The sequence below is a fragment of the Haemaphysalis longicornis genome, unplaced genomic scaffold, assembly GCF_048455015.1.
Source record: "Haemaphysalis longicornis isolate Haplotype H1 unplaced genomic scaffold, Haemaphysalis longicornis Haplotype H1 scaffold_2, whole genome shotgun sequence".
Classification (NCBI taxonomy): Eukaryota; Metazoa; Arthropoda; class Arachnida; order Ixodida; family Ixodidae; genus Haemaphysalis; species Haemaphysalis longicornis.
In genome coordinates, this window is record NW_027526295.1 from 93492708 (window position 1) to 93740793 (window position 248086).

The 248086-nt window shown below is 48.0% G+C and overlaps 2 protein-coding genes and 1 long non-coding RNA gene across 5 annotated transcripts; 2 read left to right on the forward strand and 1 right to left on the reverse strand.

The window, feature by feature from the left end:
• Nucleotides 1–62871: 62871 nt before the first annotated feature.
• LOC144167255 (uncharacterized) lies at nt 62872–69086 on the forward strand. Its single transcript, XR_013321907.1, has 5 exons — nt 62872–62993; nt 64148–64316; nt 64513–64658; nt 64745–64867; nt 67355–69086. It is a non-coding gene; the product is annotated as an uncharacterized LOC144167255 (long non-coding RNA).
• Nucleotides 69087–101058: 31972 nt separating this feature from the next.
• LOC144169039 (uncharacterized) lies at nt 101059–240758 on the reverse strand. 3 transcript variants are annotated; one of them, XM_077698033.1, is made up of 14 exons: nt 240372–240758; nt 138636–138877; nt 135850–136043; nt 131744–131885; nt 127535–127628; nt 126837–126956; nt 123360–123416; nt 119690–119824; nt 117402–118863; nt 110562–110787; nt 107829–108212; nt 105988–106246; nt 102845–103048; nt 101059–101629 (listed from the first exon to the last, which is right to left on the reverse strand). In XM_077698033.1, the coding sequence occupies exons 2-14, from the start codon at nt 138764–138766 to the stop codon at nt 101366–101368; spliced, it is 3672 nt and encodes a 1223-aa protein (XP_077554159.1). In that variant the 5' UTR covers nt 138767–138877; nt 240372–240758; the 3' UTR covers nt 101059–101365. The 3 variants fall into 3 exon arrangements, with proteins under 3 accessions (XP_077554159.1, XP_077554160.1, XP_077554161.1); XM_077698034.1 differs by lacking the exon at nt 240372–240758 and adding an exon at nt 153080–153233; XM_077698035.1 differs by lacking the exons at nt 135850–136043; nt 138636–138877; nt 240372–240758 and having other exon boundaries at nt 127539–127628; nt 131744–131793.
• LOC144168166 (uncharacterized) lies at nt 218085–224809 on the forward strand. The gene is made up of 2 exons (XM_077697203.1): nt 218085–219145; nt 224604–224809. The coding sequence occupies exons 1-2, from the start codon at nt 218125–218127 to the stop codon at nt 224807–224809; spliced, it is 1227 nt and encodes a 408-aa protein (XP_077553329.1). The 5' UTR covers nt 218085–218124.
• Nucleotides 240759–248086: the final 7328 nt, after the last annotated feature.

Here is a 248086-nt window from a genome sequence, read left to right on the forward strand (position 1 = left end):
ACCCAGGTACCGTCATCGCACGAGGCCCAACGAATAATACAGTCCCTATGGGACTTCATTTTCGCGAAGGACCTCCCGCTCAGCTATGTGGAGCAATTAGATGCTCTCGAAAAAGATGTGCGTCAGCTTCGCGTGAAGCAGTCAAAGCTGACTGATTATGGCTTTTCTGCAAACGAGTAGTTGCACTACCTCACTTGCATGCTAATAAAATGTTTTGATCTCTCTTGTGGCTTTTTTTTTCTCAACCCGCTTATAACGATTATCGGTTATAACGATGGGATTTTCTTGGCACTTCGATATTGTTATAAGTGGACTAGACTGTATTGCAGCTATAAATCATTTGTATTAAAACAAACATTTCCACATTACTCATAGAGGAATTTACCTTCATTTTGAACCACAGATGGTCGGTGAAGCAAACTACATAGGCAGCCTCGGGCGATGCTCGTCGTCGTAATGTTCCGCACCTGCCGTCGGGAACGCTTTCTTAGACGTGTTTGCCAACACGTCTTTGAAATGTGTAAGGTCTGAAATATCATTACAGAAGCTTTTCGGTGGGGCGCGTTGTTAAATTGGGATCCAAATTCACAACCGATCACCGGTATGATACCTCGTCGTTTTGGCGCCGGATTTCCGCCAGGGTTCATAACGTGTTAGTTCGTTGTAGGGGCTCAAACAAGCAGGGGGGGGGGCGATGCGGCCTCCGCTCCTAGTAGGTGTCCTTGCCCTAAGGTTTGAAGTCATCTTTTTCTTTATGGGGAAGTCGTCTTATTTCTTTGGTGTCGAGCATTGTCGCGGGCGTTCTTCAATGGACAAAGTGGAATGAAGCCACTTGCGTAGTTTTCTTGAGAGCTGATGTCAACGAAGGAGTGGAAGGGTACGACCTTTTATGAGACCCTTTCATAACCATTTTAAGGTTAGCGGACGTGATGTGAGCATATCACGCAAACTCAAGTTTAGTATTCTGGTCTGTTTTGTTATTGCCATGAGCGTTTTCAACACTTCTTAAAACTGCCTGCGCCACTGATGGTGCTGACGGGACGACTGGGTTTAGCGCGGGTAGTAGTAAAGAAGACAATGGGTGAAAATCGCGGCAGTAGTGATGAAAAGGAGCTAAATAAAAACCGTGAAGAGCTGCCATATGTTCACAGGCTGTCACTTCTCCTTCCGTGGAACCTGGCTGCGCTACAAATTGAATGTGGGATCCCGAGAATGGGCCCCAAAAAGACTGTTCCCCAGTCATAAATCCTCCACATGGATCTAGACTATATGTATAGGGTTTATTCAGCAAATACATTCATATTCACCGATGGTTCATCAATCATGCACAGCTCTTTCGCTGGACTGTACATACAGCTACCTGGTGAAATGCTTTCATTTCGTCTGAAGCAACAAACATCTTCGATAGCGGCTGAGCTCTACGTTCTGAAAGAGGCAATCATTTACACCTTGCGCCATGTGCCGCACCAGTAAAGCATCTTCCCTGACTCCAAGCCAGCTCTGCAGATTCAATCTAGGAGAAAAAGATTTTGCCCCCACCCAAATCTCAGCCCAGGACATCTCATACCTTCGCCACCTTCCCTGCTCTGCTGGACACAACATTATATTGCAGTGGATACATGGACATACTCACATCAAAGGTAACCAAAAAGCTAACGAAGTGGTTCGTAAAGGTCTTTTGTATTGTAAATACCTCAAGGTGTATTTTATAAAAACAGAAGCTTTTGTCATGCCTCACTACTTTACCGTGACTGAAAAAAACCGTCTATGCAGTCACTTGCAAAATACCCGTTTCTTTTTGCACCCTGCTGACCCAGAATTAAATTACAGAATCCAGAGGCAGCTCCGCCGTAACCTGGAAACGTTGAATCATTGTCTACGGCTGGACTGTGAATACACAAGTAGTGTCCTTTTTAGCCTTGTAGTGACGCCAAATCCGCACTGTGACAATTGTCCTTGTGTCGAAACAGTTGAAGCCATTTTATTACATTGGGCCGCTATACATGAACCCGAAATCACACTTTCGTGAAAGTACTGAACGACTAGAACAGGGACTAATAACCCTCAAGAATATTTTAGGACCTTATATTTTTCCCTCGAAGCAGGACAGGATCGTATCAGAGTATCAGCATCGCAGCTGAGTTGACGTTGGAGCAGCCTTCGGGCCCTAGCTCACCAAACGCCAATTCGAGAATGCTGAAGCAACCCTTCCCAGACTGACCGCAAGATGTGCCTCGGCATTGTGTCTTTTCGGCGTCTTGGACACGCAGCGCTATGAGGTATGTCGTCTAGAATTGGCTCGTGAGCCACGAGCCAATTCCACGTGTTGCTACGTGTGGCATTCTTCATACCCTGTGGTAATTTGGTCGACCGGCAACAAAAACCATCCGGCGCTGCGGCCTATTTGCCTGAGCACCCGACATTTCGCCCCTCCATCCCGTACATGGGACAGCACGAGCACAGTAGGTAGCGGCTCATAGTACGCCTTTTGCGAACACTCCACCAAAGAAGATAGCACCCAATATTGGTACCCAAGTAAAGTTTACAAGCCAGTCGTCATTTTGCAGTTCTGTAGAAAACTTCATGACGGCAGCAAAATCAATTTTTTGCGCGCTTCCTGTTGCCAGACAAATTGTTCTGTGTCCCCCGCCTTCTCTTTGGGCGGGGGATGTCGACTTTTTTCGCCGCCTGAATTTAAAGAAAGAAAGAATGGCCTGGGGCGGTGTTGTCCGCTTGTTGCGGACCTCGTGGAGGGTCGTGGTGATCTGCAGGGCCTCCCCGGTGTCAGGTGGTGCCTCCTCCAGGAGGGATCGGTTCAGCATCTCGGTACCCTTCTCAAAGATAGTAAGCAGCGCTCCCGTGTGCCAGTTGGGCCGGCTGCGGAATCTCTGCAGGAGGGTAGCCCCGCCGCGTTCTCTCAGCAGACGGTCGATGTACTACAGCTCAGTCTGGAACACCCGCATCTGGATGGGCGAGTCGCCGGTCTCGGTGTAAGTTCCCGCAACCGAAGGCGTGCAGACTAGGCGAAACAAGAGGCGGATGGCACGGCTCTGGTCTATATCGAGCTGGTTCCAGGTCGAGGGCCCAGGTAGGCGAGGGGAAATGCCTACAGGACAGCTGAGAAAGCCATGCCGTGGAAACCCGCTGTAGCACCTGGTTTGAGCGCCACCTAGAGTGAGCTACCATTGCATCGAGCCAGAAGCTGCCCCACCCCTTGGAGCACCCATGAACTGCGTTCCCAGAGAGCCTTGAGGGCCCCCAGCCATGTGAGCCCGCCGTTAATGAGCAGCCCCAGGTACTTCAGGGTCAGCTGCCAGGAAAGAGGCCATCCGTGGAGTGTGATGGGTGATGTTGCCCGTCGACCCCTGTAGCCTCCCTTGTGAAGCATTAGGGCCTGCGTTTTGGCCCCTGAGAGCCGTAGGCAACGGCTCTTGAGGAATGCTGCAACGGCTTCTAGAGCCTCTTGGAGGCACGCCATAACTGTGCGGCTGTCTTTGGTGGGGCTGGATTCGAACATGGGTCCCTCTCGTTCTGAATCCGACTTCCATCCGATTACTCCATTTGGACGTTTCTTTTTACTGTGCCCCATATCCACATGGTCGAAATAAATACCAAGTAGCAAACACCAATTTGCGCAATTCGCCCCAAAACCTAAACGTCAGGCCTTCGAGATGCACACCCTAGAGTTCCTGTTGGTATTCTAGAAAAGTGGTGACTACCTCCAGAGAAGCATTGGGGATTGACCAACCAAACAGTTCATCAAGAGAAAGCTTCTCGCTCTACCGTCGTCGTCATTAAATGGGGGATGCATGTTGAGCTTGGCGAAACATTTCGGCACGTCGATTCCCTCTGAAAAGAACTAACGACGGAGGAATACGACCATTCCCAGTGCATTGCAATGCCGTAGTAGCGCCACCAACTCCTAGAGCAGCTACTGCTTCGAGCAGAACTGGATGTAGTCAGGGAGGCGGGGTTGCAAAATTATAGACTACTACACTTATGTGTTTGCTGCGACCTGAAAGCGCCCTGTTTGTTAACAAAGTTCATTATATATTCGAAGTAGAGACATCTATGATGGCAGATCCAGAGGTCACTAAACTGCAAAGCCTATGTTACAATAATTTCTGGGCCTTCTATCCTTCCGTTTGTCGTGAACAGTTTCTTCACTTGTGTTTAGAAATGCTCTATACAAAACAAGGTCAATAAAGAGCGCCCAGATTTTTGTGGCTGCAGCGGGTGTTTTCAGAACCTTCTCTCGATATGAGAACCCTGCTTGAAAGCAGTCGCTGGATTTCGGGTATCAGTCTACTGTTTAGACAATCAATCAAGGCGACTATTAAATCTGAAATGAGGCCGTAACTTAGGCAGCTGCGGACCGTGGGCCTATTACTAGAAGATCAGTGTCAGCGTTAGTTACGACACAAGTGTTGCCAACAAAATGACCACGTATCTGCTCCTTTCGTCGCAAATGTGGGCGAAAGACGATAGTCGACTGGCGCCTCTGCAAAGTAGATGCCTTTCTTTTCTTTCCCGTTCACCTCTCATGCTGTTCCTCTCCTGTCTCTTTCTTCTCAAGATATCACGCGAAATTTTGCTCAAGTCAGTTTAAATTTGTCGCGTTCCCCTGCTCCAAGTTGGGTGCCTCGGTGCCAGTGCTGCCGTACAGCGGAGACGCGCGTTAATCGCGGCACCCTACTAAAACGTTTATAGAACCACGTTGCCCCACTCCACGAGCGTTTCAAGCGAAACGGGGAACCTATCTAGTGAAACTTTTCATCGCTGTTGCCATTTGATTCCTTGAACTGCGCCAGCAGCTACAGTGGCGCACGCAACAGCAGTTGACAGTTTCCTGCAGTTGATGTAGTATCTCATTTGCTCTCTCAAAAACCAAGCATCCGTGAATTTATAATAAAGGAAAACTGCAAATATCTCTTATGTAATACTTTTCTGCCTTATATTGGCGTAATGTACTGCTCTTTTTCAACAATGTTGACAACTACGAATACTGACACCGGAATTACATGTTTAGATTTGGCTGTGGTTATATAAGACTCGTGCGGGGCTTCTGTTTCCCTTTGGGCGGGTGCCTCAACCGAGTCCAAGACAGACAGACAGACTGACAGACGAAATTTTCTGCGTCTAAGTAGCCTAAAAAAACCATCATCTTTATTATCTCTACCTTGAGGTATTATAGAGCTGCACTATATTATCACAGAAGAGTTTAGGGATGTCTCAAGAAAAAAGACGTTGCACCAGCGGTCACATACAATATTCCGAAATTTATAATAGCGAACGTTTAGCGGCACAGACTTTTTTATAGTAAGTCAGGCTTAGGAGAAACTAAACGCAACTGTAGTTTAAAAGCGATATTCGCATAAAATAAGAGCTATACTTCACGTCTCAAGAATGGTAAGTTTGCGGACGAACTTTCAATTTCATGTTACTGAAAAATTAGTGCCAGTAAGCAGAGTGAGCTGTAGTTCATCCCGGACTTGTCAATTGCCGTCTCTTTCATACTGAGCCGTTTCTTGCTTAAAGTACTCGTTTTGTCATTGCATTCTTCTTTCTCTCAAAAGGACGAGAAGTCTAAGCGGTTCCGGCCTTCGCTGCGAACTTATCCAGCAGCACACCCAGACTTCGGGTTCTGTTCGTCGCATATCCACCCTCTATTTCATTATCTTCATCTGCATGGGCACGAGTTGCGCTGTAAATTGATGGAGGTGAAATGCCTTTATTATCAGAGGGGGCATAAATGCCCTGTTGGGGAAGGAAAGGGACGACGAAAACATTTTTACACTCCAAAAGATACGTTGTTGGCTAAAATGTCTTAATGACATGCGTTTGGTTCTATTAAGAAAATATGGAACCCTGGTGCCTCCCTGCATGGCGTGGCTTTCCTTCTGGTGAGCCGAACTTCCTTCGTGACTTTCCTTCTGGTGAGCCGACACCTCTGCTCGAGCCGATGGTGTTAACACCCCACGTAGAGCATCTGCGGGGTCGGTCAACCGTTGTTGCGACTTGTGCCGGCTGGGGGTGCTTCTTACTCCTCGCATTCGAGTTCACGATTGTTGACGTAGCAACAGTGTAGTTCGTACCAGCCTCCCCAACGTCGCGGTCAATGTTTTCGCGAAACCCAACTGACACCTCCTCCTCGATTGACTGTGCCTTCTGGGAAGGGGCTGCGTTCTCGTTTTCACTGGTCTCTACCGACTGAAAGACCTGACTCACCGTTAAGATGGCCACGCAACCGCCGAGAAAAACGCCGGTAGCAATGGCCACTGATAAGCACGATGACCAAGATACCGGTGGTCGTGCCTGAGGAGGGGTGATGCTGTCAAAGGAACCACCCGCCACAGAATCCCTTGATGCAGTCGGGGCTGGTGGGCAATGTTGGTCGTTGTCCTGAACTGTTGACGCGTGTTGTTGCATTCGCTTGGCCACTGCCAGGGGCGCCAGCATGGCTTGCACTTCTGAGATGCCTCCGGATGACACCGAGGTGGCTGGAAGCAAGTAGTATGGCGAAAGGCCAGGGGCCGAGCTGCTGCCGTGTGGGTGACGAGTTACAGCACAGCGGTAAATGAGCATACCGACGACGTTTCTTGTTTGTGGAGGGATGGAGCTAGTCATGATCTTCATTCTTACACTTATTCTATGATGTGGGTTAATGATGATAACTCTAATGGTCCCTTGTAAATACAACGGCTCGTAATGTTTAAGCCATTTTCCCAGTGGTTACGTCATATTACCAGTCAGCTTCCACTGATGCGCAGCGAAAATGCCAATGTATAAACGATAAAGCCGAATCTGCGTGTTATGACGATAAGGGCTGTCTTCAGCTGCAAGTAGCAGAAAACGAAGAAAGTCTAGAATAAAGAGAGCGGCGGTGAATAATCGACCAATTGACCGACTGCTGCAATGTTCAACGTGGACTTCAACCATGGTTTTACCGCCTTTCAGATGGAGGTTAACATTGAACAAATAACCTTCCATGTGTGCTCAAGAGAATACAAGCCTACGCATTGAACTTAAAGCACCTGAAACTCCAAATCCTGTCCTTCTACACATCTGATTAATCATAAACCCGACCAACTTATAGCATGATATATGACTCGAATCAGGCGTTCGCGTGTTTGGTATATCAAAATGCTAAATCGTGTGGGGTGTGTTATAATCTCTTCAGAACATCAGGTGTGTCCCACAGGAACGCATCAAAATTGTTCTGCAACAGCGATGTTTCGCATGCCGAAATTGCTCACCCTAAATTCTAACATACCTTGATGGCCCTGTAAAAATATCTGGGGCTAATCCTCATTTTTTTCTTGCAAATGCGATTACGCTAACAGCTTCCTTCTCCCTTGAAGCTTGTGAAGCCGTCATTTGAATAGTACCGAAAGCTAAGCAGGCCCTTCTTTTTTATAGTAGCATTGCAAGCCAAAATTTCAGAACATAAACGTACGATGTACATATTAACATAAAGGTAGAACACTATCTAGAAATGCTTAAGACCACGTAGACAAAAACACAGGTTTCGTCCACTCGAAAGATTGCCTCGCTAGAATAATTATTTCACCACTTTTAACGCACACTTCGCTAAAAAAGCTTCATAATTAGAAAACAAGGCAATGGCCAAGCGAGCCACTAACTCATTTCCCGAACTGAACCTATGATGTCATATGTGCCCAGCTCTGTGATTGGCGTAGGCCAACGAAAGCAAACGCAAATTACCACGCCTTATAAGCTCGCAAAACGAGCTATCTGTGCTTAAATGTAATGCATATTCATTTTACAGCAGTAACAATGGTCCCATAAACAACGAAAACTACGAAAATACACGTAAGCAGAAAAGTATCGATGCGCCCTGCTGTGGTCTCGTTCTGCTTGTTTTAGCTACACAGCAGTCCGCCGCTTTGCAGTTAAGCAACGTTGTCTCACGTGACCTTGTTAAGTGCAATGCACTTCTTAAGCGACCCTGAACCTGCGTCCACCGGCGATGTCCGCGCACGTGGAGATGGGCGCGCGCAGCCTGGCCGCTGACATGGCACATACCCACGTGGGGGATTGGCCAGGAATCTCCTCGTCTTCCTTGGCAACGGGGGGAGATGGGCGCGCGCTGCCTGGCCGCTGACATGGCACATACCCACGTGGGGGATTGGCCAAGAATCGGGCGTGAGAAGGGCTAATGCACCTGCTTAAAGGAGTACAGACACGAAATTTCAAAGCTGAGATCCGTTCTAGCAATCAAGTACAACGACAACACAAATAGGTGTCTGTGAATAAATGCATCTTTCTTTCTTTGTAGTTGTGTGTGTGTGTGTGTGATCTCTCTTTCGCGAACATTACCGAACCGCGCAAATTCAACTCGTGCATTCGCACTTTCACATTCTTCCCCTCGGGGAAATGCGGGGAATTGTTTTGTCGAGGATACCTCATGTTTCACAAAACGATTACTTTCTACAGTAACAAAAACAGGCCAGGCCCAAATACGGTCAAAAACAAAGCAACGGCGGACAACGGTCCATGGCTGTGTATGGTAGCGCCATCTGGGAGGACTGACGGCAAGCACGTCTGCATAGCCTAATGACGTAGTTGAAGTTCGTTTGAATACGCGAATTTATGGCTTCATTGTTGACGTCACGAAGACACACAATTTGGCGTGAGAATCAAACTTTTTACCTAAATTGAATAATTTCTCACTGAATACGGCATTATTTGCTATCAGAGAAGCGCTGGCGGACTATAAAACACGAAATCTTTCAAATAAAACAAATTTGCAACATTTGTGCATGGCCCGGTAAACAAGCAGTCAATTTTCGAGATTTCCGCCTCCTTTTCCCAAAACCAGCAATGAAGTGTCCCCGTTGTCTTCTGGGCAATGTCATCACCTTAGAGGAAGCAGGTGGGAAGCGGATGCGGGTTCCTACATTTATTTAGGTCGCGTGGACCCGGCCAGAACCGGCAGCCGTCAAGCTGCTGAGTCGCGTTCCAACCGCGTCGCGTGGAACTGCCCACGTGCCAGTACACTCCGCTGATGGTGATCATGGTGCTGATGGGGACGATGGCGATGGTGTCGCTACAAGGCTCCCGCCCTAGCGCTTAGCGCGTGAAGATGAAAACTCGATGACATGGGTTGCGCGAAAAAAAAAAGTATGTGCAGGTATGTACAACACCGATGGTCAGTAAGATGTGTCCGTGGTCAAGGTCCTTATATCGTCCTAGTCGGTCCTGGGAGGACGTCCGGTGAGTTCCTTTTCCTCGGGAGGCGTGAAGCGGATGCAGCTTCCTACATACATTTAGGGCGCCTAGACCCGGCCAGAACGAGCGGCCGCCAAGCTGCTGAGTCGTGTTCAAACCCTGTCGCGTTGAACTGCCCACGTGCCAGTCCACTCCGCTGATGGTGACCATGGTTCTGATGGGGATGATGGTGATGGTGTCGTTACAACCAAATTGGACAACGTCATTTCGGTGGATTATCGTTCTTGGCCAACCTGCTGGGGATATGAAGACGGCTAGGTTATTTACAGTTATTGTTGTCTTCAATAGTGTGGGTGGGTGGGTGGCTAATGGCTATAACTTCTCGCGCTGTAATATTGTACCCCATCTATCGTAGCAAGGGTCTTTTAGTGAAGCTCAATTGCCTTGCAATAGCCTCCGGACTTCCGTGAATAGTGGTGATGCATGGACAATGATGGCTAAAATACCTCCGCATAAGGACTCTAGCGGCAACGTTCACTACGTCGGCCCTCCGGCAGGTCTATGTGGAAATTTGCACGTTTCTCCGAAGGGCATCGTTGTGCTAACCACAAAAGGCTTCTATGTGCCGGTGCGCCAAACCCTGTAGTCGGCGCGCTGACATCTGCGCGTCACGCGCATGCATTCATGTCGTTTGCTGTGGCGGCTAATCGATGGGTGGGCGACCATAAGTAACAGTTGTATGCGCGAACGTAGCGTGATCAGATATGCAGGAGGTAGCCTTCCGAGGAAGAGAGACGCCCAGGTTTTATAACACTGTGCTATTGCGTTGAAAACAACTCTCGCCTCACCGTGGGTGCTAGGCGGATGCCGAAGATTCTCAACCGACGTTAGTAGAAACATTTATGTATCGTTGCTTGTTGTATGCTTGGCATATGTCGGTTTACGTCGACCGTCCAAAGGGCACTGCACTCCAAGCAACTATACCGATCCTTAGGCAAAAAAAGAGCCCCGGCCAACGTCGATAAAAAGTTTTACGGGAAATCGGAGCTAAGAGAGCTAGACTTTGCAGCTCGAAGTTTATATTTACTTACTCACATACTAAAAAATATAAGTAAGTATCTGTAACATTCATTCAATTCTATTCATTGTGTCAACCACACTTGAACACGTCGATTCGACCCCATTCGACTTCGAATGAGGGCCCATGAATGAATGAATGAATGAATGAATGAATGAATGAATGAATGAATGAATGAATGAATGAAACAAATCTTTATTAACCACAACAGGCGCAGTTGCTAGGCCACCCGCCCGGTGGAAGGGGATCCCTAGTCCGCGATCCCATAGCTGCGGCTGGCTGCGCGGCCCCTTTGCACCAGGTGAAGCTGGAACGTAGGGTCCTTGCTGGTCAACCGCGCCGTCCACTGTTGTATCGAGGGGTTGGGGATTGGGTGCAGGTCCGGTGTTTTTTGGCACTCCCACACCTGATGGTATAGGGTACTCAGCTCTTGGCAGCACTGGCAGGCGACTGGATAGTCTCTCGGATAAAGAGCATGAAGAAGGGTACGGTGTGGATACGTGTTAGTTTTAAGTCGTCTGAACGTTGCTGCGCCATCCCTTGTGAGTTGGTGGTGTGGAATGGGGAAAATTTGACGTTTGGTCCGTAGTCCGCCAGATATCTGTGTAGCGCAAGAGATGTTGCGGATTAGGTGGAAGAGGTGGTGACTGCCCCGTGAGAGAAACGGCCCGGTGTATGTAATCGCGGGTAGCGGCGTGAGCTGCCTTATTCCCCTCAAGGTATTCGTGTTCTGGCACCCAAACTACATAAACTTTCTGAATGCCCTGTCTTGCTAAAGAATACGCAGTGCCGTTTTAGAAACTTGACCTTGTAAGTAATTTCTGCACGCTCCCTGAGAGTCGGTCAGTATGGTGATTGGGTATTGGTCAGTGATTAGAGTTTTGAGATACTGGCGCTAATCTCTTTCCTACGTTGATATTGGTGACCCAAACTTTCTACCGGGAGCGTTCCGGCGAAAAACATGCCACAGGCGCTCACTCTTAAGGCGTTTCGCATCTGAGGCCAAGGATGTGGGTTCGATTTCCGGCTGCGGCGCCAGTTCCTGAGGGAAGCAGAACACAAGAGCGCCCTGTTGCACGTTGAAGGGTCGAAATTACGCCAGAGACAGTGACTACGCAAGCTTCATATCGCAGGAATAGTTTCAGCCCAAAGTTGCCGAAATTTTAAACATTTTAACTTTTCCTCTTTCCCTTTTTAACTTCGTTTCCCTCCCTTAATTCACACTTTGGCGTGGTGGCGTCTGGTGCGGGCGCGGCTGGAGACTGTGTCTGCCGAACGTGCTACAATCGAAAGGGCGGAGAACGAACCTCACTGCGCAGGCGTGACTCCTGCTGAAAACGCGTGTCGTATCTTTAGTCTCCGCCGTAGTATCATTGCAACGCCGCCTGTATAAACATTGCCTAACGCGTTGCGCGCTTTTCAATGGGAAGGGTAGGGACGCTTAGTTCAGGCACTCATGCGCTATGTGGCGCGCGCCGGCGGACATCTCGCCTTACGTCACTGCTCGCGAGCCGCGAACGCTGCACCCACTTCTACGACGTGTGTCTGACAGCTTGCCTGTTGGGTTTGAAGAACCGTTTCGCTCATATCTTATCCGCGACGGGGCGATAGTTCTGGGGCGCACTGGGGATCTTGTTCAACGTGTCCTCGCTTCATACTTGCTGCATTTTTCCAAAGATAACTGACGGAGGCGGAACTGAAATAGTGCAAAAACTTATTATTGTTCAGTAGACAAATAGCGAACAGAAAAAACGATATTTTCGTATAATGGATCCATTTTTTAATGTTGTTTTTCCCTCTGGAGGATTTAGGGGGGAAAAATGCGGGCACATTTTTTTTTTGTTCAGGCGCTCACTTCTACCGTTACTTTCCAAAAATATCACGTGCTCGTAAATTTCAGAAGATTACAGAAAACAAAAGGATAAGCATAAAAGGGTCCTGCCACGCTTCCCGGGCGCTTCTGCAGTACAGTCCTCAATTTTAAAAGTGCGTACCGATGCGGAGTGCGAACAGCGGGGACAAAACAAGACCGAAATGCTGAGGGCACAGAGGAGGGATGCCCCACTCAGAAAACATCGGGGCCCGTGATCCAAGTAGATAAGCGCGCAAAGCTGGCATCAGCCTACGGCAGCAAGTGATTTTGCCATTTTTCTCCGAGGCAAAGGCGGTTTTATCAGCGACGGACCAAGACAGACAGGCATGGTGAAAAAGAAGAAGGCGTAGGAGCGCCGTCTCTGGAACGCTAAACAAACTTTCAACTATTTTGCATAGTTTCCGAGAAGGGGCGCTGGCCGGTGGACATGAAAGCACGCAGGAAGGCTACGGAGCGGGGAAGGGTAGGAGAGAGAAACAGGAGAGTGGCTGTTTGGCCATTTTTCGCTCACGCCTTCGGCAATGATTACACAGGCGGCGTTGATCATTGCCCACCTTTTCATACAATAATTGCCCCAGCGCCATATTCTGAATTCAGGTGAGCCCTCGCATCTGTCTACCTCAGTCCGAGCTTCCGGGAGTTACCGATGACGTATTTTCATGGACGCTTGATTTGCACGGCTGCTACCAGACGACGACAGCTGCGGACAAATCGAAAAATGAGCTTAATGACGTTATCACTTGAAAACGCTTCCGGTTGCAGGAATCATACCTGGATCGCTCGCGTTATGAATCTGATGTCTATCCGATTGCGCATTCCGACACGATCGAGGAAATTTGAACTGGGGAGAGGTGCATGGACGTGCAAAATTACGCAGACAACTCACTGACCCTCCATTAAAGGACGACGATAGTTTAACGCGAAGCATTGCATGCTCGAAATCATATGGCCAAGCATCAACGTCGAAGAGTCTGCGATCAAAAAGTCCAAACTGCTTGCGAGCGAAAGTCAAAGCTGAACGAGTGAAAGACCCGACCACCTGGCAGTTTAAGTCCAAACTCAGACCTCCTATCTGAACTCAAACCTCTCCACTTGCTCAGCTAGTCGGGTGATTGGTTGGTTGGTTGCCGCAGACCATGGCACATACCCACGCGGGAGATTGGCCAAGAATCTTTGTACCTAATCAGGATGTGACCTGTATTATTGGCCCTCTGCACGTGTGGATTGTGAACGGGTGGATTGACAGATTCGTCGTCGTCGTCTTGAGCGATACGGACCCATGGCGAGCTGGCCGCTACAAGACGACGACAATGAAGGGGAAGCTCCTCACGTGGTGCAAGCCGAGAAAGTTGGGGTTGGTATCTTCTCTCCGGCATTGAATTGGTCTTTTTCAATGCGTCTACCAGATTATATTCCCATATTTTATGCAGAATTTCTGGCTATTCTTCTTGCTGTTCTGAAATTCGATTCAGCGCAATCTTCAGTGATGATACTCACGGATTCCCTCCCCGTGTGCATGGTCCTTTCTTTGGAAACTGTCAGTCCCATGCTTAAAACTTTTTACTCCTTCGTTCCCACGTATGTGCGGGCATTAGGCTTGTCTGGCTGCCTGGCCACTGTGGATTAGCCCTTAATGAAGCCGCGGATACATTAGCGAAAATGACATTGTCGTTACCTATTGTGGAAGGGCTTCCCCCTTTTGCTTGCGTGTTGCTAGCCCGTTATCGACAATACCTGTTGGCCCAGGACGTGTCCGATCACGGGCTGCACACCTCTCCGGAACTCGAACGCCTCAGGTTTCGGTGGAAAAGAAGCCTCTGCCAAACTTGCTCGTGCGAAGTTTCGCTGACTTCGTTTCGCTGTGGTGTTCCCCCACTTAACAGGTATCTATACCGGGCATATCTAGCAACCTCACCCTTGTGCCACTTCTGCCATGAAATGGAATCGGATGAGCATTTCTTCCTTTTTTGCCGCCGATTCTCGCATCACCGGAGAAGGCTGCTGGAGGCTCCCCTGCGGCGTCTTGGAATACCACTAACCTTGCCAGTGCTTTTGTCTTTTGGAGGCACGCAGCTAGGCCACTGCCATGGGGATGTCTGTCAAGCCATTCATTCCTTCATTTCAGAGACCGCTCGTCTGCCTTGTTAAAATGATTCTGATCAGGCTCTCTCGCTCCTCTTTCTTGTTCTATTTCTGTCCTCAACCAATATACTAAATTCTTTCTTCGACTGCACCTTTTTGCCTATCTGGTTCTTTTTAATAATAATAAAAAAACTCTTCTTGGCCAATCCCATTGAGTGGGTATGCGCCACTTTATGGGACACCACCACCACCACTACGCACAAGCCTAGGGGACGCCAGGCGCTCCCCGTGTAGGACACGCTCACATGCACACTGTAGCTTTTTGCTAAAGCCCCTGCGTGAAGGTCGTGCTGGGTGCCTCGCACGTGTTTTTACCTGGTATTTTTCCTGGATGCAACAAAGCTCAAGCTTAAACAGCTCCAGCGTTTAAAAGGGTAAGATATCGCGCTGGTAGAGCATCGGGCTGTTACAGGAAGTACCCGGTTTCAAACACTATTGAAATTACATTTACATTTTCAATTGCATTTTATTTCAAACACTATTGAAATTGGATTTTCAATTGAATTTTTAGTTATTTATTCTTTACTGCGGCGGCCATTTCTCTTAACCTGACAACAACGAAAACAGCTAAGGCAGTGACGGTTTTTGGCTTTCCTCATCAGCTGGTTCAGTGGCCGCTTGCACGTGCGGATTCTGAAGGGATGGCTTGACAGATTCGTCGTCATAGTCTTTAGCGCGGCGGACCCTTGGCGCGCCATTCGCTAGACCACGATGACGACGATGGCGGGAGCTCCTTGGGCGCGTGGGCTTATGCCAATAAGCCCACGCGCAAACCTGGACGACGACGGGCGGTCGCCAGCAGGCACGCGCCTACATGCGCTGAGGTTTTTAGATGCAGAGCATCTGATTCACTCGCCTTGTCCCTCCGGCGTCGTCGTCGTCGTCGTCAGCGTTGTCCACCCCTCCCCCATTCTCCTCGCCGCGCCAGCTACACTCTCCGCCGCTCACCCCCTCTCCTCTGCGATAGCGAACACTCTCTCGTGAGGGGCATTGGATTGGATTGGCTTGGATTGGATTGAATTGAATTGGATTGGATTGGATTGGCCTGGATTGGATTGGATTAAAGTGGATTGTGTTGGATTGTGTTGCGTCATAGCCGCGGCACGTTGCGTCAAAGCCGCGGCAGACGCGCTGGGGCCTGGCGCATTTGCAGTACTCATTTTTTTCATTTTTTTGCTTGTTTTCCCTCTCATGCAGCTGATCATCTTCTCTAACACACACATTTCATGAACATTGTTCAGACAGTTGCCTATTTGAATATGTCATTTTTATTACGCACGTTTAGATGTGCCATGCAGATAAAATGCAAGTTTGGTTCGTCCGACAGATTTCCCGGAAACAGAAACACTGACATCACTTTTAACGCAAACTTCCTTTGAACAAGCGATATAGTTACGAAAAAGAGAATGTCCATCCAACACTGTAGCAAATTCCCTGCACTTGAACCTATGAAATCTTATGGGCAGCTTTGCGTTTGGCTGCGGCCGCTGAAATCCAATGCAGATAAACCTCGGTTATAGCTTTTAGCACGGGCTTTTTGCACTAAACGTAATGCATATTCTTTTTCTTTGTAGCAGACATTTTGTTTACCAGAGTATTTATCAAAAATTAGGCCTTCTACGAAATTCAGAGTTTATTTTGCTATATTCTAATTACTCCGATTCTCGGACGAAATGGTATCTGAAGATGAATACATTAAAATACACAAAGCGTGCCCTAATTTTGCGAACTTTAATATAGCTCAAGCGTTTATACATGCTACATCACACGTAGATTTCTGCTTCTTCAATCATAGAGCTTATTGGGACTGCCGAAAGCATAATTTAAGAGGTATTTATCACTGAATGCCCTTCCACTGTTGCACTAGAAACAGAAAGAGCGGGAAGCCTCAGGGCGCTGGGAGAAATCACTGGACGCTGGACGAATACATACAGGGCTTCTACAAGGTTAACGACGTCATGACTGTGATAGCCTAGAAAAGCACCCGGACTGAAATAAATAACAGCCAAAACAGACCTGCAATGGTTGAAAACTACGGTGTAGAAAAATATGCAACAGAAATAGCCGAAGCCAACCTAAAAGGGGAAAACCCACAAAAACCTACAACACGCAGTAGGTGAAACTGACGAAAAGGAAAAGGAAATACCTGAAATCGATGTTATAATGCATAAAGACGTCATAAATAGGTTATATGCGTGATAACAAGCGTTAACATTCAAATGTGACGAACCCTTGAAAATAACAGAAAACGCGGTAACGGGATGTGGCCCCGGGTTAGGATGTTCGCTTCACAGGAGCGGAACTACTACACTACGAGACCAAGCGGTTTTTTGCGGTCAAATTGAGGGTCATATGCACGCGGACATAGCTTCAAGTATGCCCCTAGATGGTGCCATACGTCACTTGGCTGTGCTCACTAGTAAACGCCTATACGCCACCATGACAGTTGCTTGTTTGGTTGGTTGGACCCTTGAATCTTTTCGCATACCCACGCGGGGGATTGGTCAAGAAGCTGCCTGTAATAATTAGGCTGTGACCCGGTTTATTTTGGAGAGAAAAAAGAATAAAGTTAGACAAAAGTATGGAGACAAGAAAAAGAAATCTTGCGATACAACAGAACAGTCAGGAAAAAATTACACCATCTTCCCGCGTGGGAACCCTGAGGGGATGCAAAGCCATGGAGTAGTAGCGTGTTAATTGGTTGTTAGAGTAAAGACACGTGTAGTAGCGTATTAACTGTCTTCTTTATTTATCGAGTAGTGGGGAACGTTTTGCGGCTTCTCGTTCTCGAAGCGAGGAATCCGCTGTTCGACGCTGGCGTTTCGAAGCGTTGTCACATTGCTCAACGTCAGCGTCCATTGTCAGCTCATCGGACGGCCCAGCATTGTCTCGACAGAAAGCAGCAACTGAAGGGAGCAGCGGCGCCTACCTGGTTATCTGAAGTGGAGAGGAGGAGGGGAGAGGAGGGGAAGCGCGCACAGGTGACGTGGAGAGGGGGAGGGGAGGAGCAGCGCGCGCGCTATCGCACAGGCGCTGTGGAGAGGCGGAGGGGAGGGAGAGCGGTGTTATCACAGCTGTTGTGGAGAGGAGGAGAGGTGTGGACGCCAGACCCCGGACGACGGAGCCTCGACTAAGAGATGCTTTGCTTCTAAAAATACGAGTGTAGAAATAGTTGTCTAGCTGTGCAGCCGGCCTGTCGCCGCAAAGGAGTGAACGTCAAGCGCAACATCTCTATGGCAAACTCCTATGGACCGAGCAGCCAGGGAAAGAACCTTGGGGGAAGATAACGGGAGATTAAGCCGATTAAAGTGCATTCATGAGCGTGCGTCTCATCAACGACAAGCTACGGCAATTGAAAAGGAAGTTTTCAATTGTTTTGGGAGCCTTGCAAAAAGTACATTGAGTAGATAAACCCTGAGAAGCTTTGTGTAGAGAAAAATTGAAAGGAGGAATTCCGCATCAAAATTCCCTTGAATTATGCCAGTGGTTCGGCAATTACTTAAAAGGCAGGTCCAATTGTGTTAGTTACGAAGGCGCTACTTCCCGGCCCTTCCCGATGACCTCAGGGGTACCTCAAGGCTCGACTCTGGGCCCTCTCCTTTTTAACATTTTTGTTAATGACATACACCCCGCTATTAAGCACTGTTCGCTCTCCCAGTATGCCGACGATATGAAGCTCTATCGCACTATTTCTTCACCTTACGATCGTGTACTGCTGCAAAATGATATCAACGCAGTTTCTGCATGGTGTGACTGCAACTATCTAAAACTTAACCTCTCGAAAACCATCGTAATTTCATACACTCGCAAGTCTTCCCCTCTCACTTTTACGTACTTGCTGCTTGGTGAACCTGTAAAACGCGCTACCGTAGTGCGCGATTTGGGCGTAATGATGGATGCGAAACTGCTCTTTAACGCGCATGTGAACTATCTGACCAACTCCTGTCTCCGTACGCTTGGCGTAATTTCCCGCGCGACCAGGGATTTCACCGACCGTTCATGCTTTGTTTCACTGTATCGCGCTCTCATTTTGGCCAAGCTCGACTTTGCTAGTGCAATTTGGAATTGTTTAAGCCCTTCGTCCTCCCTTCGACTAGAAAGGATTCAGAAGCGCTTTACTAGAACCGTGTTTTCTCGCCACTCACCTATGAGCCGATATGAGCACGGTGGGCTTCTGAAGATCTTGAATTTAGATGAGCTATCAGCGAGGCGCTCCGGGCGCGACCTGGCTTTTCTGTTTAATTGTATTCACTCGAAGTTCGACTGCCCTTGCCTCGTAAGCTCTGTCCATCTGCGAGTGCCAAGCAGACCACTACGGCCGCATGGATGCTTTGATATAGACAGATCAATGAGTTTGGCACCAGCCAGCCGGTGCCAGCTCACCTATAACAGTCTGTTTCCATCTCCTATAGACGTTTTTTGCAGCGATTTGGTACTGTTTAAGCGCTCTCTGAAATGTATGATATTTTGAATACGCATGCTGTGGAGAGGTCGCTCCTGCACTTCTCTCCCTGCTCTCGTGTTTCCTCACATACAGCACTACCTTGCCTATCTTCGTACGTGTTCGTACGTTTCTTGCCATGTTCGTACGTTCTCCTGTGCATACTCCAGACACATCCTCCGAGACTTTACCGTTCAAAAATGTGTGCGTCTCCTTTCGATAACACTACACTTTTGTATATATCTATCTGCACTTCCACATTTACCAATTTCTGATTTATACGCTGCCCATATTTGTACTGTTTGTATTCCTTGTATCCATGTATTCCTTTGTATTCCTTGTATCCATGTATGTTGCCTGTTCGTATTCTTTGTACCTATGTATGCGGTGCATCACCCGAGAAGGCCCTGTGCTGTTGGTGAGCACTTCAAATAAATAAATTTTGTGATTGCCACATCACATTTAGGAGATTCGCAGAATTTTGGCTTGCATAAGTAAGAAAGGTGAGTAATGTCCGAGCATGAACGAAGGTCACCCTGCCGATTAATTTGTACAATTTGAAGAGGGCTGAACCTCCCCATTAACAGAAAACTGCCCATTGGACAACTTACAACGACAGGACCACCAAGAGCCAAACTGGGTAATCGGTCTGCCAATCCATTTAAGGTTATCCCTGCGGGATACGGGACTCACACTAACCGGATTTCTCGAAGCTGGTAACGAACGAATGAACGGAATGACCGGGGAAAGGAAGAACCTTTGTCATTTGTTAAACGGGTGCAAAGGGAATAAGAATCTCAAAGAATAACCGCGCCCGCAAATCTAAGCTGTCATTTTTTAAGAGCCATAATTATCGCCAATAATTCCATCGGAAAAATCACGGTGTAGTCTTCCGGCCTGATTGAGCAGGAGCAATCTAGAGACTGAGAATATATTCCTACCCCAACCTTCTCATAACTTTCCGATGCATCTGTGGCGATGACGACATGAGTATGAAGAGTAGCCAAATCATCTTCAAGTAAATTGTTGAGTAATCAGGCCGGCAATAATTTCGCTTGCGGAGGAAAAATGTTGTCCAAGCTTACGTCGACAGGCGGCAAACTATCAGAATAGGGCTGGAGTACAAAAGTGGCCCTTCAAATACAATTCCCAGGTCTCAAGCCAATCTGGGTGAAGCTGAGACTATGTTACTGTTCAAAACCCCATAAGCTGACATTGCCGTAACCTTTCAACCAGCTTTACAAGATTGCTAGTCAACAAAATCGGCCTAATATTGTCTTAGACGAAACCCAAACTTTTGTTTTTGACAATGGTACTACCTTAACAAGTTTCCATTCCGAAGGTATCCAGCTATTTTTCACGGAATGTTGACTATGTTTTGTAAATTATCAGGACACTCATGAAACAGAAATTTTACCGCTGACACCGTAACTTTGTCTTACCCGAGAGCAGACTCAGACAGCTGCAAAACAATATCAGCTAATTCGGATTGTAAAGAAAGCGACGGGCGAAGAGAAGACAGAGACTGTAGGGCGCAGTTCAGACCTTCTTCTTCTACTTTCTCACTTCTACATACTCACCTTTAGCTACACGCTCCCCCAAGGAAGATGCAGGCAACATCCTCCCTGCGGGGGCACAGGTCGTTTTCTGTGTCGATACCTGCGAAGAGATGGACACGGCCGAGATTTTGTGGATACGGCATACCCAAAGTAAACCTTCACCGACGAAATCAATCAACTTTTGAGTACTCCGCAAGGGGCACCTTGAGTAATCTTGGTGACGGTGTTGGCGACACCTGTGGACCCCGAGTCCCCAACATAAGCTGTAACTCACCGTGGTAATGTGCTTAATCGTGGAGGGTAAGCAACCACAAACGGTGGCCGTCGGAGCCCAGGTCAAGCTCCGGCGGATGGGCTCCCTCTCTGTTTACCAAGCAGGGAGCTCCGGGAGCTCTTCAGCTATCAGGGTGCAGACACTTCATTTTCTAGAAATGGGGCCTGCATCTTCCGGGAGGGGAGAATGTAGAAAATGTAGAAGACAAAGGGGAATAAAGTAGAGAAAGAAGAAGCAGAAGTTAGGAACAGTGGCCTCCAGTCTTCGCCAGTCTTCGCCCGTCCCTTTCATTACACTGACTTTGTCACAGGAGTGAAGCCCCCATTTCAAATCTGGCACACAGAAGAAAAGGCCCAACGAGATTCCAGTTCCTACTCAATTCGCTCCAATGTTTCCATAGATTAACTTGTTGACGGAACAATTGAGTTGCCGTTATGCTGATCTTGTACGACCTTTCTTGAACAAAGAAATCTATGCAACATGCGTCTATTTTTCGGCTTTGACGGAGAGGCAAACTTTACGGTGTCATATTTCTCTTTTGCGTTAGATACAATCCGCTTTAATATGGCGGCCGCAAACTTGTAACTGGCCCCATTGGATGGACATTAGTTTCTAAGACATTTCTTTCAAGTCGCTTCTCTCTGACTATACGCACGAGCACATTCCTCACTCCATCATGGACTGGAGCCGCCATCTTTGTGAGAGCAAACAATAAATTGGGATTTTTTAACAGATTCAGAAAGGAATTATGACACTTGAGCTGCCTTGCGTTCTCGTTTCCCGATGAAATAGAGCTAATTGCTGCCTTTATTTCCTCTTGAATGCAATTAAAATTAATATGCCGAACTATATCTGGTCGCGGTGACTTGGAAGTGCATAAAAACGCATACATTTGACATGTAATGACTACTTGTAGCTTCGTCCCAGGTACACAACTAAGATATATTTCTCGGGATGGAGAAGGTAAAATCAAGAACAAAACTGGTCTGCCATCGAAAAAATATCGCGCATCCTTATTTAAAACTAGATATTGCTGTCCTGCATCAATCCGAAATGACGCCTGCCACAGGAATCTGCGCGGAAACCCCACGATACGTGGCGCGAATTAAAATCTCCATAAAGAGCAACTCGCTTTTCACACGCCGACAAGACAACATCGAGTAGAGCAGTGGAAGTTACTGTACCCAGAAAGTACGCGTTACGAAAGAAAATGCAGCGCAAACCTGGAACGTTGAACGTCACTACCAGAATTTTCGAATCCATGGGCACATTAATTGAAATGAAAGCTGTCCTTTATGACAAAATTGAGCGGATATTAAAGTTACTAATCCTCCTACTTTATTTGGACGGTCTAAACGGAACGTTCAGTAATTCTGGGATCTAAATGGCCGACCAGGAGCCAACCAAGTTTCCTCCAGCAAAATAACGTCTCAGTCTGGTTTCAGCGACAATAACTGAGTTCAATAAGACATAATACATATTAACTGAATAAGACAAATAACTCAGTCGGGTTTTAGAGACAAGATAGTGAAGGCCTTTAGAGCTGATTAGACTGAACGACAATTCCATTGCAGTACCCGAAGAGACATTACGGGAAAGTGATGGTCACCGCAGCCGCCTCCAAAATATCACCCGCTTGACCTTTCGCTCGGCCTTTCTTTGTCTTTTGTTTTGGGCACGAATCAAGTGAACCCAAAATCCGTGATCCTGTTATTCTGCACCCTACCGATTGACACTCCCTGTCGTCTAAGTGGTTCTCAAAATTGACCTTAGCCTTGTTCGCAGGACTACTGTTAGATGTCGTGCGAGAGACAGGCACGTCAGTTACGGCACTGGACGCATGACGAACATTATAGGACGCACGAGAGGCGGCCAGGCCAGATGCCATTTTGGAGGGCAGAGGAGGACCAATTCCGCATTGGAATTGAGACGACGGGTCCGCAGAAGTGAGTGGCCACGATTGGCTCAAAACCGGCTTGAAGATTGAGCGGGATCAATGTCATCCAAAGGTTGTTGTTGAGTCACTCAACAGCCTTAGTATTGAACGCACGTGCTAAATCTGTTCGCACAGTGACGCCACACAACGCGGACACAGACTAAGTAATGTTTGCTGTATAAGCTGTTACGAGCTGCGTCATGGCATGCAAGTAGCGATCTATCATCTTGGTCTCACTTTCTTCAATGCCCGACGCGACCACATCAACAAGAGATTACTTCACAGTACTGCAGCCACGGGCCACAACTGAGCCATAGCCTTATGATGTATCTTTAGCTACAGCCATCGCCTTACTCCGCGTGCACTACCGCTTTTCAGTTACCTTACCATCTTTACCTCTTGTGCTCAGACCAGACCGTTGGAGTAGTTCGCGCGGTGTGAGTTTCAACGTGGGCAGCACGTTTACTCATCTGTCTGGCATAAAGCAGGAGGGTGATCTCTTCCCTAAGAAAAAGAACGAGTGGACCACTTACAGCCTCTGACACTGTGGCCGAATCGCCAATATTTTCAGCACTGCAGTGGACGAGCGGGAAGCGGCTCAACCAGGAAGATCAGGGGCCACTTCTTCAAGTATGTCTTCAAGTGTGTCCTACACGGCCATATCTGTGTGAATTCCGCGAATGATCGCCCTTCGAGCAGGCAAGATGGGCTGGCACAAATGAGCTCACCCATGGGAACTGAAATGTTGTGCACTGCAGCAAGTCTTCCACACACACTTTGTCAGGCGATCGGATTACAACGCCGCCTTTCTCGAAGGTACGCACGATCGAGGTTTTCTAATAGCGCTCTGTAGCAGCACGAAGAGCGCTTGGCACTTTTCCAGGATTGTTCTGCGGTATTGCGCACCCATTCGTGGGCATGAAGCCACAGGGATTTCGATAACCTCGTTGTGGAGGAAAGCCTGCATAGGGTGCTCCGCGGTGAAAGACTGCCTGACCTTGGGGAAGACCCCCCGCTAGGAGAGTTAGTCGTCATTCGGCGCAATAGCGCCAACGCTCACTGCAATGTGAAGCAGGTCACAAAAGGAAAGAGGTGACAAAATTACCAAAAACCTGGTCGTAACCCCGCATAGGAAGCGAACGCCTTGATGAAACGTCAGAGAAAAAGGCAAAGCCCGTGACAGGGTATATGAGACAACTTCGTCTTTGTCCGTTGTCTTCAAAGATACCAAAATGCCCATTATCAAAACTGCTTCCTGATCGAACTGATCACTGATAAGTACAAAGCTCCAGCGGCATCCAGAACTTATGAAAATTCTGAAATGCAAACTTCAGCCTTCCTTTTTTTGCCACAGCGCCACCTAAAATCGGAGTTATTCAGATGAATTCGAATGGTCTGAAATTTTCCGGGCGAGGGTTTTTCAATTTTGTGCATACATCAGAATACCTGGAGCAATGCTTGCTTTTAGGGCGGATCGATGAAAAATATGCAGAATAGCCTCGGCTTTATTGCAGAATTTAAAGAGGTGAAACCGATTTCAGAATATTCAAACTCAGCAACATCACCAAGAGTGTATATATATTATTTATTACAAAAATATAGTTTGTAATGAAGACTGCTTGCAGTGCTCTCGCCGTTCAATCCCTCTTCACCGGCCAGTCAATCCCCGAATGAGCATGTAGCACGAATCAACGGCTGCAGAAGTATTCAGCACCGTGCCAACAATCGAGGGCGTCATCTATTCGAGGCAGGGGATAAACGTCTTTCCGTGTGATCTTGTTAAGGCGGAGATAGTCAACACAGAGTCGGAGCGAACCATCTTTTTTGTTATGAGCACCACAGGCGAGGACCAGGGGCTTTGAGGAGGTCGGATGACGCCACGTCGGAGCATGTCATCGACATGCTCACTAATAACGCCACATTCCGGTGCCGACACCCTGTAGGGTCGCTGTCGCATGGCTTCTGGGTGCCTGTGCAAATGTGATGGGCGACCGTGGATTTTCTTCCCAAAGAAGCTTGCTTGCAGTCAACGGAAGACAGAAGCTTCCTAAGAACAGCCAAAAGGTCTTTGCGTTGCGTGGGGTCTAAATCGGAAGCGATAGACGTCGGGAAGATGTCGTCAGAGCTGGGCGTAGCGGTGGGATCAATAGCGTTGAGCGAATTTAGCTGCTGTGAAAGTGCGTTGTCGGAAACATCGAGGCTGAAGAGAGAGTCAACAGTTTCAATATTGCCGACAGTTTCGCCAACGAAGCAAGCTGAAAGGGCGGGTCATCTGGTTGCAAACAAACATCGCTGTGCGGCCAGATAGGAGTGCCAGCTAAGCAAACGGAAGCGGCAAACCCTTGCCAACAACGAAAATCTGTGATGGCGTAAATAAAACAGCTTTATCCGCCAGAGCACCACCAGAAAGGGCGTCGAGAACTGAGCTTTTTGGCGGCATATCCACGTCTTCGTCTACGGCCAGCTTTTCTTTATTAGTAGAGAACTCCTCTCGGGACGCAACGTCATTTTGTAAAGAGAATTCGACTTCGGCGCGGGCGCAGTCAATTACGGCGTTCTGGTTCGACAAAAAGTCCCACCCAAGGATAACGTCGTGTCAGCACATGGGCTAGACGGCGAATTCAATGGTGTAGAGAATATTTTGAATGGCGACTCTAGCAGTACACGTGCAATATGTTCTGTACCTTGATTAGCGCTCCGATTATTGGCAGGTCCCGGTTGCTGAGTCTCATCGACCAAAAACGGCTTTTGTCACGCCAGACTGCCTATATGAGTTTAATGTAATGCCGTTTGGCCTATGCAACGTGCCCGCCACGTTCGAAAGAATGATGAATAACATCTTGCGTGGTCTCAAATGGCGGACATGTCTCTGTAACCTAGACGATGTTGTCGTGTTTTCTTTGTATGTCCAGACTCGTCTGGACGAAATCGGATCACCTGACTCGTCTGCACCAAATTTTGACACGCCTGACTGCTGCAGGGCTTCGACTGAACGAACCTTAAAGGGGCCCTGAAAGGCTTTTTGAGCACACTAAATGAACTAGCGCAATCGTTGGATTGGGTCGTCAACGTCACCTGTGCCAAGTATTACTCTTTTACGCGCAGCGGAAAGCTCACGCCTTTCTTGCAACGTTTGTCGCTTTTTCCTCACCCTTCCCTTCATGTTTTTGGACGCCGCCATCTTCACATGTCTACGTCATCGATTCCCAGATGTTCGTCATGAGCTAGACATCCTGCTATTGGGCGGCTTTCTCACGCACTTCCGGCAGGGAGCTGAGTCGTCTGCTCAGCGTCGGTTCGCCAGCTGATCTGCCAGCGTAGTGCCGGAGTGCTGGGACATTTTACGACAAAGGAAGCAAGTGTAAACAAACGCTTAACCGTTTGTATTGAATGCATCACAGCCATAACACTACATGGATATTCTCTTACCTGAGTACATTCCATATAAAAAGCGTTGAAGCCACGTGGCACTTCTTTCGTGAAATTGCAGCGAACTCCCTGAGCCGAATGCCCAGGTTTGACGCACACATTTTATTCAACTTCAAAACAATCCAGAGATGCGTTTCGAACGAACACGACGTCACAACATGCGTTGCAAGTCTGAACCGCGATTGAGAGACGATGGGTTGCCTCCTCCTGCCCGTCGTAAATTCGGCACTCACCTCGCGCGCGGTTTGCGGGGACGAACAGCAAGTCACTTAACTCTGGTGCACAAGCCGAGATGGCTTTTAGCCACGCACACTGCACATACCCCATGCGAGGTTGAGTCGTACGTCACTCGAGAAAGATAATCCAGAACATGGGAAGCACTATCCACCCGCAGAAGCACAACGCCGCATTTCATCGGGAAACAAAGGCGTCCACAACACACACACCATCGCCTCCTGTAATGCCAAACGCATCTCGCACTTCCCAATGGGAGTGAGTGGTACGCCTGCAGTGCCCACATGTCGCGGGGTGGAGCCCCGAGCTGAACCGGGATCACGGAACCGTAAGGGACTTCTAGAGGGGTTTGTGCCTTGTTGCCAAGGCAACCGATGTTTGAGATTGTCAAAGAAATGGCGCTCGCTCCAGCGCTAGAAAGCTCAGAGCCGCGGCGGAGCATGTTTTGCCAACGTTGCCGCTCTCCACCACGCGTCGCCCCAAGCAGAACTGGTCACATGATTGAAGCGTTTTGTGCACGGGTTCTGTTACTTCTGTATCGGTTTAAAATGTATTTTTCACATGCCGCCGGCAGGAATTACCACCGCCGCAAAATAAGACCCGGCACCAGCGGGGCCACATCTGATACGGCGCTTTTTGGAAAAACAGTGCGCGGTGCATCAAAGAGAACGAGCGCACGATCCTCCCCGTGCGGCTGCGAGTTCACCACCGATAAAAAGTCACGTGCCGCCGATAGCAGCTGCACCAACGTACACCGCGAAAGGGCAATGCCAGGCAGCCGCACGCATGCGGCCAGATTTTTCGTTCGCTTTTCCAGCCTTGAGTGGAGTGCGGGATTCATGGTGTCAACAAAGCTTGCCCGTACCAGACGGCACTGTGAGCAGCGCAATAGCGGAAGTACGTCACCGCTGAGGAGCGCAGCATCATGGGAGGCAAGGCTCGCGCGCCGTCAACAGCGGAGAGTAAGTCGAAAGGAGGAGAAAACGCGGAGCGACGATAATGCGCGGTTTTTGATTTACGATTTCTCAGCTAATGCTCATTGCTTTAACAAAATTCTTGCGGGAGGAGATTGCTAATACATTGCTTTATTTCGTTACATGTACAGCCATGCATCGGCGGAAAATATTAAATGCAGAGCATTTCTTTAACTCACGATGTCACCAGGCGTTGTCGGCGTTGGCGTGCCTCGGCGTCCGCAACAGCCGTTCCAGTGCGCCCTCTTCCCCATTTAAATGCAGAGCATTTCTTTAACTCACATGTAGCGTCCGCCGTGCGTCCGCAAAAGCTCAGCGCGCAGGCGCGCCCTCTCCCCCACTCCTGCTCTCCCGCATCACGCTACCCTCCTCGCTCTCAACAACAGGTCCGCACCCCTCCCCCTACACTATATAAAAAATAATACTTACCGGCGCCTGGTTTCGATCCCACGACCCTGCGGGCGGAACGCAAGGTACATGGTGCTCTACCCACTGCGCCACAAAGCCGACACAGAATGAAAGGCTAAGAACACGCCTCATATCCATGACTCATTCAAACTACGTCAATAAGCTGCTGATACAACGTATTCACTACCACCAACTCCCCAAACACTAAACGTTAACGCAATACACCCACCCCCTATGCGACGCATTTACTTGAGTCCCCCTCGCGGGGAGATGGGCCTTTTTTCAGGACCCCTTTAAAAAGTGTCGCTTTGGTGCTCGCACATTGACTATTCTCGGCCATGTCGTGTCAAAGAATAGCATTCTAGCCGGTCCTGAAAAGCTCCGGGCTGTCGCCAACTTTCACCAACCGACGTCAATGAAAGCCCTCCGCAGCTTCATTGGGCTGTGCTCGTACTTTCGGCGCTTCGTACGAAATTTTGCGTCTGTCGTTGCGCCACTGACCAAGCTCCTCAGTGGTGAAAATGGCCTGTCCTCGTGGTTCAAGGAGTGCGATCAAACGTTTACAACCTTGCGGCGTCTGTTGATTTCGCCACCCATACTATGGTACTACGATCCGAACGCCCACACTGAAGTCCATACTGATGCAAGCGGCGTTGGCCTCGGTGCGGTACTCGCTCAATGCAAGCCTAGCCGGACTCTTACTAAAGCTGAACAAAACTATTCTGTTACCGAGACAAAATGTCTTGCCATTATCTGGGCTCTTTCCAAATTTCGACCCTATCTCTACGGCCACCCTTTTGACGTAGGAACCGACCTGGCTGTCGTCCCTCAAAGTAACTGGCTGTCCTCCCTCGAAGGCCCTATGGGACATCTTGGTAGTTGGGCGCTCCGCCTACAGGAGTATGATATTCGAGTTGTTTATAGATCCGGCCGCAAGCACTCTGATGCGGATGCACTATCTCACTCTCCGCTGACTGGTAACCCAGAACGTCTTCCGAGAACCGATACACTCGTAGCGCCATTGACCTTCACCGACATAGCTTCCCGGCAGCGCAGTGATCCATGGATTGCGAAGATCGTTGAGTTTCTCTCACTATACCGACTCCTATGTGGCCCAAGACTCTTCGACGCCTAGCCGCCCACTTCGCCATACGGGATGACCACCTTCTCTATCGCCGAAATTACATACCCGATGGTCGGAAGTGGCTTCTTGTGATTCCGCGCAGTTTACGTGCGGATGTATGCGCTGCTTACCATGCTGATCCCCAAAACGCTCACGCTGGACTTCTTAAAACGAACACTCCCCTGGCCAACGATACTATTGGCGTGGACTGTACAGCTTCGTGAGCAAATACATCCGTGCCTGCACTGACTGTCAGCGCCGCAAGACGCCTGCACCGCAACCAGCCGGCCCTCTGCAGCCTTTGTCATGCCCTCTTTGTCCTTACAATCGTGTCGGTATTGATCTGTACGGCCCGTTGACATGCATTCTTTCCAGCAACCGATGAATTATTGTTGCGGGCGACTACCTAACATGCTACGCCGAAACCGCAGCGCTGCCAGCCGCTACCGCGCGTGATGTAGCTGGGTTCGTCTTGCGCTCCCTCGTCGTGCGGCATGGTGCACCTCGCAAATTACTCACCGACAGAGGGCCCGTATTCCTCTCTGAGGTTGTTGAATCTCTCCTCGATCAATGCAGAATTGTTCATCGCACTACGTCCGCATACCACCCACTGACGAACGGCCTGACAGAGATTCAATCGCAAACTCGGAGACATGCTCACCATGTACGTCGCTCGTGATCATTCAAACTGCGATGTGATGCTACCTTTTGTAACGTGTGCTTACAACACCGCCGCACAGACCACTACTAGCTTTTCGCCTTTTTTCCTCTTTTATGGACACGAGCCGTCTTGCACAATGGGCACAATACTGCCCTACAGCCCTGATTTTTCTGAGTGCCACCATATTACGGACACAACCCGACAAGCTGAAGAGTTGCGGCAGCACGCCCGCTCACTGAACACAAATGACCAGGGTCGCCAGAAGTATCTTCACAACAACGATCACGCGTCAACTTCCTTTCGCGCTGGCGACTTTGTGTGGCTGTGGGTCCCCGTTACAACACCGGGTATATCCTCCAAACTGCTTGCCAAATATCATAGCCCCTACCGCGTCCTAAAGTGTACTTCTCCCATGAACTACACAATTGAACCACTGACGCCCTCTGAAGACCTTCGCTGTCGTGGCAGCGAAACCATCCACGTCAGTCGCTTGAAGCCCCACTACGACCCCGCAGTCGTTTCGCCACCGTAAGTCGCCGGGATGGCTCCTGCTTCACCGGGGGTCATTGTAATGAAGATTGCTTAAAGTGCTCTCACCGTCCAATCGCTCTTGATCGACCAGTCAATCCCCGAATGAGCATGTAGCACGGATTAACAGCTGTCATCCCCGGTGTGTGATCGCGCGGCACGAGTCACTTGACTCCAATATTTCAAGCCGAATTCCTAGCGGTAGTACTGGCTTTAAAAGAAGTTCCTCCGCAGCACTTGAATGTAGTTATAATTACAGACTCTCTAGCGGTCTGTTCCGCTTTGTCATCGTCTGAAAATTCACCCCTGATCTGTGCATTCAATTTTATGGTGCCTTCCCATTTGCAGGACATCTGCCTCATTTGGGTTCCCGGGCAAAAAGGTTTACTCCTTAAGGAAGAGGCTGATTCTTTGGCGTGATCGTCTTTGGATGGCCCTTCGGTTGATCTTTGCCCTGTTCCGGCTAGTATAGCAGGAGCAAGGTTCCGTAGATATCAGCGCCTAATGAGTACGCAGGAAGGGGTCATCCCTAATTTTGAAGAATACGCCCATTTAAAACATAACTGGAATCCCCGTTTGTGTGGATCTCGTCAATGCGAGGTCACATTAACCAACTTAAGATGCAGGGTCCCCCAGCTGAACTTCTATATGCACAGGTATGGTTTCACCTCCTCCGCTTTTTGTGGCCATTTGCGGTGAACATGTGACACCAGATAACTTATTATTACATTGCTGTGGTTTCTCAATGTTCAGACGTCACCTTATCAGGCCATTACAACGAATTGGACTTCGTATCTCTATGCCCATACTACTGTCGCTAGGAGCCAGATCACTGGAAAATTGTCACAGAGGGGTGGCTGCAGCCATTCATACATATGTGTCCGAGACCAGGTGTCCTTTATTATCACGGGTAGGTTTTCTGAAAGTCAACTGCCACTTTCAATTTGTAGCCAATTCTTCCTTCCCATCTCGTTCTGCTACTGCATGCCAACGGATAGATATCTATTTTTAAGCTATGAGCGGGCGAATTATCCCCCTTCTTGCTTGATTCCTGGCCGATCCCCCGCGTGGGTATGCGCCATAAGACGTGGGACAACAACCACAACAACAATCCTCTGGCTGGTTCACCTTGGAACGTTCTGCCTCTTGATCCCTCTCCAGCGGACTCTGCCTTCCTTCCAGTAAACCCTTTTGCAAGTTAAAAAAAGCTTAGCATACAAAACAAATGCAGCCGCACTGCAACAGCGACGATTGCTGAACTTTGCAATATTGGTAGCGCAGCAAACGCAATTACTTCATCTAAGCCTGGTAGTTTCCTTCTCAGTAGTCTCTAACGAAGACGTTGCAGGAAATCGGGCATTCCTTGCAGTGATGACATTCGGTGCGAATATGCAAATCACGCGGAAATAAAAAGGTGGATCATATCAAATCGGTTGTACTTTCCTCCCACACCCTACATATCTTTTATTCCCACCGGTTCCCCGCCGAAAAAGCAACAAAACCCCCGCTCCATATTGCACCGACGGGACTAACACAGATATTGAAAACCGCCACAAAGAGTCACAATTCCTCGGCAGTCTCTTCGCCAGACGAACGTTTTTTTCTTGAACTCCATCTATCGTAAATAGCCCTTCCTGCATCAACCGCATCAGCTGACGCTGCTTATGCTGGATGCAACAGCCCGCAATTCTAAAGAGGCGATTGAAATGTTAAGAGCTTTTGATAGCTCAGTATCCTACTCAGGCGGAAGGTTGACACCTGGTATACCAGGCGTTTTTACGTGCGGAGCTCAATTCGTATCAGGTTTCGGGGCATATGTCGGAGGCATCACACGTCACCTTTGCACAGAAACTTCGTCCACGTCAGCTTTTCCAGAAGCTACTTATCAACGAGGTCTGCAGAGCCGACCTCCCGCCGCTTCCCCCGTGTGCCCAGCTCATTGAGTTCAGAATTCTCAGGAAACTCAGACTTCTGCGCACTCGAACGCATAACCGATCTCCACATCCTGTGTTTGCATGAGAACTTCAACACTGCCAGTGCCGGTCAGTGACAGGGAAAGGGAACGGAGAGTGTTAGCCGTTACCGTGGGGATAATTTCAACCGGAGGCAGGGAGCGAAACACGAATGCAGCTTCTGCCGCGTTGTTTCCAGGCAGCTTCTGAGGATATCCTTGTTCCTGACGAGGCGACAAGGCTTATAAGGCCTATAAGAACCACAATAAGGCGCGGCAGTTGCGCTAACCACATCTGGAGCCTTTTAGAAGTTCGTAACGTGGGCTACCTTATGTCGCATTCTGAAGCTTTCTGGCACAAGTGGCAGGGTTGGCTGTACTGAAATGAACATATCTGCTACGCTCGTAACAGCGCGCTTTTATTCATTGGCAACGCGCTTAACCAACGTTCTTACATCACAGACGCAGTTGGGGTCTCCCAAATACCACCACGAAAGACGGGATCCCCTACCTCAAAATAAGGTGATATATTAACGGATTTGTTCTCGCCAAGCGTACCAGTGCTCATGTAGAGTCGGGTACCAATGCACGTGTGCTCCATGATTTAGCATGGTCCCACTTCTTTGGGTTAATAGCACGGTACCGAAACGCCCAAGAGCCTCAAAAACAAGCTTGGTCTGAAGGAGCCGAGACATCCACAGCGGCGTCAGCTTCATGTCCCTTTACGCTGGCTCCATGTCGAGAACTTCGAAGCCCTTTACACGCACCTCTTCAGAAAGCAGCAGCGTGCCCTATGTAAGCTGATTAACGCGCTCTACCATCTACAAGTTACTCACAAAGGTCGGATTCTGCGAAACTCAGATCGTGATTTATGCGACCGCAGGGCAGGCTTACCAGAACAAACAGGATCTCACCCGCAGTGTAATCAGGAAGACCTCTTGAATATCGGTCTAAATCCTCTGCAGTGTCTACCACAACCAATTCTTAAATCTAGCGGAAACAAGGTGAACCTGGTGAAGGTGAACCTGGATTTGACACGTGTGAGATAAACAAGTTATAAGGGCAACAGCCGTAATTTAAGAGTGGTAATAAATAAGCTGCAAAACACATTCACACTTGGGGTGCAAATGTACGGCCAATTAGGGAGAAAAAACTATAGTGAAGAAGAAAACTACGCAAAAATGATTCTGGTAACAGTAATAGCAGGACACAATTTACCTTCTAACCACTGGAGGCCTTGAAAGTAACTTGGTCATGCAAGACAAAAGGCTGATAAGCATGTTTAGTTACATAGCGTGTAGTTATGTCTAACCCAACCGGTTGGCCAAGCCTTTTTGTCGTTATAGCAGGGAGAGGGAAACGACGCAATTAAACTGGTGGCAAAGATGGTAATGCCGCGACCCTGTCGGACTACTCGACAAGATTCTCTGCGCTGCTTGACTCTCAGACATCTACTCAGCAGTAGCTGTGTTGAGCGCTTGTCAATATAAGCACGGTTGAGAATATGCAGGAAAGCCCAAAAATGCAAGCGCAGGGCTAAGAGAAGAACTGTCAATGCTGCAGCTAAACCAACAACAAGCTGCTACTACCCGAATTCCTACAAGGCAATATTAGAGGCCACATATATATGCCACTATAATCAAGACACCGTCGCAACAGAGGACGACTACCTGTGACAGCTCTTCAAGTAAACAAATGGGATTGCATATCCTGTCATACCATGTGACAGTTTCCCAGCCCCACACGAAAGCAGTAAATGTTCTCTGCATTGTTTTTTTTTTCGAGTAAGCACCTACCAATAAATGGAAAACGGGCTTTTCACGAACAAACGCGTTTTTATATTCACACAGTTCTATGAACATTCCAAATTATACCCTCTGAAATTTTTATGCTAAACCGTCGGGGCTCTAACAGCTGATGTGCACCGTATTTTCTCAAGTCTGAAATCTCCTCTTTCAAGAATTAGTCTGTTCCTACTGCTGTTTTGATCCTCCCGAATTAGTCATTATAAATAACACCCAATGGTTCCGCGGCCGACAAATCATTCCAGATGGAAATTTTATTGTAATTTTTGCGGAGCATTTTGAAGCTGTTGGGAGTGCCTATAAAAAATGGCAGCATCTCGACTCCGTGGATGATGGCGAGATGCTGCCATTTTTTATACGACGAGGTTGTATGTATGGAGACTCGAAATTATATCCACGTTGCGCCCCGAGTGACAACCGATTTGCGCCCCGACCGTCATTCGATTTGAGCCGTGAGTTGCACCTTGATTATTCCCTAAATGAAACTGCAACTCACGGCTCAAATCAAATTTCGCTTGATTTTCACTTGATGGTGGTATGCGCACGGATGGACGCATACGGACATTGGGAGGTCCTAAGGTACTCCGCATCGTTACAGGCGAGGGCGAAAGCCGTTTGACTCTCGGGTTTTACCCGCCGCGGTGGCTGAGTGGCTAAGGCGTTGCGCTACGGAGCACGAGGTCGCGGGTTCGATTCCCGGCCGCGGGGGACGCTTCTCTGATGGACGCGAAAAGCAATAACACCCGTGTGTACGAGATTTCGGCGCACGTTAAAGATCCCCAGGTGGTCAAAAGCCCTCCACTACGGCGCGGCTCATCGACTGCGTTGCATCGGCGCGTGACACCCTACAATCAATCTACAATCAATTCGACTTTCGGGCACTAACTCACGGTCGTAGCCCAATGGGTAGGACGACTGGAACTACCTCTGTCTGGTTTACCAAACACGGGCTCGAATTCTGCCGGTGCCTGTGTGATTTTCTGGTATTTTAAATGCTATTCGCATGGACCCGGACGGTCTGCCGGGCGGTCTGCCGTTACTTGTCACCCCTCGATTTCATGCGCCCCCGTGTACAGGCTGGAATCAGGAAATGTACACCATCGCATGCTTCTCCTTGCTGTCTGAAAGAATTGAAAGCAGGAGTGAGGAAAGTACTGCGCGTGGCGGGGTTTTCCTTTTCTAATCAATCCAAGATGGTATCCTTCCAAGCGGGGGTGGTCCACGGAGGACAAAATGACAAAATGCCGTGATAACGGTTGGTCTTCAAAAAGGGTTCTCAGCGTTCTCGGCTTGGCCGTTCCCTGGCTACAAGCTGATGGCTGCCGAAAAATGAATTCAACTATGGTGCTCGACGGCGCGAATTGCTGCAAGCGCGGTGGTGGCTATTTTCTGCAGGTTGCTTGAGCAGATCCATCATGTACGAGTCGGCTCCTCCTAGGAGTTCCTTTCGCGGCACTACCACCTGAGGCCTCCTTCCCCGGCATGTCTTTGAGGGCGCGAAGGCTCGAAGATGGATATCGCTATCGTTCTAACTGTGACTCGGATACCGAGTTGAAGTAGGTGTGATTTTGGCAATGGTCAGAATAGGTTGCCTGCCGCGTACGTAAGCTTGTGAAATAGATAAGCTATTTGTCGCTCTCATCATTTCCATGGCGCCATCTCGCGTCCGCAGAATACCTAAAGTTATTCGACGGAGAGTCATTTCGTCTTCACCTTTTAGTGACTACACCACCGCCACACTATCGGCAACGACCGTAATGGGGCCATTCAGTGCATTTTTAGGCGCAGCACTGTCTTTCAGCTTGGATCACAGGGATGTGAATGAGCCAGTGTTTATGGCATTCGAAAAAATGACATGGCTGGCAAGGCTCAACTTGTCCATTGGAGATATAATTTGCAGTTCAAACAATCAGGAACACCAATACGTAAAACATACAAAATTGTTCTTGGACTTTCCATTCACTCCTACCACGCACCTACTCCAAATCTGCCTCCGCAATTTACTCTCCAAACTCTTAGAAGCACAAGTCAGCCAGCTCGATCACATATCCCTTACCTCCACCGGCAGCACCGCTTTGACTCACCTGGATCATTCTCTTCCCACATTGTTGCTCGTACCCCAACGCATGTTCCCCCAAGTCGACACAAACTTCAAAGCGTCGCCTATTCTGTGCCAGATGCACCCCACTTAAAAGGTTGGTCGAAGACAAGACAGAATTCCTCTTTTATCCTAACGATGCTCGAATAACCCCTACGCCCGATCCACGGACTTCGCAACCTACTCGCAAAGAAGAGCCCATGCAATCTTTGCCATCAATTCTCAAGGCTCCATTCTTGCACACGCCATTATCGCCGCTACCAACATCAATACCGCCGAAAAGACAGCCGTAGCCCTGCATCCACCCCAGCCCCCATCGGCTATGTAACCCTTCTTACCTACTCGCAGCAATCTTGCCGGGACCTTCTGATCGGATGCACTTGTCCTCCGGCCCTTAAGCTTCTCGAGACAATCAAGACCCGCCACACATCCAAATAGCGTGGACCCCAGGTCATGCTTCACTCAAGGGAATGAAGCGTTCCACACCTCTGCCCGCGATATCCTACTCCGGGCATTCCCATTGGATACAGGCGACTTGGCAGCATCCCCTCCACCCATCCCATTCGCAGAAGCTAAACCGATACACTCCAACACAACCGTCACAGCTGCCGCCATTACTCACCCTCAATCCATCTGGCCCCGCCCGAATACGACGCAGGCTCCTGACACCAACATATTTAGAGAAACCTATCCTTCTTAATATACCCTGACTGGATACCCTTACAACGGACAAACCTGTCCTGATAAAACACCATGTCGTACAGTCCCGTCTGAGCTTGCGCCGACCACCCCAATCCCTTTCTCCCCAACCCAGAGATGTGGGGATCCGGGCTGACCAGCTCTCAGGTCGAGATTCATCTCGAGGCTCGAGACTCAGAGATACGCAGAATCATTCACGGACACAAAGTTGAGTTTTAGTATCGCTGGGGTTTGGTTGACGTCAGCAGCATGACATTTCAATGACCTTACGTTGAGCAAAGTCTCAGTCAGCTCGTCTTTTCGGTCGCTGTTTTCGTACGCCACTCTGCAAGCACGACTTATCGTGTCTAGTGGATGATGTGTTCGCCGAGCCTCTGTAAGCCCGGCCTATCCCTGGACCGCGTGAACTATCCGCGACCGGCCCATGTTGGAGTCAGTGATCACACACAACAGCTTCAACATTGAAGACGCGGTTCTACTACGGTACAGAGCGCGTGCGCGCGACGACACGACAACGAATGAACGGCGAGCGTAGGCTATGGCGTGTCTTTCTAGTGTCGAGAAAGTGTTGCTACGATACGGCGAACGCTGCAGTTTTCTCTCGCCAATGCTGGGCAATCTTGCTACGCGGGTATGCTGGCTTGACGAAAGTGCGCTCGAGGCATGCGGCGACTGCCGCCACATCACTGGGATATTGTCACCGAGGGGTGGCTGCAGCCATTCATGCATACGTTTCCGAGTCCAGGCGCCTGCCCTGTTAGCGTTGATTCTGGCATGTATTTTTTCCGCTCCAAAAAGCTCAGGTCTAATAAAAAATCCACCTATAACTTTCAACCAATTCCATTTTTTCTCTTTCTGCGTATAAATAGAGAGGTGTATTAGTTTCCGGTGTTTTAAGCGGGCGCATTAGCCCTTCTAACGCCCGATTCCTGGCCAATCCCCCACGTGGGTACGAGCCATATCGCCAGGAACAACAACAACAACAACAACGACTGCCGGAATTTATATGTATACCTCTTACCTCCCCAACCGTTTCATCTCCGTGTGCAAAAACTATAAAGCGCCATGGCCTAAGACTATGAGCGCATGCGTCACCCTCATCAGGCATACAGTATAGCGCTGAGAATTTCTTTAAGGAAATCACAAGAAAAGCATGGAAACTGCATTATGGATGATAAGGCGCCTGTGAACAATGAGACCCCCCCCCCCATGTGTTTCCGATAAAGATTGTTTGCAGATTATTTTTGATGGTTATAGGCAGTTCTAGACTCGCCAAATAGAGCAGTTCTTGTCCAAGACACCGAGCGCATGCTTCAGGGTATGCAGGAATCAGCATTTTCTGATAGAAAAATTCCCCCGCATTTCCCCGAGGGGGAGAATGTGAAAGTGCGAATGCACGGTTGTCGGCCCGCTTGCGGCGCTTGCGCTCGGCCCCCGCAGCCCGCCGCCTCGCCGCCTTCTCTTCCATCTCTTCCATCGGGTTTGTAGTATCACGTGTACACCACGCAGTTATCAAGCCGCTATAACGCCGCTGAGTCGCCAACGCACGCCGCTGACGACGTAGTTTGAATGCGTTAAAGATATAAGGCGCGTCACTAACGCTGATATCACGTCGCGTCCGTGGCTTGGTCGGTAGAGCGTCGCGCTGCGGCCGCAAAGTCCGCGGATCGAAACCTGGCGCCGGATGCTGTTTCTTTATAGAGGAGCACTGCGGACGCCGACGCCGCCGCCGACGCCGGCGGTGGATGGTTTGGGGTCGCTTACTTAAAACCGAGTGTAATGTCAGTAAATGCGGTATTACAGTACCGCCACTGAGGGACGCAGGTCTGCAACGGGGACCATTTTGCGGTTTATCAGTGTTGCTCGATTGTGGCAACAAAGACCTCCCCGTTGAATGCGACCGGGTCGTTTGATATCAACACTACCGAAGATGCAGCCAAATGGCATCTTCTGCTGCGAACTGACTGATGCGAACTGACCGATGGTCGTTGTGGCGGCACAGAACCATATGAAAAAAGAGTGCCGATGCTCTGTACCCTCATCTAGTGACACTAGCCGAGCTCAAGCGACTAGCTCACCAAGACGACGAGGAACATTTCATATCCTCCTCTATCACCATTTCTAGTGGTTTGCAACAGCTGTGCTGGACATAAACTTTAGTAGGAAGGGATGGCGACGAATTTTTTTTGGTCAATATTAGCCAATGGCTCGAAATGGGTATGCTGAGCTTGGCGAACCTGCGCTCCACGCACGCGTGCACGAGCGCTCGGCATTTTCTTGGTATTTTTAACTGCGGAAACCATACACAAACGAGCAACGCATCACTTTCACTACTAAAAAGTTTATTTATATTGCCAGGTTGTTCCCTTCAATGTGCGTAGGTAGACTTCAGTTCCCCGAGGAATTCGTTAAAAACCCTCCTATTGGGACTTGAACTAGACGTGTTTGTTACACCAATATTAGATTCCTTGGTCACACGACCTGGATATATTTTACACATAACCGCACCATAGTGATTCTATTGCATGAGGGGTAGTTTTAAAGCTGCCGATCGCCTAATTGTTACTCCTCTCTGAAAAACCATGACGTCATCGTGCTTTGCTAACTCTTATAATTTATGCATTTCACATCGTTATATACATTGTGTGCACATAAACGTCTGGCAATAATTTAGCACCCTACATTTCTTGCCCACACAAAATAGAACACTTATTCATATCGTCATATTTTTATGTTACGCAAAGGCTGAAGAGACGGTAAAATCAACTATACACTATGTTATAAACGAATGCACTACATATAGAATTTTATGCACAGCACCTATGCTCACCCACACAATCTGGTGTAACAGCGTTGGGGCGCTACAGGGGGAAATGAGATCGTACATTCTACTGGGCCTATGGCACCGACGCTCATTTCAAATACTAATTTTTTTGTATTATTTGCCCCGAGATTATTTGCATTCCTCCTTTGCGTTGGAAGATCTTGTATTAGTATACATAACACATGCTTGAATTATCCTTAAATACATTGCCTCTACGACTTTATTTGTCATTTTCACGTCAAGCATTTCCTCAGGTATGCAGAAGGCGCAGAAATTCCTTTCTGGTAATTTCGAAATATACGTGTTGCTGGAAATAGAAATTTTTACTAAACAGTGGCAACTGCTTCACTTGCGTTTTCATCGTGCTAACCAGTCTCTTCCGCAGCTTCATGCCCATAGTACGACGGTGAGTTCATCTGGTCTTCGTAATTTCTCTCTTCATACGGCTGACGCAGAGCAGAGTCCTGTAGGATGAGGCCGTAATCGTCGGGTGGTGATATCGTCAGGCTGTTACCTTGATCGGCGTCACTATCTTTTCCAAAGCTAAGGCGGCGAGGTAAACTGGATTCTCCGGACGGAAAGAAAGCAGACATTAACAGAACGCACAAAGTGGCAGCAGAAAGCGCGAGAAGAAGCCGCTCCGTTCCTTTTGTGGGCATTCCCGCGTGACTGTTCATTGGCGACTCGCTTGGCAACTTGGTCTTGCAGCCAATATTCGCTGCCACCTGGCTTTGGTGGCTGCCCCCTAGTGGTCTGCATTGCGCAGGAACATCCGTTAGTTCGTGCTGTCCCACATTCAGGCTGGAACCCGGAAAGGTCTTGCCCTTGTCTGTTTCCGCCGCAGCACTGCATGATGCTTGGTGCTGGTCGAGCGAGTTCCCAAGAGGGGAAGAGAACGCACCCACATGGCAGTAATTTGGCTCACAGAGCGATTGCTGGTTCACTTTCTCCACGTTCTGTGCATTACGAGAGGCTGAAAAGACGAATGTTCGAGGAAGAACTCTCGGTTCGTCAGGGAAGGGGGGCTTCAGCGTTCTCGGCTTGGCTATTGGCTGGCTACCTCCCGAGGGTTGCTCCGACCAATATTCAGCCGAGGTGGTCGGCGCGGGAGACCGCTGAAAGCGCGCTGTGGGCTGTTCTGGGAAGATTGCCTGCTCGGGCCCCCCTTGTAGAAACTGGCTCCTTTCACGGGTCACAGCGGCCCTCTTCCGTGGTAGTGGCACCGGAGGTCTCCTTCCACGTCGTGTCTTGGGGCGAGGTGGTTGCTCTAAGATGGCTTCCGTGCTCACGGAGAACATGGACTCCGACGACCAAGTAAGAGTAGATAGCGTTTTGGCAGCTGTCGTGACAGGTCGCCTGGCGTGCACGCAAGGTAGCGAGATAAAGCAGCCATTTGGGGCCCTCCCCAGTTCCTCGGCGTCATTGCGAATCGGTAAATTGGGGCAGGTAGTACGACGGACAGCCATTTCTTCTTCCCTCCTTGGTAGATGCAGCGCCGCCACGTTACTGGCGATGAACGGGATGCTCAAGTTCGGGCTTTTTTTTTTTCGTAAGGCGGTTTCATCCTGCGGTCAGAGGAACGGTAAAATCCAGTACAGTTTTTGATATCGGAGAAAAATATCCCCCCCCCCTCGCTCAAATGATGAGAATTTTTTAGTTAAAAAATTATTGGCATTTTGCCTGCCAAAGAAGGGATTGGCCACGTTTTCAATTGCCGCTTTTCTGGTGCGCTGTTGATGTTGATAATACACGATTACTGGAGCAGAAACTTGTGTTGTGGGTTGCCTTCCTAGTCAGGGAAGGCGCCAGCCATGGAGCCGCTCTTTCTTTAGACATACACTTCACCTACGTCTCTGGGAGGCAGCTGGTCAGCTCGCCCTCCCACTGCTCCAAGAAGGTGTAAGTAAGCAAAAAGGTTTATTCGAGCCGATAGAAGAACCAATAGAAAAAAAGAAACATGCGTGACTTTACCTCCGTCCACAAAATCGCGAGCTGTCACCGCTGGTCGGCCCCTAGAGATTAAATGTTCTCAAACTTCAGGCCACGATCTTGGCCGTTCGCATCACCTTTCTTCCGGAAAGGGGGTATTAGATGGTAGGGCCATTATCACACAATGTACTGCGTGGGGGAATGAGTCTGGAGGGGAAATTGGTGGGAGAGATTGGGTAGAGAAAATGAGTAGTAAAGGGACACTGAAGTGATTTGTAAACAATGCGGGATTACGAGCGCAAATTGTTGTCCGGAGTCCCTAGGCCCTGTTTCGACCACTCTGAGCGCGTTTACGCGAACTTATTTCGTAGAAAAATCAATTCGAAAATGCTGTCCTCCTCTCTGCACTCTCGCCCATTTTCTTTGGCGTTTTCGTGTGACGTCACCAGGAGAGGAGCTGGCAATTGGCTGCGCTACTGCACGGCTCGCCCCCTCTTCCGCGACCGAGTCAGTCGGCCTAACGTTTAGTCCGTCGGCCGCCGACGGGTCATGGCAATTCGCTCGATCAATTGAAACTAAGCCACAACACGTATGTGAATGGAAGAATGTGCTTTTCTTTACATCGTTAGTTCGTACTCTGTATCTAGCTCCAAGTCAAGGTCGCTTCACACAAGCGCTGCACAAGCGCACATGCGACGCTTCCCTGACTGGTACGCCAGAAGGAAAATATAAGGCCTCTTGAAAGGGTAGAAGAGTCCGCGAAGTCAATATAGGTACTAAGGAAATAAAATCAACTGATATTTTTACAGTGCAGCGTAAACTAGGGTACGGGAAGCACTTTTTTGCGCTGGGTGAACAAGCACAGCGGTCAGCAGCACGACTACGCATCTGCGAACGCTTTTCCGTCTAAGAAATGCAATTGCTAAACGTGAGCTATTGTGGAAACTCGGGGGACGCTTACTGCACGAGCGCAATACAACAAATAGTCACCTAAGCTGCTTAAAAGACTAACACTAAATAAACGTGTAAACTGTTTATACATTATATATTTTATATTTCCATTGTCTGGAGCGCTCTCGCCCCTGGCCGTGTGGTCTGGAGCGCTAGGTATATCTTCGCAAGTATTTTGCCCGTCACAAATTCGAATCCCCGCGGCTACAAGCTTTTTTTTTTTTTTTATAAGGCAACTTTTTCGTTTTCGCCGATGTTTTCTATACTGAGTTTACCTTTTTTTGGGCCGCAACGTTCACTGCTCCACGAACTTGTCCGCAGAACTCGCGCAGCCTGGCACTGGTGCGCTAGCGAGTTCTCGTTGGCGCGCTGTTGCCATAAGCACCGACTGCTTGCGGGCAGTGGGCACAGGCCAGAATCAACAGACCCTTGGCCTGGTGCGAACACGCTTTTTACGATACAGGCATGAGGGAGGCAAGCTCCAAATATGGGGGAAAAGCGCATGCATTTGTGCGTCGGCGGGGACGCGGAGGGCGTTCATGCACTGCTTAGGCCTCGGCTAGTGAATGCTACGATTCCAAGCCGTCCTGGGAGGCTTATCTTATGCATTTTACAGCCGACAACATTGTCGTAAGTTGATTTTATTACTACACGTGGAATTTCATAATCATCAGAGTGTATTCTAATACACCGATAACTTGAAACATCCTTTTAAATGTCCGAGTGGGCACATGCAACTCATACCTCATTACCGTCTGAAAATAGCCGAACAAATGCTTAATCCACTCTTCTATACACCGAGCTTCTTTAAAATCGGTTTAAAGGAGCCATGAAATAGGTTTGCTGATACATGGGTGCTCGCATTTTAAGGTAAATCAATGCCCTAGAAATCACCTGCATCCATATTTTGTTAAAGCGATGAGTATTAGTGGAGTAATTGTTTTCGCCCACGCCGCGATTCTCCCTCGCTTCGCCGACTTTCTCGCACCTCGCAACCGTCACTGTTCATGATGCCTCACTTTTCGGTGACGTCTGCGAGAGCATCCGGCAGTCGGCGCCTTCTGCTACTGCAATATTCTGCGGCGCAGCGTCACTCTGGTGGAGAGGGGCCGTCTCACATTCTGCGTTCCATTTGGGCCGCATTTTTGTCATTTTGCTTTTAAATCCTGCACTTCGCTCACAGCTGGAAAAGCTGACGGAAGGAATGGGGCGGCACTGCTACGCTTCCACACCACGCCGAAAGATGGCGAAAAAAGACAACGACCCGGTCACAACGCGCTTGCGGTGACGACGTGTCTTCTACATATGCGAAGATAATGTGTGAGCGAATGAGTAAAGAATCGCCTCCTAATTTGTTAGAGTGATTATGTACATGCGTTCTGAACCGGTGTCACTTCATATATTGCTCAATTGGCCGCTGTGCCCCTACAACTACTCCCCGACAACATTCAGGCCGTAATGAATGCGGCTCTTCTCTTAGCTCCTACAGTGTAATAAACATAGTAAGATCCGTGAAATTCAAAGTGCTCTACACTAGCGATAACGCGATCCGTATTTCTCCTTGCGACGCTTCGGCCGTTCGCTTTGGTGACAATTCCTTTCTCTGAGTTACAAACTGCATATTCGTCTGCGACGAGCAACGCTTGTAAAAAATATAAGCTCAGGTAATAGCAGAAGAGGAGTTACATAATACGCAATTGATACTGACCAAACTTTTTAGTTTTACCTCGGCAAGCACTATTTCCACAAGGCGAACTTCCAGTCGATCTGAAACAGTGATGTTGCTTGGAGGTCAGCTATTGAGGGGGCTTCATGGAACTTTACTGCGCAACTGTTATTCAGCAAATGCTGCGTTAACCAGCCAGGAAGCCCTGAAATCAGATAGAAGAGTTTGATACGAAACAAAGTGGGGGTATCAATGCAGTATTGAGGATATTTCTGCTACCTCTCCAGTTACTTCGGGGTGCAGTCTTATCTTCTCCAGGTGTAATAGGCCCAGAACCCAGAGCGCATTCATCGCCGGTTAGCTTAGGAATCAAGTCGAGGAGGGAAAAAAATCCGTCCCTCCGAGCCAAGGAACCTGAACCCGCAAATGCCCGGCCGTAATAGTCATGGAAAGCACTGGCAATTTCAGCGGCTTCGGTGTAACTAACACATTTATGTTGAATTCCAAGCACTTCATTTGCAAGTGCTAACTCTAACTTATCGCTAAGCAAACGGCGAGTGGTGGTGTATCTATCAAAGACCCTTTCAGTTCTCGACCGAATTTCGAGCGCCATGGTATTTTTTTTTTGGTAACATATCGTGCTTTAACGATACCAATTTGCCCTCCAAATGATCCCGGACTGACTGCTTCGAGTTCATGAAGCCCAACCAATGTACGAGTACGTGCCCGTAGATAAAACGTTCTAAAAACGAAAGGCCAGTGGTCTCTTCTATTGCGCAATTCCTTACCTCTTGTTTGAATAGATCCCGTCTATGATATCAAGTGCCCGTAGATAAAACGTTCTAAAAACGAAAGGCCAGTGGTCTCTTCTATTGCGCAATTCCTTACCTCTTGTTTGAATAGATCCCGTCTATGATATCAAGAAAGACTGTGTGTTTCTGGAATACAAATCGAGCAATCTGATATATGTTTACAGAATATTTAATCGGCCAATGAATAGGTATTATGCTTCCAAAGTTCCCCTTGAGGTGGCGCAATACGCCGTCATGTCCCTCTTTTGTAAACAGATACCTTGCAATGGTCTGTGAAGATCGGGCGTACAAAATTGGCGGGGAGCGCGACCACGGGTGGCGCTGCGAAGCGTCCGTCAGTGGCGTCTCCTTGGAGATTCTTGCACTTGTCGTCTGCTTTACTCGGTCTCCCTCTCCCTGACGTTTCTTTGCGCTTGGCTGACTTTTGGTGCTCGTCCGCACAAGATTTCGCGTTTCCGCTACATTTTGCCACAATAAAATACTTAAAATCTCATACACCAGCTCAAGCCATGATTTAAAGTACAGTTTTTATACACTCCGAAAAAACTTCGCCAGTGTCACCCCATTTCTTGCGAAGCCGGTCCTGTGCAGAGTGCGAATGTCGGAGCTAGTTGCCAGCTTCTGTATCCAGCAATCTTTCGAATAGAGAGAATAGACAGATTCCAATAACCGACAACAGCGAAAATGCAAGACAAATACAAATTCCAAGCATAGCGCTTGTCCGTGTGCCACTCTGTTCGTCCGTCATCTAATTATTCGTGGTGTAAGCATTATTACAGTGGAGTATATCGAGCCTTCAACACCGTAATCATGTCATAACTGTTGGGGTTGAGAGCCAGTTCGTTATGATAACTTATTAGTATAAATTAGTGGCACAAAAGCCGCTTTCAAGTACTTTTGATAACGCTGTCTGCGCCGTTTCGGTGGCGTAGCTCAAACCGTCTGATTGCATTTGTATGTGAATAAATAACGCAAGCTGCGGATATTCACCTTCTTGCACGCAGCCATAGTAAAAGCCAAGTTGTAAATAAGATGCTCTATGGCTTATAGGCTGTCGAAAATATCCACACGAACATTGTGGGCCTGCCGAGCAGCCGCAAACCTCCTACGAAGACGTTTGTGTCGCCGCAGAAAAATTAACTTCTTGGTCACAGAAAAAACACTCAACTGATACAAGTCAACAACAACGAAAGAAATAGAAGTCGTTTTATTTCCTCATGTGTCATGTGCGTGTATGATGCGAAGGGTGCCCTTCACTTTATGCGTGGCATTAAACTGTTGAGCCTTCATTAGAGCATCTCAAGAATACTTTCGGAAAGCCTACGCATTTTAATTATTTCTTGAGGGGCTCTGAGCACTGGATCTCGTAAATAAGCTCGAAAGGATGAGTTACACACGATCATCTTACCGTTTCCCTAGAGAAAGTCGCTGTCTCTCTGCTTGAGTGTGGCACACTTGTGCAGGATACAGTTTGAAATTATTCAGGCGTGGCAGAAGCTGGCAAAATGACTTAATTGATGGAAATATGCATTTTATTGCACGAAAGCTTCAAAGCAGGCGATTTCCTGCTCAGGCACTGTTTCCCCTACTAGCGGAGTGTAGCAGACGACAGCGGTGCGAGTCCCGAGCCGACATCAGAGACGGGACGCCACTCAAATATCTCACCGCCAATAGTTAAACGCTATGAATGTCTTCTTCTCAAAAATACATCTGCGGTCAAGACGTGCGTTCCAAGTGCACAGAGAGTGACAAAAGTACTGCCACCTCTAACAATAAGACTAACAAGGCCCCTGGGCTAGATAGTCTGAGTGGAGAGTTTTTTCAAAAGTTCTCTGATATCCCTGCTCCTGTTCTGTTGCACATATTTACAGCAGCATATGACCATATTGTTTTGCCGCCAACTTTTTATTTACGAAGTACAGTGTTATTTCTCAAAACACAAGATGAACAAAAGCTGAAACCCATAGAAGGCTATCAGCCAGTATGTCTGTCTGCAATGCAGATTATAAAATGTTCGAAAAACTTTTTCCTAGGCGGCATCAACTTGTCATCACTAGTTTAGCAGGACCTTACCAAACTTGGTATCGAGGAAGGAGCATTCAAACAGATACATATTGCTTGTTCAATATTGGAGTCTGTGTCTAGTCGGCAGGGCAGGTGGCCGTTATCAATATTGACGTTTCAAAAGTATTTGTTCGAGTTTCTCATGATGTCTATTTGCACTATTTCAAGTGGTAAAATGTGTTATATAATGTACAATGGCCTTCAGCTTTGTTACAAAACAGTGCACCAAAGAACTTGTCAACCGTGTTCTGTCTACGCCAGTTGAGAGTAAGTCGTCTGTAAGATAGGGCTGCCCCTTTCAACGTGCCTTTTACATTGAACATCTTTGCCTTAGTATTCAGCAGAGTCAAGGCAGGGGACCGGGTGTTTCCTTATTATCCCGTGAAGTTATAGTCCATACTTGCGCGGATCACAGTGGCTATTTTTGCGTTTATGATGATGAACAAGCTTATGATAATTATGATGATGGCGGCGACCAAAAGTATTCAAGAAGCCCTTAATTTGAACCGGCAGTTTTGTGACGCGTCTCGGGCGACTGCGAATACGAAAAAAACAAAGGAATTTTGATTTGATGAATGTGGTATTAAACCCTCCCTATTTGCTGAAATTACTTCGGATAAGGAAAACGTGCAAATCTTAGGTGTGCATTTGCACCAAATAGGAAACACAGGGCCGCATTGAGCACTGGCACTTCAAAAAAGTCAAGCAAGCCTCGCAGGCACGGCTGGGACGAGAACTTTCTTTGTTTGCGTGGACGCAGGTCTCTAATGTCTTCCTTCTCGCAAAGCTTATTTATGTGCTTCAACTGCTTCATTGCGCTCGTTCTCAGTTCCAAGCTTTACATAGTATTTTGCGATATTTGTGTAATGGAAACCTATACGTGTATGGACAATATGTTTCTTCCATTAGTGTCTCGGGGTGCTGGGCTGACGGATTATTTTGTACACCAGCTTGTGTCGCGTTCTTTCTTGTATGAATTGATGCATCATCCACTACTACAAAACGTTATTCAACAAAAAAGAAGTCTTCATTTGCCTTTTTTTCTTGTGTTCACGGGCGAAGTTAGCGCGAAGTGGCCATGGGTAATTTTTAAAGGAGGTGGTCGACACCTTTCTCTTTCCTACTGCGAGGTTTTTCTGCAATATCTGTTTGCCCTTTTAGGAAGGCTTTCAAGAACATTTTACTGAAGAGTCTATTCCCAGTGCCGGTTTGTCGCCAGCCTTACATTGGCCACCATAAGGACATTGTTTTAAAACGTGCCATTCGTATATATCTCCCGCCAATTGCAAAAACGTTTTTCTTTCAGCTTCATATATCAATACTTCCAGTGACAACAGGCTAACGTGACAAATCAATGTTCATTCCTTGGTCTGAATGTTGCCACTTATGTAATCAACCTGAAAATATCGATGATTGTTTTGTTTTCTGGTGGGTCTCAGTGTTTTCTGGGATGTTTTGTATACGTATCCTGGCGTCTGGATCACACGCTCAAATTCAACGTCATCAGTTGTGCTGCTAATGCTTTTTTTTCCTTCATTCATCCCGAGTACGTCCAGTGACTGTAACCACCTTCCACTAGGCATTGTTTAAATTAACGATGTCAATGTGCTCTACTCTGCATTTTGTAGTGTAACTTGAATAAGTCTTGTTTCGTGCACACACAATTTCCTACCCGTAGTATGGATTTGCATTCGTGTATTACTCCGGAAATGTATGTACGTGTACACATTCATGTCTGTAAAAATGTCTCAAGTTTTTTTTCTACATTGCTTAAGCTGGCCTGGTAATTTTTTTTGGAATATCTGCCTGTTTTCATGATTCTTTCGCCTGAGAGTACCAATAAATATATAAAAGGACATCGGGATTAGCTCTTACAGAACTCGGTTCATGCCTTTTCGAGATGCTACTGGACGGCCGTATGACATATTTGTTGTGATGGAATTGTTTATCTAGTGGACCCGTCGCATGTCTGGCAGGCATGCGGAACCCCCTCGCCCAACGAATTCCATTTTTTTTGGAAGCAGGCTACGTTGGTGGGGGGCATTCATGCTGCGCAAAATGACCCAGCAGAATGGCTGCATCTGTAGGAGGCGTGTGTCTGATTACCGGAGCTTTGACGGACGACTTATTTTACCTTTTGTAGTTTGTAATTGCTGCAGTTTTTCATGCTGCAAAGAAAGCCAAATTCGAGCAGCAGTCGACAAAACCCTCGCGCCCACTCAGTCAAAGTCGCGGGTTCAAATTCCGGCAGGTATTCATTTTTCTGCCTTTTAAGTGTCATGGTTCGCGAATCGTATTCGCGAATCCAAAACAAAACTTATTGGTTGAACTGTAAAACTACTGTATCAAACGTGAATGCATCGTGTAAGTCATAGCCACGATTTGTTCAGTTGCAAAATCGTGCTTCAACATAAACAGGCAATTGTACTTTCGGAGGAAGAAACACTGATGAGAGTATTTCCTATAATTAGTACGTCTTTACAAAGAACATGAACGCACCGCCTTCGAGGGGATGGATAGAAAACCGACTATAAATTAGATTTTTGTATTACTGGTCCCAAGATATTCCAACACACCTCGAGAACGTCCCCACGAATTGGTGTCTTCAGATTCGCACCATAAGTCATTTCAAAATGGCGCCAAAGGCGCCCCAAGTTCCTCCACCTAGTCACTGCAGGTTTTTTGTCATGCACAAAGGTATTTACATCGTTATTTTTGTTCAAAACATGTGATAACGTTTATTTTTATAATTACTTGCAAGCATAGTCGGTTGAATTTTTCTGTAGTTCACTGTAAGCCGCAATGCCGCGGCGATATTTGAAAGAGCATTGCGCATGCATTGCGAAAAGTTTGCTTACGCCAGGTCGGTCACCTATTATTCTATTTGCGCGCACGTTATTGGTTTCCTTTTCGAAATATTAGAACGACCTATTAAGCCTGAAGTATACTGGGCTAGCAGCACTGCCTAGCTGTTTTCACAATCCCCGCAAGAAGCAAAATTTCAGAAAAATGCAACGAAAAGTTTGAAAAAGTGCGATTTATCAAAGCACCATTTCCACTGAGAAAAGGAACATGTAATCTTCAACCATTCAAGATTTCTAAACAATTTTTGCGTGAGTTCTCAATACTGTATACACATTCTGCACCAGAATAAGCATGTTCTCAGCAAAATTTGTTTTTTGTTCACACTTTTTTCTCTGAAAAATGAATAAAATTTGTGTTTATGTTAGGTATATATTTTCTAAAACTGAGTGGTTAGGGCTACCATTATTATTTTGGTTCAGAAGAAAGCCAAAGAATTTAGCACATACAGAAAATGTTTCACCCCTGTGGCTCTAAAAACAGACTTGTAAACGTTCCTTCCTCTGAGAAAAAAATTAATACAACTGATAATTTTCATTTTCAGACCTATTGCACGGTTTTTCATGCTATTTCGCACATGGTTAGCAGAGATCTATTTTACATACCCTTCAAAATTTCACGTTGATAGCTGAAAAAGCAGCGAAGGTAGCGCGAGACGTAGCTGGACATGAATGTTCACTGTCCATCCCCCTTAACAAAGATAAAATGGGCTAATGGGCTTTTTTATTTTATTTGCGATAGATTTCCTGTTGGCATACGAATAACCTATTTACACGTGGAGAAGGGCACCCGTCTCTAGAAGGAAGTCAAGAAGAGAGCGGTGGTGGGGTCCCCAGAGCCACCTCTGGAGGTCGGGAGGTTTTCCATGATGAAAGCTCGTGCCTCTCAGGTGTCGCTTTCTGGCTGAGTTCAGTGAAGGATACGCCCATAGTAGATGGTCCGCATCAGCTTGTTCGGCAGGAGCTGTGCAGAAGGGGTAGGTGTCATGGAATAGGGCATCGTAGCGTGGTTGCCACACCCGGGTCACAGCTGGTGAGAGCACCCCTCCAACGCGAAGTCTGCGCAGCAAAACCTCTTCCCAGCAAGGACTGGGGAGGCCCGTTCCACACGGTGGAATGAGCGCACGTGGGGTGCGAAGCAGGTCGTCTTTCGGTTGGGGACGGCCTTCAGGAGAGAAAGCGAGGGGGAATGATTGTTTTGTGGAATCATATGCATAGCCGAACAAAGAGACAGGCGCACACGGCCCCTAAACTCACACCATTCTGAGACCGGGAGGAATATCTGTTGTGTACTTGTCTAGCAGCTGATACACACGGCCCCCTAGGAGTGTTTCGGAAAGTCAGGGGGGAGGCAGGGGGTGAATAAAATGCGCGACGCATTTTAAATATGTTACTCTGCCGTACCATGTAACCCTTCGGCTGGTTTTTAAGCAAAGCTTTCTACCTCTACCACCCAACGGTTCTTTCGTGGAATGCGAGAAACAAATTCACAACACGGCTGTGGAGGCGGCGAGCGCTTTTCACTCACGGACCACAGTGTAGATGGTGCGGCGATAGTGCACTATTACCCAGCGTTCACCATGCTCCCCAAGGTGGGCGCGTCGGCGTTACCCTTCTGTCGGCTTTTTCGTCTGCTTTAGCGACGCTTTGGGCCTGTATTGGCACCGCTTCGCGCCCACTGAGTGCTTACTTCGCACGGCTTGATTAACTTGTTCTACAGCACCTCCTCGGTAACCCGGACCCAACGGTATTAAGTGGTCGTACAGCAAAGATACATTAAGGATTAGTTTTCTGGTCTTGAAAACAAAATGTAGAGATCAGTTACAGACATCTGGCCACTAGAGAAACGCCCCCTTTTGCTCACTGCTTATCACGATTGGGACTGCGTTTGCTAAATTGTTGAATACCATTTTGGTTGTGTTTTAACAGGTATTACAAAAGACGAATGGAGCCACTGCTTCTGATAGATAGTGATTAGAAAAGTTCCATCAGCTTTCGCGCTGTTCTCAAACTTACGAAACTATTTGTTTAAATTGGTAAAATGGCAATGACTAAGCTCACATGCCCGCTTGTTTTGGTGTCTGCGCTTGTGTCGCGCAGTGGCATAGCCCCCAGCTAGCACATCAGGATGGCTAGGTTCTGCTGTCTCACCCTCCGAAACACGCTCCTCCGTTTTCCTTCTTCCAACACGGCCGACCTACAGCGGCGGCGTCCACCACTGTAGCCCGACGTGCCACCGCTGCTGCGTTCGGGACGGCGGCCCCTCGAATCCCAGGAAACGGCTGGCAGAATCTCTGGTTTCACTCTTTCTAGAGCAACGTGTGTGAGTCCAAGTGACATCGCATGTGGAATTATTGTGGGGGTCATTCACAGATTTGCTTTACAACCGAATTCACAGCGTTTATTGGAGCCAATTTTTTTGTCACGGTTAGAAATATTTATAACCAATCGTAATAATGGAATAGAATACTACAGCTACCTGTGTACCAGCGTGCATGGCGTCACACTACATGACTAAAGGCGACATTGGCCGAACGAACGGCCAATTAAGCAATATTGAATAAACCGACGTCGGTTCGGAACGCACGTGCGTTCTCACTCTAACAAAACTGCAGGCGATTCTTTATTAATTTGCTCACCTATTTTACACTCCATTTGTACCAAGCTATGTCGTTGCCTCGGAGGTGTGGTTACAGCGTAAAATTCCCGCCCCATTCTTCAATCAGCTTTTCCAGCTGTGAGCGGAGTGCGGGATTCAAACGCCAATTGGCAAAAACAACGGCCCTAAGGAAACCTAGAAAGTCAGATGGCCCCGACATAAAGCGATGCTGCCGCGAAGGATACCGCGGTAGCAGACCCCATCCGCAGCCGATTGTTCTTGTTCTTGTAGGCGTCACTGAGAAGTGAAGCATCAGGCGCAGTCAAGTCAAGTCGGCAGCGTGCGAGGTGGTGGGCGAAACAAGGGAGAACCGCGGCGGGACGAAAATGCGATGTCTGATTTGGAATCACTCAGCTAGTACTCATCGCTTTCACAAAATTATTGAACGATGTGATTACTAAGACATTGCTTTACCTGATAATGTGAGCACCCATATAAAGGGAAACATCTTTCAAGTCCCCTTTAAGCGTGTTGGAGGGACCGGTAATTTACCAAACGCGCCTCCGCAACCATCGACGCTGAGTACACGACGTTTCTCTTCGCCGGAAGTGACATAAAAAGCCGTCCCAATTGCAAGATTTATGCTTCGTTGCGCACGCGGTACAATCGATGACGTACGTGCGAGAATATGGCGAAGGCGGAAAACACGCATCAAACGGTGGGAACGCGGCAGCAAACTTCGCGACAACAGTGTGAGCTTTCCGCTTCACGTAAAAATGTACTTGGCACAGATTACATTGATGCCCACACAAAAACATGGTATGGTAGGCTATAGAAAACCCTTGCTATGTTAGGCTTTAGATTTTTTTACCCAATTAGCTATAGCTGGTTCTATGGTTGTCTTTATCTATTCTTTTTTTTTAGCATTCAAGCTCTAGCATACAGAGCGGCGCCGAGTAACTCTTCCTATTATCAAGATTTACCGTAAGGAAATTGTGTACGGGCAAGCGCAACATGCTGTGAATAAAAATCCTAGGTAACTAGATGGTTATTCTAGGCGGTTTGACTGCAACTTAACAATGTATCGACAATTCGCCCCAACACATGCTTCCTATAAACATCACACCAATGCTATTTGCTGCTGCAAATCTTCGATTAAATCTCTACCAAGCATAAACGTCAGCTGCACATTGATTTGTTATAAAAATAGCCTTGTTAGAACCACAATTTCTAAATAAGAATTGTTTCTAAATTTCTAAATAAGAATCCTGCAACAATTTTCTGAATAGTTGCACAATGGAAACGTAGGGCTTAATTGTCAGCATGTGTAATATTTTTACAGTTTTCGCCAAAGCGAACAAGACCTTTGATATAACGGCTGAATAACAATGTGCGAAGCATACTGACTTTTGGCACGCCGGAACGAATGGGTTTTGTATCTGAACGGTAGCCATTAAATATGGCCTGTTGAAAATTATTTTGCAGGTATGAAAATTATTTTGCAGGTTTCAGAAAACAGCCCCGCAAGCTGTATTGCTCAACCTATACCTATAAGGTTTTATTATTGATGCCGTGGAAGGCTTTTGAATATTCTATAAAAATTCCAAGCGTATAACAACATCCGTAAACTAATTTTAAAAAACGTTTTTTTTTAGTTAAAAGTACTGGTTCTGTGGATTTCCCTTTCACGAAGCTGAATTCGGATGGTGCTATTGCACTTTGTTTCTTCATGTAATTATTCATCCTGTTATTAAGTAGCTTTTAGATTTATTTAGAAAACGTTGGAACGCTAAATATAAGCTTTTCGGAAGACAGTTTTTTATCACGACGTTTATATATCGCAGCGGCATTAGCAATCTGAAGTTTTTTTTCGAATTCTCTTAGATGAAAAGATCAGTTTTATGGTATATTCCACTAGAGAGGAAGTGATACTGGACACATACTTTCCGGGTTCTATTTGCAACACATTGTTCGCACAGCTTTTGCAGTTGTTCCGGAATTGGATCGTTCTGGGAACTTCCTAGCTTTTGGCGGGGGCTAAAATGCGCTTTGAAGGGCTTTCGGTCACATATATCGCATGCACCTGCGGGAACAACCAATATTCCTAGAAGGCACAAAAAATTGTTTAAACTGTTGGCTAATTCTGTACCTCATTAAAGTTTGAATCAACACATGTCTTGCCGCAATTAAGGTTGAGCACAGCGTATCAAAATTGCTACGCGGTTTTCGAGAAGCCACAAAGTGAGGATAAATTGCATTAAGCTGAGGTTAAAGCCCTAGTGTTGTTTTTTTTATTCCCTGACGGAGGTTTGTCATGTGAGCAGTTCAGAAAGGCGCCGCCAGATGTCCGTTGACAGATCGAGAAAACTGGCCGCACCCGAGAGCTCGCGCGGTGGCAATTTACCTGCCTGATGTTACACAAAAAGCGGCGAGTATTTTCCTCTTTAGTCCGGCATTTGGCCATCTTCGTCTTCCTAAGATGTTGCGCGATCAAATTAATTTTTCGTTGTTGTTTTTGAAGCCCACCTACGATTTAACGTTGCTTCAAATTTCAGTGCATCGTATTTTATACAATGGACCTTAATTGAGGGCACAACTTTTGTATCGTATTGATACGCTTTTCAAGACAGCTTGCAACCGTAACGTGTACTGTTTGCCGTTTTTTTGTTTTTCCTTTTAGGTGCGCAAGTTAGGAAAATTTAAACCGCATTGTCACCGGTGAAGATGTCAACGATGTCAGGGACTTGTCTGAAAGTGACGATGAAGATTACAGTACCCCGCTGCTGCCCACTCGGAAACAAGGGATGGTGAGGAAATTGAAGAGAATTGCTTCGTGTTATGTTCAGGTTCGTTACCTTGCAGACAACAGTTGGCGAAAACAATTCCTCAAAGTCTCATAGAAAAGCAGCCCTCCGAACAGGAGAAATACTATTATCGCAAGGCTAAACTCCACGTTCACTTCCCACGCCCTCCAATTGCTGTCGTGTACAGCTACCTTATGAGGGGTTGACGAGCATAACTATCAGGTGACTCTATACAAACATATTATTCGTCCAGTCTTTGGCACAGATATCTAATATACCATGCTATCTTCATCTGCGTCGTTAATTCGTGGAATGTCTACAGGCCCCAAAGGCATCAGTTGAGCGAGCGGTCACTCAAACTGAGGACCTTCATTTACAGCCTATGACCGATCCTGATGACCGCAGGAAAAGATCCAAGAATCCGGCCAACCAGTCTGCCTTTGCTTTCCGACAAGCAGACGAACGTCACGCCGAGTTAGCCCGAAGGTGACGTTCCAAGAGACAAAGTTGGGCATCTTCAACTTGTGAAGTGCAAGCGACTTCGATGTAGGGGCTGTGTACCAAGTCCTGGCACGTTTAGCAAATTTGTGTACGCGACATGCAATGTCTGCACATGTCAATGTCTGCAATGCCTGCACAAGCAACGCAGTTGTCTCTTCGAATACCGCTACCCAAGAAACTGCAGCTGGCAAGGAGATAGCTAAAGGGCCCGCATGTATCGTATGTAATACGTTTATAAATTTTTTGGTGATCTGAAATTTCACTTTGTTTTTGTATGAATGAAGTCCCATTAGCCCTAAATGTCGGTGCACACGTATGTGGAATTTTATTTTCCTATAAATATGTTTTGGCTCGGCGGGGTTAAATTGTTTAGGCGACAACAGGTGACATTTGTTTTCATATACACTTCCTAATTAATACGTTCTGTATGTACGCTCTCAGCATTATATACCATTGTCACAAAATTGTGCGAGGTAATTTAGGGGCCGATGCCTCGGACGGGAGGAGCGACAAACAACTCCCCCCTGGACACGAATATAGGATGTGGTTCGGACCTGCTAACCGGCGATAGGTCCACGCCTGATTGGCCGCTGGCGTGAGGCACGAGACGGGGCACGGGAAAACAGTTTCAAAACAACGGGCATTTACTTCACATTCACAGGAAATTCAAAACAGACATAGGTTTGACGAGTTAATAACACACTGCAGTTGACCCCCCGTTGGGGTCAGAGCTGCCAAGAAACCGACACGAAGTGCATTAATCACAATGAAAGAAACGGTACACGCCGTTACGAGCCCGAGGAGGAGGCGACAGTAAATGAAGGGGACAGTAGAGTATACAATCGGCGGGGTTGGAGGCTTCCCCTAACTACTAACAATAGGCCCGCTGGAAACACATACAGCGTGGTGCACTGAAGGAGGCGGATAAGAAGCCCGTGCAGTCCGCTTAGAGAAATACAACACAGAAGATGAACAGGAAGAGTCCGAGGAAAGGTGGAGAAGGGGAGAACATCTTAGCTGAGGTCCGGCTGATGGTCTCTCCGGGGTGACGGAGGCTGTCGGTCGTCTGTGGTGGGGCGCCGCTCAGCAGCGACGCAATTTGGGTGAACTCCGGCCGCGCACTTTCGCCTCCTTGAGGAATCTTCGGGGGCCCGAAGTTCACCGCCGTCGTCGCTCGGCCTCCCCAGCACAGCCCTCAAGGCCGACGCCGCGTCCCGGCCGTACGTCCGGCCACCGGCAGTTCTCAGCCCATTCTCCCTGGAAACCCCGCGCTGCACCACGCACACAGTCCACCGGGCCGCGCGCCTTCCGAGAATTCGCGGGGCGCAGCCTTCAGTAGGCCGCGGCACTCTCGCCCACCTCTCTCCCCGAAACACATGGCCAGCCGACCCGGGTGCGAATGGCGGCGAGAACATTCCTTCGCTACGCGGTACGGCTCCTCTCGGCGAGCGGCAAGAAATGGCGAGCGGCAAGAAAACCCGTCAAGGAGGGACATGAATTTCGCGACAGCCATCGAGTCACTTTTATTTCTATGCTATTTACATTTCGTGAGGTCATTTGGTATCTTATTTTTAAAGGTGTTTAAAAAACACTGCGTCTTTAGCTCATACTTCTTTCAAACAATCTTGCAATATCTCTGACTTGCGTTCCTTTGGCGGTTGCTCTCTTGTTTCCTACAAAAATTAGTAGTTGTATACCCTTAAAATCACCGAAAATTGTAGCACATGATCCATCTGGATTCAACAGCGCATATACATAATCCAACGCAACTTGCTCAGATTCGCTCCTTAAGTTCTGCAGAGTATATTTGTTGATGTTCCCCACCTGGTTGGGTAATAACTGTTTGTGTTGCTCTATCATTTCTTTAAATTATTAATTAATTACATATACGGTGCACACTCCTAGAATTCTTTTCTGTTGGAGATAATTATTTCGAGCAGTGTTACTGCCTTTCTTATGATGCGGTGAGGCTTGTGTGTCCCACTTACACAACATTGCTTTGGTTACTTGGAAATATCTCAACTGGCACTGAGGAAAGTTCCCGAAAATTAGTGCTGAGTTTGCCATGGAGATAAATTTGAGCTGATGCTCGCTTATCTAACTAAAACACCCATGAAGAAAACCAAAAATATTGTAACTACCTCCCATGGAGGTCCAATACTACGCAAAAAAGAAGCAGAAGGAGCACTCCATAATGTCCACTTTGAAAAATGCCCTTGTGGTATATCACACTCAAGTGGCCATCTTAAAAATAGCAAGACAACCTCACCGTGTTTCCTCGCATGTTTAAAAAATGAGCTGCATCTGGGCATGCACACAAGCTCATAATCACACCTAAATCATGTTCCCCTGATAAAAGTAGCGTCAAACTGAAAGTATAAACTTTGCAAGAAAGCGCCAGTTTGCGTCTTACTTGTTTCCTGCCGACTGCGCTTTGAAAGGAAGAAAAACACAGGTCTTTCATTGGCTGAGAAGCGGCGGAATGGGCCTGGCCCCGCAAAAGGCATCCTTGGTTCAGCATTTCTCTACAGGCTGTCCTCACTCAGTTCAACACGTTGAGCCGAGAGTCCAGGTGTGCTCTGGCCAGGGAAGCACTGCGCTATTTGAAGGATGAAAGGAGGCGATTGGCTTTAGGGCCAAATTTTGGGTGTGTTGCCATGCCCAGAGCTCACAGCCGTGAGCTGCCGCCTTCTATAACAAACCTCCTATTTTAGCAGGTCTCGATATGCATGTACAGACGCTTGCCTCCTTTGTAGCTATCCTGAATCTCTGGAACATGATTTATTTGAATGTCGCCGCCCCTCACTGAAGAGACAAATATGTCTGACTACCCATTCGACGCCTGTGTCTTAAGTTAAAACTTACCGTACATCTTTCACTTCACGCTAGCAGGATCGGCTATGCATAAAAATTTACTTCCTTCTTCATGAATCTTTCATGGCCAGTGGAAACTCGATTTCTGATGCGTAGGTACTTCCTTGTGCCGCCTCTTCCGAACGGACTGTTTAGAATTTTTATCTGCGCAACATTCTTCTTGTCATTCTAAAGTACGCCCTCCTTTCTTAAGCCCTGCTCAATCCCCCTTCGTGGGTACGTACCATTGCCCTGAAACCTGGAAAAGGAAAAGAAGAAGTACAGGAGTCGAGAAACCTTGCTGCTATGCTTATACACCACGGTACTGTTACGCGGCATCCCCGCGGCAGCAGCTCGACACCCGTCCTCTCGCCTTACTACTGGATTCCACCCACCTCGGTGTCATGCGGAGGCGTCTCAGAGGTCCAATCTTACCTGGCGTCCTCACCAGCGGCCACACGAATGCCACAGCACGCCTTAAAAAGGCCGCCAGCTGAAAACCATGGTTGCCTCCCAGCACCGCCGGCACCAGAAGGTCCAATGCCTGTCGGCTCCCTTAAAAGCGTCGCCCCGTTACAGCCCCAAAGAGGGAGGTCCTGGAAAACAGGTTTATCATTGGCCATTGCTACCGCCGTTCTCATAGGCGCCTCCGTGGCCGTGTATGTGGCGGGTCACGTTTTGCAGTCCATAGAGCCAACTGAGTACGAGATCGCGACAGTTGCTGAATTGCCCCAACCTCTAGAGGAGAACGTGCCAGTCGGTTTCCGGGGAGATAACGGTGGCGACATGAAAGATGAGGCTATGACTCACACCGTTTCCCTGTCTGCACTCACGAGCGCCAACGCCTCACGTAAAGATCACCCCCGTCCGACTAAAATCACAACAGTGTTTACGCGATACCTGGGTGACTCTACGTGGCCTTCCTCCACCATCAGTCAACGCACTGGTGTCTTTAGTGTGGCTCGTTTCAAGGAAAGCTACCCAACATCTAGGAGCACAAGCGTTCTATCTCACTCTAAACAAAAACAGCGCTTGTCAACAACTGAACACCTCCAGCAAAAGGCATTTTGGGGTGTGAAGTATTCGTCAGTAGAGAGCACAATACCGACCTATTCAAATAGAATGGACAATACTGTCGTACACCTGGCCCACGATGCGGAAACTGCAGAGAAAAAATTCGACCTGGTGCCAGCAAAGGATCCAAGTTTTCCCACTCCTCGTTCTCCACAAGGAAGAAAGATTCCAACCACAGAACAAGTGCGACAAGTGAAAACCACTTAACAAGAAAAAACAACACAACAGACGAGTATTCCCGGGTTTCAAGAACAAAACTACCTGACTGCACTGTCTGTACTTACAAGTCATATTTCGAACAAAAAATTGGGATTGTTTATATCTGGCGTCGTGCTCCTATGTTATGCAAACATCAGACGTGCGGCTACTGCGACTTTTACTTTTTCATTGGCTCTGCGCTGTAAATAACATCACCGCACTACATCTATGCTGTTTTCTCGACTACAGCCTGAATATGTTTTACGTAGAGTTGTAACGGCCCGCTTTCTTCCAGGACCCTCCTTAAAAATTACATCAACATTACACACTTCTCATTACTTAGCATTGTTCTACATAACCTCAACATATATATATTTTGGCACTACTTGTGCCGTAACCAATGCTGGCACCTCTCTTTTACAAATGCATAATTAATTGGATGCTGCTGAAATTATGCCCGCATTTCAACACTTCACTTTTGCTTTTGTTCCATTTAGCAAAACATATACAACATTGCATTTACGTAGTTTTATTCCCGTGTGGTAAAGGTTTCTGCAAACACCTGCTAGAGCTACAGAATGGTGGTGCACTTTCACGAAACTGTTTCGTATGCTGCTTCAGTACATTTTAGGAGCCGTCGAAGATGTGAACGTAAGATAGAAATCTCCAGATATCCGTGATAAATAGCAGCGCAAAAACTGGACGAAGAACCCGCAAGTGGAAAACACAAACAGGCGCTGATTCTTCAGTACTGTATAATCGTAAGAATCAGACGGTTGGGTCAGCCAGCCTTCTGATTCGTTTCATGAAAAAGAGATTTGATATCTGGGGATAGGGTAAAAGCTACGTATTAAATCTGTACCGGTCACGTTAGCCGCGAAAGTGTTCCTTTCCTTTGTTTTCAGGCATTCTTCGTGTGTTCTTTTTGCGTGCTCTTCGGCCAGTTCTTGGGCTGCTATTCATTATCTATCAGTACCCCCTACTCCAGCTTACAACACTTTACCCATAATCACTGCGAACTGCACTTTCAACTCGTGCGAGGGCCGCAAGTCGATTGCAGTCACTCAGCACGCACGCCCACGTATGATGGCTGTGCCTCCGGCTCCAACAGGACTTTTATTGGTATTTGATTCTCTTTTATGAATGCAAAGTCCTTAAGCGTGCTTTAAAACGCGAAAATTAAACAGAGTCGCCATGGGCGTCAACACGAATAGTACGAAAATGATCCCTGCTGCACTCTTAATCTGGTTCCATATATGTTCCAGTTAAAAAGGGTGATCCATATATTTTATGTGGATCCGAACGGAAGAATAACTGGAACGAGGCATATAGGTGGATCGTATCTGGAACCGTCAGCTTGTTTTCTTTATGTTCGTGGTTTTTATATGGAACCGAAGAAATGGGGTCATGCGATGTCGGCGGTTCCGGTTACTGTTCCACTTATGTCCCAGTAAACGGTTGGGGAGAGTGCGTTTGTGTATTTTTTGCTCGTGTCTTGTTCCACATAACTCGTGCACGGCAGTGAAGTATGCACTCTTTCATGCATCAACTGGAACAATGAACCGCATATATATTAGGTGCTTCTTGACCCAAGATGCACAGGCGCGTTTAATATACACGCTCACACCGCACATAAAATTTAATGAAGTTCGCCGACATCTATGATACTGTCTTGCAGCAGTTAACTTTCATAATACGGCTAAGCTGTAGTTTTAGTGAAGTCCTTTGCCAGAAAACGAAATCCCACTTTTTTGTCAACGCCGTACAAAGCATTAAATGTCGAGAGGAGGATATCTTAGGCAAAAGAAGAAATTGCAGGAACCCATTTCCAGGTGTTCTGCGGCACCCAAACCGCTTTCGTGAACATCGTCTTTTTCAAATTTGAGGCGTCAAGTACAAAATCACCAGTGACTTCAATTTGAGAAGGACTAAACGTCTTCCCTTTCCCCATATGCCGTTCGGGCAAAGCCATAGCTGTTATAGTGCTGAAGAATTCGTGGTGCTTTTGTGAACATCTTCATTACGAAATACTTGTTGAGGCCATTACATTTTATGCATTTGGTTTACAAAGCGTCGCAGAAACGGCAGTTTTTGTTCAACACTCAGTCATCATCTCGCTGTGGTGTAGTACGCGCTCAATGGTACTTAGTCCACGTTACTTATGTTGTGATGGGGTACATACATAATGGTAACCGACTGCGTCACATTTTACACCACACACATCGTGCTACGCATGCAGTTATATGCTTAGAAGTTAGTTTTTGTATTTTGTCTCGTCCCGGCTAGTAATTTTCACAAGCAAAAACGAAAGCCTCTTTGCAGGAGGAGAATGACACGAAACCCGGAGAACTAAATCTACCCCGCGGCATCTGCCTTACACTCTATATATTTATATTGAAATGGCATTCTTATTTCAAATTATGCATTGCAGTATCGCGAAAATTCGCAGTGTTACCCTAATGTTGTTACTTGCCGTAGTAATTCAGGTTCACCGAATGACCTGCCTTCTCCTGCTGGTCCCCCCGTTGCTCTTTTCCTGCACTATTGGTGTTCATGAAGAAAAACTGCTGGAAAACGGGCAGATGTATTATTACTCGCTAATTAGCGCGTATTCACACTGGATTCACTATGCGGAAGTAGTTTTCTATAACGTGGGTATCAAGGAGCGCCGCAGTATATATTATTGGTATTGGAAAGACTTGTCAAGAGAACGCAGTCAATAAAGAAGCGTCGTTTTGTTTTCACTGCAAAGAAAGAAATAAAGCTGTCATCAAAGTTTATGCACACATACCGCACGCGCTCACGGACCGCGGAGAGAAACTTTAGCCCGACTAACGTGTTAAATTGGCTAATATATGAGCTCTTTGTTCCAGCCTCAGAGCAGCGTAGACGTCCGCTTAGAGGCCTACTCCCATTTTCCGAAGCAAATATAAGCGATCAAGGGTGCCGAGCTTGTGATCTCTTCCGCGGACTGGACACTGGCCACGGCGTGCATCGCCAAAGGCACGGAGGAAGAAAAAGTTCGCCGAAACGATTACGAAACGACCGCCACTTCAGTGCGGCATGCCGTGCGCATGCGTTGATAGCATGGAGGAAAGAATACAAGGCAGCGCCGCTTGCGTTGATGCATGGTATAGTGGGACGGCAACGGGTACAACGACGATGAGGGAAAAACGGGACTGCGTGAACACTTTTAACGACAGCAGCGCCCCTACGTCTCAACGTTTACGGAAGCTAGTTTTTGTTCGTCCGCATCCAGCGCCACCGGTGGCCTTCTATAGCGGTTTTCTCGATTGGTCGCGTTATGCGCCTGATGTACTAAATGAACTGTCGGTCAGACTGGCGGGAACGGTTACCAGTTTGGTTGTGGCGTGAAACTGCGGATTTCTTCATGTCCTCGGGCTGTATTTACTGTTCGACGAAGTGAAGTTTTGCCGGGAGGCGCAAAAAAGGTAAGTGCTGCTTATTTATGTTCTGGTAACGGTTGTTGTTCTTTGACTTGTTCATCACTGCGTCCGATAAACGTGCCGCTCCGCTTCCTGTTCGATGCGAGAAACGTTTGCGGCCGTTATTCACTTAAGCTTGTGTGTTTGTGGGTCGGAGTCGGCTTGACATTTCTGACTGCGTACGTTAGCTTGTGCTATTTAGAAAGTGGCTGGTGCGCGCATTTCTCGAGTCTGCATGTCCCTTTATGGTGTGGTGTTGCTTAGTTGTATATTGACGGTTGCTGTACCTGTCAGCCGTACTGAATCTTCTCGGGTTAGTCGCACGCTATTGTCTCACGCGCACACACTGCACAACATGTTTGTCGGAGCGTCTGTCTTTAGACTTATCGGTATTTTCTAACTTCCGCGTTAATTGCGTTGTGTTGGTCTTCTGAGAGCCATAAATTTACTGTGCTAATCACGCTATTCCGCCTAATGTTGATGTGCGTTCAAGGCGTTGGCGGCAGCACTGATTACGTTTAACTGTGCTGTGTGTGTAGTTGTTCCTTGTTTCTTCCAATGCCTTCGATGAATTCAGGTGGTCTATTTACACTAGTCAACGTTAGTTGGCTCCCTGACGTGTAGTGAAATGCAAGGTAAAGGTGTTGTCTGAGCAGTAGCGTAGTAACAAAACGTTCCTTTTGTGGAGGGGAAGGCAAGTGGAAACACGCAGAAAGTGTGGTGCCGTTTCTATGCTGTCAATGTCAGTGGTAACCTGAGACCTCAGAATAATTACCCATAAAACTCACGTGTGGACTATTAGAAGTTTTAACGTCTCAAAGTAAATTTAAAAATAATCCATTCCTGCCATTTTATGCTATCAATGTCAGTGGCAGCTCGAGAGTTGGAATAATTTTCAAAATGCTCGGGTGCAAAGTTGTTGCATCATGATGTGCGCCAAACATTAATCAATATCTGTTCTCCTTTGAACGTAGAAATTATACTGCAAAAGAAGATTGCTACATTATGTATTCATACTCTATGACCTGTTCAGAAAGAGTATATGGCTGACTGTGGAGACATTTGGCCCTCCACTGATAGGTTGTGACAAATGTTTTTGTTCCTCTGCAAAAAAAAAAATGAAAACAAATTATTTCCTTTCTTTACATGCTCCTGCGAAGTCATGGCTGTGGCATTCACTGGCTGAAGACATCTTCGGCATGCTGAAGGGTCGTCGGGGAGAGTGTGGCGGATTATTAATGCCCTGTGGAGCTCATAAGCCGCAAAAGAGTACTTTTTGAGTTGTGCATATTGTGCAGATATTCACCAGTTCGCATAGACCAAGGACAGGTGAGCTTTAAAGTATGTTCAAATATTTTCATATCTCAAATTGTTTAGCAAGGAAAGATTACCAGGGCTTCCGCTGTAAAAAAGACATTCTACTTTCTTGGAACGAATCAGACATTGTTAAATATTTTCTCGTGCTCCCTGGGTAAAGCAAGGCATAAATTTATTCTCTGATATTTTTGTACTGTTTATTTTCTAGGCACTAGGGCGAAGATAGACCTAAAACAGTGGTACAAGGAATGCATATGGCCATTTTAATTGTATTTGGACCCCTTCTTGGAAGTGTATCATCAGAAGGCAACACATCAAAGCCCTAGCACGGGATGAAATCATTGCATTCTACAAGTAAGTACGCACTGCCATTTTTGGGTCTTTCATGGCGCGTTTTTAGGTAGTTTCTTTATAACTAATGGTTTGAAACTTATTTTCAGTGACAGCTTGGCCTGTGGCTCAAGGTGACAGTAGGAGCTTTTCGGAACACGTTAGCGAAACTTTCCTGGAAGTGCCCGTTGAGACGGCCCTGGCATAAACACCCGGGTCTTAATTTTGGTTGGGTAAGCTGGCATTTTGTTTTTGTGAGACTCAATTTCTGGGTCTGTTCGTCCTAATAAAATCTCAGTGTTAAGAAGTTATCGTGAATGCCAATATTGGCCATTGTGTTCACATTCCGCCTATTACGGATGCTCCAACAGTGGCCAAAAAACCACTATTTTGTATTTTAGTTTTGTAAATATTTAGCTTTTACACCTTGAGAGTTGTTGTGATTTGCCAGCACCACGGACACGCCCAACGTGGTTGCTGCTACAACAATACGGTGGCAACTGACGATTTAAATGTCCCGCTTTTAATACGCCTGTAGCACCAATAATACTCCCAAATACAGGCGTAGCATGAGTAATGCTTGCATTGGATTTTGACAGTTGGTTAAATAAGGGGTAATTTTTTTAAAGGGAATTGTTTAGAGCACAGAAAGTGACGTCTGCAAGAAAATGTGCTATAGTAGCGATTTATAAGAAAATTGTGCAACAGCCTAGTTCAGCATTAGTCAGCTCAACTTCTGCCTCATACCACTACGAACCATGGACAGGGGTGATCCAGCTGCGCCATTTGCGCCATTTTGCTACAATTGTACTCTCCTGCGCCCTGCTGTGCCCAGTGGTGTTTTACTTGCGCCAAATGCTCCGAACCGCTTGAACCCAGTCTTTCGGCCGAGAGTTGTGCCCTCAAACCAGCTGAAGCGAGAGACTATCATTCTGCCGCTAACCAGCACGATGGTTCCTAGGTTGGCAACTTGGAGGAAGCGGTGCGCTCGATTATTCGGTTGCCCCAGCCGAGCTCTGCTCATGGTGCAGCCACAGTGCAGCAATAGTGCAGCCACGGTGCCGCTTCGGAGCAGAGATGGTAATTCGGCAAGTCGGCATGCATACACTCCGGTGGCGTGGACCGCAACAGAGTGGTTTCCCGCACTGCTGCAAACAAGCATAATGGCATTACTTCATGTGTATCGCTTGTAGAAAACTAGCGATTGACGTTCGGCCACTCGTGACAAGATGCACAAACGAGAGTGTATTCTTTTCTGCGCTCGCGGCGAATCGTTTTATTACTGTGCGGCCTTATATATTTAGGGCTACTACAGTGGAGTAGCGCTAGCCAAAACTGCATCAGCGTAAGTTTAAACAACTTGCCGTTTGGGATTTTCGCAGCGGGTTTCTCTTTGTTTTTGTTTTTTGTTCTTTTTTTTATCATTCCGCGTGACGGTATTGAAAATAAAGCCCCTTCATATTGCTCTTATCCACCGCCTCAGTGGCCGGGAATGTGGTGCTGATGTTGGCAATGAAAAGCGGCTCAGGTGGAATTTGGGAGAAAAGGGGATCTCATGCCGTGCGTTGCTGGAAAGGGCTGAAAACATTATTTCATCAGGGCAGGCTTTATTACCAGAAGGCAACTCTGCCTTTAGCCACACCCTCTCCGAGCTGAATGAACTTAATGAGAAGGCAAGCAAGAAGCAATAGTATGGTGTGATGTGTGTGAAGTGCAATATTTTCTGTCTAAATATTGTCGAGCCGGACCCTCCGAGCTGGATGAACTGAACGAAACGGCAAGAAGCAACAAATCAGTGCAATATGTTTGAGATAGTGAAATAATTTTATTGTAAATAAAATGGGCCCCCTTTTGGTATCAGTAAGTTTTTGTAATGATTACTTGGTGTTTGTTTTTTAAGTTAAAGAAACGCTTCTCATCTGCTTCACTTGCAGCGGTGTCTAAAGGCTGTGGGGGCACACATTTTTGGTGCTTTAGTTACCAGCTTCAGAGTACAACTGTGGGGAAGTAATTAGCGTTGCCTGAATGGTTGCCAGCCTTCTTTATCTCCAGATAAATGAAGCTGCAACATAAGTTTTGTGCTGCTCCCAAGATGCTCCAAAATCAAGCTCTGATACAATAGTGCTCCAAAATAACATTTTTTCAGCTCCAAAAATTGCTCCAATAGTTCGAATGGCTGGATCACCCCTGCATGATGGAGGTAATACATATCGAGAGGGAAATATTTTAGGGGGAACTGATTCCAAAAAAAAATTTTGCCACACTACGATATTTATGATTTCCTATGACTGGCCATTTATTTCTTTGTGGTAGAAACATCGTTTAGCTGTAAGTTATAATAAGCCAGTTTCACTACAGCATTCTAGGGAGCACATTATACAGTACAGAGAACATTTTTTGCAGAGAGAAGGTGTGTAAAACCTAATGCCGAAAGGTGATTATAGTAATTATTATTTCATTAATAAACGAAACCTCTCAAGGATGAAAAAAAACCTTATATTCAGGATACCGAGGCAGCAAAGTTGGATACTTTCCAGAATCAGGGCAATTTCATTGATTGTCTGTGGTGATATTGTTTAGCGCACTTTCACCTTTAGCAGCACTCCCAGAAAAAACCCAAGAAATCACTGATTTTAAATCAATTACTGTGTTATGAAAGGGACTAAGCAACTCACTCATTTAAAGCAACCATGTAACAAAATTTTCTTGTTTCCTTGAAGGTACATGAGGTGAGCAGTAAGTCTTCTCGAGGCCCGGTTATTCTGAGAAGGGACTGGCGGCATCAATATTGCCCGCAAGAAACACATCACGGATTCGCCGCCTGCATTGTCACTTCAGGATGTGGTCATCCTCTTCGCCGCATATGTCATCTTTTTCATCGTGTCATCATGTTCATATGGTTGTGTTCCTTTGGAGAGTTCTTGGGACTTTTGCAGGGAGTTCTTGGAAAGCATGAGAAGTTTGACAGTGGCCTGGTGTCATTTAAGTTGGAGTCTCTGTTGAAATACTTGAAGTGTTCAGCTCTACTTGGGATTTTAAATTATTGGTAGAGGTTAAAGTATCTCTTGAAAGGCATGAATGAGGTCAGATGAAAGGCATGAAGGGGTGAAATCAAATGAAGAGGTTTAAGTTACTGGCACATGCAAGTTTCATGTCAACTGAACACTGAAGTCGTGCCTTATTTTTCATCATTGGCACAATGCGCAGACTGCCTTTGAATCTATAGTGGGTGTTAATGTAGTTCATGGCACCGCATTGTAACGTCCTTATTATTCAAGTGTAGCTCATGAGATTTTTTTTCATGGCAGTGCTGCTGCTGATGCAAAAGTGACAGTGATTATTTACGCAGATGGCTTCCGCCTTCATTGATAAATTTTAGTACCGGATATGAGCTGACACCCATGACCTAGAAGAATTGAAAATGTGCGTATTTGGCTTGAACAAGTTTTCTTCTTTGAACAAAGCTGCATTTCTTGCTTGGAAGAAGCAGGGCTTTGGTCACAATTACACTGGTACCAAGACGGGAGGGTTTTTATAGTACGCAACTGTGAATTTCACCTAAGGTAAAATGTTGAGGCTGGAAAAAAATGCTTTCAATCCTGCTTTGTAAAACTGGTCACCTGTATGATTCAACGCTGGCTTGTTTGCTTCTTAAGGATGTCTGACTTGTTCCCGCTTGAATTGATGACGTATATAATTAGTCTGCTTGTTAAATTTTAATCTGTGTAACATGCATCCAGCTACCTGGTTTGCAAAATTATATAAGATTCACGCTGGGTTTTGTGAGATTTCTTGGGATGAATTATTTTAAACAACTACAGATTGTTTGGGTAAGTAACGTGCCTTAAGTCAGGCCTTTTCAGGACGCTCATAAAGTCTATTTTGCCTACAAATAGCTTGATGTTACACTTACGTCTGGTGTCAGGAAACTACTATCTTTAATAATCATGTTCTAATGGTGGCATATTGCCACATGTGACCTCTCGTGTCAAAATGTTTCATCGTTAATCTTGGCTCGAGCGTTGTTTTCCTAAACCCTAGCACTGCACTGTTGTAGGTTTGTGATAATACAACCGTGTATGACCTGTTTTTAGGCCTTTCCCTACAATTTAATAGCAAACTGCATTTTCCCAAACAGTTATACGTAAACATAGTATGGCAAGCGCAATGAGTCCTTCCGCCTTTGAATTACCTTGGTTTATCTGATAAGACAGCATATTTGATGCTCACTGTTGTCTGTGTCAGTGCCGCGGTAGACGCACACGTCTATTTATTTGTGAAGCAGTTGCCCCTAATACCGTCTTTATTCACCATGTTTTTGAGTAAAGGTGAATATTTGAAAATGCCACTTGGAGCCTAGTGTTATCGTTATGGTATTTATTCCTTGTACGTTGGTCATTTTCTGCGCAATTTAAAATAGACAGCTATTGAAATCTGAAATGTATGCATACTAACACCCAATAAAGTTGTATAGTATATTGAGAAGCAGTGTATGAGTCATAATAGTTGGTTTCGTGCGTATTTTAATGCAAGTGTATTGTTTCTTTTACATGCAGCTGAAAGTCAGAAGATGATTCTGCGGGTGAAGCAAAAGACTGTGTGCCGCTCTAGGTGCCTCAGACCAACGTTTATATAGAACTGTGCTCCGATAGGCAACTGTTGGGAACTGTCAGGGACCACACTGCTCCCGTGGTTTCTGCTTTCCAATTGTTGGTATCACTGCGGGTCATATATCAAGGCTGTGTTAAAATGGTGCTTGCGGTTTCCTGCTGTTACCAATGCATCCGCCAGCCTGGCATATGACCTCGGTGTATACCAACAGGAAAGCAGAAATATTGGAAAAGTGGAGTCCCATAGACAGCTTCCCAATGCCTATAGGAACACCGTTTTATATAAACAGCTGGCCTGAAGGTACCTGGAACGGCGCACCGGATAAATTCCATAATCATTTTACATGGATCAATGTTCCAGTAACTTAAACTACCCTTTTATTTGGAACAGTGATCCGCATACTTTTATTTGGAACACCGATCCACATAATTTAGTTGCAAAAATATGTGGGGCACTGTTCCACTTAATTTTCAGGATATGTGGAACACGGTTCCAAATATATAACTGGAACTTTTTTGCAAAAAAGTTCCAGTTACTAAGTGGATCTTACGTGGAACCAGATTAAGAGTGTGTAAAGACAAAATAATTAATAAACGAAAATTTGCATTTGCGTGGAATTTAGACCATACTCGCTAGAGCAGCAGCAGAATGCTCTAACCACAGATTTAAACTGCATCCTTGCATAATGAAAAACAATTAGTCTGATGCGTGCGCTGTGATACATGAACGCAACGGCACACGCGGTGAAGAGTTGCACACCAAAAACAGCCCACACTCTGAGCTTCCTAGAGAGACATAAAAAGAAATTTCAGGAAGTTCAGTTAAAGATGCAAATGGATTGCGGCTACTCCCCCAGTCGGCGTAATTGTCACAAGACAAAGAAACAAATGAGCCCCAACTATTGTGTAGCGCTACAGAAGTTTTTTTTTATAATTGCTGAGCTTTCGCCTTCGAAACACGTAGGCCTACTTCAGTGTTTGCGGAATTTTTTTACGTGCATGCCTATACGTTTAGTTAACTTTTCCGTAACTTCTTGTTTTACATACAGAGCCTGGCACCCGTACTCGCAATTGGTTGACTTTGTTTCAGCCCACACGTGCGTGAAATAATGTTTGTTTCCTTTTCCTTTTAGATAGAAGACTTTAGATAGAAGAACTTCCATTTAGATAGAAGACGCATTGCGGCGGCACAAAATATTGGCGGCACTCTATCTACGGCTGTTGGCACACCATCTACCGTCTACCTGCGACGTTCAGGCAAGCACGGTGTTTATTATCCTGGAATATCCTGGAAATTAAAGATGCGACAATGCATCGCAATAGCCTTATTAGTGGTGATGACACAATGATTGCAACGGACAGTAACTTCTTACCAGTGCGTGACCACGCTCAGTTATGTTATCCTCTGTTTCAAGCAGAGCGCTTCGCTCCTTCTGTGGTATACCGCACCAGATGTTGTTTTTTAGGAAAAAAGAGGCCACCTTCCCACCCTTACATAGGCTGTTCTTGTTTTCTCTGCCATATTCTCGACCTAATCGTAATCGTTAGGGAAATGAAGGTGTGCCGAGAGAACTGTAAATAGAGCGAACGCCACGGTATCACATTCGCTGACTTCCAACGGCACTCCAAGTGTTGGTTACCTTTGTATAACTCTGTAATTTGCGGAGGATGCTTCGAACTTTCCAGGAACGCGAAGGCGTAACCCTAATTGCACCTTCTGCGGGGCAGGTGTTGAATATTTCCTTGAACTTTCGTATCTTGGTCTCGTCGAAACGCGAAACCCATCTATCCATAGTCGCTTCCTACATAAATCAATTTCAACGAGTGGCATTTCGAGGCGCTTTAGCCTCTTCCGCCATGGCGTACTTTCTCGGTGTTGCACACCTGTGACTACGGCCTGGTATGCCTTTACCCATGGCGGCGTGCAAGGAATCTCTAGAAAGGGCGCGATATTGGAAATCAGGTTAACAAATAGCAAGATGGTCGCAAAAGGAGTACCATGTAGCCTCTCGCCTCAGAAAAGAAACTTTCTTATAAAAAATTCAGTGAAACTTGCACTCACACGCAATACTTGAATGTCGAAGCTTTTGTAGATCAGCATTGCGGAAAAAGATTAAAGTTTCAGTATCTTTGCTTCTTTGCATAGTTGCGGTGAATAATCATCGTCATCTGCATCGAAGAGGTCACGTCGTGCTCGCGGCGAGTGGTGGATGTGAAGTCATCCTTAGCATTGTCGACTTCTGCCAGGTCTTCGTCATAGGCTCGAGGCAGCGGTAGCAGTATCTGCAAGTCAGACGCCTCCGAGTTGAAAGTTTATTTTTAAAGGGAGGGCTGTTGGTTGCCTTATTCGGCGCACAGTACGTCACGCACTACATCATGCATTCACAGGGGAACATGGCTCCGAGGAGAGCAGCAATATTCCTTCGCGTGGCAATATGCGGGATCTTTTGTTGTTGGCTCCTTCACTCACACTTGGCCTTTCATCTCTCACTTTTTAACCGCGGAGCTGTTTTAGACACCGTAAGTTCGCCGTTGCAGGAAAACAATACTAAGGAAATTCCGAGCTCTCGTGAGCGTGTGCCTCGCGGCGACCGCCGGGTCCCTCGCGTTGTGGCTGTAGAAACTAAAACTCTAACACTGTCGTTAAGCGCTACCGCGCGTGTAAAAAAACTCCAGCACAAAAGCTAAACATGAAAAGACATCCTGCTTGGCAGAGGTTATCGTGGCTGCCGCATTCTTTAGAAGCCATTATGGATCATTGCAGACACGGCTTCGAGTGTGACAATCGTTCCAAAGACGACTTGTAGTCGCCTCGGATCCATGTTCCCCTGTGAATGCATGGTGCAGTGCGTGATGCACTGTGCGCCAAATAAGTCAACCAACAGCGCGCCTTCAGAAAATCAATTTCCAGGCACGCGTGCTACTACATCATCATCATCATCCTCAACCTCGTGGTGTCCACTGCACAACCAAGGCCTCTCCGATAAATATCCAGCCAATTCTATCGACTGCTAGCTGAATCCACCCTCTGCTCTTGAATTTCCGTTGTGCATTCCTCCATCAAGTTTTTGGTTTACCCCTATCGTGTTTCCGGTCTATTAGATTCCCTTTGGCTAAACGGATGGGCCACATGTTGTCCCTCGTGCACATGACATGTCACGTCCATGCTCATTTTGTCGCCTAATTTCAGCTAGAATGTCTTCCACGCGAGTGTATTCTCTATTCCGCTCAGTTGTTTTCTGATACTGTAACATCACCACTTACATTCTGCTTCCCATAAGCGGTTGGGCCACTTAACTCTTCTTTCAAGTCGTTTATGAGGCCCCAAGTTTCTGCCCTATGAATCATTACCAAAAGACTGCAATTGCCGTTTCCCAGCTTTTTGAGTGATAGAAGAAAGTTACTATTCAAAATAGCATAATTTCACACCAAGAAATTTTAAGAGAATTTCTAACAGAAGAGCAGCACACCCGTGTTTATTCTGCGGTTAATTCAGTTTTAATGATTTGGTGTAATGTGAATCTATTAGTTATTTTTACATTTATCCATTGTGCTAATCCCTCCCGAATTTTTGAAGCTAAAGGCACTATGAAACAACATATGTTTATTATGCAATAGTAAAGGAAAAAATGCAAATGAACGACGCCATTTTCAAACTTGCGCGCCGTTAAAAACATTATTTCAATATCACGCTTCTACAACTCATCACTTCGTCGTGTATTTGAAGCAGATTAGTTATCATTAATAAGCACCATATTCAAGACCACAAGAAACAAAATAAAAATGTATGCGTTTTTTTATGGAAGACCATAGGCAACATCCAACAATCATTTTGTCGTCCCAGTCAGCTAAATTTTGCGTCCCCGCTCTGTCGACTGCTTAAGAGCTTCCCTAGTCGTGCACTTTCGCAGGACTGAATGGCTACTTGTCTTTATATATATCGCTTATTTTTAGTATCTTCCTTTCTATAAATACCCTCGACATTCAAGCAAACCATAGCACCCTTAGTTGATAGGACGAATGGAATATCTGTTCGCGGGACATGCTTCGTGTAAGGGCGGATGACTGGTCTCATTTAGAGCATTTTTTCCGGCTTTTATCGACGTTACGTTGAGTCTCCTTGCACAATAACCTTTGAGGTTGTTTTCTTCATTTGATTGTATGATGTAGTTGAACACACTGCTAATTCTAAATTGCAGTTTACTGCGCAGCCCTAAATACAAGAGGCTGTCGATTTCGCGATCCCGGAAACATTATGCTTACCGAACAGCTTGCGTGCGCCAAAACGCACAAGCTCGCCTCAATGTCGGCATGTCTGCCTTTATCGAAGTTTCTGAAAGGAGAAGGCGATCAGTAAGAAACTTCACGCCCACTGCTAACTAATCCAATGCCAGTGGGTCGAGCCGCCAACGCAACAACAGACAAGACTAAATGCCTTGGGTCTGCCGTACAAAAAAGACGGCAAGGCTTGGGTCTCGCAATTGACAAGCGACGGAAATAGTTCAAATATGTTGCGGAGGGCGGCGCCACAGCTTACGCCGAGCTTGAGCAGGCACTCCAAGGTGGTATACATTTGTTATTTTATTACATGGTAGTATTGCCCGGCTAGGCTTACAGAGGCGCGCGCCAAGCTGGTGTTCTCAAAAGCTCCCAAAAAGCAACTAACCGTCGCGTGCGCTTAATTCCCATTTCATCAGGACATTAAAACATGTGCTCAAAACAATCAGTCCCTAGAAAGTAGGCTTGCATGCTATCTGACAATACAAAGTGGGTAGCTCCTACAAATTGTACGACGTTATCGTCCCATGCTGAAGAACAAATGCCAATTACTACAGTGATTCCTCGCACAGGGTGCATCCTGTGCAAAGTTTTTGGGAATCAGTGTCTCTGGACCGTTAGGATCTCATATCGTGCTTTTCTTCTGGAAAAGCACGTAATAAAACCCTTGGTGTGCCAAAAGCTGAGTCTTCGAGTTCCTATCGATCAATCAAAGCAGCAATCGGGGATGCGAAAGAAGAAATATCGACTGCCCTCACAGGCCCGGAAACCATTCAGTTTTTCCCGTATAGTACAGGAGTCGATTTTTAAGAGATGTTGGTACCAGTACTGCTAACGGGGAGAAGAAAATTCAATTTAAAGGAGTCCTGAAGTACCTTCCGCCGATGCATGGATGTACATGTAACCAAATAAAACAATGTATTAGCAATCTCCTACTGCAAGAATTTTGTTAAAGCGATGAGTGTTAGCTGAGAAATCGTAAATCAAAAACCGTGCATTATCGTCGCGCCGTATTTCCTCCTCCTTTCAACTTTTTCTTTGCTGTTGTCGGCGCGCGAGCTTTCCTCCCATGATGCTGCGCTGCTCAGCGGTGACGTACTTCCGCTATTGCGCTCCTCAGACTGCCGTCTGCTACGGGCAAGCTCTTTCGGCCTTTTCATCTTTGTTGACACCATGGACATGGATCCCGCACTCGGCTCAAAGCTGCAAAAACGAACAAATGACCTGGCCACATGTGTGCGGCCTGGCCTTGCCCTTTCGCGGTGTACGTTCCTGCAGTTGCTATCGGCGGCACGTGACTTTTTATCGGCGGCGAACTCGCAGCCGCACGAGGAGAATGGTGCGCTCGTTCCCTTTGATGCACCGCGCACTGTTTATCCAAAAAGCCGTCTCAGATGTGAATTGCTCTTCGTCCCCGCAAACCAGGCGCGAGGTGAGTGCCGAATTTACGACGGGCAGGAGGAGGCAACCGATCGTCTGTCAATCGTGCTTCAGACTTGCAACGCATGTTGTGACGTTGTTTTTGTTCAAAACGCATCTCTGGATTGTTTTGAAGTTGAATAAAATGTATACGTCAAACCCGGGCTTTCGGCTCAGGGCGTTCTCTGCGATTGCTCGAAAGAAGTGCCACGGGGCTTCGACGCTTTCTTTGTTACGTACTCACGTAAGAGAATATGCATGTCGTGTTATGGCCGTCGTTCAATACAAACGGTTAAGCTTATGTTTACACTTGTTTCGTTTGTCGTAAAATGTCCAAGCGCTCCGGCACTCCGCTGGCAGAACAGCCGGCGAGCCGACGCTGAGCAGACGACACATGTCTTTGCCCGAAGTGCGTGAAAAACCCTCCCAATAGCAGGATGTGTACCTCATGACGAACTTCTTGGAATCGATGACGTAGACATGTGAAGATGGCGGCGTCCAAAAACATGCAGGGAAGGGTGAAAAAAGGGTGACAAACTTTGCAACAAAAGTGTGAGCTTCCCGCTGCATGTAAAAGAGTAATACTTGGCACAGCTGACGTTGACGACCCAATCTAACTATTACGCTAGTTCATTTAGTGTGCTCAAAACGCCTTTCAGGGCCCCTTTAACGAACTTTCCTACAGAAAGAAGCGTAAACGGTTTTAGAGCCAATATCTTAGTGGCCGTCATCGTGGGAGTAGCGGTAGGGAACGGAAACATCGAGGGCAAAAAGGCCACTCTTACCCTATTCTTCACCTAACATAAAGTACACGTGTTGAAAACAGTGGAGCAGGCGTCGTAAAGAAGGCACCACTTTATTGCGTCAGCGTCAAGAAATTTGCAGCAACACCTAACCTACTTCTAGGCCTTCAGACCAAAGTCTAAGGCTGCTGAATGTTTTGTTCCTTTCTGTTCCTTGGTTCTTTTCCACACCATATTAGAGGCGTTAGGCTAAAGGATAACGAAAGCCCGAGTTCTTACGCCTTACAAGTCATGCGGGCGCGCCCGTGGTCACCCTTTCCTTGGAGCCACCCTCCCAACGATGCTTCGTGCAATGCAGTCACTGCCACACGACGTCACGGGACAGTGCACTGTCAGGCAATAGCACTTAATGGTCCGTCTACGAAATTATGCTTCCCAGTGAGGTGCCCTGCTCCCGGCGTCCCTGACATTCGCCTGATCTAGACGGGAGAACATTACTGTAGGAGTGGAAACCCTTCGACCCCAAGACTGGTTTATCTAGCAAGGCTCGACCAATCATGTGCAGAGCGTCACGCATGGTGCGCGAATTTGATAAATTCCCGTGCAAGAAGTCGAGCCTCATACTGGCCTGTAGCTTCTAAAAAAGATCGGAGCGCCTCCAAGGAATGCACGTACGGAATGATAGGTCTAGGCTGTACGTGCTTAGAAAGTAGATTGCTTGTGGGGTTTAACGCGCCGAAGCGACACCAGGGCTATGAGGCGCGCCGTAGTGGAAGGCTCCCGAAAATTTTCGACCACCTGGGGACGTTTAACGTGCGCCAAAATCTCGCCACACCGACGTTTTCGCTTTTCGTCTCCATCAGAAAAGCATCCACCGCGGCGAAATCTAACCCGCATGCCTGGGCTCATCAGCACAGCGTCTTAGCCACTGAGCCAGCGCGGCTCCTTCAGAGTAGCTAATTATAATGCCCGATTTCCCAAACTGTAACTCACCTTTTTCTGCATTACTACTCGCAAATACAGTTTTCTTTTTTGAGCTCATCTCATGGATTCCTGGACAAGGAAACCGGACCAGGGAGCCACTCCCACATCAGCAGCTCAAATAAACGTTTTCTGCCTACCTACCTGCCTACCCATTCGGTTTGGATTTTGCTGTTGGCAACGTGCGCGCCCTCTGCTTCTGTCGCATCTACTATCACTGTGTACTTGGGGGAGAACCATTTCTTTTGTGACAAGTCTAACCGCAAAACATCAGATGTGTCTCACTCTACTCTCACCTGGTCCCTCAACGCTGGCCTGACAACGTTCAATGGGGGCGGAAGTCTTGCTCACTGCACAGTAATCTGCCGCGGCTGTGTAGCAGAAGCGGATACCCTACCACGTCCCCACACAACGGAGCTATACTGCCCTGCTGATCATCCACATACGCGCGGAAACAGGGTCTTGAAATTGTTTTCGCGATAGATGGCAACCCAGAAATGTTTTGCCAAAAGCTGATTAAGTAATTGTGTGCAATGAAGGCAGTTTTGCGCTATGGGCTGCCTTTTATATCAATCTTCGAACATTTGGAATGCGGAAGCCGCAAGTGCTCAATTCCGCAAAAAACCGTTGTTTGATGTTGTTAGGTACGAAAATGGCCGCTTCTGTAAAAACAAAATCTAAACATGTGTGATCCAAAGAGATTTATATTCGGGTCTCCGCAAAAGCATATCGATGCGTTACCACTGCACTATCTTTCCGCGTTTCTTCTGGTAAATCCAAAGTTATTGTTCCCGTCTTCGTACCGCATACCCTCTTAGAAGATCGTTCAGGAATTGGGAGCTTTGTGAGGTTAATGTAATTTGTTCACAAAATCAAGAAAATTATGAATTGGAAACGCAACAATTGTAGAATAGTGCATGCCGCGTGATACTTGAACGAGATGGCACTTGACCAGAACCGTGGTTCACTAGCCACGCAGAATATTAATTTCGGTAGTGATGGTGTGGCATATGCTAAAGTAATCCACACCGTAAGACAACAAACGATAGCAAAGAAAGAAAGAAGCAGGAACTCGGTTTTGCGGGAAAGAAGCTGCTAGAAGTAATTCGCTTCAGAAGACAAAGGAAGCCAACCAAAGAGAGAGACGCAAATACGATGCAGCAGTAACACAGGTGTTATAACTATAGCCATGATTTCACCCTACAAGCACGTAAGCAGACTTGGCTGCAGCGGATAATTTTTTTGCCATGGCTACCAAAAGAAGCTGTGTCCAGCGACAACTCTAAATCGCGCACCACCATTATTCTTTTTTTCAATTTTTTTTAAACAGTGCAATAGACGAGGACAGTGAAGCACTAGGCTGGACGAGCGCTCCTCCAGTCTACTGCAGTTCTGGATCCTCATCTGTCGCGGTCTCCTTAATTTTTTTGAAAGCATGAATCAACTCGCCAAACAGACCACACTATTATTGTGTTCCGTTTGTCTTCAAGCCAGTTTAAATGACCTATCATTGCAAACACGCGTATGGTGAAAGAAAGACAGCTAAATGAAAACGCGTTTGGGCCAGAGCGTCAAACAAAGAATGTATGTAAAAAGGTGTTAACATAAAACACATTTATTCTAGCCGTAAATCGGATGCTCAGATGACGAGTCGACTTTGAGAACAATCGCAGACAAGCTCAATTATGACGCAAAGTTTGTGCTGTCGGAGCCAGCGGCGCTGTCAATGTCGGCGGCTGTGCGTGATAGGGCGGTTGGAATGATAGCTGGACACGCGCAGAGCTTAGAGGTGGGAACACTCTGCTCCCAAGTTTAAATACCACTGCGAGCATTTACCGCAAGTATGGAAACTCCTTGTTATGGAGAGCAGTACTGTTTAATATCACTGCACGGTCTATGAACAGCAGGGAACGACCATACATTATTGTCGAAAGTCTTATATTCATGGGGAGCCACCCACTCAGGTCATAATACCCGATGTCACTGCCGGAAAAGTTAAGCCCCAGTGTCAACGAATGATTTATGCATTGAATTTGCGAAGTTTTGAATTTAAAAAAACTTTGTCTCAGCGACAGGATACTGCGACTAACGGCACAGACGGCCTGATAAGATTGGCCCAGCAGAATTATTAAGTGATGACTTACTGTACTAGTGTTGAGGTTGCATGAGACAAAAACCGAAGAGATAGAAGTTTACGGAATAGTTTTTGAAGCGTTTACTTGAATATCATAAATTACAAATTTCAAGCGGTGAAATGTTTTAGATAGAGGAATACAATTTTACAAAAAAGTTCAAGTCGTTGTAATTGTATCTATTAGAGAAGCATAAAACGATTGCGCTAGTTACACATATCCGCCAACGGTCCCCATGTAACTACCTTGTTTCCACACAGCAAGCCCAAATCAAATAAATGAGTTGTGGTTACGCTTGGAGTTCGCGTACTTTGATGTGCTTTTCAACGAGACATTGGTGGTTTCTTTTCTCAATCGCCCTGTGGTGTCAATTGTTGCGCCTTCTCCAGGACGACAAACAGGGAACGTTGGCGCCTAGGCATCCTCCTGGTCCGGTTCTACACCTGCTGTTTTCGTACCGTCGGTCGCATGTACGCCGTAAATATCGTCATAATTCTTCGAATTTGTGGAAGCACGGATACCGGTGGACGAAAATGTTGGTGCACCGCGGAACATTCGTTGTTTAAGGGTTTTGCTTCTTGACAAGCGTCGTTTTCTTTTAAGAAAAGATGACACTGTCGTGCCGGTAGGAGCGTAGTAGCTTTTTTGGTGGCGATCCGTGCCGACAGGTGTGTTGGAATCGGTGATGTTAGAATGCCACGAGGAGTCCGTGTGGTATAGCTTAACCGCTGTTGTCACGATTCGTGGCCTCAGGGGATGCTGTTTACGGGTGTGGTTAAAGTGTGTCACTGTAGATGCAGCCACAGTTTCATTCGTAGCTGCCTCTTTGACGTCTCCATCGATTGCTTCTCGGAGTCCAACAGGCAACTTCATTTCAATTGATTGCGACAGCTCCGCAACTGTTACTCTCTCGTTGTCAATGGGATTTATCCACTGGAAAACATAGCCCACTATAAACACGACCACGCAAATACTGACCATTGCAGCGGCAGCAATGGCCAAGGAGAAGCCTGATGTCGAAGCCGCCTTTCGTCGTGGTTGTAGAGGGGCGGTGCTATCAAGTGTACCATCCTCAGCAGAGTCGTCTGGTGCAGACGGGGCTGGGAGGCAATCTTGGTTGTTGGCTGTCATCGCTGGCGCGGCGTGTTGTCGCATTCGTGTGGCCGCTGCCAAGGGAGTCAGCATAGCTTGCACTTCTGAGACGCCTCCGCATGACACCGAGGTTGGCGGAAGCCAATAGTAAGACGAGAGCCCAGGTGCCGAGCTGCTGCCGTGGGGGTGACGAGTCACTGCACCGCGATAGATTAGCATAGCGACGTTTGTTGTTTCCGCAGTGAGCTTCTTCTTCTTCACCCTCATGTAGTGGCTCATACCCAGAGGTAATTGCCGGCGACTTGTGAACGGACATTTGTTTTATTATTGCATTAGAAAAACACTTGCCCAAAAAACAGAGAAAATAACCATATCCGCTGCCTTTGGTCGGCAGAGACGTGATGAAAAGATAGTATACTGTCGATTTTATTTCTTCACTTTTCCCTCAGAGTGGCTGGCTGATTATCTACCAAGTGATAAGCTCTGAATTCAACAGTTCATAGCCACTTGGAGGAAATCACAACAGTTTCCGTGCTATCACCGGTTGGACGTGTACTTAATTTATATCAAAGAAAATAAATAAATCTTAAAACCATTCAGAGACACTTACATGATATGACAAGTACTAGTACAAAACAGGAAATCACGAAAGCAGGCCGGAACATTCACCGTGAACTTAAGCCATGGATTCACTCTACTCAAGAAGGGATATAAGTATAAGGACCAAGTGAGTACCCTTTTTTTTTATTGAGTAACCCTAAGGGCCGAAAAGGCATTACTTAGGGGGGGATTGCACATCAACCAAAAATTGCATACAAGTCATATGTGCCAAATGATTGCAGGGTGAAAAGCCAGTACAAAACATAAATGGCGTACAAGAGAAAAGTACAAGAGAATAGTACAAGAGAATATGGATACAGAACTAGAGCGGATGTTCAATTTCTGTAAACGCTAACAGAGCACTCTGGAACGAGGACAGCTCGGTTAGGTTTGCCACACTGGCAGGCAACAGATTCCACTCGGCAATACTAAGCGGTAATGGTGAATTTTGGTATTTGTTAGTTTTCGCGAATATGGGCCTGACTTTATGCGCATGGTCGATGCGTGCTGATACGTAAGTTGCTGGATGAACATGACTGCTTGAAGGCAATAAACCGTTGTGATAAAGAGCATGAAAAAATGATAAGCGGCAGTATTTTCTTCGAATTGCCAGAGGCGGAAGATTGAGGGACGCTTTTATTGCCGAAACAATGGTATAGCGGGAATATGACGAAAGAATAAACCGAGGAGCCATGTTCTGTACTGACTCGAGTAAGGCTGTTAGGTATTCCTGGTGCGGGTGCCATATAATAGAAGCGTACTCTAACGAAGGCCGAATTAAAGAACAGTATGCGTGCAGTTTAGTTTCGGAGTTTGCAAGGTGTAAGCGTCGTTTTAGAAGGCCCAGTTTTTTAAAACCTTTACCTGTTAAGTATTCTATATGAGTGTTCCAGGTCAAGTTTGAACTAAGAAATATACCCAGATACTTAAATGACAGCACTGACTCTATACGGGTATTCGAAATAGTGTACTGATTTGGGGTGAAATTGTTAGAGGAAATAAACGTTACATGCTTAGTTTTATCTGTGTTAATCTCCATTTGCCAGGTGCAACACCACTCTGACAAACCTGTTAAATCTGCTTGGAGCGCAGTTATATCAGCCGGATGTGTTATTTCTCTATAAATAACGCAATCATCTGCGAAAAGGCGGACGTTTGAGGCTAAATTATGAGCGCTGTCATTTACATATATTAAGAAGAGTAGAGGGCCTAGAACTGAACCCTGTGGTACACCGGATTTTACAGGCATGCGATTAGATACATGATTATCGAGTTTGACTGACTGAAAACGGTTAGTTAAAAATCCTTCGATCCACTCTGTTGTGCGGCTGTCCAGCTGAAGAGCGGAGAGCTTCAGCACTAATCTCTTATGGGGCACACGGTCGAAGGCCTTAGAATAATCAATGAATATAGCATCGACGTAACGTGAAGAATGCAATGAGCGGTGAAGGTCATTCAAAAGCTCGAAAAGCTGTGTTTGGCATAATCGCTCACGCCTAAAACCATGCTGGTTTTCAAACAAAAGGTTATTTTTGTTCAGGTGAGCCATGATATGGTGATAAAAAATGTGCTCGAGTAGCTTGCAGCAGATCGATGTTAACGATATAGGACGGTAATTACTGGGTTGGGCGCTATCACCAGATTTATAAATCGGGACTACATGGCCGATTTTCCAGTCCTCAGGTATGCATCCTGTGTCGATTGACTGTTGGAAGATTAGTGTAAGTATAGGGGCTGAAAGATGACGCGTAAATTTTAGCAATTTAGAACTGATACCATCAGGACCCGGGCTTGTGCTGTGAGGCAGGCGGTCAATCGCCCGAGCTACACCATTTTCAGTGACAACGACGGGAACATCTGGGAAGGCTATCGGAATTTGCTCAGTGGATATAGAATTTCCTAATGGCTGTTCAGTGGTAAATACTCCAATAAAATATAAGTTAAAACGTTCGGCACATTAAACATCTGTTAAAGGGGTACCTATATTGCTTTCTAAAGAGGGAATTTTGGCTGTGCATTTAGGGTTTATGGTGCGCCAGAACTTTTTGGCATTAGTTTGAAGCATGCTGGAAAGAGTAAAATTAAAATACTTGTTTTTGGCTTCCGAAATTTTGGCTTCCAGTAAGCCTGCTACTTCCTTGTACTGCACCCAACCCTCCGGCTTCCCAGACCATGTTGCTTTCCTATAGCACCTTTTCTTTTTGTTTAAAACTGCCTTAACTTCATGCGTAAACCAGGGGTCGCTCGCTTGTGCTCTGATGATTAGTTTTGGCACGCATGCACGTTCTATTTCCTTGAGCTTATCGCGAAAGAGAGTCCAATTTTCATTAGTTGTTCGGGTGTTAAAACTTTGGTGAAAGTTTGGCCAGAAAGCCGCTAGCATTCATTCATCTTTTCTTCGTCAGCGCGTGCGTAATCAAGTATACACTTCTCGAATGTTGTTTTATCGGGACGCGGTAGTGGCAGCGTGCAGCGAATGATGTTGTGGTCGCTGATTTCTTCTAGTATATGAACGGAGGCATTATCAGGATTTTTTGTTAGAACTAGATCTAATGTATATGGTCACCGCGTGTTGGCTCAAGTACAAGCTGAGTTAGCTGAAAAAGCTGCATCAGAAACTGTACACATTGGACGCGGTTATTCTGAACATTAATGGACAATGTCGACCAGTCTATGGCAGGGTAATTAAAGTCTCCGGCCAAGATAATTATGGAATTCGGAAATTTTGCTGTAACTTCCTCGAGCGAGGTGGTTAGGTGATCGATGAACTCGGATCGACTGTCAGGAGGGCGGTAGCAGGCACCAAAGATGTATTTGATCCCATTGAAGCAGGCAGACACCCAGACAAGTTCAAGAGGAGAATCTATCGTAATTATTTTGGCTTATAATTTTCTTTTAATGCAATCACGACACCTCCACCGCGGGAGTTAACCCTGTCTTTGCGGAAGATTACAAATTTTCTTGGAAGAGCAAGTTCACTGTTATCTATGTTATCCGAAAGCCACGTTTCGGTGCCAATGACTATGTCAGCTGAGCAGGTGTGAATACACGTTTTTAGAGCGTCGATTTTCGGAAGCAAGCTTTGAGAGTTGGCTACAAGAATAGATAGTCCATTGGAAGTAACCGGTTTATGTGCAACCCGTACGTGTTGTCATTTGACTGGATGTTCCTTTCTTGTGGAAACCTGGAGGACACTGTCAGTCGCCGCGTCGTAACGAAAAATAGCGCCTCGAAAGTGGAGGCTGTTGAAACGCACTTGGAAGCGCTCATTTTTCTCGCGATTTGTCTTAGCAAACTCTCGCAGTTTTTTCCGCGCGAACTGGATTCTCGGCGAAAAATCCTCCTGCAGCCAAACTTTTGGTGAATCGATGTCTTTAAGCTTGCTGGCATTGCTCAACGCTTCACTTTTTATTTGAAATTTAGGAATTTGATAATAATAGGTCGTTGGAAATTTGGTCGTGGTTGGCCTACACGGTGGGCACGTTCAATCTCGCCAATGTTAAGCTTAAGGTGGGTGGTGAAGAATTTCCTTACAATTTTTTCAGATTCGTTATAGTCCTCCTTCTCGACCTCAGGGAGGCCTTTCACAATGAGGTTATTTCTTCGCATTCTGTTGTTTACATCGTCAACGACGTTGACGAGTTCTTCACTAGTTTTTTGGATGCTCAGTTTGGTTTGTCGAACCGAATCATTAACAGCACCAACATTATCTGTGAACTGGGGGAAAGTGCTGATTGTCTGCTCAATTGAACTAATTTTGGAATTTATGTTTGCTACATTTTGTTTTACTTCGTCGAGTACGGATGCAGTCTCAAGATGTTGTTGCTTGAGGAGTGTGAGTACATCTTCAATCTTGGGTCCAGGGTTACTTTCGACGTCGCCCGCACAAAGCAGAACCAACGCAAGGCATGTTGCAAGTACTAATGAGGCCCTAGGGCACAGAAAGCGCAGAAGGCACGAACATTCACTGAAACTTTCAACATGGCAACAACCAGACCGCTGGCGTAGAAAAAACGTGCCGATGCGTGCACGGTACATGCACACGTCTACACCCATCAGGCTACAAAGAATACAACGTCAGATCATATTTCAAAGCCGGGGGATTGACGGCCACGACAAACCACAAACAGAGCGAAGTATATGGATAATGAAGTTAGTGCCTACCTAGAACGGTGAAAGAGTGAAACTTAGCGACTGTACAGCGTGGCCGCAAATCCCAGGTGGACGGAGCACAGCAGTCCTTTAAATAGGGTCCGATGAGGAAGGACCGCCTTTCTTGTGACGTCACGGGTGATGACGCACTCCCAGCTGGCTCGCTGAAGTCCACGAGATACGATAAATGTGCCATCAAACATGCGTGCAAAGATGAATATCGCAAACAATATGGCGACATCCCTTATAGTGAGGAAATTTTCATACGCTCGAAAATAAACACCATCTAGTAGCTGTGCAAACTAGTGGACGCATCACTGATACATTCGTCTCCCTTTCTATATATATATGCTGCGGTGTTCCTCACGTACCTCTACCGCCTGGCTGACCTCGCACCGACCCAATATCTACATTTGCTCTAGGATCGGCTTGCTCTTAGATCTTCACTTGCTTCATGGCGTGCACGCCAACTTGAGCATACGCGATGGTTTCGAGCGTGGTTCGAAGAAATATGATCATCTTCAGGTTTTCGAACTTTGACGTATCTTCTGCTGTACCCTACGTAAACATTGCCGCACAGTATAAGCATCGGATATACTACCGTAACCCAGCAGCCTACGAAGGGATTGATGCGTTTTTTCTCTGCCATTATCCACAAATCTTACTCTTTCCATGCTTCAACACATTCCCGCGACTTTGGCGGGTGCCAAAGATACCCCCCCCCCCACCCTTTAGTCAAGAACTGTTTTTTTTTTTTTCAATACTGCCAGTCTCGTAAGAGACCATAGCAGGTGGGCATTCACACAATTTCAGCAGGAACAACAGTGATGGGCCTAACATTGGCCAACAAGCAAAAACAACAATAAACTGTGCAATAAAAGGGTACCACACACTTTCACTTTACGTGCAGAACCGCTGAGTTGTGCAGCATCGTCAATGTTGAGGTTACCCTCAGGGAGCCCTTGCGGGGTGTTACATAAGGGGAAGGTAAAAACAATGGTATAGACACAACAATGGTGTAGACACAAGAATACAGACAACAATACGGACGTACAGACATGTAAACAATGTAAAGACATAGACATACAAAGTCTTTGCGCACTGTAGACCACCGAAGTTTAGTTTACGAAAAGCATCAAATTCCCTATTCCCAGAGCGGCGACTGTTTGTTTCCCGGATTATGCCCGCAAAGAGAGCAGAATCGGGTAATTTCGGACCCAACAACAAGAAAGAAGAAAAAGAGAACCACTCTAAAGGTTTATCTTTTCTGTGTCTGCCGCCGTAAGCAAGAGAGGGCGGCTAACTGCGAGAGGGCATCGACCGTTGGAGCCCTGGAACGCCGAAGCCGGCGCCCGGCGTGCCATGAGCAAGCGAGGCGCCGGACGGCTTATTCAGAAAAGAGGGGTGCAAATCGTCCATAACCATCAACGGCGACGGGCTACCCGATCCCCGCCCCAAAGAGAGCGCCCGGAAGGCAGAAACGAAGTCGGCGGACAGAGGAAAGGACGCAGCGCCGTCGACGAACAATGCGGGACAGGATACCAGGAAGTTGACCTTGCCGGAACGGCCGTCCTCGAAAGGGGAACGAACTGGGGGAAGCAGCCCCTCCCTTTGTTGCCCCACCGGGCCTGAATCATTCGGCTTAGCCCTGCCGACAGGCGCCCGTCCGTGTATGAAAAAGGGCTACGTTACATTTATTCCTCCTGCTCCTCCTGAGCGAAGATCCCCGAGAGAGGTCAACCGTGCTGAAAGAATGCAAGACGGCGCTAGAGTGGGGGCGCCGCATCCACGAAGCCTCAAGGCCGTGCCGGCCTCGGAACGTCGGGTTTCTATTCCCTGCGCGCAACCTTCTTATTATAGTGTGGCATATTGTAAATATATGACACAGTTTATTGGTTTTATTCAGCACCTTTTCATGGTTACTGCCGGCGGTTTCAGCTCTTAACTTATTTATAGTGCCCACGCTAAATCCAGTCCTTTCGTCAGCACCGTTAGTGGCGCAAGCAGTGGTTAAGAAGTGCTGAAAACACTCCCAGCAACAGCGACAGAGACCACAATACAAAGCTTGAGGTTGTGTCATACGCTCACATCGCGTCCTATAACCTTAAGAAGATTATGACAAGGTTAATAAAGACCGTTCCTTTCCCGTCCTTCTGTGATAGCAGCTGACAACAAAACTACGCAAATGACTTCATTCCAGATTGTCTGCGGAAGACAGCCCGCGGCAATGCTCCACGCCGTTAGCACCACGAAGAAGAAGACGACTTCAGAACTGTAGTTCAAGGATACCTGCGGATACGCCGCCCCTCCCTCCCCCCCGCTTGCTTGAACCCCGACAACAAACCAGTACCTGTGAACCCTGGTGGACATCCTGCGCTGAGAGGACGAGGCATCACATACCGGTGATCGGTTGTGAATTTGGATCCCAGTTTATCAACGCGGGCTCAGCGAAAAGCTTCTCTGATTATATTTAAGACCAAACACATTTCAAAGACGTGTTGGCGAAGAGATCTACGAAATTATTCCCGACGGCGGGTGCGGAACACCACGACGACGAGAGGTCGCTTACGTAGTTCGCTTCAACAAACACCACGTTTCGTAGAGTATTTCCTAGTATTTTGCACACTGTTTTGTTCTGGCATCAGGTCAATGACCATTACAGTGGGTTATGCTAACGAACAACGCCTTCGAATTCATCTTGTTAGTGTTTTGTGACCGCGCTCGGACTAGCCCGGGTATAGTCTTTCTTAGGCCACTTAAACCCGAAATGTTTATTCTGTCTGTCTGCTTGTAAGTGTATCTGTGTGTATCTTCATTCAGCCATCCGGCCAAAAGTTAAGAATATTCTGAAATAGGAAGCTCATATAGGCTAAACCTTTTCAAACCACTGAATCTCGTACCACCATGCCTTCTTGTCAGCATTCTGCAGGAAAAAGATAACAGCAGGCATATTGCAGGCACAATATCAGCGCATTACTGATATTAGCAGTGTTTTTTTAATTGGAAATGTAGTTTTGATTGTTTTTTCGATAGCAAAATAAATACACGCAGAAGATCTATACCTTCAACCAAAAATACAAAAAAGAGCTCGCGCACTGAGCCTAGAAATGTTGGTAGGTAGAAAACGTTTATTTGTGCCGCTAAAAACGGAGCGGCTCCCTAGTCCGAGAATCCATGGCATGGGCAGAAAGTATTCGCTCTGGATGCCAAGTGCCCAGAGAACATGCAGCGAATGCAGTGTCACTGTGGTCGTGTTCATATCCTGTCCGGCCTCCACAAATCGATCTATGCGCTGAAGTAACAATGCTGTTTCGTCCGCGGACAAGGAGACTTTGCTTTGGTCCGGCACGTAAGCGTAGCAAAAAGGCGCGTCCAGCATTGAATCGCGCTCGCCAGAGAAGGGGTCGCGACCATGGAAGCAACCGTCCTGTTTCGCCGCGTGGATTTGTCGCCAAAGGGATAACATGAGAGCGGCCGCTGCTCGCCTCTGGAGTCGAACCTCGCTCACGGAGCGCCGGAGAAGCAGGCGCTTCGTTGTCCCCTGAAGCGGATCCATCTTCTGCACAGACCTAGTTTTCGTTGCTGGACCCAATGAAAATTTATTTGACTCGAAACTGTGTTGCTGGAATGCTTTCGAAATGAGAGATGCGTCGCCAACATAAGGGTCGCAACAGAGAAACTCGGAGGTCTCCAAAACAAGAGTCGCATCATCGAATCTAGGGCAGTGGCAGAACGGGTCCGACGTCTCCGTAGCGGTAGTCACGTCGTGAATCCGAGGGTTGCGGAAGGGCTGTAATGACGCCTCTGACGTGGGAGCCGCGTCGGTGACGCCAGCGCTGCGGCAAGGCCGGTCAGACGTCTCGGAAGGGATGGTCGTGACACCCACGGAGAGGTCTTGGCAGGGTCCCTCAGATTATTCCGCAACGGAAATCTCGGCAACACCAGGGTTGGGCGGTCGCTGGAGCCACTCTCCCGGGCTGAGCCTATCGGGGTCTTGCTTGGCGTCCTGAAAGGCTGCAGCGCCTCCGTCATCGTTGTCCTGTTGTTCTACCGCCGCAGCAGTTATTTCCCGGACGGGCGGCACGTCACCCGGGACCATTGTCCGCCAGGCCTCCTCGGGAAGCGAGCGAATAGTCGAGGTTGCGATGCGAGTGGTATACAGGGCCGCCTGAGTTTGAAGAACGGGGCTTGCGGAAGAGTCTTGGCTCGCGGAGAAGCGTACGCGCGTTCGCAGGGCGCAGATACGCTCGTCGTAATCGATCGCTTCCAAAACGACAGCATCGAATTCTTCATCCTTCAGGTTCTCCTGAACTTGAGCGTCGAGTTTGTGAAGGCTCAACTGGTCATGCAAGATGAGGTCGAGTACATTTTGTCTGTCAAGGGCCGTTGCTGCCTGGCTCCGCAGCAAGGCGTCGAGGACTGTCATAGTCCCGGAGCCGGTCGTTCGCAGGACATCTCGGCGAAAACGAAGGACGTCCATGGCACCGGACGATGAAGCAAGACGCTAGGCTTTCGAATACTAAGGTACAAGGGCGGGCTTGGGCACGAGCCGAAAGGGGCGGCGGCCTAGGGCAAGGCTTACAGAAAAGCAGTACGAATGTGTCCAAGCTTCCCGTGCCTCGGAGCCGCTCCACCGTCGAACGTAGAATCCGCTCGTGCATCGTTTCCCGGGTTTCACGGCACCAGAAAATGTGTAGCGAAAGAGGACCAGCGTCTGGCTTCCGATACGGTGATGGAATCGATTAGCGAGGCAGTGAGCGCCCTGATCCTTCGCTTCCTCCCCTTCTACTCCCCTACTGTCGCCCCCTGCCTGCGCATCTTTATTTCTTAACACTTGCCTTTCAGCACTTCAATTGTGCGATCACCAACAAGTGGCGCCACCAAATTGCAGAATCGTTTTCTGCAAATTGCAGAATCACGCATGCTACCTCCAGAGAATACACTAGGGCTGCCATAGAAGCTGGCTGGTAAACAATCGCCATTTTATTTCCTGAAGTGTCGCCGGCTTCTTTAGAATCAGAAGGGGCGTAAAACTGACTGCACGAATTTCATTTCAATCAAGTGGTCTTTTAAAAACCACAATTGCATTTTGTCTTCGTGGTTGCTCTGAATGTAACTTTTTATTGTATTTTTAAAGCGAAGCTTTAGTGTCCTCACTGATACCATTGTACGCCAATACGTCTTGGACGAAAGCAAACTTTCTCTGATGATGATGATGAATGAGCGAGGGTGAAGTGAAAGAAAAAACGCTTCCCGAGGCCGGAATTGAACCTGGGTACCTCGCGTTATGAAGCCGGCGTCCATCCGTTTGCTCCATTTTGACGTTTCTTTCTTTACTGGGCTTCATTTGGACATGGCCGTAGCAAACACCATGCAGCAAGTACCCACTCGCACCGTACAATTGAAACCCAAACGTTAGACCTACGGAGCGCACACCCAAAAGTCTCTGTGAGTATTCTAAAAAAGCGATGCGTACCTCCACAGCAGTACACACTCCCAATGGGGGATTGGCGCACCAAAGAATCCATCACGAGAAAGCTTCGCGTTCAAACGTCGTCGTCGTTAAACGAAAGGGTGCATGATTTTTTGGGGGGCTTCGTAAAGGCTGTGTCTAGAGTGCCGTCCGACGGTTTTATAAGCACTCCGCTATATCGACGTCCACCGGCGTTTTATGAAAAAATTGCCGCGTTTGGCAGTACATCGCTCTAGATAACATAAAGCTAGGCAACCTAACCTAAACATAACATAAGCGAACCTAACGAACACAAAGAAATCATTTAAAACACCAAAACTAACCTAAGGAACAAAAATTACACTTCAAATAAATAATGAAAAAAAAACAACCGAGGCAAGACCCGGTGTCGAACCACCGACTCAGGGATCAATAAGCTAAGACGGATCCTCTACATTACAACGACAGACTCTTTAGGTGGTGCTAGCTTAATGTTAAATACTAGAATGTCGTCGGATGGCACTCTAGCCATGCCTGCAACGATCAGCTAGAGTGCCGTCGGAAGGCACTCTAGACACTGCGTTTCGTAAAACGGTTCGGCGCGTCGATTCCATGTGAAAAGAACGAACGACGCAGGAGTGTGACAATTCCCAGAGCATCGGAAACGCCAACATCTGCTACCGTCGCCTTCTGCTGCGAGCAGAACTGTATGTAGTCAGTGGAGCCGGACTTGCAGATTGTAGACTAGTGCACTCATGTGTTCGCTGGGATGTGACAGGCACCTGTTTCTAAACAACGTTCATTCAATTCAACGTAGAGAGGACTACGATGACAACTCCGGGGGCCACAAAACTGCAACGCCTATGTTACGGTAAGTTCTGGGCATTCCTTCTTTCCGTTTGTCTTGCACAGTTTACTTCTGGTGAAAAAAAATCCCCGCATTTCCCCGAGAGGAAGAATGTGAAAGTGCGAATGCACGAGTTGAATTTGCGCGGTTCGGTAATGTTCGCGAAAGAGAGATCACACACACACACACACACAACTACAAAGAAAGAAAGATGCATTTATTCACAGACACCTATTTGTGTTGTCGTTGTACTTGATTGCTAGAGCGGATCTCAGCTTTGAAATTTCGTGTCAGTACTCCTTTAAGCGGGTGCATTAGCCCTTCTCACGCCCGATTCCTGGCCAATCCCCCACGTGGGTATGTGCCATGTCAGCGGCCAGGCAGCGCGCGCCCATCTCCCCCCGTTGCCAAGGAAGACGAGGAGATTCCTGGCCAATCCCCCACGTGGGTATGTGCCATGTCAGCGGCCAGGAAGCGCGCGCCCATCTTCCCCCGTTGCCAAGGAAGACGAGGAGATTCCTGGCCAATCCCCCAAGTGGGTATGTGCCATGTCAGCGGCCAGGCAGCGCGCGCCCATCTCCCCCCGTTGCCAAGGAAGACGAGGAGCGCGCGCACCCGCAGCTGTTGCTATGCGGACGGCGGCGAGCTTCAGGCTCGCTTAAGAAGTGCATTCGCACTTAAAAATCTGCATACAAAACAAAGACTCTGAAGAGCGCCGTGAGTATTCCAGCGCGAGCGGTTGTTTTCAGAAAATTTTATCGATATAAGAACCCTGCGTTTATGCAATCACTGGATTTAAGTATCAATTTACCGCTTAGACGATCAATCAAAAATACTATTAAATCTGAAATGAGGCCATAATTTGGGCGCCTGCCAACCCTGGACCCATTACAAGAAGCTGAGTGTCGGCGATAGTTACGACACAAGTGGTGCAAAATATCTCCATATTGATGTCTTATAGGGCTACACCACATTATCACAGCAAAGTTTATCCATGATGTACCGTACGTACCATTAAAAAGGTACGTACCAGGAGGCGAGGAAAAATATTCCTCGCACCAAGAGGCGAGGAAAAATATTCCGCATTTATAATACCGCACGTTCAGTGGTGGAACATTTTTAATCGGAAGTCAAGCTTATGAGAAAGTAAAAGTAACAGCAGATTAATAGTGATATTCGCAAAGATAAGAGCTCAACTTAGTGTCTAAAGAACAACAAGTTTGAGGACAAACTCTGAATTTCGTGTTACTGAAGACGTGGTTCCAGTAAACAAAGCGCAGTTAATCATGAACAACTCGTCCATTGCCCTCTCTTTCATGCTGAAGTGTTTGTTACTTTGTGCACCAGTTTTGTGATACCATTCTTATTTCCTTGAACAGGGCGAGTCGTAGAAGTAGTTCCTACTTTCGCTGCGACCATATGCAGTCCCGCACCAGTACTTCGGGTTCTCTTGGCCGCGTGTACGCCGTATATTTCATTGCGTTCATTAGAATGGGCACGAGTTTCCCCGTAAATTGTTGAAAACATTTTTCCGCTCCCAAAATTACGTTGCTGAGTCGAATGTCTTGCTAACATGTGTTGTGTTCTAATAAGGAAATATGGAACCCTGGTGCCTCCCTGGATGGCGTGGCTTTCCTTGTGGCGAGCCGAAGTGAACACACCTCTGCTCGAACCGATGGGGTCCGAACTCCACGTATAGTCTCCGGGGTGTCGGTCAACCGTTGTTGCGACTTTTGACGGCCGGGGGCGCTTCTTATGCGTGGTGTTCAAGTTGATGACTGTAGACGAATCAACAGTGTAGTTCATAGCAGCCTCCCCGACGTCGCCGCCGATCGCTTCTCTCAACCCAAGTGGCACCTCCTTCTCGATTGTATGCGGCAGCTGCGCAGCTGCTACGATCTCGTTGTCAGTGGGCTCTATCCACTGGAAGACCTGACTCACCGCTAATATGGCCAAGCAGCCCCCGAGAAAAATTGCGGCAACAAAGGCCAATAGGAAGCATGATGTCCGAAACACCGTTTTTCGTAGCTCTAGCGGGGCCATGCTGTCGAAGGGACCGACCGCCACAGGATCTTCTGATTGAGGCGCGGCTGGTAGGCAATCTTGGTCGTTGTCTTGCCCTGTTGACGCGTGTTCTTGCAATCGTGTCGCCGCTGCCAAGGGAGTCAGCATGGCTTGCACTTCTGAGATGCCTCCGGATGATACCGAGGTGGCTGGAACCCAGTAGTATGGCGAGAGGCCAGGGGCCGAGCTGCTGCCGTGGGGGTGACGAGTTACAGCACCGCGGTAGATGAGCATAGCGACGATGTTTGGAGGGATCGAGCTACACGCGACCTTCGTTCTTACAGTTTTTCAATGATGTGGGTTAATGATGATAACTCTAATGATCCCTTGGGAACACAACGGTTCATAACCTGTTATGCCATTTTGCCAGCGGTTGCGTGACATTACCAGTCAGATTTAAATTGATATGCTGCGTAAAACGTCAAAGTATGAACAATGAAGCCCAATTTGCGTGATATGACAAAAGGGCCGTCATTAGCGGCAAGTAGGGAAGAAAGAAAGAAGAGAGTGTAGAAGATAGAGAGCGTCAATGAATAATCAACCAAATTTAGGCGAAATGCCCAGAGAGTGCCAGTCAGTGCAGGAATATTCAACCTGGACTTCAGCCAGGGTTTCACCGCATTTCAGACGGAGGTTAAAATTGCACGAATGACCTTTCGTGTGTGCTCAAGAGAGTACAAGACCACCCAATTGGGCAAACGTTAATGCGATAGCTTAAACCACCTGAAGCTCCAAGTCCTATTCTTCCACCCCTCTGATTATTCATGAACCCGAGGGACTTATGCCATGATATATATGACTAGGATTAGGTGTCCGCCTGTTTGGCATAAGAAAATACAAAGTGGCGTGTCCTGTGTCATGCTCAGCTATTCAGAACATCAGGTGCACGACAAAGGAATGCAGCGAAATTGTTCTATAACAGCGATGTTTTTCATGCCGCAAATACCTATATGTACTCTGTAGGAACATCTGAGACTTTAGTTTAACTAATCAACATTTTTTCTGCTCATGCGATTACGCTAACAGCTTCGTTCTCTCGTGAAGCTTGTGGAGCCTTCATTTGAAATCGTACCAAACTTGGAGCAGGCGCTTCTTTTTATGATAGCGTTGCAAGCCAAGCTTGCAGAACATAAACGTAGGATGTAGTAATTATCATAAAAATAAAACGCTGTCCCGAAACGTTTAACAAAAAGTCCATTTTCGAGATTTCTGCCTGCCTTTTGTGCAATGACATCGTCTAAATCGGACAGCGTCCTCTTTAGGTTATTGCTCCTGGTAAATCTGCTGGGGAAATGAAGAAGACGATGGGATTTACAACGAGTGTTGTCTTCAATGGCGTGGGTGGGTGGATAATGGCTATAACTGCTGAAGCTATAATATTACACCCCATTTTTCGCAGCAAGGGCCCTTTACTAAAGCTGACTTGCCTGGCAACAGCCTCCGGACTTTCGTGCATAGCGGTGATGCACGGACAACAAGGACATCCGTCCGGACATCCACTCACAGAACGACTGCAGCCGCAACGCTCACTGCGTCGAAACTCCGGCAGACCTATGTGGAAATGTGCACGTTTCTCCTAAGGGCATCTTTGTGCTAACCATAAAAGGCTTGCTGCGCGCCGTTGCGCCAAACCCGTAGTCGGCGCACCCACAGCTGCGCGTCACGCACATGCATTCATACCGTTCACAGTAGCGTCTAATCGATCGATAGGCGACCATAAGTAACAGCTGTCTGCGCGAACTTCACGTCAGCACTTATTCAGAAGGTAGAGAAGATAAAGGGGGCTTCCGGGGAAGAGTGTCGTCTAGGTTTTATAGCACTGCGCTACTGCGTTGAAAACAGCCCTCGTCTCAGCTTGGATGCTACGCGGATGCCGCAGATTAGTGAATTTCCGTTCGATGCTGCTAGAAAAATTTATCTATCGTAGCGTGTTGTATACTGGGCATTTGTGGCTTTGCGCACGACTTTAAAGGAGAACTGCACACCGGGGAACTATGCCGATCCCTCGGTGGGAAAAGAGCCTTGGCCTATGTCGCTCAAATAATCGAGGGAACTCGTCGCTAACAGAGCTAAACTTTGCAGATTGAAATTTGTATTTAATTACTCCTGTACTCGGAAATGTAAGTAAACAGCTTCTATTCATCGTGTCAACCACACTCGAACACGTCGATTCGATTCCATCTTTGAGGACCCACTCGATGAAAGGAAGGTACGGCTTGCCGCGTCATACGCGGGCCCATTTCAGACACGTTGAAATAAAGTTTCCAGTTGCGGCCGCTGCTTTCGGTGGGACGTCACACACCGGCAACGACTCGAGCTTCTCTGTGCAGCTATCTACGGAAGCTATACCTGCAGCGACGGCGCCCGCTTCGGGGCACCTTGGAAGTAGCGGCGATCATCATCTATGACGCGATTTGCACTGCCATCCTAACTCCCATATGTGGAAGCAAATCTTACCGCAAGTAGCCAGACAAAAAGTTCTTTAGTCTGAAAACATTTGATCTCATTGAATAGCGTCATTGGTTTAAATATTCGTGCTATTATGCCGCCGTACTGCAGCCGTTTAGTGACCACAATGTAGTCTAGAAAATGGCTGTATAGCCTGTTGCAATACTGCTTTGCTTTAACCATCGCATCAGGTTTATTGTCTCAACTGAAAGCGTATACCTGCTGGCCTTTATTGTGGAGTTTTAGCCGAAAGTACGGTAAAACGCAATTTCAAGACGGCTGTATTGTAACATTGATTGACATACTACGTTCACACCGGTTACGTCTCCACTGGAAAGCGAACTACTAGAACTGTAGGGGATAAACGATGTAGTATTTGCCTCAGGCAGTGCCGGATCAACAGCGCTGAGGGACCGGTTCAAAAAAACACAGTCCCCCCCCCCCCTCTCATCTCGCGTTACAATCTCGCCAATCTTCGGACTTGACGCATTTTAGAATTCGCTGCAAACAATACTTGCCGTAGTTACTCGACGAATCTCCGGAGCTTTTATTAACATCGTCTGGGCATCTACTTGCTCGCAGAGAACATGGAAAGATTGTCATCGGAATTGGTCCATATCAGGAGACTAAGAGGCAATGACAGCATTAGGATTTGTCGGGCTAGTTGCTTGATATTGAAAGAATGGTAAATTGCGCGAGAATTTCACATGAATGGAAGGGATACTTACGATTCTGAGAAGTGCAGTCTGAGTCGTATATGTTTCTTCCATTAGTATAAACTTTCAGCGCAGTTTACTTTTGCTTCGATACACAACATTTCCATCGGAAATCAGGAAGCGCATTCGTGAAAAATGGCTTTCTCGCTCGGCTTTACTAATTCAGGAACGCACTCTTCAGTTGCCTGCATGTGAGCCCTGCCGAAGTAGACAGGTGGTCCTTTTTTTAAAAACCGTTCGCACATACCTATAGTAAATACGCGTAATAAATTCACTGCCGAATAAATAAACTGCGGAATAAATTCACATACTAACAAAAATCATTTACTTCAACATAGTCAGAAAATAGGGTATGCGTTTTGCAGAAATTGTAGGTTGAAATGGGGCGTGTATACTTATTACCATTTTTTCTCCGGTTGCTCATCTTTTCAGAAAAGAAAGAAAGGTACGACGTTTCCACAAGCTTGTTCTTGCGTTTTGTTGGGACAGTTTGTTGATGAGATCTTAAGCATTGACTATACAAAAAATTTAAATCCGGCTGCTCTTTGTGTCCATTACCTGGTTCAGCTCTGTCGCTCTACGTGATGCGTAGTTTTGGGCGAGTGCAACATTTTCACCCCAGAGTGAAGAATTGTGAGCTTACTTAAGGATTATGCACATTATGCAACCAACAGCCTTTTCGGGGCATCCAGTATTGTAAAGATATTCTCTGTTTCAATTAGGGGAAATCAGCAGGACAATTAAACTTTTTTTGAACCGTTTATTGAGCAAACAAAATGGGGAAGCAAGTTGGGTCAAAAAGTGGAGCAATGCCTGGGCATCCTATTCCGTTAAGCAGCGAGCCGGGGCTGTGGTCTTCGTCCAGATATCAGGGCTTCCTGTTCTTCGAGTGACTGCTCCGCAGCATGCGCTCGCAATGCCCAGGAAAGGAGGAAAGAGGGGTGGGGAGATGAGGATTGGACGAACATGTCTAGACTAGGCGGCAGGTGGTGTCGGGAGAGTTGCAGAACGGGCAACTGAATGTGTAGAGGGTGGGCGAGACAGTGAATGCGGGTGTGATTGTGGTACGTCTGGGTTTGTTGGCGGCGCCATATGGGGGCGTCAGTTGTTGTGATTGATGGATGTGAGGGGGATAGAGTCGTCGAGGGTTCCGGTAGTGAGCTAGAATGTCGGAGTAGCGGAGAGTAGGGAATGGAGGGTTAGGACATCGTGGACCGGCACTTCATTGGTCTCTTCTGGGAATGCCCGGTAAGTGAGCTCATGGACGGCGGCGTGTGCCACCTCGTTCCCAGGAAGAGATGTATAGCCAGGAATCTACACTATACGGGTCGTTGGGGGCGCTGGTAGGTGTGCTAGGATGTTGGAGCTGATACGAGTAATGCATCCTGTGGCGTAGCGGTGGCAAGCGGGTTGGGAGTCAGTAAGTATTGGAGTGTTTTAGCATAGCGTCTACCGGAGGATCACGCTACGGTTTCGGGACCTGACTGCGCAGGCGCGCGCGGGGAGGGCGGCGACGCTGTCCCTCAGCGGATCGAATGCACGGGCATGGCGAAGGCCGGCCCGCGGAACTAATCCACCTTACCGGAACGAATATGCACCTGCCCAGTGAGGCCCCGCCACCCACCGCCGTGGCGTTAGAGGGCGGTACTCGCTATGCTAAAACTCTCTATTGTGATGTCCGATGAAGGTTCGCGTTGCTGATGGCCAAAGCGATTGCAGCCTACTCGGCGATATAGATGAATGTCGTTGGTATTGTGGCAGAACCTGTGATGACATTGGTTGAGTGGATTGCTGCTACGGCATGGGCAAGGTAGGTGCTCTACGGGGCTCTGTCGGTGTGGTACTCGTCGGAATTGGCGCTGTACTTCTTGAGGAGTAGGCGAGCGCGATGTCTGCTATCTTTTTCCACCCTAGTGCGGTGTGGGGGTGGGGGCTAAGCCAGGAAGGCCCAGTTCATGTGAACCCCTTCAACCATGTATAACCCACCCCTGGCCTCAGGGTGGTCCCAGCTAAGCTTTTTTTTGTAAGTATGAGCCTAATAAAGGTTGTAGAATGCCTGGCAGCGAATGCATATACCGCTATAATCATTATAGTGTGTTATAGTATAGCAGATAGTGTGTTGTATTCTTCTAAACTACATTTTAGGACAAGTATTCAAGCAACCAACGTTACATTTATGGCAACTGAATCGTGTGTACTGCAGCATACTGTAATCTCTACTGAACATGGAGCAATTCAAGTAGGGTGGGTATATTTCTAGTGTCACATATTATCCTATCTGTGCAGTGAAAAAACCGCATGCCTGAAAGTATGCGACAATTTAAATGTCCCAGTGTTGATATTAACATGCTCTGTACCATGTTCTTTCAAGCGTATTCAGTACATGAACTGGAGGTAGAAGCGCGCCTTTATTCATTCCGTCTCCCAGACGGATCTCATGCTGTCGAATTCACACTTCGCAAGTGATATTTTATCGTAAGATTGACATAGTCACACACAACTGCTTAAGGTGATCCTTAGAAATGGAGTGTTAAAATACGTCCGCGAGGTTGCTTAAACCAACTTGCTGCAGCTTGCCTTAATGGTTACAAATGTATGATGTTGGGTGAATCTATTCAACTGGCTATGACAGCTTCTCTAAGTAGAGAGCAGTCCAAGCAGAACCAATTTACTTGGGTCAAAATAAACAAGCCCACAAGATTGTAACAAAAAATGTCGTAACACAGCACCGCTTGTCATTGGGGACAAATACATAGCAAGCCATTCTGACACTGAGGTTGCGTGCACCAGAATGGAGCAAACTGTGCCAACGTGCTGCACACAGATTTCTCAGTATATAAGTGGATTTCCGACATGCATACAAACGGGGAACATGATTTGGCGAATATTCATGTCGTCGATAAGTGTCGTTAACCCAACTCCGATACGGGAGATCACTCAAGATTACCGCGACACAAGGAAACGTTGTGAAAGTTCTGGCACCACCTTTATAAAATGATATAGATAACATACATTTATTTTTCATCTTTCCTTGATTATTTTGTTCTGAAGCATCGACAATTGTTTAGCGATTATTCGCAACTCCAGCAACACCTCGCAAAATAACTTGCTATAATGTTTTCCACTGCATCACGGTTGATTTGAATCATATCGTCATAATTCAGTCATTGAACATTGTTAACCAGCCACGTAAACCACTTTATTACTATGTCATAAAGTTTGTCGATTTCGCCGTATTTGAACCTCATGATAATTTCAAAGTTTCCACTAATTATCTCATAAAAAGTAATCTGAAAGAACATATTTCCCAAAATACGAAGCTGACACAGGAATACTCAGTTATCTGTTAATTAGTATTCGCAGTCAGTTAAAAACTAACAGCTGATCCTTGTGCGGAAGGGGTAACAATCGTTCCCAATATTTCAAGGTGACAAGGAGCATAACGGGTACGCTTGCACTGGACGTACTGATACACTGGATACTACCTCATCTTTTTTCCTCATAACGAAGGCACGCTTACTGCAAGATGGGTGTACAATCACCGAACACTACAAGTACGCCCGTTGTAATTATTTAGGGTAAAATCGTAAGTGTTCCTTCAGCACCACTCTTGCAATCATCTGACGATGCCATTTTATCTACAACTAATTGCAACCATTAGCTCATTTCATTTAGAAAAATATTATGACTTATACCAACTTTTTTCATGCCTCCGTACGCGTGTTTCATGTAAAAATCTGAATAGAACAACGAAACTGACCTTTCCTGCTGTTTTGCAGGTCAACCGGTATTAAAACAAAGAACCGACTTTCTTGAACTCAGGGGGTTTGCAAATCTGGGTTCTCAGACTTGCCACTGATTTGAGAATTGAAAATTTAATGTGCTTAAAGTAGGAGAGTTAGTGTCAATGTACTGTTGTCAACGCACGAACCGGTCATGTTCCATACAAACAGTGCAGCTTTTTTGAAGCCCCACCCCAAAAAGGTACCGCGCCTAAAACAGTTCTTTACACCTGTAGAAGCATTTTCAATGCGCAATATTTTATAATTAAGGCAGAACCCTGTCTTAAGCCAACAACACTCAAGAGCAATTAAACGTTTCTGCATTTACTAGTACACCCACACAGGACATTATAGCATCCAGTTTTATTTACAGAGAAACATAATTTGAACTGGACATTCGGTTTTTTTTTCTTTTTATTATCACTGTACTTACACTTCAGCGAAAAGAAAGGAACCTGAAACAAGGGAACAGTAGAATATAAACGTAGTGTAATAAAACGTACTGTAGATACCTAGCTTTCTGTGGCATAAAATAGATCGTGGAGCATGCTTGAAATAGGTCATAGGCACATGCCATCCTCAGGCTTTTATACCGTCAATAATAACTGCTGTTGGGCTGAGCACCTTCCTGGAAAATTCGCCACAAGGATTACCTCAAAACACCATTGCCTACATCATTATTTCTTTCCGCATGTTCGTATGCTCTCGTGCTAACATTTTAATTTTGCAGACACCACGACGCAAAGCTCATAGTTCACACAAGCATATGGTACCTCTTCAGAATCCTTCATCACACGTATTCAATAGACGTATGCTGATCTGAGGCAGCTTTCCTTTAACGATAGCCTAATTTAATTTAACATCATAAATACTGCGGAACCTCCTGCCACGAAGTTAAGTACCCTGTATATTCGTTTGAATTATGTGCCTAACGACGTGCCCAATAACTTTGCAAACCTGTATTCGAAAAGGAGACAGTTCAGAGGCAAGAAAAATAGCTTTATGATAACATCAGAACATTGAGTTGAACACTGAAGATGTCTGTTGTGTAGTTGTGTGCGTGCTGCCACGGAACCCGTTAAATGTGATGTAGCTTATTCCATTGTGGCAGTGCTACCAGACGCTCAAATCCCAAACTTTTTTTACAACGTTCACGCCGACCTGTATGGATACTCTTAACCGTAAGCGAACGGTTTGATATGGATGTGGTTGCAAACCTTAGGTGACTGATGAACATAAACCTTCACATTTTTATTTCGCAGCATCAGTACGAAAAATGCGTTCAGTCACCTCAATACTGCATTTTACCCAACTCACTGCACGAACGCTTCCTGCACGTCAGTAAGGGTAGCAACAGCAACATCGAACCCTCGTCACCTTATATCATGCTTTCTTGTATTTTGTCGCACAATGGTTCATTCAAGAGAGTCGTGGCTCAAAAGGGTGGCCTTTCCGTCACATGTAGAACTTGAGCGGCTGCTGCTTATCGGGTTGATATTTGAAGGTGCCACCGCAGTCTGTCCCAGGAGCTGGGCAAACAGCGTGATACCCGGACGAACGGTGGCTTTGTTGCGGCCCTCGTGCAGCGCTACTCGGTTCCGGCAGAATCGCAGTGTCTCACAAGCCAGGTCACCCACCGTCCACTGACGCTCTTCAACCTTGAAACTGACCTGGGACAACTGCGTTGTGCCAGCGAAAAGAGCAAACAAAATACCGGGTCACTTGGTGGACTACAAGGTGCGGTACGCACAGTCGCTTACTACAAAACCTGCCTAAAACATTTGGGGTCAATGTAGCTTCCCACCACCACTTTTGCACTATCTGAGGAGCTCAATCACACCTCGTCGAAATCTGTTGTGCTCTCTACATACCGTAGTTGCACGATTCTAACACGCGCCTGATTGACATGCGCAGCAAAATTCAACACCCAGAAAGCACATATATAGTCTGGTGCCGATTCGTCCGCCCGCACGAAATATTGCCATCAACAGACGCCTCAAAAGTGTACAAAACATCTAATTCAATCGGCACACGCTGTGGCCAGCTAGAGCCCTTCCGTGAAGATTTGCACTTAAAAATGTGGTCCCTTTATTTTCGGCAATCCCGAACAAACCACTCCGGTACGCCTTATGCACAAGACGCTGCCAGGTTCTCTTCCGTTTCCGCCAAGACGATTACTTTGCATTTAAACGAAGCCTTCATCTTTCAGGGAGCCGCTTCGCTTCGGTTGACAGTTGGTAGATTTGGTTTTGAGGTTTTTGAGTTTGCATGCGAATGTAACGCGCAGGTGTTGCATGAGAATGTAACGCGCAGGTGAACGCCTATTTTTATAAAACAGGTGCGCGTTAGAATCGTGAAGGTACAGTAGGTCCATGCATGGTCACCAAATAAGTTTTGTTATGGTGTCAGAGTGAAGATGGAATGGGTAACAAGTGGGGTGGTTGGTTCACGTTGACAGGTGGGGAAACAGCACGACAATAGGGACGTAGACTCGGGAAACGCAAACACAGTGCTGTGAACATGAAATAGACGTAGTGAATGACTGCCTAACGGCAATTACCAGAGTCCGCCATAGCTGTTGGAAGGGCTGAACTTAGAAAGGAAAGGATAAAGTATCTCTGAAAATACAAAACCAAAACGCGGGAATGTCAAAGTGTCAAGAACCAACGAACGAATTTAATTGGCTAAACTGCCAAAATTAATGAGTAAGCCAGTTTTGTATAAACTAGTTAACTAAACTAGAGTAAAACAGAGTAAACTAGAGTAAAACACGGGGGAGGCATTTTTCCTGTGGGTAACACAGGGTGAGGTGATGGAGATGATATATGAGATGTTTACAGTGCACTTACACTACTGAGTTCATACACAGACAGCCTTCTTCGCTGCGCTAGTACCTGTTCGAGGCCTGGCTGTCCACCGGTGTACACAACGAGGCAAGGTACCCCCGCGACGCTTGCGGCGATCCACTGCACGAGAGCTTCCAGCTGGGCGTCGCCCGAAGAGTCGAGGCACCCACGCGCCCACCGACATGTGGCCACGGGGCGCACGCCAGATGCAGACACGCGCAGCGGGAACGACTCCGCACTTGAAGAGGGAACCTGGGGCCGTTGATGGCGTTGTGTAATCATTACTCGCACAATGTACTGACTAAGCTTCTTTCAAAACGGCATTACTGTGATAGCGCGTCGAGCTCTGAGCCCAAATAAGGAACTTCCTCTGGGAAATTAAGTTTGCCTACTTGCTTTGAAGGCGAAAGGATTATGGCCTTGCCTGGTGACAATGATCAAAACCTTTCTTACTGCTACATAATAATTGCGTGCCTTTATCTTTTGTCACAAATTACTCTGACAGGCAGACAGGCGACATTTCATGCCACAGATTGTCGAGAAGAGTTCTCTGTGGCTGGCGCACACCTGTTCTACTCGCGTGCCATCACGTCCACCTGTCGCGCAAGATGACCTCATCGTCACGCACACTACCTTCACTGTTCTGCTACTGGCAACTTGCTGATGAGCGTGGTAGCAACACATTAGGCCTATACTCTAATTACCCGGGTTCAACTCCCATGCGACTCAAATGCGATCTTGCTCGTTAAAGCAGTGGAAATAGTCTGTACCGTAAATTACAAACAACGCCGGTATTTTTCCAAATAGGGCACTTAAGTCTTTTTGCCTTAAATATGTACCAGAGCCATTTTGTGTCCGCACAGACACACTAAGAGTGATTTCGTTTACAAAGCTCCCCTTGGTTACCCCCGCAGTTTTTTATTGCCGTCGTTTTTGTCGCCTGACTCTTTTGCAGCCATTTTTTGCTCCCCAGACTGCACCACTGTAAAAAACGTTCCTGCATTAACAAACAACTGAAACACAAATCATATATATGCATGCCTTTCTAAACTACTATCTTTGGTGGCACGGTTCACACATAAAATAAATCAGCACAAATCAAACCTCGGGCGCACCTATGGCGAACTTACGGATATTACAGACCTTTTGTTATTGGCAAACTGCGCGTTGAATTGATTTGGAAAAGAACAATTCGAAAAACAGATGCTTCGAAACAGCGTCGAAAAGAGGCGCGATAAAATTGCAGCAAAGGAGGATAAAGAAAACATTAAAGCCGTTCCACTCAATATGAAAGCTGTTGGAAGTGCAGAGCAGTGGTTAGCCATAATGGGCTGTACCACCGTCATCCGCTCACTGCTACTGCTGCTACCACCCAATGCGTTTCGAATTGTCCGTCTTCGCAGTGATCGCGCGCCCCCTGCCTGAAACTGCGCCAGCTGGAGTTCTCTTCTCTTTGTGCTTTTCACCCCGCACGTGCCGGCATTGCACTACCACATTTTGCCTTTACTATAGTAAAACCCAACCCAACGGGCGTCCTTAACTAAAGGAACGCTGGCGATGCCGGCTAATTACGTATATTTTTCCTAAAATGTACCTATGGTTTTCTTTGTGCTGAACAATGGGAAGGTGTATGACCAGCGCCAGCGTTGCCCGAGTTTCGAAACGCTTATGACTGTATAAACCGCTTGGCTTTCGAAACCTCTGGGGTACGCCGCGAACAACAGCGTTACCCCGGGACGCCACCTTGGTTCTCTGTATACTTAGGTCGAGCGAGCGAGCTAGGACGACAAGGCGAGCGCCTAAAGTGCTCTGCACTTACAAGAGGGAAAGAGACTCCTATGCGTGGCCGCTGACCGCATGAGCGATGTTTCCCACACCACTCCCACACCGCTCCTCCTAAACGGAACTCCTTTTAAATGGAACGGATTTTTTCGGTCCCTTAAATTTCCGTTTATCGAGAGTCTACTGTAGCTGCGACCGTCCTAACGTTTGACTCAATTCTACTTACATATGCACATTCCCTCCCCTGGTGCAAAAACGCCTCAAGTAAGGTGAAGCTCGCAAAAATAAGCCCATATTACCCATTTCACATAGACTTTCTTTGTCAAATAAGAACAACAATCACTCCCAAGTGCCTCCCGCAACTGATTAGTTATGTTTTTTTCCAATATTCAGCAACCCTTGCAAAGATACCTTTTCATTTGCCAGTGACCACAAGATCCACTGGTTGCGCACCCACTCCAGTTCTCACTGGATTTTACTGATTTTAACAGTATCACAGCAATGGAAGTGACGTGACAGCCCTAAGTGGTGTCATTTCCGAAACTAAACTACTTAGAGCTTTGTTTTAGGTCTCCTGTTAACGATCTGAAGCAGGCCCCTCTTTGTTTATAATGGAAGTTTTTCCAGCCAGTCACCTTAATTGCTCATGTATAAAGGCTCTGATATGACTTCTTGAGTACCTTTGCGCAGCCACGTGATGGGGCATGTCGGTTACAGGCGCGCGGACAGTGATGTATAGGATACATCATTTGCATTTGCAAACGTTTCTCGCATTCCTTTAACGCTTCCCTCTGGTGCATAGTTAGCTATTCCACGGTGCGTTACTCGTTACATGTGGACGGACGGCTGCAGTGACGATGATCGCAGAGCTCAGGAAACCGCCGTTCAGATAAAAACCTCTTGCTGGAAAAGCTGACCCTCGAACACGAGTTTTAGATTGAGAGCTTGTCGTGACTTCTTTTTTCTGCAGGGCGTTGACTCAGTGCTAGTGGTGTAGACAAGGTTTCCAAACGAGCGCGACTGAACTGACTGAACGGCTACCACCGCCTCACTTGGTAACAGAGCTCCGTGGTGACGCATGGAGGGTAGAAGTGTGAGCGCAGATCAACAAAAGCAAAACTCACTGCTCCCCCACAAGAGCAATGCTTCATTATTTATGCGAGCCTTGTTGGTGAATGTGACCTGAGAATGATTTAATATCGCACCTTTTTGATTATTGGCACATTGATCTCTTTATTGAAATCCACCTGCATACATTTCTATGAAGTAAATTATAAAAACACAGTTTCGTCAAATCACTGTCAATTACGTTGCCCCCATTCAAGTGATCAAGTTTCCCGAACTGCACAAGAGACTGTACACCCACATTCCATCTGCAGGCATTGCCCCAGAGTCACGCGCACATTTACCGTGTCTTCCAAGGGTTCTTCCTCCAGGGAAACGAAGCTCTCCCGTCTCCCGTCCTCGCTGTCAGCCGTGGCGACATCTGGAGGCTCCCCTTCGATGTCGCTCTCGGCGCTTTCGGCGATTTCGTCCTCCGAAGTGCCGGCCGACAGATCGGGTGACACCGGCCTGAACGAGTGCGCCTTGATGAATTCCGTGTCCTGGCGAGTGAGACCGACAGAGATCGAGTCCGCTTTGCTCTTGTCCTCGGAAGTCTTCTTGCACCTGTCAGGAAAGCAAAAGAGCGAAAATCGGCATGCCTTTAAATTATACTCCGGGAGCTGACGCGTGGCGTGCATTTTTGCTATGTTTTTCATTGGTGTGTGATGCATACGCCGGAACCAAAGCTGTGATTTCACCGCGGATTTCTCTGGCAACTAAGGGCGGCATCCACTTTTCCGCTCTGCATGGCAGGATTGCATGGCAGTAGTGCAAAAGATGGTTCGTTTCTCCGAGTATGACCACACGAACGACATTCAAAAACATTGCGAAATTACTGAATCACAAGGAAGGCAACTCTTCCTTTAATTTCATTATTTAATTAAGAAAGAACGCAGGCTTGCGCAACGTGACATATTTAGAAACTTTATCTTTGTGTAGCGGCACCTATAACAGTTCATTACCTCCGGAAATCGGCGAAATTGGGATTTCCTAGAAAGCAGTGTTTTTGCTCTTTTCCTTCTTTTAGGGGAATGGCATTAAATAATTTGATTATACAACCTCATTCATCCTGATAGCAGCGTACTACAAAATATTAGATGACTGGGGCCAGCAGTTTCGCTGGGATCAGATGGTTGGTTTTTGCACTCAATTAAAGGTGTCATTCGAAAAAGTGTCACTCGCCTCTTTAGAGGTTTCTTATAGCAAAATATTTTTTTTGTATTTGTGCATCTGCATCGGTACCATTTTTTAATAAAGCCCAATTGGTTACATCAAGAGACGGAACATACATTGAGAAATCGGTAAAAACACCCAATTTACTCCCAAATCCAGATTCTTTCTTTAGGTCTTGTTTAAACCCTGAAACTACCTTTTAATCCGTTGTATCGCTAACATTTCTCAACGAAAACTACTTCGATATCCTAACGGGCCAGCGAGACAATCAGAAATTTTTGGGGCAAAATTAGCATATCTCACTCTATTCAGTGTCTAATTTTTACGAGAAAACAGCCTTAGTGAGTCCCTTCGCAGGCATATGAATCTATTCCAGCTACTCCCAAAATTGCCAGTCTCTGAATCCAGCAATTTAGGCTGGGCGTTGAGGAATCAGTCAATCATTCAGACAGTCAGTAGATTGGGCACTTTTCTTGATAACTGCAAATTTTGTAGATGTACAATTAGTGTACTTTTAAAGCTACACAAGCAAGAAAAACCAGGCCTTAGCTCCGGTAGCCTCATAAACTGCCGCAGTGACATCACAGTAGTTATCAATGCAGTGTGGTGCTACCCCAGTATTAAAAATCTGAGTTTCCACGTGTTGAATGCTTACTGTGTAGTTTTCGTATGTTGACGCACAGTTTCGACAATGCAAACGAACTCGCAATGGGTCAAATGTGCCCTGAGAACTCACAGGCCTGTCAGAAAAGGCAAGACAAAAACCAGCTTTGAACGTACTTTAATGTTCAATTAAAATGTATGTCAAGGACATAAGATAAAAAAGAACATGGTCTAGATACTTGAACTTTAGAATATAAAGAGAACAGGTAACAATTTTCGTTGCCCTCTTAGGCGTCATTTTTACGCAAAACAGAGCCCGACAGGAAATTCAAAGCTTACCGAAGAGAGTTCGGCCAAGAGAACGGCATACCTGAATCTCGCCTTGAAGGGCACCGGAAGGTTTGGGTTGACGCCGTCGAAGGAATAGGCCTTGGGTCGCCCCATGCCGGTGGTCATCACCAGCGTCTGGCGCCGCCCGGGCGACGACGTCATGACAAGCTCGGAGGCGATGGACAGCGGCGGCAGCTCCCGCGCCGATCCCTTGGTCGGCAGGAGAACATGCAACGTGGGCTCGGAGTTCGCGGCACGAATCGAACCAACGGGAGCCTGGGGCCTCGAGAAGCCCAGCTCGGGGTCCTCGTCGATGTCGTCCATGTCGCTACTGCCACTGGAGTAGCTGGCGCGAAGGCTGCGGCTCAGTCTTCGCGCCAGCCGCCGACCCCGGCGACGGATGCGCCGCCGAAAGTCCTCGTACCTGTTGGGGTGGAAGCCGGCACTTTCGTATTGATAAGAAGACCCTTTGTCACCATGCTCAGTGTTTATGCAGCAACTCCTCCCCCCAGTGCGGGGTGCATGCATTTCTGATCATTCATTACGGATTTTCTACCAGTTCAGTTTTCTCACACCTTATTACGATTAATTACAACTACAATGGCATATGAATTACAGTGGGAGAACAAACGAGGTGACAGTCAGCAAGCATCATGCATGCTCCAGTTATGCCCACAAAAATTCAAATGGGTCTATCCGTCCGTCTAACTGTCCGCCTGTATTTGTGTGCCTGTGAATGGGATTGTGCCTGCGTGTGAGTGCGCTCGTGTGTGCATGCGAGTACTCGTTCTCGTGCATGTACACGCATCCCAATACTATACTATTGGGATGCATGTTGAAGGCGTCAAACAGAATCATTTTGCGTATACGCAAAAGTATTCTGTTTCACGCCTTCAATTAAAATCACGCTGCCATCAGCACCCACAAAAAACTTCATTACCTTAGCCAGTTTTCTCATATAAAACAAACTCTTTGTGGTATTGAAGGCTACCGAGGGTCACCAGCAAAATATCTTCGCTTAGGCATTTTCGATTGTAATAATCGAGTGCAAGGATGAGATTGAGGAGTGATTAGGTGCTCCTGGCGCACTTACCAACATACAGCTTTTGTTTCAGCCAGTTCTTTAGCATTCAAGGCAAACAGCTCTCTCAGATGTAGGTTATTTATAAGAATCTGATGAGCTACTGAGCAAAATACAAGCAATGTATGTCCTCCTAACCACTATTTCTATTCTGACCCACAAAATGAACCAAACATAAGCTATTATGTCCTAAATAGGACTTGCAGTAGCTTCACTGAGTTTCTTTATTCAAGTTTAGTGCCGGACTGCAACCAGCACTTCAAAACAACTCTAGCGGTGTTACTAACTCACCCAACGTGCGCTGTAATTGAGAAGGCTGTAGAAAAGCCTAGGGCATAGTGCTCTAAGCCCCACGTATTCAATGCGTGCGCGCCTTAGAAGAATATTCTGGATTGGCGACCATCCAGTGTACTTCGGCGCGGCGGTGCATGCATTAGATGTTCTGTACTTAACCCGTTCAATGTATGCAGAAGGGGAAACATAACCGATACCATTGTGCAACCCGTCAGCTTAGAAAACGGGTCAAGTTTAACACTTCTCGACCTACTGATCACGAGCGAAAGCACAGGCTATGCTTATAGTGTTTAGTGAACGTTTCCCTCTGCTTGCGATTTCGCAGGCTCTGGTCTAGCTCTGTATAACAGAATACGAGCTTTCATTCATTTTTTCGCTTGCGTTTATGGGCACGTACCGACCAACAGCCGCGACGGCGCGCCACCCATGGTGAGACTAGGGGATCGTTAAAACCCCGCCGTTAAACCACAGCAGCGAAGCTCCAAGCGACCAAAGCGATAAGGAAAGAAGGTGCAGCTTTCCCACCGCCGGCTGAACGTTAATTGGGACGCAATGATATGACGTTGAGAAGAAAAAGAGTAGAGCCGTGGGCCTGAAAGTTAATATGCAGAAAACTAAAGCAATGTTTAATAACCTCGGGAGAGAACAGCGGTTTGCGATAGGTTGCGAGGCATTGAAAAGTCGTAAGCGAATTTATCTACTTAGGCCAAGTAGTGACACCGGATCCCAACAATGAGGCAGAGATAATTAGAATGATAAAAATGGGGGGAGTGCATTCGGCAGGCATTCCCACATCATGAATGGGAGCCTACCATTGTCCCTGAAAAAGAAAGTTTATGACAGATGCATCTTACCGGTACTCTCCTACGGGGCACAAACTTGGAGGCTCACAAAAAGGGTTCAACTTAAATTAACGACAACTCAGCGAGTGATGGAACACAAGATGATAGCTGTAACATCAAGGGACAAGAAGAGAGCGGAGTCGGTCAGGGAACAAACACTAGTTAAGGACATAATAGTAAAAAATAAGAAGAAATGGACGTGGGCAGGGCATGTAATACGAAGGCAAGATACCCGTCGGTCATTAAGGGCAACACAGTGGATCCCTAGAGAAGGAAAGCGTGGCAGGGAGCGGCAGAAAGTTAGACGGGCAGATAAGATCATGAAGTCTGCGGGGATAAATTGGTCGCAGTAAGCACAGGACCGGAATAATTGGAGATCCATGCGAAAGGCCTTTGCGCTGCAGTTGGCGTAGATAGGCTGATGATGATGATTACATGGCGTTATAAGATGAATCCTAGTAGAGCTTTAGCTCTAAACCATCAAGCTTGAACTTGGCGCTTGAAGCATATCTACATGCCTGCTCCATACGAGTGAGTTGTGCTTGGCAGTGCCCACCTTTCATGCTTGCTGAGCGAGGAGATAAGGTAATCGTCGTCATCGCTCCGATAATCCAGCACGAATCCAGCCGAGCTGGCCGAGTCGTCCCTGCTGAGGTGCCGAGACACCGATGAGAAGGCACTGGAGCCACCACCACTCGTCTGCGAACGTAGGGAACGCTCCCGCCGGGACTTGAGGCAGCGCGGACGAACGTCGCTCGACACTCCGTGCTGTCCATCCGGACCTGCAAAATTCAAGCACGAAATGATTGCACCGAAAATCTATTTCGCCATTAAAAGCGCCGCACCATTGCGCGAAAAGCGTTACACTTCAATCTCTACTCGCCTTTCTTTAAGCTCTCACCCAAACCTGACCGACAAACCACACCCGTACCCGTGTGTTACGACTGCTTGCGCGCCTGTTTCGCAAAAGTATCACTTCGTATTCTTCCCGTTACGTTCTATGCAGAGGGCACCAGGGCCGCGATTATCCAGCGGCTTCATTTCCTATTTAGCTCGCAGGTCTATCAGAAGAGTCTGTACCCAGCGCAATGGCCAAACATAACACGACAGCTACCAATTTTATCCAAATCCTATCCTATATGTCATCCGCATCGTCCATGCTACTCCGTACATCAGCATTCACCCAAATACCATTCTAAATCGGAAACCATTTTCAGAAAATAGCGTAAACGTGCCCTTATCATTCCCACCTTCACTGCCACTGCCCCGTCTTCTCCACCAACTCATTCATTCTGCTTTCCCCTTGTGAACAGCACCGCCCTCCACAACTGGGTCAGTCCGCAGACCCCCCACCCTCCTTTCGATGCACCGCAACGTATGCCTCATTAGTTCCGCACTAATACCTTTATTTATCCCACCCTCTTTTAATCAAGACAGGAAGCAGGCCCGAGTCTTCTCCAAACAGAGTACCAGAAGAAACCGGACACTGGATACATAGACGTCCTTTAAATACTGCCTGACCTGCTCACGCACTGCTTGTCCCCCACTCCAATTGTGCTACCATTAGCTTCCTTACTCACGCACCCCGATAGCAGAAGAGACCGCCTCTTGCGGCAACCACTGCTTTCTCCAACTATGTAGCCATCCTGACACAACAACTGCACACGCTGCATGTCGCCTTCAGCTTTCAAGATGCTGGCTCCAATCAAGAGTCCCACCACAATCACATTGTGTGGACCCCAGCTACCCTTCCTCTGATGGAAACGGGGCGGCATGCACCAGTACCCACGAAGTTTTCATCGACGGGAGAGGACCTTGCCCCACCCTCCACCGATCCCCTGTTCCCTTCCTGATGCAGCTTGAATTCTATTTATCACTATCACACCATTTTAACTCCAGTTTCAATACCCCCTTAGCCGTCATTCAGCACTGTGAAACATGGTTAAGTAGCGCGGTAGGGACGGGACAAAAGTAGAGACACACACAGGACTAGCGCTAGTCCTGTGTGTGTCTCTACTTTTGTCCCGTCCCTACCACGCTACTTAACCATGTTTCACAGTTCGAACCAACTTGCCCACATTTACGCATTGACGTCATTCAGCACACTGGCGGCTCGCATTTCGCGTTCAATATAGACTAAGATTCAGTAGAACCCCGATTATACGACTTTCTCGTGATCGTGAAAAGCTTCATAAAATTGAGGCCGTCTTAAAATCCAAACAACAATTGCGCTGTAGCCACGCCATCATCATCTTCTTCACCAGCGTCACAATCATGATCAGCACTATCAGCCAGCTAGCGCCTAGAACAGACTCGGCACACCTCGGGAACGGCACCCTCGTTCTACGCGCCTCGTCCTGTCCATGGCACAGCCAACGCAACCGCAATAAACGTGGGCTCGGCCTCACCGCCTCGTCGGCCGCCTACAGCGCCTACAAATACAGTTTCGCCCGACGGATTTCCCGGAACCTTCACCTGAAACTACAAAATAATGCTTTGCAAGTCTCAGAAACACAATGCTCTAAAAAAATAGCCGCAGCTTGCATTAGTGGTGCAAGGCTGGAGAAACAGCAGAGGTGGTGGCCCCTCTCCCTTCGTCGGAGACCCGTGGATTTCCGAACTTTCGGCTGGATTTTCGGCATGCATTTCCGAACTTTCGGCTGAGGGTTCTCCATGACTGGCTGGCCCGGATCGTTTGCCCATTGGCTTTCACATCTCTCCCAAACTGAACCGCGTTAGCACGCGCTAGCACCCACGGCAACCGGCTTCGCGAACTCGGCGTCTGTGCTCCCCACTTCAAACACGAACGCACGTGAACTGGCGACGAGGACAGCACGCGGGAGATCACGCCATGAACGCAATCACATACAAGCCGGTTTCTTAACGAGAGGGACCTAGGTTAGATTCAATTTTTGTTTGATGCGGCGGCGGTCCTTTAATTGTTTTGTTGTGCTTAATTATGGTCAGGTTATCGCTTTTTTGTTCTATTACCATTTATTTCCAACTCCCCAAGCCCGTGTGTGCATTTGCCTTCACGTCTGGTAATGAGGCGTCCTGGGAAGGCGAGATTGTTCTTCCACGCTATGTGCCGCTATATTCGCTGTTAGATTTGTTTGTATTTTTCCGCCTCAAAATTACCCGCCGCGGTGGCTCAGTGGCTAAGGCGTTGCGCTGCTGAGCACGAGGTCGCGGGTTCGATTCCCGGCCGCGGCGGCCGCTTTTCTGATGGAGGCGAAAAGCAAAAACGCCCGTGTGTACGAGATTTCGGCGCACGTTAAAGATCCCCAGGTGGTCGAAATTAATCCGGAGCCCTCCACTACGGCGCGCCTCATCGCCTGCGTTGCGTCGGCGCGTTAAACCCCACAATCAATCAATCAATCCACCTCAAAATTAACCCAGTTGGCTCTAATACTTGTGAAAATTTCTATCTTGCCTTTTTTCCTTGTAAGTGTTGCGCACTGCGTGCCAACACAACCTGTTTTTCTTTCCAGTCGAGATTTATTTCCGCGCACAATAAAGATCCCCACGTGGTCAAAATAAATCCGGAGTCCTGCACTGCGGCGCGCCTCATCCCGTGTGTAGCGTCGGCGCGTTAAACCTAAAAATCAATCAATCAATGGCTGCACATATTATTTTCCCCTCCGCTGTTAATCCCGTGCCCTCGGGCCTTTCGGATGGCCCAGTAGTTGGGTAGCCGGTTTTCCGGAGTAAAGCTCCCGTTTCTATTCCCGGGCACTCCCTAACCACATTTTTTTTTTCTTGAGGCGCGCTCTCCCAACACCTGCTTGTAGGCTCGTTGCCTCCCCGCCCCTTTTCCTCACACCTCTTGACCTAGCATTTTCACCCTCTCCATTTTAGTGACGATGATAGTTTTCTGGTAACGCTCTACAGCGGAACTAAAAGCTTAAATAGCTCCGCTGTTAAAAAAGTAAACGGGAAAAGAATAATGCCGTGCAGGTGCCAAACGCTGCATTAAAACAAACTTTGCACCGCAGTCCATCGCCGCGATTCCCCACAACCAGTGGGAATCATGGCATACACGATCTCGACAAACACATGTGGAAGCCTAAGCCTGTGAGCGTAACCTCGTTGGTGATTCACTGCATAGTGGGAAAAATGAACACCTGAACACTTCCCCGGCGGCCGCTGTACAGCAAGAGGAGAGGTCAGCGCGGAGAGTGGGAAAGGGATTGTGCAGAGGAGCGGGCGGCTGCTGGAGGGGGGAGAACCCAAAGGTGAGACGTAAAATAAAATTCCGACGAGAACCGATTGAGCGGGCTCAAGGCCCACGGAACAGGCCCGCAGCACTTTCCTTTCGTTCGTCCGCCACTTCGTCGCCCGCTAAGCGTGTATCGTCGGATAACGCGGGTCAGCCATGAAATCGAGTCGGATAACCCAGGTTTGCAATGCACTGTTTCTTCGGGAACTTCGCCGGCACTCGGCTAGTCCATCGTGAAAACCGGGTTGTCGTAAAACCCCTGCACATATCAACTGCATACTACAACATCTCGTACTCCCCTACATATCCTCCTTCACTTACCCCAACAACTGCCCCTCTTGCCCTATTCCGAATTGTCGAGTACCACCTATCACTTAGTGTGAATCGCTCTATATGCCAAACACCCTCCCTTCCCCTTTCCTTCAACGGTGGAAGCCCTAGCTGCCGAGTTCAAGGTACGAGAACCAGGAACGTCTCATCCCTTGCATCCGGGCTGCTGTGCTGTCTCGCGCCTTTCTGAACCGCCCACTTTCGCGCTCCCTAAAAGCTTTTTTTAGTCAACCAAAGACAAAACGGGCCTTCGTGGCATATAAAGAGAAAAATAGCCGTGGTCCCTGTAAAGAATCGAACTGCGTGCACACTTCTCACAGATCAAGTTCAAAGAATTTAGTCTGCATTTAGCGACAATTCTTAAACAGAGAAGCTGTGAGAGGCACATTGGGCGAGGCTGTGGTGGCCAATTCCCATGTAACCATGCACCGTGATAGCGCATTAAGACATTATCGTGCGCTGAGTGGCAGCTGCAATCCGAAGTTGAAAAAACTTTACCGCTCCTTGTTAATGAAAGTTGAGAGAAGCGCGAAAGCTTACATCAAAACAGCGTCAAAAGTTCGCCACAATCTTAGCTAAAAGTGCTTCCAACCTTCGTTAAAAGTGCGTTCAATCGGTCGTCAAACCTGCAAATACTCAAATGGCAAACTCAGAACGAACCCATGCGACCATATTTCGCGCACCAAGTCAACGCATCTACGGACGTTTTCAATGTATGCCGGTACGTGGTTTATGAGATAACGGTATACTATTGTACTCCTTCTTCATGGTCTAGGCGTGTATTGTCTTATCTAGAGCACCCCCTTTTCGCGATTTTCGAGTAACCGTTTTCACACCATGGAAGCCCGCTTTCACCCACGCACCGTTTTTTGGGAAATCTTATCAGAGCTTTTCAGTCGATTAACCGGTCTATGGGGAAATGCATTTGTTTTTTGACAGGACGCCATCTGTCCCACTAAAAAAGCTTTCGCCTTAAAAAGTTATGAAACACTACTCTGAGCTGTAGGAATACATTTTTTAGGATGGCCATTGGTAAACACTTCACAGCATATGAGCTGGGGGAGTTATGCCCCTAGTATTCTCTAGTGATGACGCTGTGGCATGAATTGCAAAGACTTAGCGAGAACATGAAGCAAACGCTCACTACCCATTGAGACAAAGCCTTGACAGTTCTGCACACTACTTCAGCGCAGCTTTTAAAAAGTGGCTTTAGCGCAGTCTATTCCTATATTCGTGTTCTGTGGGAAACTGCTTTCATCTCTTTAATCCTTTTAAATTGTTGTCAGTTTCCTGTGTGCTGTGTTGGAGACTGAGTGCTCTGAAGACGATCAAAGCAGGCTTCATGTGTGTAGTGGTTGTTTCCATTCGTTGAGTAGCTGCAGGGTTTCATCCCTGTCAGCCTTGAATATACACCACTTCTGAGCTTGGTGAGTGAACTACTGACACCACCGAGCAATAGATTTGTGCGAATATATAGCTTGGTGTACAGTGGTGGCCAGTAGAGAATAAAGGGACAGACACTGAATGTGCGGGTGACCTAAAATAATTACATGATGTGGTAGCACCAGTAGAACGGCGCTATACATATTATACATATTTCTCGTGTCACTTGCACAGTGCTCCTACAGTGAAGAAAGCATAATTCTCTCCGTGCTATTCTGAACCGAATCTGCCCAACATAATCATGCTGAAACACTGGGAAACGCAGTGTGTTGGCCGATTTTCACCAGTGCAGGCATTGTACGCCTGAATACTTACTGCCTCCAGTACCTAGCATGCGAACCACATGTATTCATCGTCTCTGAGCTTCCCGTGAATGAAAAAAAGGCGGTAAGGTGGCTACGGTGGCGTCTGTTTTTTCAGAGTGGCCACTTGTCTTCAGCTAATCGTTCACAAAAGAATAACCGCATTTAATTCATTCCTACGGGACTTTACAACGATATGCTTGCATGCTTGACGCATGCACACGAAGCAAGTATTACCTTATTTACTCACGTAATTATCGCACTTTTTTTTTCAAAACATTTGATGTAAATTTAGGGGTGCGTTCATTACGCGGGGTAAATTTATTCCAAAACATTTTTGAGCACAGAAAGCGCAAGGAAGTTGTGGATGAACATTTTTACGATAGCTCTCATGGAAATAATAAAGATGACAAAAAAACAATAAAACCTCCGCACACCGCGGCCAGCCGCTTTACAAAGTGACGCAAAATGCCGTGTTTTCATGAATCTCCAAACGCGCCGGTGCGAGTTTGCTGCGAGGTGAAAACCGTTCCACTATAGTGCCTAGAAAATACTCAATATTCAAGGCACTATAGTTCAACCATTAAGTGGCTGCCACTGTTACAGCGCGGGATATAAAAACAGACATGGCGGACGACTCAGCAAGCTGAGCGCGGTTTTTTCTTTGTAGTGTGAGTTTATTACCTGCATTTAGTGAGAGTTTCTTCCTGATCAATATTGAACGCATGCTCGCCGATATCGCTAATATCGGCAAGTCTGCCACAATAACGTATCCATGTTTTCTTCGAAGGGGAAGAAAACGAAAGTACGCACGTCCATCATCAGCTAGACTTTGCACACATACGACACATTGCTGCGGCTAGTTCAGGGCGCATTCATTGCGGGGGAAATTTAGAAAATCAATCTTTGACGGCGTACTAAAGGCGTGCGATCATTACGCGAGTGCGATCATTATGCGAGTAAATACGGTATTTGATACAACCTACCTAGCCTGAGAAGCTGACTTATTCATCAAATAATAAAGCATTTCACATCCGAATATAAACACTTCCGTTCAACTCGGATGTGGTTTTCTAAACGCAAAGGAACCAAAATGACTCACTGTCTTCCAGGCTTTCGTCTGCCGTGTGGTAGACGTCATCACACGACTTCTGAGATGGCAGCCGTGGCAGGGGAAGGTGCGCTGTCGGGGACCCATATGGGGTCGTCGAGGACCCAGACGCTGTCCTTTTGTGACATGGTTTAGACGCACCTTCAATAGAAGATGGCTGGCGTGCCAGCGTCCACACTTCCGTCTCCGTAACCGGTTGCACTGGTGCAGGCGGCAGCGCTATTTCCGCAGCGTCGTGCTCAGCACTTTCCTGCCTACGCAACGCATCATCATCCAGCGAGGACTCCACCGAAAGCTGCACTCGGGGCGAAGAAACGGGAGGGGACGCCAGCACTTTGGCAGCACTGACGTTGCGACGGCCTCGCTCTTCGTAGCTGGCGTTCCTCAGCGCGCCGAACTCACAGTGCGGCAAAGCAATAGCAGCGACACCAGCGCTGTACCTCCTTTGATTCAGGATCATCTCGGTAGCGGGTCTAAACGCGGACTTACGCGCTAGTAGCGGAGATATGTTGACCGGACGAAACACCATAGCTCCTTGTGATCCACTGCCTCGCCTCTCGGGTCTTGGCGAAGGATGCCTCTGTGCACAAAGAACTGCCTGTGTCAGCAGTGGAGCAGACGACGTGGAAGGCGATGACTGGCGCGAAGGGATACTGTTCAGAATCTTTTCGAGACTACGGTTCTTCTCCAAGGACCCTCTCGAAGAAGACTCGCCAAAGGATCGCCGATTTTTCCTGGTCGCAGGTGGTGGCGGCTTAGACGCCAACGGCCTTGCAATGTTGCCAGCTTCGACAACTGCGGTTTGTGGCTGTATTGATGAGTCGGGCGCTTTACTTTTCATGTCTGTCGTTTTAAGAGGACCAGTAATGTCCAAATTATGCGTCGTCGGACTCGGGCTCCGTGAGCTCAACACTTTAAACAACCTGCGAGGTTCGTTGCACTTTGCTGGAGTGGCCTGCTGCGGTACTGGTTGCGCCGTTTCAGCCGCCGTTGTCTTCTTTCGTAGTGCCCCTAGGACAGAAGCTATTGAAGCTGTCTGACTCTCTGGCTTTGTCGATTGCGTGCCTCTCGCCTGCGAGGTGACATTGCTGTTTGCCGGGGTCTTTTTTCTGGAACGGTCAACGGGGACAGTCTTGCAATCTACGAAGCGTTCATGAACGCTATCAGCCTTTTGTGGGTCCTGTGGGGAATCGGCAGCTTGCAGGCTGCTGCAGGAAGACGACGTCTTGGACGAAGAAAGGGAGTGGAAGCAGGCGGGATCTTGGCCCGCCGCACTTGAGCTTGAGCTTCGGCCTAGGGGCGAGGGCCTGCGCTGGTTAAGGGCCTGACGGAAGGCAACCAGGCACTTGTTGAGCTCGCGAAGCAGAGACACGTCTTCGAACTGCTTTACAGGGTTAGATGAATGATCCTTCAAGTCCAAAAGGCACACAGAGCACTCGGAGGGGCCAAACACCTGCGCAGTTGACAAACAGGTGGCAGGAAGAAACAAATTTGTAACGTATTCGATGAAAACTACTATGACATCACAATTATGAGCAACAAGCACTAGGTTCCACCGCTTATGACGATTATAACCACTAAAATTTTTCTTCGCCCAAGGATAACTATGCCAGATGTGCCGAATGTTTCCCGAAATCGTTTCTATGTGGACACGTAACAAAATAGTTACTATGGCCAATATCTACAAGCAACGTTTAAAAGGAATGGCATAAAAATGGCTTTCAAAAACATGACATTGATGTCATGAAGGAAGAAAGATTCGAACAGAGAACAGGAACCGAGAACGGTAAAAGTGTCATAAGGCACTCCTGCCACTTAATGATTAGTGGCTGATTGATTAGATCAACACTGATTGTCGAGAACAACACAGAACTTCTCATTTTGAGAATTCACGTTGGACCCCTTGCGCAATCAGCTGCTCAACGCAGGTGTGGCTCGACAGCATTTAAATCCCTTCACCCACTTCACAACATTGCACCTAAGCTGGGGCATTTTCACAGTACGCCCTCGCCAGCTCTGTATGATTCTCCTTGACCGTATGTAACTTCAAATGCAGCTGGAATCAATTCACCACTCATGCTTACGCTTTCCCGAGAGAAGATGCATCTTTATTTTGCTGGTATAGCGGTGGTCCGCAGTGCTATATAGGACACTATTTTTTGCATTTGTTGTACATTCTCATAAGGATTTTATATTCCCCTGGGAGGGGGGGTTGAAATAAATAGATAAACGATCACTGGAAAGTACCGGGGTGTAACATAGCAAGGTGAAAATATTACCGGTTCTCTGCTGGCTTGCGGCCTTGGGTCGAGCGGCAGTAGGCCGTCCACGGTGAGAGCCTCGTTGTCACCAAGCAGCTCGACAAACAGCAAGGCAGCCATCACTTCGGGGCAGCTGAGGAACACTGAGCACTCCTGGAATATGAAGGGTGAGAATAATGGAAAGCAAGCCTGACCTAAAATTGCTCTGCACAGAGACTGCATGTAATATTTCATCACTTATGACTACTAAAAACACCAGCCATATAAGCCTACTTCATGTTTCTAAACAAAGAGGAGAAACTAAGCATACGGCGGCACGTTCAGATGTTCCTGTCGCTCGGGTGCGTCTTGACAGGGCTCTGCGTTTTAAAGCCCCCAGGTTCCAGTATATTAGCCCAGCGAAGACCCGAATGAAATTAAGTCACTTCATTTAATAGGCGGCAACCATAGTCCTCCGATTTTTGATACCGCAAATTTTTCGCCTTCGATGGTTCTCTAAAGAGCACAGGCGAAGCGGCCAGCTGACTCGACCTAACGGCTGAGTGACGCGTTCGGCCCTACTGCAGCGCCGCCAACCCACCACTGGGCTCCCGATGGTCAAGCATCCGAAGTCAAGAGAACGTGTTGAGGTCTGGGCGTGCTGGTGGAGGTTGGTTGTTGGTAGCGCCTCTCCGTGTACTTTTTCTTGTATGTTGTGTATTTGCGCCTCTCCGTATGTTTGTAGCATCCGAAGTCGCACTGGGCCTTGGCCGGAGCGCTAGGCCTAGGCGTGGTCGCCCGCCGGCCTATGCTTGTGATGACTTTCCCCAGCCGCCGCAAGCCAACCGGGTGTATCTACAGCCCTTCCCCGTGGTTATACCAGCACCCTGTGGACATGGAAACTTAGCACGAAGACTGCTTTCCAAAATTTAATCGATTACCGTACTGGTATTGAAGAACGGCTGGACCGTAAATCTCTGACGTGGACCGACGTCGTCAGCGTAACTGCCAGAAGCGCCTCCGGCAACAAAAACTTCTCGGTCAGTTTTCTTCCAGTTACCCGGATGTTCGCCGAATTGCACCACCCGCAGTATCATTCCCAATCCATCAAGCGCCCACCACGCGATTACCGCCTCTTCCGTCCGACGCCTACAAACTGGTCATTCGGCCTCTCAACGGCCTCGTCCTTCCCCATTGGCTCATTCAGTGCATCGCCAAAGTGATCAGTACCGCAGCACATAAATCAGATTCTCCCAAACCTTCTTAGTTTTCGCATTTGACCGGAGAAAAAAACTTGCCGCAGTGAAGTTACCCCGGGCCTGTAAGTTGCCCAGAAGATGCAAAAAATCACTACCCTTAATATGGCCTAAATGCAGTATACAGTCACTGCTTCCATCGCAGTCCCAGAAGACTCAAGCAACGGTGCAATTACGATAATGGCTACCAATACCACCACCACTGAACTTATAGAGCAATACTTCCTCTGTTACGGTGGTGAATGCCATTCACGCATATATCAACCACGCCAGCAAGTATGGCGACTATGCCTTGAAGAGACTATGAAAAAAGTTTGGTTTATTATTAAGACTGCCTTGCCGTCATAACAATCCTACCAATGTTATTGCAAACTTCAAACAAGTTGTCGAGATATTAAGGAAGACATATGAAGGAGTGGCGGCTCTCCATCCACTTTCTGGCGCTTTATGACGTCGCAGAATTAGGCTTGTGCTATTGATGGACCCCTACTAAAGTCACTGCCAAGAAACATGAGAGGGCAATTGTAGTGGGACCTCTGGTTCCGTTTCATCGTATCACTTGAATGCTAACATGCAATTGACACTCTAATAAATACCTTTTTTATTCCTGGACCATATTACATCACTCCTGCCCATTTTACGTCACTGCAGCACGAAACTTTAAAATTTACCAATATTTTTCGCTTTTTCTCGCTGAAAAACGTCTTTCTTGGATAGAATGAAAGGGAGTGAGTTAAAAAAGGAAAGTTCCTTCAAACTGAACAAAGTTGCATTTTGTCTTCATTGCTACTTTAAATTCTTTTTGTCATGCACACCTTATAGTTAAACGCGCTCCAAATGCACTTATTCTGCTCTGCATACATGCACGATGCGTCGTCCCTACCAACCAACGTAATAAAATTGGCCAAATGTGTAGCACAACTGTATATAAAACGGTGGGGAAGTTCGAAACACAGCATACTATTCTAGAATTCACGATGATAAATTACTTTGATTGTGTTTATATAGGCATGTCCCTGTCACATCAAGGCCCCTAAGCCTTCTCAGCGAACGTGCGAACGTGGTGAAAAAACGCCTTATCTACGCAGCTCCCGTAAAACATGTGGAGAGATGTACGAAATCAATCTGCACTGCTAATATTTCATCAAACTTTTACATTTTATTCCTTACCTATGTACACAACTATCAAAGTGCTACCTTCCATTTCTTAGCTGTGTACATGACAGGTACAGAATGCCAGAAGAACGAAGGTACATAACAGGTCCCCTTACAATGACTGACTATGGGACCTCTTTCTGTATATCTTGCATACGTTATGTTTATTTCGCAAAAATAAATATTTTCTGATTTTTATTTCTGATTCTGATTCTGAAACTGGTGCTTGTTTTATATGCATGGTTAGCTTTTCCTCAACCTGCTACATTTCATTTGTTGCCTGTGTACATAACAACAGACAAACGAAACTTCTTTTATCTGCAGTTTTCTTTTCATCAAACTTCTAAATTCTATTTGTTATCTATCTACACAACAGGTACTAAACGAAAATTGTGTTACCTGCCTCTTTAACTCTTAATCAAACTGCTACATTCTATTTCATACTTACGTTCATAGTACATACCAAACAAAACTTGTATTATCTGCATGATTACCTTTTAATCAAACTTCTAAATTCGGTTCGTTACACCTGTGTGCATAACTGCACCGGCGAAAACTAGGTCTTGCTTTGTCTGCATGGTTACCTTTTCGTCGAATTTTATTTGTTACCTATCTACAAAACAGGTACCAAACGAAACTTGTTGTCTTCATGCTAGCCTCTTGGTCAAACTGGCCATGTTACTCATGTACATGGCAGGTACCAACAAAACTACCTATCTACAAAACAGGTACCAAACGAAACTTGTCTTCATGCTAGCCTTTTGGTCAAACTGCCCATGTGACTCATCTACATGGCAGGTACCAACAAAACTTTCTTTTTATCTGCATGTTTCGTTTTTCAAACGGTTGCATCCTATCTGTTGATTTGATTGATTGATTGTGGGGTTTAACGCGCCGACGCAACGCAGGCGATGAGGCGCGCCGTAGTAGAGGGCTCCGGATCAATTTTGACCACCTGGGGATCTTTATCGTGCGCCGAAATCTCGTACACACGGGCGTTTTTGCTTTTCGCCTCCATCAGAAAAGCGGCCGCCGCGGCCGGGAATCGAACCCGCGACCTCGTGCTCAGCAGCGCAACGCCTTAGCCACTGAGCCACCGCGGCGGGTTGCATCCTATCTGTGCCTTCCGCATTTCAGGCAGCAACCAAAACTGGCGATTTTTTTACCTTTACCTTCAATTTCACACTTCTAATTTATTACTTCTGAAACTTCTCACATCAAAACTAAAAATATAGCACATTCGGTATAGAGTTTTGGGGAAACACGGGTAGGTTTCCCGAGAGTAATAGTATGTTTACCATTGTGCAGTTTCCCCCTAGAAATTTGCTCCCGACGCTGGCACTTGAGGGATAACACTGCGAAGAAGTGAGAAAGCAGGGAAAGCTTTTTGAGCATTCAATAAAAAATACAAGTACAAGCCAAACAAATTAAATTCAATCTTGTTTCTTTTCGAATGTATATCCCGTCAGTAATTTTCGCAACCACGATAGCGATGCCAAGTAAACAGTGGTGTCGGAAAAAGGAAGTAATGCATACGTACCCCAGTCCGATAAAATGCCGCGAACAGCCGCGAGGACAAAGACAACGGTGGCAAAACCGGCGAACCCATGTTGTGCAAAGGCCCCCTGGAGATGTCAATGGCGTGAGGGATTTCGTAGATGATAATGCACGTTATACCGCGTTCTTCTTATCCGTTCTGGCACCCAGCAGTCGCCACACCTATGTGTAACGTCTTCTGTGAAAAACATTCACCGCTTTCCTCTCAGCAGGGGGTACCAACTCTCAGCTCCCCACAACGCATTCCCCCATGAATGGGACTCAACATCTACGTCATCCCCATCCAGCGTCATAAGCGCTCTACATACGACGCCGGGCGTCGCCAAAACCATACACGTTTCCTCCTCAGAAAACATGGCACCGACCCGATCACCCTTTATATGGATGCCTCACTCTACCTTCAACGACCCGCTCACATCGCTACCGTTGCCCATTTCGTCAGTACCTCGCTCACCTCGGCAAATGTCTGCACACTTTCTACGACCACGGCCGAAACAGCAGCCATTGTCCTTGCTACGATCAGAGCCGCAAGTCTCAGCATAACCATTCTTACTGGACCCAAGCTGCATACCATCGTTCTGCACGCGGACACTCTTGACTCTTACACTTGCCATCCTCTCTCAATACCCACCCTCCTCCATACTCGCACCATCTGCACACCTATGGCCACATTTCCCTCCCTGTGAACGAGGTAGCGCCGGCAACCGCCCGAGCTCTCCTTCACCGGGCATTTCCAGAAGAGTCCCACAACGCAGATGTTGCAAACTCCTTAACGTCCCTCTCCGAAAATCTACATTGACATCCTCTACCCCTACGGAGCCGCCCTAAACACCTTTTCGACCCCTTACACTACCCTACCTACAAGGAGACGCCCGCATTTGGCGTCGACTTCAAATTAACACATAATGCAATCACCTCTATGTCCACCACAATCCTCCTATTGCCGTCCCCGAACCAACCACCTCCTCTGCGATCGGCCTAACACTGCGACTCATGTCTTCTGCCACCGCCACCTCGTTCCCCTTCCCTTAAGCAATGGGAAAGCGCACTGCAGATCGCCGAGCTCGAAGGCCTGGTCTCTCGGGCGAAAATGCAGCCGCAGCCTACCAGAACAGGATGGCCACTCGCTGCTCATGGTTTTTCTGTCCTCCCCCTATTGTGGAAGTGAATATTCTTTTAACAGCGAAGTTTTTGTTGCTGGCCGTAATGTGTGCCGTACACAACGTCACCAAAAAACAGCGTCATAGCTACTCCTACTGTTTACCGTTATTGCGAGCCTGTTTTTTACGAGGGGCGCGCGGCGTCGCCCAGGCTTGCGCGTGGCACTGGCAACAAATACCGAGAAAACAGTTCACGTGCGACTGCGCCTAAAGGCGGGACCACAAGACAACTCGCGCTACCGACGCCCAGTTCACGAAGATGGTTATCCCCGGTTCTTGCGCGTGCTGACGTGTTCCATTTCGGGAGAAATGTAAAAGCCAGCGAACAAAAGCATCCGGGACCACCAGTGATGCACATCGATAGACATCAATCTGCATCGATGGATATCGATCAGGGCCCTCCAGTCATTAGATGAATATCATGATTGCTACTACTACTACACTGAAAAGTGGCGGCGGTACGAGTAAATAACAAATAATGTAAATAAACAATTTCAAACCTAATGCAATACGTGCTGCAGTGTCCTTAAGTGCTTACATAGAAAGAAATGAGCTTCGCCATGTTTCAAGCCTTGCGCGACCTTGTGCAAGCTTCGCCATGCAAGCTTCGCCTTCTCACACTGCTCCCCTTTTTACCAACTGTGAGAGACGTAAATTGAAAGCTGACTGGGCCCTTATCTTACAAAACTGCTGCCAGTTTTGCTTCATGTCTAACTTCCCACTGTTTCATAGTGCTATATTGATGCGTATCCCTTGTAGAATCCGCGCCAGCACTCCGGAGAGCCTCGGGCTCTTCTGCGTTGTTTTGCCATTTAAAAAGCCTGGCTACGCAACACATTTGAAGTGAGCGCCCTGTTCAGCGGGTGTTTTGACAACAGAACGCCTCCCTACTGCTTCCACATGGCGACGCCATTTGTCCTCTGGTACCGTTTCAGCCATTTTAGCGCACATCCTCCAAGTGAGCGCCACCTCGAAAAATATTTTGCCAGATCAAGATCACCATGGTGTTTCAATTGAACTTAGCCCTCTCCGCTACTACGCAGCCACCTGCGCCTTGTTAGAAGCAGCGTCCTCCTCTACCACTTGAGCCCCAGATCGCTTCGTATGCCGAGCACGCGCCAAAACCCATAAATAACAGCCTCGAGATCCAGTGTAATGAATTTAACCCTTAAAAAGGATGCAAGTATTACATGCATCGGGATGGTAATAAAGGACGTCAAATAATTGCGGCTCCCTAAAACCCGTTGAAGTCCCTTCGCTCCAGTAAGGGTTTCGGTGGTGATTGTAATGTCTGGGTAAAGGCGTGTAGGAGATTACTATATACCGTTTTTTATCGCTATTATAAGCCCCCCTCCCCCCCCCCCCCCCCGATTCTAAGCACCCTGCCTTACTTTCAGGAAAAAATTGTAAAAACGTTTGCATACGAATCTAATCACCCCCTTTAGTAAGCAATCATTGCAAGGTAGATTTAAGAAGCGTAGAAGCGTAGAAGTAATATTTGAAGTTTTCAATTACAAACCAGTTCAACGGACCAGAAGACAACCTACTGGGGATACTGACAGCGGTGGCCCAAGCGGCCCAACGAACTCGACTGGTTGGGAGGGGACTGAGTATCAGGCGTAAGTAGTGGGTTCACGGTCTTTGCCAATTTTTTCTTTGGAATGTTTGCCAAATAAAACGTTATTATTTGCGCCCGTCTCATCGAGAAACAGCCGCGAAAAAAGTGGTGGGGTGAGGGTCTATTTATGTTTTTCAAAGCTAAGCACCCCCCTCACTTCGGGCATCGTTAGCGAGGAAAAAAGGGGGTGCTTAGATTCGAGTAAATACGGTATATAATATTGCATACTGATGCGGAAATGCTTTGTCTACCTACATGCCGATTCACCTCTGGCCTTTATGGGAAGAAGTTGCGTCCTGAGTCTCATACTGTAATGCCCTCGCGTATAATAGACAACCGGCGTAGTCTTATAGTCGTCGTTGTTGTTGCTGTCTGTGCAAGCATTAATACTAGTACTTAGCTTTGACGCAACGCGCAAGCAAACGTGATATGAAGCTCACCTTGAGCAAAACTGGTTCGGCTTCCTCAATCAGCCCCCTGGTGCGTACCATGAGAGGGCACAGAGGACAGTCACTGCACATCCACTCGGGTAGCGACATGAGACTCTTCGCTGGGGTTACCTATTAGGGCAGATGCGTGATGAGGAAACAACGTTTATTAAAATGAGAGCGGGCACACAAATTAACATACGCACCCCATATACTTGGAAGCTTACTGCTCATCATGATCCACCGCTTTGCTAATTGCTCCCGTCTTTTAGACCCACATCACAGAATGTGATATGCTTGAAACAAACTTGTCAGTCTTGTGCTCATTTAACCCGCGAAAGGCCCTGAAACTCTGCGTGTAGCAACTCCTTGTGGGCACTCTTTTTAGCATGCAACCGCTTAATCCTCAGAGTATCCGGCACGTTTTTAACAAATGACCCTGAGTAGCATTAAAGTGCCCCTCCACTTCAGCTGCCTGCTACACCCAACTGTTTTTCGTGGAGTGTTTGAAGTCTGAAGATTATCAGATATGTCTGAAATCAAGGTCCACAATCCGAAGCAGAAAAGCAGGTCCAGGCGTGCAACCTTAGTTTAAGAATTCTCATCTGGCCAAAGCGTAATGAATTGTTTGAACGACATCCAGCCAACCAGCCATCCGCTGCTTTAGCAGCAGACGTTTGCGTCTCGTATCTAGAGCGATCATTTCGAACCTGCCTGCAGAAGTACACGGTCCCTTCCGGTTCATCCTGAAAGGTGCAGTCGAAGTAATTGAATAGGCTTCTCAGCTTTTCACAGTGGCACGGCCTGCAATGAAAATAAAAAAGAGGGGGATAAATTTCTTTTCATGTGCACCTATGACGTCACGTAGTCTGAAATTGTAAAGCTTCTAAAATGAAAAAGTATTAAACGTATTAACAAAGTTAACCCTCTCGCAGTGATATGGTTTGTACATTTATTTCCATGGCTTACGTACAAGCATCAAGTTTAATTTGAACAATAGTTTCCGGTGACATAGACTCCATATAATTTGTTTTCTTAATCGAGGGTTGCTTTACACTCAACAAACACTGCAAGGAAAAATTTCAAGCCACACAATAAAAGAGATATTACATTGTATTTATTGATTGATTGATTGATTGATTGATTGATTGATTGATTGATTGATTGATTGATTGATTGATTGATTGATTGATTGATTGATTGATTGATTGATTGATTGATTGATTGATTGTAAGGTTGAACGCGCCGACGCTACGCAGAGGATGAGGCGCGCCATAGTGGAGGGCTCCAGCTTAATTTTTACCACCTGGGGATCTTTAACATGCGCCGAAATCTCGTACACACGGTGGCGATGGCGGTGGTCGCGGTGGTGGAGGCGGGGGGTGGCCGGCAAGCCGGCCGCCGATGCCGAAGCCGGCGCGGTCGCTGCCCCGCGGGCTGCTCGCCCTCATGCACGTGCCGCCGCTGCCGAAGCACATGGACCCAGAAGAGAACCGAGAGCGGCGAGCGGCCAGAGCGAAAGCCCTGACGGACGTGCACGCGGCGGACACCAACGCCTTCTACGTGGACGCGGCGGAATACCCAGGCCGCCGGGGCACGTACGCCGTGGCCGTGATTGCAGCGACCTCCGGGAAGCTGTGCTCGGCGGGCAGCGTCAGGGCCCGGGACTCAACGCAAGCGGAGGAGCTGGCGATCGCGCTGGCCCTAGTGGACCCACGGTGCGCGACAGTGATCAGTGACTCGCGAAACGCGATACTGAGCTACGCTCGGAACTCGGTGTCGGAGTGCGCAAACAGGGTGTGCGGGGCCCTGCCCCGACGGACGCTACCGGTGGTCCTCAAGTGGTTCCCGGCACACGTGGGACCGGTGGGGACCGGGACCAACCGCAACGAGGAGGCGGACCGAGCGGCGCGCGTGCTAACGAGACACGATGGCGCCGCCGTCGCTGGTGCGGCCGCTGCCGCGGCTGCTGCTGCTGCGCCCGCGGAGGGTGCGGCGGCGGCTCGGGCGGCGGCTGCGGCCGAGGCGAGTCTGCCCCCTCCTCCTACTCCATCGAACGCGGAAGACTACTACAGGGAAGAAGAGGAGGCAACCCCGGTCAGCTCCTACAAGGATGTGCTTGCGTGGTACAGAGAGACTAGGCGCGCCTTCCCGCCGCCACACCGTAAACTCACCAGGAGGGAAGGGGTGCTCGTGCGACAGCTCCAAACGCGGGCGATATGGACGCCCGTGGTCGCCAAGCACGTGTGCCCCGAACTATACCCAACGGACGAGTGTGCGCTGTGCGGGAGCGCTCGTGCGACCATGCAGCACATGCTGTGGGGTTGCCTCAATCAACCACCGACAACAACAACAACGGAGGAGGACGATGATCCGCTCCCACCAAGCGTGAGGGACGCGGTCACCAGCGTCAACTACGAACTCCAAAAGATGGCTGCCGAGCTCGCGCTCGCGGCCATCGAACGCCAGCGGCCGAAAGTGCGACTTTCCACCACCCCTTGCACGGGGTCCGGCGAGTAGCGCCAGTAGGTAACCCACCGGGTTTACGCAGGCATGAATAAATGTTGTTTCTCTCTCTCTCTCGTACACACGGGCGTTTTCGCTTTTCGCCTCCATCAGAAAAGCGGCCGCCGAGGCCTGGAATCGAAGCCACGTCATTATGCTTACCAGCACAACGCCTTAGCCACTGAGCCACCGCGGTGGGTAAAAGAGATGTCACACTTCCTAAGTAATGGTGGATACATACAAAACCTTCAGTACAAATTTATATAAAGAGCATGTAAAAGTACTGCTGTAAGGCATGTAAAAAGTATGTAAAAGGCGTGTAAAAATACGCACTATATTCTTCAATCCGACATTCATGCATATAACCTCGTATATATGTGTAAAACATTTAACTAAGCAACCCCATTGCTGAAAGCCCTTATTTCTTTCTTTATGGTGACTCATCTTGCAATAACGACAGTTTCCTCCAAAGCGCTCAATGTCTAGTGGAAACCACTCTACGCGCTAAAATGAAGCTATGTTAAAACAGCCAACTCAAAGATTTGAAAAGAAAGCACCACTTTAGCTGTCTTACCCTTAATCTCGCGCGCGCAGGCTTTCGCCTAGTTTTGAGTAAGTTCACTTACGCTGCGCAGTTTTCTGAATCCCGCAATCTTTATTCAAATCGACAAAAAGTCATACCCACTGCCATCGCACCACCTATGAATAAAGTGCACACTGCCGAACTGGGCGCATAGAAGCCCTTTGACAACAATCCTGCACACCTAGCGGCACGAGTACTGGACTGGTCCACAACGCCTAGTGCGGAGCTAAGCACTATACGACGCTATAACTCCGGACGTGCTCTCTCCAAGCCAAAAGCCATCGTCACATAATGGCCTACACGTACAATACAGCTAGTGGCAAGAGACACGCACACCTTGGCGCGGAACTTAACGTGCATCTGTGAGTATAGTCGATCTCGCGTTAACGACACCGTCCAGGTCGCCCTGCAGATAGCCACCGGCGGACGCACGGTCCTCTCTACAAGCAGCTGTTGGACTTTCTTGCTAAGGCTGGCCTACACAGTATTCTGTAGTGCATTAGCCGCCTACATACCGTCACTTTTTTTTGTATATACTGGTTCTCTTTCTTACATTTATATGCAAACTTGAACATGTGTGTTTTCATTCTTTTCATGCCCTGGGACAAAATTACGCAATATAAAAAACGTCCCACAGGGAATGTTTCTTATACTTATATGTAAACATGAGCATGTAGCTTTTCCTTCTTTCGATGCCCTGTGACAAAATAGCGCAATATAAAAACGCCCCACAAGGCGTCTTTGTTATATCTACATGTAAACTCGAGCATGTAGCTTTTCATTATTTTGATGCCCTGTGACAAAATGGCGCAATATAAAAAACGTCCCACAACGCGTATTTCTTTATTTATGTGTAAACTGGAGCATGTAGCTTTTCATTCTTTTGATGCCCTGTGACAAAATAGCGCGATATAAAAAACGTCCCACACGACGACTTTGTTGTATTTATATGTAAACTTGAGCATTTATTTTTTCATTCTTTTGATGCCCTGTGACAAAATAGCGCAATATATAAACGTCCCACACGACTTATTTGTTATATTTGTATGTAAACTCGAGCATGTATCTTTTCATTCTTTTGATGCCCTGTGACCAAATGGCGCAGGATAAAAAACTTCCCGCAAGGCGTCTTTCTTATATTTATATGTAAACTTGAGCATTTAGCTTTTCATTTTTTTGATACCTTTTGACAAAATGGCGCAATGTAAGAAATGTCCCACAAGGTGTCTTCCTTATATTTATATGTAACCTCGAGCATGTAGCTTTTCATTCTTACAATGTCCTTTGACAAAATAGCGCAATATAAGAACATCGCACACGACGTCTTTCTCATATTTATATGTAAACTCGAGCATGTAGCTTTTCATTATTTTGATGCCCTGTGACAAAATGGCGCAATATAAAAAACGTCCCGCAACGCGTATTTCTTTATTTATGTGTAAGCTCGAGCATGTAGCTTTTCATTCTTTTGATGCCCTGTGACAAAATAGCGCGAAATAAAAAACGTCGCACACGACGACTTTGTTGTATTTATATGTAAACTTGAGCATGTACTTTTCATTCTTTTGATGCCCTGTGACAAAATAGCGCAATATATAAACGTCCCACACGACTTAATTGTTATATTTGTATGTAAACTCGAGCATGTATCTTTTCATTCTTTTGATGCCCTGTGACCAAATGGTGCACTATAAAAAACGACCCACAAGGCGCCTTTCTTGTATTTATACGTAAACTTGAGCATTTAGTTTTGCATTCTTTTGGTGCCCAGTCACAAAGTGCAGCGATATAAAAAACATCCCGCACGGTGCAAACCCGCGTGAGTACTCACGTGGCAAGGAAGGGAAACAGCTCTGAGCAGTTGAAGTCCAGCAGCGTCGGATGCGTTCTGGATGTGCGCTTGGGAAACGTGGAGAAGAAAGCATTGGCGAGGAGAGATGCAAGGAACGGTCGGCTCAGTGCAAACATGCCCTCTGCGGAAAGAACAAGCGCCACACGAGAGATTACGTTCTAGGCAGAGAGAAAACCACTGCACCGAACTAAGTTGTCCACGCGCACCTAAACGCCACAGAGAAAAGTACGTTGAAGGCAGAGATGCAAGCACTGCACTGAACTAACTTGTCCACACGGACCTCGCGGCGCTAACTGTGTTTTTACGGCCTCTCTCGGTAATTACGCACACTGAACACTAAGGTTGCGTGACAGTTCGAGCGTAATAAAAAGGCCGATGATTTTTAATTAACCGGTGATGCGTAAAGCGACATCAACCGCTGCGCTGTCACACGCTATTACGCGGAGAAATGATCATGCTTCGAGGAGATACGATACTATGCAAATGCACGGTACGAGATTGAACGTCGGTTGCTCCTGAATATCGACAGAAAGACGTTCTACCGAGGACCAGAGTGCGATATTCGATGAATAAAGTCTGAAGGATAATTACTTATATTTGCGGGGATGTATCTGTGTATGTATTTTTTATATGTACGTGCTTATGAGCACACAGGATATTTTTGCGCGCATGCATGTGTGTCATATATGTACGTATGCACCTTCGCGTCTGTATAAGGATGCGTGTATAAGTGCGTGCATATGCAAGCGTGTGTGTCAGACAGCCGACACGGACAATTGCTGCTTTCCGCGGTCGGTCGAGATATACAGCTACACAAATAAAGGTAGACAAATTAGATTTCCAAGTTCCTGTTAGCACTTGACAACAGCCCGAAAATACTCAATACAGCAAAGTAAGGACCCGGTGCTTGAACACTACTCTTAAGCAGGTGCTGATATATGAGACGATATGTTCACTCAAGTTGACGTTGCCGCAATCACGGCAGTTACACGGCAGTTCAACAATCCTCCATTGCTTCGTGCAGCTGAGTTTGCACTTTGGATGATCTTACGTGTCACTAGATTCTTATTAGTAATGTTTTATTTGCCTTGAATGTGAACATCTTCAACAGAATTCTGTCTGGTTGGGTTAAACCTGAGGAGGAGGCAAATACACGACCACGGGCAGCACTTTTTGGCAGCACTTTTAATTTTAGCATTAAAAATTTCCTACACAACTCATTGCTTTGGTGCAAATCACAGCGAAAGATGATGGCATTTTGGCGGCCCCTACCAGTTAAGGCCTCCCACTCTCCCCCTATCGTAATCCTCCCGCTCTTCTCCTACGCTCGCTCTCCTCCAAATCACCTACCCTCGTTCCCTGTACCCAACGGCTCCTTCCTTTACTACAGTCCCTGAATATATCCCGAAATAAATCCTTTAAATTACTAACTATAAAAAAAGTTTAAACAATACTTTAAAAAAACAAGGCTTCTGCCACAAGGTCCACCATAGCCAGAAGTAGGCCCTAAGCAGCGTTTTCTATTCCCTCTCGCGAATGTTCACCTCATTTGAACGCAGATCCGGTAAAACTGCGCACGAGTCAAGTCAGTGGGGAATAAGGAAGCGTCGGCGCATAAAATACGACGCCACGAAACCCATCGGGGCCTCTTCAAGGAACAGAACAGCAACGGGCCAATTTGTTCCGCGTGCTGCTCGGCAACCAGCGGAGAAAAGAGGATACTGCATGGAGTGCGCTGAGTATGCAGCTCCATCGCGTACGCGAGCTTGCTTCGCCGAGGAACCAAAACAGACCAGGGCTATTTGAACGGAGTCTAGGAGGCCGCCGCGGCTGGCAGGGGGCCAAGCAAAACGCGCGTGCAAGAAGTGAGACCGAGTGGAAAAGGCTTGAATGCGTCGGAGTGCCTCGGGCACAGACCTTTTCGTGTTTCGCCGTTGCCGGTCGATCACTGACCTCGTGGAGGCCGTTGAACGTGCGGCTATTCCCTAGCAATCGCTTTCCCGTCTGTCGTCGCCTGATAACTCCGTCCCTACTCAAGCCTTCCGAAAGAAAGCAGTGAAAAACGAGCAGAAAACATGGCGGCGACGATCCCTTTAGATCCAGACCCAAGAGGTCTCAATATCCTCCAGCGATGCATGCGCCAAGCAAATTCCCGCCGGCAAGCAAAATAACTGTGGCCGTGTTTACATGGCTGAGGCAGAAGCTTATCGCAGTGCGCTAGAGCAGAGGCTAGGCAACGCTGCCAGGCCTGCTGAGGCTCTGACGTCGCTGCGACTTCCGACCGCGGCGTGCTGTTTACATGTCTTCAACGTGACTGCAACTCGGTTCGCTGAGCTTCTGTAGCGACCATGCAAATGCGGTTTATCCGGTAGTTGATTGCAAGATGCTGCTTATTACTCGGCTTCATCGGACGACGGAGAAGACGTCGCCTGCCTAATCGCCCCGGTTGTGCCCATATAAAGCTATTCTGCCTGTCTGTCGGCTTCGTCACCCTGCCATACGTGCCAAACTTATCTTCCAAGAGTTGTATTGCAAGCTGATATTTCAAAAGGCCCATCTTTGTGACTTGTCCTTGCCGCAGATGCAAGTTACCGTCATGAGTTCCTGGTGCAACTAGCGGACTGATTTAGGCGATCTCCATTGCAAGGGAGTTATGCGAAGGACCCCTTCAATCATGGTCACTATTGCGTTCAGCGAGTGTCATACTTTTGAAGGACCACGGTCCACACTGGCTAATCTAGCGCCGGACGTGGAACAGCCATTCTATGGTTACTTGTGTAATGAACAAAGTGGTAATCTTGAAGTTCTGTTGGGTCTTAATGACCTATGTCTCGCAGTTCATTTTAAAAAAATTACGCCCATCTTCCTGGTGTGATGCGACGCCTCGGGGGGTTCAATTGGAGTTTCCATTGGGTTGATTCTCTAAATCGGGTGAAACGTGTTGCGAACGCGTATGATGCATTCCATCACATGCGGGTGTTCTCATACGCGGGAAGGTGGGCGTAATTTTACTTTTCATGAAGGGACCGTCGCTTCCATCACGTCTTCATCGGAAGAATCAAGTCAAGCACGCAGTCGTCAAACAAAGTGACGCGAAGTCGAACGAGAGCGAGCGCTGACTGAACCGCCGCAGCGCGATACCCGCTTTATATTCACAGCGCCTCAAGGAGAGGAGACAACGGAGGAGAGTTGCGCATGCGCACGCTTGCGCGACGGGAGCGGAGCGGAGCGAGCGAAGCACGCGCACGCAGCTGTTGTTTATGATAATGAGGCGGAGTGAGAGCGTTACGCGCAGAGCTGTCGGAGAGAAGACGGGAGGAGAGTCGCGCATGCGCAGCTGGCGTGCGGGCGCCGGACAACGCCGACGCAGGAGGGAAATGCCTCAGAGCAAGAGATGCGTCGCATCTAATAAATCCCCTTATGGGACTTTCGCGTAATAAATGCGCTGCCCAGATAAAAATACAGCGTGCTGGTTAAACAAACCCTTGCTTGCTAGCGACAGAATTCTTTTTATTTTCACGCGTTCTTGGAGAGAATCTGTTTCACACTACGCCGAAAAGCAAAAATGGCTCAGGTTTAACACTTCTAAACTCAGTTAAAGCAAAAACTATGCACACAGTGTTTCGTGAAAGAGTGTCTTTCCTTGAGATTTCGTAGTCTGCCGTCCAGCTATATCTACCGTATGATTGGATTCATCGTTTCTCTGAAGCTGAACGATACGCGCAGACAGCCCAGCCGGCGTGCCATCGACGATGATGACCAGCTAGCGCTGAGCGAACAAGTGCCGTCGAAGCGGCCGTTTCGCACTCGGTTACTCACGTAGTATCGTAGCAGCGAGGCTCCGAGCGCGCGAAGCCAAAAGAAGGGCGCGGGCTTGCACGCCAGCGACTGAGGGTCATTCGAGACGCGATCAATTACTTGGAAGGATTTAGCGTAGTAAAGCCTTCGCTCTAAAAACACAGTGTATAGGCCAATATTTATGAGTTACTAAACCGCAAGGTACATCAGTACGACGCATTCGGCCTATGAGTAGTTCGGCTTGTCAAGTCCGGATGTTTGTCGAGAGGCATATCTGCAAGACGCACCCTGCTGCTGAAGGCAGTAGAGGAAGCCGCCCGTTGGCCGCAGCTCTCGCAGCCGGAGTGCAGAGCCGATGAGCGCCGGCAGCGTGGCCTCGAAGAACCGCCGGGTCTCGTCGGCAGAGAGAGACTTGAGGAAGCGCTTGAGAAGGTCCAGCCGGATCTCCTCGCGGGGAGGTTCCTCCGGGTCCAGGCCAACGCTGAGACGCCAAGTCATGCGAGAGAAAATAACGGGCCATCTTCACTCACGTGAAACCTGGGAAGGGGCGAAGCATTCAGCGCATGACTGCATTCAAAGATTGTAAGTCTCTCCCTTGCCACCCGGTGCGCCGATTGGGCGCTGCAGAAGCGCCGGTGGGAGGAGCAACGGCGCACTTGCTGAGGCGGTGGCGCCCTCTCTTGCGTTGAACCGCATTTAAGTAATCAAATCAGAGACAGACTGGCCGTAATTTGTGTTCGTGTCACACGCCGCAGCATGCGTTCTAGCGCAACGCGTCAGCAAACAAGTGTCCCGGCGTGGTTTTAAGTGCGAATGCACTTTATAAGCGACCCCAAACCATCCACCGCCGGCGGCGGCGGCGGCGGCGTCGGCGTCCGCAGTGCTCCTCTATATTTAAAAAAGAAACAGCATCCGGCGCCAGGTTTCGATCCGAGGACTTTGCGGCCGCAGCGCGACGCTCTACCGACCAAGCCACGGACGCGATGGTGATATCAGTGTTAGTGACGCGCCTTATATCTTTAACGCATTCAAACTACGTCGTCAGCGGCGTGCGTTGGCGACTCAGCGGCGTTATAGCGGCTTGATAACTGCGTGGTGTACACGTGATACTACAAACCCGATGGAAGAGATGGAAGAGAAGGCGGCGAGGCGGTGGGCTGCGGGGGCCGAGCGCAAGCGCCGCAAGCGGGCCGACAACCGTGCATTCGCACTTTCACATTCTCCCCCTCGGGGAAATGCGGGGGAATTTTTTTTTAGTACGCGTTTTTGCCCACGGGTATGAAACGTTCTAGCGCGAGGCGTTGGATAACGAGTGTCCCCGTGTGTTCTTTTAGCAACTGTTACATCCTAGTGCGAGGCGTAGGGAACGAGTGCCCCGTGTTTCAACACCGTGACTACATGAGACGACAGCAGACATTGACAGCCCGAGCCCCTAAAGTGTTTCGCCCAAAAAAACATAGCTCCTCTGAGGTTGCGTCCCACGAGGATACACGCGAATGTGCAGTTAATTTCGCTTGATTTCGTTACGAGTGACATAGTTCACGCAGCGTCAAGCACATAATCTGCAGAAGCCGGCTGCAGTGGGTAGGGGGCGAGCGCTAGTCGCCTTCGTGGGCACGACAGGAAGCGTTTAGCGCTTCATCCTTGCACTAAACACGACTCACTTTGCCAACTTCAGAACTTTTCCGAGAGGACCGCACACATCTGGCACCCCCCCCCCCCCCCCCCCCCCCCCCCCGAGTGCGCGTCGGGCCACCTGATAATCTAGTGTGCGGGCTTCACCGAAAAGAGCCACCACGCTATCATGCGAACACGCCTCGGCCGCAGCCCTTAGCGAACAGCGAACATGCACTCTAAGGCAATTACGTGTTCCACCTTCACCACAATGCACGCCAACAAAGCAAAATTAGCGATTGACTGAGACGCGCATTACATTTGACTAAAAATGTCATCTGCGCTCTAGCACGGCGCAATGCAGACCGCCATGCTTACGTTACGTGATGCCACAACGCCGATACAACGTTCTCGAGTCAAACCGTATGCTCTACCGTCGAACGCGGCAAATTCATTGTTGGTTACATGCATTGATCACTCTAGTACAGTCGTCCACAGGCTTAGCTGGAGCATCACATTTGACTTTATCGTGGAATATCTCACAAGTTCCTAACAAAAACTGTTCAAACAAATGTGGACGACGTGAAAGAAGTGCAGCAGTTGTCACTATAAGTACCTTACACCAAAGCAGGAGAACACTAAGAGTGGGTAAAGCACTGCTCCAGCTAAGCCTATGCACGACTGTGCACTGCAGTAAATATGAACCACAGGAATGCGTTACAGTGAAGACACTGCTTTCAAGTGTCTGATCATTCGGCGCCCCTGCTATTTGGGGGCGCGAAAAATGGAGGCACATGCAGCAAGCGCGCGTGCGGTAATGTGCTCTTCGATTTTCCACCAAACCCAACGTGACACACGGCTCCCTACCGATCGCTGCGCATTGTTGTGGAGTTCCCAAATGTAAAGGAAGGATACACTCTCACACATGAACGTAAAATACTGATTATGGGCCTTCTGCAAAGAATTCCAGGCAATCATCGTTAAAACTTGTCAGAACAAACATCGCAAGCTCATAACAACAAAATGTAGCCAACTCTTCCGGAATGACATAATGCCACCCACTTGTAGTTTTTCAATCGGCCCCATAGTCAATTTCCACCAAACTGTCCAACAAAGAGTCGTTCGCCGTTTCAGTGAAGTTACTTTCTTCTGGGTGAGTCCTAACGGACGAGCCATGAAAATGGAAATAAGTTAACCCTGTCCGCTGCGAAGACCATTGGTGCTGCACTGCACAGAACCCACTGAGGAATAAGATCTAATGCGGGTCTTCAAGCTACAAGGGGAGTAATTATTGCGTGCGAACTCAACTACCTTGATAATATAATGTACACAAAAAATATTTTTTCCTGTGTACACCGTATCCGAACTTTTAGGCAGTCTAATGTTTGCGTAATACTAACATGAACCCACTTTAACGTACGCGTAGCGCCTGTGCAGGTAACCGTTGTAGTATACGCACCAGCAGAGGTCGTATATGCGCTGCATGTCCGCCACCAGCTGCTCGGGCGAGTGGGCGAACCGGAGCTGGCTGAGGTGTCGCTCCACCTCGGGCCAGGTGGGAACGTCGCAGGGCAGCAGCACGTGCGCCATTGGCGGTAGCGACCGGCACTACCCGTCCGCCAGTGACGTCGTCGTCAGCACCGCCCTGCTGCCTCGACCGGCGGCGCATGGGAGCTCCCGGCGCTCACCTCCAGCGCGCCACTGCGCAAGTGAACGTACAGGATGGCGTCAGTCCTGTCGCACCATACTCGCTATCATTCACTTTTGCATTAACATTCACTTTAGTATGACACTGCTAAACGTTTACCCACAAAACAGCTTGCTTGCGGTGTCGGCGTCCGCATTGGAAAAAATCAGTTTCTCGTGTTAGGACCTGAGTGAGATGTAAATGCGAAAAACCGATGAGGGTCCCATATCATACGGAATTGCTGCAGGGTATCGTTGATATAATAAGGTAAAAGTATCAACGAAAGAGCATGAAGTTATTATGAAGGCGCCTTTAGAGAATTCATTACGAGGAACGGAACTTCAAACAATGAGTGCGACTATACAACGTAACCACGCACATAACCAACGGAAAGGGGAGCTTGGCGTTTTTCTTCCTGCCTCCTGTCTGATGGGGGAAGAATGAAGGGAACTCCCACCGAACTCATTCCCTTACCCCCGTTTCGGGCACACTAAAGACTGCGCTGTTACTCAGTCAGTGCTGTTTCAGACACGACGGCGCATGGCCACGATAGTTTCGACAGCACGAAGTCTTCATGTCGCTTCCACTTGGCGACATGATGTGTCGGCTGATGTCCTGGCTGCCATTTTACCCTACGCGTCCATAGGGACGCTGCGTTGAAGTGTGCGTCTACGCTGCGTTCAAGTGTGCACGGCGCCTTTGTTAAAACGGCTCGCCACAGCACGCCACGCCCCCTTTACTCGCACTTCCCGCTTTTCTGGTAAATTGGGTATCAGCGCAGGAAGATTTCGTCCTCTACGCTCAGGCTAGCGCGTGCCTGCCTCATATCCAGCTGGAGTAATAATAATATTAATAATAATAGTAATAATAATCAATCAATCAATCAATCAATCAATCATTTATTTGCGTGCCCAGGAACAGCCGGGGGGGCCTTTGTGCTGGCGCACGGAAACAGAAACACACGAAACATAATGTACACATCTTTCAAATACAAAATAAAATACAAAATACAAAAAAAAACGAAAGGATAGCTTATGTTGAAGTTACGGAATGAAAGTCATTTAAGTGCATGAACTCAAGGATAAAAGACAAATGCAGAATAAGAAAAGTTGGCAGTTACGCCAATACAAACTCACAGACATGTTTGCGAAACAGAGTAGGACAATCATTAAATATATCAAGGTAATCCGAGTACCGATTGTACGTGCATTACAGTCGGCACACAGGGCACAAGACACGCAGACAATTGGAGTTGCAAAAGGTATCATGTTTCCTGGTCCACTTTTGCGGCACATAAAGACGAACATGTTGTAGCAGCTCACCACAAGACACTATGCCGTGCATAATTTTAAAGAGGAAGAGAATATCAGCCTTGTTCCGCCTGGAAGTTAAGCATGATAGCGTCAATGAAGAGGGCGATCCAGGGTTATAATTACTACTATCGCCAAAGCGATGGTTGAAGATAGATATGAACTTATTTTGGACTCTTTCTACAAGCTTACGGTTTGTTTTACTCGTGCTGTTCCAGACAACAGATGCATATTCAAGCTGAGGACGACATATAGTTGTGTAGAGCTTGAGAAGAGAAATCGGCTCCTTGAACTCCTTGGACACGCGACAGACAACGCCAAGCGATCGAAGAGCTCTACGAGTAATTACCTGAATATGTGGAGAGAAGCTCAGTTTACTGTCGAAAGTGACGCCTAGGTCATTAACCTCTACCACACGTGGGAGTAATTCACCGTTGATGTTATAGGGAAACAAGATGTTGTCAGTCTTTCTTGTGTATGTCATTACCTTAGTTTTAGATGTATTAATGAGGAGTTTGTTGCATGAGCACCAATGCGAGAAGGACGAGATTGCTCTCTGGAGAGCGGAACAGCTGGCAGAGTTGGAAACAGATTTAAATATTTTTACATCATCGGCATATAAAAGAAAATTACAATCATTAAATATTGTCGCGACATCATTTATAAAGATTGAGAAGAGAAGTGGCCCGAGAACTGAGCCCTGAGGGACACCACTGGTGACCTCATAGGAAAGAGAAGACTGTCCATTTACATGCACGAAACATGACCTATCACATAGATAATTGCATATAAGAGATATCAGGGATGGTTGTATATCAAGCTCAGATAGTTTTTTGGCTAAGAGCTCGTGGCAGACGACATCAAAAGCCTTGCTTAAATCAAAGTAGACTACATCAAGTTGACCTCTCCCTTGCACAGCTTCCGAAGCATGCAGCATGAAGTTGACGAGATTAGTGGTGGTCGATCTCCCAGCGAGAAAGCCGTGTTGCTGAGGTAATAATATAGTTTTTACGCTGAAAGAGAGTACTGTATGTAGTACAGTCTCAAAGAGTTTTGAAGCAGCGCAGAGAATAGAAATCGGGCGGTAGTTTGTGGGGTCTAACTTTGACCCTGACTTAAATATAGGAACAACCCGCGCAGTCTTCCAACGAGTAGGGAACTTGCCGGTATTGAGTGACGTTCGAAATAATCGCGCCAAGACCGGAACAAGAAGATCCCCAAACGCCTTCAGTACCGCCGAAGGAATGCCATCAGGGCCGCACGAAAATGAGGGCTTAACTCGCTTTAGAGCTCTTGATACAAGACTTTCCGAAATAAAACATTCTGAGCTTTTATCATACCCCGGAAACACTTGAGGGGGGCAGGCTGCACTTTTCTTGCCGAATACTGAACTGAATTGTTGAGCAAAAGCATTAGGAACGTCAGGAATGCTGTCACCCCTCTTGTCAATGAGGTTAATATCTCCAGGGTTGTTTTTGGAAGTTTGTGCACGGACATGACCCCAGAAAGCTTTAGCATTGCGCGGCGCATCGGCTTCAACCGCGGCTATATAACTGGACCTATCGCGCTTAAGCAGATTTTTACAATGCGACCTGAGTTGACGAAACTCGCTCTGCCACCTCTCTTGGCCAGTTTTTTTTGCTTGTTTGTGAGCTCGATTCTTTCTACCAAGGGCCTTTCTTAGTTCAGATGAAAACCAGTACGGATAATAATAATAATAATAATAATAATAATAATAATAATAATAATAATATTTATTAGTCAAACAGAAATTATGTACACAATCAGGCCTAACTAATCCGCATCAGGTTTGTCTGGCAGACAGTGGCAGGCGACAACCGTTTATGTAAATTCTAACACAGCATACTGCAACACATAGTATCAATCAAGAACAGATAACCATCCGGTATTCACTAAATCTGTGCAAAGTTCTAACGCATGCGCCTAGAAACCTTTTCCAGTCTATATTTGTAACCATGCGCAAAAAGTCGAGAGGAAAAGTGTTACGTATATCTGGCACTTAATAACGGCGTGTTCTTTTGCCCTAACTTGTGGAACAGCGAGTAATTGCGAACCGTTGCTTCGGTTTCAGGGACGGCACAGGAATTTAAAACGTTTTGAACGTATTAATCCAAAAGTTTCGTTTAGGAACGACGTAAAATTGGGCAACATCGATGTTTTGAATACATTGCCATCTTTGTCAGTATACAAGTCATATGCAATGCTACGCAGCAAAAAAAAAACGTAAAATGTAAGGGACTCGGCCTGTCCAATGTGAAGAACGGTGGCCATGTACTGTAATACCCCATCTAACCACACCATACCAAAGAGGATGCACGATGACTTTTTGCAGCGGAAACGGGATAAATGTTCTTAATTTATATAACAAAGATAATACAACACGAATATTTTGCAGACGTAAGCTAGGTGTGAATTTCAAGAAAGTTCGCTATCGAAATACAAGCCTAAATACTTGCCTGTCGATACATGATTTACACGAATACAAGAACAAGAAGATCCGGCCGTTAAGTGTAGAAATAACGATTGCATTAAAGCAAGTTTTCTTTCGAGGGATTACGAAAGAAAATTAGCGGTGTTTCCTTTGTATTAACATAAATGGAATTGGCCGTAAATACATTCAGAATTTCCACTGCGGCAACTTGAAGTCTGAAGCACACGAATAACGCCCCCCTGTCTTCTAACGACTTCTGCGTCCCAAAAATAACAAATCACCGGGATAAAAGTGGCAACGAGGCCAGTCTGGCTTTTCAAGCGTCTTGTATTCGTCGGTTAACAAGTTAGAAGCGCCCACTTGTTTATAAGTCGCGGCGTGCCTTCCCCAAACAAGTGGTGGTTAGGGCTCTTAAAAACGCTCATTCTTCATTTTTTCGCGCAGTATTACGTTCTACAACTTACATGGTACGATAATAAACAGGAAACAATCTTCTCTAAAGGTATTCGTACAGAGGAGGTGAAGGCACCTTCGAAACGTGGTTAGGGTGTTGCTTCACTACTAGCAAAGTTTACGATCCCCTCGATCAAATCAAGCGAGTCGGGGTCACTGTAACACCGACGCATTGACACGATGCTTCTTCGTATTTCTTCGCCGCCCAATATGCGAGCATGCCTCAGTCAATTTTACGGCACAGAATGATAAGATAGCCAGGTTACGACGGCTGCTCGAGAAGCGCACTATACGGATATAAAATCGTTTCGAACTACAGGTACAATGGCCGCGAGTAAAGATGCCATTTGAGTTTTAAAATAGCGCTAATTAAATCCGAAGAAGGAGTGCACCTTGTAAGTATGCTGACGGCAAAAAAGTTTAAGGTGAAAGCCTAGTATGTCTCATCAAAAGTGAAAAGTGACCGAAGTCGTAATACTAGTCGGCGTAAGCACGAATGGTACCAAAATCTCGCTGTTGTAAAGAGAAAATAAACTGGCTTGTATAGGATTTCAACTCGCGTCGCCAGAGCAACAGCCAAGTGCGCCAACTACCTATTCCGGCACCGCACCAAATGCAACAACAATTGTCCCGATGCGGGCGCTGTGACAGGTACACGTGACAGGCGGCACGTGCGTAGAGCGGGTGCACGCGTAGGAGAGCTCCGGCTACGGGGAACCTGCAGCGTGAATGCGGCCTGTCTGCCTGTAGGATTAATCCAGTCAAATGACGAAGAAAAATCCTGGGCCATCTCCACTAACGTGAAACCTTGGGAAGGGCGAAGCATTCAGTGTATAAGTCTATTCAAAGACTGTAAGTCTCTATCTTGCAGCATGGGGCGCGCTCATTGGGCGCCGGAGGAGCGCCGGTGGAAGGAGCAATCACGCGCTTGCTGAGGCGGTGGCGCCCTCTCTTGCGTTGAACCGGATTTAAGCAATTAAATGAGAGGGAGAGACCGACTGGCCGTAAGTTTGTTGGTGTCACACGCCGGAGCATGCTTCTAGCGAGAGGCGTTGGAAAACGGGTCTGCCGGTGTTTCACTACTGTGACTGCATGACACACCGACAGCCCGAGTCCCTAATGTTCTTCGCCCCTAAATGAAGAACGAGACGCAAACCCGATGCTGCAGTAATGAAGTCTGATAATCGCCAGGTTTTCGCCCTTCAGCCACTTAGGCAGATTTGAGCGCCCCAAAAAATTTTTCAAAAGCACTTAGGTGAATTCATTGAGGTCTTATTTCGAGCGTTTGCGGCCGCCGCGCCCAATGATGCCAGACTGGTTTTTGTGATATCTCAGCCATCAGCAGCTTGATTTTTACTCGTTTTATTGTTGGTAAGGACTGTTTACTTGCTCATGCACCGCTTTTTCGACCAAACATTAGTCCGCTAAATTTAGTCCCCGAACCCCCCAGTGTGTCCTCATAGCTCACTTCTACAAATCAGCCGGGAGGATTGTGAGAAAGTGGAGCTTTCGAACCAACTTAAATTGTTTAAAATGCGCGTAAATCAGCCGGCAAAACTAAAAAGTTGGCGTACGAATTGTAGAACTCAATCTCCAACGGTAATACAACAATGTCCACAATTGACTCCTGTCTCTCTTTAAGACGGCCCTGAACACGTAATGGTTGGTTTCGGCTTGTTCGTCTTCCGAATTTCCACATGATACCATGCACTTTTATACCGCCATAACGCCACCGCTTAGAGGACAGGACGTTTGTTGCGCTGAGCTTACGGCGCGTGTTTTATTACACCAACCATCATGGAGTTATTTCTTGTGTTTTTCGCTTGCCAAGAAAGGAACAAGCACGTGTAGGTTGTTCAAAAAATGATAAAAATCTTGTCTGATCGGGCGGGTAGCTTTTATACCTCTGCTGCCCGTATATCCACATCAACCAGCACACGTCGTCCGCGTTGTTAACGTGGCGGGTCAGGAAATGACAGCTCTGACTGCACACACAACCTCAACCGAAGCTGCAGGTCATTTGTTTCCCTAGACAGTTTTCCGGCATTTCGTGAGTACTGTACACATGCTGTTGATCCTCTATAGAGGAGCATTTTTATCATTAAAATATTTTGAAGGTCATACCACTTCGTTCACATTACAAGCGAAGCTGCATGCGGTTCAGCTGTGAAATCTTTTTACTGAATGACGTTTTTTCACTGGGTTGTAGGTCATAGCCGGCACTTTAATGTAATGTAAGCCTATAGGTCCGTTTAGAGCAACGTTCCTGGCGAACGTTCCAACGTTTTTCCGGCTAAATCACCGTCCTGGGACGAGGCAGCCCTGTTCCCTAGAACCGTGATGATATTCACGCACCCTCGAATGGGCTATACGTAACCCACCCACAGCACAAGTGACCACAAAGCACAAAAGCTTGTGGTGCATGGCTAGTGACGGGGACGAAGCAGATCGCATTGGCGTAGCATTAAACTACGTGATCCTGCTCGCCTAACCAGTCCCGACGTGAGGCATGTATCAAGTTTTTTAAAGACGGTTGCCTCTCTTGGAATCCTTAAGCGCGAAAATTTTTAACTATCTGTCTGGTTGTCACTCGATTTAACCGCCCGCCAAGATGGGTTGAAAAAATGCTTGAACAAGATGTAGGCAAGCTCGCTGCACACTAGCCAAACGGCTGTCATGGCTCATACCTGCCCACATTATTCAGCGCAAAAGGAACTTCAGGCATATTAGAAGCGATAAATTTGTACATAAATGAAAGCACAAGAGTTATGTCAATTAAGATTCCACACCCTACTGATTTTTATTATAGCAACCGAAACAAAAATAACGCGTTAAACACAATGCCGGATGTTCCCAACAGAACATATGGCAAGCGAGCATTTCGAACGCGGGAAAAACGAATTTAGCAAATTCTCATTGCAATCATCGCGGGAAGGGCGAGAAGAGAGGGGAAGAGCGTGATGGCTGAGAGAGAGAGAGGGATATCACGTGCCAGGGACGGCAAAAGGCTATCAACGTTGATATGCTGCTCAGGAAAGTTGAGTTTCCATGTTCTTGAATTCACAGCGCAATAAATAACGACGAAGAGGCACAGCGCCTGCGTGTATTTGTTGCGCTGTGAATTCAAGAGGACTATTGTGTTTAAAAATTTTCAGCGAAGCAAACAGATATCCCGCCAATTTTTCGTACAAGTATGAATCGGTGCACTATAAAACCGAATACAGCACTGAGTTACAAACAGCGCATGAACAGGACGATAAGAGGATCACACATACACGGCACCGTGTTTGTATGATCCTCTCATCGTCTTGTTGTTTGTGTGATCCTCTTATCGTCCTGTTCCTGCGCTGTTTGTAACTCAATTACGTAAATATTGGCCCGCCTACAATCTGAGTACAGTAATCTCCCGTTAAGACGAACCCGAAAGGACCGTAAAAAGGTAGGGGCAACTCAAGAGCAACATAAAGAGGAAGGAGGAAAGAAAATACACCATCTTCCCGTGGGGAACCCTGATGAGGATGCGAAGCATCGTGGTGGTTCCGTGTGGTTCCATTGTGTTGCCGTTATGTTGAGTGATCTGGTTTTTACTAGCGCCAGAGGGAATTCCGCGTCAGGGTCCACACGGGTGGCAAAGGCACGCAAGTACTGTTGTGTGACGGTGAGTAGGCGGTGGTTCTCGAGGCGCCGAAACTCGTCCATCATGTTCTTGTCGATGTTGTCTCTGTGGTAGAATCGGTAGTCTCCGTCAGCGTTGGTGAGGTAAAGGTTGTTGACGTTGGTGCACCGGCTGAGAGCAACGTACACGCCCTCCTCTTCGCAGCTTTGTCTTTTTCTCCTTCTTCTTCTTCAGCGGTTCCCCTACGGGAAGATGACGACGGTGGTTGAACGCGAAGATATCTCGTGATGGATTCTTTGGTTGGAAATCCCTAGGGGCATCCTGCCACAATCATCCCATCAGCGGTGCCTGGCCAGGCATGCGCAGTGGGGGTGAGGACGGCGGACAACAACGACAACGACAAGGGAGGGAGGAACACAGCCCCGAGCATAAGATGCTCCGCATCTAAAATTTGTTCGTATTATCAGAAATTCATCTTAAGCGGAGGCGTTTTGCATTGTGACGTTACAATTAAGAGTGCAAAAATGTTGTTCATCTTAACCATAGTGTTCGTATTAACCGAGTTCGTCTTAACGGGAATCCACTGTATAGCCGTACTTTTTAGGGAGAGCAGGAAGGACGGACGATCGACCGGGGGTGCCTCACTAACAGTTAACTCTAAAAGTTTCGTAGTGTAAGCTAAGCCGCTGCTTTCGCGGCGCCAATTCATTCATCACGCCCAACCCGGGGAGGTCGGCTCGTATCGCTCTCGTTGTCTCCAGTGCCCACAAGTCATTCGTCTGTCGTCCCACGCAGTTTCTTCTTTGACCAGCGACGCGCCCCGCGTTCCCGGTTGCTTCATCCCTCACGCGTAATCTCGTTTATCCCGCGGGTAATACTTAACGGACACGGAACGCAATTACACATCCCCGCTGCCGTCCCGATTCGCAGAGCGTGGGCGGGTGTCGCCAAGCGAGTAGGCTGCACTTTGTTTAACAGAGGAGCAGATAACGAGGGGCGGGAGTGGGTGCAGCTAATTAGCAAACGCACACGCTCTTCATTCATTAGCGCGTCGCGGGTCGGGGCGCACTCATGGCGCAGACGACCCCGAGGGAGCTGATCTGGGCGGCCCCGATATATTGCTACGCCACTCTATGCATGACTTCGGGAAATCTGGCTGACAGCGAGGAGCGAGCAGAGAGAGGGAGAGAGACGAAAAGAGTTAAGATGATTTGACTGACGTGCGGTGCCTACAGAAGCTTCGTATTCAGTTAACAACCGTCCATTAAGACTCGGAATGAGACAGCACGTTGCTGCACCCGTCTTTCCTAATAAAAATCCCGGGCCATCTCCCCTAACGTGAAACCTGGGGAGGGGCGAAGCATGCCGTGTATAGGTGTATTCTTGGCGCGTTGGCGTTTTTGCCAACGGAGATGAAACCGTTGGGGGGTAGAGGTATGCAGACTTGCAGTAAAAGTCTCGTGTCTTTGAAGCACGGAGCTCCATAGCGTGAGCCGCAAACGAGTGTCCCGGTGTTTTTTTAGTATGCGTTACGTTCTAGCGCGTGGCGTAAATGAGTTTCGTAGTGTTCTAGTACTGTGACATGAGAAGACGATTACGACGACGATACAGGAGACGCCAACAGCCCAAGCCCCTAGGGGACTTTGCCCCTAAAACGGCGACTCTGAAACCTGTATGTTTCAGTACACAGATGGCGCGCGCCAAGTATCTCCACATTCAACTTATTATCAGGAGATAGCAGGCGACGATCTGAGTCTGCTCAATTATTTAGCATCACAACAACATGTTCTAGGTTGTAGTTCCAAGATTAAATTCGCTTATCTTTGCAGCCATGCTCCAACCAATATTTCAGTTCTGATTCCGTTCGTGTTCCATTAACGCACCTGTAACAACGTCGCTTATTTCCATCTCCGGTAGGCCTATGTAAATCGGAAAAAAGTTGGTACCGTAATTACCCGATTCTAGCGCGCCCCCGATTCTAACGCGCACCCGATTTTCCAGGCAAAAAACCTAAAAAACTTGCACCTCCGTTTGTAGCGCGCAAGGAACTTTGTGAGCAAGAAAAACGAATGCGAGAGAAACGGGCGATTTAACCCCGAAGTAATCTCACTCATTTCACTCCTCGTCGCAATCCGAGAGCTCCTTGTCGCCTTCCGCTGACCGCAACATCTCGTCATTGGTGCCGTCAAGCGCGTTGGCGATGCCACACTTCTGAACGAACGTTCAACCATGTTCGATGGGACCGTGGCCCACGCCTCGCATGCCCATCCCGCGAGCTTCTCCAGAGCCATACGCTTCAGCCAACCGCTCGTTGTGAACGCGTCGGAGCCGCTCGTAAGCCGCGGAAGCGGCGCACCTTCGTTGCCGCTGCTGCCATTGCTGTTATCAAGCACGCAAGTGGAATAATTTGACCATTTGTGTGAACGCCGAAAGAAAAGCCTAGGCGCCTAGATCCGTAAAATTGTTGCTAAAAGCTTTGGTGCCATCTTGAGATCGCGATGGCGATGGGTGGAACGAAATTTCAGCTGTTTCGGCAGTTTCGGTTTCGTATCCGACTCTAACGCGCATGCGATTTTTCGGCCTATTTTTGCGGAAAAAAGGTGCGCGTTAGAATCGGGTAAGTACGGTATTTGTTTCGACAAAGATACCTGCTACATAAACCACACGTCCCTTTTAAACTTCTTTAGACTTGCTGTTTATTGTATTGAAATACACGGCTGTGCCCTTTACAACTACGTAAACAAACATTGTGTTTTAAGCCTGCGCTGTTGAGTGGTCTGAAACTTGGAACTCGATCTCTTTAAAAGTTGGAGCGATTGGCGCAACGACGTTCGCAGTAGCTGCAAGGACATTTATGTGGTGCACGGTGTCTCGCAAAAACATAATACTGGTTTGTTCTCGCGTCCAGATGTGCCTGTGTTTCAGCTGCTATGTAACGAAATGTTTTAAATCGTTATAGTCAAGACCGTCCACTTTATCTCTCGCCGCGCGGCCCTACAACCCAAAATCTGCCTTTGGTACCTCGACTCCACGCGAGATGCGGTGAGTGTACTCGCCTGTACCATGCGCCGACAATACCTGCGCAACGTCACTTGATTAATTTTGTTTCAGTACCAAAACCATGCTAGAAACTTTTCATGATTTCTGTTTTAAATTGGATTAAGAGTGAGTCCTACACTCCCCGTAACATTTCCCTGGGCCCTTCTTGAACAGTGGTTACCCGCTGCGGTGGCTCAGTGGCTAAGGCATTTTGTTGCTGAGCACGAGGTAGCGGGTTCGATACCCCCGCGGCGGCCGCTTTTCTGATGGAGGCGAAAAGCAAAACGCCCGTGCGTTCGAGATTACGGCGCACGTTAAAGATCCCCAGGTGGTCAAAATTAATCCGGAGCCCTCCACTACGGCGCGCCTCATCGCCTGCGTTGCGTCGGCGCATTAAACCCTACAATTAATCAATGAATTGAAGAGTGGTTGCAACTACGTAAGTCGATTGGTCGTAATGCGTCCGTTCCGATCAGGTACATTGAACTTTCAGGCACTGTACCACGATCAACGGTTAAAATGGTTTAAATAGTTTAAAGCGACTAAGCGCTTGATTTATTTTTTGAGATTTTAGGCGTCCCTCATGAGTCTCTGAAATGGTGACAAAATGTGGGCTTGAATGGCTCGAGACCAGGCGAAAAATTGCGAGGTTAAACTTTTTTTATGAACTGTACCATAACGAATCTGGTTTAAAAAGGGAATTGTATATTCTGCCACCACCCCAGCGTTCAGCAAGGATAAATCATTGAAAAAATGGTAGACCTTATGCTCCTAAAAATAACGCATTTATGTAATTTTTTTTAACAAACCGTGGACGAGTGGAATTCTCTGCCTTCCGACTGTGAGCATGCTACAACATCTGAAAAGTTTGACTTTTGTGTTAAAACCTTGATGTAACCCTCTCCTGCTAGGACGGCGAAAAATCGCCTGCAGTACTTCTTAAAACAAAATAAAAATTAAAAATAAAATACTTGTACATATTCATGCATCCCGCTTGTACATACAGTTAAGTCGCCCCACATTTGGGTTTTGTCTATAGCTGAACCTGAGTTAAAGCAACCAAACTGACTCTCTGTCAACAGTGCTGCCTGACGCCACATAAGCGCTCCACTGATGAATAGGTCAGCAAACTCACTCACGAGTGCACTCACACACCCCCTACTCACCACTCATGAATGAGTGGTGAGTGAGCCTCGCCATCGTTGTGGGCTGGTGAGTGCGAGTGCGAGTGAGTGCGAGTGCCACTCGCGGCGAGCCCCACTCGCCACTCGTGAGTGCGAGTACTACTCGCGGCAAGCCCCGCTCACCACTTGCGAATGCGAGTTCCACTCGCGGTGAGCCCCACTCACTACTCGTGAGTGCGAGTGCTCTCACCACTCACGAGTTCGAGTGCACTCACTACTCTCAAGTAGTGAGCCCCGCTCGCCATTCGCGAGCGGCGGCGAAGCCGCTCGCTGTAGTGGACCACCACAGCGAGCGGCTCCTGCGAAGAATAGCCAACACGCGTAGAAGCTCAAGGGTCGGTGCTCACAGCGGTAAGCACCGCACATCACGCGAGTGCACCCGCTGCTCGCGAGTGGCGAGCGGGGCTCACTAGTTGCGAGTGGTGAGTGCACTCGCACTCGTGAGTGGTGAGATCACTCGCACTCGTGAGTGGTGAGAGCACTCGCACTCGTGACTGGTGAGTGGTGCTCACCGCAAGTGGAACTCGCAATCGCGAGTGGTGAGCGTGAGCGCGAGTGAGTGCGAGTAGTGAGAGTGGAGTGGCAAGCGTGAGTGTGAGTGAGAGCGAGTGGTGACGGCGGAGTGGCGAGCGTGAGTGCGAGTGAGTGTTTTAGTATAAATATATTTTTTGAGTGAGTGTGAGTGAGTGACATCCAGTTTTGCCGAGCTATGCACTAATGTGACGCCTGGGGCCGAATTCTCTAAAAAACGGGCGTCGTTTTGAAACGACGGGGCAGCGCCATGCAAATGCATGTGTTCTGGGGTTGGGGCCGTCGCTTTGGGGCGACCCGCAGGGGGAATCACCGCATAAAAGCGCTGTGGCAAGGGCGCGAAGTGACACCCACTGCCCCCCCGTCGCTTCACTTGTCGCTTCGCGCCCTTGCCACGGCGCTTCTCTGCGGTGATTGCCCCTGCGGGTCGCCCCAAAGCGACGGCCCCAACCCCAGAACACATGCATTTGCATGGCGCTGCCCCGTCGTTTCAAAACGACGCCTCGTCGTTTTAGAGAATTCGGCCCCTGGTCGCATTATCTTCCGTGACGCGTCGTCTGGCACTGCCCTGCACTCCCAAACGTTTTTACGCTACGCTTTCCATAGCGTAGCCTAACTTAACCTAACCTAACATAACGTAACCTAACCTAACCGTACTTAACGTCATTTCACCGTTTAACGGTTTTTTTTTTTGTTTTTCTATCTATTGCAGCCACGCGAACCAAAACAGGCCGCTTTTAATTCATATGGTACTATTGCGTACTGATTAAACCAAATTAATTATGAGTTTGTATATAACTCTGGCACTGAAAATCGCCCCTTTGTGGCTAAATTGTTCAGTCTCATGCGTTCAATGTAACGACAATATTCTAGCATAGTTAAACTGCGAATATGAAATAAAATCTATCCGGGGAACTTGCTGCTAGAGATTTTGCTGGAAGCATAGTTCGCCACAAAAATATTGCGATGTGGGCAAATCACCCCAACACATTTCTATTAACAGTAATCGTTAAAAATTAAATAAACCGTTTATAACGACCCCACAACCCATAAAAAATTTAGTAATTCACGCTTGTAGCAATGAGTCTTTATACAAAAATGTACGATATCAAAAAGCCCAGTTAGTTTTTGATGCACGGGGAGTTAGTATAGGCTTCGTTTTGCCCAAAATCTTAATCTCGCAAGCACTCCACGTTCACATAAACGCCCACAGCAGATGAGTCGGGGTTGGGGGGTGGAGTAGTATACTAGTTCAGGGTTAAATGTGCGACAGGGGTATTTCGCAATCATTCAATATAGGCAACCGCCATTAACCCGTGTGAAGCAACGTACTTAACCTTCGAGCAGTTTATTAACCGTGCCACAACCACATGTAACTGACCTCTATCCACAGCAACAAACCGCGGGCTCATTCAGCGCCGTCTGAATGCATCCTCGAGACTCTGCGGGTCTTACATAAACGCCTCCGGCTCGCCTCATAAAGACCGCCTGACTGCGTGGCCTGCAATCACACGACGACGACACCGCACGCGTACATGCACGTTACTGCAATACCCTTAGCGGGACGGCAATAGAAATGGGCAGCCGTAAGAATGGATGAAAGCCCGCTGCCCACACGCACATATACTCACGTCCGAAGGGACGAGGCAGTCCTGAGCGAGCAGTTCACATCGGCATCCCAGTCACTGCAACCGCCGGCGTCGCTGGGTCGTAAAGAGATCCAACACGGACGCGCTATTCACAGGCGCCGATAAACAACTCCGCATCTCGCGCGCAGCAGCAGCTGACGACGGCCGGGGTATAAGGTTGCAGAAGACAAAGACAGGGAACGGGCGTGGATGAATGCGAGAGCGGAGAAGAAGAATAAAAACGAAGAAAAGCGCAGGCACGAAGGCGAGACGTCATTGAAGCCTCGGCCAGTGATGCGTGCAACGCTGCGCGTCAACCACGAGTCCTCCTCCTTCCCCAGTCCCTTCTCGGTTTGCCGTCGGCGGCGCCCTAAAGCAAGGACGTTGACGCATGTAGTGACTTAACGTCTGCACGCGTGCTTATGTACGCAGCTGTCAAGCCGTGGGTGTCTGCTAGCAGCCCTAAGTGTGCTCAGTCATGACGCACAAGTCACTGAGAGAGGAGTTATATAATACTAGTGAAAGAGCATCGACCTCCGTGTGTACCGGTATTTCGTACTTTTCTTCATTAAAACAGCGCGCCCCAGATTACGCCGCCCACCTTAAGAATCCTTGGAGAGAAATCCTTGGATGGTCCCAGGTTGGGTACGCAAGCCTGACTGGTATGGGCAATTCTGCCTTTTGCGGCCCTGTACGCCTGGTTTCACCCACCATGAGTACAAATAAAGTATTATTATTACCCCGTCAAGTTTAAATTTCCCGCCTAGCATATACATGGCTCGCACATGACGTCACCACCGCCATTGATAGTGCGTTGCTCTCCGCTTTCTCAACGCTGCTCGAAACAAGAGCGGCTGATAAGTGCACAGGCTTCCAATGCGCACGCGCGCACCATTATGGCAGTGACAGTGACGTCGCTACAAGCTGGCCTAGTGCGGAATAATTTAAACAGTGGGATATTCTTTAAAGCGCACCTCAGGTAGTGCACACAGGTGTTTTTACAGCGAAGACATATACGCCTCAGATGGCGAAATTCTTTGTGTTTGCATCACGAAAAATCAACGTCCTACTCGTGACTGGCTTTCAGCCCGCGCTCGGTAATTCATGCAAAATCATCATCGGCGCTACCGCACGATGGCGCTGTTGACGTGGCCGCTGCTTTCGCTTATGTCACTTCTTGAGGGCACGTTCCTCTTCAGTGTGCCTTTCCTGGCATTATGCATACAATGTAAATTACAATATTCGTTCACATGCAGAAGGACCCAGGGAATGACATACTGGGAAATATCTAACGCCAATGAGACGCCAGCGCGTCTGCTTCACATTTGCATACACACAATATACTATAGGCGCCGCCAAGCAGTGCGTTCTGTTTGTGTTTGCGATCGCAATGCCATCACCACTTCATCGTACGGCGCGCTGCTGGAATAGGTAGACTACGTTAGATCTCTAAGCGTAACATTAGGCCTAAATAAAACCCCGCGTCCAGGCCGCTCGCGCGGCCGACGACAGCAGTATGGCGGGTCTTTAGGCCTAATGTCGGGCCGGCGCATGTCCTCATCCCTCCTCTCCACACCCCCAACCCCTTTCCCTAGCTAGCAGTCCGTCTCACCCCTGTAAGTGGCGCCGTTTCTAAGGCTTGATTTTACGTCCACGAAATACAGGGAGGTTGGGTAAGAGAGTATGAGTGATTCGCACTAAAAAGCCTCCGATGTCCACAACTGCCGAGTTCGAATACCAGCCTATCGATTGCTCTCATGCCCAACATTACATGGGAATTGCAGTTACGCGTAATGTCTCAATCAGAACAACCGTTTCACCTAAGCTTTACTACGACTACTTCACGTACATTTCTATGTCACACCATCAGGCAGGGCTTAAATAAGCACACTTACAAGTTCCTGGTTAACTACGGACGAGTCACGATGAACGATGACGGTGACTTTAAAAGACGAGAGGTGTAGTTTTTCATTCACCCGTCGGGATGTGTCTACACAGCTTCGCCTACTCCCCACCGTTTCATAGTCGAATGGCTCCTCAATGGGATACAGCCAAGCTGCATACCTCTATCCCCCAACAGTTTCATCGCCGTGGGCAAAAACGCCAAGGCGCCAGGGCTTAAGATGCCGAGCGTACGCGTCAGTTTAACCGGGCATACAGCATAGGGCTCAGTATTTATTTAACGAAACCACAAAACAAGCATCGAAACCGCATTATGGATCATAAGGTGCCTGTGAACAATGGGACCCCCCTCTCCCCCAAACAATTGTTGTGGGTAAAGATAATGTTTGAACATTATCTTTGAAGGCTAGGCAGGAGTAGTGTCACTAAATAAAGCAGTTCTTGCCCAAGACACTGAGCGCATGCGTCAGGCTAGGCAGGACCAAGCTTTTGCCGCATCTTTGGAGAACTTCTGCTCCTCAAAGGCTCTTGCACGCGTTACCTTTGATCCGCATTGAGAACGACGCCAGACGCGCGCAGCCACAGAGCACGGAGGACGAGCTAAGCCTAGCAGAGTTAACCGACTAAAACGCTAAACAACAAAATGGCGGCGCCTAGGAACCGTCTCAGTGTAAACAAATGTCACGCAATGCGAGCTGACCGATGATCATTGCGGCGGCACGGAACAAATAGGAGAAAAGAGTGCCGATTCTATGTACCCCTATGTAGTGACACTAGCCGAGCGCAAGCGAGAAGCCCGCCGAGACGATGACGAACATTTCATACCCTTTTCAGTCGTCATTTGGAGTGGTTTACAACAGCTATGCTGAACATCCACTTTCGCAGGGCGGGATGGCGACCACTTTTTTGCACTTCGCCTCCACGAAAAGCAATTAACGCTACGGATTCCTGAGTGTACGCGATTCTGACTGTTAGGGTTCATTGCATCCCATATAACACCCCGAATATCACGGCTAAGATTACCACCTGCTTTCATCCTGCAAACTATTCACCATTTATCTCTTTAAGCAATAATAGTTTTGCAGCAACAGCGTAGCCAGCTTAAAGATGCTAACAACACATTGTCACCGGGGGAAAATCCTATGTCCAATCTTCAGGAGCTCTAAATCCGGTCGCCGCTGTTGTTGACGAGAAGAATATTGCTCTAGTTTTTCCCCTTTTGTTTTTCCCCGCACTTCAAACATTGGAAAAAGCCCAGCGAAACTCTCCGGTCAAGGACGTGGAAGACTCCGCCGGAAATCGCTCTTTCCGGGGACACAGAATAAAAAAAAATGAAAAATGTAAGTAGAATGAAGCATTCGAAGAAACGCTGGGAGGGCGGGAGGAGATCCGTCGCTGAAGATTAGAATTTCTGCGCTTTTTCGAGTGACTACATAAATACTGCTAGCGTACAGAAAATTCTTGAGTTAAGCGCAGCCTGTAAGCTTGTGCGTCAGCTGTGCTGTAAGCTTGATGAAATGGAGTAATGCTTCTTATTTCTTTATTTTCGCTGGAAGATATAGGCCTACATCTGATATACTGGCATCTGTACAGTCCCAAAAATTCACTTGCATTCTTGACACGCGTGCACGCGCGCCTACGCAGTGACGATAGCATACTGGTTATCCAACTCCAATAAATAATATTTTTTGGGGTGGTCCCGTAAACAACGCCGCAACAAACTTCGATTGCCGTGTTAACACAGTCGAAACACAGAGATTTTTTGGTGACACATTATTGACAATCAGAATACCACGCTTCAACTGCGACCGTCGAAACTCCACCAACTCTGAAACAATACTCCCGAATGATTTATTGTGAAACGAAGAATCATGCAATAGACATTTTATAAACAAAACTTTGGGTGGCAGAGAATTTCCAACAGAGCTTCGAGGTAAGGGCGAGGACAGATTTTTGCCCCTGCTACAGCATATGTGGATTGCCCTACGTAGCACGTGGGCCGTGCTGCAGTGAATATTAGCGGCGGTGACAACGCCAACGGTGCTGCGATGTTGTCGGGTTCTCGGCCAGCAGGGTAAAAGTTCCTGTCCTGGCGGACGCCTCAGACCTGCTTAAAGCACGCAGAGACAAACAAACACACGCACACGAACGCTTCGCGTGTCAAAGAAACGCACAGCCTCGTGATTGTACTGCAACGTGGACGACTACCGCCACCCTGAGGGAACCGGAGGAATTTCACCACGCACGTGATTAGAGCATGGTGAATAACAAAAGGCAAACAAAGGACACTGTTCATATTGACGCAGACGTATTGACGCAGAACAATAATGTACAGAATCCCAGTCATAAAGAGTTTTGCTCTAAAAATTTCCTGGCGATTACGATACTCCCTCATGCGCTGTTTGGGCGCAGCAGCAGTGCGCTGAGGCAGCACTCACTCGTGGGTTCCCTCGACGGCAGCGATGATGAGCCTCTGCGTAGGCAGCGCGAAGTACGTCTCAGGAAGGGAACGCGACCCGCGTCTTAGGCAGGGAACGCACACCATCGTCACGCACACGCCCCCCTCATGTTTTTTCAAGCGGCGCGCAGACGAGCGTCTCGTGCGGGCACAGCATACCCCCTACTCCCCCCCCCCCCTCCCCCACACACTTTCGGAGAGTGCTCGAGCCGCCACGGCGACGCTCTCCTCCATTGCTTTCTTTCACTATTCGGTCTTGCCGTCGTTCACTCGGCTACGACGGCGACGCGGCTCAGCCCAGAGACGGGCGCTAGAGGACTGCACCCTAAGAAAAAAACATGCGCCCCTGCACTCCGTACAGGCGGTTAACCAGTGAAGGTGTAATGTACGGCCGGTGCTTAGAAGTGTGTTACTTGTTATATGGTTCAATAAAGTTTTTTTTTTTTTTTTTCATTATACGTTGCTTGTCTGCGGTGTTTTCTTTCGTTCCAGTTGTCACTCGCGGCATCCCCAGTGGCCTGCTCCTCGGAAGTACGTACGACGAGTTGCATTCACATTTTTAAGTAACGTGCTCCCCCAGAACCACCGACTTCCCCTTCCCGCCCTTATCGCATGATCTGTCCCTCACGCAGTAGCTCCCTGCGGGTACGCTCTAGATAAACCGGGCCACACTATCACCCCCTACCTCTAACTCCTCTTCAACGTGGTTTCTTCACGCGTGCTTATCGGGTTGCGAAGGGTGGGTTTTCTGCGCACACAGGGTCGCTTTCGTCTAACCGTGTGAAGCTTCGCTTTAAAAAAGAAAGAAAATCCAGCATATCAGCATTTGCCCACGCATACCGTAACCCTCAACCGGTCTACGCTTGAGTTGTAAAGAAAGCAACGTGTAACTTACTGCACCACAACGAGCACTACAGCGGTATACTTGTGTTCGTTTCACGCCGTTCCGGTCTGCTGCGCGAGACAAGTGATGTCGCCATGTAGGGACCGGAGCTCCGCGCGGAAGTTTTAGCAACACTTGCGCGCGTAGTGCATCCGCCGGGAATGTCAACAGGGCGCCCCGCCGTCGTGAAAGAGGCAATGTTTCAGCGCTCTTACTCTGAACTGCTATCATGTACAAATTTAAGACTTCGAAGTACTATGCAACGCTGTCGCTCGCGGTACATATCGAGAGAACCTATCATTTCGATGCCAAAAAATTGGTGCAGGAAGCCCAGCTTGCAAACAAGCTTTTATTGAGGTCCCTAGAAGCCCCAAAAAATACACGAGCCTCAGCGTGAGATCAACAGGCGTTTCTTGACATCAGTAAGAGCGCTTATAATGCCTTAGATGATACTAATGGAGATGAAACCAATCTAGCGATCTTACTTATTTGAACGGCATCGAACCAAAAAAAAAAAACTGTTAGAAGCAGAAAACCAGAAACGCACAAAAGCACGCTGTCGGAGTGTACGTGTTCGTTCAAAGAACCAAGTAGACGGAAGTTTGGTGAAGCGGAGAAAGGTGTAAGAACACTCACACACCGAAAAACAAATCTCAAAATTTCTGTAGCTTTTTTTATGAGCTAAACATACGAGCCACTTAGGCAGGCTGCACCGTTTATTAAAGGCTGTCAGCGGCACGAGCACGTATATTCACGGCCGCGAACGACAGCGCCCGCGAACGAACTTCCGTGTGGAAGTGGCCGGCGCTACCGGTTATGCGCTGTGGCTGCAGTTATTTACGACTATCCAAGGTTACGGGAGAGGTCTGAAACATCCCTTATTTGTGCAAGCAATGTTAGCGCTTCGGGAACACGTGTCACTAGTTGGCGCTCCGGTCAAATGTAGTCAGCGTATGATTAAACGTGCACCCCGTCTCAACCTGCGTTCGCTTGTAGGTTACTCACCATTGTGCCGAGGTGCACTCCAATGCAGGTCGTGAGGGCGAACGCGCGAATTGACCGCATTTGGCTTACCCGAACGGTGAAAGCGTAATATATTTACCGAACACGCTGTTGCGCGTGTTTACCTCGGCGTCCGCTGAGAGCCACCGACGCAAAAGTGCTTCGGTAGAAACGCCAGTTTTTATGTAAAGTTTAGTGGGTAGAGAAAAGCTTTTTAAAGCGAAACTTTCTTAGTAGGACCGATGACGTAAATATTTGAAGGAATAAATGGTAAACATGAAAGAAAGCCTTGACGTCCGCTCCAACAATAATGCAGTAAACCTGTAACCACAATAGCACAATAGGCTAGGGGCAACTCAAGAGCAACATAAAGACGAAGGAAGCAAGAAGAAAAAATGACGGAAAGAAAAGGAGGTTAACCAGGTGTATGCTACCCTGCACGGGGGAGGGCGGTTAAGGGGATAAAAGAGAGGCCGGGAAGGAGGAAGAGATAGGGGTGGGAAGGCGCACACTCTAGTTCCGTTTCAGGCACTATAGTCTTTCATGCAAGTTCTTTTCGCTCAGGAAACGTAAAAGGGCTTGAGTCCCCTTCTCTAAAGGCGACAGTAGAAACCGATGACTTAGGATAGTCTCTACTGTAAATGGTCGATGGCCGAATTGGCTGAGCGCGGTGCAAGCGCGCTTCTCTCCGACAATTATTCTGAGCAGCGACACAGCACATGCTCTATAATATCTTCCGCCCCACAGGCGGAAGAGACTATGGGCTGTGGGCTCTGCTGGCCTTCCCGAGGAGGAAGGAGTAGTCTTTCGTGGAGGCCACTCCAAACCACAGTCTACAAAGTAAAGTCGACTGGGGTCAAGACAACCCACACGGAAGACGGTGCTGAAGAAGGGGATCTTTAACATAGAGACAGTGATTCGAAAAGTCCGGTGTGTTCCATTGCTTCATGGTGACTCTACGAGCAAAGGAGCGAAGCGACTTCGCGGCATCACTCCTTGAATGCGGAAGCAGGATGGTGCGGTCGCTGTCGTCGCCTGTATACGGGCAGCTTCATCCGCCAATACGTTACCGATGACTCCGTAGTCACATGGAAGCCACTAGAATATTACTTCATGGCCGGCTGTTATGGCTTGATCGTATATCTCTAACCTCCATCACCAGATGGCGGAGGGGGGCCGTGGCGCAGGGCTGCGCGTAAGCTCTGTAAGGCACCCTTGGAATCAGAGAAGATAGCCCAGTTTTGAGGAGTAGCTCCGATAACGTGGTCAAGAGCCTCAGGAATGGCTGCAAGCTCTATAGCTGCCGAGCTCGTGGTATGGGCAACACAAAATCGAGTTGTGGTAAAATCTGCTGGTACAACCACCGCACCTGCCGAACTGGGTGACGTTACTGAGCCATCCGTGTATGCATGTGTCCAGTCGTTGCACCGTTCATGCGGTAACATCATCTTAAGCTGTTTAAGGGCCAATGGTGACAAGTCGGCGTTTTTTAAAGACGATAGTCTTTCTTGGGCTACTTAAACCCAGAAATTTTGGTCTGTCTGTATGTCTGTCTGTCTGTCCGTCTGTCTGTCTGTGACTCGATTCAGCCACCCGGCCAAAGCAAAACAATGCCTGCGCAATAGTCTTATATAGTCACAGCTAAATCTACCCGTCTATGTCCGGTGTAATGTTCATACTTGTCAACATTGTTGAAGAAGAACAAGACATTACGCAAATATGAGACAACAAATCAATACAGAAGTGATATTTTCAGTGTTCCTTTATAAAAAAATCAAACATGCTTGACTTTTGCGAAATTAAATACTTCATCAACTGCAGAAAAAGAATTCACTCCGCCGTCGCCTGCTGTCGCCCGCGCCACCATAGCTTCTGGCGCCATTTTAAGAAATCAACTGGCAACAGTTACGCAAGGTTCCACTAGATAGGTCCCACGTTCTGTTTGCAACGCACGTGGAGTAGGGAAACGCGGATCTATAAACGTTGAAGTAGGGCGCCTCGATTAACGCGCGTTTTCGCCGTACGGCAGCGTTCGCATCGAGACACCTGGTTTGGAGCAATGGAACACGGGACATTTGAATGATTTAAGCAAACATTTGGCGTCTTTACCTTGGGAGGAGCGCGACTCACGAGGAACAACATGAGAAGGGAGCAGTAAAGCGAAGGGAGGCATTTACTTCGCAAAAGCCGATAAAGACTATCGTTTTTTGACGGCATTTGCAACGAAAGGAGCAGATACGCGGCCAATTTTTTTTTCAGTTCCCAGAACACTGAGACGAACCTTAGGTTGTGCTAGGCACCACAACGGGAAGGACGGTGTTACCGCAGGGGCGTACCTCGACGGGATTTCAGCCCTGTGCATTGTGACAATGGCTCAAAACGTAGATCCTGGTCGATTCCGAGGGAGCTGCGCCAGATGGTGAGATGACAGCCTCGTGAGTGCTCTTATGTACAGGTGTAGTGTTTCAGTAGGCTCGTACGTTGCTACTGGGCGGTCCTGAGCGATGCAAATGGCGCCCCTTGTTGATGCACAACGCGGCAAACCAAGACATGTACGCGGAGCCTGCGCTTGGATACTCTGCCTTACCCGATGGTTATTGGCACAAGCGTTCGTGTTCGACTGTATTACGTTTCAACATCAAGAGTGCCTTCGAACGTCACTACGTCACGTCACTCGGTGCCATGCGCATCATCTGGCAGCCACCACTACATCCCATGTAAAAGACTTGCTTCCAGCAAATTTCCAGCGACCTGTGAAGCCAGCATTGCCACTGTGGATACTTGCACCATGGAATATAATAACGACAATTCCCGGAATAAGCAAAAAGACGTCCATGCCCGCACCTGCACTGAAGTTTTTCACACTTGAGTATTTATTTACCGCATACGCAAGCCACACCCACGTTTATGCGGATGGCTCAGTGACCGAAGAATCATCTGCCATTGGCGTGTGGATTCCGTCGGTCCAGTGCACAATCAGGAAAAAACTGAGCCATAAAACATCATCCACCGCTACTGAGCTAGCGGCTGTAAGGGCTGCCCTTCATTTCATTGGTGCACATCAAGCTCGACGATGGGTGATCTTCTTAGACTCACGGGGTGCTTTGCAAGCTCTAAAAAGGCTGTCCAACCATTGCAGTCAGCTTGTGTGTGAAATTAGTGAAATCCACACAGCGGTAGTGCGCGCGGGCCACTACATTGTGCTTCAATGGCTTCCTGGTCATTCGGGAATAGAAGGAAATATAATATCTGATGCAGCCGCCAGCGCTGGCCACTCTCTGCGTAACACGACACAGCTTCCTTTCTCTCGAGAGGATGGTTGTGCCCTTATCTATCGAACTGGTTGGAGAGAGCAAATGTTGAAGTGGCAGCACCCTCGCAGCGGATATCCACCTCTACATGGAATTGACCCTTTCTGTAAATTCCGTGTTCCACCCGACCTAAGCAAAGCGTCTGAAGGTGTACTGCATCGTTTGCGTCTCAACGTGGCTTACACCCGAAGCTTCAAGTTCAGAATAGGGTGGGAGGATTCACCACTGTGCCCCACGTGCGCTGTGCGCGAGACTACCGAGCACTTGTTGTGTATATGCCCGCGATTTTCCGCTGCGCAAGTTACAGCGGCGAGCTGCCTGTCTCGTGTTCGACGCGGAGCAAGCCTTCAGTTGTGTCACTTTCTTGGACCCTGGGACAACAACAATGACTCATATTTAGGGACGAAGATTCTTCTGCGTTTTCTGCGAGATTCAGGACTAGACAAAACTTTGTAATAATTTTTCCATTGTGCGCATGGCTACGTCTGTACGCGTTTGCGTCGTTGTGTACGCTTTGATTCCTTTTCCTTGTTAGGCGCTCTGCGTTCCTGGGCTCCATTCGCTCAATTTTTCTTGTCGTTTGCTTAACTTTATTTCGAGTTTTTTCCTTGCACTACATTGCGTGCCATTTTTATTCAACTTTTGTTTTCTCTCTATTGCTGCTTTCCCGATTTCTCACATTCACTTCACTGCATTGTAATCATCCCCATCTGGCGTAGCAAGCACTGCCGCTAGCAGAGCTGACCTCTCCACCCCACATTAAAGAGCTCTCTCTCTCTGTATTACGTTGGCTGTTCGGTCTCATACTTCGAATGAGCACACGTTCAAGTGATGTGTTGGTGAAGTTTCTAATGCGTGCTGGTGCTTTTGTGTTGCGGCGACATCGTGGTGCCGCGTGTCTTCAAGCCCGACCGCAACGGGCGATGTTCCCGCTGCTGTGGCGTGTACGGTCGATTCTTATCAGTCACTTGGAGCACGAGTTGGCAGCTCCAAGTGACTCATAAGAAGCATTACGCGCCACACATTACGGTGAGCTATAACGGCCCTGCTGTTAAAATATTTGAAGTTCAATAAACAAAATTGTATAAGTTGCCCAAGTTCGTGGTTTGCTTGCCCGCTTTTTATTAGCCGAGACATTTTATTTTTCGTTTTAAGGGGCTAATCACATCGTCCCCCATTAATTTTCTCCGAATTATAATTTATCAAAAGCAGATCCTTCAGGTGCAGACGGGCAACTTAGCATACGTTTCCTTTTCGGGCAACTTCTTTTTTCGCAAATGACCAAGAAATATGTTTTAGCTCACTCGTTAACCGCGAAAGTTGAGACCCCGTGCGACTATCCTCACCCGCATTTCCCGTGCTCATCTATCAAAAACCGCTCGAACACCAACATATTAAAGCCGCCGTAACCTGATCGTTATACTCGTATGGGTAACGAACCGTTCCTGCCTTGAAGCCCGTGCAAGCCAGACGGCTTTTCCTTTTCCGCTTTTTAACGAGCGCATCATATTTTAGCGCTAACTGCCGCAGACTCGACTGAAAAACGCTGGCTCCAGCGGAGTTCGTTTCGCGGGGTCTCTGGAACAGGTCGAGTACACCTGATAGCCCCCTCAAACCTCCTCCTTGGCAGATCTTAGAGGTCTCGCCGACTAGCACATTCCACCCAAGCATGAAAACTGGAACAGCAAGATGGGATATGTCAGTCTTCTGAATGCTCACTTCGCTTGGGGAAGCTGGGTGGTACTAACAAAATCTGCAAGTAGCAAGTAGTAAGCAGTTCGCTAAAGAATTTTCTGCGCCTTGCAGTACCGGGAAGTCAAAACGGAGTTGCATTCAGTTAGTCGCTAACTGTATTGTTTTTTCTCTTTCTCTTAAAAATAGCCTAAAAGTATAAAAATTAAGAGAAGCAAAACAACTTAGGTAAGCCTGTAACGAAAGAACGACGCAGGGCAGACCGACACCATGGGTGCCCTTACCATGGTATGATAACTTTAATGGCATGGGTGTTTTCATGATGATTATGCAACGACTGCCGCATACGCATCGGGAGATTCAACAAAGCCTGTCTCTGTCCGTTCCCTGCTATGTGCTTACTAAAAGTGTAAATCAACGCGCACAACACCGCAAGAGGCGCTTTCTGCGTACTTGGGAGTATAGTACCAAATCGTGACTTTGAGGTTCAACACGGGGCGTAAAAGCAAGCCGCTGGTAGATGCGAAAACGTTGTGGTGGCTCTTAAATATACGTAAGTAATGATTAAATCGAAAAAAAAACCCTGGTAGAAATAATTACAGCAGCCTCAAATCGACGACAGCGATAATCTATTTATATGTTTCGTGGCGATGTGACAGTGCTCGTACACATGGAAAAGAAAAGAAAGTAGACCCACCGGGCGCGGATTCCCAACTACAAGTACATTTGAAGAATATGTGACCGTGTATTTTTCAGAAAACACATGACACAGCTCCTATAACCCTAATATCAAACATAAAAGAATAACAGGTCGACTTAAAATGAAGCTCTAATCAAAAGCTTAGGCACACAACATCACATGTTCCACGTGATCCAAACATGCACTTGCGCAGCAAGTGATTCAAATGAGACCCCAGTTCACACATGATAGTATATGCCCCCAAGTTAAATATGCGCCTAGAGTATGTACGAAGCCTGTCAAGGGCGCGTGCCCTTGGAAAGCGCATATGCTGGTGTTGCAAACCGTCGGCATGCGTCAGTGATGGCGGAAAAATCCAAGGCACCTTTATGGAGGAAAGGCGGCTGAAACGCGAAGCTTACTCCGCTACAAATGCGAAATCCCCAATTTAATTATCCAAAGTCCAAATCTACGATAAAGCTGAGCTAACCGAATGTGACGTCATGACTTTGTATATCTTAGTTTGTGACTCGGTCATCTGAATAGGCCGATTCGGTTTTCTCATCATTGTCGTTGATTTGGGCTTCCCATCGGTTAAGCCTGTAGGGTGATCAACGTTCCATCTGTGCGCCTCTTAGATAATGCTTTGATCATCATCACCATCGTCTCTCGTCGTCAGCGTTGCCGCTAAACTTTATGACGCTAAATTGCATTCGTCTACCACACTGTAACCCTTTATGCACCCAAACACATCCCACTGCTTATACGGTGTGGGATTGATTCGCCCTTCGTTGAAACCCACTTTGTAAAGTTGACTTTCCTGCCGTAAACTTGGCTTCCCTAAAGTGCGTTTTTACCGACACCTCCACAAGTGAGACGTAGAAAGCTTCGCCTTAAAAAGCATTGCTGGGCAACTTCGTTCCTTCGGAGTGCGGAGCCTCTCAATCAAAGTCAAGTAGGTATAAAATGCCACCCTAGCAAGAAAAACGAGTTCCCCAGCAACACCCAGGGTGGTCGGTGTGCGATGAAGCGGGCGGGAAAGTTTGGAGCGCTTCGTCTTGTAAACAAAATGCACTCCCCTGGTTGAGCGGTACACCACTCGCTTTCGCCTTAGTGAAACGACTTTTACTTGTATATGCACTGTCGTATATGCTGCAATCTTGAAGATTGTAGTGATTAAATTTCACACAGCACGAAGAATGAGGTCACGGCTGCAGTGGTTACAACGTAATAACGTACGTAACTGTGCTGTCTTCAGTGGACTAATCACTGGAGAAATAATTAGTCAGAGATTTACATAAATATTAAGAGAATAAATAAATGAATAATACCGGCTGAACTGGTTAAAAGCACGATCACCCTAGATACGGATTCACTTCTACCTCTGGTTTCTCCTACACATCACGGGAGGCGCTGACACATAGTTAGTCAAAACTGGTAACGCAAATATCACTTACCGACAAGTCTTGTCGCGATTCCTCGATAAAACGCAGGAATCACACACAGGAAATGGGCGTGCGGCCGTAAATGGCGAGTGCTGCATTGAGTGCCACCGTTCCGTCGCCCCCATATGTATGCTTTAACAGCACATTTACGAACCGACCGGTCGGCCCTAAGTGTACACGGCTACACGACACCGGTAACGGATGGGGGTGCCACCTGGCCCGTATAGTGTTCTAGTACACTATATGGCCCGTTTGCGACCGGCACGCGCTGTTTGCGACCGGCACGCGCTGTTTCTCGCACGTGCTCCCAGCGGCCGGTGATAAACCTTGCAACCGGCAGGTATTTATCGATTCTTTGTCGGTGACTTGGAATGACTCTTCGTCGTAGCTCTTACAATCTAGAATTACATTTAACGTGCACTCCCGCCAGTCTGACCGCTGTCTTTGCAGTCATTTACTTTTTATGTTGGTGTCACGTGGTCTTATCTTCCACTGCACACTCACAATTGGTTGCGTAGTTGACTTCCTTACCCCAAGCTCAAAAAAACTCATAACGCGCTTGTTTCCAAGTTTTATGTTTAAATCCCTCCCTTAATTTGCCCTACCCCCCTTAAATTTAATGTTAATGTTTAATCTCTCCCTTTTCTGCCCGGCTGCAGCTTTTTTTTTAGCGAATAGTGCCAATTTTATAGGGCTCCAGTGCTACCATTCGTAATAAAAGTTAGCGCGGAATAAACAGACAAAACGCACGAGAGACAAACGGGGCTGGCGCTCCCATCCATCCGTCTCTCGTGTGTTATGTGTGTAAATCTGCGCCAACTGTTATTGCGAATACTACGAGCCAACTAGCTCAGCAGCAAGTTTTATGAATCCAGTACTACACCTTGGCTAAAATAGCAGTTTTTGCTGGATTAAGACAAATGGAGCTCACACGCCGCGGTGGCTCAGTGGCTAAGGCGTTGCGCTGCTGAGCACGAGGTCGCGGGTTCGATTCCCGGCCGCGGCGGTCGCTTTTCTGATGGAGGCGAAAAGCAAAAACGCCCGTGTGTACGAGATTTCGGCGCACGTTAAAGATCCCCAGGTGGTCAAAATTAATCCGGAGCCCTCCACTACGGCGCGCCTCACCGCCTCCGTTGCGTCGGCGCGTTAAACCCTACAATAAATCAATCACAAATGGAGCTCGGCTTGCCTGAAGAGATTCCAGCGAGAGGAAGAAACTTGCGTACATTACTTCGTCGCTCCTTGAAAACACTGCTCGCTGTTGTAATTTCTCCGTTTACATAGTCAACTATACCAGGTATATTAACGCACGTTCATTCACTTTCTTTTCAGCGCGAGAGCTGGGTGAGGAAGACTTGTGCAGAAAAAACTGTGTTGTTATGGTTAGTTCAAGGTAACCTGAATCGCTCTCCCATTCACCGAAAAAAATGCACCAGTCTGTCCTGGGGACAGGCAACATCTCACGCTGCAACCCAATCAGGGATCGTAACTACTCGGCCACGGCTCGGTGATGCAGGAGAAGCATAACTGCGGCATTTTATGTGCATTTTTATGGTACTCTAATTCAGAGTTTGAATGTTTTGCCTCGACTGTAAACGACAAACGCAAAAAAAACAGGCCTTTGCCAGAGATTTATGCGTGAGTCATAAAAAAGGAGGATAAAAACCCAAAACTTCCCCGGGCCCATTACAACGTATTCCGCATTACCAACGTCGGCAATTGGCCCAGAACCTCTAGGATCTGCGTACCACGTGCGAAGAATGCCGGCCTGTCTTCTTGCTTGGTTGTTTCCTTCACAGACCGTACGTGCAAGCTAAATCGTGAGGTGAAGTGGTTACAGCTGAATCTGGAGGAAACGCCAAAGCGGCGTTTGGGACCCGTTTTTCGAGGCCAGCGTCTCAAGCTCCATACCAGAGTGCATGCGCATGCTTGGAGAACTGCGTGCTAGTGAAAGCGGTAACAAACTACAGTTAGCTACTTTAAAAACGTCTGTCCGTTGACTGTCTATGAGGTTACTCCAGAACTCCATTGGCACGGCAGTTCCGAACTGCGCTAAGTTGTCACTGAAAACAGAGCGTGGGCTCTGGCACCTCCCATCATCATCACCAGTCTATCTACGTCCACTACAGGGCAAAGGCCTCTCCCATTAATCTCCACTTATCCCGGTTCCGGTGCGACCACACGGTTGTTTTCGCTCTTCGTCTCCATGCGAAAAGCAGCCGGCCACATCCGTCAATTTGCTCCCACTTGCTCCCAAATGTTTTCCTCTTGAACACTTGTTAATTCATCTCCATTTAAAGATATTGAGGTGGTTATTATTTCTATAATGGTTATATGATTAATAGCCGAGATTGATGACTTGTCAGCCAGGGTACAAACCTTGATACCCACTTTATCGCATTTCAAACGTGCTGCCCAGATATGTCCGCACGTTAAGAAGCTCTGCTCGACGTAACCTCCAGAACATCGAGAAAAAATTGGTATTCATTTGACTGAAAGGTGATAAAGAAGCTTTGCCTCAAAAAGAAAAAGAAAAGTTGGGTATCTCACGTTGCACAATTTCAGCCATCCCATAAGATCCATCTCATTGATCAAGGTCACGGCTTCTGCTGCATAAAACAGAACCACTATGAACATCTGACGCGAGTATCGCCTGCGCTTTGATTACCTGTGCGTAAAAATGCGCGTTTATCTCCACGCTTTACGTGACTTTCATTCAAATGCAATTATTACTCTGAGCTTAATACATTTCTATCGTCTTATGGTGGGATATGCACGTCGAATCTTTTAGTTCGGAGTAGCCAAGCAATCAATGTGTAACGCATAGGTCGCGCTTGCAAGGAAAATAAATGAAAAAAAAATTCAACGCAGAGATCAAACAACCCTTATGAAATTTGAACAATGTGACACCAGAAAAGTGAAAGACAACAAAAAACATTTTGCAAGACTTGAACTACGTCATTGCGAAGCTCGTTAGCTTTGAGTTCGTCAGCCCGCCAGCGTTTTACGGGGCCCTTGTACAAAGAAAACTCGGGGCGTAACGAAGGCGTTCGTTAAAGCGACCTTCGCACAAAGGCTGACATCGCCAAAGGCTGACAAAGATCAAGTAATGTTGACCTTTTCGCAATGTCTCATTTTCTAGGTCGCACGTCACCTACACCGGGATCAAGCCGCAGCGTAGCAAGCGAAGGAGAGAAAGAGAGCACTGTGACCGCTGATGTCCTGGACAGCTGTCGCCAAAAGGTCAGTACTTCAGCCTTCATTCTCTGACGCCAAAGCTCCTAAGGGCAGCCATCGCAACATCACCCCCCCCCCCCCCCCCATTAAAAACAGAAAAAAAAACAGGAGCTTCTTTGAACAAAACTTTGGCAGTTACTGCGTTCGAAAAACCTAACAACTCGTTAAAGATGCATAATTATTTTGTTTAACGCTATATGCGCCCGCCCATCACTACGCTGGCCCAGCGTTTTGCCTACGGCGGAGAAATAGAGCCTAGTGTGTGCGGCGCTGACATCTTATCGCGTGACAGGTGCACGTGACAACACGGGAAGAGAACGGGGGCATCGCCCGCACGGATAACGCTGGTTGTTGGAATGTAGTGCGCGCATTACAGGAGAGCGTCTGCCGCCTTATCAATTTTCCTACATTGATTGATTGATTGATTGATTGATTGATTGATTGATTGATTGATTGATTGATTGATTGATTGATTGATTGATTGATTGATTGATTGATTGATTGATTGATTGATTGATTGATTGAGAGGTTTAACACGCCGACGTGGAGGGCTCCGGAATGCAATAACTCTTCGCCTTGCCATATGTAAGCAGTTTTAAGTGTATCAGAATTTTTATGCCTCGTTTCCGCGTATATGGGAGGTTCTAAGGCACATTTCTGTAATGCTTTCAAACCAGGACAAAAATGTAAATAAATAAACAAACAAGTACATAAGTAAGCATATAAATAAATAAATAAATAAATAAATGACCTCCCACCCTCTCTTTACTGAAGTGAGGAAAAGGATACCGCGGGCGTTAACTGTTTACCCGGTCATCACATTGGCGCTCTTACCAAATCCTTTGTAAAGGCCTTAACTCTAACCTTTCCTTTCCCTTCCCTTGCCTTCCTCTCTTTTTCTCCTTCCTATCTTTCTTTTGGGCTTTTCTGTCTCTCTCTCTCCTCCCCTGTCCCACTTTCTCCTTCTTGCTTTTTTTCTCTTAATTCCCTTCTTTCTCGTTTTTTTTTTTCTTATTTCTGTCCCTTTATTTCTCCTACAACATTTGCATATCCCTTCCCCTGTTCCTACATCTCTATCTCCTTCGTATTTATTCATTGTCTTTTTTCCTCGCCTGGTTCCTCCTTTTTATCCCGCTATGTCATGTTTCTTCGTGCTTTTTTCTTTTCGTGTATTGTGCATTCCTTTCTTTTTTGTTTTTTATCCGAACAAGGCTAGACAGTCGAAGTCACGGAATCCCGGACTTATACGGATGCCTTTCACAGGGTGAGGCCCATAACATCAGCCTATGCTAGACGAATAAAAAAAATTTATTCTCTCTCTTTTTTCCCCATTTCCATTCTTATCCTCTTGTTCTTATGAGCTTTTCGGCTTAGTTTTGGTAATGCTACCGTGCTTTTTTCTCACTTGCTTGCCCTGCCGTTATATGCCATCTTACGCGACAACAAATGTCAGAGGTCTTTGTCACTCAACGTTGCTGCGAAGCGCGTCGCCCCGAGTTTCATGTAACAAAACTGCCTTTCGAAGAAGGGGAAAAAACGGGATTGACGAGAGAACTCTGAATGCGTTGATCGATCGGCGTTGCCGTGAGTTCGAGGTTGCCGAGACAGGTGTGCCGTGTCGATATCAGCGTCATCCTAAATCTTTAACGACGCCAACAACGTGCTCAAGTGGCACTGAACTCAAGTTTCTGTGCCGAGGTTATTTCCAGCCACGTGGCACTGACCGGTGCTCCGGGTCATACATTCCGCCGTATTGATTTCGTTTCAGCATGAGCGGCTGAGCGACGTAAGGTGGAGGCAATTCTGTGTGCGCGCATGTCGCTGCTAGTGCTTTGGAGTGTTCGCTAACGTGACTGCTATATATATATATATATATACGCCGCAAAAAGACACAACTGCCTCGAGAGCAAGTTTAAACTATAACGAAGCCGTTGCTTGAGTTTAGGTGGCGATTTATTGGTCAAGAATTTAATCGGAGTTGCGCTGTGCGTGATGGATTGCGTTAAAAGTTATTCTACGCCACGTGCCGATTTCAGAGATGAAAGAACAAAAAACAACTGGGAACTGAGTTGTTGGCACAGCCCTTTCATGCGATGGTTGGTGTAAACTTCACAGCTTGTAGTGCATGCAAAGATTCTCTGGTGACAGGTAAAATTCCTCTACTCTTAAAGACCTACATGATGTCAACAACCGCCGATATCTTAACATTTACTGCAGTAAATCCCATGGAAGAGCGTCTGGTTGGTGAACGGATTCCACGCACGAGTGTCAGGCGCCTCGGTCACGGAGGCTGATGTTAACCCTCCGTTCGTCGCTCATCGCATTTACGCTGATCTTCGAGCGAGTCACTTTCTTTGGGACGCAACCGGTTGGCCCTTGGCCCAGAATGTAGGGAAAACTGCCGCGTAATTCATCGCTGTCTACCGCAGCGATCACAAAGCGTATGTCACTGCATTGCTCTGAAGTAAAACCACACTTCGCACCCCCATGAGAAGTTTTAGTGGTTTCGCAACAGCTTCTCTCAACACACACTTTCGCACGGCCGGGAATGCAAGTCAACTTTCTTTCTTTGTGCGTGCGGAAAAGTTCAAGTTTTGTGGCCGCGCTTGCGGCTCGGCTCACGCCGCCCTACGCCGATGCGATCACTCGCGGAGGAACGAAAACTTTTAGAGGTGATGAAACGAAACGAAAAAAGATGAAAAAATCATCCGTTGCGTCTAGAGTGCCGTTCTACGGTACTCTAAGCATTCTACTAAATCGACGTCCAGCCGCGTTTTGCAAACAAATTCCGCATCAGTCCTTTCCTTGCTCTCCTTAAAATAACGTAGCGTAAGCTCACCTAACCTGAAATAACCCAGCGAACGTAAATCAATCATTTAAAACACCGAAAACTTGCCTAAGCAGCGAAAACTATAACTAAAAAATTGGCTGCGTATCGGCTCCTTTCGTTGCAAATGTCGACGGAAGACGATAGACTTTTGTCAACATTTCCCAAGTAAATGCCTCCCTTCGCTTTCCCTCTCACCTCTCATGCTGTTCTCCTCCTGTCTCGTTCCTCCACAGATTACACGCTAGAGGTTTGCTCAAGTCAATTTAAATTTACCGCGTTCCACTGCTCCAGGCTGGGTTCCTCGATGCCAGCGCTGCCGTACGGCGGAGACGCGCGTGAATCGGGGCGCCCTTCTTCAACTTTTATAGAACCCCGTTGCCCTACTGCACGTGCGTTCCAAGCGGAACGTGGAACCTATTCAGTGGAACCTTTTTTAACTGTTTCCGTTTGGTTTCTTAAAATTCCGCTAGAAGATATAGTGGCGCAGGCGACCGCAGGCGACGGAGTGAAATATTTTTTATGCAGTTGATGCAGAATTTTATTTGCTATCGCAAAAGCAAGCATCCCTGAATTGGTTATAAAAGAATACTGGAAATATCACTTTTGTATTCATTTTCTGCCTTATCTTTGCGCAATGTCTTGTTCTTTTTCTACAATGTTGACAAGTATGAACATTGACACCGGGCTTACACTTTTACATTTGGCTGTGGGTATATAAACCTGGGAGAGGGAGAGGAATGGGAGAGGCCTTTGCCCTGCAGTGGGCGTAGATAGGCTGGCGATGATGATGATTATGATGATGATGATGATGATGATATAAACCTATTCTGCAGCTTCTCTTTCACTTTGGCCGGGTGGGTGAATCTAATTACAGACAGACAGACATACATACAGACCAAAATTTTCCAGTTAAAGTAACCCAAGAAAGACTATCGTCTTTAAAATGAAAAAAAAAAATGAAACAAAATGAGGGAGGTCAGAGCCGAGCTCGAACCTCCGCCCGTTGCACCGGGGAGCTCAAGATGGGGCCCCTACACCACAACGGCAGACGTTCTGCCCTCTGTAAGCATTTGGATGCTGTCGGATCGCACTCTTGACACTGCAAAAATGATTCAACTGATTTTCACTTGCGGCGCCTAAGATTGCGGACATATGCGCTCTTTAGGTGACTCAGGGGGCGCTGAGGCGTCGCAAATAAGTCCGTCGTCTCTCCCCGTGGTGTATCTCACACCCTGTAGGCATTACGTTTGCATGCAGCAAGGACGCCAAACGTTATCATTATGTGCCATGACGCATCCCGATGAGGCGCACGCTCTCGTTGAACGCGTACGCTGATTTTATTTTGTTCCATTTCTGCATTGCAAAAACAGCGACGCGTCGCGGAGAGCGCGGCTAGAGCAAAGTGAATTTGATGGTAAATGTGTTCCGAAAGGTATACAACTAAGGATGAGAAAGCAAATTATAGCAGAATCTCGTTAGACGGAAAATCGCCTACTTTGAACTATCTCGTAAGAGGGGACAAGGACACCAGGACTTCAGCGCCAAACTTTAGTGTCGCTTCAGGTTTCACGTAAGGCGGTTGCATTGTGCGGTACACTGTACGGGTTAGTCAACATTTCTGAGGGTAGTTCAACACGTCGCCATTGTCGGTGAGAGTGCGGTGAGAGTGCCGCACTGCTGCGAGAACAGTAGACTCCGATTAAGACGAACTCTGTCGTTAATGCGAACAACCCTTCTGTTCTCTTGTAGGGTTCACAATGCAAAAAAAAACCTTCGCTTGATACGAATTTTGATAGCACGAACAACTTTTCACAGTCCCGTCCAGTTCGTGTTAACGGGAGCCTGCTGTATTCATATGTACGTGTTTTTTTAAGTTATCGAATTGTGGTGCCCATCCCGTCCCCCCCCCCCTCATTGATTTTAACTTTCGGAGCGAAAACACTGCCCGTTGATTTTGCTCAACATTATAACTTCGCGGACTTGCGACCTCTTAAAGGGACACTGAAGTGGATTTGTCAAGCTCCCGTCTTTGCTTGCACTGTGTAGACTGGCTCAAATTAACACACTATTCATCGTTTATCCGGTTGACAAACCGGTAATTATTTTACAAAGCGCGAAAGAAGAAAAACTACCATGCGCGGTTTGCGGCGGCCGCACCAACTAAAGGCTGTGACGTCAGGAGGGGGGGCACCGTGATTGGACGATGCCCAAGGTTAGCAATCAAACAAGTTTCGGTTTCGGTTTCGGTTCTGTAAAACAACATGCTTGACATCCGATGGCGTTGTTGGATGGCCATTCTCGATATCTCAGTAATCGCCGTACCGCGCTTCTGCCATGTTGTCGGCTGTCAAATGCATAATATAAGCCTCCCAGGGCGGCGTGGAATCGTAGAAATCACTAGACGAGGCCCACGCAGTGGATGAACGCCCTCCGCTCACCGCAGACTCTCAAATGCCATGCGCTTTTCCCGCATATTCGGAGCTTGCCTCACTCATGTCTGTTCGTAAAAAGCTAGTTCGCACCAGGCCAAGGGTGCGCTGATTGAGGCCTGGGCCCACTGCATGCAAACAGTCGGTGCTTGTGGCAACAGCACGCCAACGAGAACTGGCTAGCGCGTCATTGCCAGTGTGCGCGCGTTCTGCGATCTCGCTCGTGGAGCAGTGAATGTTACGGCCCAAAATGGGTGAACTCAGTCCAGAAAACATCGGCCGCATACGAAAAAATCAACTTAAAAAAAAAAAACATGTACTCTCGGGGATTCGAACCTGCGACTTTCAAAACATAATGCCAGCGCCTCAAACCGCTAGGCCACGAGCCGGCACTGACTCAGCTGGATATATAAGGTCTATAATGTATAACCAGTTTACACTTTTATTTATTTTAAGCATTTCAAGTACTTTATGTGACTATTTGTTGTATAGCGCTCCTGCAGTAAGCGTCCCCCAAACTTCCACAATATCTCACGTCTAGCAATTGCATTTCTTTGACGGAAAAGCGTTCGCAGATGTGCGGTCGTGCTGCTGACCGCTGTGCTTGTTTACCCAGCGCAAAAAATGCTTCCTGCTCCCTAGTTTTGCGCTGTACGGTAAAAGTTTGTTGATTTTATTTTCTTAGTACCTATATTGACTTCGCTGACTCTTCTCCCGCCTTCAATTGGCCTTAGATTTTCCTACTAGCGTAAAGTCAGCGAAGCGTCGCATGTGCACTTGTGCAGCGCTTGTGTGGAGCGACCCGGACACTGAGTTTGGCACAGTGCACAAACTAACAAAGTAAAAAAAGGCACATTCATTCACAAAGGTGTTGTGGCTTAGTTTAAATTGAGCGAGCGAATAGCGACGACCCGTCGGCGGCCGGCGGACGAAACGCTGGGCCGACTGACACGATCGGTAGGTCGGCTGGTCGGTGAACCGTGCAGTAGCGCAGCCATTTTCCAGCTCATCTCCTGCTGACGTCACACGAAAACGCCACAGAAAATGGGCGAGCGTAAAGAGAGGAGGACAGCATTTTTGAATTGATTTTTCTACTAAATAAATTCGCGTAAACGCGGCCAGAGTGGTCAAAACAAGGCCTACGGACTCCGAACTACAATTTGCGCTAGTAATCCCGCAATGTTTACAAATCACTTCAGTGTCCCTTTAAAGGGACACTGAAGTGAATTTGTCAAGCTCCCGTTTTTGCTTGCACTGCGTAGACTGGCTCAAATTAGCACACTTTCCATCGTTTATCCGGTTGACAAATCGGTAATTATTTTACAAAGCGCGAAAGAAGAAAAACTACCATGCGCGGTTTGCGGCGGCCGCACCAACTAAGGCTGTGACGTTGAGAGGAGGGGCGCCGTGATTGGACGATGCCCAAGGTTAGCAATCACACAAGTTTCGGTTTCGGTTTCGGTTCTGTAAAACATAACCAATGGCTTTGTTGGATGGGCATTCTCAATATCTCAGTAATCATCGTACCGCGCTTCTGCCATGTTGTCGGCTGTAAAATGCACAAGATAAGCCTCCCAGGACGGCTTGTAGTCGTAGCATTCACTAGCCGAGACCTACGCAGTGCATGAACGCCCTCCGCGTACCCGCAGACGCCCAAATGTCATGCGCTTTTCCCCCATATTTGGAGCTTGCCTCCCTCATGCCTGTATCGTTAAAAGCGTGTTCTGGTGTTCGCACCACGCCAAGGGTCCGTTCATTCTGGCCTGTGCCCACTGCCTGCAAGCAGTCGGTGCTTATGGCAACAGCACGCCAACGAGAACTCGCTAGCGCGCCAGTGCCAGCCTGCGCGCGTTTTGTGAACTAGTTCGTGTAGCCATGAACGTTGCGGCCCCAAAAAAGGTGAACTCAATATAGAAAACATCGGCGGAAAACAAAAATTTAACTTACAAAAAAAAAAGCAGGTACCCGCGGGGATTCGAACTCGTGACTCGCAAAACATTTGCGGTGAATTCCTAACGCCCCAGACCGCTAGGCCACGGAGCGGGACGCGAATGCCTTGCTTATATAGGGTATATATTGTACAACCTGTTTACACTTTTATTTAGTTTTCGCATTTCAAGCCGCTTAGGTGACTATTTGTTGTACTGCGATCGTGCAGTAAGCGTCGCCCGAGTTTCCACAGTAGCTCACGTCTAGCAATTGCATTTCGTAGACGGAAAAGCGTTCGCAGATGCGTAGTCGTGCTGCTGACCGCTGTGCTTGTTCGCCCACCGCAAAAAAGTGCTTCCCGCGCCCTAGTTTTACGCTGTACGGTAAAAATATCAGTTGATTTTATTTCCTTAGTACCTATATTGACTTTGCTGACTCTTCTCCCGCCTTCAAGAGGCCTTATATTTTCCTACTGGCGTACCAGTCAGCGAAGCGTCGCATGTGCAGCGCTTGTGTGAAGCGACCTTGACTTGGAGCTAGATACAGTGTACAAACAAACCAAGTAAAGTAAGGCACATTCTTCCATTCACAAACGTGTCCTGGCTTCGTTTCAACTAAGCGAACGAATTGCGACCAAGCAATTTTTTTTTTTAACCTCCTTGATTGCGACGACCCGCCGGCGGCCGGCGGACGAAACGCTGGGCCGACTGACTCTGTCGGCCGGGGAGCCGTGCAGTAGCGCAGCCGTGGCGCAGCCAATTGCCAGCTCATCCCCTCCTGACGTCACACGAAAACGCCACAGAAAATGGGCGAGCGTAAAGAGAGGAGGACAGCGTTTTCGAATTAGTTTTTCTACTAAATAAAATCGCGTAAACGCGCCTAGAGTGGTCGAAACATGGCCTGGGGACTCCGGACTACAATTTGCGCTAGTAATCCCGCAATGTTTACATATCACTTCAGTGTCCCTTTAAACAGAAGACGCCATAACATGCATACAAGTCGGTCCAAAGGGGACGAATGCGGCTCTATAGAATGCGCAACTGAGCACACGGGAAAGGGATGCCCTAACTTAGGGCACGCAGGAAAATTTCAAACCTGAATCGTTGTCGCCAAAACGCAAACATGTCTCCCAAGAGACATCACGGCAGCCTCGTTTGACGGGGCTTCAACAGAAAGACAGTCTCTCAGACACAGGTAAATGAAATGAATCGATGAATTTATTTCGAAGGGGTGGCGCTATGCCTTCAGGCGAAGTAGTGATGAAAGAAAGGGAAATCGTTCACGTCTTCATTTTTTTTAATTCATTGCCACGAGTTGCGTCTCCTTTGCGAAATCCCACAAAGGAAAGAAAGTTCTTTAGGAAATGTTCTTTATTTGTTTATTTCTGTGCTGGCGTGCACGTGTCTGTACTTGGCATTCTTTACTTTGGTCCGCAGTTTTGTTGTGATTGGAGTTAAGGGCACGTGGACCCTAATGCCTGCGGAGCGAGAGAGCCAGCTGTCGAGAGCACCTGCGCGTCTTGTTCTGATTTCGGGAGAAAATACGGCAGAGGCGGATTTGTAGCTTAGTGGCGGTGGGGAAGGAAATGATGCTATGAGAAGGGCGTTTATATTTCGGTTCCCCTCGCTTCTCGCTTTCTTACGGGGGACGGGAGAGAGGATTTGTGGGAATAAATGCAGCGTGTAACGCGACTCGCTACACCAAAAATATTTTCATAAGGACAGACGCTACCCGATACTAATTTCAAAACCTTGCTTACCTTACCCCATTTCCTCACCTTACTGAAGGAGCCCTTCATGCTCCCTTACAGTGAGGCGACCTTGCAGCTCCGATCCTCATTTTTAAAGCCTCCCTCAACCTTCCTTACCAAAGGGCGCCCTTACTCCCGTCAAGGAAGCCATTCGTGCACATGGGTGCGAGGGTAAGCGCAATTTGTTCTTAAAATGTGCCTTCATTAGCCGTGATAGGCATGCAATTTGTCGTGTTTTACATTTATACGGGCATATATATTTAATGTTTGCTTATTGCGCAGTTCTTGAAACAAGTTGTACCGGTCGGTTACTACAGCTGCTTGTAAGTCAAATCTAGTCTGGCAACAGTCTCACGTTGATTTTTGTCAACATCGCATTTAGCGTCGAAACGTGCGAGCCAACGTTTTGTGCGAGCGTAGCGCCAGTGTAACCATGCCCGGGAAAGTGGATTACACAGAAGAAAAAAAAAAAAGAACTTCTCCAAGAACTGGTACGAAAATACAAAAACTTCGTAGAGCGCAACAAGAGCAACGCCATATCGGTGCAAGCGAAACCTAAAGTGTGGAAGCGACTTTGCGACGAATACAACAGCATGCCCAACATGTGCCCGCGTGATGTAAAACAACTCCGCGTCATAAGCGTTTCCTCTTTGTTGCGTTTGGTAGCCGACGTACTTAGGGAACAGGCGCAAGCACACCGCCTGCGTAACTTCCCAGAGCCCATTGCTGACCGTGGGCTGCGAAACGTTGACGAGGTCGCCGACCACCGTCAACCGTCAAAAGAAGTTACAAGTGCGATAAAGTAGGTGTTAGTGCGATGAAAAATTGTGCTAGCGATCGTTATCAGCGCTTATTTAAAGTCGGCGATCAGATATCTGCCTCGATGCTACAGGTTCGCTGGCCCGACCGGTCATCGCGGCGCGCGGTGCGCCGAGAGGCCGAAAGATGGCGGTACCTGCGCGGAAGCATCGAAACATGCTACGGCAGATGTCTCGATCACCGATCGCTCAAACGGCAATTATAGCTGTAATAAACTTTCACATGCGAGAAAGGGGATGATACTGTGGTGAAAAGTTGTGTTAGGTATTGTCATTCGCAGTTGCACAGATGGCGGCGATCAAATATCCGCCCCGATGCTAGTATTAGCGGAATGAAAACTCGTCGTCGCTGTACAGCTCCATCGGGTTGAGGCGGTCTCGCGGCTGCCTCATCGTGAGCGACGGATATCTGTACACGTCGCCGCACATGAAGTCGTCCACCCGCAGGCAAAACAGTGCAAAGTCCGCCCAGCTGTCGTACGAAGCAATAAACTCGGACGCCATAGCCGTCGCGTTCCTACCGCAGCACCGCCGGACGGAGCTCCCAGCGTTCCGCGCGGCCTAACGAGGCGTGTGCCCAGTCACTGCGGAGAAGTGTGCGTCCAGTTGAAAGAGCGGGGTAAGGTCGCATCAAGGTAGCCCGCGAGCGACCTTGCAGTAAGGAGACATCAAGGGAGCGTTTCGTAAGGAAGCATCAGTAGGGAACGTTCCAAAATTGAACTAAGGCCTCCTTGCGAGTTCTAAGGCGACCTTAGTAAGGTAAGGAAGGTTTTAAAATTTCGGCCTACGTCACAAAAGAACCAAAAAAAGAAGCGCGATACCATTACACCACCGTTGCTCGTAACGCGCTGCAATCTACCCCACACACTCTCTCTCTCCCAATGCGCGTGTCCGTTTGTGTGCGTGTGTACGAACGCACACACACACACACACACACACACACACACACACACACACACACACACACACACACACACACACATGCCCGCAGAGTTGTACTGTACAAAACTTTGCGAAAGTGCTACTCAAGACAACCATGTTCGTCCGTCCGTCCGTCCGGTTGTCTGATCGTCTGCTGTCTGCTTGTTTGCTTTTCTGCTTGTCCGTCCGCTTATCTGCTTGTCTGCTTGTCCATCCGTTTATCTGCTTGTCTGCTCGTCCGCCTATGTGCGTCTGTCTGTCTGTCTGTCTGTCTGTCTGTCTGTCTGTCTGTCTGTCTGTCTGTCTGTCTGTCTGTTCCCACGTGTTACCACTTTGTTACCAAACTGTGAGCCATCGCTCGGCGAAGCCGGCGCTGGACGAAGCGCTCTCGCATAATAGAAAATTTATCGCTTTCCCGTTAAAACGATAATGGTTGGAAAAGGAAAATAACGAAAGGAGGGAACCGATGGAGGGCTAGACTGGTTCAAAAGGCGGAAATTAGGAGATCATTTCCAATCATGTGGCAGAGCTCTTCTCGAGGCGAATTGCGTGGCCATTTCGACACGAAGAAATGATGTCTATGGTGTTGGAAACGGCGTTTTCTTATCGCGCTTTTCACTGGTGCGGGAAACGGGATGGGGAGCAGACTTGCCTTTCCCGCCCCCCGCAAAGCACCCCCGCAGCGCTTCGGCTGAGTGCTATTCAGGGTAAGGAAAAGAATTTCCTTTCGTTCCGTCCCTTGTTCAACTTCTGCGCTTTGCACGTCATGCCTCAAACAAACGATGTAAGAAAACATTGCAGGCCATTTCCACTAACGTGAAACCTGGGGACGGGCGAAGCATGCAGTACACTAGTATATTCAAAGATTGTAGGTCTCTTTCTTGCCACACGGCACGCGCTGATTGGGCGCCGGAAAAGCGCAGGTGGGAGGAGCAATGGCGCTTGCTGAGGCGGTGGCGCCCTCTCTTGTGTTGAACCGGATTTAAGCAGTTCGCACGTCCCAGTTTGCCGTAGTGGCAGGGGTCAACGCACGCGCAGTGCAATGCCCGCGCCTCACCTGGGGGCTCGTCCTCGGTGCACAACGAGGCCCCGGCACCAGGGAAGTATGCCTTCTCTTGCTTCGACCGACCACCCGACCCGATCAGGCCTAGCGTGAAGAGCAGATGGGTACCTGAGTGTAACACAAATTATAGCCCGTCTACAAACAGCTTCTGCTTGTGCTTGACGATTGCTGAAACAGACAGGGAGCGTTCCATAAATCTTTAAATCATGCTAGTTTAATTTGAACCAGTTTTATCCATCCTACACTTTTCTTTTAGTGCGCGTTACGTTGTATCGCGAGGCGTTGGAAAACGAGTGTCCCGGTGTGTTATTAGTACCGTGACTACATGAGATGCTGACGATGACGACAGGAGACGCCTACTGCTGGAGCCCCTAAAGGGCTTCGCCCTGAAAATGATACGCGAAAGACACACAAAGCATGAAGGAGCGGTATACGGGAAAAATAGAAACGAGCAAAAACAGCTCGGAATGACTGAAGCGAAAATAGACAGAAGGAAAATAAAGTAAGGCAAAAAGGAGGTAAGCTTTCACATTGTGTTCGGAAGCGGAGAACAGAAAGGTTGCTCTCTGCGAAGGCTACGTCGTCGCGTGCCGGAACCGCGTTTACAAATGCACAAGCGTGTGTGTATACGAAAAGCCCCGTTCGGGACGGGAGCCTTCAACGACCGATCCCTGGAGAAGCAGGGGCGCAGTCTAGTGGCACGTGTGTAAACACTTAACCCCGGCTCACCGTGTCTGTGCGCTCCGGCGTTGTGCGAGCGAGACGGGAATAATCGCAAGGGGAAACAGTTCGCGCGCCCTGCCACGAATCCGGTAAGAATAAACCGTGCACTTAAACTACTTGATTGAGCGCTCTGTCCAAAGAAGCGTTTGAGACAGTGTTGAAGCCCCAAAACAGTTTCGCTATCGTGAAAGTATCTGCTTTCTCCGTTCGTAGGGAGAATAAATTCACTGACGATGCTTTCAAGGTGCCAGGGACACTTCTAGGCGATAGTGCAGCATTGTATAAGAAAAATATTTCACACGTTATCTTCGTCATAAAGTTATTGTTTTCAAACTGACCAAAAATTGTAGAAACTCCCAAATCGAACTGTTGCATAATTGTCTAAGCTGCTCTACTATACACCAACCCCCTTTCAAATCGGCTTGACTGCTATTCCTATACTCATTGCTCTAAAGATTTTTAATGCGCAATATCAGCACGTATCAGGTCCTTCTACTAAATAACTTCATCAGTCACCATGTAACCCTAAAAATGATATAAATTAAACCAATTTAAAGTTGGCCTCACCACTGTGCACAAATGATGTGCTTGGAAGACATTTTCTGCTGCAATATAGGCAACACGTCATATGAAAATTTCAAGGGACCCTGCAACACTTTTTCAACTTTTTTTTTTAAATCTTAAATGCTTGCAGAGCGTAGCCACCAAACACACCCAGTACTTAGAGTAGGAGGTCGCAAAGTACCTCAGCCAAAAATTACAGCTCTATGCCCATCAGATAACTTGTGAAGTCGCTGAAAAGATTTTTCTCTCTTTCCAGGTCTTTACGTTCTTCGACGTCTCGAATCGCGTCACTAAGACCATGTAGCGGCTGTTGGTTGGTTTTCCTTCAGTTGCAGCAATGAACGCTTTTCGACAGCAATTTTAAAAAAAAAAGTCACAAAAACAAAGCAGAAATTGAAGGTGTATCTGGTGCGAGCAGCAAATCCCGCAATGCGGCTCCGTGCTGGCGATAAATATTGCTTTCGCAGTGGTTCCAGATACGAAGGAAAGAGTGAAAGCGCTTATCGAAGTGTTGCATGGTCCTTTTAACGCCCCAGGGTCTTGTATTATATGGCATTTTCTACGGCGGCTGAAGTATCACACAGCAAGCTTTGATGACGAAAAGGCGTGCTTTATCGTACAGTCTATAGAAATGTATATGCAATTAGAAGAATCGAACGCACGGCTCCCTTCCGAATTCCCTTCGTCTCCCCATTACCACCGTCGTACCTGAACTCTCTGTGACGCACAAGCCGCCCACATCAAGGTCTTTGAGTCCATTCACCACCATCACCACCAGCCGATCTACGTCCACTGCAGGGCAAGGGCCTCTGCTATTAATCTCTAATTATTCCGGTCCTGCGCTGGAAGCAGCGGTGGCGTAAAGGTAGAGCATCCGCCTCGCGTGCAGAAAGACCGCGGTTTGAATCCAGGTGCCGGACAATTCCCACCGGATTAAAAAAATATCCCTGTGTTGGTGGAATTGCAAAATGAGGCTTGAAGTGCGGCCTGACCCCGGCGACCATTGCCGATATCGCACTCCCTCACCAGAGCAAGATTGACAACCTGGTGTAGCAATGACCACAACCTCCCATGAATACGCTAATTGTGTCCCTTAGCTTCTTACACCTGCTTGTAAACGGCACTAGTAATCAAAGCATATGCAAGCATAGCTGCATTAAATCTGCATCGAAAACTGTTTCAGGTACCATTGACGGTGAGAGTCCACCTCAGCGCAAGAATAGTGAGCTCGTATGAATTCTCAGTCAGTGTGATATCTTAGTTTATGTGTGTTGGAGATACTGTGTGAGTTCTGGATCCATATGAGCTCTGAGCCCGTCTGAGCCCATTTGAATTTTGAACCCATACGAGCTCTAGGGGTCGAATTAAGCTCTGAGCCCGAATGAGTTGTGAGTCGAAACCCTTCTGAGTGAGCCTTGAGCCCATGGTGACATTTGAGTCTTGGTGAGTTGAGTGAGGCGAAGACTTGCGTTGACTTTGAGCTTGGCTTTGAGTGAACAAACATGAGCGCGGTTGCGGTGAGGGTGGGTATGAGTCAGCTTGGATGAGGTGCTCAGCGGTGAGCCTGAGTTTGCGTGAAAGGCGATTTAAATACAAATTTGTGAGCGAGTTTGATTCAGCAACTTCAACTTCGCCGAGATATGGTCGTGGGTTTCAACGTCGCTTTGATATTGGGATATACCGTAAAAACCCGCGTATAATACGAGGCTTTTTCCCAAATTTTACTATCTAAAATTTGGGCCTCGTATTATATGTGGATCCCAAAGCTTTCAGCCTAAAATTTGCACTTTCGGTTTCAGCGGAGGGTGCGCCATCTTGCGGTGGCGTTAGCTGGCTGCTGCTTCTCTCAGCCGGCGCCATTTTGATTGTTTTGACCACGCGAAGGATCTCGGCACGTTCACCGCAAGTCTATCGCGATGTTGGGTGCACCAAAACAGTATTCGGCTGCAATTAAAAGAAAAGTTATTTTATGCGCCGAGACCATCAGGAATTGCGCCACATAACGGCAGTTCGGCGTCACCGAAGGCAGCATTCGTGGGTGGAGAAAGGAACTGGTGCATGACTGGATAAAGTCTGTGCGGTGTCGGCGGCCTGGAGCACTGTTGGGGATTCCCGTCAGTGCTCGTGTTGGACGCCTAACGCTGCCACCTGGCCGATTCCGTGAAGAAGTTGTAGCGCGAACGCCGCACCGAACTCATTGTCATTCCAGGAGGAATGACATCCCAGCTGCAACCGCCAGACGTTTGCATCAACAAGACTTTCAAAGACTGCATCAAGTCCTGCTACCAAGAGTGGATGAGGTGAGGAGACCCGTAAGTGACAGCTACCGAATGGCTGACGCGGGTTTCTCCAGCGGTGCTTTGTGGCTGGATCGCGGATGCGTGGGCCAGCATCCAAGAGGAGCTCGTCAGTCGCTCTTTTAAGAAATGCGGCATCTCGAACGCCCTTGATGGCACTGAGGACCACTTTCTGGGGGAAGACATTTCCGACAAGGCGACTTCAGGAGACAGCGGCAGCGAACCTGACTATGACTGAACGGACGTCGGGAGATAGTACCACCGAAAACTGACAATGACTGAACGGAAACTGCAGTGCAAATAAATGTTTTCTGTGCTCTTTACCTCGCATTATATGCGGATGAAAACTTTTTTTCTGATTTTGATGTCCCCGAATTACACCTCGTATTATACGCGGGTCCGTATTATACGCGGGTTTTTACGGTAGTTTGTGGCCTTTCACCAACCAAATACTTAGGCGTACCTTTACATAATTTAGATAACTCTCGACCTCACTGGCTCAGCGCCATTCGTCAGTTACCGATGCGGGCGGCGAAATGATATCACCGAGAAATATTTTTTTTTTCCGGAGCATTGGTTGTCAATAGTTTTCCCTTGCGAAAACGAGGCATGTGCTAGAAGCACTATTTTGTGCCCGCGTAAAACTTTCAAGGCTGCAGAATGTGTTACAGTTGTATGGAGCTCTCGGGAGCCTACGCAGCGAGCAGACCACTTCCTAATTAAGCGAGAGGCCGTGATTTTTTTCAACCCATTTCTACGTCAATCAGAACCCCTATTTATGTTTCTGCGGAATCAGCAAAACAGCTAACCGCCAAGTATTACGCAGACTTTCCTCGCAGGTCATCCCAGAGTTTATTGCGCCAACAGGCCCTACATCTGTATATCGCCTGATGGGCTTCATGAATGAAGTAGCAGTTAACGTGAAGTTTTTGAGTGCATGGTCTTCCTCCGACTACTATAGCCCACTGTACGTGGAAAGCAGCTCTACAAGAACGCTGTTAGTAGTTTTTTTTTTTCGCCCCCACGGTGTCTTACCCGCTGCAACTCCACCCGTGGCCAGGATATGCCCGCCGGATTAAGCGGTTGCTGGTGTCTCTTGGGGCCAAAAGCATCATTTCTCAAGTTACACCGCTATACGTTACCCGTCCGCGTGTGGCTTTAAAAGCGAGGAATATTCGTGTTGTCGTGTCCTTGTAATGAACCGGAGAACAACTGAACACGCTTTCATTGACTGCCGCAGTCATGCATTCTTCGGGTACATTGTGCAGCGGAAGCAGTTTTACATGACACCCTGCTCAAGTCGATTTTAAGCGAAACGCTTTACGCAGCCCGTTCTGCGAAAATTAGGCTTTCGTGCGACGGTACCAAAAATACCATTGGCTGTGACGCGAACATACCCACCCACAATTATCACATGACAGCTGCCGTCGGAAGCTCACGGCCGTTACAGCGATGGGCTAATTTACTGCGGCGCCGACAATACCATCCCTATCACTATCAAAGTGTTGCATCCCGCCCTTCACTTTTCATTTGTGTGTGATGAACTCTGTCGCACCTACACCAGCAGCGCCTCAGAAATGTAGAAACCCACGGAAGTATGCCTTGGGGAAGAGGTGAGGAAACACAAGAATATGGTGCGACAAGCAGGGAGGCTGCAACCTTATCCCACAACCAACACCACACTAGGATCACGCTAAAGGGACGTTATGTTCGTTGCGACGTGCACTACCACAGGCGGGCGAAAAAGTAGGGCAAAGCGGGGCTGACGCTAAACATCGCATCGCATGCATTAACAGGTATTCGGTCACTCAGACCATCGTATGAACTTGTCTTAATGCGTAGCATTCTTTGCCGAGTACCCCCCCCCCCCCCTCTTAGGCAGAACCGTACAACGCTCTGCATTTCCACAAAAGTGAAGATCTGGCGGAAGTAACGCGTTCATTCCTTATACCCGCCGCGGTGGCTCAGTGGCTAGGCGTTGCGCTACTGAGCACGAGGTCGGGGTTCGAGTCCCAGCCGCGGCGGCCGCTTTTCTGATGGAGGCGAAAAGCAAAAACGCCCGTGTGTACGAGATTTCGGCGCACGATAAAGATCCCCAGGTGGTCAAAATTAATCCGGAGCCCTCCACTACGGCGCGCCTCATCGCCTGCGTTGCGTCGGCGCGTTAAACCCCACAATCAATCAATCAAAAGACATGCATCTTATACATCTCCCCCGAAAACCGAAGGAAAAGCGAAGGGCGCTAAAGAACGTTTAAAATACGAATAAAAATTGTGAAAATGGCGACCTGTGTAACGCCCCGAATTTCTATAAAAATGCATATTTCGTGCTGAGTTCTGCATCGCAATAAATAGAGCCACCACGGCGATTCCTTCGTCAAAGAGACAATTCTGCGCCGAACAGTCCGAAGCGTCTAGTCGCATTCGTCCTTAGTAAATCAGTTACGAGGTAACGAACGCCTTTCTACAAAAAAAAAAAAAAAACTGGTAGAACGCATGTTTGGTTCCGCTTCTTCCGACCTAGCCAACAAATTTACCAAAAACGAGCCAGTTCAGTGTGCCAGTCACAGTCTGTTACCCAGTCATGTTTCATCGTCCCCATTTATTGTGTTTTTGACAGAGCCATCATCTCCTCTGTATAGTATATAGTCTAAGCCGCAACAAACCATCATGGTTTGACAACATACACATAGGTAATATCAGCAGAAATATTACGTATCTAAAAGGTGCTATTTCGTTTATACTGAACAAACTAATAGAACATTGCTCTTGACCATACAGACAAGACTAAAATCCGCACGCGTGGTTCCCCTCTATAAAAGCGGTAAAAAGAAGGACTCTTCAAACTACAGCCCTATATAGGTTGTATCTTGTTTATCCCAAATACTTTAAAAACACATTGGAGTGTCATGAGTGCCTACTGAAAGAGCGTCAATGCGGTTTTGCCTCCGGGGCGGGCTAGCAGGTGTTACTTGAAAAGCTGTCTGACACCCTCCGTAGCAACATAGACCAAGAGGAAGTTTCGTTTGGGGTATTTCTTGACGTTAAGAAAACGTTTAATACAGTGAACCGTGATATACCTTGCGATTAATACCGTTATGGATTCCGTGGGTGATTTCTGCTTTTGCTCCAAAGTTATTTTTGGGATCGATATCAAGTGGTGTAACTTGGGTCACTGCTGAGTGATTGTATTGGTCCTTAGAGCGGTGTCCCGCAAGGAGCTATTTTGTCACCTCTGCTGTTGTATTTGTGTGTTAATGATCAAGCTACTGTTATTAAAACTTCGAAAACGATCAATACGCTGATGACACGCTACTGGTAGGGCCGCTCAGCTTATTGACTTGCGCTTGCAAATATTCAGGATGATGATAGAAATGTAGCCGATTTGTTTGAGGTGAACTTAATAAGAATTACTCTTGCGAAAAGTCGGCTACTTTGTTTCTGAAATTCAAGTCCTGAAATTCTCAAAGGCAACAATGTGCGTAACGGCACAACAGAACATTTGGCCGCTCACTGTCATGACCATGGTTGTACGCCTTTAGTTTGATAAGAGCAGCATTATCGGCAAACACAGGAGCCAGCGGACTCGGGAGATCATTGAGGCACATGAGACAACACGTGCTGGTGATAATTGTGTGAGTATGCCCTCACTCACGCTCACCGAGAAAGAAGTGTACTTTTCAAGACATCGTGATGCTTTCTAATGACTGAACATTTCGAACGCGTTTCCCAGTACTATCGTATGGAAGATAGGGTAAGGTGAAGTGATGATTTGGTGTATGTAAAAACGCGTTTATTCCTAATAAAGTTAGTCGCAAGTTTCGCATTGTCTCGTCTTCTTTCTGTCGTCTTCGTGCAGTCTGTGCATTGGATATTCAGTATGATTTACCGACTCGCCCAAACCTATACCTTGTTAAGATTCATTACAGCATTCAAACACTAACGGCTGTGTTCAGGAATACATTCACTGAAATGTCATTCCGCCCTGTCGCCTCACTCCGTTTCTTTAACGGCGCAGAAGTGAACACACCCAGCGCCACCTGCTCGTTCGCTTTCGGCACTAGCGACATTCTTCTGACCAACTCCTCACAATGAACCCACTACTGACTCCTCGCCCCGTGCGACTTTTCAAGAAACATTGTACATGTATTTTCGTATAGCACATATAATTTAGTGCGCAGAAAGAGCAATCTACTTTCGTGTTTATAGGATATGTGTGCACGTGATGCAAGTTTGACCTATCTTTTTCTCCCTTTCTGTAAAAATATGTTTGTTTGAGGGAGATACCATTTCAATTCCATGAAATAAAGACGAAAAGATGAACTGAAAGATGCGACTCTGAGGTACAGTCTCCGGTTCCTATTGGGAACGCCTGGGTTCGAACCCTCGCAATCTAACACTTTTGTTACATGGAGTGATTTTCATGTAAAGGGTTTCAAAATAATACTTGTGGCCATTTTTCTGTAAAACGCTGTGGTTCCGTATATTTTTAGATTGCCTTAAGCGCAGTGTGCAGCCTGTCGCCCTGTTTAATTGATTCTTAGCGCCGTCAGCAAAAACCGGTTCTGTGTTGTTGAGGAAAGGGAATGTCACCACCCGTACACCTGTCACTCCGCAATCTCAATAACACATCCATCCGCTTATAGCAACCGGTATTGTAATACATTCGAACGCAGTATGCACATAGTTTAAAAACGCCATTACGCTGAACGGCACCTGCGGCTAATCCTTACACAGGAAAGGGCTTAGGCTGTCTCTTGGCGTCCCTCAAGCAGCTGGAAACAACAAGATCCTCCATGAGGCTCAGTCAACACCCCTTCGTCTTCAGGCGTCTCAACGTTTGCTTATGCAAGTGCTGCGCCTCGGAGAAACAAGTGCTGGCTTAGCATTACTGCGGCATCTACGATTAAGGGTAGAGTCTCGTGCTCATGCAACCCTAAACACTCTTGGAGTGCTGTGTCCCAAATGGCCTGGGAAAAGGGCTACTTTGGACCCGCCTTGGTCCCACGAGAGTGTGGATTGTGCATTGACCATCCCTCGTATGCGCTCGAAGCGTTGTACACCTATTGCTGAAGCACGATCGCTGGTGCCGGAGCATTTGGAACGGGAATACGGGGACTATCTGCACATATACACTGATGGATCGGTTGACGCAAAAAGTGGGGTGTGCGCGGCGGCTTTTTTCATGCCCAGTTTGAATATTTCGTGGGCTGCCAGGGTGACGCCTTTGGTTTCATCTACAGCGAGTGAGTGTGTTGCCATAGAAGCTGCGTTGCGCCAACTGTCATCGTTTGAAAGGCAAAAAGTCACAATATTCAGCGATTCAAAGTCAGCCCTTCACCTGTTGCAGCGGGGTATACCTGTTGAAAAGACCTGTCAACGATCCCCAGTTCTACTAAAGAGACTTAAGCATGAAGGCTTCACCGTGCAATTCCAGTGGATCCCGTCGCACGTCGGTGTAGCGGGAAACGAACATGCTGACAGCTTAGCCAAGGACGCCTTATCTTCTACAAGGACGGTGCAAACGCGGTGCGATTTCCAACGCATACAGAAACAGACCGTTCGCGACCACTTTAGGCAGCTGTGGCGACCAGTACATCAACCAGTCGTGACGAAGGGCCTGAAAAGAGTCAAAGCCTGTCTGCTCCACCGAGTAAGAACAGATTCAGCCCGTACACCAGCTTGGCTACATAAAATCAACATTGTTTCATCCCCTTTGTGCCCCTCGTGCAGTGTGACTGGTGACATTGATCACTTCATTATGAACTGCTCCAAAACCAACCCTGAGCGGACGAACTTTTTTCGTGATCTCCAGAAGTTAGGAGTGCCCCATGCTACATCGGAGGACATTATTTTTCCTAGGGACCACTGGATTGTGCGAAGAGAGGTGTCTCATCTCCTACTCGGATTCTTGCATTCCACAGGACTAAGTGAGGTGTGGTGACATTGTGTGTCTGTTATTTTAGGACTAAGTCTGTTATTTTAGGACTAAGTGAGGTGTGATGACTTTGAGAGTTTTGATATGGTATTGGGGACGATTAGGCGGAGCAATTGCCGGCAGCTATGCAAGGCTAAGTCCGCCTTATTCAACAATGCTTACTTACTTACTTACCTGCGGCTACTGTTCTCACATATGACAAATAAATACAAAGCATCTAAAAAACCTTGAGCGCAACTTAATACAAGACTGACTGCCTCAAACAGCCTAACATAATCAACGTTTAATCTCTTCAAGATGCTGTCCTTAAAAAATTCGTCGGCGCACTTTAATCTGCTTACGTGCTCTCAAGGCGGAAACCTGGTGATACTTATCGAAGACTTCGTTACTGCTCCATTGTATTTGCGCCTCTTCCTTCGCCTTTTGGCGCTTTACTCCGACGGGCTCTTTTTGCTGCGACGTGTTTGCGTCTTTTCGCTTTCGATTTTGTAGCGAAAGCTACAGTACGCTACCTCGGCAGTCTTCGCGGGGTGACCAGTTTTGACCTTGAGAGCTACAGGTCAAACCACACACCCTTCCACAAGCTCCCGGATTGGAGCAGCGCCCGATGGCGGGGAGAGATAGGCGAGGAGGGAACGGAGAGGCGCGCGGGATCCGTGCCGCCACCTGGTAGAGGAAGGCGATGACGACGCCGCCGCAGCGATAAGTGCGCGCGACAAAGGAAAGCGACGTGCGCGCAGAGCAGTGTGCGATGTAGTTGGACGAACATCCAGCTGTGGTCGCTCGTACAGCGGCGACGCTCATACAATGCCGTTAGGCGAAAAAGAGGAAACACGCTACTGTTGCGCCCAGCTTCGCTACCTTCGTGTCTTACGCGTTAGAGTGAGCTTCCTTCATTTTTTTGCCTATTGGTGCCAATTGCTCAAACCACAGGCTGGTAAAGGCCGATCCACACGACGGACCGAGTCCGCTGTCCAATCGGTCACGTGATGAGACGTCACGGTCCGCCGCGGTCCGATCCAAAGCAGAGCTCATCCACACGGCGGGCCGGCTGAGCGGACCGCGAATGGCCGACCATCTGAACTCGCAAGCGAGAAGGCTGAACACAAGCGCCGTTTGGCCGCGACAACATGTTGTAACGCCCAAGCCTGCACGATACGTTTCCTCCCCACAATAACAGCCACCCGCATGCAACACGGAGGGCGCGCTCACGCAGCCGCTGGCGTCGTTCGCGCAGTGTTGCCAACCAATTTTGACGGGATAGCCCACTCCGCACCTCAAAAAGCCCTACATCGCCCTACACAATATTCGAGACAGCCCTACGCTCCGCCCTACGCCAAAAGAATTGCAGTTTTTTTTTTAGTTTAAACGGATGTATTTGTTTTGTCTTTAATATTAAACTTTTGTTTTTATTGTACTACTTTCAGTTATTTAGCTTCGGCTACCGAATCAATGCTTCTAAAAATCTCTGCCAACTAAAAAATAAATTGAAAAATTAAATAAATATTTCACAACATTATTCTGGTGATTTTTTTTTTCATACGCAGACACCTGAGCTTGTTGGCGAGCTGCAACAAGTAATGATGAAATGCGTGTTCGCGGTTGTTGCAGGAGTTCCGCACAGGTGCAGCGAACATGCAGCGGCAGTTCAAGCAGTTCACGCGCACTATTGTCGCGTCTAACGAAGAGAAAAGAGCAAGCAGATGCGGATATAGAGTTTCTCACTAGTGTACCCAGGGTTTTTTCCGAGCAGCGCGCCTAAGCGAGTATTATATCTGCTAAACTTCTCCATTCTCATCTTCCCCGCTTCAGTTACTAACAAAGGCAGCCTGTCAGCGGCTGGAGGAGGAGGAGGAAAAACTTTATTTTGAGCCTGGTGATGTGGGAGTGGTCCCTCTCAGTCCAGGAGACCAAGGGACGACCGTGCTGTCTCGGCCCTGGACACTCGAGTTGCTGGGCATCCAAGCCGGCGCTGGTCGTCAGGTTCTCCCACAGCTCAGGGAGGGGAAGGGAAGGGTGTAAAGGTGGGAGAGTGGAGTTATGTGCGCACCCCGAGCAAGATCATACCAATGAGCGTACATAACCTCTTCTTTCCTCCATGGCGTACATGGAAAGCAGCAGGCACCATGGTGACCAGACAGTGCTGTTACAGTGCCGGCAAGAGGAGCAGTGGCTCAGAATCGTGCCTTAGCTGTTCTCCAGCGGCTGGTCCTCTAAAGGCACGTTCACACTTGCGAGTGGGGCTACAAAATTGACGCGATTTCTGTCGCTCTAGTCGCGGTCATGAAGGAAATAAATTTTCGTCCCCCATGGCCACAACAACGCAGCAGCATGTGCATGCCATAGGGCATCCACAGGGCAACACCAGGGTTTGATCTTTTGTGGATTTCTTCTGAGTCTGCTCCCATCCGCTCCCTCACAACCGAAAGATCGGGTTACAGTGAACTAGAATACTTTCTTCTAGTTCACTGTAATCGGGTTGTAGAAACGTAACCTAGCGGTCAAAATTTGCGTTGCAACCAGTTAGATGAGGACATAATTTCAGATTTTCGCGGCTTCATGTGGCTTAAAATGGGAAGTTCCACAGAAAATTTTAAAATAGCCCTACGCTCGCCGGAAAAACGGCTCAACGGCCCTACGGCCCCACGGCAAGAAAAAAATCCCCAAAACGCCCTACATGTAGGGCGAAAACCCTACAGTTGGCAACACTGCGTTCGCGACGAGCGGCGACGGCGGGGCGACCAGGGTTGCCTACGGCTCGTCGCCACTCGCTGGAACCGAACTCTTCCCGTAAATTGGCGTCCGCATGCGTGAAACAATGTAATAATGAAGGCTAGCGTCGCACTAGTAAGAGCCATAGGATTCACTAGTAAAACGCGGATTAAGTATGCGTCGCGATTGTAAGCCTAGCCCGCTCCCTATCCGCTCTTTCCAGTCCCTACAGGTGGCGCTGCTGAAAACGGCAAAGGCGGACGAGACGGTGATCAGGCCCCCGTGGCAGCTTGCGCGCCAGCATCAGTAGCGGCCTAAAAACCCGTAGTTCTGCTTGAAACAGCTACTTTCTAAAAAAAAATAAACACAGATATACGGTGCTGATTGCGAGGCAACATTCGATTCGTTTCAGGGTGTCTGTAGCGGTGTAAAAAGCGCTGTGTGCGAGGCAGTCCGCTGTGCATGGCTCAGGCCGCACGGGAGTGGTTTGAGAACAATCCCGGCTCATTGGGCAAACAACCTACAACACAATGTGCAACGCTAAGTTTTGGGACATTATTAGAGTGAGCGTCATCGCAGTGTGCGTTTTATTTTAAACGTGTTCATTTCTTCCCTGTGTGCATACTAAGCAGAAGCCCATCCGTACCTGCAAGGGCGATATGTGCGTATTGCGGTGTTTTGTAGTAAAACCTAGTTATGACTTTGGGCAGTAAAACCGCGAAGACGAGGCTCCGATTACGTCATATCAAGGGTTGTACAAACGAACGTGTTAGCATTATATAAAATAAAATATTATAAGCCTACGTATTTACGCGTGCATGTAGCATACACTGGCGTGTGATATTGAAGCGTACATGAAAATACAGGCATTAGTTTGCGGGTGCGCTTTTGGCTTCTGATAATTAATTTAAGATAAATCTCTTGGCTGAAATTACGTTATGTTGATTTCACGGCCGGTAAGCTTATTAAGTGCGTCGATGCTTGTTACCAAAAGAAAAACGGGGGTTACCATATGCATTCAAGAGCTCGCATTTGAACAAGTTATAATATTGTCATTGCTAAAGCATCTTGCTTCAACATAATTATTCCAATATAAATCAATAATCAATCAATCAATCATTCAATAAACGCATGACCACATTTGCTCCTCGCCTTCGTGTGCAAAAAGCTTTCATTTGTTTCTTATTTGAAAATAAAAGAAAGCGGATTGAACAGCCTCTGCTGCTTATTGTTTGAAAGCAGTGGAATTGAGCCATTTTAACAACAGATAAGTGAAGAACGATTGTAACATTATGCGGCAGTAAATGTAACTAGTATCCGAAAACGACGATCACAAGGTTATACAAAAATCCTACAAAATCGGCGCCCTCACAGCAAAGAACTATTAAATGTGGCAGCCGTAATTCAGTAAATAATAATTTTAGCACCACGTACTCACAGGTGTGTCCGAAAGACCCAGTTTACTTTGCAGCAGACACCGATGAGGCCCAAAACTCTTTTATTTACCCGCAGCTTCTATAGCTTCAAGAAAGTTAAGAGAATACGAAAGCTCGTTCAGCCTATATTTTCCGATTATTTATACGGCATTGCCGATTACTATACATGCGATTACTATTTTCCTTTTGCATCTGCGAGGCCGCGCGGATGCCGCCGGCCGCCTCCGCCGGAGCGACCGGTCCGCCGATCACCGTCTCCCGGCTTCGGACAAATTCCTCGCGGCGTCACTAGCGTCGCTGGAAAGAGCGAATCCCACTGGGGGTGATTGACAGGCTCCTTCGAGCGCTTCGTAACAGCCGCGCTGCCCGCGCCATTTTCTATTGGCGCAACTGGACCCGGCTCCGCCCACGCGACGCGGGCCCTGCCAGACCACGCTGATTGATGTCGCGGTCCGCCGTCGAGGCTGCGGACCGAAAAGCCTCGGCGAATATTTGGACCGCGAGCGTCGCGGTCCTGCGCGGTCCAACGGCAGTCCGCGAGAATTGGGGACTTCCTATCCCGTGATGCGCTGACCGCGGTCCAAATAACCGTTTTGGTCCGCCGTGTGGATCGGCCTTAACACGTCACAGCCTCGCGGCTTGAGTGCACCTGTTGTGCTCGCGTGCCGTCACGTTCACGTTTCACGAGACACGCTCGAACGTTTGTTCTAACGCTGGCAGGCAACGTACGGACCGAGACAGTGCGGCGGTAATGCACCGGGATCCTCCTCTGGAGACACGGGTTCGAATCCCATGCAAACTCAAATGTGTTTTCTATTCACTCTTCAGGACGGCGGACATTTTCTGTACCGGACAACAATGACAACGACGGTCTCTCGCAGAATTAGAGATGTGAGTTGTCGTGAGTTGTCGGACCAAATAACTGTTTTGGTCCGCCGTGTGGATCGGCCTTAACACGTCACAGCCTCGCGGCTTGAGTGCACCTGTTGTGCTCGCGTGCCGTCACGTTCACGTTTCACGAGACACGCTCGAACGTTTGTTCTAACGCTGGCAGGCAACGTACGGACCGAGACAGTGCGGCGGTAATGCACCGGGATCCTCCTCTGGAGACACGGGTTCGAATCCCATGCAAACTCAAATGTGTTTTCTATTCACTCTTCAGGACGGCGGACATTTTCTGTACCGGACAACAATGACAACGACGGTCTCTCGCAGAATTAGAGATGTGAGTTGTCGTGAAATTTTCAGGGGCGTGAAAAAAAACAAGCTTTTTAATGTTTTTTTTTTCTCGAGAAAAATATAAAAACTTTGTAAAAGACGATTCCGCACAGACATATAATAATTCAATATTCAAGCCTCAGACGCCTCATGAAACGCGAAAAGTGACCGTAGTTGCTGGAGACTGCATGAATGAAAGCAAACTACGGCCGCTGTAAAAATAAAATAAGGAAATAAATACACACAGAAACTTATTCGAACGCGATTTGCACGAGAGTCGCCAAGAGGGGTACCCGAGTGTGGTAACTATACTGCACTAACCCTGCACCGTACCGGGATGGAACGCGAATTATTGGATGCGTGCCGCATGACAGGGGAACGTGACGTCACCGCAAACACGATGCAGCAGTGAAGAAGTCTTCGACAATCGCTGGTTTTCGCCTTCAGATCGCTCAAAAGACTTAACAGCCCGAGGAATTTTTTGCGTTTATACTGAAAAAAAAAAATATAGTTGTTTTATTGCGCAACACAAAAGTCCCAGCAGAGCTTCCGCTCTCAAAATCTGCTCACGATTTACGTCAAATCATTGATTTCACAAAGCGTTTCCCTCACTGCAGATTGGTCGCATCACAACGAACATCCCCGGAGAAGCTCTGTCTGTCTTTCTCAGTGCCACCGTGGTTAAAAAAAAAAAGAAATAGAAAAACCTGTTTTTTCCTACGCTCTTTTGTTTTTGTTTTGTTCTAACCGCTCACATCGCTACGCAGAATAGGGCACTTGAGGCGTCGCCCTAAAACGCCTCTCTAATATATTAGCTTTCTAGCAGCACATATTTCCCCCTTTCTCGCTAATCAGCTGACAACGGAGAGCCCGAGCGGGGCTTCCACGGTCCACAACGTCGCTTAACGCGCCGCTAAAGGCGGCCGTGCCCGATGCAGTCCCTCCGAGACGTCCCGGAGCGTTATTGCCGCCAGCACGAAATGAGGAACAAGAACGCGCCGCCGCCCACTCGCTGCCTTGCGCAATCGCTCGACAAAGGGCTTCCCGCTGCGACTCGAGCCCGGGGTCCTCCCCCACGGCCGGACGCCCCAGGAATGCGCTTGGCATTGCTCCTCGAGCAGTCACGCGTCGCCGACGAGGCTGTCTGTGTATACAGGCGCCGCTCGCTCGCCGGCTTCCCGTCGCTTTGTTCGCCGCCTGCCGTAGTAAGCCGCCGAGGAGGATGACGAACACGGCGCCGGGAGACTTTATGCGGAGCCGGGCGCTGATTGTGATACCGGCGTCGTATGCGCGCCCCGCACTCTGTTGGCCTACATTTTCCGTTTAGCTTCGTCTTCTGTCGTCAAAAAGTGTTCGCTTCCGAATAAGTAGCAGACGCGAAAAGTCAAGGCTGAAATCTTTCGAAGCCGGTTAAAAAGCGGACAAGTGCCACAGTACGCCCAAAGCAAACCATAAGCCCCGTCGATGCGCTTATCCGAAATGCCCGTGTGATGGCACGTATTTTTAAAAGCCGATATGTAAACTACACGTGAGGCGTTTTTTGCTTTTTTTTTTTTCGAATTGAGCCGGACACACCTAACGCGAATTTGGGAAAGAAGCGGAAGTTTGTTACCCAAACTAAATACAACGCGGTCAAAGCTATTATATAATATATTTCACATATCAGCTAAGGGCCAGAAGTACTTAAAAATTATACCGTGAAATTGGGCAATATTGGAGTGAGAAGGATGGATTTCGCTCATATTGAATTGAAACAGTCAAGTTGATGCAGCATTCTTATGAAAACTTTGTTTAAATTGACTTTCAAGCATGGTGTGATCGCGTTTTGGTGGAAAAGGCATGAAAAATATGCAACAGGGCTTCAAGAACAGTACAACTACACATGGAGAGCAGGTGATTCCTCTCGGCACAATTAGCAGCTGTCTTAGAATTCTTTCCTAGGATAATTTTCTTGGGCACTCCTGAAGGCACTCACAAAGTAAGCAGGCTCTTCATTGCTTTGCCATGAATTTCCGAAACGCTTCAAAAAAAGGCCACTCATATCTTATTATTCACCTTAATGAAGTGGTTCGTACTCTCAGAGAGAGAGGGGAGGGGAGAGGTGTAGATTTGCCAAGGCTTGTAAGCGGCGGCTATTTAGTTAAGCACTAAAATGGTAAACTGGGGAGTAAAAAAATTTATGTAACCAGGGTTATTGCGTAGGGACGGGTGAGACGAAATGAGATCCTTGTTTTAAATCTCTCAGTTTCATTTCGTTCACTTCGTCGTTGACATCTGGGGACAGATCTTTCGCCGATCAATGAATTGCCGTCCGAATTCACAATAAGCCAGCTCAGAAAAACGAAAAAAAGAACTTCCCAAAACACCCACGAAACGGTCTCAACGCTCAAGCCAAAAGCAAACTCTCATTGGGCAAATGGACTTGGCTCATTTTGATCCGTGAAACAGCAGGATTTGGCTCATTTTCAGGCCGTTTTGAGGCCGTTACACGTTTTCAGGACGTACACGTTTTCAGGCCGTTATCTCAACTAGTTTCTTGCCATCCCTTTTTAATAGGAATGTTGCCGAGTATTTCTTGTCACTGCAGTTTTATCTGACTTAGTTTCGGTTGCTGGATCTGGCACATTTCGAAAAAAAAAAAAAACACCTCACATGTATCGGAACAAATATAGAAAGAACGCCTCAACGTCAAGTATTCTTCTGCACAGTGAACGCTTACAGTGACAGGGCAACTATATTTTTTTAGATCTGAAAAATGCAGAGACCCAGAAAATTAAATATCCTCCTTCACAAGGGATGTAAGCTGGCCCTAGAGCTTCACGCCATTGCATCAACTCACAGAATCCTTGAACTTGTCATCCGCAGTACCTGGGAGGATATCGTACAAGTCCAGCACGCCGGTAAGATGAGCCGACCGCAAGTAACACCCACAGGAACACCCACACCCTTCACCTGGCTGGCCCACTCCCTGTTACGCTTCACATGAAGCTGGATGCCTCCCACCTTACATCAGAGAAATCATCTAGATGTCCAGCATCCCACGCCACATGCACCCTGAATGCGGCAAAGAACGACGCCGCCGAAAAGCATATCTACAGCCGCAACTAACGACCGTACACTACAGATGTACGCTACGCGGACGCCACAAAATGCCCTCAGTACAACAGCTGCGCCCTCGACATGATTGACGCTAACGGTGAAGAGGTTACGGCAGCATCCGCCCGAGCCTGCAACTCCACGCCAGCGGAGGAGCTGGCTATGGCGATTGCCATGACAACAGCAACAAAACCAGCGATAATAATCATAGAAAATAATCACAATTATCGCAGACATGCGGCCAACTCCTTTCCGGTTGGCTTTCCCGTTCTTCCGATAATTGTTCCATTCTTTGATTATGCATCCCCAGGTACGTAATACGAGCTGTAAATAGGGCTGCCTGTTTTTAGTTTATTTTTGGTAAAATTTGGAGGCTGTTTTTCGAAGTTTATTTCTTAGCGGGAATTCGGTGTTTGTCGTAATTTCTCGTACATCCCCAACACTCCGACATTCTGAGTTTCACTCCGCTTTATTCTCAACGCTGCATATTTTTGCGACAACTCCTCTATCTGAACACGGGGAGCAAACGAAGCGACAGACACGGCGTACTTTAAGGCGGTTTCCGTCGCTGATGGAAGCGCGCTTGTTTCGAGTGATGACTTCAGCATCGGCACCTCAACTTGTCGACGTTTTCTGTAGAATCAGGGAGAGCGACAAGCCTGGGCGGGCAGCGAGCAAGCACTGGCAACTGAGCGGTGTGAGGTCCCCAAGACGACAGCGCTTAAAAACCAAAGTGAGTGATTTCATACCTCTGATTCTTCAGCCGGTCGCTCATTAGCTGGCTCATGTCGTGAGTTTTAAGAAACACTCATCTGAAAAACCGGCGCTTAGGTTAGCAACGCGACATGCATTTGCATTTTTAAATTTGGCTTCACAATTTCAACACCGTACCAGACCAGATAAGATAACCCAGGTTCTGTAAAAGTGTCTCGAAGGAGATCGGAGAAGGAGATTTTTACCCCTGTGGCCTATAAAACCGAAGACAGTCGGATAAATCCGATTTGTCGAAACTTCTACTAGAGAGTGTTTTTCAGAATTTTCCGAGTTTATCCCAAAATACGAAACTTTAGTTATAATGCTTATGCACCCGTGGGCAATCACTGTAAAAGAGTATCTCTAAAAACAATCTAGATTCAGACTGATTATGGTTGGCGGACCTTATTACCTGATTTGATTTTCACAATCCGCCTTGAAACCAGCTGTATTGCACCGTTATGTAAACGACAGTTGTACAGGTGGATGCTGTTTGTAAATTTGTGTGCGTGTGCTTGTGTGCGTGTGTGTGTGGTTGCCCGTGCTTGTGTCTCACTGGTTTATTTTCACCTGCAACGACACCGCCAAGCTTCTATGCTTTCTCATTCGGCTACTTTCTCCCTCAGTAACCGAACCTTCGTCGCGACCAACTTCACCCACTTCGTTCCACTTCTAGGTGCGTGTGAGTCACCAGTAAAGAAGGGCAACTGTTGCGCTGCCAGCAAACTCTTTGGAGCTCGAAGACGCGCCCAAAGAGAGCAGCACGTACAGACAATGCGAAAGAACGGCGCTGCAATGACTCAGCAAAAATTTTAAAGAAGCGCAATGTTCGCCTCGCAAGACTGGACACCACTGCGGAGATCCCAATGACACTGCATTCCCGAAAAAAGCACCGAACGCTGAGCCCTGGGCCCACGCGTTGCGCGAGTGCCAGGCTGTTGCCGCAACGCACAAACTTGCTGAAACGAGCTCGGCGAGGCGGCATTCTTAACATTTTGGAATGCGACGTGCTTTCGTAAGCGTGCAGGTGCTGAACCTAGGTAGCCAGCGTTTTGAGGCTGAAGTATCAAGTTCCCCGCATGCATTAAAATGTCCGGTCATTAAAATGACCGCCACGTAAAGTCTAATGCATTTAAAAAATGGCGCCGCTAGCACTAGTGGTGCTAGCACTACTGGAGAAACAGCAGAGCTGAGGGTCGACCTTGATTCTCTCCTCACTGGTAGCGGATCCAAGGAGAGAGGGAGCAGAAAGAGCAAGTCTATGCACTTACCTCGTACTACAAGCGGCAACCATAGACTGTCACCCTCCATATTAACGGCTGCCAAGACGTAGTCGCCGCCGACCGAGTCAAACCCGCTTACGTCGCCTCCTTCCGACCCACCCAGGGCTTCCCGGTCTCAATGGCCCCGCACAGACATTCCCAAGCTCAACAAACCAAAAACGGCCTCCGGCTCTACGGAGTGGGCGGACGGGGGGTGGGGGACGAAGAGGGGGGGGGGGGGGGGAAGCGCTGTAGTGGCCAGCGCGCCACCGGTCCGCCGCGCCTAAGACGACGTTTTTTTGCATTGTTGGGAGGGCGTATATTTTTGGGATGTTTTACAGAGGACACTTTGCAAAGATTCCCGCTAAACCCTCATGGCATACGGTATCTCTCCGCAGACAAAGAGGGTGGAATGCCTTATGACTTAGTCATGGCGCTGGGCCTCCACGGCATATGGCGCTCACGCACAGCAAGACTGTACAACGACGTAGATGCCCGATCCGCAAAGCAGTACTTCAGAGAAAGTGTAGGTCGTTATGTGGAGGTAATTAAATCTCAAGAGGTATCGCCTGTGTGGCTGCCAAAGATAGAGCAGCTTACGTCATTGAAAGAGTTTTAAAGGACATCACTAGGCCTAAGTCGGGCCGCCTCACCACGTGCTTGTCGTATATTATTTACGCTGTTGATCTGTGATGTGATGTGAATTGTCCAATCCAGGCAATAAAGAAAAAAAAAAGACGAAGATGAAAGTGGGAGCTCCTCACATGGCGCAAGCCCGCGCGCCATCCTGGACGAAGCCGGGTGCTCCGCACGAGGTGCACGCTCTCGTGCGTTCGCTATTTTGACAGCTGTTTAACCTTTTAGTTCCGCCGTATAGCGTTACCAGAAATACCGAGCGCACGTGAGCGTGCGCCTCGTGAGGAGTGCCTAGCGTCAGCCAGGCTTGCTCATGGGCTTGCGCCACGTGAGGAGCTTACAAAAATACAAAGGAAATATCGAGCCCACGTGAGCGTGCGCCTTGTCAGGAGCGCCCGGCGTCGGCTAGCTCGACCTTCGAGAACACACTGTCCAGCGTTCGTGGCGGGATCTCTCGCGTGCTCTTCTACTCGCCAGTTCACGTGCGTTTGCGCCTGAAGTTGGAAGCAGAGACGCCGAGTTCGCGAAGCCGGTTGCCACGGGTTCTAGCACGCGCTAACGCGGTCCACTCTGGGAGAGATTTGAAAGGCTGCGGACTACACGATCCGGGCCTGCCAGTCATGGAAAACTTTCAGCGGCAAGTTCGGAAATCCGTGTGAGGTGCAACAGCCGGGTCTCCGACTAATTGAGAGACCGCCAGCACTGCTGTTTGTCCAGCTTTCCACCACTAGTGCAAGCTGCGAAATCTTTTCGTTTGCTAAAGCCACTGCGCGAAGGTCGTGTCGGGTGCCCCACGCCGATGTAGTTTTTTTAACACCAAAGTGTTTTGTGTTTTATTCCGGGATGCACAAAGATTTACCTTACATCATATCCGTCACGGAAATGACGCCAGTATAGCGAAGCAAGCGGCCTGTAAAGGATGCACCCCTGCACACAGGGTCTTCTCGCGGGAAAGCCACCTTTAGTACTAAAGAGCATGTTATACCTTTTAACACGAAAGTGTTTTATGCCGGGAAACACCAAGATTTCGCTGACGTCATATCCGTCACGGAAATAACGCCAGTACACCTTTCCCGAGGCGACCCGCCAGCAGGGCGTCGCTCGCCAAGCACACCCACAAGACAACCGCTGACCCCCAAATCATCCTCAGCCGCAGATTTCGCTGCACATTTCACTTTGTGTTTTACCGATTCCTGTGACAGAGGAATGAACCACAGTTTTCTTGTACTTTTTGCTAACGCGAACGGCCCAAGCCCACGCTTAAACAGCTCTGCTGTTAAAAAAACACTCGTGGTGGTCCTCTTAATTCCGAACCTCGGTTTCGACAGCAGCAGCAGCCCGATGCAATGCTACTGCGCTATATCGGCACCTTGCCTTGTGGTAGAACAAAAGTTGTCGTCGTTTCTTCCTTCGTGACACCCACCCGCTTGGGGTACCGACAAGGGATTGGGAGCTTGAAGATTATAATGGGCCCTCTCCACAAAATTTTAAAAATATATAGGAAACCCTAAAGCTGTAGAACATTGCATGCCCCGTGACAGCTGAGCCTGATGCCACGTGAGTAGAAGAAAGGAAGCCCGTCGAAATAACTTGCGCCAAAACACAAAGAAACAAAAGCGAAGAAAGAGAAGGAAATGGGGTGTACAGCATTCTTTATGATTGCGATTAGTCCCCCTCACTTTGATTTTTCAGGATTTTTTTTTCTCAAACCTTTTTCCAACCGGTCTAAATTATCTTTCCTAAGCGTCTCGTGATTAGATAAGAATTCCATTCATTTTAACCATCCTCTGTTGATTGACCGATCCCTTGATTGGGTATGTGCCATACCTAAAGGCGCAACAACAACAACAACAACAACAGCAGTAAAGAAGTTGTTAGTAAGTATCACCCAGCTTTAGCCTTCGCATCACGTAAGGAAACTTAAATTCCCCGAGGAATTTTCGGCACTAAATTGACAACCTTAAGAGAGCAGCGCTGTTAAAAGAAGTTGCACTGGCACGAATTTACTAAAGCGCCAAGCGCAACTGTTCATTGACCTCACGGGAAGGCAAGGGAGGAAGATGTCTTTCCATTAAAAATCAGCACTAGGCTGCTATTCTCGCGCCAGCAGTCAGAAGACCAGAGCTAAGCGAAACAAACTGAAACAGTCGTCTCCCCCGTTCCAGGGTACGCATCTCCTGCTGAGCTGCAGGCACCCTGCCAAAGCCCCAGGGGAGCTAGTTGACCTTAATTGCTTTGGCGGAACTTCTCAAAGAGCGCTCATTCTGGTGCTCCTCTTCCGGGCACCTTTATAATCAGAACGGTTTATTGTACTGTTTACGCAGTTTTGTTCATGTGGCGTGAGTGATTTCCTCTCTCTTCCTCCCTCCATGCACAGGGTAAAGAAAGCAAACCTTCTCCTAGAACGTCTGCTGACTGAAACGAGCCACTAAAAGAATTTCTAGCAAAGACGTGGGGCTCAGTTTAGAACGTATGTATCCATTGCGTGGGGTTCCTGTTGTTCTTCGACAAAACAACATGTCTGCAACGCAAAACCCCCTTTTCTCCCCCGTCTCTCTCTCTCTTCCCCTCCAACCTCGTTCCTTTTATTGTGAACGCTATGGAGGCCTTCTCGATTCCATTTTCCCGCGTTCGCTTCGCGGGCGCACATTCTGTTGGACCCGTTGTTTGCTTTGTGATTTGAGAAGCTCGAGCCAGCACATTTTGTTTTATTGTTTGTGTCCCCTCTCCCTTTTGCGCAGTTTCCTGGCCAACAACTTATTTCACCAGAGGAATATACGGTTTATTATTAATATTGTTGTGATTAGCATCGATATATCTTTGGATGTCTTTTAAAAACCTTGGAGCAGCTTGCACTGTAGTGGTGCAAGGCTGGAGAAACAGGAGAGCTGGTGACCCCTCTCCTTTCGTCGGAGACCCGGCTGTTGCACCTGACATAAATTTCCGAACGCTGAAAGTTCGAAGGTCGAGCTGGCCTACGCCGGACGCTCCTCACGAGGCGCACGCTAAGTGCGCTCCCTCTGCTTTCCTTGTATTTTTTTCTGGTAACGCTATACGGCGGAAATAAAAGCTCCAGCAGCTCTCCTGTTAAAAAAAGCTTGACTAGTTTGATTAGTTCATTTTTGGTAGTCTTGATTTGCTTGCGTGTACGTTGTGTTCTTTTTCACTATGCAGTGCGTAGTAGAATGTCAAAATGTTCCCTCGATTGCGCCGTGCTGCCGCTTAAAAATACTTGAACGCGGTGCACACAGAGGAAAGATTGTTTCAAACTACTAATCTGCTGCCATGGCCCATATACGTATACATTATTTACTGCAAAAGAAGGCTCAGGCAAACAGACCAATCAAATATCCATTCGTGTATCGTTCAGAATGCGTGGACATCACCTCCCTATACGCTATGGCGAACGGCGACGAGATGCGTCAACGTACGCTCGAACGCCGCCGCGTACACTTGTGCTCCATGGTACCCCAGGTAATTGCGCGTGTATGACATCGCCTGTTGCTTTCAAATGTAAAGATGCCTAGCTCGAGCGCTCATCGGTGGTGTGGCGCGCTCCAGCGGACGTGCCGCCGTGCAAATGATGTCTTTCCGCGAACCTGCGCTATTCGGCGGGCGCCGGCCAAACCGGCCGCACCCGGAGAGGCTAGCGAACGGGAAAGGGCAAGAAAGAGAAAAACGAGACAAGCGTTGTCTGACGCTCCCAACTTGGCAACGCCAATCTCTTCACTCTCGAAGGCAGCCATCACTGTGCCCTCTTTCCGCTCTTTTCGTGCTGTGCTATCGCTCGCTCTGTTGCAGGACGACCAGGATCAACAGGGAAATTTTGTAAGTATCGCAATAACTGTAAATTGTAAATTGTAAAAAAATTTTGGAAATTTCGCAATAATGTAAGTATATAACCAAGAGTACCAGTGTTCTTTTAATTAGATTAACCGTTGGCTTGACTTTTACTATAAGAAATGAGAAATACGCGGTCTCGAGTATAGGCGGTATAAAAGCAAATGCAAAACAAAAGATCGCGGCTTCAACTGCCCCAAGCGCAACAGAGAGAGAAGGTTCCAACAATGGCGAGAAAACAGCGCTGACTCAGAAATATTGAATCAAATGAACCTTCATTGTACGCGCCATTGCATCGTAACATTGCATTGTAACGCCCGCCTATTACAGTGGCTTGCCAACGAAACTGAATCCCCGTTCCCTTCCTACTGCTCGTGAAAAGGCACTTCAACGCGTCTTCGCAGCGAAATTGCAAGATGAGATGGTTCGTCTTGAATGACGCTGGGTATACTAAGAAAAACTGGACATGTGCAACGTGTCTTAGTAAATCAAGCGGAATTAAAGATGAAGCAGTATACCTATACTAGCCCCGTTCTATGTCCTTTTGTGTGACATGGACATTTTTACGTGTGCCAAGCCTCTTCCTTTTCCGCGTGGGCCTGGCCTGGCGCTGTACAGCTCTACCGGACCTGGACGGCTCCCTCACAAGTCACGGTCTTAACTCGTCCCCGCTGGAATCGGAACTACAGAGCATCCTTAGCGTACTGAATCATTTGGCCTTCACTATTGAAAACCCGCTCCCTCCACGTATTCGCGTTCTTAGAGACTCTCACCAAGCCCTTCAAGAGTTGCGCAAACCCTTCACCGATCATCCAACTGTGCACGGAATCCTGCATGCGGCACGGGAGCGTCTTGCTAGTACCCATCCAGTCGACGACCACGCGTCGTGCCCCTATCTTGACCGTCACCTTCAACTTGACCACGCATGCCAGGCACGGACGTGTCTTCCTTCCGTTGGCCCAAGCTCAGAACAAAAGTCCGCTACCGCGCCAAGTACACGACAGTTTTTTTTTTCTTTTTCTTTCCTGCCCAGCTCTTCCTTGGGCCTTTTCTTCCCCCATCCCCAACCCACAGCAGAGAAGCATGTAGGCGTCTGTAAATGCCGGCAAACCTCTCTGCTTTTCCAATAAATAGCCTTCTCTCTCTCTTTCTCTTCCTTCCGTTACCTCCCTAGCCACCGGGCTCTGGCTCCCCCGATGTCTCGCTCTGCGGAAATACTCAACAAAAGCTAGGGACAACGCAGACATCACACCACACATCCCAAGAACATGGATTCGCCCGACGGAATCCCCACCTCCTTACTGTTCCCAGTGCCGGATGACCGTATTCACCACCCTCGACCACCTAATCTGCCACTGCTCCATGTTTTCTCTGTACCGCCCTATCTTCACCAACACTATGCATCCCCATGGCTCTTACGGTGACCTTCCATTTGGAGATCCTATTTTTGCTCACAGTCTTTGGATTATTCGGCGTAGAGAGTGGTCTCTCACGATTCGCGCAGTCTGGCGTATACCCCGGTCTGGAAAATACTCTGATGAGATATGATCGTCACTTTGCCTGGCCTCCTCTGTCTGAAAGGAACTCCTGAATGGCCTTCATTGATACATCACTTCTTCAACTGGGCAGCGCCTCCCTTCCACTCCTTCCCTCTACCCATTTTTTGGCCGCATGGCCTTTTAATAATGAAGGGCCACAAGAACAACACCAACAAGAATTTACCATTTAAGCACGGATAGGAGAGGGAAAGAGCGTGTGGAGCAGGAGGGGAGGGAGTTACGTGGCACGGGCCGCAGTCGACATTTCCAGCAAAGCAAGTGAAACGCGGCCAATCTCTCTCTCTCTCTCTTGGATAAGGGAAACCTTTGCGTAAATAAATAAGGAATCGCCTGCACAAGGCGCTGCGGGCGCCTTGAAATGTGCTTTCGTCTATGATAACCTGCTTTATGACCTGATTTATTTTATAAACAGAGCGCAAGAAAATTACGAAACACGGAAAACTTCGTTCCTCTGTTGCTGCATACTGGATTGTGTGGGACGATGATGAGGTGTGAATGCGTTGCACATGTGCCGTGCTTCTCTGCGCGATGCCTCCCAGGTCCTGGTTTCCCGACATGCATCGTTGATTCTCAGTTTGTTCACCCCACTTTTACCCCTTTGCCGAGACTGAGATCCCATGAAGTCCACGCCTTCTAGTCGGCTGTAGCGGCTGGCTGAAATTCAATGGCCGTAGTGCTTACCTGGAGACTAAGGAACGATCATGAGCTCAGAAAACATCCATCGATTCCACGAGTGGCACAACGCGGTCGAAATCGCTCCGCAACACGCTAACCCATTTGCGAGGCACGGGAATGACGCTGTTCCTTGCTCAGACGACCTGTTTAAATGGCTGATGTAGTTCCTCTATATCATTAAATAAGCAGTGGAAAGTGAATCCCATTCCGTGCCTACTACTGGGATATGTGACCTTTCGTGCATTCTCTGCTTCCTGTCCGCCTGCACGAGGCGGTTTGTTTACCTGTAAACAAATGCCTAAATGGTGTTTTCTCCGCCGCCATTCATTTAAGCCTGAACAAAAAAATTACGAATCCCAAACATAAGCCGATACCGACGTAAAGCGAACCACTACGCGTGTGCCCGTACACTAACGTAATCACCTTCAGGCATTGCGGTGGATGTAGATTTCCTCATCGCCAGGAACGTCGCGCGGCAGGATCGTGACGACGTGGTCCACTTCGATTTTCACGTTTACGTTTGCTGCGTACACAGCGAGGACGCTCCTGATGGCCAGCGTGCTAATTCGACGCCACCAGCTACAAGCGCATAACGCGAAAATATTGGTCCGTCCGTCCGTCCATCCGTCTGTCCGTCCGAACATCTTCCCGCATCCAATTAGGCTACACCGGATATGACCCACCCAATATCCAGCAGAATGCAAATACTGCCAAGAACCTGGTACACTAAGACATATTATCCTAGAGTGTAGAAAAAACAAGCACCCGCCAACCCTTCCCCGCATTTCAAATCCTCAAGAGCAGTGGGAGACACTGCTGTCCTGCCCCTGCCTCTCGGAAAAGCTCCTGGTAACCGAGAGGGCAGCCGGTGCTAAGACAGCTTATGGCTTCCTGTGAAGAGGGAACCACTCCTACAAGAACAACGTAAATGCTCTGCCAATAAACGTAATCTATCTATCTATCTATCTATCTATCTATCTATCTATCTATCTATCTATCTATCTATCTATCTATCTATCTATCTATCTATCTATCTATCTATCTATCTATCTGTCCGCCTCCACATTCAACCACACGGCCAAAACGGGTGAGAGAATGCTTGAACACAAAGTGAATATCGGCAACACCATCCAAAACTACTGAGGTTACTGCCATGTTTCATACACGGCCACTTTAAGTGTATGTACCTTCGGCGTGGTGAACTTCTGTAATGTGAACATTAGTGCGCAGCACTTAAGCGTCTGCTACAGTGGTTTCGCGGCGTCACCGGCTGTGTAACAGAGCCAACGAAGGGAACACCGAAGACAGAAGAAAAACGAAGGAGGAAAGTGCGGCGAAAGTGTAAGGAGGAGGACGGTATGCCGAGGCGACGCGAGACGCTGACCGGAGGCGACGCACTACGAAATAACGGAGAGAACGAAGAAGCCACCGAAGATAGGGCGAGCAGGAAAGCGGAGGATGAAAGAATGGCGAAATTGTGAGGGGGAGGGCAGTATGCCGAGGACGCGCCACAAAAGCCCAGCACGCGCTACGTGATGCACGTGCATTGGTCCTTCTGCATCCTCCTTGTTGCGTGACTTATCCGAACCACGTGACATTGGTGAGTGAGGTCAAAAGGTGATGTACAACAACATGCTCGGCGGCGTCGACGCGCTGCTAGATAACGGCAGAGTAGCGTGCGCCGCCGTGCGTTCCCTGATCACGTGATGACTTCCTGAGACGCAGCAGCTATGCGGCGTGATCGAGGAGGGCGAAGTTCGCGCTGCGCCAAATTTCGCTTAGGGAATATAAAAAATTACACCATCTTCCCGTGGGGAACCCTGATGAGGATGCGAAGCATCATGGGGGTTCCGAGTGGTTCCATTTTGTTGCCGTTATGTTGAGTGGTGTTTAGTAGCGCCAGAGGGAATTCCGCGCCCGGGTCCACACCGGTGGCAAAGGCACGCATGTACTGTTGTGTTACGGTGAGTAGGCGGTGGTTCTCGAGGCGCCGAAACTCGTCCATCATGTTCTTGTCGATGTTGTCGTCTCTGTAGTAGAATCGGTAGCCTCTGTCAGCGTTGGTGAGAGAGAGTGAGAAAACTTTATTCTTTAAACAGCCCTAGTCCGGGCCGTCGTGCCACAGTCTCTTCATTAGGAGACGGCTGGTCCGTAGAACTCCCAGAGGTCCGCACTAACACGAAGGCAGTGGGCCGCCAGAAGTTCTTGCGTCGATTTGACATCTACGCCAGGACCCGGGTTCAGCCGGTCCTCCCAGGAAGCGATGCGGGAACGCAGGTGTGGTGGTAGGTCTGGCAGATGGCACTCCCAGTAAAGGTGTCGTACTGATGGGTACGAAGGGCAGTTGGGTGTAGAGCAAGTGGGACGCGAGAGGATGCCATGCATGTAGTGCATGGAGGAAAGAATACTCAGGAGAGGCCCCTAGCATCCCAATGCATTGCGAAAAGCGTGGAGGAAGTGACGTCATTTTTCTTGAGCCCATAGACAGCGTTGCTTACTTGTTTGCAACTGCGGCGGCCAAATTTGGGCCAATAGAACGGACAAATTTTTAAGGCGCCTGGTATGTGGCTGCCTCGCTATGCTTGCAAACCAGCGCAGTCGCTACGACAAACGTTTTTAGTTTAGGCTAGTTTGAAAACTCCGCCGTCGGAGTCGTACCCCGGCCGCAGCGGCGCTTACGTCGCGTCGAGATCGGGGGAGCGAGCCGCTGCCGCCGGCGGCGAGCTGCCGGGAAAATCCCCTTCGCTCATCGTTGGCGAGAGCCACAGTTCGTTCTTTGCTCACTTTGTGTTTCTTCGTTGTGAAGTGAAGTGAAATTCATCGCTGCTGAGACGTAGCGCGCAAAGACCGCCGTGCTGTACGACCCCAAATACTGCTCCCGTCGTCTGCGTTCGCCGTCCCACGAGCCCGTTGCTATGACGACGACAAACGCTACTTTGCCAGGCTTAAGAGCTGAAAAATCGTCCTTCTATCTCAAAAACGAAGGCCGTTTTCCGATTGAAACTTTGGGGGAGGGTTAGAATTGGCAAATTGAAGGCGAAATCAACAGCTTAGAACATGACATCGCACCGATTAATTAGCGACGAAGCTGTTTTCGCTGTGAAGCGGCAGGGCAGGACGACGCCATGTTAGTCAAATCAAACCGGAAACAGCAAAGAATGATGGGATAGAGTGATGGGCTCAGTGGGCTCAGTGGGCTCAAGTCATGGCGGGACTCGGCTTCACAAATGTGACGTCAGGGCCTCTCCTAACATTTTCTTTCCTTCATGATGTAGTGGATACGGGATGGAGTGATAAGAGATTAAGTCTGTGCTTTCCGGACCACGGTTATTGACGTTGGTGCACCGGCTGAGAGCAACGAACATGCCCTCCTCTTCGCAGCTTTGTCTTCTCCTTCTTCGGGAAGATGATGACGGTGGTTGAACGCGAAGCTATCTCGAGATGGATTCTTTGGTTGGCCAATCCCTAGGGGCATCCTGCCACAATCATCATCAGAGGCGCTGCGGACGGGGCACGGACGCGGGACATCCCCCCAAGCAAGAGATGCTTCGCATCTAAAAATCGTCAGCCCTTTTTGTTTGCCGCAATGGGAACCTAAGGACTTTTGAGGGACGTTAAACTACACCCTCCCAAATTTTTAATATTGTCACGGGGGTGACGACCAATCGGTGTCTCAGCGTCTTATCACGGTGTCCACCGGCGAAATAGATGAGTAAGCGCATGCGCATAGAACTATCTGCTTAATGAGTGTCGTCTGCTATACGCGGTTCTCATAGAGCAGCGCGCCCCCTAGTTTTCTTATCTGCGAAAGCCGTCTGCTAGCCGCCAAAAGTAGCGTATAGACCATCCTGACTATCGTGTCGGGCAAGCGACACGAAAGAAAAATCAAACGCGCATTGGAGATTCTTCAATAACCTCGGCTCCTCGTAAACGAAGTCACGCAGATACCGTGGCAGGGGGTATATTGCTTTCAAGGAAACAGCGTAGCAGGCGATGCTCACATAGGAGAGGGCTGCTCGCGCGTGCGCGCACTCTCGTTTATACCGCCGCTGGAAACCGTGATAAGGCGCTGACGAGCCGCTCGGTCGTCGCTCCCGTGATATTGTTAAAAATTTGGGAGGGTGTACATAACCGACAGAACCGGCGTTCTCTTATATTAAAAATACGCATTGGATTCGTTCTTAACGAAAGCAGAAACACGCTAAAAACGGTGTCAAACAGAGCCAGATAAGAGCCCGCTGTCCCAAGAGATGGCGCGCAAGTCGTACGCACTCGGAAAACTGAATTGATAAAGCGACAATTGCATCCGCACCGGAAGCAGCGAGAAAAGAGGGAAGATAACGAGGGCCGGCAGCGAAAAGAGGAAAGAGAGTTAGGTGGCAGGGGCGGCCACAGAAGACCACCGTCTTTCCATACCATTTGCAACGAAGAAAGCGAGGCGGCCGAACCTTTTTCTTTTTTTCTTCTATCGTTTCCAATAATTGCTTTCCATGAAACCCATAATATGATGCTACAGCAACGGCTCTGCACCTGCGAAATTATTTTCCGCACGCTGCGCACAAGCGGGAAGGGGACGCATGCAGGCGGTCGTCCAAAGAGCAAAAATGATATAGTACCTGCCCGTTGAGTGGGCGGCGGGCGCCCTGACGCAAATTCGATCGCCGTCGGACGCGAGCTTCAAAGATTGTGTACTCCAGTCTGCCGAAAACGTAAAAAGTTCGCCGCACGGCAAAAGAGAGCGAACAAAAAATGACGCTTCGTTTACGCCGACTGCGACGAGGACATAGATTCGTCCGCCAACTCGTCCGTCTCCCGGGTAAAACGGGCGTAGCCGCGTAGCCATGGATACACGTCAAAGAAAGCCACACCACTCAGATAGGTGTTCGCGCCAATCGCCCCCGTAATACGGATGCCCGAACGGAGAGATTCCAGTTACTCGTGAACGTGGCGTGCGTCGGGATTGTCCCCGAAGCGCGTGGGAGGCGACGGATTCGTTCCCCTATAATCCGGTGTTTCCCCGCGTGCGCTGAAAAGAGCGGGAAATCTAAGTAGTCGGTCGATGCAGAGAGCCTCCCTCTGCGTGGGAAGGCCCGTTATAAATTCTGTTTGTCATGAAGCATCGGTGTACAGTGTACATAGAGAGATTAAATTGTTCGCGTTCGAAAGTGGCGGCATGTTTACGCGCATGAGATTGCCTCGTCCAGTTATGGGACACAGCGAAAAGGCTTAGCAAACTTAAGCCTTGTTTGCTCCAGGCGAGGCTGCGGCGACGCGCAATTTCGGTACGTTTCCGGTAAACAGGTAGCTGAGAAGCGTCCGGTATGAATAACACCCCTAAAGTCTACCTCAAATTAAATGAGAAGAAGGGAGATCAAGTAGGCATTCGTTTAAAAGGACTCTGCAGCACTTCCGATACGCTTTCACTCTTTCCTTCGCGTATGGAAGCACTGAGAAAGGTAGTTGTCGTCAGAATGGAGGGCAACTAAGGGATTTGCTCGTCGCGGCAGACACGCCTTCAATTTCTGCTTTGCTTTTGGGGCTGTCTTTTTAAAGTGGCTATCGAATGCGTTCATTGCTCCAACCGAAGGAAAGCAGGCCAATAGCCTCTACACCGCTGTAATGACGTAATTCAAGCGGTCGAAGAACGGCAAGACCGGGAAAGAAAGAAAAATCTTTCGATCAAGCTTTCATAAGTTATCTGACGGGCATAGGTAGACCAGTAATTTTTGGCTGAGGTACTTTGCGACCCCCTTATCTAAGTACTGGATATTCTGGTTGACTACGTTCAGCAAGCATTTAAGATGTCGAAACAAGTTTAAAAAAATATTGTAAAGGTTACACAAGAACACCTAGTTTCACCAAAGGAAATGCGTTGTTGTGAAAGTTCGTTCGTATACGTTTGCAGTGAGTTCAGTGTTCAACGGGCAGTGAATTCGGCAGCAGCATGAATTCCTGCACATAAAGCGTGGCCCAATATCTGACCGCGGGCGTTCACAGCTTTGTGGATACGAACCGCTTCTAGTTCTACAGCAGCACCTGTCGGGATATGTATACCGAAATGCCGGAGCTCAGTCTATACATCCAATGTTTAGGCCTAACGTCAAGTAAACTTCAAGTTCAGCCTTACTACATGCCAAGCAAGGTGATACTTATTGTACTACACCAAGCTCCGGGCGTCGGTTACGTCAGGCCTAACGTTAGTTGCGTTAGCACTAAAGTCGGGTCATGTACTGTGGGGATCCTGACGCCCAAGCCATTGCGCGATCACTGGGCTTGTGGCGTTGCGCGGCGCTTTTCCCCTCTCTCCCCGAAATTCCGGCTCGTCTCGGCGCTACTGTGCATAACCGAGCCGTCTGTCTTCTCAAACTCCTGCCCTGAGGTGAAGGCTGCAGCGACCATTGCGGCTATACAACACTGTCACGCAGCGGGCGCTCCGCCCTGGTAGTCGAGCTAACCTCACCTCATTGGTCCGTTTGAACGATTCCCGAACCCCTCTCTCGCCGGGACGCGAACACGCGCCCTGCGCGGGGGTCCGTTCGGAGGAGACGCTTCCAGGACGCCGAAGGCGTTGGCCGAAGGTATGTGACGCTTTCCTTACCAGCCGGCTGCAACTCTGTTGCGCCGGCGAAAGCCCATAAGCCCTTCCGGCTGCGGCCCGTGCCTAGGCTGCTCCTGATGTCCCTACGCTTGCATATAGTAAGGCCGTACCTAACACTCGACGATCACGCCGTGCGGTACGCGCCTGTGAGCGAACGGGCCGCGTCTCCCTCGCTGCTGCGAGCCGATCTGGCCAGCACGGCGATGCGTGCGCACAACGGTTGCGCTGCGCCCCGGATTTTGCCCTGACCGAAGAGCCCACTGGCTCTGCGCCGACGACGCGCACACTTGCGCGTGGCGCCCCATCGCCCCTTTCACCTAAAGGGAAGTAGTATTTGTACTGTTAAATGTGTACTGTAAATTATATAACTGGGAAGAGGGTGTAAAATAAACGTCTTCCCTTCGTACCCTGGGCATATTCCTTTGTCGCCCCTTTCTCCACCTGCCCAACCGAGGCGGTGTTGATTTGGCGCGACGGCGTTTCAGTATCGTCAGCGTGCTCAACTAGCTCGAACCCACGGTGGTTCCTCGCAGTATGCATGAGTGCATGCCTTGTGCAATGCTAGGGTTATGCATATTGTGAGGTAGAGAGACCACAGTACTCTTAACAAAAGGTTGGGGCATTCACTAATGGAATACTAACAAGTTACTTGTCCCAGTATACAGTATACTTAGTAACTGGAGGCAGTAAATTTAGCACTAGTCAGCGTTACTAAGTGAAGGAGGCAGTAAGGACCAGTACCTTCATTAGTAAAGTCCTAGCGATAACACCTTTCTGAGCTACATGCGTTTACTAACTGGCCATACATAACCTAGTCATAAGCACGACCTTAATCTAGTGTATACAAGTTCCTACACCCAGTTAATTTCCTAACCATTCAGTTGCTAGTGGCACAGCCTACGTACAAAACCGCGGGGTAGTAAGGTTCGTATGGAGTTAGGAAATACGGCCGTTACAACCCTTTTACGACCTTTTTTATTAAGAGTGTGGTATACCCGCGTCGCCTCGTCATCTACTGCGCATCTACCTTTGCTCAAGCGAGTTATAAACCGGAAGATACGGGAGGCTTCAAATTTGGTCATGCTGTTTAACACGGGGTACTTATGCTTGCGCGTAAAAAAAACGGAGGAACGGGCATCGAACCCGCAGGCGCGTGTGGCGGGAAATTAACTTGTCCACAACTGTACGCCAACGCCTTGCGTGGACCACGGCTTTCGTGGTGTTTTAAATGTGAACGAAACGAAGTGGAGAAAAAAATACGAGTACACCTACGCACTCCTTATGACTTGGTGATCGCGAAACCACGACTGCCCAATTGCCGGAATGCCCGCGTTTGCATCGCCACGTAAAGGCGACATTTCGCGGGAACGTTCTTCGCAACTTCCCCCATCGCCACTGCTCAAATTGTTCCTGTAGGCCTCAATACATATCTTTAACACACGCTTCTGGGTTTAGTTGGTCCCAACCCATTCACTATACAGGGTGACCAAAGTTAAGTCGACAGGTTTTTTTTTTTTTTTAATTAGGCGGTTATATGTGCGTGAATACTGTCTATACAGTGAGGTAGGGGGACACAAAATGATGTGGTAATTACTGGCGTCGGTAGCTTAATTAACCAAAATTAAATAATTAACTTTTCTTGCGGCTGCAGTAGGCAGCCATGTTTGTATTGAAAAGTTGGTCGCAATCGTGTTTATACGCAGTTGCATTTTGCAGAATTCTTCTAGCATATCCGTACTCCGAGATATCGAACATCGAAGTTTAATTGCCGTTCGCATGTTTACGCATGCAAGGCAGTAAAGGCCGGCGCAAAGCTCCTCCCTTTTGTTCTGTGTTTCAATAGTGGTCCCAAAACACCGGGAGCCCCGCTGTTAGATGACTGAGCGAACAGCTCAGTGGTGCAATCACCACAACTTTTGGGCAAAATAACGTTACTACTACTACTACTACTACTACTACTCCGAGTACTGCAGATTGCGATAACGCGTGCCAACAGTGAAGGGATGCCAGTTATCACCTTTGCCTATGCCTCCACCCCGTTGTCAAACTAAAGGGGAGGAGCTTTGCGCCGGTTCCCCACTGTCTTGCATGCGTAATAACGCAAACGGCGATTGAACTTCGCAGTTCGATATCTCGGAGGACAGATACGCTAGAAGAATTCTGCCAAATGAAACTGCGTAGAAACACGATTACGACCAACTTTTCAATACAAACATATACCTGCCTATTTCAGCCACAAAAGAAGTTAATTATTGAATTTTAGTTAATTAAGCCACCGACATCAATAATTATGAACCAATTCTGCGTCCCCCTCAGCGCATAATCTCACTGAAAAGGCGGTCTTTAACACACGCTTCTGGGTTTAGTTGGTCCCAACCCATTCACTATACAGGGTGACCAAAGTTAAGTCGACAGGTTTTTTTTTTTTTTTTAATTAGGCGGTTATATGTGCGTGAATACTGTCTATACAGTGAGGTAGGGGGACACAAAATGATGTGGTAATTACTGGCGTGGGAGGCGGTGCTCCTGCGGCAGTTACAGACCGAGACCGTGCTCACGCCGGCGCTGGCGCGCCACGTGTGCCCGGAACTCTACGAGCGGACCGAGTGCTGTGTGTGTGCGCGAGTGCCCGCGGACCTGGCCCACATCATGTGGGGCTGCAACGAACAGTGCGCGCGCGACGGAGGCGACCGCCTCCCGCCGGACATTCGCGCGTTGATTTGATCGGCTCCCCGGAGCGCGGCAACCAGCTCAGGGCCGTCCAGCGGCTCGAGGCAGCTCTGGCGCTGCAACGGCGAAAGGAAAGCCAGCGCCCCTCGCCTCCCGGCCCCCGCGGGGGTCGAGCGGACGGCGACGGCGCGGGCGATCCGAGTAACCCGCGCGGCCGGCCGGGCACGACGCCTCGGGCTCCGCCCGCTACCTAGCGCAGGTAGTTAGACGAGGTGCGGCGAGGCCCTGCGTGGCCTGACCCGCACCTTTCTCGCAGGACGAATTTATAAAGGTCATTTCTCTCTCTCTCTCACGTATATCGAATCGCCTAATTAAAAAAAAAAAACCTGTCGACTTAATTTTGATCACCCTGTATAGGGTCACATGCTTACTGGCTGTCTCACGTTTATACATATCCCATGCCACATAATCGCGATGTCCTGTTCGAGCTCCATATTGTCACGTGTTGTATAAGAAAGGGCACACGCAACGGTCGACAACGAGGAAGAAACGGAATCTTCGTCTTCGGATCGCGCGCTGGGCCCGGTCCCTCGGTTCTCGAGCTTTAGGTTAGACCCTTGGCTGTAGCCGTTTGGTCTTTTGTGCCTCATTAAAAAACCCTACCACCCGGAGCACGCATTCACTGTACGCTACACTGGTGGAGGAGCTGGGTACAACCACCTGATGTCCAGGACCCCTCCTGGGAGCCCGGTACGGCCACGCTTTGTTGACACCCCGGTTCATCGGATTAGCCGCCGCCAACTCGGCCTGTCTCCTGAGTACGGCCTCCTTTCCAGCGACGCGCCGAGACGCCAAGTGGTTCAACCGCAAGTAATGACGCAACCAGTTGCCTCTCAGGTAACGCTTCACCAGCCGCGCACTCCTGCCGTCTTCCGTGGTGAAGCGTTCGAAGACGTCGAGGACTGGCTGGAGCAGTTTGAGCGTGTCGCGTCGTTCAACCAGTGGAACCCTCAACAAAAACTTGGGCATGTGTACTACTCGCTGGACGACGGCGCCAGGACCTGGTACGAAAACAGAGAGGCGAGAGGTGAATTGTCGACGTGGGACGAATTTCGGTGGGAGCTTCTAGAGTCGTTTGCCTGCACAGACCGCCGAGACCTCGCCCAGCGACTTCTGGAATCCCGCATTCAAAAGCCCAACGAAACGGTCGCAATGTTCGCGGAGGACATGGCTCGCCTATTTCGGAGAGCCGACCCCGATATGTCCGAGCCGAAAAAGCTGCGACACCTAATGCACGGTGTAAAAGAGCAGCTGTTCTCTGGCCTCGTGCGAAATCCTCCTCGTACTGTAAAGGATTTCATCAAAGAGGCGACAGCCATCGAGCGAGCCCTGCAGGAGCGGTGCCGACAGTACGACCGTGGGGCTGGCAGATCCTCCAGCCCAACTGGCACTGTGGTGACTGCTGCGTCCACCGATGGATCACTGCGGCAGCTCGTCCGATCTATCGTTCGGGAGGAGTTGCAGCTGCACGGACTCGTTCCTCCCGGGCCGGCGTCTGCATCAGTCGTCGACATCGTGCGCCAAGAAATCAGGCAGGCCTTAACGTTTGCAGCCCCGGAACAACAGCCACAGCCGCTCCAAGCTGGCTATGCGTCGGCAGTGCGTCGCCAACCGCCTCCTGCGAGCGCCCCAGCGCCCAACTGTATGCCTCAAGCCGACGTCTGTCCCCAGGCAGCGGCCGCCGGTACACGCCCCTGGCCGTCGGGAAATTCATTCCGAGGACAAGTGCGGAAGACTGACCTCTGGCGTACCAGTGACAACCGGCCCCTATGCTACCACTGTGGCGAAGCAGGCCATGTTTACCGCCGTTGCCCGTACCGCGAGGTTGGCCTTCCCGGATTTTCTCCTGCTGCTTCCCGGCCTCGCTTCGGGCAAAGGCCTGCTGCAATCGAAGACTTCCTCGCTGGTCGCCGAAATGCCTCGCCCTCGCCGTCCCGCCGATATCGATCACCGTCCCCAGGGAACGACGCTCCACTTAGCCGCCGCGACGCTACAGATATACCGAGGGGAAGATCCCCAAGCCCTAGGCGGGGAAACTAGAAGCAGCAACTCCGGGAGGCAGGGTTGCTGATAGCATAACCCCGCAAGACCTTCGAAATCATGCGAAGCCGCCGAAGGAAAACACGACGACGAGAGTGACTATCGCCGATGGTGGAAGCGCCGATCTCGTCGTATCTTTGGATGGACATGAAGTTGTTTCCCTTGTTGATACCGGAGCGGATTACTCGATCATTAGCCTGACCCTCGCTGATCGGTTGAAAAAGGTTAAGACGCCATGGCCTAAGATTCAAATTCGCACTGCTGGGGGCCACTTAATGACGCCGGTGGGGAAGTGCACTGGCAGGATCAGCATAGGAGACGCTACTTTTGTCGGCACTTTCGTGGTCCTAGCAGAGTGCTGCCGGGAGCTCATTTTAGGAATGGACTTTTTAAGAGAATATAACGCTGTCATCGATATGGGCGAGCGCTTAATCACCTTATCGCCGAGCCCCCGCCTGCCGGAAAGCGAAGAATGTCGCTCATCGTTGCGGGTTATCGACGACGACGTCAACATACCGCCGCGCTCCTGCATGCTCGTATCCGTCAACTGCGACGTGCGAAGCACTGTAGACGGCATCGCAGAACGTGTCGATGCGCTTTTATTCAGTCGCGGCGTTGCAGTTGCCCGAGGTGTCGTGCACTTAGTCGACGGCAAAGCGGAGTTATTGCTGACAAATTTCAGTAATGAGCACCAACACGTCGCTAAACATACTGCAGTCGCCTTTTTTCGAGGACATTCCTGGCGGTGACGAAGACTGCTTCGCCTTACAAGGCACCCCGCCTGGCGAGAGCAGTCTCGCTCCCGCGATTGATGTCAACCCCAGCTTGCCGTTCACGCAGCGCCAAGAACTCCGCGAACTGCTCATGAAGTTTATGGATTGCTTCTCTTCGACATCTGCGGTCCGACAGACGCCACTCACAAAGCATCGTATAATCACTGATGACGCAGTAAGACCTCTTCGCCAAAATCCCTATCGTGTGTCTACCAAGGAACGTGAAGCAATTCGTAGCCAAGTGGAACAAATGTTGCAAGACGATGTCATTCAGCCATCTCGAAGTCCGTGGGCGTCGCCCGTCGTTTTGGTTAAAAAGAAGGATGGCACTTTACGGTTTTGCGTAGATTACAGGAAGCTAAACCAAGTGACCAAAAAAGACGTCTATCCGTTGCCCCGAATCGACGACTCTCTAGACCGGCTTCGCCACGCCCGTTACTTTTCCTCCATGGATTTAAAGAGCGGGTATTGGCAGATCGAGGTAGATGAGCGCGACCGCGAGAAGACCGCCTTCATAACACCGGATGGTCTTTTCGAGTTTAAGGTCCTGCCCTTTGGTTTGTGTTCGGCGCCGGCAACATTCCAGAGAATGATGGACACTGTCTTGTCCGGCCTCAAGTGGCAGACATGCCTCGTGTACCTGGATGATGTCATCGTTTTCTCGTCAACATTTGAAGAACACGTGAAACGACTATCTTCAGTCCTTCGTGCCGTACGAGCCGCCGGTCTTACCTTGAAAGCGGAAAAGTGTCATTTTGGTTATGAGAAGCTCCGTTTCCTCGGCCACGTTGTCAGCAACGCCGGCGTCACACCCGACCCTGAAAAGGTAGCCGCTATCTCCAATTTCCCGACGCCCAAGGACAAAAGGGCCCTGCGGCGATTTCTAGGCCTGTGTTATTACCGGCGCTTCATTGAAAATTTCGCACACATCGCGGCTCCACTAACCTGCCTTACCCGTAACGACGTCGCCTTCGTATGGACCAATGAGCAGCACGATTCTTTCGAGGACCTGCGCCGGCGTTTGCAAGAGCCACCTGTACTCGCCCATTTTGATGAGGACGCTGCGACCACCATTCATACTGATGCCAGCAACGTAGGTCTAGGCGCCGTTCTTACCCAATGGCAAGACGGTGCTGAAAGAGTTGTTGCGTATGCAAGCAGGACATTGTCCCGTGCGGAGACCAACTATTCGGCCACCGAGAAGGAATGTCTGGCTGTTGTATGGGCGGTCTTGAAATTCCGCCCGTACCTTTACGGCCGTCCCTTCAAGGTAGTGAGCGACCACCACTCACTTTGTTGGTTGGCCAATTTAAAAAACCCCACTGGTCGCCTAGCCCGCTGGAGCCTGCGACTTCAGGAGTTTGATCTGACGGTAGTCTATAAGTCAGGAAAACATCATTCTGATGCAGACTGCCTGTCCCGAGCCCCGGTCGAGCGCCCCGGCACTGAAGATGAAGACGACACGGCTTTTCTGGGAGCAATCGACGCCCCAACGTTGTGTAAACAACAGAGGCAAGACACCGAGCTGCAACCACTTGTGGACTTTTTGGAAGGCCGCTCTACACGGAAGCCCAAGCTCTTCGCACGCGGCCTAAAGTTCTTTTGTTTACGGAACAATATCCTTTATAAACGCAACTTTGGTCCAAATGGCAGAGCCTACCTTTTAGTAGTCCCTGCGTGTCTTCGCCGCGACATACTACAGGCCTGTCATGACGAGCCGACTGCGGGTCACCTTGGTTACGCGCGTACAACTTCCCGAATCAAGCAGAACTACTACTGGCCGAAGCTTCCTGCGACAGTGAAACACTACATTCGCACCTGCCGCGAATGTCAGCGACGGAAAACACCGCCTGGACGCCGCGCTGGTTTACTGCAACCTGTACAAATACCGAAAACACCTTTCCAACAGATCGGCATGGACTTTTTGGGCCCCTTCCCAACCTCCTCTTCGGGAAATAAGTGGATAATCGTCGCGACCGATTACCTTACCAGATACGCCGAAACAAAAGCTCTTCAGCGTTGCACTGCGCTCGACGTGGCTCAATTCTACATGGACAACATTGTTCTGCGCCATGGAGCACCAGAAATTTTGATCACGGACAGGGGAACCGCATTCAACTCGGCGTTGGTACGCGCCATCATGGATCTCACCGGTACTTCACACCGAAAATCTACGGCCTACCACCCACAGACGAACGGCCTGACCGAGCGCTTGAACAAAACCATTGCAGACATGCTAAGCATGTACGTCGACTTAGAACACAAAAATTGGGACGCAATTCTCGCATACGTGACGTTTGCCTACAACACGGCCCGGCAAGAAACCACGCGCATGACGCCATTCGCTCTCCTGTACGGACGCGAGGCAACAACGATGCTGGATGCCATGCTCCCACACGACCACGGAAATGCCGACGAGACTACGCAAGCGATCGCGCAGCGCGCCGAAGAGGCGCGGCAGCTCGCTCGGTATCGCATCAGAAAACAGCAGGTGCAGGATTCCTCTCTTTACAACGCTCGTCACAGGCACGCTTCCTTCGAGCCTGGCGACTATGTATGGGTGTGGACCCCCATCCGACGTCGAGGGCTAAGCGAAAAACTTCTGAAACGCTATTTTGGACCCTACAGAGTTCTGAAACAAATGAGTGACGTCACGTACGCAGTGATTCCGGAAGACGGTGTTCCATCCCGGCGTCGCCAACGCCGGTCGGAAGTGGTCCACATCGTCCGCATGAAGCCCTACTTCGCAAGAACGTGACACGCCCATACTGGATCGCTGTTTCACCACAACTTCATGCGAGCATCGGGACGATGCTTCCCCTGGGGGGGAGGTAAATGTCACGTGTTGTATAAGAAAGGGCACACGCAACGGTCGACAACGAGGAAGAAGAAACGGAATCTTCGTCTTCGGATCGCGCGCTGGGCCCGGTCCCTCGGTTCTCGAGCTTTAGGTTAGACCCTTGGCTGTAGCCGTTTGGTCTTTTGTGCCTCATTAAAAACCCCTACCACCCGGAGCACGCATTCACTGTACGCTACAATATACAGTTGAACCTCGTTATAACGAACACTGATATAGAGAATTATCGGCTATAGCGAACTAAATACAAAGTTTGGTTGGTCCCGCTTTATTTCAATGACACTTATTCGTTTATAACGAGACTGAAACCGTGAGAGCCGTGCGCGATAACGGATATAACGAAGAAATATTTGGCCAGGAGTCTGAGAATCTACGTGGAGAAGAAAAAAAACCCCGCCGTTCGAAACTGCAGAAGTATAAAGGTCCTTTTGTTCTTGGACACTGTGGAAAACTTCATCCAGCTCAGTGCTGTGAGTAGCCACCAGAAGAAGATCACATCCTTCATCAAATAAATAAGGACGGCGGTCTGCATTGTCAAGGAACTTTGTTCTGTTGTAATTTCACGTACTCATGTTTCGGTTTATTGAGGTATAAGCGCATCAAGGAGAAAAAAGTAAGGGTTACCTTGTTTATAGTGGATTCGATGCGTGAACAATGGATTTTTGTATCGAGTATTTTTGCGCGAGCCAGATTTTTTATTTGTTAGAGCCGACTGTTACCTCTACTGTTACAACGAATATCGGATATAATGAACTAATCTGCTGTCCCTATACCATTTACTTATAACGAGGTTTGACTGTATACGCAGGCGAAGAATCATGGTCACTGGGAATTTGCATGGTAATCGACAACTCATCCACATAGACACCCTCCCCTTCCTACCCATAGCAAATACTCCGATTATATAAATTCCCTCGCTGCCTTCGCATTTACAGTAATAAAAATTTCAACAAGCGGTAAATCTGGGCCTGTTATTTAAGAATTGTATTTCACACAGGGCGGAAGAGCGAGACAAAGCAGAAAAGTACACGGGACCGACGCTGTCGTGTGTAGATCTCTTCCCCGTCTCCTTCTTTCGCGCTGTTTGAAATATGACGAAAGCTTCCGTCACTCTCCAACTTCGCATGCCCCCGACGAAGACTGCTCGGGGTCCGGTACCTGAAGAGTTTGGTCACAGGCGTACGTTACAAAGTTTCGCTTTTAGCACCGCACAGTCGTCGCCCCACGAAGGGGATCACACATACCGAGTGCTGTAGAAATTCGCGTCCGTGCGCCGTTTCGCTATGCTAAAAGCCACGTTCCGTCGACGCTCATGCTAACCCCTACGAGAAGGCTCGCCCCTCGCCATCCGCGCGGCGTCTCGCTGTTGGCGGCAGAGAGGGAGACAGCCTCCAAATAGCGCGCTGCCTCCGCCGCGCATCTCATTCCTCCTCCTCATCCTCCCGCGGTGGCGCGGTTCCTGCTCTGTCGAGCTCTTTCGAGGGAGAAAGAGCGGCCGACCGAGGAGCGTCCGTTTTTAGCGGCGACGGAGGCGGCCGATTGCGACTCCGTGGCGCTTGCCGAAGAGCCGGCCACCGCCGCACCCCACGGGGCCCCCACTATACAGTTGCTCCCGGGCTTCCAACACATCACCTACACGCACGGTTCCTGGCTCGACAAGTCCGAGAGCTACCGCTGATGATTGTTGATTGAAGAATTTAACGCGCCGACGCAACGCAGGCGATCAGGCGCGCCGTAGTGGAGGGCTCCGGATTAATTTTGACCACCTGCGGATCTTTAACGTGCGCCTAAATCTCGTACACACGGGCGTTTTTGCTTTTCGCCTCCATCAGAAAAGCGGCCGCCGCGGCCGGGAATCGAACCCGCGTCCTCGTGCTCAGCAGCGCAAGCCACTGAGCCACCGCGGCGGGTCCAAGAGTTACCGCGGTCGTTAAGCCAACTAGGAGCATGTGCCGACGACGCTACATCGAGCCACGAGGAATGTTAACTGTTTTATGTCATGCTATATGGGGCCAACGAGTTCAGCTTCCCCGTACTCGCTCACATATTGTGGTCTCTCTACCTCACAATATGCATAACCCTAGCATTGCACAAGGCAGGCATTCATGCACACTGCGAGGAACCACCGTGGGTTCGAGCTAGTTGAGCACGCTCACGATACTGAAACGCCGTCGCGGCTACTTAACACCGCCTCTGTTGGGCAGGTGGAGAAGGGGGCGACAAAGGAATATGCCCCGGGTACGGAGGGAAGACGTTTATTTTATACTAACATTCTAGTCACATATTTTACAGTCCCAATTACATAATTTACAGTACAGGTACGTACTTCCCGTTAGGTGAAAGGGGCGATGGGGCGCCACGCGCAAGTGTGCGCGTCGTCGGCGCAAAGCCAGTGGGCTCTTCGGTCAGGGCAAATTCGGGGGTGCGCGCACGTTGTGCGCGCGCGCATCGCCGTGCTGGTCAGATCGGCTCGCAGCAGCGAGGGAGACGGGGCCCATTCGCTCACAGGCGCGTACCGCACGGCGTGATCGTCTAGTGGTAGGTACGGCCTTACTATATGCAAGCGTAGGGGCAACAGGAGTAGCCTTAGGCACGGGCCGCAGCCGGAAGGGCTGGTGGGCTTTCGCCGGCGCAACAGAGTTGCAGCCGGCTGGTAAAGAAAGCGTCACATACCTTCGGCCAACGCCTTCAGCGTCCTGGAAGCGTCTCTCCGAACGGACCCCGCGCAGGGCGCGCGTTCGCGTCCCGGCGAGAGTCGGGTTCGGGCATCGTTCAAACGGACCAATGAGGTGAGGTTAGCTCCGCTACCAGGGCGGAGCGCCCGCTGCGTGACAGTGTTTTATCGCAGCAACGGTCGCTGTAGCCTTCACCTCAGGCAGGAGTTTGAGAGGACTGCTCGGCTCTACACAGTGGCGCCGAGACGAGCCGGCATTTCGGGGAGAGAGGGGAAGAGCGCCGCGCAAGGGCACAAACCTAGCGATCACGCAATGGCTCGGGCGCCACGATCCCCACAATATTTACTGGTGCCAGCTTTGTTTACCCTTTCCCACTTGACTTTCTCGCACGTGCTTTCACTCTCGCCGCAGAAGGAACACGTAAATGCTGTTCTGTTCGACACACACAGACAACTTGAACAGCCTGTTCGTTCTTCATAAAAGTAAGCCTTGCGACAAAGCCCTCCTACCCACATGTTCACGTGCCTAGAGGCAGCGCACCACCGTGTGTGCGTCTGTAACCAACACGCTTCCGGCTTCCTCCGCTTTTCATCCTGCACTGCTCGATATTATAACAGACCTACAATTGCGCTTTTCAATTCGAATATTAACCTTCGATTCGCAAGTACAATGCGCACGCTTGGCGGAGCCACTGGCCGGTTCACGCGGAAGCAGGCGCCCGTATACTGCGCTCCCGTCCTGTCCATTTCAGCCATGGAATGTAGACCTGAGGCCATCAGCGAGAAACGCGGCGCTGTCCTTGCCGACAGTTTAAATCTGGCAATTAAAAAGCCGCACACGTACGTGGTGTACACGAACAGCGTTTTATGTTAAAAGCTGCGAACGTCCATGTCGCTTTCGTAAAGTGATATGACCGAAGAAACTCGAGTCAAAATCATCATTATCATCATCATCATCAGCCTATCTACGCCCACTGCAGGGCAAAGGCCTCTCCAATTATTCTCCAATTACCTCGGTCCTGTGCCAACTGTGACCAATTTATCTCCGCAAACTTCTTGATCTCATCTGCCCATCTAACTTTCTGCCGCCCCCTGCAACGCTTGCCTTCTCTAGGGATCCACTCTGTTACCCTTAATGACCAGCGGTTATCTTGCCTTCGCATTACATGCCCTGCCCACGTCCATTTCTTCTTCTTAATCTCTACTAATATGTCCTTAATATGTGTTTGTTCCCTGACCCACTCCGCTCTCTTCTTGTCCCTTAATGTTACACCTATCATTTTCCGCTCCATTGCCCGCTGAGTCGTTCTCAATTTAAGTTGAACCCTCTTAGTGAGCCTCCAAGTTTCTGCCCCGTAGGTGAGTACCGGTAAGATGCAGCTGTCATACACTTTCTTCTTCAGCGACAATGGTAGGCTGCTATTCATTATCTGAGATGTCAAAATATACACTTCCAATACAAATACGATCTTACCTTTCAGATGTTATGACAGCACAGCCAATACAAAGGCAAAGAAAACAAATTATTAGAAATAGAGGTAGAGAGACCAACAATTGAACCTGTTCGTCTGTCTCTCGACTTATCAATCAACTGAGCCGTCTGCCGTTGAGCTAAAATGGAACGACAGGAGGGTAAATGTTTTTTGTTTTTTTTTCGCATTTGTCCCATGTCATCCGCCTTTTCTTATCTATTGTTTGTCAACCGATTACAAATTCACTTGTCAGTGTGCGCCGTTTCCGTGTGTTCTCTCTTGATGACCCATCCTTTTTTTTTTTTGCACCCTTTCGCGCTCTGTCATAATTCTTCGCACAGCCGTATATGCCGCGTGCACAGGGAAGCATCAAACGAAATAAAAAAAGGCAGCCCCAAATGGAACAGAGGGCTGCACACTCGCGTCGAAGCAAAGCCCGGCATTGCACTGCTTAGAGCTCCCACAACACAAGCCTTTTAAATGCTGTACTTGCGTTTAGAGGTGCTTGCTCGAGTCAGAGCTGTTAAGAGATGAACGCGTCCCTATGCTCCATTTGGTCGATGTCTCTCCAGCCTTGTCCCCTCTTTGCATAAAAAAAATCCCGAGCCATCTCCACTAACGTGAAACCTGGGAACGGGCGAAGCATGCAGTATATGAGGGTATTCTCGTCACCTTGGCGTTTTTTCCAAAGGATATAAAACCGTTAGGGGGTAGGGGTATACAGCTTTGCTGTAAAAGTATCTTGTCTTTGAACCACGAAGGTCTCTAACGCGAGGTGGAAACGAGTGTCCCGGTGTTTTTTTACCTCGCGTTACGTTCTATAGCGCGAGGCGTAAACGAGTTTCTCGGTGTTTTAGTACCATGACTACATGACACGACGATTACAACGACGATTGCGACAACGCTGACGACGACAGGAGACGCCAACAGCCCCAGCCCCTAAGCGGCTTCGCCCCTAAAAGTTAATGGTATATCCATAGCATTGCGTGGGTGTTGAAAGCTCTGCAACACAGGCGCCGAAGCTCCGCAATTCTTCTTGGCGCGCACGCACGGCACTCAAACTTTTAACTGCAAAATACGGTGCGGACTCGGCGAAGAAAGCCCGCCTGTAAAGCTTGGTGTGCCACACTTTCTCCGCACACGAAAATGCTAGTAATGAAAGGCGCGAGGACCTCCAACTCCTTGTGTTTCCCCTGAAAATAAAGTCTTCCGAGCAGTGCACTAATGTACAGCAGTGAAACTGGCTTTAAAGGGGCTCAGTGTGGAACGTTTTGTGGCGATACTTGGGGTTTTATGGAGGCATTCAATATATGGCCCTGGGGTCTTATTTGCCCTGAAAGAAACCACCTTCGCAGCTGTGAATTTGTGCGTAGTAGCGAAGCCAACTTTAAATGAGGTCTGTATATAGCACAGCGACGTACCGTATTTGCACGATTCTAACGCACCCCCGACTGAATACGCGCAGTAGAATTCAACACCCGGAAAACACACAAAAAAAAAACTTGGCGTCGATTCTACCACACACACACAAAATGATGTCATTCACAGACGACACCAACTTGCGCAAAACATTTAATTGAACATTAACTGGCAGGCGCTGTGGGCAGCTAACACCCTTTCGTTAACATTCGCACTTTTGAACTAGTGCGCCTTTGTTTTCAGCAATCACGAACACACCACCCCGGAACGCCTTATGCACGGGGCACTGCCCGGTCTCTTCAGTTTGCGCCAGATGATTACTTTGCGTTTAAACGAAGCCTCCCGCTTCGTTTCGGTTTCGAGCTGGCAGTTTCGGTTTTGAGGTTTCCGCGTCTTGAGTCCGACCGTAACACGCAGGTATTTCCGAACGCCTATTTTCATTAAAAAAAAGGTAAGCGTTAGAATGGTGGAAATATGGTAAGCATTTCTCGGACAATTCACACTAGGAGGATTCTGAAATTTTTTTCTACTGCACCCTTTGTTTGCATCCTACTTTGTCTCACCGTCAATCCAGGCCGAAAGCGGATAACTGCGTCGCCTTTGTTAGTACATTAACGTATATACCATTAGTTGCTGAGCTCCCGCAAGCGGAAGGTGCGCAACCAGGCAGTCCGACGGCCCGGCGGCCCGGCGCCGAATTTTTAAGGACGCGCACGGCGTGCACGTCCGCTCCCTGAGTTGAGTTGCGGCTTGATGCAACGAAGAATCATCGTCGTTGCGGATACGGACGTTTTATGCCTACAGATACTTCCGCTCGAAGACTATTTCAACTACGTCTATTGTGACTTTACGCTTCTAATCACTCAAGGGGAATAAAAAAAAAATGTCGTTCCAACAAGCTCAACGTATGTCGTAGCGCTCGAGCGTTGGAAGCACTTAGTGGTTACTCACGGTCATCTTGTTCTTATTTGCTGCTTCATTATTTAATTTTACAGACTTTCGTGCCGTTTACGCCGTTTTGCATGTTCAACAAGCGCGATGCTGGACATCGAATTCGGCTCGTACGTCTCTCCAGTAAAATCGCATTCCAAGGCGATAAAAGTGACGAGGGTGACGATACGCTGTACAAACACGAGGATATAAGACCACGCAAGCCGGAACCTGGTCTTGTATACGGTAAAATCATATCCATAATGCCATCCTCTATGCATCCTGTGGACACGCCGTGCTCTAGCCTGTAACCCTCGCATGCCATGTCTCCAACACCGCAAGACCCGAGGCCCTTGCTTTGCATGTAGACAATAGTGATTAATTGATTGATTGTAGGGTTTAACACGCCGACGTAACGCGGGCGATGAGGCGCGCCGTTGTGGCGGGCTCCGGGTTAATTTTTACTACCTGTGTATCTTTATCATGCGCCGAAATGTCGTACACACGGGCGTTTTTGCTTTTCGCCTCCGTGGGCAAAGCGGCTGCCGTGGCCAGAAGCCGAGCCCGCTTCCTCAATAGTGATTAATAATGGAAGCAACGCGGGCATTGAATGAACACACAAATATAAATTGTCATGCAGTGTGGAATTATAACCCTCCGAGGGTTGTCGGGGTGATTCGAAGCACGGGTTCGCTCGGTCACGTAGACACATTCGCCGTTATTGTCCCTTTTATTTGCTTCGTTTCAAACAAAACGAGTACGTATGGCATGAACAGCATGAAGAGTAGTTCGCTCCCCATGGAGCTACCACACACCACTGGTTCGGAACACGTATGAAGGAGAACACCCACCTCCACTACCTGGCAACTGTCCAAAGCGGAATAAGAAATCGTGTCCACTTAAAAACGGCCATTCGAGACTCTTTTTTAACGGAGCAATCCCATTTTAGAAACAGGCGACAGCAAATAGGAACCTCAAGCTTTAAATAGACAATCCCCAGCGTTTTGAACACGCCATTAAGTGCGATCCTGATGGAGGCGAAAAGCAAAAACGCCCGTGAGTACGAGATTTCGGCGCACGTTAAATATCCCCAGGTGGTTAAAATGAATCCGGAGCCCTCCACTACGGCGCGCCTCATCGCCTCCGCTGCGCCGGCGCGTTAAACCCTACAATCAATCAATCATTAGATGCGAACCGAAGTCCAGTCCCTGCTATCTGTATTACACAGCGGAGCGATAGCAGCAGACCATTAATTTCTCTGTGCGAGATCGTGCAACTTAGGAGAAAAGAAACGCGTAATGCTTGCGGGAAGAGATGCAAGTCAGCGTATGGGAAGCTGACCAAATGAGTGAGTAGACGCAGTATCTCAAGTTTCCGAGCAACCCGTCGAGTCAGCACTCTCCCAGCATACCTTCGTGCTGCCAACAACCACTATCCCAGGGTTTCCTTTTCTTTTTCTTTACGCTGTTATGAAAAAAGAAAGGCTTCGGGGTGTGGTGTGGTACGCCGCAATCAATAAACTGACATTACCGAGCAGAGAAGCGCAGGCTCCTCACCTCGATCACGCTGTGGGGCAGGTGTTTTAATCAAGGAGCGATGGCGTGACGGGCAGACGCGCGTACGCTCCCAGAGCGCATGCGCCGCTCGTGATTAACTGCGCGTCCCTTCTTGTTTTTCGCTTTCCCCGCGAGGAAGAAATAACAGTGCTAGGCACGGAGACGCGATGAGAATCGCCCGCGTGACTTGACCGCAAGGTCACTTGAACAGAAAGTTTTGGCTCGCTATTACGTTCGCGACTTTTTTTTTTTTTAATCTGTAATCTGCGCCTAAAAATCTAGCGATATATTGTTGGACTCTTTTATTTGTCACTTTTTATTGCCCAGAGTGCTTTGTGGTTTATTTGTCCACAGAATTTGTACTGCGAGAACACCTTTAGACTACCTAGAAACTGTTCGATACTGCTCTGCACAGGAAAATTATACAGACCAGTCATTTTGTGCGGTACGTTTCTTGCGATATTTTTTTATTATTATTACACTCACTGGGTCTTCTAGGCACATTGAGTGAACGCAATCACGCATATGATTAAGTGCGTGGGAGTTTGACTAACTTACAGCTGACAGTTAACGCTCGGAAAAAAGGGTTCTTTTCTGAAGGCTCTAGCAGAGACGAATTTTTAAAAAGAAAGCCACGGCTCAATTTCGCGGAAGTAAAGCATTTTGCGTTGCTTGTTTGTTTTTTGGAGACGTATACCCGATTTCTGTAGCGGGCAACGTCCCACCTAAGGTTGTGATAATGCCTGAAAGAAAGAATGCAAACCACCAGAAAAGGAAAACAACGGACCCATGCCTAGCGTTTCAAAACATCCACTTACGTTCACGACTAACTGCTCAAAACTTTCTGTGTTGGTCAAAATTAATCCGGAGCCCTCCACTACGGTGCGCGTCATTGCCCGTGTAGCGTCGGCGCGTTAAACATATAATCAATCAATCAATCAATCAATCAATCAATCAATCAATCAATCAATCAATCAATCAATCAATCAATCAATCAATCAATCAATCAAAACTTTCTGTGTTGCACGAGGTTTTGGTGCACAGTTTGCGTTGACACTGAAACCTTCTTTTTGTTGTTGTTGTTGTTGTTGTTGTTGTTCAGTATCTCGTTTAGTATAAAGTTCTAGTAGGTTTCCAACGGACCTCAGTCTTCGGCAATAGCTCACGGTTAGCAACTTCTGAAAACTAACTACACGAAAGGACTAAACTCTTCTTTGAAGTTCTCATGTGCAGTTAGCATTCAAGGCAATATGCAAAACAGCGCTCCTGTAAAACAGGTCTAGGTTATTGAGAGGAGCACCTGACATCCTAAGGTGCTAAATACGCGCCAGTCGCATGCATGGCTGCCGGTATAGAACATCGCGTAATTGTGTTTACCGCATTTGGACGATGGACACATTGCTCAGGCAAGAAAAAAAATAATCAGTTAAAGGAGCCGTGAAAACAAAATGCAACTTCGTCCACTTTAAAAAATGTAGCCCTTTGATAACTCCCTCAGATCCATTCCGGCCACAAAAGCTGTTTTTAAGTGAAAACAAACGGAAGAAATATAGAAACAAAAATTCAAATTTCGCGCTGCAGTGACGTAATATGGGCACGAACGACGTATTAAGGGCCAGTGCTGAAAACAATTATAAGTCTGTCAGATGCAGGGTAGCATTCAGGGGATACGATTAAACGAACTAGAGGTAAAAATATGAAAGTGCAGTTGAACCTCCTTACAACGAAGTGGTATCGAGACAGCAAATTAGTTCGTTATATCCGATATTCGTTGTAACAGTAAAGGTAAAAGTCGCCTCTAATTAATCTGAAGCCTGGCTCCCGTAAAAGTACTTGATACAAGGATGCATTTTTGAGGCTTCGAATCCACTATAAACAAGGTAACCCATACCTTTCTCCTTGTTGCATTTCAACCCCAGGGAACCGTAACATGGGTACGTGAAATTACAACAGGACGAAGTTCACTTGACAAAACAGGCATGCGTTCATGTTTATTTGATTGATTGATTGATTGATTGATTGATTGTACAATGTAGGATTATAACGCGCCGACGCAACCCAGGCGATGAGGAAGCGCCGTAGTGGAGGGCTCCGGATTAATTTTGACCCCCTGGGGATCTTTAACGTGCGCCAAAATCTCGTACACACGGGTGTTTTTGCTTTTGACCTCCATCAAAAAAGCTGCCGCCGCGGCGGGGTTGTTTATTTGATAAAGGATGTGACCTTCGTCTGGTGGCTACTCACAGCAATGAGTAGAATGAAGTTTTCCACAGTGTCCACGAACAAAAGGGCCTTTATACTCCTGCAGTCTCGGACGACGCGGGTATTTTTTCTGTAGCTTCTCTTACTCCTGGTAAAATATTCTTTCGTTATATCCGATATCGCGCGCGGCTATGACGGTTTGAATTTTGTTATAAAAGTGTCACTTAAATAAAGCGTGACCAATCAAAGTTTGTATTTAGTTCGCTATAGCCGATACTTCGCTATATCAGTGTTCGTTATAACGAGGTACTAGTGCAGTCAACATATCAACACGCCTTGTGAGAAACCCGAAAAAGGTTGCGCTCAACATATCTCAATACCTTGGCAGTAACATTGCTACTCAGTCCTGGCGCCACCTTTCGTCCGATGCATATCCCACTTTTCTGCGTATACAGCGGTATGTATACTTGCTACTTCGCAAGTGTACAATTAAGGTAAAGCTTCCTGCGAACTACATACGTACTGACACAATGTTGCTGGGGTTAATTCCGCTTTACTTCCGTCAAACGTGCTGCGACGGCAGACAAACGTTTGTACTGCGCAATGGAGGAAAGCAGTCTGCATCTATTTTACGCTTTTTTTATTATGCAACTGTCGAGGTGGGAACCGAGTCTGATGAGTTTCCAATCGGGTTCATATCGTGAGAGATGATAGTGATTCGTAGCTGCTTTGCCAGATGGGGTAGCCCTGTTTGACCGGAATAAATAAATCATTCGGCACAAATTGTTGCCGTTCTTGCAGCTTTTGTTTGTTTGGAAAAGGCCGCTTATATATGCACAACACGAAGCCACGCATGCGCATTTAGCAATCACACAGCTGCAAGCAAACGTGCGAGCATTCACGTACACCCTCTACAGGGACAATGTTGTTGATGTTGGCAAACTTTATTGAAAAGGCCCCAAAGCCCGGAGGCGGTGACTTCAGAGAATGCAGGCACCGCCGGCGACAGCGGCTGTGACCTGTGTGATGACGTCATTTCATGCGGTCGACGACGCGTCCTTAGGGGTGGTGTGTGTTCCCACATAGCCGCTGACGCGGCGCGAAAATGTGCGCAAACATCATGAATCGAGAAGCCAAGCCAAGCTTGTTTGCAGAACACTAAAAGTACCTTGGTTTTCTGCCAAGTTATCGCCCAGTTCGGAATAATCCGCGCGCCGACGCTAACACGTCGTACGTTCGGACATAGAGAGAGAGAGAGAGAGAGAGAGAGAGAGAGAGAGAGAGAGAGAGAGAGAGAGAGAGAGAGAGAGAGAGAATTCTTTAATGAGACCGAAGAGGTCAGTCCTGCGTAATGCTGGGCTTGCTACTTCAGATGGTTGGTGAAAATGTGATAAGGGTTATATGCTTCCATGAATAATACAAATAAGACAAGGAAAAACGAAAGAAACTCCACCAGACGGACACACCCACACACACATAAAAAACAAGAAAAAGCAGAGGCAGTAACAGGCTGGAGTCGAGTCCAGAGTCTCTGAGAAAACGTATAAGAGCTTTAAAACCCCGCACCGCTCTGTCTTCGCTGTTCCAGGGGCCTAAAAAGTCCTTCATGCTGAGAGTTCTCGCCCGTTATAAACTTCGCGCTGTCATTCGCGCCAAGTTGAAACGTGGACAAACACAGAACAGGTGTTCAGTGTTTTCTCGTACACCGCAAAGCGGACACAGAGGTGACGCCATCAGACCGATTTTGTTCAGAAAGCAAGGCTCCCACGTTACGATACCGTTATCAAAGACAGTTAGATAGCAGGCTCGCACACACGACGCCGTTATCAAGCACACAGCATGCGGGTATTCACGCAGTAGCGGCAAATACGTCATTTCTAGCAAATGCAAAATCGTTTTCGCTTCGACAATCTCGCCTTTTTCTTTCTTTCTTCTTTTATCTCGCTCTTCGTACTGCTCACAATAAAATTATTTCCCGTCAGCTATAGAGCGACAGCAAAGGTGACAACTCGGAGGTCACGCATACTGGCAAGGCAAACACAACGCACGCATCATTTCAATACCAGCTATCGCAACTGCATACCTCCATAGAGAAAGGTCATTTGTTGTTCGTTATGCATTTCTGTCCACGCTATCGCTACTAAAAACAGCCAACATATTGCTTTCATTAGAAATAGAAACGGTGACGCACACGGGCCCGTCCATCCACCCTCGCAATCATTCACTGCCAGAATTGTAGCTCTTATTGATTGCGAGGTCTTTGTGTAATGTGTCAGGCATCTTACATATAGGGGACCTCTATGGACGGACCTGATGAATATGCCCCCGAATTTGTCACTCCATGGAGTGACAAATTCGGGGGCATAATCATCAGGTCTTTGGGCTTTCCAAAGCCCACAGGGAGCGTTGCTCCTCGCCAAGCGCCGGCTAAAAACAGCCGTCCGACGCTAGTTACGAGACGCGTGATGCAACGCACATTCGCTCGGTGTCCCCTGTTTGGTCAATAGCTTTTGGTGTAACAACCAGCCCGAGCGCTGATTGCAAAGACAACGGGTGCTTTGTTTTGTTTTTAAAGATAGCCATGTGTGTAAAGACTCTGACCAACTTGAACGGCGATGCCATCTAAGAAGGCCCAAGCGGGATAGTCTTTAACGATTTCCGCACCGGGCGTGCTTTACGACCAAGGATACGAAAAGGGCTTCGCTGTCTAGTTGGAGTCAGTGCTTGCCAGAGACGAAGCATTGTTTTTTTTCCCCTCTAGGGTACCTGTACTGAACAAAAGCAAACTTACTCGATGTAAAGATGCATATAAATAACTAAGCCGTAAACTTACTCCCTGCTTGAGAACAATCACCTCCCGATTTTGTATGAACAGTTACATAAGCTACGTGCAACTAACTACTCGCTACGAAGAAAATTGCCCAGAAATGTTATCCTTTTAGGCAGGCCTTACATGCGGCTGTCTTCGACGACTAATAATAAAATGCCGTCAGTCATTGAACAGCTTATTTTCTTTTGGTAAGTCGTAGAGGACAAAAGACAAATAGTTGTAAATTATCGCTTTTATTTGCCGGTTCCACGGGGTCCGCACGAACCACGCCTTTTGGATTACAAAGTCGAAGAAAATTGGAGTGAGTGTGGCGTTCTAAGTCAAATGAAAAATGCGGTGACCGAACTCATCGCAGATCTGCGAAATAGCTCCAGGCGCGGAATAAACTCGGAGTGTATGATCTCCGGCGGTGTGCTAGTCTTTCTTACGGCAAGATTTCTCATTTGACGTACTGTTACTGCTCTGCACAGTTTTCTTGCGTTTTCAACCCATGCGAAACCTTTTCTTGGATATGCAGGTGGGGCATGGGACGCCCTACACAGTAGCATTACAAGACACGCTGGAGCGTGTTAAAAAAAAGACAATGCCCGATTTGGAACTAACTAGGACTCCGCCACCAAAGACCCACAAACAACAAGTAATGTTGGATGCAAAAAACTGCGTGAAAAAAAAAGAAAACTGTTCACGTTGAAATTCCTGCACAGTGCTCACAATAACCGATCTGGCGTAGACAGGAATTTATTCTTAAAGCACAACCATGGCACACTCATATATGGCATGTCCATATATGGCCATATATGGCATTTTCGGGCCATATATGACACTTTCGGTGTCGTCGATTCTCACAGCGGTGAGAATCGACGATACCGCATACGATATTGAAAATCAATGCCGTATTAACGTGCCGCAATGATTTCTCTGAGTTTTTTTTTTTTTCCTAATAGTACTTTTAGAGATTGGGATAATCTATCGAGTGAAGCTTTTTTTTCAGTCACTAATTCTGCTGACACCATTTGTAACGTTGTTACGTGAAGGAGGACACAGGACATGAATATGCGATCGATGCGTTTGCACTATTCACAAGTATACCATGTCCCCACAAGTTACGCCTCCCACACAGCTTTCAGTGCAAACTTAGGAGATTGTCCCGAATACATCGTTACTTAGTGACGTGTTCCGTATTTTGTTCTTCGCTTACTCGTTCAAGAAAAGAAATACTGTATGTGAACTCCCTCTTAAAATATGTCCATTCACCGCTGCAGAGATTGTAGTTAAATTGTCACTCAGGCTCGCATTGCTGACCCCCGCTCTGTTCTTCGAAGCTTTCATTGAAGTCCGCTCTCTCCGAGCGTTCGGTGATGTCTTTGGGATTTTTAAAAGGGCCACGAAGAAAAAAATTAGGATTAGTTCACTAAAAATGCTTTTTTGTCCCGGTAATACTGAAAGCTATTTTATCACACGCTTCAAACTTGCGATAAACTCCTAAACGCCTGATATTAAAGAAAACATACTAAGCAGCGCACAAGCCCATCAGCCGCTTCCCGGTGACGTACGCGGTGGCTCAGTGGCTAAGATGTTGCGCTGCTGAGCACGAGGTCGCGGGTTCGATTCCCGGCCGCGGCGGCCGCTTTTCTGATGAAGGCGAAAAGCACAAGCGGCCGCGTATTCGAGACTTCTGCGCACGTTGAAGAACCCAAGCTAGGTGGCCAAAATTTATCCGGAGCCCTCCACTACGGCGCGACTCATCGCCAGTGTAGCGTTGGCGTCTTAAACCCCACAATCAATCAATCAATCAATCAATCAAGCTTTTTTGTTCTGGCCCATAATACGTCGCTCCTGCCCATATTACGTCACTGAAGCATGAAATTTGAGTTTTTCAATATCTACTGGGTTTTCGGTTATAAATTGTTTTTCAGGACAGGAATGTAGGTGAGTGAGTTGCCAAAGGGTGGTTCTTTCAAAATGACCAAGGTTGTACGCTGTCTTCATGCCCCGTTTAAATGACGTCATCACTTTTGCTACACCGCGGCTCGCGGCGAAAACATGGGTTTGGGCGACTTCTACCTGGAGCGGACGCTTGATACTCATTCGCCGATGCATGAGCCGGAACTTTAGGCGCCTATTTTGAACCAAAGATTGCAAAGAGACCACATTTTCCTGTAAGCCATCCTTCGGACATCCTTCGGACATCCTTCGGATGAGGGGTTAAGCCTCAGCGGGCAACTGCAAGAAGATTGCGGAGACGCCGACGCTGAAGCAACGAGTAAAATGCGAGGTCATGGTTGCATTCGCGCACAGCGATTGCACTAAGTGACAACACGCTTTCCGTTGTACCCCTACTGGCATGACTGCATTGCGTGTGCGCAGGACGCCGTCTGTACAGGATGCAACCGCAACGGGCGCCGAAGCCGGGAGCCTGCATGGTCGTTCAACACGGATTGCCCGTAGTTTGCGCAACTGTTTGCAAACACGCTCCGTGCAGGCGTGTCAACGGGCAAATTTGCAGACGATTTTTCTCTTCGCATATGCGCGCACGTTTTTTCGGTTGTTATCCCCCTTGTGTAACATTTCTAGGCGGCCGAGTTGCTTCATGAATAACAAAAAAGTAGTGCCGGAAAGATTATTCCACTGAGGCGAGACGGGGAAGGCGGTGCGCGGGTTTTTTTCTCGCGCTAAACTCATTCTCTCTGTCGCGATACCTTGCTTTCGTTCTTTCACCAACCCGTTTCCTTTCCGTTCTGAGTGCGAGACACAGATGAAGCGAAATGCCTTACAGATCATAATATTGCCTAAAATTATCCTCAAGTTTCGGAAGGCGCTCTCAAAGCAGCATTCCACACTTTTGTTTCACATCGTTTTTGTACTGCTTACAAGCCTTGTCCCCTATAGCGGTCGACTGCCTCGGGATATTATCGCGTTCAGACAGTATTTTTTTTTAGCATTTTTACTTGTTCATCCGTCATAGACGGTTAAAGGTAGTGAAATTAGTTCAACACGATGTCGATTTTGAGTTTTATAGGTGAAGTGAAAGAACGTGTGTGTTTTAGATGGTTCGTACTCCACGATCAACACCTTTAGGCGCGAAAACATTCACACAAAGGACATGAACAAGGACAGGCGCTTTGTCCTTGTCCTTCACGTCCTTCGTGTGAATTTTTGTCGCCCAAGAAGTGTAGACACGAAGCTGTTGTCACGGGGCGGAGTTGAGTCGTTTTATGTAAGCGGCTCGGTTGAAACCGCTGTTTTGAAGCAAAACCTAGAGAAATGCGACAAAGAGGTGCTAACGATCGAGGTTTAAAAGCTATCATGAGCGCGTTTTTCTGACACTGCTTGTTGTTTTTGTATCAATAGAATTAGGGACAGTGTTTTTCTGGAGTAAAGTGGAACGGTGGAAACGGCAGCAAAGAAAAAGAGGGGTTATAGGAGTTTGCTCAGTCGATTCGGCGCTTAAGAAAGGCGTCATTGTGAGTATGTCTAAATGATTCGGCAGTTACTTGGTTAAATTTTTATTCATTCTACCGAACAACGCGATAGCACGTGTACCTTAAAATGGTGATGTCATACAAAAAAAAAACTTATTATACTATTTAACTACACAAGATGTAACGGAAGGATATATTAACAAGAACAACCGTCTCAGAATTGAAATCTGAGATATTGCGTGCCCAATTTATAGCCTCGACACGGCATTATTTATGTCAGAGCAAAAAAAAACGTGTTAATGTTCACTTCCAACGTCTTGTTCTTACCCTCCTAACAGTTTACAAAATAAACAACGACTAACCAAAATTTCACAACTTCGAGCATGCCGTTACACCATCACGACTCTCCGCTGTAAACAAACACCAAAAACAGAGCATCCAAAGACGCATCGCCTCCAAAGCAGTTACGACAAAGAAAATTCCCCCCCGAGCGCGTGGCTGAAACAAATGACCCTGGTCACCCACTCTTCGCATGCAAGCATCTATTTTTCGCGCGCGCGACATTAACGCAACCTATCCGGCGCGCAGCCGCCGCAAATAGCATACGGTCCCCCTGTCACGGACAACAGCGACTGAAACTCTCCGACCACCAACAGCAAAACACTGCCCTTTAACCCAGCACGCGCACACTTTGGAAGGACTCCGGCAAGGTCGCAACGCTTCGCCACTACTCACCGCTTCGAGGTCGAAACCGCTGCTAAGAGCCCCGGCCTGCGCTCGGCGTCCGCATCACACGCTCTCGGCTCCAGCGCGCGCTCGCACGCGCGAGGCACGGAGTTATATCACAGTCGTATGGACGTACGCCGGCGGCAATCCCCCGGTTTTAAACAGGTACCAGTCGTCTCTCCTGCTTGATCGGATGACGCCGCGTTAGCAGCACGTAAGGAGAGAGCCCCGAGGAACAACATCCGAGGGATATTCCATGCCACCGCCGCCGTACCGCTGCTGCCCACGAGCAACGAGTCCCGTTAGATGCGCGCGCGGCTCGGACGCTGCCGCTTTTTCCGGCGCGGAGCAGCGCCAGGCCGGCGGTGCGTCGCTTCGCCACACCCTCCCTCTCCCCTTTCCTTCCTCTCCTACTTCCGAAGGGAGAGGGAAAAGGCCGTGAAAGGGGCGGAAGCTGTGAAAGCGGAAGTGTTCTGATGCCGCCGTCGGCCGTCGGGAAAGCGAAACCGAAACTACGACGGACAGGCGGGAAATGCAAAGGAGTGAAGCCGCCTACGGGATCTTCCCGCTATCCGTTTAGCGACCCACAGACGACAAACGAAACAGGGGGAGACCAGTGACATGACGGAGGGACGAAATGCAGAAATTCGGGTCACTGAATGAACTCAGAAAGCCGGAGACAGGAGTGGCTGGACACCGGACCCCAGAGGGCTGTTGATTACGACGACGACGATGATGACGGTGACGATTGTGATGATCATGGTGGTGGTCATACGAGCTACACTGGCATGACACTTGGTCAGTTGCCAAGTGTCATGCATCGGCTAGAGGCTCTAAAAATAAGTATTTAGAGGGTGTATCAATAAGAACCGCTGCACAAATAGAGTTTAAATGTGTTGACGGCCATTTCGAAACCATGAAGAGTTCCAAGGCATTTATTGAACCGTTTAAAACAGAATAGAATGGAATAGAAATTGATTTCAGACAACAAGACAGATGCAGGTTGCCTGGGGGGACCGGCGTAAAGGCACAGAAGGCCTGACAAAGCGCCAATTCACCCGATTACACACGCATAAATAACCAGTCATACATGAACATTCATTGGGTAAAGAAGAAAAAAAGAAGAAGAAAAAAGAAAACATACATCGCAACTGAGAAATACAGACGTTATGCCATTGGACACTGAACATAAGCACATTGAAGAGGGGTGCGTAAAAAATTGAATGACTATCTTATACACAGGTATCGCATGTAAAAAAAATTGAATGAATGATTCATACACAGGTATCGCATGAGTAAGAAGAAAAAAGTACAGTACGCTTGAGTTGCATAGAATGGGAGGAGGAATTGAGTGTGTGTGGATTTGGCTTTGGATTTGTAAAAGGTAGGCATGAATCTTTTTTTAATGCATGAATCGAGGGGTTTTCCTGAATTAATGTGATTAGAGTAGGCTGTTCATTTAAGATATCTGGAATTTGGTATGTCAACTTTTGTGTACCGTAGTTGGTGTGAAGCTTATTTTTCTTGTACATGATATGCCGTAAATTGTGGCAGTGGTCTTTTTCGGTAAAATTTCTTAAAAATTCAGTCGGGTTACATTTAACGTCGTGGTACGCGACCACAGCTATTTTTTTTAAGTCGGATATAGTTAATTGTTAACGTTTCATGTTTTTGGAACGAAAGGGCAGCAGTTCAATTAAACGGAGAGCTCTTTTTTTTTTTGTAATAAATAACTGAGGTTCGTTTTTGTCGTTGTCCCCCATATAAGAAGGCAGTAGTGAAGATGCGAGTGTATTGTTGCGTAGTAAATTTTCTTTTTTAACCAAACTGGTAATAAGTGACGCAACGTACAGAGCATGCCGACTGCTCGCGTAATGTTTTTTCGTAAGTGGTTGATGTGAAGGTACCAGTCTAAATATTCATGAAAGAGGACACCGAGAAATTCGTGTGATGCAACGCGATCAATATGTTGTCCCTCTAAGCTAATAATCTTTTCGGTGCTATAGGTTTTATTGCGGGGCCTAAATACCGAATACTTAGTTTTTTTTGGCGTTTAAGTTTAATCTGTTGGCGCTTAGCCAACTAGATAAATTTTCTAGCCACTGATTGGCCTGCGACTTAAGGGCATCAATATCTGGTCCAGAGAAAAATACATTGGTGTCGTTAGCATACAAAATAATGTCTGGGGTTAGAGGTATGTTTACTATGTCATTAATGTATATAATGAACAGTAGAGGGCCTAGAATCGACGCTTGCGGAACTCCACATGTGATTTCGCCGAAGTGAGATGTCGCATCGCCAATTTTAGTGTATTGCCTACGGTTTCCTAGGTAACTTTTCACGATGTCTTAGGCAATTCCTCTTACACCGTAACTGGAGAGTTTGATCAATCAAATTTCATGCTTGGCAGAGTCAAAGGCTTTTTTTAAGTCAAGAAATAACCCAACAGTAAAAGTAAATTGTTTATTTTCTATGTTGTCAATTATTTTATCTTTAATATTCAGTAACGCCATTTCAGCGGATTTTTTCTTTTGGAATCCATATTGATTTTATACTATAATGTTCTTCTGCTGGAAGAAGTAAGTAAGTCGCGAGTTTATTGTTTCTTCAATAACCTTAGAAAACATAGGTAAAACAGATTGGCCGGTAATTACCAAGATCGTTTTTATCTCCTCCTTTGAAAATGACAGCTACCCTTGCGATTTTAAGTTGGTTGGGGAACGTTCCTGAGCTTCGAATAAGATTGCATATGTGCGACAGAGGTAAACAGATAACATGAGCGACTGCTTTAAGAGGTGCTGCATTTATTTCGTCCACACCGCAAGCACTACTATTCTTTAGTTCATTTAAAAAGCCGTACACCTCTTGCGCTGTAGTTGGTGACATAAAAATTGATGAGTCAAAACAATTAATATAAGATGTACAGCTAACATTATTAGTCGATGCAGAGGCGCAAAAACCTGCCTTTAGGAAATAATTATTGAATTAGTTTGCTGGGAGAGTGCCCGAATATGGTATGCCCTCGATTACTATTTCGAATACTGCTTCTCTCTCGTTCTTGTTCCGTAGTGCATTTACGCAATTCCATACTTTTCTAGAATAATTAGAGATACTGACAAACCTATTCTCATAATACAAGTTACGTGCGTGTTTAATATCGTATGTCAACTTATTTCTTTTTTTTTTTTGTACTCAGGTCGAGGTTTTTGGTTCGAATAAATGATGCGAATAGTTTGTCTCGGCCTTTTATTCTCTTGAGTAAAGAGGCATCAATCCACGGCTTTCTAGATTTTTGTGCCTTTTCAGCTGTTCTAGAGGAAATGCACTATCATATAGTTTCTTAAATAGTTTTCAAAAGATGTCATAGGAAAGAGTGGGATCATTTGTCTTCATTACAGGGTCCCAGCTGACTTATTCAACTAAATGCTTAAAAAATCGATCTTTTCTGCAGATATTATTCTACGTAGAATAGGTGCGTGGTCTGTATGTTTGTTTTGCTGGGTTATGTAGGATGAAAAAAAAGAGAAAGAGCGGCATGTGATCGGCTATATCTGATATTAACACTACGGCATCGGATTGGTCAATTTTAAAATTCGTAAAACATACTTCTAGTAACGTTTCGGACGTACTTGTTCCCCTTGTCGGTATGTCAATAATACTTCGACAGCCAAAAGAAAGAAAAACATCAAGTAGCTTTTGAACAGAGGAATACACCGAGAGCAAATTAATATTGAAAACACCGGTAACGATAGTAGGTAGACCAACGAATGTACCCTAGAATACGCTCAAGAAATTCTATAAATGGGGTTGTGAACCATTTGGAGGTCTGTAAAGTACTACCAACATTGTATTCAAACACTTTACAAGCAGGCATTCGTAGTGAGCATCTATGAATGAGTATTCTGGAACCACTTCATAATTGAAGGTGTTTTTGTACATATATAGCAACAGCCCCTCCTCTTTTGCTAGTTCGCGAAACTGAGATGCAGTGGTACCCTGAAAAATTTACAACGAAGCATTCGTTAGAAAACCAGGTTTCAGTGAATGTTAAAACGTCGAATTGATGACCTAAGGCATCTAAACAAAGTTGACGGAATCATGCTTTTTCCTTAAACTTCGCGCGTTGAGATGAAGTAAATAAAATTTCTTGGTGCCATTTAAGGCCCTACGATGTCTAAACGAAGCGGCATCGTGATAATGACTGAAGTCCTGGTGCTATCTTATTTGTTCGAGGTCACTGGCTGCATTAATCCTTAGTATTCTGTAATGTTGACTGCGCCGAAAACAAATTACACCATCTTCCCATAGGGGAACCATGAGTAGGATGCGAAGCAGCATGGGGGTTCACTCAATTTCCCATTTGTGGGTGCCGTTGGTTCGGGGCTGTTGGCTCCATCTGAACTCATCCTACAGCACCGGAGCAGAACCGGCGCATGCGGTGCCTCGGAGCAGACTGAACGCCGCGCAGCGCGCGCACCTGCTTTTATAAAGCTAGGAAGAGGAGAATGGAGGAGAGGCGCGCATGCGCAGTGTTATGCAGCTGGAGGAGAGGAGAATGGAGGAGAGGCGCGCATGCGCAGTGTTATGCAGCTGGAGGAGAGGAGAATGGAGGAGAGACGCGCATGCGCAGTGGAGTGTGTTTTTTCTCCGTTTTTTTTTTTTCTGCCGACTCTGCTGCGTTCGGGACGCCGCCACGGCGAATCCTAGGTAACGGCTGGCAGCGCCTCTGATTTCACCCTTTGTATAGCCACGTGTGTGAATTCAAATGACGCCGCATGGGTAATCGTTGTGAGTGTCATTTACGGCTTCGCAGTCCAACCACATTCACAGCGTTGATTGGAGCCAGAGTTTTTATTGGTAAAGTTTTGATAAATGAAGAGTTACAGCCGTTCTTTTTTCAATCGTATTCCTTCCGTAGACGCTCATTGGAAGCAGATAGAAATTCTGTAACGTTTACAGCTTCGCTGTGAACTAATTATGACAAGTAAATAAAAATCCAAGTACTGATGGAGTCGTCTTAGCGGATGGCCATAAAATTGCTACAGGGGAAAGTTTTGGTGAAACAAATACGTTACAGCTGCAAGAGCTGCAACGTAACAGAGCTGTAACAGCTGCAAGAGCTTTTGCTGCAAGAGCAATCTCGGTAAAGTTGGCTTTGCCGCAAAGCGTTTTGCCACCCCAGAGCTGAAGTATATACAACCCCAGCCATACAAAGCTTCGCTTTAAAAACTGAATAACTTTAAGAATCTCCGACCTATAGCACTGATGTGGATGGTATGTAAGCTGCGCGAGCGAACTGTGCAAACTAGGCTCACATACGACCTTGATGGAGAGAACCCAAGATTTTTTATCCGTACCGGACTGGCTTCCAACCATGGCTTTTAACCAAGCGGGGCAGCCGTCTACTGCCGCATGGGTTGGTGGCAGGCACTCGTATGGGCGGACTTTTGGTTCATGGCGTTTACTAGGCGCTAGACCTCCGGAAGGTATTTGATACGATAAGAGCAGTTCGCAATACATGGAGGGCACTGGGGTTGGCACGCGCACCACGAATGCAGTGCGATCATTCCTGGCAGCCCGTGACAAGAAGACTGGAAGCGCGGGTATGAAAAATTCTGCACCTTGGCTTCACGTCCTGTAGCGACAATTTCCCCTCATCTTGTCATATGACCTCATTTCGGCGATTGTGTGTCCTGTCTTTTCCTCAGCTCTTGTCTGTTCGTGCTGTTAACAAGATGAATGTGCGCCAAGTCATCCAATTCACTACGTTACTTTAGACAATATTACGCTGTGGGTGGCCCTCGGGGCATAAACCTTAGCACTGCAGACGTACAGGGCACCAGGCAGAGAGCCTTGGACGCCTAACATTTGCTGTCGAGCAGGTGTTTCGGCAAAAAAAAAACACGGAAGCTCGTACTTAGGCGCATAACGTGAATCGCGAAGCTGTTGTAGGTGAGCATTTCATTGGCGGAAACATAGTTAAGTTTCCGTATCATTGTTGCGTGCTACTAATCGTCGTAGCATGCATCGAAGACGTCGTCGTCTTCTTCGCGGTGAGTGTTTTATACACACTCATCCTCAGCATTGTAGACTCCCACCAGCTCATCGTGTTCAACACGAAGTCGGCAGCGGTGGCGGGACCTGCAAGTCGTCTTGGGAAGGAGTGGCACACTCCCATGACCAATTATCCATAATGGGTTTTAGACAATGCGGCGCCCACGGTGACCTCTCCCAAGCAGGGGTTCTTTTCAACTCTAGCATTAGCACTGGAGTTTTGTTTTTTAACACGAAAGTGTTTTATTCCAGGATTCACAAAGATTTCACTTACGTCATATCCGTCACGGAAGTGACGCCAGTACAACGGAGCGAGCGTCCTTTAAAGGGTGCACCCCTGCACACAGGGTCTTCTTGCGGGAAGCAACCTTTAGTACTAAAGAGTACGTTATACTTAGGGTTGTTCGTTTCCGGGTTTTAAATTTTAACACGAACGTGTGCCGGGATACACAAACATATCACTGACGTCACATCCGTCACTGAAATGACGCCCGTACACCTTTGCCGAAGCGACCCGCCAGCAGGATGTCGCTCGCCAAGCACACCCACAAGACAGCCGCAGACCCGCAAATCATGCTCAGCTGCAGATTTCGCTTTATTAGAACTTTACTTGCCCAGAAGTAGAGAGCTTGGGCTCTCTTTGCCGCGTTAGTCAGCCAGGAGATCTTGGTTCCTGGCGGCTTCTTCGGCCATCTGGACAACGCGTAGCTGCGTTATAGGGATCCGAGCTGCGCTGATATATTGATTAAAACCGCAAGCTGATAGCCAAGACAGGCGAGAAAATGGCTACTCTTAATAAAACCTCCACGCTACAAAAAGTGGCGAGCGGGCACTCACACCATTTTACCGTTGTATTAACTATGGCGTAAGTAAACCACGATTAATCGGCGTACGTTCCTTGCAATTAGCGCGAGTGCCAATGTTCCTGATTCTAGAAACAGTGCGAGTGACGAATGGGGTCATAAGCATCCCGCCCATATCTGCGCCATGATAATGATCTCCTTACCTCATCTTGAATGTCTGTGAACAGGCCGAGGAGCATATAGAAATGGCTTTTATTACTGCATCACAACAATTGTTAAAAAATTATTTTTAACCATTTCAACTTAAACAAATGCAACCGATTAATCGATCAATTAGCCCAATGCCGATTAATAGGCTTAGAATGTTTACCCAACTTCCGGCCCTACTTTTAAAGGGACACTGAAGTGAATGTAAACATTGCGGGATTACTTGCGCAAATTGTAGTCCGGAGTCCCCAGGCCATATTACGACCACTCTGGGCGCGTTTACGCGATTTTATTTAGTAGAAAAATTAATTCGAAAATGCTGTCCTCCTCTCTTTACGCTCGCCCATTTTCTGCGGCGTTTTCGTGTGACGTCGCGAGGAGCCGAGCTCGCAATTGGCTGCGCTACTGCACGGCTCCCCGGCCTTCAGACAGAGTCAGTCGGCCCAGCGTTTCGTCCGCCGGCCGCCGGCGGGTCGTCGCAATTCGTTCGCTCAGTTGAAACGAAGCCAGGACACGTTTGTGAATGGAAGAATGGGCCTTTCTTTACTTGGTTAGTTTGTACACGTTAGTTTGTACACTGTATCTAGCTCCAAGTCAAGGTCGCTTCACACAAGCGCTGCACAAGCGCACATGCGACGCTTCGCTGACTGGTACGCCAGT

Bases quoted from the DNA above. Each gene is read 5' to 3' on its own strand.
- LOC144169039 (XM_077698033.1), bottom strand. From the start codon at position 138,766: ATGGCGCACGTGCTGCTGCCCTGCGACGTTCCCACCTGGCCCGAGGTG. The intron at 136,044-138,635 runs GTGCGTATACTA...TTGGCGTCTCAG, and splicing joins CGCATATACGACCTCTGCTG to CGTTGGCCTGGACCCGGAGG. The intron at 123,417-126,836 runs GTGAGCTTCATA...ACTTCTTCGCAG, and splicing joins CCGAACCAGTTTTGCTCAAG to TGTTATCCCTCAAGTGCCAG.
- LOC144168166 (XM_077697203.1), top strand. From the start codon at position 218,125: ATGTCCAGGACCCCTCCTGGGAGCCCGGTACGGCCACGCTTTGTTGAC. The intron at 219,146-224,603 runs GTACACGCCCCT...TGCTCTGTCGAG, and splicing joins TCCCCAGGCAGCGGCCGCCG to CTCTTTCGAGGGAGAAAGAG.